The sequence below is a fragment of the Apteryx mantelli genome, chromosome Z, assembly GCF_036417845.1.
Source record: "Apteryx mantelli isolate bAptMan1 chromosome Z, bAptMan1.hap1, whole genome shotgun sequence".
Lineage (NCBI taxonomy): Eukaryota > Metazoa > Chordata > Aves > Apterygiformes > Apterygidae > Apteryx > Apteryx mantelli.
Genome location: NC_090020.1, coordinates 37,442,104 through 37,685,896, shown reverse-complemented (window position 1 = coordinate 37,685,896; position 243,793 = coordinate 37,442,104). Strand labels below are relative to the sequence as shown.

At 38.7% G+C, this 243,793-nt stretch overlaps 1 protein-coding gene across 1 annotated transcript; it reads left to right on the top strand.

Moving 5' to 3' along the window:
- The first annotated feature begins 1,722 nt into the window (after positions 1-1,722).
- On the top strand, positions 1,723-164,241 carry CHSY3 (chondroitin sulfate synthase 3). The gene is made up of 3 exons (XM_067315613.1): positions 1,723-2,425; positions 3,890-4,173; positions 161,902-164,241. Exons 1-3 carry the CDS (start codon positions 1,723-1,725, stop codon positions 163,462-163,464), a joined length of 2,550 nt encoding a protein of 849 aa, XP_067171714.1. The 3' UTR covers positions 163,465-164,241.
- Positions 164,242-243,793: the final 79,552 nt, after the last annotated feature.

Sequence of the window (243,793 nt, the reverse complement as noted above, 5' to 3'; positions counted from 1 at the left end):
AAAGGACACCTGTACCTGAGGTACAACTCTCGCAGCCTTTCTGAGCCAGGAAATCAATTCCCACGCTTAGTTAAGTCCAGCAGTTCCAGCTGCCGTTTTAAGAGATTTCTAATTTTTAAAGTGTTCTCTACCGGGATCTGCCACCTCGTTGCTCATGAAAAGGCTCGGACAGTATTTATGTGCTTGGGCATATTACTAGGTTTATTGCTAGTGGTGACAGCTGTTAGTGAATACATAGGTGTGCCTGGTACCTAGTGCCTTACTGCTTGAAGTTATAAACGTTCCAGCCTGCCTGTGTGTAGAGAGGAAATCAATGCCGGGTTGTTTCGGAAAGGATGCTCAGCCCAGGGGAAGCTAGCGGGTATGTTCCCTGAGCCTGACGCTCGCGTGCCTCGGAAACACGAAGAGTGTGCAGCTCGCTCGCTGCACGAGGTGCAAGGAGAGAGCAAAAATTATTCAGTAGGTGACTTCTTCATAGCTAAAGACTATGCAGAGTGGGCTCCCCCTCCCCCCTTTTAGATTGGCAAAGTAATTCTTGTCTTTTTGGAAAAAGGCTTGGAAATTTTACAATAAAGGTAAAATAGCTGTACTGGTTTTTCTGCCAAGTACGGAAGTGGAAAGGAAGCTCCATTCTTTTGGTTGAGGATAATTTTAGACACTATTTCTCAAAAAAAAGTTTGTTTCTCCCTGCTCTTCCATCACTCTTGCCAGCCTCACGCTGTGCCAGGTTCCCTACTGCTTCTCCTCTTACCTTGGCATGTATGTTTAACGTTCATTAAAGCGACATTAAGTGACAGACAATCCCATAGACTTCGAGAGAGACAAAACCGGGCGATTCTGCTGACAAACGATTAAACCTATGCTACCGGAGCTGCCGTCGCTCGGATTTATTTCAGCGAAACGATAATTGGCTGCTAAGAACAATTTACCTTTACCGATTTCACTGGAGACGAGCACCTTGCGCTGTTAACTCAGGGATGCGTGCAACTATTGGGGGTAAGAGGCAGGGGGACCGAGGCTACCTCTGCGGGCGCGGGCGGGAGGGCCGGGCGGGGGGAGCTGCCCCGCACCCCGCAGCTCCGGGCCATGCATTTGGCGCTCCCCGGTACGCGGTACCGGGGCGGGCGCTGGGTCCTGCCTGGGGGCGGCTTCTCCCGGAGGGGGGTGACAGCCCTCGCCTGCCCCTTCCTCCCCCTCCCTCCGGTGCGCTCCCACGGCCGCGGCGGGGGCAGCGGCTGCCCTCGGGGCGGCCGGCGGCGGGTGCCCCGGGCCGGGGGCGACGGCGGCGGGGCCAGGCCCGGCGGCACGTAAAAAAATCGCTTCCTTCCGGAGAGGCGGCGGCGGCGGCTTGCCCGGCGCGGCGGGAGGCGGCGGCGCCCTCCGGGGTGAGGCGCTCGGCAGCCGCGGAGCGGAGCGGGGGCTGCCGCCGCCGCCGCCGCCGCCGCCGCCGCGCGGAGGGGGCTGAGCGGTGGGAGGGGCGGGGAGGGACCAGCCGCCGCGGTGACAAGGTGCCAGCGGCGCGGCGCGGAGCGGAGCGGAGGCCGCCAGCGCTGCCTCGCTGCCGCCGCCGGCGAGAAGTTTGTGCGGGCGCAGCGCGGCGCGGCGCGGCGGGCCGCGGCGGCGGCGCGGGGAGGAGGAGGCGGCGGCGGCGGCGGCGGCGGCGGCGCGGCGCGGGACGGGGGTCGGCGGCGGCGGCGGGGCCGGGGCCGCCCCGCCCGCGCCATGGCAGCGCGGTCCCGCCGGCCCTGGCTGAGCGTGGTGCTGGGGCTGGTGCTGGGCTTCACCGCCGCCTCCTGGCTCATCGCGCCCAGGGTGGCGGAGCTGAGCGAGAGGAAGCGGCGCGGCTCCAGCCTCTGCGCCTACTACGGCCGCGCGGCGGCGGCGGCGGCGGCCGGGGGCGCCCCGGCGGCGGGCGGGCAGGCGGCGCCCGCGGAGGCGGCGGCGGCGGGCGGCACGAGCGCGCGGAGCAGCCCCTGGGCGCTGCCGGCCGAGGAGGGCACGGTGTCCAGCCCCGCGGCCGGCGACGGCGAGCCGGAGGAGGAGGAGGAGGGCGGCGAGAAGCGCGGCGGGCGGCCCGGCGGCGGCCGCAACGGCAGCGGCGACTGGGGGGGCGCGGCGGGCTGCGCCGGGCCCCGCAACTTCCTCTACGTGGGGGTGATGACGGCGCAGAAGTACCTGGGCAGCCGGGCGGTGGCGGCGCAGCGGACGTGGGCGCCCTCGGTGCCGGGCCGCGTGGAGTTCTTCTCCAGCCAGGGCTCGGCCGCGCCGCCGGGGCCGCCGCCGCTGCCCGTCGTGGCGCTGCCCGGCGTGGACGACTCCTACCCGCCGCAGAAGAAGTCCTTCATGATGATCAAGTACATGCACGACCACTACCTGGACAAGTACGAGTGGTTCATGAGGGCCGACGACGACGTCTACATTAAAGGTGAGCGGGCAGCCGGGGGTGGGGGGGTGGGGGGCTAGCGCGGGCGGCTCCGGCCGCAGGTGCGGGGCGGCGCGGCCGTGCGGCCCGAGGGGGGCAGTCCCGCCCCGCCGTTGGCTGCCGGCTTCAGTTCGGTCCCGAGACTCTGCTTTTACGCGCCTCACTTATTTATTTATTTATTTATTTAAAACTACTAATAAAAGTTCCCGGTTGGCTCGCTGAGGTTCGCTTTAACCGGGCAAACGCAGCCTTTCCAGGCTGCTCGCAGAGCCGCCGCCGCACTTTGCTGCGCGTCTCTGCGAACTGTTTCCCGTATTTCCATGCGAGTTTTATAGCGGCGCTGGAAAGCGGCGTGCTGGCAACCAGCCTCCTTTGGGCGCGTGTGAGGCTGCCCGGGGAGGAGGGCTGTCTTCTGAGAGAGAGAGAAAAATCACTGCTATTCGTGCAGGGTACTGCTCTTAGCAAGAAAACAAAACAAAACAAAAAGACCTCCAAAAGCTGATGCTGTAAGCATAAGCCTAGGGTGTGAGCATAGTGCAGTCTGTTGAAAGTTAACTTGAGGTAACTGCAGACTTCCCTGTTTGTCACTTGGTTTGTTTGAATGATTTAATGGACTGCTTACTTGCCAGCTGTCATTTGTCTGTGAGATATATACATACAGACATACACATATATATGTGTGTGTGTGTATATATATGTATACACACACACAAAACACACACGTTTAGTTGCAGGCTTAAAAGCAGTCACTCTTTTCTTTGGGCTCATCTCTGCCTTGAGGTGAACTCTTCTTTAACTGGAGCCTAGTTAAACACATCCACCAACTCTAAACTTCAAAAAATACTAAAAATGTATAAATATTAAATCACAGTTTCTTACATCAGGTAGGTAAGGTGTTTGAAGGAGAAGTGTGTAGACCGTGTACCACTGGAGGTGCTTTCAAAGGTGCCTGAGTTCTACCATGCTCCTAGAGGAGCAGACAGAAAATTATTCTGTGTCAAACAGGTTGATGTTAGTTAATCTAGCTTTGCTCCAGTCTTTTCAAAAATTCATCCTAGTAAATACCTGACATTCCCCCCCACACGCACTTCCTCCCCACCCAGGAACTATATTGGCAACCTGTCCTGCTCTAGAGAGTGGTTTTAAACAAGCAAAGGAGTGCTTTCCATCAACACAGGTTGAACAGAACAAGGTTTACTTGTAAAATTATGTTTTGATCATATTCTGGCTTTTGACTGAATAAAAGTGTCATTGCAGTATTAGTTGGGGATGTTCTTAAAGAAGAGTCTGTGGAAAATGTAAACCTGTCCTCGGATGTTTTCAGTTAGGTGTCGGATGCTGCATTGGAAGTCACTTGGCTGCGATGCTCTGAAGTGCCTGCTAGATTTAAAGAAAGCTTGAGATGCAGAAAAACAGATGTTTGGCAGGCTAGAAAGAGAAGTAATTGTAGCCTTTTGTCTTTTTCAGGTGAAAAATTGGAGGAGTTTCTTCGCTCGCTAAACAGCAGTAAACCCCTGTATTTGGGACAGACTGGTCTGGGGAATATCGAAGAACTTGGCAAACTTGGGCTCGAGCCCGGCGAGAACTTCTGCATGGGCGGACCAGGGATGATCTTCAGCCGGGAGGTGCTCCGCAGGATGGTGCCGCACATCGGCGAGTGCCTTCGAGAGATGTACACCACCCACGAGGACGTGGAGGTGGGCAGGTGTGTCCGCAGGTTCGGGGGAACCCAGTGTGTTTGGTCCTACGAGGTAAGTCGCGACAGCTCGCAGCGTGATGTTTGTTTGCAGGCTCTTGCGTCTTGCAGTGCACATAACCGTCTCTGAAGCCTCTTTGCACCATGATTACATTTTAGTGCGTCTGGCTGAATGCAGACTACAGACTGCAAGGCATTTGCAGCACGTTGCTGCCTGCGGGTTTATTGCTGCTTGTAGCTTTCAGTTTTCATTTGGTAAGAAGCCATGTTTTAAGTATAGCTATGCTATAAGTTGCTAAAGCACTACCTTTAGGGTTTCTGTGTATAATCCTTGACATGATGCTGCTGTATTAAGTGTGCATTTTTAAGATGGGAATTTTTAAAATTCACTTTGTATAATCATGCAGCATATCTTCTTGTTCTGCAACACGCATTCTTAAAATGCATAGTGGTATTTGAGGAAAAATTGCCTGTCTTTTTTTTTTTTTAATTATTCTAGTGCCCTTTAATAGAGTTCATTATATTCAAAAGTGAAAGCAGGCTGTTTTTTTTTTTCTTGTGCAGAAACAAAATTTATTATACTGCTTGTGTCCGTGTTATATTTTTAGCAGTATTTCACTCTACATTTTTGACACTGTTCTTATGTGCATTACAGACACGAGCAGTGTAGCAAATTTTACTACGCTGAAATTATTTCAGCAACAAATGACTTCATTCAGTAGTAGCATTTTCTAAAATGTTAAGGATGTGTTACAGTACCATTAAAGTTTGATTGCAGTGCTGTGGCTAGCACCCGTGGCTATTTCACTGGGAAGGCTGTGAGTAGTGGCAAGATTTATCTTTGTAGATCAAGACAGACTAAGTGTATGCTGACGGAAAGAGTAAAGGGTGATAGCTAAAATGATGAATATGACTTCAGTTATTTTGACTGGTTCTTTAATATTAATATATGCTTGCCCTTGTGGCACTACCTCATTAAGCAAGAAAAATCATTTAAACGGGCCACTGAAAGAGGTTATGTGCCATTAAAAACAAAAAGACGAGAAAAATAATTGTTTTTGTGCATTAGTGTTTTCCTGAAAGGCTCAGGAAAAGGTGGCTGTTTTTTAACATGGGTTTGGTAGGCTACAGTGGATGTAAATAGATGAATGAAAGTAAATCTTAAGTAGTTAATGCTTACTAAGTAGATTAATTAGCGGTGGGAATCATATTCTCCGCAATAGAAATGTGTTTTTTAGAAATGGCTTCAATAAATATTGCATGTCACAATGTTTTAAAAAAATATACTGGTTACACTGGTAGAAGGGGGAAGGTATTTACCATGTGGGTGGGTGTCAGTGTTTGACTGGTACTGCTTAATCAGGTTTTTAAACAGTATGCTAATTTTGTAACTTGATCTTATATTCTGATATGTTTGGGCTGTGTCTGAATGCGTTAGCTTTAAAATCCTTAGAGGTATTTGACATCTGCTGGTCTGTATCAGGCAGCAGAATTACGATTCTGTCTTAACTTCCAAGTAGTATCTTGGAAGATCTTTCTTTGTTTTCCGGGTTTCTCATATTGGGGAGAGATCTAGGGAAGGAAAGAAAACTAGATAGTAGATAAAATTATCCCCATGGTTGTAACTGATGCTGAATGTTGGGAAACTTTGACTGCAGACATTGAGGGTAAGTGGTATAGAGCAAACAATAAATTATTTTCTTCTGTTTTGGAGACAGAGTTACACAACTGCCCAGAAGCTCACCTTTTCAGGGTAGGATTGGGATCTGAGAATGTAAAGTTTGTGGGAAGGGGCTGTGTGTTTTCACAGGATCTAGAATGAAGGTGATACCGGTCTTGACTGTCAGTTGTTCCTGAAGGCCCTGTGACTATATAATGAAGAATTTTAAAGAGGTGTATGGTAGGTATTGCAATATCAGGTGTTTATTAGGGTGCAGGATATGTCTGAGAGAAGAATCTTTAACGTTGTTGCCTGTACAGTGTACACAAATGATGATGACAAAGCTATTCTTAGGATAGTATTTAAATATTAAATCTCCATGGAGGGGAGGATGTGAAAAAGTGTATCCTACTGTGAGAAACCAAAACCCAGTCATTTTGAGACACAAGAAACTTGTTTTTCCTTCTGCCTCCATTTAGAGATGCTATCAAGCAGACCACAACTTCTGCAGACAAATTGATTTTCTCTTTTTTTTTGATTTACTTAAGATTGTTGTTTTCAGATATCCACTTCTTATATTAAAAACTTCAAATATCTGAATTACTTTAGGCATACACTTTGCAAGAGTCCATTGGGTCAAATTCTGTGTGTGCTATGATGCAGAGTTGGGAGCTTAATATTCCAATTTTGGCAGAGCTTTGGCTCTTCTGATAAACCAAAGGATCCTTAGGTTGCATTTGTGCTTTGGCATCATTTCATCTCTTTATTTAGTAGGTTGTTTTGAAGCAGTCTGTGATACTGCACCTGAACTGATTGCGGTGTTGCAGGTTGTTAAATTAGACTGTCTTAGGTGTGACTTCTTTTTTTCCCTACGGCATTAAAGCTGTTACTGTGTGCTTTCTCATGGCTGCTTTAGATCAGCAGCGTGCTTTGTGTACGGAAGGGGATTTTTTTTTTCTTTTTTTTTCCCTCCTCAAATACATGTGTACAGATCCCAAGATTGAGGCTCATACTTTCTGCATAGGCAGTTCAAAACTTGTCCTGAGCTCTTCTTACTGTGTTTAGGCTATTAAACTCTGAGTCCTGTTTGGCTGTAGGTCTTTATGAACTTCATTGCTTTTGAGAACACACCTAGTTTGTATTTAGTGTATGTTGTTTAAGACTAATGTAAACTGCATGCAACTCCATTAAAATTAATAGATATAGAAAAGCTCTAAAAGAATTGAATCAGTGTTGCATCATTTTATTATTATTTTTTTTCCCCCAAGAATTGGAACTTAAACTGTTTTGGGGGAGTGGAGGTGGAAGAAACTGAAGTGCTCATGAGAAAAACTGAAATGCTAGAGTTTTGCTGGGTGGCTGAAGGTGTGTAGGTAAGATGGACTGTCTGTCTGGGTTCATTCCCCTTCTGTTCAGGGCTAGCTAGAAAGCAGTAATTCCATGCTAGGTTGTCTGCATGACATACTGGCAAGGAGAGGATTAACACTTTGATTTTTGGCGTGCGGATGAGCAAGCACAAGAAGCGCTGTGCGAGGCTGCAGAGCTAAGGTCCTGTTGGCCCAGACTTGGAGGCAGGTCCGAAGCCTGCATCTCCCACATACCTCGGAGGTGATCAGTCTCCCTGCCTCTGCCTAACAAGCTCCTCCACTTTAAATAAAGAATTAGTCATCAGATTGTTGAGAGAGGGAGTCTAATAGCAGGGTTTTGAGGGCACTTGTCTGGAGGCAGGAGATAAAACCCTGCCCTCAGGTTGCAATTTGATGGTTTCTCTAAAGCAGCATCAATATGGGCTTTTGCCTAAGAGTGGTTGCTCCTTTCGTTGCTGTCCTGTTGTGGGACGATTTGGGCAGCCGTGTGGTGAGCTGGAGCAGAGCAGCGAGCCACTCAAAAGCTGGACCTGACCAAAATGATCTTTTTCACCTGGGTCAGGACTCACCACCAAGCTTTATTGAGCAGCAGCACCAGAAAGAAAGAGGAGAGGGTGGCAGTTGGTCAGGAACGAATGAGGAGGATGGGGTGACACTGCCCATCTCCATAGCAGGCTACATTCAAGTTGGCTGAAATCAGTAGCTGGACTACAGCCTAAATCAAAGGCATTTCCCTGCTGCTTTAGGAAATACCTGCTGGAAGCTTCTTACTTTGGATGGGTTTTGTTTCTGTTTTCTACACAAAGTCCGTCTTGGTTCTAATATGTTTTTTCTACTAAATTTTAGTTAAGTGATTATTCTCCAGTTTCGATGATGCTATAATGATTGAGGCGCAATAAAGCGTGCACGTTTGTCTAAAAGAAATCTCTCTGTTTTTGTTAGGCGCTACCAACTTTTGCTTCCCAAGATCAATAACAGAGATTAAAAAGGGCCTTCTGCTTCTGTGCTTTCAAAATCCATTCTTCAGTCTAGTCTGCTCTCCTCCCCTAATTTTGAAGCTGAAGAATGTTTCTCTTTAAATAAATGCAGAGATTAGCTTTAGCATTAGTGACTCATACTCATTTTATTCTTCTGAAATAAAAATATAGTTAAAAACTGAGATGGTATGATGTTTCTTGCTTTGCCATTCAGGAGGTACCTGACTATAGAGGGCTATTTGGATAAAAAAGCTGGCTTTATTCCCCCGCCCGCCCCTCTTTTTTTTTTCCTTAATGCTTTTTCTGATTTGAAAAGACCGTTTTGTAATTTGTAGTCCATGTGCAGGACAAACCAAATAGTTCAGTTCTGCGAAAGGGCAAAATAAAATGCAAGGCATAAATTAGCTGGCTGTAACAATTCCAGTGGGAGTCAGACGTTGGCAGGGTGGAACTACTGAGGATCAGTGAAGCAGAAGAGTATTTCAGGAAATGAAAAATGATAAATGGAAAGGTAAAAAGGTTCATCAATGTATTGGGACATTTATTATAACATTGGAGTTTTTTTTTTTTTTTTCCCTTTTGGGTATCTTTTTTCTCCCTCCTGCAGGAGAGGAACATGCATTACAACTACACACAAAGCACCCCATGTACTTCTGCCCTTTTGGTATTATGTACTGCGATACGGGAAGTTCTATGAGAATTGTAGAAAGAATACAGTCCTATTGCTGCAACATACTTGTTTAAAAATGAAGCTCTTTAATGTCCTTTTTATTGTTGATTTCTGATAGTTAAAGAAAAACATCGTGTGCAAATATTTATTCAGATCAAGTTACATGCTCGGAAACGTTCCCTGTACGGTGCATTGGCACGCAGAATATCTCCTGAGGTACTGCAGCCTTTAAAAGCCATCTCTGCTTCTGCTAAAGCCACTTCATCTTTTCCTTTTTATTAACAGTTTTGCTTCCTGATGTCTTTTAATTTTTGATTCAAGTCTCTGTCTCTCTCTCTTTCATGGAGATGTTGCTGGGTCCCAACTAAACTTCAAGAGCCAAACATTAGCCCAAACACAAGCGTTAGAGGTGCGTTGGACTCTGATGAAGATAATGTGGTATTTTGCATATGTAGGATAGGGGAGTGATCAATTTTGAAGCAGCAGCACCTGCAACTAGTTGTTTTTCTTGCAGCCTTGTCTACACACTAACGACCACCCCAGTGAGGCTGTTGGTTTTGGGCGGCTTCATTAGGTAGCTGCACAAGTCTGTGGCAGTAATTGGCCACTTATGAAAGTAACTCTGAGGCTGGTCTGAGCATCCTGTTCCTGCCCTTAAACCTTGGGAGACCCCTGCTACAATTGTGATTATTCATTCTTTCATGCATTCTTATTTTAGGGTCTTTGGTGGCTTGCTCCGTTTGAGGTGATATTTCCGTAAAAGTCTAGTGCAGGAGACTAGCTGTTAAAGTGTGTGATTCTGACACAGCTATTGTAATAGTCATCGATTTAAACCTATCACACCGTCCCCCTTGACAGTGCCTGCCACATTATACAATGAAAAAGCTATATTATTATTATTATTATTATTATTATTATTATTTTAATAGACGTTCAGATGAAGAACTTAAGGTGTGGTTTAGGAGCAACAATGTGCTTAGTACTTTAAGTGAAAATGTGAAACCATGTATTAGGAAACACTGATGTTTTTATGTTATTACTTTTTACCCTGAGATTATTTTGTATATTTGACCTTAAAATCAAACAAGTCAAAACATTTGGGAGCAATAGTTTATATAGATATTTCCAGGATTAGCTTTCTCTTCAAAATTTTGCACTTCCTAGGTGTTCTGAAGTGTACATTTCCCTTTCAGACTTACAGGTTTGATTGTGTTTATTGGTTGTGGTTAGACAAAAAGCTTTGTTAAACTGTGTTGCTGAAGTTTTGTGAAGATGAATTGTGTGTTGCAAATTAACGTGTAAATCAAATAGTACAGAGCTTGTCAAAGTGTATATAGTCTATAATAGAGGTTCTCTGCTCCTGCTCCCGTTCCCCAAACCCCCAGTGTTGATAGTTTGTTTTTTTTTCTTACTCTTTCTAGACTGTTTTTTTAAAATCTCTTTTCTTGTTCTGACTTGCAAAGTCTCACAAAGATGACTTTTTTTCTGACTTTTCTTCTGACTTTTCCTTTCCAACTTCATGTCCTTTGAGATCAAAAGACTAGATTCTACTGAAATACAAAATGCTCCGAAAGGAAGAAGTTGGCAGTTATAAACAATAAGGGTTAAAAAAAAAATCAATGTTTCTGTAGAAAAGTATTTGAAATAGGCACTAATTAAATGCACTTACATTTACTGTGATATTTCATTAGGCAGAAGAAATAGGATATGGTTCTTTTTTTAGAAGGATAAGCTTTCAAGATATTCTTCCCATTCTGTATGTCTCTTGGGAATTCTCTACCAGAAGACAATTAGGTGTACTGTGTGGCTAGCTCATTTTAGGTCTTGAGGCCTTATTTATTCAGTGGTTATCATTGCCAAACAGCTTTCCACCTATTTTTGGTGCTCATATGAGAAGGTGTATGTGTCTATAATATAATAATATATATATAATTATATATATATATATGTATATGTATATAAAAGAAGTCATCATATACGCTGCTGTATTATATGCTCAACAATATGGTTTTATTCAAATATTTAATATTGTATCGATTTTATTACATAACATCATTCAAAAGAGTTTTAAAGTGTAGCAAGAACTGCTACCCTTTGAGGAGCTTATTCCCTCTGACCAATGCCTTCTAATAGTTTGAGCTCAAGATCAGTCCACAGGTTGGTAACTCTCTGGTGCATGTTTGAAACTGGACAAGAAGTATATGTGTAGCTTCACTACCCTGTAATATTTTTGGCTTCCTGGATATTACACTAAGAAAAGATTCTTGGCCAGCTTTTAAGATTTTTTTTTTTAAGCGTATATATGCTTTTGGAAACAACATCTTAAACTAAAGTATAATTTGAGACGGCTCTGGAGGAGAATAAGCAGCCTGGCAAGTGACACAGGCTTTTTTTAATGCTATTTTATGAATAACTTAATCTTGAAGCAAAACTGGAAAATGGAGGTTACCTTCTCCTTTATTTTAACTAAGTGTTTTGGAGAAGAAGGCGCATCTTTATAGTAAGACGGGTCTTACTCCACGTCAGTTTAACTTTTATCTTTACTAAGCTAACATTTGGGAACTTTTAAAAAAAAGTCTAAAATAGTCTCTACAGGAATGTGCCAGGTTGAGCAGGCCTGGTTTTGGTGCACTTGATACTTTGAAAGATTTTAAAGATTCCTAACTTTTCTTCTTTTTTTCTTTTTTTTTCCCCCCCCCAACCTGCTTCCCATTTCTTTATTTTTACCACAATCCAAGAGCAAATTAATGTCTGAAGGATAATAATATTAACTCCAGGAAAGATGCTCCCTTTGACTCTTTCTTGCTGGTCTTGGGGAGGTGTTTGTTGGTGGGGTGTGTTTGTTCTGGGCATGGCGTGTGTAACCAAGCTTTTCCAGGTATGCCCCTGGATACATTAAAGGAATGCACTGTAAGTATACATGGCCTCAACTATTGTGCAAGGCGTACGGTGCAAATGTATGTGTGTACATTGTTGCTACAACTGCATGTGTTTAAAGCATGTACCTAATAGGTACCCAAGCTCCTGGGGCAAAAGTTAGGCTCCTCTGGAGCTTTTGAACTGTACTGCCGGATATTGCTTGCAGTTTCTCTCCTTTAGAGCTTAAGAATTTAGCTTTTAGCTTCTTCCCCATATCTCTTCGTAGTTATTTCTGTACCTTTTTGATTTGTATATGTGTGTGTTTTGGCTTCCAGCTTCAATTTAACTTTGCTTTTGAGCTTTCCATTTTCCTTGCTGCAGGCTGTAGCACATCTATTACCATAATATCTTTTCATCACCAAAGGGGGCTACATTATGGACCAGCTCTTATCCTAGCAGGATTACATAGCTTCCTGGTTTTGATCATGATAAAACATAGTGACTTTTTCTGTCACTTTTCATCAGTTTTGGGCAGAATTTTCAAAAGTGCATGAGTCCCAGTTCCAGAAGTCAGGGAGTTTAGCTAGAACGGATGTAGCCAATGACAAACCGTTTGGGAAGGTTCCTAACTCAGCAAATGAAGCACTGACAGTTTTATTAAATGCTATTAAGGTTTTAAATTGTTGTTTAAAAAGAAGTAGTTAGGTATAAATCTATCCTGTTAAACAAATAAGTCAGTGCTGGTATTCCACCTACCTCGGATTCTTTTCTTCTTGTACTCTAAATTTTTGTATTTGAAGATATTTTCCTCATGTGATAGAGGGAACTAATTCACATACCTATGGGAAGTGGCCTGTAGTGAAAGAATAAAAATATGAAATATTGTAAAACAGGGAAAAGTAACTTTTCTTAATGTTTCGTTGTGGTTATTTTGGGATCTATAGTATTTTGTATAACCAAGAGAGTCATGTAGCTGTATGTGTATGTTTGTTTGGTTTTGCTTGTTTGTTTGTTTTATGGCATCTTGGTGCTTTGAGGTTTGCTTAGAGTTGCAGAGTGTGTCTGTTCTCCCTTTGCAGAAATGAAGTCTGGTTTGTATCTTCAAAGAGGAATTCCTTACCAAAACCATGCATTGGGCATTCCTAAAATGCATCCTGGTCATGAGAAGTGGGTATTCACTTCCCTCCCGTTGTGTCGTGTCCCCCCACCAAATCAGTTAGCCTTAGTTTTTAATGTACTAACGCTGGGAATAAACCTTACTTTAGGCTCCCCCTTAAATTCCTATCCCAGCTATACTGCTGACACTTATGCTGGAAGGTGACAGTTATCATAGGAGACGTATCTAAGGGATGTGTGATTTTTTTTCTTGGGGCAGAGTGCCTTCGATGAATAAGGGCTAGGTGTGTTTCCTCAGTATGCTCACTAACTACCCCAACCTAGGCCGAGCTTCCTAATGGGAAGACTGTTAGAACGTGGGTGACTTTATTTTAGCTGTGCACAATGCTAGATGTAGGAGGAGATGCTGGAAGGAGGTAGGGTGGAAAAATAGACCGTCTTTCCTTCACTGAGTGGAGCATCTTGTCTTGGAGAAGAGCTGCAGCCAACAGTGGCTCATGATTGGGTCCTTCATCCTCACCAGCTGTTTCTGGAGCCTGTGGTGATGTGCTATTGATGGGGTGGTGATTAACAACTGCGCTGTTTGAATGCCTTTGGGAGCGTAGGACCCTCACCCACCTCTGGGCGAGACTCCGATGCTGTGATGTCGGTCTGTGTCTGTCGGACAGGGGATCCAACCCCAGGCATCTTCCGTAGTGTTTACTTACTGATCACCGTGTTGTGCAAGTGTGTTGAGGGATGTGAAAGCACCGAGGCTCCCCTGTTGATCCGAAAAGGGTTTCCATTAACTGAGCGTGCTGCTGAGAGATTGCTGATACAAGTGCGCTAGTTCGGAAGGGGAGAAGCTAACTGAGGTCCTTGAAACAACCACGTTAAATATCTGCACAGTCTGTTCTTGAATGTAGGTTAGTTATTGGCTTGATTAAATAGGAGCGCTCAAATTTTTCATGTATTTGAACACTGGTGGTACCTACTCTAACATCTGGAAATATGCTGCAATAGTAACATTTCTGCAAGTAACTCCAGAAGTGCAGGAGCTTCCCTTTAGGACCTCATCTTGGTTTAAAATAGCTGTGCCAGCTGGAATATTTACTTTAGTACTGAACTCATAATTTTAGTAAAATAACCTCATTGTTAATTTTCCATTGCTAAATATCATTTGGAGACCTGCTGTTTCCCTTGGAAATGGCCTTTGAAAAGATGTATTTGGAAGCTCCATTCTTACATCTCTGGTACAGCTAACTGGAAAACAACCAACTAATAATTTCATTGCAACTTTAATATCTGTGTCACCTTCAGTAGCTACGCTTTGTGTCCTTTGAAACCTGAAGGAAGGTAGTAAAATGTGATGCCCTGTGTGGGGGAGAAGGGATTCATGGTTTACTTGTTGACCTCATTTATTTATGTTTGGTCACAATTCTGCTAATAGGGTTGATCAAAATAAATCTTTCTCTGGAGACACAATACTACCTCATGCAAATTAATTGACAAATTAATTGACTTTTTTTTTTCCTTACTGCATCCATTATGATCATACAGGGAGCATGTAGTAAAAATACTTACTATCTTAAATATATCAATTATATGGCAAGAGGAAGTTTATTGAATAATACAAGGCTAGAATCATATATTGTTGCTCTGTTTGTTTTTTTTTTCTTATTTCAAGGAAAAAAAATGTGTATTTTCTAGTGCAGTTTTTATTCTTTGTTCATTAAGGTTAAATGCATAGTAATGAGAGATGTCCAGGGCTAGGCCTAGGGCTTTTTTGGCATTTGTTCGTCAGTACAGATAGTAAGACAGAAACACTATTGTATTTAGGAAGATGGTATTTCCATTGATTCGCACAGAGTAAGGAAATATTTAAGAGACCTCAATGCCTGGAACCAATTTTTATGCTTTCACGTTGCTTAAGAACTAATTGGTTGCTGCAGGATTGGTTGACTAACTGATGCTAGAAGGCCTGTGTTTCATTTGGATGTTCTTGCACAACTTGTGTTGGTGTTAAGGACTAAAGCTGATGAGTACCTAGGATTGTGTTCTAATGCCGACCGCCTTAAAGCGCGTGTGCTGGAGCATTTTGTGCAGCTGTGTATTTCTGAATCTGCCCTTGTAAACATGTTCTTAGTTGTTTTTTTTTTCCTTTTCTTTCTTTTTTTTAAGCTAACTTTATAAAACATGAAGGTTTTTCCAGGGAGATTGGTTTGATGCTGCAAGCTGTTAAATGCTTTTAGCTTCCATGGAAAGTATATTGAGGACTGCAAGTAAAAATTTTTCTGATAAAAAATTTGCTTCTAAATTGCTTGTACTGAACTTTTAAGCCTTAAAATGTATCATTTACTGTTTTTAGAACATACTTGTTGATCACATGGTGGCTTTTATTTGCTCCAAATCTGAGCAAGAAATGATTCCTAAATAGTATGTTAGGAGGAAAAATTTGCAAGTACCACACAAACGCAGCCATTTTTGAAGCATAACTCAAATGCTTTTTTCTCCCTACTGTGCTTATGTTCAGGAGTGTCCTTCCTTCTCTGCCTTGGATATACCAAAACCATGAAAGATTCTCTTGTCTTTGTTCAATAAAATTCAACCTTTAAAATGTCACCAAGGTCAATTAGGATCATCAGTGCTTAAAGTACAGTATTGAGGTATATGTACTGTTTTAGTCTTACTGACAGCTAAAGCACTCATTTGAAGGATATATATATATATTTCTTGTTCATTTCTTTAATACTATATTAAGATTCCTTAAACTTGCAACACATTTTCAGAATTTAAATACCCTTCCCCCTACTTCCAGCTATGGGATTGTTAGAGCTGGATTTAATCTTTGGCTCTTGGGTTGAATTGCTCTGTAGCTTTTAGATTTGGAGACATGTTCTTTGGAGCCCTTGTAAGACTGGAAGGGCTCTTGTGGGAATACACTAGTTACACTCTTCTGTTAGTACAAGCATCGCCTCCCGTCATTCCTTTAATAAACTTACTGATCTCTGTCTTTTTTAAAAAAAGAAGGGGGGGGTATTTACCTATGCTGTGCTGCTGGAAGACTGTTAAAAAATCTGATTGTTTTAATAAGTAGCTTCTTAACTTCTTTATGGCCAGTTTAGAGCCATTTGTTCTTGTGCCTGTTGTTACCTTTTCTCTTAGAAAGTTCTTGTTTCCACCCAGGTGCTTGCCCCTAATAAATGCCTGGAGCTGTTGTTTCCTTAGGCGAAAGGATCCATGCTTTCTGTTCCTCCTCTTAATGACCCTTCTTCTGAGACCCTGCCTCACTCTAAATTTTCTAAAAACTTGTGATCAGAATAAGGCATAGTGCTACATCCACAAACTCCGCTGTAGTTTATACAACAGCATCTGTGTTTCCTTTACTGAAAATAGCTTTACTACTGTGACTCAAGATTACATTTACCGTTTTTACAGCTTCATTGTACTGTAAGCTCATTATCTTTTTTTTTTTTTTTTTTTTTGCATTTGGTTAGTACTCCCAGGTCAGTGTTATCTTCAGCCATTTTCAAGTATTGAGCTTCCAACTAGCAACATATTTTACTTTTCCTAAAATCTGTAAGTACACATTAATCTTATTATACCCTAATATATACACTACAAGTATATATTAATCCTGTTGCTACTGGAAAACTGTGCTATCCTAAACATGATGTTGTAATATCAAATAAAAATCCCCTTTTCCCATTGAAAGGAACAGTGCAAACGAGCTTGGTTAGCTTAATGACCTCCAGAGCCAGGGCAGATGCTGTGGTAGCTGGAGAGGGGATGTGCTGCTTTGCATGATCATGTCCCCCCTGGGAAATGATAATGGTTGTGCTAACTCTGCTTGTGCCTTCTTAGTAGATGGTGCTTCTCCCTCCTGGTTTAAACCTGGCCCAACAGCCACAACCATCTGAGCTGAGCCCTGTCTCTGGGAGCCGTTTTGAGTAGCAGAAGTAGCTCAGTCAGCCAAACCTGCCCTCCTGCGTCCGCAGAGCCCATTGGCAAGGGCTGGTGCCCCGATGTGTGGGGGGAGGACGGCTGTCTCTGGAGGTATTTGAAGTCTGCTGGTGGGTTTCGAGGGTCCGCATACGGGAGACATGCCCTGGTGCCCCAAATCTGCACCTAGCCTCTGTGGTAGCTGTGGTAGCGCTGGTCTGAATTAGCTGGCGACCTTGCTTCAGCAGGTTGGTCCGTGTAAATTCAGCACATGGATTTTGTGTTTAAGGCTCAGTTCTGCTATATACAATTCTCTTCATAAAGGCAAAACTAAATGGTTGTGATGGAATACCAGCTAGCTTCATGTCTCCTTTGTAGGACAACTTGAAGATGCTACAGCGTTAGCTAGTGACAGCAGTGGGAACTGCTATAATGGCAAACCTGGTGGCTACTTAAACATGCTGCCAATTTGAGAAGCTTCTACATGGTTGAAGCTGAAAGGATATTGCAGGATATTGTATTATTTCTGGAAATGTCTGCCACATTTCTTAGAATATACAGACTTTTCAGTCTGATTTAGTATGGCAGTTTTTATGTTTTTATTTCTGGGAGGAAGCTACAGGGCAGATGGAAGTAGCAGCATGTAGCTCTGAAGAAAGTGGGATTGAGTTTTGAGATACAGGGTAAAAGATGAGTATTGCTTCTAAATTGCAATTATTAAACTTATTTTTTTAAGATGGGCTGCTTATGAAATGACTAGTCAATGAAAAAGAGGTCATTCTGCAGAGTTTAGTTGCACATAGTATGAATTGTTAAATGCTTTCGTTCCAACTTGGGGAAGCTATTCAGTATGTCTTACAGGAAAGTTCACTTTGGTCTTTGAACATTTTGTGATTTTTCCATTATCTTTACATTTTATTTGGAATATTTTCATAATAAAAGAATAAATTATCACAAACACCCAAAGGAGCTCAAAGGAGTATCACAGAATACTTTCTTTTTTAAAGTCACTTTGAATCTGAAGCTGGACATCTGTGGAAGATAAGCATGCCTAATAGTTTCCAGCTTTTGCTGTACAGCCGTTGTAGGCAGGACAAATACTGAATAAATACTTGACTTCACTGCCAGGGTTGGTGCTCTTAGTTGAAGTACACAGACTATTGTGCAGAATTTTTCATGCTCTGACTTCATACCTAATTTGGAAAAAAAGTTCATGTATGTACTGTTTCTGAATGCCTTCTTTCAGATGGAGTGAAAGGAACTCTAATTAATTGTTTAAGGAACTTCAGCTTGAATAAATGTGTGTGTGTGTGTGTGTGTATAAGCATGTCAGTATTTTTTTAACATGACAGCTTGAGCTAATTTTCTTGAAACATCTACAATAAAATACAGACTTTTTAAAGAGGTTTTTAGATACACTGGAAAAATATGTTCTCTTGGAAACAAGACCTCCATAAATGCATTGGTTTCAAGAGAGTAAGGACTCCCAGGAGAAAGTGCTGGTGGGAAATCACCTGCTAAAAATTCATCCTTTAGGAAAGGTGTTACAGTGTCAAGCAGACTGGATTGTTAAAATAAAATACAAAGTGAAATGTTCTGGTGCTGAATAGGTGTGTTCTTCAGTCTTTCAGGTTTCTTTTTTTTAAAAAGGCACTTAGTAGTGCTGGCTGAGTTGTGTGTGTTTCCCTTTCACATGTGGGTGAATGAGTTTTATGGAGAGACCTGTGACAATCATGAGATTATAGTTATTTCCAAAGATCATAAAGTCTTTATCTCAGGCCACGGTAATTTTTTCTTTTCCAAATACTGTCTTAAATAGCTTTCATAGTAGTTGTATATCAGCTATGCTGGTGAATTAATTATATACCATGTATCTGCCATTCATTGTCTTTTAGAGGAGTGGGCTGTGTTTCTTCGAAGACAAGATTCCTCTCTAATTTAAGATATAACTTCCACATCAGACAGCCTATTAATCTGTTGTTTTTCTTTGAAAAATGTGAACTTGCACAAGAGAATAAGGTAGAGTACATTAGGCACGAAGAGAGTTCTAGGTTGTTGACAAGGACAGAAGCGTACCAAAAGTCTTCTCTCTGTATATGCAAACCACTGTCAAGGTTACACCGTATTTTTTTTTTTCTTTCTTTCTTTTTTTTTTTAAATGGAAAATATTAAAGTATAGAGGAAAGCCGTGAATTAATAAAGAACATACTACTGTTAATATGCTCTGGTTAGTGGGATCCTTTGGGTTGTTCTTTGTGAATCTGGAGCTGACACGGTAATGCTTGGTTTCAAAAGTTCTTTCATGTCTGTTTCATTAAGGATTTTATTTCCAACTTTAATGGCAGTGACTGTCTGGCAAGCAATAATGGAACATGTGGACCAGGGCTTGCTTGCTGATAACTGTAGTCCTTGTGGATGGATTCCGTATGCTTATATCTTCTGCCCATGCTCTTCACAGTTAGAAAAATAGAATTTAGCTCTGGGAAAGTGCAGAAAGAAAATGGGATTGCAGAAGATGCTGTGTTTAGTTTTATCTTTTTCCCTACCTTTGAGCATTTAGGAAAGGAGAGAGGAGGAGCAGGAGAAAAATCTGAGCACTATTCTGAGAAGATTTTTACCAGCTGGTATGCTCTAGTATGTGAAATACTGCAAAACACTTGGATAACTTCAACTGTGTTTTGCACCAGGAGGTGCCAATTCTTCTCAGATCGCACCAAGAAAGGCACAAATGCTTTCAAGACAGATAACTGTTCATTAATATCTCTGAAAAGGTGATAGCAAGTTATAGAAGCCTATGTCCCTTCCAGCGCTGGGAACCCTGAAATGAGAGAGCATCAGACAGACCTCTGCTCAGGGCATGGCGTGCTGTGCAGATCCTGTCCGTGGTGAGGCTCATCAGCTCTGTGTTCACTTGCACTCTTAGAGAGTCTGGCTTACAATGCTGTCAGTGATTGATTAATCTGTAATTGGGTCTGAAATGTGGGTTTAGCTCCGAAGAGTCCCTTGGGCAATATGCCCTGATATTTTTGTCTCATTAATAAACCTACAGTTCCTGAACAAGTGCATGTAATATTTCAAGTGGACAGAACAATGCAGTACACGCATGCTGATGATTAAGTACACATTGATTACATTTGTTAACTACGCATTTGTTAGGGTTAAATAGTGGTCACACGGTGTTCAAGATACGGAGACATACACTTGGACTGGGCATTATGTGTCATCACTAACTCTTTGTACAGTAGTCTTCTGGGCCAGCCACCGTACTCACCCCTTGAACACATGTAGGTAGTTACGTGTATGCCAGTTTAATGTTCATGCCTCTAGGCTGCCTAGCAATGCATAGGGTTTTAACATACAGAGTAAAAGTATATAGTGGTCTAAAACATTGTAAAGTTGCCATTATAGATGGAGCAAGAGGTGAAACAGTAACAACCGTTTGATTAGCTATCCAATACAATAGTATCTAATTCTACCCTTTAGTCTTTCTAGTGTTCAGTTTTCAATTGCCCCTTTGCCAGTATGATGTAGGATCGGGTTGTTACCCTATGCCTTTATAAGCCGTCATGAACCACTCCTTTTCCCCTGAGTCATTGACCATGTAGACTCTACCGTAAGGTTCAGGTGCCCTACCTGGTACTGCAGACAGTGGGACTTTTCCAAGAGGGTGGTATTCGAGGGTGCTTAGCACTTACTGCTTGCTGTTATGGATGGTATAAGGCACAAAAGTAATAACAGCATAGTGGTGGTTCTGTAATGAAACAGCACAAAGCTGCGTAATTGATTCACATACAGTGCACATTGCAGAACGTATTGTGGGGTTTCTGCTTGACCTTTTGAGATAAGGTAGTTTGCTCCTGGGCTAGGACATCAGCTGGGACTAATTTCCCCTGGGGAGTTTGTTATGAACATTTACACCCAATTTTAATCGAAGCCTTGCTGCCTGTGCATGAGCCTTACTAGTCAGATTCATGACGGCTTGTGACAACATGACTGGCCAATTACGTAGAGCATGCAAAGGAAGAAGTAGGCACGTCTGTTTTTTCAGTAGTGCATTAGTCTGTTCAACCAGACCAGCAACTCTGGGATGATAAGCTATATGATACACCCAGCGTACTTCATGCTTGGCAGCTCGTTGCTGGACCATATGTCCTCCAAAATGAGATCTGTTATGCGGCTGTATGCATGCCAGGGGGCCCAACCACTGGCTGAGCAGGTGGAGGCCCTGAAGTGTCCCTTTCTGGTCAAGACGTGCTTTGAGTTTATGCGGTTGTTTTATTGTGGTGGATCACTGTCTTTTTTTTCCCCCTTTTCTTTTCCCTGATCCTCTTAGTGGCACAGCTGGTGACCATTAAGTGTTAAGTGGTCTGAAAGGGACTGTCTTGGCTTCTGGGAGCTGCAGAACTTTGTTTTGTAGGTGGTAAAGGTTTGGGTTGTATAAATGGTGGTCACTCAGGTGACCTTTGAATCAATGCTGAGGCTTGGTGTACATAAAGCAGAATTCTTTAGTTTTTTTGAACTTCAATAATGTCAAACTTAACTGTTTATATCATCGTATAGACTGTTTTTCAGCTGACTATGGATGAGTTATTGTTTAAAAAAATAGTGCAAGAGTAATATAAATACTCCCTTTCTAGTTTAGCAACAAACTATTTTAAAGTAGTTTCATTAAATTCTTTTAAATGTGTATGTAATGAAAATTTTAATGTATGGCTATGTGTAATTAGCCTTAGTCTTTAGTATGGATTTTCTTTGAAGTGCAAATAAATTATATACTGTTTTGTAAATGGTGATACACTCAGTAATCTAGGACAAGGAGTATACTTTTGGAGAAAAAAGAATCATTCAGAAGCACATACCAGATTTCACTTGGGGGGGAAAAAGTCCACTGGAGGGTGTGTGTGTTTGTATGTGTGTGTGTGTATATATATGTGTGTGTATGTGTATAAATATATATATAAAAAATTTTATTTCTTCAGTTACGTTTTTTAAAATTAATTTTGATGAATACAGGGAATATTTCCAGTGTTACTGCTTCTTCAGAGCTTTTCAACTTCAATTATTACTAAATATATGCATGTTAAATTTAGTGTACCTATCTTCCTCAAGCAGGTTAGATCATGTCTGTGTTTTGAGGCTGGCATCAGTCCTACAACTAATGTGAAACAAACAGCTGAGTCTTTGCAGCTTATAAGCAGCTTGCTCATGCCAGCTCTGGGAGCTTTCTTGGAAGAAAGATGTCAACTTTTGCAGGACCCAGCTTTTCTTCAGTAAATGAATTAATGCAAGTTAGAGTCCTAAAACTGGCTCAGGTATCTCCTTGCAGTAGGCTTTAAGGTTTTATTTAATAGTTTGAAAATACCTAGAAAGGGAAGATGTCATCTGCAGTGCATGAAACATTAATAATCTCTGGAGGTTGCTGAGGAGGAAGTACAATTTTTCTAACCTTTCTTGAACTAATTTTTTGAAGTCCTAGAAGAGTAGCTCTACTTTTCTCTGCTTGCTTAAACCAATAAATATGTGCACAAAGAGACTTCTCAACTTCATTTTCGTCATGAAATCTTGACTAAATTTTTTTTCAATAGAATATTAGAATATGCACATATAAGAATAGGGCTTCAGAGAAAGTCAAATACTTTTTTTTTTAATCATATTTTAGATTTAATATCATGGGGAAACGACACCTAGGTAGTAATTCTCCATGAGGTTAGATGGGAAATCGTTTACTGCTGTGTTAATTTGTGGTATGGAAGGGTGCGTGTCGACAAGTTTTTGTCTCTTATCCAGTGACGAAGACGTTGAAGATGCTGCTGTTTGTTCTTCCTTCTGTGTCAGCACTGTAGGGCTAAACAGCTAAGTGTCACTCCTGAAATATTGCCTTGACGTGAGATGTATCTGAAGAGAAATTCAGTTTTGCTGGGGCCTCCTGGACACATCTGTGTAAGAAATCCCATGTTAATCTGCTTGGCAGCCTTTGTTTAACTTCTGTCATTTTACGGTCAGCCTACTGAAACCTCTTGGTAAAATGTTACGGTATTGCCACATGTTATTAGATAGCTCATTAATTTTCATTTTGTCTCTAGGTGAATTCTTACCCTCTAGAAGAGCTGAACTCCTTGGGTTTCTATCCAACATAAGTAATTATAAAATGTTTCAGTGTTCAAATCTTTTCTGACCTGCTTGTAGGTAACTTCTTTCGGTGTGTGTGTGCTTGGCGAGCAATTCAAATACAACATAATCAATGACATGCAAAGCTGAGCAGGTTGTTTTGGTCCTAAACTGTTAGTTCATGCTATTGGGGTGCATTTGGCTGCAGAATCTATATATTGGTACTGTAAAGTGCTCCAGAAATGTAATTATAGGAAAAATTCATTAAAACAATTATTTTGATGGAAATATACTTTAAAAGGACATGCACTATTGGCAGGAACAAGCCCAAGTTAATCGTCTTTTGAATTAAGGTTGTATAACATAAAGAATAGATTATATTAGAAAATATTTAAGTACTTTTCTTTGTAAGTAAACTCTTCTTGAGGAAAAGAATATTAAAGTAAGCCTTCCTGTCATACGCTGTGGAATAGGTTGTTAAATAATCTATTTGCCCAGATTGGTAGGTTTAGAATAGTCTTTTAACTGACAGACACTGTCATCTGGATGTGTTAGAAGCCTGTACAGGAATTTTTATCCTCATGCCATAAACTGTCTTTGCATTTGGCTATGCTGGTGGTGGTGGTTATTCTCCATGCTGTTGAAAAATTGCACAGCAATTAAGGGACAGGGAATGCAGTTGTTTGCAAAGAGTCCACGAGAGAAGGCCCTGACCCAGCGTGTGACTTGGTGCTGGCTAAGCCCTGCAGCTATGCAGGGCTCGAAGAACCAAGAGAGTGCTCAGTGTCATGTGCGCAGTGCGTGTATTCTGCGTGGTCGGTGCTGAAGATGGGATGCAATAACAGAAGGCAAAATTTTAAGGTAGTTGTGAGGAGACAGAGTGAGGACGCTTGAGCAGGCGCTCATTTGAGAAGTCTTCTGCAAGCTTGTGGGAGAAGACAAAAAGGGGTACTTAATGCAACGCTCTCACCATCTCCTCCAGTGGAGGAAAGCATAACATGACCAAATGAGAGCTTGAAAGAGAAAAGCAGAGAGTATGGAAAAAATGTGTTCATCTAAGAAGGGATAAAAGCCAAAGATGTCTAGCCTAGGGTGAGATGTGTAGCCTTGGGGCAGGGCCTTGAAATTGAGGTTTCTGAGCTGAAGGTATCAGAGTTGGAAACCAGGGGAGGCATTCTGTGACTGCAAAGGGACATCCCATTGGTGTTCTTGTAAGTAGGCGAGGAAGGGATAAATTGGAATAACTATTCTACACCAATGAAACCAAAGGCAGTCAGTTCAAACCTGGTAATGGTGATGGGATATTCTTAACCACTATGCAGTGGTTTCATTTCACTAGGACATGTTATATGGTGGGCAGAGGAGGCGATGCGCTGGTCTCCTATTCTTCAAAAAATCCCATTTATTAAGTGCTTATAGCTAACATAAATGAAGCCTGAATTAAGGGTTTAGTAAATTGTAATTTTAATAACAAGAAATCCTCTCCCTGGGTATCTTTTTCCAAATTAGGAATTTCTTCACAGCTCTCCTAGTTTGTTTAGTCTTTTTGGTTTTGTTTTTCCACAGCAGTGGGGTTGGCATCCACACCAACGTAAATAAAATGAATTGAGCTATACAAAGAAACAGTGATCCATGGATGAAAGTAACTTCTGGAAGTGTATTCAAATGTATGGCATGTTTTATAGTTACTTGTCACTATTGATGGTTTCTTTGTTGGCAGTGGGTTTTTCCCCTCCCCAACTATAATGGAGTAATGTTGTCATTAAGGTATTTGTGAACTGTAATTTGTTAGGAATGAATTTCCCCGACTTTTCACTATAATAAAAAAAATCCATTTTTTTATGGCAGAATCTCTACAACAGGGAGATTTTTGCTGTTCATCTTGTTCATTTTTAGAATACTAGTGTGCATCTTGTTTATTTTGAGAATACTAGTTTGAAACACCAGACTGTAACGTCCAGTTATTTCAAACAGAGCTGAGGGTCTATTAGAGGGGTTCTATTAGATCCACTTTTTGTTAGGCACTGATTTTTTTTCCTCTGTAAATGTAAAAATTCTCAGTGGGGGCCCCTGGGGGAAAAAAGTAAACTAGCAGCTTTGGTAACTTCTGGAAATGGTTTCTGTAAGTTTATTAGGTAGAAGTTCTCACACCCTGTAGCACCCCCCCCCCCCCCAATACCTGTTAGGCTCCTGTTTCTCTTCAGCTGCTGCTTTGTGGCCATGGTATAAAAGTGAAGCTCTTCCTCTATGGTCCAAAATGCCCAGAGATTTGAGTTCTTGCCTAGCTTGAACGGGCTGTCAAGGCTGAGGGGAGCAACACAGGGTTTGGACCCTGGAGATGGTCTCCTAGCATTGGTACCTCTCAGTGTTTCCAGGAAGTGAGTTAAGATTGGTGATTGCCTTTTAGCTGAAATGTTTTTAAAAGTAGCAGTCTGTTTATAAAAGTTATGTATCATTTTAAAATGTGGCTATAATTTGTAAAATTGCAATTTAAAAATACATATATACTGTGGAAAGGGTGTTTAAAATAGAAGCCAAACTAAAACATCTTTCAATGTTATTTTAGGGAATTTGAAATTGGAGGTCGGGGTGTATACAACAGGTTGTCTGTATTGCTCAAATTGCAGTAACAAGAGTTTAGGTGATACGACTCTTGGGACCTGTTTTTATTTTGTGTTTTGGGAATTGCCCAGGGTTTTTATAAACACTGTGCAATAACTATTACAGGAACATTTTCAGTTTTGGCATTCAGGTTTTCAGCTTCTTCTCTTTTTTGTTCTGTACTAACTACATGCTTCCGGTCTTGCCTGAAATACAATTTTTTGCTTTCAGTTACCAGCTGACTTCCTACGGAAAATTGCTATAACGAAAAATCAGACTGGAAAATTGTGCCTGTTTAATCTGTCCATTTTACTGTTCTGCCTCATTGAGAGTCTCATTGTCAAACCAGTCAATTTTTTTGATTCTACTTTGCGATTTTTTGGGGGGGGGGGGGCGGGGGGCGTTATCGATTATTTTTAGCCAGTATATCTTATGCTGCATGCAGTCCTTTTTATAGCTTTTCAGTTTGAAGTGTATACTTGTATTTCACGTCTATCAACTGTTCTCAGTAAGCTAACTCAAAAGCAAGCCAAACTTTAATATGCTGCAGTGTGCAGCAACTTCTGAAAGCGCAAGCTAAAGATAAAATTCTAGCTCCTGGATAAATTGTCAGTTTTTGCAGACTGCGTCCTTCCGTGCACTATAGAAGCAGAAAAAGTGAATTAAGATTAGAACAGCTATCGTGTAGATATAATTACTATCATTGATCCCTATCTACATCCTTTCTTCCCCTCAGCCCTGCCTCCCGGCGTCCTCGGGGAGCTCTGGGTGCGTGGAGGGTCCTCGCTTGCTGGTAGCCCACCGAAGGGACGTCCCTTTGGTGGGCACAGTACGGTAGGAAAATAACGTATCAGCATGGCATGGAGGGGAGAGAACTGTAAAACAACGGGCTCTTCTGAAAGTGTTTTTTATTATTGTTTGACGTTCAGCAGACAGATGAGCATAAAGAAGGCAGTTTTCAGGCAGCGCCATTTGCCATGTGAATTGCCAGCCCTCTTGGGGTCTGGATTTTTTTTTATTTTTTAATTCTAAATTTTAATCTTTGAGCATTTTAATGTAACTAAGACACAGCAGAGTCTTGCTGTCCTTGACTGCTTTTCAAGGGAGTATTATTACAGACGTTGTTTGCACTCTTTCACCAAGTTTAAAAGAATGAGTGTTTTTTTTTTTCCCCCTTTTTTCTTTTAAATATGGAAAAGGCACGTTTCTACTTTCTGGATTTTTTTGAGTGAATTTGCCAGAAAAACAGAAGGAAAAAATACAATTATTTGGACAATTGTAAGTTCTGATGCCATGTTTAGTACTCTGAACTCTTTTCTGCTTAATGATTAGGTTATCAGACCATTTTGCGTAAACAAGGTTTTATTTTCGCCTTTTATTTAAGGTTCACACTAACTGTGTAACTATGTCAGCTATTTTGAGTTTCTCTAATAAGTAAACCTGGGTTATTTACAAGATGCAGAACTTCTGTACCAAGGAATGGCAGCTATTGTATTTTGTCCAGATGCAGAAGGAACATGTATATACATATAATTTTAATTATGAATATGTACTTTTATGAATACATGTGTAAATGTCTGTTCTTGTATTTCTTCCTCCAGCCACTTGTGTTTACAAATTTTTTTTTCCCCCAGTTTTCTCTTGTCTTGAGCAGGTCAATGTCATGAGATTACAGCTACGGGAAAGAGAGCTGTTCATAAAAAGAAATAGTTCAACGCTTTGTCCCTCAGCTAGTGAAATAAATATATTAAAAATCCTGTAAGAATGACAGAATTTATTGAAGAGTTTATTACCATGCGAGTAGTTCATTGATTTCAGCAGTGTTGCTGGTATACAAAACTTGACTATGTGATTATCTTCCACTTTGAGAAAGAGGAACTGCTAAAGCTTTTATTAAAAAATTTCTAAAACAATATACTTCGTTCAAATACAAGCAGTGTGCATTAACTGCTCTAGCTGATAGTCACAGATTTCATGAATTGTACTATACTGGAATAGCAATATTGTTCCTGCTTAAGACTTTTTTTTTTTCTTTCCCCTCCCCCTACTGTTTCTTATGACTTTTTTCACTCTGCTAGTGTAAGTGTTGTTCTAGTTTCTTCAATTATAAATGTTGTCCCACTATGCTTAATGGTTTTGATAGTTATCCAACACTGTCTAAGCTTTTAAAACAATTGACTTGTAATTGTTTTTATAAAAATTTAAGCAAGAACAAGTACTAAGTAAGATTTGTCTGGCTTTTTTTTTTCTCTACTAAGTATTCTGAGGACATACCAAGATTTTATTTTGGCACATGTTGGTTTTTAGTTGGTCAAAAATGAAGGATAAGATTGTTTTGTGATTAAAATATAAGCAGGGATGGGTTGATTAAATGCTATAAGTAGCCAATACAGTAATCAAAGGATACATGGATTCATTTTTAAATTTGATGGAGAGGGATCATGTAGTCTTACATATTTATCTTGTTGGATAGTAAATCTAGTCCTTTGGCTAGTATGCAGTAAAAGTTTTGAAATCCCAGTACTAAACTCCCTTGTATACCTAGCAGAGCTGGGTAGACTTCTGCTGTGAATATGTATCTTATGTGATGGTGTCTCCTATTTTTTAACAGACTTCCATAAATAATCAGATCAGTTCACTGGCAGTGGCTTTGCCACTGTAATTAGATGACTTTGTTTCTAGTGCACTCTGGCTCCTAATCAATAATTACTGTGTGCTTTTCCCCTCTCCACCCCGCTCCTCTCCTTGATGCTATCAGGATGATATTCTCTAGAAGGGCTAGTGAACAAAACTTGTCTCCTACTATTGCTCCTTGCACAATCAAATACAAAAAAAAAAAAAAAGACTGACAAAGTTTTGATTAGAAGTAAAAAGGTGTGTCATTTCATCTGCTCTCAGCTTCTCACCTTCTTGATACCTCATTATACTTGAACTGTTTCAAAACAATCTTCTATGCAGATGCATATATAGTTCTTCTGTTTGCAAACCTGTGTGTTATTTTTCATTAGCTGTTTCTCTTATTAATTTTAACTGTACAAAAACCTCCTAACTAGTATTTTTTTAATAAAAGAATGTAATATTTTAGTATTTGTTGAAGATTTACATTATTATTGGAGAAGATAGAAATATTACATGACACTTCCAAAAGTGTTTTAAAAAAATTTGGATGATCTCCAGTGCAGACTGAAAATTTCCTCATGCCATATTCAATGTGTGTTCAGAATATAATTGCAAGTGCAAATTATTTGTTTTGCCTACATCAGGCAAAAAAAGGAGATGGAGGTTGTGGGGGGAGCCTTTGTATTCCCTAAAAGGCAGTTAATATTTCACTTGGCTTCAATATATGTTATTTATAATGACTTCTAAGCTCTTGGCTATAAACACTATATTTTCATTGTGTTTATTTGCATATATAAAGTGAGTTTTATTTCAATTCATTAGTAGGGCACAAGTGTAGGATATATAAAGAAAGGCACTTTAAATATTTGATTTGAATTGAGAGAGTTCCTACCTATTGCAGGAGATACAGTAAAACCACATGAGAAATACAATGGCAATGACAATTTGTGTATTTATTGTGTTTTCTTCCAGTGATGAAATACAGTTCCAGGCTATCCTCATATACACTGTAGATACTGTTTTTTCATTTTGGGTTCTGAAATAAGGCATTTATAACAAAAATGCTTCAGTAATTCTGTTAACTTGTCCCTTCTGCAAACTTAGTTTTGTCAATATTTTGGTTTTCTTTAATTTTTTTAATAGGTCATGTCTCTTTTAAATGGCATCAGTAGCTCAGGCATTTGCTAATGAAAATCGCACTGTAATGAGTATGTTCTCAGAAAGATATTGCCAACATTTAAGTAAGAATCTTCACTTCTTTCACTCCGTAACTCATACAGTAAGTATAACCTTGTTTTTTTTAAAGCAAGCCTGAGATGTTTTCCCTGGAGGAATCCTTTTCCTTTTTCCTTTCTGTTAGTCTTAAATGGCTTTTGAGAGCTCTGTGATTTTTGAGTAGTCTCTTTACTTTTGTGCTGTGTTTAGATGTGCTACATATAAAAACTACCAAAAAAGAAAAAAAAAAAAACTACTGACTTTACCAAGGCCTGCCCAGCAGGAAGGAGCCCTCCAGTTCTGTTGGGCTACACAGGTGTTGCACACTGCTCAGACACCTTAAATCCCCAGGGATGACCCCAGTGCATTCCCTGAAACAGGCAAATACATGGAACACCTGTAAAGGAAAAGGTAGTCAAGAGGAGTTAATGTGGCTGTGTTAAGGGTAAATCATTCTCGACCAATGTTGCCTTTATGATGAAATGACAGACTTTGTGAATGAGAGAAGACTGGTGGGTCTAGCATACCTTCACTTTACAAAACTTTTTTAAGCTCTCCTGTGTCATTCTTTTCTGTAAGCTGAAGAAGTATAAACTGGAGGAACAGTGTTAGATGGACTGAAAAACGACTGGACTGAGGACCTTAATGGGTAGTAAGCAATGACTCAGTGTCTAGTTGGTGTCTGGTGAGAAGTGATGTACCCTGCGGGTCCGGTACTGGGTGTAATATTGTTCAGTATCTCTATCGATGATGTAGTTGTTGAGAAAGACTACACCCTCAGCAAATTTGCGGAGAACACTAAATTAAGGGAGTGACACACCCTGAAGAAGAGAGCTGCACGGCAGAGGGACCTTGAGGCACTTAAGGACCCCCTGCAGTTCAAGTGATGTTGAGAAGTGGAGGGAGTCTAGCAGAAGGCTGCTGAGATGGCGAGGGGCCAGTGTGGACAGGCTGTGGGAGATGGTCTTGGGTATCTAAGCTAACGGTAGCCTACAAATACTTGGAGGGTGGTTACAAAGGTGATGGAGCTATGCTCTTCTCAGCAGCTGTAGACAGTGTAACAAGGGGCAGTTGTCACAGGTTGTGTCTTGGGAGGTTCAGGTTGGACATTAGGGACAACTTTTTCATGAGAAGGGCAGGGCAGCAATGGGACAGGTTACCCAGAGGGGTTGTGTGGTCTCCACTGGGGAGGTCCACAAGTCGCCCTTCAAGCGAGAGGCTGGACTAGGTGGTCTCCAGAAGCCCCATCTGATCGATGTTACTATGAACAGGAGGTGCTCTGAAAGAGGTTGGACTGAGATCTGAGCAACATGTGCTTGGGGTCCAAGTCTGTGCCACAGCCCACTGTTATGGCAGCTTTGAACTGGAACATACTGGTCTTTGAGCCACTACTGCTACAACACTTAAAATAGCCCCTGGAGAAAGGGATGATTGTGAGATACATGGAAATTTGGAGGCCTGTTTGTATGTCTGCAGGTTCTGGCATCAAAGAACAATAACCTCCTCCTATATCTGTAAAAGCAGAGCAGAAGCTGATCTAAACACTTTATATAGTCTCAGTGAATCAGTGCAGAGCAATAGCCTCCTTCTTCCTGAACTGTGATTGTTAGGAAAACGATAACCTAATTTTAGAAAAAAGAACAACTTCAATACTGAATTTCTCTCAATATTAAAATGCTCTTCATTAATAGCATATTCAAGCCAAACTTTGGGCTGGAAACAGATGTGGAAATATAAAAAGAGAATGGAAAGAGTTTTTGATAGATACAACTTAATTTCTAAGAATTCTGTGCTTTCTCCTTTTATTTTTCAAGCCTGCTTTTGATGGTGATCTTTTTTGTCAGTGCTCCATGGAACTTGCCTGTCTGATGTGTCCTGGAAGTGTTGAATTACTTAGTTAATAGCAAATATTTTTAGAATATGTTTTTGTGTTATTAATATACTAGACATAAAATGCTTCATCATCTCTCAAGATACGTCAGGCCTCTATAAAGTCATGTGGAAGCGGGATGATAATTTCAAGCTTGCGTTCTTTGAATAAGAACTTCGATATTTGTGTTTGAGAAGGAAAGATTGTGTGGTTTCTCTGCATCTCCAGAAAGCAGACGACTTCTAAAACCTCAGCTGAAAATCTGGTTTTGATACTCTTCTGGTAATGGCAATATTCAGTCTCTGCCAACCATTTAAAGCGAGGTGGATTTATTTAGCCAAAGGATTTCAACGTGGGAATTTAGGTCCCTGTGTAGAAGGCAGCTAATCTGGTTTAACCACTGCAGTGTCAGTCCCCTGGTCTGCAGAATAGTGGTAAAATAATCCTCTGCAGGGCTCAGTGTTGGGTCTGCATGTATGTGTGGTCTGTAGAGGCAAGATGTTTAAAATGGAAAAAAATGGCCTTATGGTTATCTGCTTGCATCCACAGTAGTGACGTGGCTGTAGGGAGTAAATTAATCCCGTGTGAAAAGTAGTGTTGGCAGCGGGGGGAGCCAGGCTTGCTCCATGTTCCCGGGCGGGGTGAGTCGGGACGATCCAATACAGCAAGGAGAAATTGGAGGAAGCTTGGTTTATATGTTCTGGTTGAATGGCAATACTCTGGTTTAGGTAGTGCTAATGGCCTGCAGTAAGAATGCTGTGAGATGTTTCGTTGAGGGTGGTGGTGGGCCTATCCATTAAAATAGGTTTGTGCAGACAAAGTGGATAATTTTTTGTTTTCAATAAATAATAATAATTAATGTTCTGTGGATTACAAATGCAGGTTTGGTCTTTATTATTAAATTTAACCAGTAAAAACTAGGAACACTGAGCATATGTTGTATATATTGAGTGATGGTATTAGTTTTCTTAATCTCTGGATACCAGCTTTTTATTTCTCGACAGGTGCTCTTTTTGATTACTTACTGGCCTAATGGGTGTTTCTCTGTGTTTTGTGACCAGGCTTTCAGGGAAGGTGAACTTAAATTTTTAGATTTAGAATTTAAACAATTTAATAATAATCAAATCTAACCTTTTAATAATTTTAATTCTTTAATATTAAAGAATATAAAAGCCTATTTCGTATTCTTTTAAATAGCACTGGCAGTGGTAATGTGAAGTCTGTACATCTTGATGGAATGCTTTGTCTCCCTTGTGGTGTTGTGTTTTTTTTTTTCCATTAAATGCTCAAGAATACAAATTTTGAATTTGATGTCATATCACCCTACAACTTTAGAATTTGGGGGATAATGTTGACCAGACAACAGTGTGTGTATAAGAACTAATTTGATTTGTACCAAAAAAGTACTAAGATGCTGATCCTTGCCAGTAATAATCCAGGATGCTGTCTGGTACTAGGAAGAGCTGTCAGAGTTGCAGACTGTTCAGATGAAGTGTCATAACACCAATCTTATCTTTTGCAATTTTGGATGACTCCAAATTCCCACATCATGGTATAGAAATAACTACATAATAATAGGCATGTTTCCTTTACCCTTACAAAAATAACTATTGAATAAAACAGGAATTTACCTGAATGGAAAATAATGGAAAAAAATGGGTTGTTGAAGAAAATAGGTTGTTTTCATGATTGCTAGTGCTTTATAAAAATAATCTTATGGCAGTAGTATTTCACAAAGTATTTGGAAAATAGAATTTTTGGCATTTCATATCTGAGTAGAGACAAAAAATACATGTGAATTAAGTTTGAGTAAGTTAGAATGATATGAGTCAGTAGCTCAGGTATTGTTTTGAACCCGAGTGGAGCTCTGCAACATATTATGAGAATGTCTAGCTTTGGATTACAATTTTAAATGGCACTTCTTGTTTGATGGTACAGATAGGCCATTTTAAGTCTCGTAAACCCAGTTCGGTCATAAAACAGGATTGTGGCCTTTTCAGTACCTTTGAAATGCTCAAATATTCCCTGGAGACTACTTATGTAGTAGTTGTGTCCCAGATTTTGCTCATTTTTTACTAATTAGAAATTTACATTAGTTGTACAAAGTCTTTGACTTGTACATTATGATAATAGATAATAATAATGCAAAATTGCTGCAATATTCTGTCTTTAGGAAGGTGAACAAGGATTTTTCTTTATCATAGAGCCTTTGTTTTTTTTAATTTTAATTTGTTTTTTCCTCTTAGTACAGGGATTATAAAAGCTTGATTGCACAGTTGTGATACCTAAATGAGCTTCTGTCTCTAATGACAGTCATTAATAATATGTAATTATATTTAAGGCTTGTGGTCCTGCAGTATTGATGATCATAAATTAGACTACTGGCTGTTGTCTGGTGTGGTGTTTTGCTGTTGTGGCTGTTTTGTTTTTTGGGGGGTTTGGGTTTTTGTTTTGTTCTGTTTTAAGACATGCTAACTTTCCTTTCCTTCTGATTGCACCGGAGTTGAGGTTAACTAAAGAAAGTGGGCCAGAAGATATGACTGGATTTAAATGAAAAAAAAACCCAAGCTCACAATTTTATAGAAGGGTAGGAAGGATAACTCTTAACATAAAACATTTTCCTTAATTTTTAATTTTTCGCAAATGTTACATATGCTTATCATAAAATTATAGTCAGATTCAAAAAGTGATCTCTGTTCCCCCTCCTCCCCTCCGCTACATTCCTGTTGACATAATCCAAGTACTTGATTTTTGACTGAATATTGCCTTGGCTGTCATCACCGGGAGAGCGTGTTATACCACAGGCATGTACCTTAATTACTTGCAGCTTAATACGCAGAGAAATACTCATGTGGTCCCTATCAGTGAAGGGTTCAAGAAAGACACCTGAATTCTTCTAATCACATCTAGTTCATGACATGGACAAACAAAAATGTGTTCATTAGACAGTCCAATTAAAAAATATTTTCTTGTTACAGGAACAAAATTTCCAAACATTAAACATGTGTACCTGGTTCTATAATACATGCAGAAAACCTCTACTTGCCTACTCTGGTTCTCCAAAAGTAGAAGCTACAGTACTTGGGATTTTTTTCACTTCAAAGGTCTTTCTTTTAAAACAAGAAAGTGATTTTGTAGGCATGATTTATAGGAATAATATATTGTATAAATTGAAGTCTGTTATGGCTTGATTTCAGACACTTAAATATGCTTACGAATTTACAAGGCTTTTGAGGGGTGAGTGAGCAAGAAAGCTGAGCTTGTAGATGAGTCAGATTGTTTTATGGAAATTTCTGTGTTACTTAAATTCATTTATGCATATTAAAAATTAGAAGCAAAGAATAAAAAGGGCTTTAAATAAAGAAAACAGCAATTTCATTGCAAATACAAGCTGTGCGTATTCAGTATGTTGCTAGAAAATATTAATTAGTTAGAGTGGGATTGTCACAAAAGCTTGTGCTTCAAACTCTTTTAAGGAACACATTGAGTTAGGTTTATTTTATTTTTTATTTTTATTTTTTAAAAGGTTGACCCCCTATTAAATTGTCTGAAGCTGCTTAAATATGATACACATCAATATATGCCCCAGGTGGATACTGTATACCCCAGCTGTTGCTTTCTTAAGTACAGATAAGGGATTCAACTTATTTACCGTGGGAAAAGTTTTGCAAGTTATTGGGTGATTTAAGATGAGTAGTGCAGTCTTGTAGGAAACTCTCTAGCATGTTACAGACCTTTACACCCTCTCCCGCCATTCTTTGCTGCCTTCCTACCTCTCTTCGCTTGGCCAAGGTGGAGCAGAACCGGCAATGCTGGGAAAAATTCTTCATGAAGTAAATGAAAGCGTATAGGTATATCACATTGAATATGAATTCCCTTCTCTAAAGTGTCAGTGCACACAGTAGCAGAGATGCGAAATAGCTGAAAGGATAAGAATCACTTACAAAATTTCTAACACTTCAAGTGCTGTTAGACACTCTACCAAAGCAACACGTTTAATATCATTTTTCTTTTTTTTAATTTCCTGTTTGCAAGATGCTTGTGTGTGCTGCCCCATAACTATGATCACTTTCTGATGTCAGGATCACAACTGCATGCAAAAATATGTCAGCCTAAAATGCCCTTTAAAATCCGGTTTTGCTTATTAGAAACCTCTTGTTGATTAAATGCAGTTCAGTTACTGAGGGTTATCCTGGTTAATGCCATTTTTGTTAGCTCTGCTGTATCATAGGAACATGCATAATCTTTTGAAATGCAGAAGTTATCATCTCTAATAAACTTTTTGTAGAGTGGGGTGGGACAGAAGAATGAAATGAAGACTCTACTGTGAAACCCTTCAGGGCAGTAAAAACTTAAGGGATTTTTCTCCCTTATTACATATTGCCTCTCTTCATATATCAGTCTATTAAAAAGAATTCCTTCAGCGTAAACTCTAGAAAGAAGAATGTCTGCTTAGTGAAACATGGCCAGATAAGACCGGCAGAACTTCTTTTAGAAGACATAAAATCTTAGCTTATTTTTACATTTATATATTTCATAATAAAATCTTAAACCTTTTCAGGAGAGAGATATACTGAAGTATGCTATTAAAAAATAAAAATGCAAGTTTGCTATTAATTAACCAAGCTAACTATATGTCACTTTATGGCTCTCCTGTGTGTGACTGGAAGGGTCCTAAAGAGGCTATAGAATAATTTGAATTAAGAGTTCAAGGTGCGATAAAATCCTCAGAGCCCTGCTGAGGGCTACATTGATTGTTTAGTTCTTCCACCTGCTGATTTAAAAAAAGAAGAAGAAAAAAAAAACCTAGAGATGACTTTCAGGATGGTGTTTTGCTCCCTGGTGGCAATGTTTAGTCACCATCAACTCCAGGTTGGGGCTGGGGGGGGCGGAAATTTGTGTGACAAGACTTGCCTTTTTAATGAAGGCTGCTGGAAGCAAATGTGTGAGATGCTTCCTACCGAACGCTTGGTGCTAGGTGCCTTCTGGATAGTTTTGAATCACTTAGAGCCCATTACACAGGGAAGTGCTCCTATTTCCTGTATCTTATATTCATTTAATATGAATCATATGTTCAGCCTTTAATGGTGTTTGAAATGGGAAAAATTTGGATGCAGTCAGCCCAGTTATGTGGACAGTTGGTTATTTTCTAGTCAGCTACATGTTGGAATAAAATGCAGAATTTGCATAGTGTTATCTAAATATGTCCTCTTAAATGCCTGTTTATTTTTTTTGTCGCATGATGAACCTGCACGTTATATAGTAGTCTGCTTTGAACTTTCAAAAACATTATAGCTTTGGCAAGTTGATAAATTTAAAGTCACTTCTACAGATATATAACAGGCAATCCTTGCTGGCAGTATAAAACTAGAGTGCTGCAGGTCTCTGCATCTCAAAGGTACCTGACTTAAATCTTCATCCTTTCTCTCTGCGTTCAGTTACACTAAGCTGTGCTTCAGATCATTCTGTAAAAGTTAGCAGAAGATAAGTATTGGTTATGACAGGAGAGTATTCTCAAATGGCTGGAGCTGTCACTTCAAAAATCAGTATTTTCAAACATGTGAAAATTTACTTTATTCCACTTCAGAGTTCCCTCTACATCCAACCTGGAGCTATAAAGAAGAAGAAGAAGAAGAAGAAGAAGAAGAAGAAAAAAGCTTTTTGAGTGAGCTTGTAAGAAAAACATTATCCAGAAGAGTTCAAAACCATGAAAATACATTCTTCCATTACCTTGCATGCGAGCTAAACTCGAAGGTAGTCGACAAGGTTAGAGTTTTATTTTTGTCCTGTTTTTAGCTGTGCTCCCAGCAACCTTAAAAAACATGCGACCTTGAAGGAGAAAGCAGTGGTTACCAGCACTCTCCTTTGGATGAGCGTAGGATGCCTTTCCCACTTGGCTGCCAGCATGACATCTGGTACAGTGCATGCTGGAGCTGATAGCCATAAGGGATTCCTGAGCCCGTGACACTTTCTGTAGTAGTGGGCAAGAGGTTAAGTATGGATTGTTAATTTAAGTAGGTGTCATTTTCCCTACTGCTGAATTACTTGTTTCAGTTGTCTGCCTTCAAAAGAGGTATCGGAGAGGATGTTTAAGGATTGCTGTCCCCTAATTGTTTTGCTAACTAAGCCAGTAAGAGGTAATCATCACTGAAAAGCCTTGCACGTTCTCATAAGACCGTAATATATATATTTTATTACTTTATGTAGTCTTTTTCCTTCATATTCTGCATGACTCTGTGGAAGGTGGCCTTAATACAGTCTGACAGTGATGAGTTTGAGATGCAACTTTTTAACAGATTGCTTTAGTTACAGTTAATAATTAAAAATTTTTTTTAAGGCTGCTTGCACAAAAGCAAAATACTTTGATTTCTGGATGTGTATTTCCATAAGGCTATTGACTTCTCTCAGTTCAGACCAAAACCTAAGAGTCGTGTGTTGACTTCTTAACATTACAAATCAAGACAATATGGCAGGGTAAGCCTAGATTCTTTGCTGTTTGGTATAATTGACAGTACTTTACGCCCAGCCTACTTTTTGATCGTTCGCTATTATTTGGTGTCTGTTCTGGGTGTTCAGATAAAACAGTTGTTTAACAAAAAGTGATGAGGAATTTGCAAAAAAAATTTACTGTATTTTTTTTTTCCTCTCCCTGAGCACGATATCCATTATCTCCCGATAAAAGGGTGGAAAAATTGGTTTGTGCAGTCTTGGGCAAACAGTTCAAATCCTTTGCAATAGGAAGAATATTGTTGGAGCACTTGGTACTTGGGCTATTTTACAATCTGAATATCCAAAACCTGAGGCAACCATTTAGAAGCTAGTCAGCTCAGTCTTCCTGTCATTTTCAAAATGAAGGAAGCAAGAAAACAGGTTGTGAAACTTTAGGATAAAATAATGTTAAATCAAGATATTTAGAAGAAAAACTGAATGTCTGCTTCTTATCACAAGGTATTTAGCCATCTTGTTTGTCACTTCATATACATGGTACTTGTTACCACAGTGAAATGATTGTGTTGAGGTTCCTCAGTGCTTCTATTATAAAGTAAACAAAATAGTTTTTTTTCTGAATTTACAGACTTTAATTTAAATATTATATTGCAGGATTCAATAATTGCTGAGACTTTACGGACAAGAATAGTGTTTTTTTTTCCCCCCTTCCCTGTAATGTTGTCTAGTTTATAAAAGTGCTTAAGTATCTTAAGATATGTCTAATATCATCTACCCATCTACATCTGTTGATGGCTAAATATTGCTATAAATCTCGTCCTTGGTCTAGCTCTCTTAACTACATTGAAGTCAAGACAATCATACTATTTGTCTGACTTTTCTTCTTAAGGAATTTCTTTGAAGTATTTAGTCCTGTTCCTCCCCCCCCCCGAAAAAAAAAAAAAAAAAACAGCTTCTTTGCCACAGAAAAGATCAGCGTGTATATATATATATATATATATATATTTTTTTTTTTTTTTCTCCTGTGGAGTCTCCTCTGGTTTCCTTTGGTGTCACCTTATTATTTCAGAGAGTGAAGACGATAACAATGCATTACACTGATTAACAATTTCTTTTGATAGCATAGTCTGACTCACCTTTGTTTTTGGCAAGACAAATACTATTACATTAACTTTGAAAGATGCTATCTGTTGCTGTAGAACACTTGGTGTGTCTCTACTGTTTGAATATGTTCTTTCTTGAGATGAGCACTGCAGAATTCTTTCCATTCTTGCACAAACTCTTCTCACACTCCACTCTGAGCTTCTCATTTTTAAAAATATTCTTAGGAGAATTATGTATATGGAAGATGAATATTCATGTCAAATCCTTTGTGAGTTGGTAACATGTTGAAATTTCTGTAGATCTGTGGAAAAGTGTGTTCAGATGCCCTTTTTTAAGGGAGGGAGAGAAAAATCCTGGCAAATCTGGATAGCACTTGAATTATAATTGCCATGAAAAGACATCATCTCAACTAGTTTATTTTCAGGGACTGAGGCTGAACTATTGAGCTGAACTTGGCAATTAATGCTGATACTGCAGAGGTCTGCAAAGCTGACTGTGGTGTCTAATTTATACAATCTCAACATAATTGTAGTCCTTCTATGATATGCAAATCCCTCTCATTAGGTGTATCAATACATTTAATCTGAGCATTGATTTGTGTAATTGCTATCACTGTTTTTAATAATTATGTGGAGATTATGCCTTTTCCTCTTCTGAAAACTATAATTCTTCTGGTTCCTAAGTTTGGAATTTTGCAGATATTCACTAGCAGCAGAGATTCTGCTTCAGCTTTTCTTGCAATAATCTGAGGCAGAAGTAATTACAGTTTTTGTGAGAAATTTCCATTAAGAAATAGGCTGCCAAAGGAGGAAAGACAGTCTTCCAAAATGGTGAAAGTTGTTATTTATAACTCAAGTGTTTTCACTTTCCTTCTCCATCTTACCATCAAATCCCCTATTCTCTTTGTAGTAAATATAAAACACAATGATATTGCAGCTCATACAAGTAATTAATACTCCTCAACTGCATTTGGAGACAGTTGTGACAGATAGTGATGAGGAGAAATTTTGGCATGTGTGTACCAAAAGCACATGTGCAAAAAGCATGGCTATCACATTTCTACTACTCTTTTTAGGGATTTATACCATTTAATTGACCAAAATGGCAAGTTCAAAATAATCCCAATTAATGTACTTATAATTAAGTATATACCCAAGTTGTGAGTAGTTATGTGCTTGTCTTGTCTACTTTCTTGCCTACAGGGTAGCGACCCATTAGCTAGCTCTAGACATTGTGGTATGTCCACATAGCCCAGGGCAGTGCAAAGCAGAGATCGTCTTCTTGGGATCTAAGTTAACTCCTATATCCAAACTGGTGATCTTCAGCTTGGGTTCTTTTCAGTGCTCAAGTCTTTTTTTATTTTTAATTCTGCTTATTCTTATGAAGTGGCAGAAGAGAACAGTGGGTAGAATAGCAGGTGTGAGCCATACCCAACTGAACGATGAATTATCTGTCAGCTGGTTGGTCATATATGTGCTCTAAGTCTCTCCCCAAGCCATCTGGAAGAGATGTGTACTGAAGGCGAAAGCCTTCACTGAGGTTACCATATCTCATCTGCAGAGCAGTCAGTATTAGGCCAGCTTGGTCAAGTTTGGCTGTGCTTGCTGTCAGTATCTTTTTCTCTTGGTATGTTTTTTTTTTCAGCACTGTCATTGAAAAATGCTTTCCAGGTTTACATTTTTGAGAGTAAAATGAGTAGTACAGATATTCTTCTCTTTCGTCCTCCACTGCCAGAAAGAAGATAAGTTGCACATGCTTCATTTTTTTATGCATCTCTGAACTACCCAGTCTTCTGTCCCTGATTATCTGTTCTGCTGTCACTCTGCGTTTGTCAGTTTGCAGTTTCCTATGGTGGATCAAGTCCAATCTGCCTTTCCACTGATACTGGCTGGCACAACCTGCCTATTATCTGAACGTACAAACTGCCTTCAGCTTTGGTGGTAGACACTTTGGTGGTTCTCCTAACAATTCAAGTGCCCTTAATTCTCGAGGTTTAACTTGCCTTGATAACTCAGTGCAAAAAGTTTTATAGAACGTAGAGGAGTAGGATAAGATGGAAAATCTTTAGCAATAAGATTTCAGAAGCTGGGGAAGGATGTGCGTTTTATTCAGTAACAAAGATAAAAATCAAGCTTGTCTTGCATACCTGTTTTTCCAGACGATATTGAAGTATTAATCAAAGTGAAAGTAATGACTGAAGATTTACCAGAATTAGACTGGGAAACTTTGACTGTGAAACAACAGCTATGTAGTTAAAGGTGTTCAGAAGTCCCAGACTCTTATTAGTGGGTAGTTTGTCTTGTCAGGTAGTAGGTTAAGGAGATCTGTATATCTGTATAGATCTCTGTATGTAATAGATAGGAAAATATTTACCCACATGCTGTCTGTTAAATAGGTATACCTTGCTGGCTCTGAAGGGGCACCTCAGACCTTGCCTGCGTAGTCACACTTGTCAGAAATAGCCCTCTGCTAAACTGTTCTATATACTCAACTATATGTTTAATTGCATGCTCTTTTTTTTACTTGATTCTGTAACACTGAAGAGAATAGAAGAAAATCCATATTTACACCATTGGGAGCATATCACAGATTTGCAAGCTTCTTCTGTTACTCTTTTGAGTTGGCTCCAAGTTACTCTTTTGAGTTGGCTTCAAGTCACTCTTTGAGTAGACATCTGTGTGTGTAATGTCAGCCAAGTGCTTCCCATACCTCTGGCACCAATGTTAAGGTACTGGCCTGATTTCAAGTCAGTATTTGCTGTCGTGTAATACTTACTCAGTATTGTGTGTTTGGAGCAGACAGGGTCAGCTGATGTAGCTTGGGGTCACTGAATTTTCTGGGGAAGTGGCTTCTCACCCCGTTTGCTCTTTTTCTGATCTTATTTGCCCAAGTAAGTTTTCCTTCAGGCTGAAGACCGTTTTCCAACCAGTTATACCAACGGGTTGTGTTGAAGTAGAACAAAAACTGTACTTGCTTAATCTGCCCCTTTTTGTGAAATCTGTTTGCATCAATTTAATCACATCAGTTTAAATAGTGAAGCAGTGGGCCTCAAAGAAAGAATTTTGGAATTTTCCTTTCAATAAAATTGTATTCCAGAATCTCATATAATTTGAGGTATTGGTATTTGTAAGACAGTCAGAATACCTCACTTTGCAGCCAAGATGGACTTTTTTCAGTTTTCACCAGAAATCTATTGATGAAGTATCCCTTATCAGATAGCTCACTAACTCAATGAAATAATCTCCCCCAAAACTTTCACCTAAGCTCATGCCCAGCAATCAGGAACACATATAGGGAACATCAAGTTTTTAGAGAATTCTTAGAGAATTCTTTGAAAAATTCATGTACTGTGTAGAATATGACAAGCAGAGTTCTACTGATACATCACAGACTTGTGAAAAAGGGATGTAGTTATGAGAGACTTCTTTATAGCTTGCATTGCTATATATTTTTCCCAATTTCTCATCTTTTGGTATTTTCGTGATAGCATTCTGTATAGTTTTACTTGTCTTTTGTGAGGTGGCATAACATTATCATTTCTGTTGCATCTCTGTCTTAACCTGTTAGCTTGCTCAATTTCTGGAAGCCCTTGAGATGATAACTCTATTCCTACCTGCTCTATTTTTGTGGGATCCTGCTTTCTCTTTCCTCTTCTTCCTCCTCTCCACCCTCCCCAGTTATTCCCCCCACCGTATTAAATTTCATGAACTGGCATTCTCTTATAACTTTTTCCAGATCTGCCTGAATAGAATCTCCTTCTTCTCGCCTGTGTTTGTGTAGAGTAAAACTTCAAATCGCTTTCTCCACGCCATGTGCCACCAGAATTGGATCTCACTTGCATGGCTGCACTCTGATCACTTCTCTTATGGACAGACCATATCTGACTGCAGCCATGGTGCTGGCTTCTGCTGTGAAACATGTTTTTGTGGTATGCTGCCAAAAACATTACAAATCTATTAATCCACAAAAAAATTCCTTCCCCCAGAAAAGGAAGATTGACCTTAGTCATTTCTGTGATTCACAGGGGAGTATTTTCTGTGCTATATCAGTATTGTCTGCCTCAGCATGATCCTGTATATCTTCAAAGAAAGTCTTCATATTATATATGCAGAGAAAGTAGCTATCATTTCTCATATGCTACTGATAATACATAACTGATTTAAGATATAAACTCACTGTAGAAAGATTTTGTCTTGAATTTATTAACTTATGACACTTTACATACATTTTGCTACCTATTTGTAGTCTTTAGTTGACATAAAATTCTTCCATTTATTAGGGCAAGCTAAATGTCTTTGGAGCATCTCAGCAAAGGGATATTGACTTTCATTAAGACAGAATTGCACTATAGACCTTTAAGCCTTTATCTGCATCTCATTAACTGACTTATGATTTTGTAGAGTGGCTATTAATTATACAAGAGACACTGGATGAATAGAAAGGGTGATTCAAAGACAAGCTGTGTTTAAACCTGGTTTTGTCCTCAAGCATTATGCGTTTTATCTGACAGGTTTAATTAAACTGAATGTTTAGATTTTGTTGTTATGAAGGCTTGGAGGTTCACACCAAAAATTGTCATTTGGAGCCCTTTAAATTTAAGCTATTATCAAGTCATTTATCTCAAAATCTGTGTTGGAGGCTTATGATAGCTGGAAAGTAGCAAATAGAATTTAGTTTGAATAAAATCTGACAAAAATAGAGGTCCCTCTTAACGTACAATCCTTCCTAAGCTGTAAATGATGCTGGCAGGCTGTTAAAAAGTGCCACTGTGAGTTATACTGTAATATGTTACTGTGTTGTAAAGGCATGCTGTTCAGGATATAATTATACCTTTTATGAAGATGTGTCAATGAGTATGCTGTGCCTTGTTAACCACATCATTTACGAGGAATATACTATTTCATACTTGCCATGGTTATATAGCTGCCTGCTTTAAAAAGGGAGCAAGATGTATTTTCAGCAACCTAATAACAAAATTATTTAAAAATGAAATTAAATGGTATGCAACTAAAATTTGGAGGAACCATGTGTTGAAGGTCTTGTATTCTGTGCTTGGGGAAGAACTGGCTGATGGGATCACCGCACTCTACACATCTTTTTAAAGACTCAGAACTTTAGATGGTATGGCATAAAGAGAGGTTAGCTGAAGATCTAAAGTAAGGGTAAAAGTAACTGACTATTGATGGAAAGTACTAACAGGAAAATATGTTTACTTAAAGCACTGATGTACATCTGCTATCCCACTGGATGTGTGTGAGGAGGGGACTGGAGGACACGTGATATGGGATAGGCTGCAACAGTAAACAAGAAATGAATTTAGTTTAAACTCTAGGCAAACTTGGTCTGTTGACAAGAAAAATGAGGCAGCAATGTGGTCTACTAAAAAGCAGTAAAATCTTCATTAATCATGTCAACAGATAAAAGTAGTTGAATGAATAGTTAGGGAACTCAGTGAATAGTTGGGTAATATGCTACCTTGAGCTTGAAAGAACATTTGCTAGTATTTTCATTAAACTTGCTCTATGGAGAAAAATGGGAACATAGAAGTTTTTAAAAAAAAGAAAAGAAAAAAAAAAGTGGTAGCAGAAGATAGGACACTTCCTGTCCCTCATCTTCATTTCTATAAAAATAAAATGAGGGCTGGATGCAGGAACTCTGGTTCTCTCTTTCCATATCATAAATCTGTAATAAAAATTTAATCATTTATATTGCATAAAAAGCGAGGAATTAATGCTTTGGAAGAAATATAATAATGAAAATACTTTTGAGTTAAGTTCTTTTTTAAAAGAAAACCTTTTGTATTTCAACCTGTGCAGTGGCCTAGATCTGTGTGTGTATGTGGTCAAAATGCTCATTTGCATTCAGTATTGATCCTAAAATTGGGAAGAGCAAATGTCAGTCAAAACTTGGAGCAACAGCAGTTCTTGCTGCTGAATACTATCCCCACCAGGTATTATCGTTCAGTTGCATGTGCCCCTGTTGGGATGGCCTTTTCTTCTGCTGTCAGTCAGGATAGAAGCTCAAAAACGTTGGCGTAGCCGTTGGGAATCAGGTCTGCTAACACGCACGCTTTCTGCAATACCGAAGCCGTGCCTGCTCGAAATGGGGTTTGGATGAAGACTACGCTGTGGCCCGAGAACATAGCAGGGAACTCTGAAAAGACTATCAAGTTAGAGAGGTGGGATGCTGGTTTTAAGGACCTCATCTTTGCTGGTAGAAATATATTTTTGACCCATTAGATTTCAGTGGGTTTTGTACATGTTGCTAAATTGATAACTGGGCTTACCAACTTCATTATTTGTGGTAACGTATGAGAAGAAAAGAATCCGTCTTGGCTCGGAGCCTAGTCCAGATTTGCAGTACTGCCAGTTAGGAAGACTTTTATCCACCACCTGAACAATTTTATATGCAACAATAACCCCCAAATGACTCTTTTTCTAGAGTCGTCTTTAGGAACTGAGTCACTCTTAAAGATGACTTCTTTCCAAGGCATATGTGTTTTAGACAATTGCAAGGTAATTCTTGTTTTTGTCTAATCATTATAATCCCAGTTCAGGTGTTCTTTGATTGGCAAAGCCAATACTGGATTTAGAAATTAGTTCTGAAATAAGCCTAGTTTTGTTTTTATCTCACAGAAATTGTTTCAGTGGGTAGAATGCTGTGATTTCTATAGTTTCCATTATGATGTACATCTTACTCATATCTGTGAGTAAAAAAATAAAATAAAAATCAAGTGACTGATGAATACCTTCGTGGGAAGGATAACTGACAGAAACTTAGTGAAAAGCATCATTGGATCACAAGCTGAGAACAAAAGCTGTATGAAATTGGGTTAAAAATACGATCTAAAACAATGCCAAGAAAGAGGAAAAACAAAGTATTGGAACCACCTACCTAGAGAGATGATTTCTTCTTTTTCTTTTTTTTTTGGTAATGAAGAATTGATCTATTAGAGGATGTTTATATATGCATATCTATATATTATATTTGTATATCTATATACAGCAACTGAAACTAAGATGCTAGTGAAATTTTATGATCTGAAATTGTGCTAAAAATCATGTGAAGAAAATGCTTTTTTTCTAGTGCTGTTACAGTTGTGGTATTCTCACTAGTCTAAAGTGTTCATTAGGGGCTTGAAATCAATAGTGTTAGTTTTATTCTACCAGGTCTAAAGACATTTACCCTTCACCCAAGCTGTATCCTTCCAAAGCACAGTAAGCATGTTTGAGCTCTCCCTGTGGAGCTGATAGGATGCATTTTTCCAAATTTTGAGAGAGCACCAGGGAGTAATAGTATAACGCAGTAGAGAGAAATTAGGCTCTTTAACAGTTGATTTCCTTTCCCCCCAACTTCAGCAAAGAGTGAAGCCCTGTGGTCCGCTGAAGGTTAGTGATTTGTCTGTACTTGTTAATTAGGAGCTTGAGGTCTGTGCCTTGGGACGACTTGTTTGCAAGGTGGTGGGACTAGTGGCCAAATCGCCACTGACTGCTGATGGGTCAGCAGATCACGGGAGAGAAATCCCCCTGCGGTCTGGAGGTCATCACCTGCTGGGCTTGGGTGATCCTATGTCAGAGCTTTCCTAGAGTGCTTACAGCATGAATGTTTGTAAAGATTTTAAAATAAAATTGTTGTTTTCTAACTGTGAACTATTCCCAGAGTTTTCCCTCCGCTTGAGTTTTTGGAAGCTTGTGACTCTTAAACATATGAAGATTTTGTATGTGGTCAGAAAGTTTGACCTGAAATGGCATATAAATGTTGTTGGAAAAGCTTTTTTTTCTTCTTCTTTTTTTCCAACAAATGCAATGCTGCAATTGGAAGGAAAAATATTTTGATCAAATATTTGTCTATTTTAAGCAAGTCTGAATTTGGTCATTTTAACTGCCTGTGGGAAACTGGGAATAACGTGCTTTGCCTGCCTAAAGTTGGAGTCACAGTGATCTCTGGCTGACTAGACTGCTTTTTCTAGTAACATTGCTCATCTTGTATTTCATTTCCACTTAGTGGGTGATGCTTCCATATTTTAAATTGCTTTAGATCATATGGCTGTGATGTTAAGTATATCACTAACAAGCCATGCTTTCCATATAGCAATGGTCTTTGGAAGTTTTGATTTATATCTTGAAAAAATGCTCTACATGATTCCCCTCCTCTTTTCTTTTTTTTCCCTTAACAAGCTCTTAAAAAGCTAGAAGACTGCTTTCCAATGGACTGTCAAGATGTCGTACAGAGAAGCTCATCCAGAATAAGGGGCATTTCTTTTAAGATGGCAAAGCAAAATATATATAAACTGTTAATTTAGGGTATCTGACCAGTTACATTGAAGCTCTACAGTATTCAAAAGCCAAGGCAAATGACTAATACTAAGACGGTTTTGTAACAGAACTTGGGGCATTTTTTTTTATATTTTGTTTTTTGTTTTTTAAAGTTAGCTGACCTTTAAAAGCTAAAATTTATCACTCTTCATATGCAGTGTACTTTAATGGGGGCTTTATGGTGACTGCATAAAAACACGTGAAATGTAGCATCTTGAGTATAATTGTGTATAAGGGGTCTGCCTCAAGGAAAAGATCTGCCTGAGCAATAAGCTAACAGTCATAACCTGAAAGTCAACAACTTTTACTTCAGACAGATTAAGAGAAATCAGATTGCAAGAACTGACACAGAGAAAAAGATCATTTTGATGCAGAAACTTTTGCAAATCTTTCCTGGCATATTAGTGCAAAAGCAGAACACAGCTGAAAAGTGTTTAAAAATCTTCAGCATGTCAGAGCTGGGCATACGTGTTTTCAGTCAAGCAGCTTAGCCACAGATATACAGCTTATAGAGAATCAAAACCTGTGTGGTTTTCTTTTTTGGGTGAGTTCACATCAGTTTCACTGAGTTAATTGAGCTAGTAGGAGAAACACCTTCCTCCCCTCAAAATCAGAAAGTTGCAATGTTTCAATTTCTTGGCTTCCCAAATAACTTTGCAGTTGGAAATTCGTGTTAGTTTTATGTAGAAATACTTAAAATGTGCCAAAACATTTCCAATGAAACAAGGTGTCATTCAGGCTGAAACTTATTTTCCTTGATTTGTGGCTTGTACAGCAACCCAGAACTTCCATTGATCCCAAAGTCATGTGGCAGGCACAGTGCTTGTTGTGAAAAATACTGTGGCAACTTTTATTGGAGTGAAAATGTTGCATTTTTGTTATGTTTTAAATATGCTGCAGCTGCTGGATAGGCCAAGGTCAGGAAGTCTCTCGGCTGCCTAATCATTGTGAATAGGCAGCCCAAGCTTTTAGGACTAAAGCAAGAAAAAAAAACTTTACTGTGACTAAGAAATGGGATGAAAAATACTAAAACATAACAGTTACATAAACAGGTACCTGCCTGCCTTGACAGGCTTGGGGAAAGTGAATATTAACCATAACTTGCAGATAAAATGGTAGCTAAAAAGTGAACAAAGTCCAAAATGCAGTTTACAGAGTAACAACTCCTTATTGAGACTTTTCCTTACTGAGATTTGGGGGAAGGGGGAAGGGGAGGGACTATCCCTGCCTAGTAAGTGAACAGTATGGCTCAGTTTGGAAGAAAGAATATAGACAAAATATTATAACTGGAATGTAAATGTTTATTTTATCCTCTTTCATATTTTCAGAAAGAGGGCACTCAGTGAAATTGAGAAGCGTCTAACTTAAAAATAGTAGGACTTCTCAACGCAGTGTGTAGGGAAGCTTGGAAACCCATGGCTGTGAGAGAGCAAGGTCAAGAACTTGGGGGAAAAAAAGATAATTTGTATGGATGATTAACATCTTTAGTTACATTAAGGATAATTTTGAAAATGACTCAAACCTAATTGTTCATAGCATAAGCTGGCTTTGATTGCCGAAGGCAACAAAGACGTTTCCTTTGTCTGCACATGTTTTGTACGTGTTTCAGGACTTTGAGAGCTTCCTCTGAAGTGTCTGACGTGTTCAAGTGAAATGAATTAAATGAATCATAGGTCTGCTTATGGCAATTTTTATGATCCCAAGTTCCTAACAGGCTGTTAATCTGCTACGTGTTCGTATTGACCTAGTGATGTTCACTTACTGGTATTTGAAGCATATGAAAGCCTGCCTGTCCCAAACCTTCTACAAATGAACAAAAAGCTTTATAGCAACGTGTTGGCAAACTGGTCTTAAGCAGTGGAGGATGAAAGACAAAAATCTGAAGCCAGTAACAATGGAATAATTCACTTTGTTTCCAGAATAGGTGCTTGAAATGGATAGTGAACATACCTGTGATTTAAGTGATAGAGAAAACTTATTAAAGTGCTGACATCTGTACAGTCTGTGCTTCACTGGTTTGAGCTGTATACGAAGCCCCAAATTGCACCGTAATGGCTGTGTCTTACAAAACATCCTATCCACAATAATTTTATTATTTAATTTTATTCCCTCTTCTCCTTTCTCCTAAAGGAAAAATATTGCTAGCCTGCAATGAGATTTTACTGATGTAAGTGGAATACACAAGAACAGGTTGACTAGTGGTGTATCTACCGTAGTGTATATTTAATTCTTTGACTCTAACTCATGTTAGTCTGTGCAGTTGCTCATAGAAAGGCTGCTGGGTTGGTTTTTGTGACTCTGAGAGCTGGATTAGTGTTTCAGGTTTCTGAAACAAATCTGGAAATTCCAATGGTGAAAAGCTGGGTTTATTTCATACCTGATACCACTTGGAGAATTTAGTGATTTCTTTCAGTGATGTCAGAGTGAAAACAGAGGTAAGATGCTCAAAACATGTGCAAAATATCAAACAGTCTACTGGTGTTTTGTTTGCCAACAGTGGAGCAAAGGGATTTTTTTTTTTGAGCTCTTCTGAAACTGATTTGGAAATTTAAAATACAACCTTAACGAGGTTCTTAATTTTTTAAAAAATTTTTACGAGAAGATAGAGAATTTCTATGAAGCTTCAGGAATGGAAGAGTGGGTCCTTGCTAAGGTGGAAGTACGTTTCCCTATTCAGACCCTTTCTTACTCCTCTTAGCTGGACTAGTCAACTAACCCCTCTAATCTCAAGGGCTGTTTGAGTTTTCTTAAGCTTCTAAAAGCTTTTGCTCCAGCTTTGCTCTGCTCCTTTTGCCTAACAGTAAAGTAAGTGCTGGGTATTTAGACTACTGTGTGTTTGAGCCTATGAAAAAAATCTGCTCCCTCTCCAAAAACTGACAGACGGGTAGATACTTGGTGAATGTTTTCCATCAGTGCCAACATAACCAGATTGAACAGAACTTGGCATTTTATGTTAGGAAAAGCAGTTGCAACTCTGTGACTAGTATCCAGTGCTCGTAAGAGAAGTAGATGAAGACCGGGGATTTTGCTGCTTTGTATCCCCTGTAGGAGAGGGGGAAATTGGGCTCTTTGTGGGGCGAGACGTTCCTTTAGAAACAACTGCAAAAAACGTTAGCAAGTTTGCTCCCAGAACGGGTTTTAGAGAGTCTGTTTCATACTATTGGTATTTTAGTTAAAGGCTCTGCAACTCCATACTTGCAGCAGTTAGGTTTATCTTGTGGTCTAAAATAACAAGCATTTAAGATGGATGTTTTAGCACTGACTTCAGACACACACGTAATTCTGTATGGCTGGAAAGAGATGCCAGCTCTGCATTACCCTCAGTCTTTTGCTATGAGTTTATCTTTTTTCTGTGGACTGTAGAGGGAAGTAAGTTAATCCTTTGCAAGTATCCCTTGTTCCCATCCTCAGGAGAGTGACTTGCCACTTTAATTAAACTAGCATGTCTCAACAAATCTGCCTTTTTGAATGTCTGTGGCTGTTGTCCAGTGTTTGCTGTTAGTTTGGTATTTATCAAGAAGATCAGAATAAGACTAAAATCTGCACGATGGGAGGATGGTATCTCTAAAGAAAACAGATCAAAGGAAAAAGAATGAGTATGTTTTATTGTTTTGTTATTGAGTTGTGAGGGCCTGGTCATTGCCTTGTCACCTGTAGCAAAATTAAGACAGATTAGTAACAAGTAGCAAACTTCCAGGGCTGATGAGAGAAAGTTTCTTGGAGAGGAGAGGAATGAGGTTATTAACTTAAACTAATCTTGTTTAGCAATGATTTTTTGCAATGTACTATAGTGTACGCTGCTTGAAATGCTTAAAACTACGACAGTAAGTTATATCTAGTAAATTATGACTGACTACAGAGGAAATAAGTCACATCAGTTAAGAGCGAGTAGCAATATTGTACTCCACAGGACCTGGGTACTCCAGCTGAGATGGCAGAAAAGATTCCATTTTTAAGCAAATGCCTGCATATATGCTGATGTGGTTGTGAAAAGCCATTATGAAGATCACTTTATGTAGTCATTTCTGTCTAAAATGTTGCAAAATAATCCACTTTAATGAGTTGATGTGTAAGGTAGAAGTAGTAGTACCCATACATCAGTATAAGAAGAAATGTCCTTTGTAACGTACTGTGAAAAGAGAAATATTGCAAGTATTTGTGATATTAGAGTTTCTGTACAAAGAAGAATGAAATATGTTTGTTTTTAAAATTGTACTTCCTGTTTTTGGGGTTTTTTTTAGTGCTCATTAGGCAGCAAGAGACCCCTTTAAAATGATAGTTAAACAAACAAAAAAATTTTTGGGAAACTGAGCAACTGTCCTTTCTTACAAATAGTGCCTAAAGTTACTCAAAATGATTGTTAATGGTTTACTTTTCACTTTTAAAATAACACTTCTGAACTTAGTTTCGCTATTATTTCTATGAAGCAACTCCAGTTTCCAGGGCTTGGATCTTCTGCGTGATAGACAAAAAGCACTTGACACAGATATGATTTATGAAACCTCAAGATTATACAGGGAGCATTGGAAAAGGGTACATTGAAATTTTAGATTGATTCTGGTATGATTAGTTTTCAAGCTTGATTAGGTTCTGCTCTTAGAAGCTGGGGGCTTTCCCCTGCAAATGCCAGTCAACCACAACCTCTCTTGCTTTTAACTGGAATTACATGTGCTCGATGGCCTGTAAATCAATTCTAAATCCATTGTAATCTAGGACGTAGAATTATCTATCTCTTATATTTTTTTTTTTCAGGAAAAGCATCAATTAAAGATCTTTAAACCATAGTCACTAAGTAAATCACAGTATTAATTGTGTGAATCATCCATATGGCACTTGCCATCTTTGTGGTGCTGATCTGACGTGACAGTTGGCCGCTTGCACAAGCAGAGGAAGCTTTATGGGGAACCAAATTGTATATTGTTTTTTTGTGGTCTCTTAGGAAATTATGCAGTAGCTTCCAGACAGTATGCTCCTTAAAACACATGGTTAGTAAAGATAGATGAAAAATTGGAAATCACTGTGTATTAATCCAAAAGTTTCAGTTAACACATGCTGTCCCCCCGTGCTGGAGTTGTATGGAAGTTTATTATGCAAAGTAGATGGGATGTAATAGTCAGAACCTGACTTTTTTTTTTTTTATTGCAATATTTAGTTTTGACATCATGGTGGCAAATAGCAATAAGTCAGTATTTTGAAACATTTTGTTCTGAGTTAAGCAAATCTATGAATTAAATTAGGGAATAAATATTTAGTCAGTTAGCTATGTGATTCTCCTTATCTCATCAGACCATAGCTGCACTTCAAGGAGTCGGTCCTGAATGTTCAGGTTTATTTCTAAGCCATGAATTTTATGTTTGCCTCATGTGTGTGCACTAAAATATTCTGGTATATTCTTCTGATTGCAACACAGCTTTTTGTAGAAACGAACAAAATTGCTACACACGCTCTAGAGATTTTGCCCTGGCGACCTCCGTGCAGGACAAACAAAAGGAAGCGTTTGTTTTCAAATCCCTGCCTTCTACGGTTATTCAAGGCTCATTTGACAACAGATATTTCACAGCTGCTGGTTTCTTTTCTCACAGAGCTCAACAATAAACAGCGACTCGCTGACTTTCAGCAAATAAAACTAAAGTCCATATCCATGTGTGGGGTCAGCTCAGAGGCTGAAGTCCAAGAGTCGGATTCTCACCTAACCTGCGCGGTCGGCAGACCAACGTGAGCACCTGGCCGTCTTGGGCTTTGCTGTTACTCGTGTTGAGAAGCGTTTCTGCCGGGCAGACTTTAGCAGCTGCCCGTTGAACATCCGAGACTCTTCAGAGTTAACTGTGTATCTCAACACTCTGGTTTTTACTGTTTTAATGTCGAAACGGTCACGGGAGCATGATGAGAAGGTGTGTGGCTACTAAACTTCCTCATCACCAGCCATGGAGTCATGACCCCTTGCTGTTCTCCAGAGTTTCTATTTCTTTCTGTACAAAGGATCTGACTTGCAGCTCAAAGGCCTGGAAAACAGATTTCAGATGTATCCCTCTATTTGGTGTTCCATTCATCTAACTTAATCAGCATACTGAGGCTGGGGAAACATTTTAGGTTTTCTTATTATTTTATTATTATGTTGTTACTTTATTATTGCTTTTTTTTTTTCTTAAGCTCCTTACCATTAAGCTTCCCCAATTGTGCAGGGAACTTAACAGGGTACTTTGTGGAAAACTGTTACCTTAAGATGCCAGAAGCCTGACTGCTCCTTTTTGTGCTGCCGCAGCTGATGTCCTGTTTTGTTTGCCAGACCTGCATTCCTCCTTTGAACCTCTTTCACGATGCATTTTATGATGCTCTTAATGCCTGCATGTCTGAGCCAGATACAGTAGTTTAGATGGGCACGTGCTAAAACCATGACTTTTAAAGTGGCATAGTCTTACAGCTATGTTGTATCTTGTGACTAGTGCGGCTGTTATTTGTGTTGTTGAAAAATGGGATCTGTGTATCAGAGGTCTAGGAAGAAACAGCAAACAAACAAATTAAGAGAGTACTTTAAAACTGTTTGATGTTTAAAGGCGTCTGTTATTTTAAATATTTAATAGTGAATGAAAAGCATCAAATTTTAATTGTTCCTGAATTGTAAGTGTAGCAAGCACTAACACAGGGGGAAAGAAGGTCAAAGGAAAGGAGATTCTTATCGGTTGGTGGCTATTTCCTGAATATGATTTCTTGATTTCAAACCTGGATTTTTCTAGCAAATTTGCTTTCAGTCCAGGGAGCGGGGGATTGAACAACCAAATTTACAAGTGCAACTGAAGATTTTGGCAAATCAGGCTAGCCCACTGTGATGGCAGATGGGTCTTGAACACATTTTTTGTTCAGCATAGGAAAACTGAAGTTCAAACTTTGAATTGTGCTCCGGATATATTACCTTAGTATTTAATTTGTAAATGGGACTTGTTAAATTAAATTTTTTTTTTTTAATTAAGGATAAACGTGTTTACAGGAGTAATGGATCACTTTTCTGTTTCGGTTTTGCTAAAGCATATCTGTTGACATAAAGGGACCACAAGTATGTTCCTCCTATATCCATTTTCACAATGTATGATGTAACTTTAATTGGACATATTGACTTAGCTCTCATGCAGTAATAAGAATACTTCTCAGTTTTTCAGAGAACTAGTTGACCTTTTAAATGAAGACTTTATTTCTAGCATACAGATTTTTTCAGAGATTTGCAAAGAGGGAGATGGCACGTGTTAGTAGTAGAACTTACTGAGGTCAGTTCTGTAATTGGGGTGAAGGTATAACGAAATGTAGCTTCTGCATTTCTTTACTTAGTGCTTTTATCTGTATAAGCTTTGCAGTCTGAATATATTGAGGAAAAAACTAAAACATATTATGGTTTTTTTTTTGTGCTCCAGTTCAAGCACTAGGGCAGACAAAATTTATACCATGATACATTAAAAAAAAAAAAAAAAGTTTATAGAATCAGAAAGTAGACATGAATTGATTTGCGCAATATTTTCTTATTTTAGCTGTCATGTTATCTTGTAGCATTCGTAGAAATATGAGTTAACTATCCCAGATGAAAGAATAGGAGCATAAATATAAGACCTTTGAATAGTTGTCTGACAGCAAACCCCCATAGAAAAGACTGTTGCTAAATCTATCATCAGAATTTGTCAAGCCATTTTCCTTATCAGTCCCTCAAGTAAGTTTGTGTTTTCTAATTTCAACTCAATAAATAGAAAGTTATATTTAGCTACTAAGAGTAATAATGAATATCACAGAAATTGCTGTTTGGTTAGTTTCAAAATTCCGTTGTTTGCTTTCCCTTGAACTTTATTTTGCAATTATAATCTTGCCTGCTGCCATTGTTGTAGAAACAATGACACTAGAGCTATGCTGGTGGCATTTCTCTGAACGGTGTGTCAGGATCATCTATCCCAAGACAGATTGTCCTTGCCTTACTCTTGCAGATACATTAATAGAAATAAAGAGATTAATTGTTACTCGGCATTTCCTTGCTTGAAATAATTTCTCTTTTATTGTAATTAGTCATTACATTCATCAAGAGATTGTTCTGAATTTTAACTAGCATTAGTAGAGTTTTTAACAAGTTCTATCACTTAAAGTTGTGTGAATGACTGCAGAATGAAGTTATCGTAAGTGTGGAATTATCAACTATAGTGCAAATTCTCAAAAGTGTGAAACATTTATAATAGTTTCCATTAAAACTGATTTATATTAATATCTCTGCATTGACCATTTAATTTCTGCTATTACTAGATATAAGCCAGTTTAGCATTTTTGTATTTGGGGGGGAGAAGAAAAGGATTGATAGAACTGATGACTAAGCAGAATTAATTTTATTACATTCTCTTACGTATAGACATATAAAGGCTGCAAATGTCAAATTTCTTTATTATTTAACTTTCTTTCATTAATTTTGTATTCTGCTAAAGTAGATTTTCTTCTTTTATGTTATATCCTTTAGGATGGGGTTGGAGTTTTTTTGGATATTTGTTTTCTGTGCACTATTTTCAGTTCTGTGGAAGAGGAGTTTGGATGGTTGTCATGACTTTGCTGTAGAGGATCCCTGGCAGGAGCAGCTCAGTAGGCGCTGCTTGTCCTTGTGTTCAGAAGGTAATTAGAAAGTTAATGTTTTGTAAGGTCCCTAGGCAGTGCTTGAAAGCAGGTAGTGAAGAGCCTGAATTCCTGTGTTACTCTAGATTTTATTTTTTTCCAGGGGTGCAGCCTGAGTAAAGCCTTGGTAACACCTCCTAGACTTAGCTCTCTGATCTTGTACTTGCTGCTTTTTCCAGCCTGCTGACTGAGTGCCAGTATCTTGCTCTCTTCCGTTGTCTTTCTTGAGGGTGTCAGGTTAGAAATTGGTCTTTGTTTTTTTTTTTCCTCTCCTTCCGTATCTTGGCCATAGATAGAGGACTGTATAAATATGGAAATTCAGACCTCTTCTGGCCCAGCTGTACGTGTTAGCTGTGATGGGTAGCTTGCGGTATGCAGTGGTCAGCTGTGTTCAGGAGAATGCAATGTGTTTTCCAGGCAGTAAGACTATGACGGGGACCTATGACGTTGACCTTGATTGCATCTTGATTGCTTCTGTTCTCTCTTTTCGTGAAAACCAGCGAAGGTCTTTTTCCCTCCCTTTTTTAGTTTCTTCCTTTTGCCTGCCCTTGTCTGCTCTTCAGTCCCACTGACGGGTCCAGCAGTTGCAGTGCCTGGACACTTGCTGAGATTTGGTCAGACCTCTTCTGGGGGCAGGAGTGTGGGAAGATGTTATCTGGAAAGTCTTCATACTTATTCCATTAGATATGTGCATGAACTGGATGTGAACATTGAACTTTTGCAACTCTTTTGTGCATTCATGTATTTGGTACAAACACTTGCATTTGACAAATTCTGCCAGTTTTACTCTCCAGAGTCTTAGAGCACTTGTGAGCATTTTCTTCTGCTACAAGGATGGTATTCTCTTTTAACAGTCTTTCACAAATTCACCACTGCTTCTTGCATTGCTACCATTTACAGACTTTGTATTTTCAAAATTATCCCACTTTAAACTATATTGTTACAAGGGAAGCCTGGTGTCTCTGCCGACTTTTGAAATTAATAAGGATATATTCTCAGTATAGGGATAATACCAATCAAACGTTGCACATTTTGATTGGTAATAGTATACTAACAGCTACAACCTGTGGTGTTCTTTGAATGCCCCCTAGTTGGGTTAAAGAATTTGGTTATTTCAGCCAATCGGAAAATAATTTAATTTTAACTGTATTTCATAATGTTGCAGGAATTATTTCTTGAAAATTAGTAGTTTAAGTCCTATTTGGGTAGCACATCAGTAAGGAAAAGATTTTAAAGAAATATATATGAAAAATATTTTAAGTAATTTTATTTAATCTTACTGCAGGTTAAATATGAAGTAGAGTTAGTTTCTGATACAGTTGCACAATTGGTATTTTTTGAGCATCTGATGATTTAAATTAACACAAGACTGCATTTCAGTGCAGTAAAGATTATACATATTGCAAAATGATAGTAATGATGTTCCTATTTCATTCAAGTCGATTGGTATACAAGTATTTCTGTACTGCAGACTTCAGGATAATAAAAAGATAAATGAAGTAGCTTAGATGACAGAGGTACAGAAGGGATGGCGGCATGGGATTCAGGTGCAATAATTTAGCCTACTTCAGCTGGGTTACAGTAAATGGAACTCACTCACCAGATACCAGTCAAGTTAGCCTCTTGCTTTAGCTATGTCTGCAGCATAATGAAAATAGTCCATATAGTACATTCAATCACCTGGATGTGGAGAGCTGGGGGAGGGAAGGCTCCAGCTGAATTGTGCAGGAACCGAATTGCCTCTGGAGCTGCGTCCTGATGATTTATATTTCAAATATCTAGATATTTGCCTGTTTTTACCAGTTATTGAAATATTTGCTCACTGGTAATCTGCTGTTCAAAACCAATGGTTTTTTTTTTTTATCCAGAAGCAAATGAGTGGAGGATAGCATGCAGCCTACGATAACTCTGGAGCGCTAAGCCGCAGAAGTCCTGTTATCTTTGGGGATTGGGCAGTATAAAAGCAGCTCTATGGTGAAACAGGGTAAGATCTTGAGGCCTGTGTTCTCTGTGAAATGTAACAGTTCCCCTCTTTAGTTTTGAGATGTTCAGTATTTAGCTTTGCTCCTCATTGCCTTTGCTCTACCACAGGGGACACTGTTGCAGTTGCACAAAAATGGCAGTGGCTCTTCGTGAGAAATGTGTGACAGTGATTTGTCCCTAAAACGATATTGGATCCAGGCCCAGGCTACATGTTGTTAACTTCCTGCAAGTAATGAGAAGTTTAAGTCTTGTTAACCAAATTCCAGATGTGTGGTTGTGTTGTTCAGAATTGTTGTCTGGACAGGGTTTTTTTTGGTTTTGTTTTGTGTTTTCTTTTAATTCAGTTATAAGAATGGAAATCATCATCATTCAAGTTCTTCTGTCTTCAAGGGGCTGCTTTTTTCACTCCTCTGTCAACCTCTAAACCCTTGCTCGGTTTGCTCTCGGCAGGATCACATTGCAAGGGACTGTCCTGTCTCCCAAGCGTTTTCCGTACTCCATCAAGATTGGACAAAGTTGAGGCATCTTTTACCAGTACTTTGTGCGTTTCTTAAGTTTTAGTGTTTTTTTCCTTGGTAAACTTCAACTCATCTGTCACTTTCTAAAGCTGCAACTCAATGTAGTGTTTCTGGAAGCAGAAGACTTCAGAGAGGGCTTAGTGTTAAGAACTGACAGTCTGATCTATTTCTGACAGTCTGATCTATTTCTGCTTCACCTAAAAAAAAAAAAAAAAGTGGATCGAAGCGTCTGTCTCTGAAACTTATGTTCTATTCATCAGTGCTGTAATTGCTTCCAGAAGGTGAAGTTTAAAACTGCAGGCTATCGGTGTCTTCTTCGGTTCCTTTGCGCTGACTGCCTGGAATTTAATCCTCTTAAATATGTACCATCAGCACAGCCCGACTTCTCCTAACATTATTTTGTGCTTAGTCTCTCTAACAATTACCTTTTGCAGGCTTATTTGTTATTATATAAACAATATGCCGTTTAACATGGATAACTAGAAGTTTCAATCTCTCCTTTTAGTCTTTACTGAATATAAAATGAATTTCTCTGTAATAATATTTCTCTACCTGTATTTTAAGGAATTTAAGTTGCCTATATTTATTCTGTACGTGTTGCACTGGAAATGGAAAAACACTTACTCGATAGCTTGGCTTTGCCTTCTTCTGAGTCAAAATCCTAAAACACAGGAAATGAATGCCTTTTTAAGGATAAATGTAAAGTTTCTGGAAAAAAACCACTTTATTGATGTTATCTTAATTATTTTATAATACTCAATCTCCTTTTTCATTGATGCATCCGTATTTTTATCTGTTTCCCATGATACCACTCAGTCTGTTCACATGTATATTTGGAAAAGTCTCCATGAAGCAAATAGGAATAATATTCATTTTCATGTTTCTGCGCTATTGAGCTCTTTTCTCTCCACCTCACCACAAATATACCACTGTCAACCATAGCATTTCTGCTATGCTGGAAGGAGATCTACTTCTACAGATGCCCATCTACCTTAATTACCACATGGCAAAACATATTCTCCTTCTGCAAGAAGCTATCCTGTGCTGTCAAGAATCAGTTAGTAACCCTGTGAATGACAAGAAGTACAAAAACAGTCTCCTGAAATGAGCTGAGCTCGAGGTGTGGAGGGGAAGAAAAGAAGATTTGGAGCTTTGAAGGTGTGTATATATATATTAAAAAAAAAAAGTAAGAAGTTGATGGGGAAAGAGAAGACAGATAGGTGACACACAATCTGAGTATGAAGACCAGAAAAGATTTTTAGTTAAGCACAAAATTGTGAACAGTATGTTCAGACTTTTCAACCTAATTAATTATAATTTCTTTCTTGTTTGTTTAAGCTCATATGGGCTTTTGAGGTTTAATATGCTTCAAAATAGTATAGGTAGTTTCTTGATTTGCATTTTCTCTAATTCGCTATGTGAAAAAATAGATATGTGTATACACATATATGATAGGGAAAATGTGAAGTGTGTGATAAAACTCAATATCTTTTGTATTGCTCAGGAGATCTAATTTAGCATATAATACATAGATTTAATATTTGAGAGCAAAGGTGGTGAGAGTCATGCTGTCTTCCCCAGAGGCAGAATTATTCTCTCGATATTTTCTAATATAACAAATCTAGGGAATTTTGTTCAGTTCAGTGTATCAGTTTAATACAAATATTTTTGTTCAAATTGCTTTTAAATTGCATGAATGTTTAGGTACTTGTTTTATTGAATAGCTTGTAAGTTTTGGAACCGATAAGATGATCTGTACATTTCCCATGGAAAATAATGCTGACTTCCCATAAAAGCAAATGCCCCTTCTAGTGACCTTCCAGTGAATCTTCAGTGGTCAATTTAATCTCCAGAGAGGAAGAACAGTTTCTCCAAGGATATACTTTAGAAGCATTTGAAGGGGACCACATAGCTATTGTAAACTTGCAGCATTTCAGTGCTTTTCCCATGTTGAACAAGAATGTTTGGCACTTGATAGCATGTTCCTTGTTTGTAGTCTACCTTTTTGTAGCGCAAGCTTAGTTCTGGGGGAAAATATGGATTACTGCTCTTCTGTTTCACTGAAAATGCTTAAGGAACTATTAATTTTCGTCTTACTTCTTTAGTAACTATGTTACTAAAAAGAATCCAGAAATTCACTATACTTGAATTGTTGGCAAAATTAGTTGGTTTTCTTTTTTTTGTTGTTAAAAAAAAAAAAAGGCATGTAGGCATATACTGTGTGATATAAAATGTTCTTCGTACTGTTGCCATGGCAGCTGGTCTGTCACGCAGTATACAGAGATGGCTAAATTACTGACCAGGTTGCAGGTGTCGGAGATGGGATTACGTGACCCTTCTGACCTAAAACAGAAAACCTTCTCAAGGAGCAAATTGAGTGCTGCCACCCTGTTGCCATTAAAATGAGATGCTCTAAAAACAGATGACCAAACAAGAGGCTTGTCTGCTAAGTGCTGGGTCAACGGTCAGATGCTCTGAACAAGACAGAAGCTTTGAGGGTTGCATGAAGCTTACTCCATCTTTTGACTGAAAAACTATTAATTAAAAAAAGGGCTAAATTTGTTCCCGTTGATGTGATGAGGCAGAAAGCTATACAAGATTTCCAGCAAGCAGGTAACGAGGAAGCCTGCAGGGATGAATTTTTAGGCTGAAGCTGGTCCAAAACTAACTGGATCAAATCTGTGTTGCAAGCGACTGCTCCATGGCCGTGGATAGGGAGCTATCATGTCTTGCACACTGTGAGAGCACCGAGACGCGCAGCAAAGGGTGTATCACCCTTGGAAGAGTTAATTCATGTTATATCTGCAGTAGTAGAGCTTGTAGCCATCATTTTTGGACTGAACTCTTTTACAGTAGCTGAGCAATACAAGAATATTAGATGGAAGTTTGGTTTCAGTTCTTATTAGTTTGGATAATTTCGGTTTTTGAGTGATTTAAATAAAATATAGCTGTTGTGCAAAGGAGTGAAGAAAACCAGAAATTAAAAGCTATGTTTTCGACTAGCGTTTAATGTTCCAGGGCATTCGGTACATCTGTGAAATCAGATTTTTCTCATACTTCCTAAATTTAATCTTGAATTTTTTCTAAAATGTCTTGAAAATTTTGGTTCCGAACTCAGAGAAAAGGGCAAAATCTTAACTAGAAAATCATTGTACCAATGAAATCTGCCTCTGCCGCCTCCCCCCCCCTTTTTTGTAAATCAAGATTATGCACAAATTTAGTTTGGAGAGAGAAAATAAAAATGTTTTTGGTGACTCAGCGTTGTCTAAAACCGCTATCCTGATGTAATTAGTTCCTCTAAGAATTAATGCTCTGATCTAGATGTACTTTACTGCTAATATAATTCCTTACAAATTGTACTCACGTACTGCAAGAGTATATTTTCGTTGAGTGGTAGTTCTTTGTGAGCTAGAAACTGATCTGAAATACATATCTGTATACATCTCTTCATTTTTTTTTTCCTGAATTTTACTAAAAATGCTACCATGTGTTTTGTCTGCACCGAGGCCTGGGAATAGCTTTTAAACATCTGACCTCTTGGAAGGAGGTGAATGGTGAAGAATGTGACATGAGGAAATGCAGATATTTCTGTTTTGGAGCCCATGGTCTTCGGTCAGATTTTTTAAGGCTCTTCATATCTTACTGGCATCTCCCTGATGTGAACTAAGGCTAAAGATTTTAGCATTCTGCCATTATGGTTATCTAACCATTTATTTGTTTTGTTAAACAAAAATTGGATTTTCTTGATGTTGAAAAGGGCAGGCTCTCTTTTAACATCACATGTAGCTAATACACGTTTTATTTACCAAAAACTGAACTAACTAAAAAAACCTGAAATTCAAAATCATTCTAACTTTAGTACGTTTACTGCTGCCATTGAATTTAACAGTGCTTTAGCACTGCATAGTGATTTATGTATTTAATCACTCACAAATTAGGTCTGCATGTCTCAAGTTAGATATGCAGCTCTAGTGCACACTTAGGATCCTAATGTGTGTGTTTAACTTAAAGGTCTGTTGTGAGGGGGAGAAAATTATTAGTGTTTGTGAGACCCATTGACTATATGATCACTGCAAAAGAGCACAGGAAAAACTAATGCCCGTCCCTTCGGAGCATAATTTGAGTCATGCACACTGACTAAGACCTATGGAGAAAAAAGAAGGTATTGAATAGTTGTTCGCCAACAGCTGTAGTAGACTGTGTGCGCTCAAGGAAGCATCAGCTCTCTTGGAGAGGTGTATATCCACAGATTATATTGTACTAATGGTATGGTCAAATTAAGACTGCCCAGGGACCCTAGATACTAGTATTTCTCAGCTTTTGAGTGTTGGACTTTGCAACTGCAGTCTTTTAAATATGTCATAAAATGTTTTGGCTTTTAGGAGACCTGTTTCCCACTGCAGGCTTTCCAAAAGGATAGCAGAAAGCAACATCCCTTTCACTCTGTTTCTACCACACTTCAAACACACTTTTTCTTGCGGAGGGAGCTGCCTGCAGTGCTGCAAGAACAATTCTTGAGGATTTTTATATGATGAAACGATATCGTGCTTTGTTGTCTTGGGCTTTTTCTTTGTCTCTCCTCCCTCCTTTCTTCCCCAGAAAAGACTTTTATCTTGAGGCAGACAGTGACAATTTCCATGCTGAAGCTTACTGGTGAAGAGTTTGGTGAAGTTATATTCTAAGGGGATTTAGCAAGAAAGGAGTGGACATAAAAGGCTAGCTGCTTATTAATATTTTCTGGAAATGCATGCCATCAGGCAAGTGGCATGACAGCAGCCAGGTGGCTGTATTGGCTTTTTATCCACAGCACGACAGCATCCATCCCTGTATGCAACCCAGAAAAGGATTTCTTAAGTATTGCCTGGCCTTAGCATCTAGACAACATCCAAAATATATATCTTTGTATGTTCTTCTTTTCAGGTTTTTCTTTCCAGTGAGTAGGGTTTTGGAACTGTAAATGTTCAGTATCCTTAATGAATTCAAGTGATTTCTCTTTTTTAAATGAGAGTAGCTTAGTCTTTAGTAACTAAAGAGCAAAGGAAGACGGTAGCATCAGCATGTAATATTAAAATATTAGATGCTAGCTGTAACCATAAAGTGACTGCTTTCTCTTTGCTTCTAAGTAGTTTACATCAGTGCTATATTTACTGGTTGCTAAACTGAAATATTCTTCTGGTTACCTTGCTCTGGTTTCCTGCACATTGCTGTAAGAATTATAGTACATTATAGTAAGAATCCTGCATTTTTTACAGAACGCTTTTACAATCAAAAATACTATAATTTAGCACTTCAGAGTATGCTTCTTAAATATCTTTTAAAGAAGTTTAGTATAATTAAGAAACTGTCCTGGCTAGGATTTGAACATATTTGAGTGGCATCTTTTCTTATGTCAGTTCACAGTCAGCTCATTTAAATGTGTAGGACCAAAACAACTACTGTATTGATAGCAAATAATTTAAAGGCATTTAAGATACATGATAATGCCCGTTGTAATAGATTATGGAGCAATGCTATCTGCTTCGTAGCTGAAAATGAAGCTAGTTTTCTGTAACGTACAGAGGAAACACTAGCACAGCAAACTATGAAAACATGTCGCCTCTTTTTGCCTCCAGTTGTCTTCTAACGTCATATGCTAAAACTCATAATAGAAGAATGTCTTGCAGTGTATATGGAAAATAACCCAAAGTGAGAAATGAACTGGATAGCGACAGAAGTGAGAAATGATAGAGCATGACAGTCACTGGGGGCTATTGAGAGGACTGATAAGTTATAACTGTCAAAGAAGGTTTTCTCTTAGGAGACAGGGATTGTAAAGTAGGAAGATCTGACTGGTAGAAGGGGGCACGTCAATGAAGACTTACGAAAATGTGTTCTGGTTTAATAATAAAGTCATGTAGGAGACTTGTATCCCTCAGACTGTTCATGTGCTCTCTAAGTGGCTTTCGTTCCCCCAACAGATGGGACAGAAGAGCAAGTTGAACTCTGGAGTCCTTTTAGGGTCCGCTTTACAGGCATGCTGAATTTTTTTCATTAAATTCAAGAGATTAAGGTTATGTTTCCTTCTGAAAAAAAAGCAGATCTTCTTCATTCCTTCCAATTTTCAGCTTGGGTTAGGTCGAAGCCCCTGAAAACAGGGTCTTGTGCTTTGTACTGTTGCAGACTAAGCACATGGTGTCGCGGTACAGCTGGATCCAGATCCCCGTGTCCGTGGCAGGGGAACAATCCCATTCCCACCCACATCTTCCCCCGAGTCAGTAGTGCTGAGAACCTGCGCCTGGAGAAACAAGTGAGACTGAGAAGTGACAGGCTCTGAACGGCTGGATTTAGGAAGGAGGAAGAGCATGTCATGATTGAGAAAAGAAAGCGAAGTTTTAAAATCAATGCGTTAATTACAATGACAGTTCATTGAGTAAAAGTTAATGGTGATTTTTCTCTTAATAAACTTGGCAGGTGAGGTGCATGGGAGTACTTGTGCACAGTAATAGTATCAGTTGGAGATATGTTTCAATTAGTTTTACTTGTAAGTATATATTTAACTTTATTTTGACTGTGTTTAAACATTGCTGTGAGATGTGCTACAAGTATCGTTTACTATTCAATGCAGATGAAATAACTAAGTTTTTTTTTTTTCTTCAATATTAAGTCAATTTGCAGGATTACTATTTTAAAAGCAGCCTATTTTTCACTTTATACACAGTGAAGCTTAAATTATTGATGCATGCTGGATATACAAATATTCAGGGCTATGTTTGGATTTGCATCAGAATTGATACTTGCAGATGTGTCACAAGTATTTTGGTTTTGTAGTGAGGTACTGGCTCTTTTTTTTTTTCTTTCCTTCTTTAATTTAGTTTTACAGAGCATTACTTTGTTCATTCAGCAGTTTAGTCTCTTGCCTGCCAAGACGACCCTGATGAGTTCCAGTTCCCCTCTTGAAGAAGAGAAGCACTTGAATGCTGCAAAACAACATGTGCTTTCAAAAGGACTGCCTCTTACTCCAAGCAGGATTTCTGTGTTTCTTTGTTTCACTGCAAAATAGGGAGTATTTGTACAGAGTGTTTTCTATGGTAACTTTTCTAATATCAAAGAAGCAGGTATTGTTTAAGAAAAGGCTTCTCCATTTCACCACAGCTGTCAACTTGTGTTTTGAAGAGAGGAGCTGTTGCGGTTGTTCAGATTTGTATTAGAAACATTATAATAGAAGCTCAGACAGTATTTCAGGCAGATTATGCAGCTCATGCTATGCATATATAATACTGCAGATTTTCTCTTCTAACAATCCAAAATCATTGTATTGGTTTGCAGTCGTGAAGATTTCATAATTTCAGTACCACTGGAGGACTTAATAAAATATAGGGATGAGTAATGAGACAAACCTACTATGAAACATGAGACTTTGACTATTATAAAACAATATAAGAAAAAATGTTGAACTTAATGTCAAAATGTTACGTTGAGAAGGAAGTAATTCATTTAAAGGGATGTAGCATTTATATTATTGCTTTACCGCATAGTGAGGTTTTGTATAAATAACCAGTAAACACAGAACTCTGTATTCTTAAAGGTGACTGTACTAGCGCAGCATTGAGTGAATATATGTAAAGGTCAGCGTAACGTTGGTTTAAGTGAACCTTATTTTCAGTCCTACCACATTCATTTCCTTAGTTGTGTGTTGTGCAAGAGCATTTAATTTATTAAGTATTTTAATGTTTTAGCCACATTAGGCACACTAGGATTCTTTTGTGTAGAGCAGCTGGCACTAGTTGAGTATAAGAAAACAGAGAAAAAAGACATAGAATTATGCAAATTATCAAATTTATTTATTTATTTTTTATATTGCTGTGGACTAAAACTGTAATGTTTTAACATGAGGTTATGGAGATGTTTTTGACCGTTCCTCCTAACTGTTGCTTTAGGAAGGAATGCACGAACCACTTTAGTCTCACAGTACATTAATCACTAATACATGGAGCTTGTTCTCCATGGTATCATAAACAGAAATATGGCTGTATTCCCAGAGGCAACACTGTATTTTGAGAACAACAAGATATTAGTCTTTTCCTTTGGAAGGAAAAAAAATATGCAGTTTATGAAATAATTATGGCAATTATATCACAGTTTGTTTTCACTGTCAAATTTCCTGATAATGCTGTTTCCCAGATCACGTGTAGAAACATATTATGCCTTTCATTTCATCAATGTGGGAGGTCATGCGCCACGAAAATTACCAACTTTTCAGTTTATCTAAGTCATTTCTCTTGTGTTATGTCCCTACAAATGGTGGTTGAAAATAGCCAGATCCTTAGACACACAATTCTGGTGGGTTTGTGGTTTCCTATTCCTGAGATTGGAGGTGCTTGTTTTTCTCTTTGAAACGGTAGTTGACTCGATTCAGTTGATAAGGCTTTCTTTTGTGAAGCTACGTTTATATCCTAGTTTAGGAGTTATGTTTTTTTTCAGTCTGCCGTTTTATTAAAATGGACCCTCTCCAATTTACCTAATAAAATTTTTTTACCCATTTCTTTTTTGTCCTGTGTTTGGCAGCAGAATGATAGCTGTGGCCATGCTGGCTGCAGATACTAGTCCTCTTTGGTTTCAACATGTTTGGAGGACTCCTTAGGTCCTCTGTGTATCCTCCTTTTCGTTTGAGTTATAGTGGTTGCTTTGGGACTTTATATGCCTCCTCTTTTCACTCCCACTGTGGTTCATCCAGTCATACTTCCTGTCCCTCTGGCCCTCTAAATTACCCTTACTGTTTTAGCTTTATCCAACATCGCTTTTTCCTATGTAGAAACCTATGCTGTTATTTTGGGGAAAAGAACCTTTTTTCCCAGAAGCTTTTCTTGAAGTTGATTCTTTACTGCAATCTCAGATGAAATATACTTTATTCATCCCAATATATTATTTCTATCAGAGGCTGGTGTCTGGGAAGAGCTGTTCAAAGTCATATTTCAGGTGTCCTTTCTCCATTCACCTTCATATTCCTATTATGCATTACTGTTCCTATTATCCTGTTTATTCTTAGCTTTCACTATTATTCTTTCTCTATTTTTCTTTTTTTTTTTTTATTCTTTTACATTCCTGTCAGTCTCTTTTAAAGCCCCTTCAGTATTCAGGGTCTTGCGACTTCTCTCAGCTTTCTTTACCTTGTCTTTTGGTATATTTTCTTCTCTGGGGATGTAACAATTTGTCATTTTGTGTTATGGTGCTGTTTCCTGTGCTCTGCATTAGCATATGCCCCCGCTCAGTTCCAATCCTGGAAGGGGTCAGTCTTGCCTGGTGTCGATGCACCTCCAGGTTATCGTTGGGGAGCAGAAGGTAGAGAAACATCTGCTTCACCTATGTTTTTTGTTTTTGTTTTTTTGCCTTTTTTACTTGATAAAAGGTGAAGTAGTTCTGATATAAATATTTAACAGTATTTCTCGTCCTGTATACTAACTGAGAGTGCCTATATTCTTAGACTGTTTTTCCTCCACGTTTTCCTAAATGCTCTATGCTTTCTGTAGATCCTCTTTCAATTAATTTCACGCTATTTTTAAGATCTATTCTATTTGTAATTTCTTATCCCTGCTTCAAGGTTCTTATTCCTACCAGTGATTCCTTGTATTGGTCAACTCATCAATGTCCTCACTGGAAGCAGGGGCTATTTTTGCCTTTCATTTGTTAGGTTACGCCCAGGCTGTTTCTTTTGGACAACTGTCTTCTAATATGGGTGTGAGGCTATTCGTAGCATGGGGTGCGTATGTGCGTGCCACAGCAAGTGGTTTGGTTGGCTGCCGCCTCTTTAATCAGCCCCAACCCACTGCTGCTCGGGGGGGAACTGTTCATATAAGTCATTTGCAGTGATTTTGTGGATGCTCAGCACGTTTTTTTGTCATACCTGGTCTTGTTTATTATCCTGTGTGACACAATGTAGCTGCAGAAAAATTCTGTGACTAGTCATGGGAAAATAGATATCTCAAAAAAAAAAAAAAAATCAACGTACTGCTATTTGTGTCTGGTTTACTGACAACTGGCAGAAATTTGAAACTTTATGAATGAGAGCAGAAAGCAAGCTGCCTACATGAAGCATAAGTTTCATACTACCTCCCGTTCAATTCTGTCCCTTAGGTTTGGATCCGTGAAACGTTGTGATAGTTAATGAGGTTCACATTATGGTATTGCACCGTTCAAGTGTTGTTTAAGTAGAAAAAGAATCAAGCTGAAAAAAACTATTTGAAATCTCTTTCATTAAAAATGTCTTGAGAACATATATGTTCCACTGAAATGATTTACTTTTGATTTAACAGCATTTGAGTGAAAACTACTTTACTGGAGATCCTTTAAAGAGTTTTGTTTTAATTGCTCTTAGTCTCAAATTTTAGCTGCAAAGTTTTCGACTTTGAGGCTTATATTGAATGGAAAAAAAATCTCATAGAATATATTTTGGACGAGAATTTTTTCAATGTACTTTGTCTTTTTTTTCTTAATATAGATGTAACTTTGAATGCTGTGGTAGGTGGAACTCAGTCCAATTTTTACTAAATTTTTGTCAGTGGGTGTTGAGGTGCAGTCAGATTTACTTTTTTTTCTTCCCACTGTGTTTGCTTGGCTGGTTATTTTCTGTGATTATGGTGGAGTAGCTTAGTTGGCAGCTGCGAGGTGCGAAATGGCAGGCGTGAGGGTCAGTGCTGAAACAAGGAGCACGTTGTTCAGGTAGGTAAATACTGTCAAGGGAGATGAATGCTAAGAATTTTCCTTAAACAGTGTGTAATTCACTTTGTGGGGTTGCTAGAGAGAGGCAATAGGTTGAGATGCTGCTGAACAGCTGAAAAATTAGTCATCAGCTACATTTCTAAATCTTAAGAAAGGCTGTGCTGAAGGTAAACTGGAGGAATAGTTTTTTTCTGCATAGACAGGCTCCTGAAAAATATATGACTTAACATTTGCATTTATATCCATTGAAAAACTCGTGGTTCTTGAAGATACTGTTTTTTTTTGGGGGGGGGGGAGGGTTGTTTTTTTTTTAACAGAGTAGAGAAGAAGCTGCAATAACTTAGATCATGACAAATATCTAGAATTTTGGCTTGAATTTTAAGATATGCTTATACCTTGAATAAACAAAAAAGTAGTGAGAAGTCTATTACTCCTGCTTCCTTTATCTTTTTTAATTTTCCTGGTGTCTTTTAAATTATAGGGCAAGAAGAGGAAAGAGAGACCTGGAAAGTGTTTCAGAATCAGTTTTAGTATCTGTTTTGAATCCAGAAGGAATATTTTTGAATGTTAAGAATGTTTTATTTAAAATTGGGAAGTTTCAGAAAAAATAATTTCTCACTGAAAGAGCTTGCTGAGACATTGAAATATTGAAACAGAGGGGTTTTTTTGGTCATCGTTTTGATACAATTTGGCAAAATCCTGATGAACTCGCAGATTAGTTTGTGTGGGCTTTCTTTTTCTAAATCCCTGAAATTTTAGGTTTAGTTGCAGATTTCATGCATTTCTAGCAAAAATCAAAGGCTCTACCTCAGCTGACATTTCTTGCCTGGGATCTCTGTTGAAAGCATGTCCAAGCTCTTGTGAAGTGTCTTGAGGTGTCCTCTAGCAGTATTCTTGCTCATGCAGACTCCAGTAGTATTTTTGAAATATTTCTGTTTCTTGAAGATTTTGCATTTTTTCCCAGTATTTTTAATAATTATTGCAAGATTTTTTAAAAGCTCTTTTTTTTCCCCCCTAAGTAAAGATCAATTGAATCTTTATGTTTAGCCTGATATATTTTGAGAACAAGTTTAGCCCATCACATGGGTTACTGCATTACAAGGGTGAGGTCTGGGCTCTCTTCCTTATCTGCTTTGCCTGGTGTATTGCTTTAGTCAGATCATCTCATTTCTTCTAATTAAGGTATTTCCTCTCCAGAGAATTGTATTTTATTATAAAGTGTTTCAAATGTTCTATACATAAAACATTTCAAGTATGATTATTTTAATGTTTATTCTTTCTGTGTTGTCTTTGCTTGATATGCCCATATGTTGGCAGAGAGATTTATCTACTCTTTGTCTCCTTGCTGCAGTGTTTGTTACATGATATGACAATTCAGTTTTGCAGGGTTTTTTTAAACCTAAGTATTTGTATATTTGGAAAATATTTTATATTTTGGAAAAAAAGAACTAAAACGAGTGTTTTTTTTTTTTCCCCGTAATAATTTATTCTGAAATGCAGCCTGAAAGCTGAGTAATTTCTTAAATACATGTCAACCCCTATTGAATTCAAAGGAAAATTTTCTGTGACTTAGTTTGTCTTTTGGTAAATGTTGTAAAAAAAAATATTAGTAAGCCACTTTGGATTTTTACATCTTGTTTAAGACTGTATGAGCACAAAGCTCAGGCAAGATATCTATAGCTCTTTGGCAACTATAGGCAAAATTATTGTAGCACTCTCCTGATAGAAAGAATACGCAAGCAGCAGAGTTAAATGAGCTGGCTGGAGGAGGAGAAGGGTTGTCTTCTGACTGTTGGATCAAGTATTACGACAGTGAAGTTAATGTTGTCACTTCAGAGCTTTTGCAGTCTAGCTTCCATCTTTGTAAATATATGTCCTTTGGGTGCCTGTTTGCATCTATCCTTCTCTATTTTCTGTTGGATTTCACAAAACTTTTCCTCTTATAAAACAGAACCTTGAGAATATTGTCTCTGGAAGCTGAAAAAAGCATTCTTACTCAATAGCTGAAATGGAATAATATTTTGGGTTTTTTTGCTGTATAATTTGTTTTGCCAGGTGTTGTGGTAGAAGCTTTCTATTTTCAGTTCAGAAATACCATTTGCATCATTTTTGATTACTTATGCTTTTGATTTCCTTTGACAGTATTTCAGTGGCAAAACAGATAGTGCTTGGAAGTGCAGCTGTGCAGCGAGCGTGTATTTTTGGCTCCTGATTCCTGGAATATGGATAATGGGACGAGTAAGAAAATACTGAAGCTTAAAACCTAACTCAATATACTATTGTGAAATTTTGGTATTGAATACTATTGATAGAAAGTACAAATTGGGATAAGTGAGGCTTCTTACTGCAAGACACATGTTGAATAAGAATTTAGTTGGGCAACTGAAGTCTCTGATGATAAAGCTATCAAGCTGCTAGAAGGTGACCCTGCTGTTGCCAGCAGTCAGTGTTGAACTGAAGTGTTCCCCGTTCAGAAGTAGTTTGGAGAAATTATATCTCCTGCCTTGGGAATCGGAAGTTTGCTAACACTTGGAGGAGTGTGAATGCACTTGAAAAATGTCCTTGTTTTGTGACTTAGTCGCTTAAAATAGAAGATAAGTGGGCAGTGCGGTCACTGTAATGGTGGTGGTCCCTTTGGGATTGGAGCGCGTTGCCTAGTGCATGGGTCGCTGGCTGGCCGTGACAGGCTCCCTGCTCTTCAGGGTTCCCACTATCCCCCCCTTTCCATGCAGGCCCTGTGAATGAACGCGCATGCCCAGAACTGATTTAAGGACAAAATTATCCAGGGGCAGATCCAGACCCCAAAAAGCAGATGAAATGCATTGATCTGCTTTGTGTCAGATCTTAATTACAGTAGCAGTATTAGAAAAATAAGCAAATACTCTAAAGTTAACCAGAGAAAAGAACCCCAAACCTAACTTGGTATCGCGCATGTCAATAAATAGGAAGTTGGGTATGCTTTACCTAGGGATGGTAGCTGAAGCAAAATGCAACACCTGCATATAGTGATTTCTTTCAGTAAAACCATACTTGTGATACAACTGAACCAACTTAGTCTCTATTTATGAAGCTCTCAAAATTTCATTATTCATTAAAAAAAAAAAAGTTATACATAATAACCTTTTGACTGAATCTTTTTTAACACAAAGCTCCTACTGAGTGATCCTTGAAGCTTGATTTTGTTTTGGTTGTGGTTGCTTAGTCCTTCGAGGTAATATTTGTCTGAAAAGATGTTGACTATGTGGAATGTACAATAAGGTAAGAGTTGGCGTTTTCATTTTCCCAAACAAAAATGTGAATTTTTTAGGTCAGACGTGCAAAGGGAAAAGCAAGAGTGTCTAATGGGTGTATTACTCAAAGCAGGGTAGCGGAGAAGGTAGAATAGCATTCTGAGGAGAAGGCAATTTATGGTGGGCAAATAGACTTGGAAGACAGTAAATCAGAACAGATGGTGTGACCCACGCAAAGCTGAGAAAACTGCAAAGAAATAAGAAAGCAAGAAATATTTGAAACTTTCTCTTCCAAGCATATGACTTTAATTTCCCTTCATCTTAATGTGTCTACAGAGGCTATTTTTCTTCTCTTCCCTTCTCTTTGGGATTAGGTGAGTCACCGTTAGCCCATCCGTCGCTTCTGAGTCCTCCCTTTTTATGGCCTTATGGACACCGCTTGGGTAGGGAGGGAAGGGGAAAGTAGCTGCTTGCTCCAAAAGGTTAGGAGTGATTGGAAAGTGCTTCAGGAGCGTGAACAGCCTCAAACATTAAGCCTCTTTATCCTCATCCTCCCCAAATAATGTGTCAGGAAACGTATGCCAGAAACTATTTGAAAAATTTATAGATAATTATAATCATAGATAATAAATTATAATTATAAATTCTTTAATTTACTCACTTGCCTGTCTCCCCCCCAAAAAAAAAAAAAAAAATCATACCTGGCCTTTTGCAATTGCTCTGCAATTCAGTCTGTATTGATTTGGCAGTCTCTTTATACTGACACAGTCACATAAGCTGGATTCTTGCATTTCTCTAAATATATTCTACCTCTCAAATGTTTTTCTTTGTGTCTGCAGTGTGAATGGAATTCCTGAAGCTTGTATTGTGATTTCAAGGAAAATATCATTTTTGGAATTGTTTCTTGAATCAAGTTCCACTGGAAACTGGAATGCACATTTTGCACCTGAATTGTGCTAAACTATTTATTGCAGAGTATCAAGTTTTTGCGTGAGTTTAGTTAAAACAACTTGCATCCATAAAACTCAGCTTTGGAGATTTGGCTGGGTTAATTCAGAAACAGAGATATGATTGATAGTATTTGTACAAATCTTGAAGATGATGGAAGATAGCAAAGCATCTGCTAATGAAATCTTAGAAAAGCAATGCAGTAAGAAATAAAATCAGGATCAAATGATAAGGACAATACTGGTACTGTAGTAGATGCATAGAAATATATTGTAAATCAACCCACCTGGAATCTCACTAGCTATTTGTACTCTTATCTGTTTCTAGTTCTGCAGAAATGTATCATTTCATGAAAAAAAATAGCTGTGGTTATTTTAGATTTGGGTCGTGATCACATTAATGGCAACATTTTCCACTGAACTTCTATAAATAAAAAATGAAAGAAAATCTGTGAATAATCAATTTAGATTTCGATTGTGTTTTAGGTTTTTACTTGATACAGTTTAGTTTAGGAGATCAGCTCTGTTTATGTAGTGATCTCTCAGGCTGACAATAAACCTTTAACTTTGGTTTTCCAACTTTGGATTTGATAGAGTTCCAGATAAAAGTGAACTTGCTGATTTGCGTTTAGCTGAAGGACAGGAGCTCCTCTTCTCTGACTCCTACTTCAGAAACGAAACCCCAGGTTTTCTTACCTCTTTCTGACCTTGTTTAAAACTTCAGAGCTGTGCTTCACCCTGCTTTTAAAAGTTTACGTGGAAGCATGGCGAGTGAACTAGCGCTGATTTTATCAAGCTGTGGCTGTGGGAAAAGTGTCTTGGACATGTATTACCAGTTTATACAGCAAACATCTGGGGTTGCTCAGAGGGCAGGAGGACCATGAGGAGGCTGAGTCCATGTCCCAAGGTGCGGTTGTTACCTTGTGCCTTGGCCTGCTCATCCTCCACCCTCTCCCCGTCCCACCGCACAGGTGGGCTCCATCAGTGTCTGGGTGGAAAGGATTAATCGCTTGGTGTTGACGAAGGAAGAAAACTAAATTATTAATGCTAATGCTTCTCCTCCCAGCAAAAAGTGGTTCTTGCAGTAAGACAGCAAAGAAATGGAAAAGTCAGAAAATACTAAATAATAAAATCTTTTATGAACTCTTGTGCCTCTTGAGGCATACATACTTATTTATATGGTCAGATGCTTTTTTCTCCGCAAGGAGCTTCTGCCTCATGAGAAAGATGCTTACAGATATTTAAACAAGGTGCTCTCTATGTTAAATACTGTCTAGGTGCCCTTGTAGATGAATTGGGAACATACAGGTATGCTGTTTCACCATTCCTGCAGCATCAGCGCTGTGCACTACTTAAGGGATAAACTGTTTTCTAAACATTCTCCATTTTCGACAGTGAATGAGAAAGTGTCCTCCTGTTCTCAAAAGGAAGCAAAATGTTCCCATTCCTATTTTGGTTTCAACGTGTTTGAGCTAAGCAATGTCAGTAACTTTTCTTCAAATCGTGTTTTATTTTTAAAGATTCGTTGCATGTTTTTTTCAGTGCTCTGATCTGATCACACTTTGTGGGTTTTTTTCCCCACAGACTAGCTGAAGGTGGAGATTGAACAGAATCTTCTGAAAAAGTATTCGTAGTTCTGTGGAGCTTTCTGAAAAAAGCAGAAAGAAAATTTATAAAAAGGGAAAAAGAAAAGGAGCCAAAACCTCAAGATGCTAGGGGGAAAAAAAAAACTAGGGGGGAAATAAAAAAAAACCCAAAAAATCCAATATTCAAGGTAGGACAACAAAATTATTTCTTATGGTCAATTTTGAAGGTGACAGACAAAATAATGCAAGAAAAAAAAATTGAGTGACTTAGAGTATTTTATTCCACAGGCTTAATTGAGACAGATAGTTTGTATCTTCATGGAATTTGTCTTAATAATGATTATTCAAATAAATAATAAATAGGACATTATTTTGGTAAGTACGCCTGTATCAGCTATAGGTATTAGCATCTGTTCATAAGAACTTTGATAGTAGCTGATACATGTTTTTTCATGGTGGGTAGCTTACTTTAAGAGATAAATGCATTTTTTTCTCTTTAGTATTTTTAATTTCAGTTTGATTAACTTGAATAATTTACTGTCTCAGGAGAACTGAGAACCTGAGAGAAAGTTTGTTTGACAGAATGAGCCCTGCTTTGGCTTCTGGCTGATTGCTACAGCCTGTCTTTCACAATAACAATCTGGAAGATTATCTGGGGGAGTGAGTTGGGATTTAACATTTGGCAGGAAAAAAAAACAAACAAAAAAACTTGGCAGCATCCTTTTAAATGGTGCTCTTTCAAAGAAAGCAAACTTTGATTTTTGGATCTTGAATTTTTATCCTTTTGAAGACGTGCTTTGCAGTTTCTGTACTATTAGCCAGCACGCACCAAATGCAATGGTGTGGCAGGTTCTTCCTGTCATTGCAGGTGTTGCAGCCGAGGTTCACACTTCCGCAGAACTGTCACAGCTTAAAACTGTATGTCTAGGAATATTTCATAAATAGGGCGATTAAATAGTTTTTACAAATGTAATGGAATAAGTTTTTTTTTTTTAAGTGATTTAACTTTTCTGAGTTTTAGAATTGTCTTGTTAGAAAGGTGGACAGGTGCATCAGGCATGATGACAATTTTTTTCCAACATAGCTGAATTCTATGTTTCAGTGTTATGGTGTATGAGAGAAGAAAAATCATGCAACTATACTAAGCACAGGTGTTGTTGGGGTAGAGAAGAATCTCGGATCAACTTTGACTAAGAAACATTAGTCTTACACACTCATCATCATACGCTTAAACACTCATCTAGGTTTTCAGTATATGAAAAAGTTGCAGGTACAGAAAAAAAGATAACACTGTTTCAAAATATGTTAAACATTGAGAAACATTTCTACTGAGGTCGGTATAAATAGTTAATTTTTCAGATTTAGCCTTGTGTGAAATGAAGAGGGACTGAAAAAAATTTTTTTTTTCTATCTGCAGATAGACCTTTCATGGTTGAAAATTAGAAATAACAGCTGTATGTGTTTAGAAATGAAATGTATTTTTTCAGCTGAAGTATAAGGAGATGCCTGAAAAAGACAGACAAATATGAGAGCAATTACTTATTCAAAACAATCACATTTAGAAACACTTTTTTCGTTTTACCCCTCTAAGTATGGATAGTATTTGTCAGTCCCTCTGTTAAGACTTGCTAGAAAAATTGATTTTTTTCCCCAAATTTATGCTTCATTCATGTTTTGTTCTGCAGTTTTTAACTGAATGAACATGAAAAAGTCAAAGAATCAGTGAAAATATTCAAAACAGAGGTTCTTTGTAGGTAGCATTTCTGATCCTGGATTTTAAAAGACACTTAAGAGAAATTTCTGTTTGAATGCTGGAGGAAAAAATTCAGATTCTGCACTTTTCTTATTGCCAGTGGGCATTCTATCCTGCATGAAAGGTGGAATAAAATCATAAGAAAAAATAACTTTAGGATTACATTAAAAGAGTACACACACTATTCTCATTGGTGATATCTTACAATTTGAATTTACATCTCCACAAAATGTGGACTTAGGGATCAGCTACCTTTTCTAGTTTTGACAGCTCTCATCTTAGCCAGTTCATAAAATTTTGAATCTTATTTCCAGATGTTTAAATGCTTGTATTGGAAATGCTCCACAACACCTGTGTTCGGTTCCTAGCTCACCTTATGCTGCCGTACTCTAAATTGTTTTGGAACAAGCTTGAGGAGGTTATCAAGATGTACTTAATTTTCATCTGATGACCTGCTTACAGTAACTAAAAGGTGCAAGATTAAAAAATGTGGTGTTTTAGCTTTATATATATGCGATCCAGGTTTTTATTTTCTTTTTGCTTTTGAGGGCCTCAGCTGAATATTTCTTGATTAAAAAAAAAAAGATATTTAACATAGTATTTTTATGGAGAGACTTAACAGTAATAGTGGAAAGTAATTGTGTCTTCCTGTGTGCTTTTACAGTGCCCAGTTCAGGGGTGTATAACAGTAAGACTGTTTTGGGGTATAGGGAGAATTATTAGCGTCAGGAGTGAAAGATGCCAAGGGACTTCTTAGCGTTCAAGAGAGGCTTTTCAGGCAGGGATAGAGTCCCCAGTCCAAGGGGGAATCACAGCCATATAGTTACAGAAGCTAACAAGGTTTTCATCGTGCTGTGTCATTAGGGTTAGTGTTCATTTAGCAGGCTATCTGCCTGATTTTTCGGGATGTGGAACTGTAAAGTATTTGCTGTCCTAACTCTCTTGCTTGACTGTGGAATTATCCATGTTATATTGATTTCAGCCATTCATATTAGCAGTCTTCACTTTTAATCTGTATTTTTTCATGCTTTTTTTAAATGCCTCTAAAATTGCTCCCCAAAAGCTGGTATTTTTTTCCTCCTTATTTTCAGCAACAGTACTGATGACTTTTAAATTTTATTTTCTGATTTGTTAGAAAACTTTTCTTTCTGGTTCCAGAATGAATCAAGGAACAAATTGTGAGGAATGCACTTACATATGTAGGTACTTACATATGTAGGTGTACTATTTTACCAGCTTCTATAATGAAGCTGGTTGTTAGTGCACCACACAGATTTAGGACAGGACATGAAAAACGAACTTGTCAGTGAAAAGGGAAAGCTAGCTGGCTCTGCGGAATGTGTTTATTCAACTTGGAACTGAGATTGGGATACTAGGTTTGATACCCTTAAAAAGGGGGAAGCTGCCTCTTAATAAAGTCTACTGTGTAGTTGAATTAGACACAATGTACACATGCGGACATACACAATGTAGAAACTGGATGTTAGACTGTGATCTGAACATCACCTCAAATGATGCTCACTGCTAAATACAATTTAGTGAGGCTTTAGTGGCATACTGTATTTTTAATTCCTGTATTTTGACATCTGTTTACAGAAGATACGTCATTTCAACAATTCTTCTGTAGTTGCCAGTTTGTGCCACACAAGCATTAACTGTAGGAGGCTTGGGGGTGAGGAGGAGTCCTTGCGCTGTAGATGTACATATGTCCTTATCCTCTTATTTGAGTAAAAATGCTTTGAAGTTTCCTTCAGAGAAAGCATCATTTTCAAAACTCGGATTCAGCCTCACCATTAGTAATGCACTAAGAGAAGCAGCAAAATTGTTACCAAGGGCCTCAGACAAGAAGAAGTCTCAAAGGGGGGAATGACAAAATGAGGTTGTCTTAAAAAAAAACTATTAATACTATTATGTAGGTACAAAATTATATAAATATACAATTAATAATTATAATATGCCATGATTGTTTATATAAGACACTTCCAAGTCAATTAATGCATCTTAAAAATGATTCTAGAAATGATATTAATACCTTTTGCCTGCTGGTCTATTGTCAAAATGTAAAAAGTCATGCATTCCACTTTTGTCTTTTAATATCCCTGGTAAATAGAGATGTGATGCTTAGATATGAAATATTTAGGATTGTAGTTACAAGCATTTGCTGGTGCGGAAGGAGCCTAGGGGACCAGTTACTATCAAAGCAAGTGTCTGTGCTCAGTGAAGCTAAATCTCAGGCTGCAGTGTGTTTAAAAGAAATACCCGAAGTAGTCCTTTCTCTTCTGAGTGTCTTGAAAACATGTACCCCCTGTAAGTCAGTGAGAAAAGACTGGTAACGCTGAAGGTTCAACAGCTAAATTTTTGTTCATAAGAGTAGATTAAAGATTCTTCCGCATACACTTAAGCAACATGATAGTAACCTTCTTTCCCATAGGCTTTGTTGAACCATTCTATAGAGGTTCTTGCAAAATATAGGTGCTTTTATTAGAATTGGTGGGTGTTTATAGAACTGTGCGGCAAGGATACGGTTTCCTATTTAATTGAATATGGATATCCTGCAAGGGAAAGCAATCTGCATGAAACATAAGCTGGAGTTAATTGTGTGTCTTAAAGAATAATCTGCCTGATCTTTCCTCGGAGGTTCAGCCCATGGGGCTGTGAGCACGTGGAATCAGCGCTGACTGTGTGTTAGCTCTGGAGAAAAACATGCTTGGCAGCCTGCCGTGAAATACAGAGGCTTTCTCTGCCTTTCTGGCCTTCTGGGGAACTTGCGTTGAGCTGTTCTGTGTTTCCCCAGGAGATGCTGTAAAAGCAAGTGGCTGCCTGTGTCCCCCACTTCTGATTGCCTGTACAACCACAGCCACGTACTGTCAGTGTTTCAGCAGTGCGGGGAAGTACTGGAAACCTGTTGCCTGAAGGCAACTTTTTTTTGGTCAAGTAGGACCCACTTGGGCAACCGGGCCGTCCAAGACCATCGGGCGTTATGTTGTTTCAGAGTGACGGTGCATCACCCAACAGCGACGGTGAAAAAATGCGCCTGCTGTGCCAGGCGTTGGGTAGAAATAGCTGCTGCAGCAGCCCTGCATGTTCTCTGTGCTGCAACACAGCATGGCAGAGTTCCCCAGGCAGTGGCTGAGGAACTGTTGACAGTGGGTAGTTTCTGGGTGTTTTGGGGGTAGAAAAGTATGAAATGATAGAGTGACTGTGTGTTTCAAGTCTAAAGAAAACTTTATTAAAATCTAGGCAAGTCAAGAATCTGTTCCAAAGAGTCTATGTATTAAGCCCATAACTTCTGGCGGAGCTAGCCTAAATTGTTCATTTCACTTGTTTATTTTTTCTGAATCATTTTTTTCCATGAATGCACTTCATGAAATGATGTGGCTATAACTTAGGAATTACATTTATTTTTGTCTTTGAAGTAGCCTGTGTATCCTCAACAGAGAGGAGTGTATTTGATAGCGTGACAGGAGGAGCAGAATTCATTTCATGGCCACTTTCAAGGCTTTGCAATTTGCTTTTGTTCTGCAGATAGAGGGAAATAACATGGATGATGTTTCCACAAAAAAGGAATTGCCGGGAGGTTTGCCTGTCTCTGCATTGCAACAAATACCTAATAGCTGCTTTGCTGCCCAGCATTAAGGCCAGGAATCAGTTTGCGCTGGTGTTTACAGATGCCTATGGAGGCAACCTGGTTAATGTTTGTATAGGGGCATGCCTCTAAATGAACATGTATGGAAGAGAGGGAACATGGGACCCCCGTTAACTGTGGCAATTAACTTTAATCAGGCATCAGATGGATTTCGGTTTTGAAGTCTGTCTTTGGAGACTTTGTGGATGACATAGTCAAGTGTCTAATAGTATTGTTATAGTACTATTACTTTTTAAATAACTGTGGTTGCTGCCTTTTGTGAATTTTGATTGACCAGCAAACTGCCACTATCTCAGGTATGGGGGTTTTGGTGAGTATTTGCAAATAATATCTTTTATAGATGTTGGTTTCCGCCTAACCTATCTTGCTTAGCGAAGGGGATCTGGGGGATTGGGATTACCCAGAGTGGGACAATACTGTCTAAACTTTGCAAGATTTAGCACCCAGTCTAAACTTTATTTGCAGAAATTGCATTCATGCTTGCTGTAGTAATCTCATAATCATTTCTGTGTTATATTTTGTGTGTGTGTGTATAATGGCATATATTATTTTGTGAAAATGCCTTTTCCACCAGTACTTGATTTCCTCTTTTATTGTAGGATCCTGCCTAGAGAAGGATATGGTCTGGACCATGAGATTTATTATCAGTGAGTGGGTAATTGGCAAATATGTCTTCATATTTGAAAATCATGATAGTTAAAGGGAACTGAGAGCTTGGGGGACTTCCTCTTTCTCCCCCTCATTATTTCCCATTTATGTTTACATTAAGAGGGTGTGGATGATAGCTTTTGACTGCATTAGGAAAGCATCATTTCCTTGTTTTTGACTGGTTTATCAATTTCCAGCTATGATGGAATTAGCTCAGGATTATTCAGAGATATAAGGACAAAGGAGCTCTTCTTTAAACGAGGCTGAGAGTTGCATTGCAGACTGAAGCATCTTCATTTTGAAAAAATTGTTCTTAAAGCTGTATGTGCCTTTTTTCTTTTTTTCCTCCTCTGAGGTAACTGGCACAAAACAATGGACAAAGCTGCATCACTCAGTTGCATTACTCTTATTAGGTCTTTGTTATGGGTTTATCGCTATAGCAAAGTAGCCATAAATAAGCCAGAGTGCTCGGGGGAGCTTGGTTGGCTTTGGGCTCAATATAGAGGACTTGGAGATGTTCCAGTGTTCTAAGTTAGACCTACATAAAGAAACCGTTCAGGTCAGTCCCACTGATTCAGTCAAGCTCCAACTCAGTGGGTGTTAGGGGCTCAGCCCTTTGAAATCCAAATTTAAGTTGCCACGTGAAACACAATTATTTTGATGTGCACATGCTTCACTGATTTATTGAATTGGTAGCTTCCCTTAACAGTTCTTCTTCCTTGACTGTCAGATTTTTGAATACATTAAATGCACTTTCCTATTTGTGAAGCACAAATACTTTTATCCTTTTCATCATTTTAAGTTGTGAGGGACACAACCTTTTTCTGAACCTGAAGCAGATTATTCTGGGTAGGTCCCTCATGAACTGTGATGCCTATTAGCAAACTGATTTCTAAAAGTATTGCAGAAATTAGTCTCCCTCAAACTACTGCACAGGCCTGTTATGGAAAATGTAGTATCAGGATTTTAGGTGAAATTAATCAAGAAACTTGTAGAATACCTTAGAGAGAATGAAATTAAATCAACTGAAGCTCCAAGTGAAGTCAGCTTAAAGGAAAAAAAATGAAAGCGTTTAGGGATTTGCTAAAATGTTCATGTTTCTCTAGTGTTCTGCAGAAATATTCTTAATGCAAATAGAAATGCTACCTTGCATGCAGTCATGGCCAGTAATCGTAAAATTATAAATGAGCTAGTTCATATTCTATTCATTTATTCCGGCTTCCACAATTCTGAAAGGCACTGCTTGAACTAAATAGGAATGATACACTTCCCATTTTATCCTTGCTCTTTTCAGTCTGCATCATAGTTAAGTGAGTGATTTCTGCTCCCCTCGCTTAGAATGCTGCTCTCTGGAACGAATTTTGATGATGCAGAAGTAACTCCTTTCTGCAGCCAACTGCAAAAACTTTTGCCGGCAACAGGGCTGAAATTTTATACAGTGGGTCTACAATATGGTGTCATGATTTCATCCTCTGTTAAAATGATCTAAGGGCCTCACAGTTCCATGCTTGCTCAGTTAAAGGCGTGTTTTGAAATTTGTGACTGCAGAACTCTGGAAAACTCTTTAAATGCTCCATGAATAGGTGGTTTAACGTAGCATGTTTCTGCATGTCATTACAGACCATGTTTCAAAATCCATTATGAATGGATGTATTCTCAACCTCAATAACATTTGTTTTGCATTTATTACAAAGACTTGCAATAAACAATAGATTTCAGGTTGATTACTTTTGCAGGCTTTCTTGAATTGGATAGGCCTTTGTAAACTTAAAACTGCCAAAAACCAGTCTCATTGTGTTGTGTTTGGTTTGATTTTTAAGTTTAATATATAAGAAGAGATTTTGCGGAAGAATTTTAAGTTTCGAAATAGTTGGTAGCATTTTCACTGTATATGTGTTATACACTATATACGTTTTATTATGTGATTAAGTAACTTTAGCAACCAGACTTACTTCTGTGTTGACTAGAATTATTACTGTTTCTTTCTCTTAATAAAAGTGAGTGATCTTTTTTTAAAAAAGATCTGCAGACCAGTTCTTTTTATTTACCAGCAATTTTTTTTTTTTTTTACATTCGCAGAATGAAAAATATTCTAAAGGAATTGGGATAGGATAAAGGTCATCTTGGTTGAAGCCATGTTAGATGAAACAAAAAATGGGTTTTGACACATCCATTAGGACAGCCATCACCGTTCAATATTTGCTATATTGAGTAGCGTATACATATTTAATCTCAGTGTAATGCTTTACTAAGTGTTAAATGGTGCTCCTTCTGAGGGTGGTTTCGAGGAGCAACACTGCAAGTGCAGAAGCTGTTAGTAAGATACTTGCTGTGCTCTGTGTAACCTACTTATTTAAAGAAACGTGTATGCTATTTCAGCGATTATGTATTTATTTTTGAGGGAATGTGAGTGTTTTTCAGTAGTTTTCTTTTCCAGCATTCAGTGATGGATCAAACCTAATCAACTGGTGTTTCTGTAAGTGTTGTTTGCTACTGTTTCTAGATGTTTGCAGAGATTCCTCAGATTTTTTTTGTATTTTTTTTCATATTGCAGATTGTTCCATCAGAAAAATATATATTAAGAAGTTTCCAAAGAAGAAAACAACATGCAACATTGCAATGATTATTTTTTTTTGAGTGTTGAGAACATTTATCCTTTGTTCTTATAGGATCTATCACACCATCTTTATATACACTATATATATATGCACAATAATGTTGCATAAATGGTGTTTATTACAATTCTGTGGGCTACATGAGGCAGGGGGTAGTGGAAAAAGGAAGGCTAATTTGGAAAGTTTGTGCAAGAAACCTGTGCATAAACTTTCAGTATTTGGATAATTTGCAATTTGAAGCTTTTGAAGTTTAGTTTAACTTTATTTCTCAGAGATGAGCTGCTATTATCACTGATAGTTTGAATAATCAACTTCATATGATGCTTAAAAGTCTACATTATTTAAAAAATGTAGAATGTAGGTATTTTAAATGCAGTCAGAGTGTGTGTTAAAAACCCTTATCTAGAATTCTAGGAGTGGAATTATGGTTCCAGCTGGATTTAAGGGCAAAACTTCAGTTCACTGTGAGGCTGAATTTAATCATAAATGCCAAAGATGTATACTTGGCAGACACTTTTAATACTCTTAGAGCTGACTACACAAACACAGCTGGCAGGTCTACCCTCATGCTTAAAGTTGAACATATTTAAGGCTTTGATCCCTTTATAGAAAGACATAAAGAAACATTACGGAGGGTTAATGTTTTAAACACTTAAAAGCATCCACTGCCAACACAGTTATGTATGTCCAATAATAATTGGTAATACTAAGTATGAAGGCTGCAAATCTCATGGATTTGTGAGACACCATCCTTATAGTCGAAGTAATGAAGAAAGAAGGGAAAGGGGACCTTGGGCAAGAGCATTTCCGCCGCCTCTCGCCCCCTTCTTGAGTGAGAACCTGCCCAAGCATCAGATACGGCTGAATTAGGTTAAAATTATCTTTGTCATTATCTTTAATATTATACTAAGAAATGAAATTTGACCTGAATTAGGCTAAGTAACTTGAAAGAGTGTAGAGGGCAATGAAACACAATCAGTAGAGGGTAGTCTGCCTTGCACCTTGACTTTGGGGGAAGCTGCATAAAATGGATCCATTTCAGGTGATTTCAGCCTAATTCATCAGGCACTGACTAAACTGAAGGGGGCTGCTTTAATATTTATGAGGCATCAAAAAGGAGGGGAAAGGCATATGCCAACACTGCGTCTGAAATCAAGTTACTTAAATTTGCTCGAGCAGCCAGAAGGGCCAAGCGCTGCTTTAGCTCGTAGTTATTTTGCAGTAGGACAAAAGCTTCCATTTGAAAACTTCGCTCCCGGCTTTGCCAAACCACCCTGGACTGTTTTATTTATTTATTTATTTATTTATTATTATTTATTTAATTTATTGACCCAGAAAGTATCTGCTGGCAGGTCCTGGGCGCTAAGCAAACTGTCTGGCTCCACTGCTTAAAGCATGGTCCCATCAGATGAGAGAAAAAAAGCCTGATAGTGTAGTGTCCATGCAAAGGTAAATGGTACTACTGCGTTGCTTTTACTTGAAGCCCATGCTCCCCTTTCCTTGAAACATCCCTCTCCCACACAGCCGGTGTCATTTTTTTTAACGATTTTACATCTTAATTATGCACAACTAAACGCTTATCTGTACAGGGTCCTTAACCCCTGAAAGCAGTGTTATCTCTATGAAGGGATATAGCCACCCCGGGAAAAGGATGTGGGATCCAAACCTAAGGCCCTCCAATCACCAAATATTTTGAGGTAAAAAAAACCACAAGAAATGGGTACATATGGTTATATTGTTTAACAGGACGAACCTACTTAGCAGGTTATGATTTCCCTTGTGCTAGACACTGTATTAAAAAAAAATATATAAAAAATGTATATATTAAAAAAAATGCTTGTACTTCCCAAGAGCCACTAAGAATTGTAGTTGCTAATTTCTTCAGGTTAGAGCTGATAAATTTGGAGAGAAGACTTTGAGATGCTCTTAAAGCTTGTTTAGCATTTAAATGCTTTCGTGGACCAAAATGTTGAATAAATTTTGCCAAGAGACATGATGTGGGGCTTGAGGTCTTCCCTTGCTTAGGAGCACTTCGCCTTTTGGAGCAAGCTAGATAAGTATTTTAAATGTGGAAATAACTATAGTCTTCTACCTTAGGCAGGAGCTGTAAGATGACTTAAAAATAAACATGGAAAATTAGAAATAATAAACATCACACTTGACAGATCAAATCCCTGCTTGCAATGAAGCCAGTTTTCCGTGAGTGGTAGGTGGGTACGTTGCTCTTTTTGTCATTGTTATGGATTAACATTTCCCATTTAATGTTAGGACTGCATTTAAGCAGCTCCTTGCTTAGTTTTCAAACAATAGGTTTAAAATCTCTGTATAATCCGATTGTTAACAACTGTCAGCTTGGATGTAGTCCAATGGATTAGTTAGGTTAAAAAATATTTTTGGGAATTGCATAGTCTGTGTTTGGCAATTAGGTGGGATGGTAATTTTGATCATAAATGTCTTGTGGATTCTGCTATATGGATATAAAACATGCTCAAAGAGTTTGTCAGTAGGGGGCAAATTCATACTTAACTCCAGGGAGGGGTGTGTGTGTGTGTGTGTGTGTGTGTGTGTGTGTCTTGTACTGGTTTAATCTAGTATCAAAGTATTTAAGTGGGAATGAGGGTATTCATATATATGTGTGGTATATATGTATACACATGCGTTAGGCAAGAACAGGTTTTCATTTTTAAATTCTGTTTGATTCAATTTGCTTGTGTAGGTAGGTCTCAGGATATGGTACATTGTTGTAAACTAGGAATTATTTCATTATTGAAGAGGATCTGATCAGAATCAGCACTATCGTGTTTGTATTAATTATTTTTCTTTATTGCATGGCATTAGTAAGCCCCAAAATATTTTTGCATTTTATGCTATTTCCCTTCTACTTTGTTTGGAGTAACGTGGCATCTAGCTTTTATCTCCAAACAGCAAAAAAACTCTGGAGCTTAAATGGAGTTTCAAATGTTGCTTAGAAAATTGCAATTATGGAACAGGTCAGTGTCAGAGGGCAGTATTGCCTGTTATTACCTTCCTTGTTTCTTTTGCAAGGAATTTGCACATCTTTGTCAAGTGTGTTTTAGCTCTACATTTTCAGTCTTATGAACAGCCAAATTCGGTAAAATCCGTTGTTGCTTTGGTATAGAGCTATAGCTGTTCTGGCAAGCTGTGCTGTGCTGAGGTGGTTCACTTTTGGGTGGCCCCCCAAATTGAGTTCTTTTCATAAATATTTCGGTAGCCCTATTAATTCTGAGATATTAAAGGAGATTTGTTAATTTTAATCAAAACAATTACAAAAAGGCTATTTATGAGTAACAGGCTCCATTTTTTGAGTATGCTTTATGAGTAAAAAGGCTCCATAGATTCAAGTACAGAAATTATGTCATGAAACAGCTTTTTAATTTAAAAGTAATAAAGCACTTAAAAATAATTGCTAATAATAATATCTTCACCAACTCCTTTCTTGCTTCTGTTTTCATAAATATGATATCCCTGCCTTCTTACATTTTTAACTTAGAATTTAGCATAATTAACCAAAACATTGATAGAAATCAGTGCTTGCTATCTTCTCTACTGTAGCAGCTGGATTATCCTCTTGATGTGTAAACTGCACAGTTGGATCACAGGGAGAGAAAGCCGAGTAGACTGATCTTGCTGGGTTGAAGGAAGTGAATGCTTAATCTTAAAATATTCTTAAAACGGTTCTTAACATAATTAATTTCTATTTTTGATACATGGTTCATCACTGTGGCCTCAGTAATCTTGTAGCATTAACTTAAGGTTGTATTTTTATTCTCCTTGGAGAAGAGTTGCTGGAAGGAAGTGCTTTTTTCATCTGGATAGATGTCCAAGTTTGGGTTTTTGTTTTTGTTTTTTTTTTCCTAGGATGGTTTCTCAAAAGTTTCTGAAATGGCTAAGTATAAAATCCTGATTTTAATCATAAAATCTGTGTGATTTCTTTTTTGGGAAGTATTGAAAAAGTAACACCTTTGCTCCAGAATGACCTTTCCACATTTTTCTCTTTTATGAAAATACTCATTTTAATGACAAACTACAATAAAGACACTATTCCTCATTCTTCCAGCATTATGCATAATTCTGAGTTGTTTTTGCAACTGAGAGAATAGGAAGATGAAAAAGATAAGGTTCAGCCAAACTGCAGCTTTGTTATTTGTTTTTTTCCCTCTGTAACTGTAGTGTGAAAGAGACTTTGAGAGCGCCAAGGCAGTAATCGCTTTGCCCCTTTGTTTTAAGATTTTTATGAGCCACGTTGAAATATGCTGATTAAACTTGTAGGAAAAATCTTGCTTGTCATGCAGAGGGTTTTGATTTTAGTTTCATGGTGACTGTTGCATAATGGACAGATCCTGAAATGATGTTGCCTGGATGAAATGAATTCAGTTGGCTTTGCTCTTACCATGCAGGCTGGCAAGAGGTCTGGTAACAGTAATGGAGAAATGGTCTTTTTGCAGTTCTCCTTATTTACAGACCTGCCAGTCTAAGCAATTGTGGGCAACAGCAGTTATGTTATTAGCTGGTTTTGGAAACAGGGAAGTTCATACTTTCCATTTCTCACACAGCAGGGAACATTGGATAGGGATTCTGTGGAAGTTTTTCTTTTTTGATGGATTTTCTTGCTGTGTGTTGCAAGTAGGACCTGAGTTGTGCAACATTTCTGATTATCACATGTGCATTTGCTGATATCAAAGCAGTATATGTTTATTCCTCAGAATAAGTGTCCTTCCTTGGATAATTTTTTTTGTGCATTAAACATATTAAAATTAATATCATTTGTTTGTGAACCACAAGTTTTCTTCTTTGGGATAAAGAGCAGGAGTCATGCTTAGCTTATACCTGTTATGTTCTATGTAAAATTATTTTATTTACAAGCTTGGAATGCTACGCACAAAGATGAATTATTAAAAGTAAATGATACACAAATTGTTTGGGAGTACACCATATTAAATGAAAAAAAAAATCTTGTTTGGGCAGAAAATGCACGTAAACACTGACTTAAAATAGAACACTGAAAGATGTCGCATGCGTGACTGTGTGTGAAATTGCAAGTAGAATATCCTTCCTAGCTCATTCCACCCCTTTAATTAATGAATTCCTCAAAATCCTCATGCATCATGTCATTGTGACGATGCTAGCTTTATACACTGTTCGGCTTCGCTGGGAAATCTTGGGCTAAAATAAGGTTGTTTATGGCTCTTGGGCTATATAAAATGCTCCGCATTGTGCTAAGTGGCTGGCCACAGCCTTTTTAGTTTGGTACAGGTTGTTACGTTATGTCCTATGTATTATTTATCTGATACTGAGGTAGGGCTTGCTGCAGGGTAATGAAACTCCCACGGCAGTTGCTAATCGGAGGTCCACCCCACCGGCAGGTCACTTGGAAACTCAGCTCAGCCCTGCTCTCCTCCCATTGCTCCACCAGCTCTACCTTGGGGTGCTGTGGGCTGGTCTCCTTTCTTCTCTCACCTTGGTATTTACCTAGTGGAAGCAAGTGGAAGAATACTCTTTTTGAATCCAAAATGGATTAAATCGTCTTCCTCCCATTGGCTGTTCTGGTTTACGTTGCTTCCAGCCAATGCAGGGTCATTAATTCCAGCCATCGTTTCCTGAAACTTTTTACCCGGAGGCAACTCATGTAATATCTTAGGTCTAACCTTTACATCCTAGCCATGCCCTATCCCATGCATGGGCTCATTTTACTTAATATGTCAGGTTTAGGTGTCTTTGAATTTACCCTTCACATTATGATCCTTTTTTGCTCCGTTCCTTTCCTTTTTGTCACAGAGTTTATTTTTGTAAGATATTCTTGTTCATAAAATGGGTAGAATGGAATCTCTCATATTTAAATCATGTTTAATAAGGGATGTTAAGATTATTTGTATTATTAAAACTTCCGTTGTCTTGTAACTCCATGGAAGGAGTGATTACATTTTGACTTTTGGAAGTGAAGGTTGCCAAGTTTGGCTACTAAGTAATTTACTGTGCCAAAATGTTTCTACTATCATTATATGGTGTTTGTTTCACATGCATTCTATTAAATTTGGTGAGAGTTAGGTAAGTACAGTATTACGCAAAAACACATAAACCAGGGGAGGGAGGAAAGCAAAAAAAATTAGCACGCTACACAATATAAAAGGAATAATCCTGGAACTTTCTGTTATTCTGCATTGGAGAATGTCCTATATATAGGATGGTACCTTTAGCCATTTGTGTTCTGTTAGCTACTTTTCTATGTACACAAAGACACCTGCACAGAAAACTTCCTGCAAGTGTGGAGTAAAATGGCCACATAAATGTAGTTTGCTCTCTGTGATATCCCTTCAGCTGAGCTTCATCTCCTCACTCCAAATAAAAGCAGCCCAATTAATATATGCCGTTAATAAGATATCAGCATACTTTAATTTAAAAAAGGAAACTGCTAATTTAGTATTAATGAAGGGTAAAACAACTAGAATATTTCTGTAAGGACTTGGCTTATTGATTTTGAGCTAGCCTTTCTGCTACTGCCCTTCACACACGTCTAGGTTACCTGAACTTCTCATTAAATAAAATCAGAGAGAGTGGTTTGCTGTTGTGTAAAAGGTATCAGCATGTATTCTGATATATTTTTGCCTGTTTCCTGAAGGTATTTTGTATTAGTGGGGAACTCTTTGGTGTTTTTTTTTTTCTTTTTTTCTTTTTTTTCCTCCTCCTTCTCCCTCCTCACTGACCTTAAAGGCCATAAACCTTCATTTATGTTACAGGAGCAGTTTTCAGTTGAGTCCTACAGAGTGCTTGTGCTGCTGATGCTTCACTTCTCTTCCTTTATTTTGTAAGCATCACTGTAAGAGCAACCATGTTCTTCATGGAGAATGCTGTAGGTTGAGGACCAATGTCTAATAACTTCTAAAGTCAAAAAGTGAGAGGCATGCAGTAGCCCACAATGGAAGAGCCGGCAGAGGACAGTACAAGTAAGGTACTACCAGAGCCAGTAGCAGATAAAAGTTTCAGAAATGTAAAGCTTCCAACAGTGTGATGCAGGTAGGACTAGGAAGAAAGGCCTGCTAGAAAAATTGCAGTAACTTAATGTTATTGATAGATATGTGACAAGTTTGTCAAGTCCTGTAGCCCACTAACGTTTGTCAGTATTAAGGGACTGTGAATAGCATTGTGGCTGGGCTCTTAGACGGGAAGCTTACAAGACGGCCTTTTTCCAAAGATGACGAAAGTGGTAACCAAGCTGCAGCTTTTTTGCAATTTATGTTTAAGGATGGTTTTCAGCTCTTCTGGGCTAGCTCTTTCCACAGCAGTAGAGCGTTTGGACTGTTCTCTGCTTTATGGTCTCTTTATGGTTCTCTTTATAGGCAAAGCATTGCAACAGCCCTCACATTTTAGGCTGTCTTGTCCATTCTTTGTGGAGCTTTGGATGACGACAGTTTCTTGTGGAAATGCACTAGAAGCTACTTTTTCTTAAGACAGAGATAAAAGGAATGAAGTTGGCCATGCAGCACAGGGAGTACCTCAAATATTGCTGATTAGGTGGCTTTTGAGGCTTACTTACAAATATATAAACCTGCAGCAATTAATATGCTATCAATTAGCAATAATAATTTCACATTTGAAAAGAGTATACTTTCCTTAAAGACCACTGTCTTCCTAGTGGATTTCTTAAATGGAAGCTTCACGTTCTTTTTGTGGCAAACCTTTGGATTCTGAACAATTTATTCAGAAGTCATGAAAACTAATGAGCAATACTAACTATTCCAAGAAGTAAGCTGCTGCTTGGTTTTGGAAAACAGGTTTTATATTTCCTCTTACAAAAGTATAGTATATTTCTCTTATTGATAGTCAGCACTACATTGACCTTGAATTCTTTTGGGGGGGATTGCTAAGCATGCTTAAGAGTGCGTGTTCCGAAACTCTAAAATAGCATCTCCTGTTGCGTGACTGTGAAAAACGTACATATAGGGAATACAATGCTTATTTAAGTACACAGTTTTTACCTTAAAGTATTATTAGTAAGTCAAACATTAGTTATATGAGCCAATTTTGCTAACTCAACCATAAACAGGTGTGAAAACTAATTGCATTTCTGTTCTAAAGCTATGTGGTTAAGAAATACATGGGCAGCATGTTTGCACATGCCTGTCTCTGCTTTAAGTTCTCCCGTCGTCCAAAGGGTAGAATAATAGTCCAGTCCTCAGGCGGTCTGGCGATAGCACCGTTGAGCACTGCGGTAGAGCAGGTGATAGCAGTAACTTGTGTTGCTACCTTCTTCTATCCATGAGTATCAATTTACCTTCTTACTGACAGTCTTCATTCAATGAAAGACAACAGACAATTATCGGAATTCACTGGTAAGAATCTGAAAATGTTTTTTCAGCAAGATGATTTGAAAGTGAATCTTTTGACTACTGTTAAAGCTTTAAAACAGATGTTGTCTTCCCTAAATATGCTAACTTTGACTCAGGGAAATTGTTGCTTTTGGAAAAGGCAAAGGGATAACTTTGCCTACCTGGTTCTGGGTAAGAGTGGACGTACTCCGTATCTAAAGCTTGTTGATAGTTCTGTGAGGTAAGAACCCTCAAGACTTTAAAGAAGTGCATCTTGTGACCTCAACCAGTCTGCGTTCACCGAATGACACCCCCTCCTTCATGTCTGCTGAGATACCCCACCTCTTGCCAGCCTTCACTGTCTGCTCTGCTGGGAAAAATTATTCCTTTCAGTGCAGGAGATGTGAGGTGGTTCTGCAGCAGGAACTACTCCAAGGGTGTCTCCATGGCCTCTCAGGCTCCGTGGCAGAGAAATGCATGGGATGTTTGCCATTCCCCATCTTCCCAAGAGAGCTTTGCTTCTGGGGTTTCCTCTGCAAGTCTGTCAAGTTTGTTTTAAAATGCCTTGAGGAAGAAACTCAGGGAAGCATGAGTCATCTTACGTTTTGGTGTCATATATGTCATATCCCCCCCCCCCCAAAAAAAAAATCTGTAGGGTCAGTTATTTTCTCTTTTTGTACTATTTTTGTATTGGTATGTTTGAAAACTGTTGGATAGAAATTGCTTAATCAGCATGCTAGATGTTCATGAAAATTTTCAGTGCTTAGAGCCATTAACAGCTCTAACTTGTGGAACAGGATGGTTTTGCTATATTTTTCAGTTTTATGGTTGATTAAGAAGACTTGAAACATTTATTTGAAAAGACTGTATTGGTCTTGCTGGCTGGGAGGGCAGAAAGGGTGGAATAGGGAGAGTTCACTTTATTTTTTGCTTATTAGAAATATCGCATCCATCTTTATTTGCCAATAATTTTAGGGAGACTCAAACTACTAAATTGAGATGCCACCAGATACTGAAAGCTGCCAGTAAAAGAATGAAGAGAATTTTTAAGACTGTTTTAAAGAGATTTTGTTGACCCCTTGCTTAACCCTAATTCTTGTAAAAATTGGCTATTGTATTTTGGCATACTCTAACATGAACCATTTTGAGTAATATAACTGTACCTTTTCATTTGCTCAGTGTTAGGTGGTATGTTCAATGTACCTTCAGTAGTAGCTAGATTTGAGACATCTTTCGCTGAAGATTTTTCTGAAAAGTACTAGATGAAACCATCCTTAGTGCTCTTGTATTGCAGATGACTCTCTATTTTTATTATAAACAACAAATATGCCAGACAGAAAAAAGCCCTTCAGCATCTTTCAGAGCTTTGTTACAAATGTCAGATCTCTTTTCTTCTCAACTAGATCTGCAAAGGAAACTGAAAAAGTTTGTTTCATAATCAAATTAGAGATGCTTATTGTTGAAGCTGTATTGATTTTTTTTTCTTTATAAGCAATGTAAATATATAGTATTTCAGAAAGTAGAATTGATTTTCTTGCATCTTGGGTTATTTTATTTATAAAATAGAGAACTTTTAATTGAAGCTCTTTCTCAATACTGTACTGTTGTGTGGTATCTCTAAAAGTTTCTTGTTGAATCTTTTCTTGAATAATTCAATCTGGGTTTTCAAATAAAGCAATGGCCAAATTAAAAAAAGCAACAAAACAAACCCCCCCTTTTTGCAGTACCCCAGCAAAAAAATAAATTTCTGTTTTTAAGGTGCTTTGTACATTTCATGATCTGTTAAGATTTCTGTTTCCTTATCTAAGGAGAATTATTTATTATGGTATCACAGGTTCGTATTGCACAAAATGCAGTTGAAAAAATTGAAATTAAAAAGGTCCTGATGTTAATTCTTATGCAAATATTAATTATCAGGGATTACAATAGCTAAATTTATTCCTTCTGAAGTAGACTTATATGCTCTTGTCCCTGTTCAGCAGAAGTCATCTATGTTTCTAGGAGGTAGTCTAGTATAATGGCTATCTTCTGTCAGTTCATCAGCAGTTAAATGGAGTTTACCCAATGTAATTCTATATTTTTGCAGAGAGTATAACACCTTCTATTCTCAAAATTATGCATTTGTCTGCTTTCAGCATTACTGTGGAGGTCACTGTAGTGGTGGATGTAACTGGACCAGATTAAAAGAAGACCCTAAGAACTTCAACAATGAGAGTTGAGTGGAACAAAAATAACAAAGTTCAGGAGAGGAATCCAAGGGAATTCTGCACCACGCTATAATCCCTCAAGTTGCTTGTGAAAACTTCCAAATGTGTTTAAATTTGCTAGGAGTTCTACTATGTCTTAGCTAACCTGTAATTGTAAAGTGCGCCCTGCTCAAAGCTGTTTGAGATGCAAAAATCAGTTTTCTGTAGATAGAAAAGAGGAAATACTGATCTTACTGCGTTTCGGACAGAAGGGGCTTTCAGGCTTAACTTTATGGGGCACTGAACTTTACGCTGCTGTAAGTGCTTAAGTCCATATAGGAGACAGAATTTCAGACAAACCCTTTTTTGGGGAGTTGAGCCTGTTGGTGTTTCTAAATCCCCGTCTAGCATGTACCTCTGTCCCATTCGATGTTCAGGGAACCATAGCCCTATTATGTTATTTTCATCATGGATCCTGCTTCTGGAATCAGTCTTTTAAGTATTTCTACGTGGAGCCTCCTGGTGTCAAAGTTCTTTTGAGAACTTCTCCAGCATGAGGGAGAAATATAAATGTTAGGATAATTCTGGGTGCTGTTATTTAAAAACCTGATTTTTTTGACCACTAAGCAATACACTGAAGTCTGAAAACCCATATGGCTTCTCTGTGGCCTTCTCACTTCATATTTAAAAAATGCTGTTGAACAGCTACACATTTATATGGCTTATGAGAGTCTTTTCTAATCCTTTTAGTGAAAGGCAGTGGAAAAGTGAAGACATGTACAACAACAAAAAGTTCCTCAAAAGATTAAACACAACACATCTGTGATAGCTAGAATTAAATATTCACCTTCCTTAAATTCAGCCAGAGACCATCACTGGATTTTTTTGAACATCATCTACAGAAATGTTGTGTGTCAACTATTTTTAGGTATATGTTTGTGGAAACCACATGTGAAGCAGCATATCTTCTTTTTCTCCTCCAGGGAGAATCTGTGGTCTCATTCGCATGAGTAATTTCTTGCTTCTGTCATTGGTCTACAGGAGTGGTGAAAGAATTGTATTTCAAGCATACTTTACCAGAGCAACGTAAGTTCTCGCTTCCAGGAACAACTATTCCTTATCTTTCGTTCTCCACTGTCAGACCCATCACACATAATACGTTTAATTGTTCTATCATTTGCTTTGGTTTTATTCCAAAACATTTTATTTAACTTCAAAAAATATTCCTTCAAATAAGTCTTCGCTCGTGTATACTTGTGCATTCATACTAGCTTAGTTTTGCAATGTTGACAAAGTGAACAGAAAACCTCTCAGTAATTTCAGAATTTATTGAAATGGATGCCTGGGAAAGCCCAATACCCAAAGAAATAAGAAAGTCAGTGCAGTTCACCATTCCAAATTTTAGGTTTCTATATAGATAAGGTTTCCAGCTTCTGCCATTTAGCAGTGATTAATGTTGTAACTGCTCTAATCTTCTCTCTGCATCTTTCATACTATGTAGAAAAGCAATCAAAGAAACATTCCCACTATGAAAAGCTGCAGAAACTTGTTCTGCTGAGTTCGGCAGTAATCGTTGGGATTAAAATGGAATCTGCTTTAGTGAAAAATAGTTCCCCTTTTTTTTTTTTCTCTCTTTTCTCTTCCTCTTTGGAATTTTACACAGCAAGAAGAGAAGACATTCAGCAGTAACCACACAGTCATATAATGCCATTTCCTTTTCACTGCCTTTATCCAACATTCTTTCTACAAACTAATCTGACTTCAGATCATGTTAACGAGTAGTATAGAGATACAATGCATATATATGGACTTGGATATAGCAAGAGTACTGTTTACTGATGGAGAGCATTGACGCCTTTTTACCTTAAGCCTGCGCTTAATAGAATTTCTCATTCGTGTGAGCAGAAAAACATGAAGGCAACTAGGTAAATAATCTGCAAAATAATTTCAAAGTTTATATATTTTGAAGTGGCAAGTACAGTTAGATACCTGTGCACATATATACATGTATCTACCAATAATAAAGATGAAACGCTGGAAATACGAAGCAGATAGCAACTGTGAGCTCTAGTCAGTAAAGAAAATGAAATTTAGTGGAATTCCCTGAAAGAGCAGTCTCCCAGTTAGACATAAGCGAAGATGATGTTCTTCCTTAATGCCTGTTGCAAATGAGAGCTCTATATAAAGTTTTTAATTGCATACCTTAGTTCCTTTTTTTTTCTGGATGCATCAGGGAAAAGGTATGTTGTTTTATAGGCACATTAAAAACTTTTTTTGATACTAGCATTGCCAGATTATTTTGTTTGTCAGGCAGCATTTGGCTGATGCAAACCCTTCCAGATTTTGATGATTCTTAGCTACTTAAGAAATCTTTTGGAGAGGGGAAAATTGAAATGGAAGGGAATTGGATTTGTACCAGTGCTTTCCTGAAACTGATTTTTAGGTTATCCAGGTGATAGAGGTGATGCTAATTTTAAGGTTGGTTGGATCTGATTGTGTGTGTCGTTGAGTAGATAGCATAACACAGAGGTCTCTGAATTCTGTAGCAGTTTTTCTCAGTTTTGATTGAGCTGCTGCGTGGGCGCTGCGGCTGCACTGCATTTACGATGAGCAGCCCCGGCTATCGCGGCAGACCCTAGCGTGTCCTCAGGAAAACGCCATCTGTGCTTATCAGTGGTGGCCACCTTCTGCTGAAAAGCCTGGTGATGAATTCCCCCAAATAAGGTAGCTGAATTTGGCCTGGAGAAATAAAAATGGCTTTTTATTTTGGCCTTGTGGGGCAGTTCACGTCTTTGCCAGCAGAGCAGTGGAGGGGGGTGTGTGTGTGGAAATGTTTGTGTTTTGGTGATGGGGAATATATGGGCTCCGGACTTTCTGATTTCAGGGCCGGCTACATTCAGGTTATCTTGTTTGTCTTGTTTGTCTTTGTTTTATTACTGTGCTGGCCACTATCAGCCTTTAGCCATTCGCAAAAAGTATGCACGTCAGCTATAGCATGTGCAGAATAAATGATACGTATTTTCTCTTTTGTTTCTAGTTGGTGCCCTTTGTTATTTTTGAATTGCCGTTGCAATTTTTTCCCACTGGGACATTTTCCAATGGCTGCTAAGTGAATGATTTATTAAACTTTTAGAAGCATGTTACTGGTGTTCAAATTGTCATGTAACTGTAATTATTCCTAGTGCCGAGTTTTAAACATGATTGTTTCCGTGATGTGATGAAGGTAACCATCTACAAATCCGTCTTATTCTTTTTACTGTGCAAAATAGCAACATAAAATTAAAATCATGCTATTGTCTCTGAAATAGAGATAGTTACGGGGAGCCTAAGTTTTTGCTAAGTGATAAAACTTAGAATTTGCCTACTGCTTTAAAGAAAAAATAATAATATTTGGATAGCTTTCACGCATGAAGTATAAAACATTTGGGGGGAGACAGTGATTCTTTCAACTGTTACACTGTCAAAATCTTGAATGTGCAAATTTATCAAGCGGCAGCAGTGTTTTTTGTTTGCCTTGAGCTACGCATCTTTTCTGGCTTTATGCGCTTCGATGGTAACTTAGAGTGTATTAGTCCAGAGCTGCAGTCTTGTCTCAACCAGTGTTAGCTGATGTAAAAAAGCACTAAACTGGTAGAGTAAAATTTCACAAGTTTATATCCAACCATCTCATTGCTGCGGTGAAATAAGATTAGTGTTGCCCGTGACTGAGTTAACTTTTTTTTTAATCTGTAAAATATTCATAACTTCTTTAGAAGCTGGTGCTGAGTTTTACAGCGTTGGAAATCTATGCTTTAAACTTAATTAACTTCTGCAAATAAAGTATAAAAATGTGATGAGGTTGCGTATTTGACTATATAGATACTACACTCAGGGGTATGTCGCAGAGTTGCGGTTGAAAATGTCAGTGTGAAGATTGGCTGTGCCAACTTAATTTGTTCCTCTTGTTCGTATGCCTTCGGACGTTTCCAGTTTTACATCCATATACTTTTTGGCTTGGGTACAGGAAAAATAAGGCGTAAGAAATGCATAGATGGAGCTCTTGCCTGGGGAGCAAAGGATGCTACGCAATGAACGGAGCAAGTGATTGCAAGCATAAAATAGTTCGGCACCCCAAATTAATATTAACCTCACAATTAATTTCTTTGCCACGGTTCTTCGTCTATAAAAGAGGAAATTATCGACTTGTTCTCATGAGGCACGTTGAAAAACTGCAAATTTCTGCATTGTACTTACTGGGAATTGTGTGGTGTAGGTTAGTAAATAGGGTTTGATTAAAAAAGTAATTTTAATGGCACTGCCGAAGTGAATACATACAATTATAAATATCAAGTGAGTCTGTTGCCATGGCGATAAACAATAAGAATTTCTGTCATTTTGCTTGTCACTTGCGTCTCGGTCGACTTGCGTGCCACCCTCCGAAAGGGCTGCTGCCTCGCAAAGGAGCTGGCTTGCATCTTCAAACTTCTCCTGTGTGTGGGTGAAGATACGGATCGTTCCCTTTTCTTCCCCGTGACGCTGCCCTCTCCCACTCTCTGTTTTTTACTAATAGCTCGCTTGGAAATTCGGGCCAGGCAACAGGGGTGCAAAGTCTCGGAGGAAACCAAGATGGGTTGGAGGGGAAGGAGGAGGAAGGAAAATTAAAAAAAATATATATATATAAAGCCTGGTTGGGGGGCTCTGACCGCTGCTTTTTATTTTTCCTACAGTTTTATTGTTTGCTTTTTCTTTTTCTTTGGCTTTTCTTTAATGGCTAGCTGCTGCCCTGAGTGTACGACACAGGGTAAACAGGGAGTTTGTGCAGTGCCTGTGGCAAGGGAGAGCCTGCCTGGAGCTGCGGGTGCTCCGGCACCGAGTGCATTTGTCCATGAGTCGCTGCTCCGCCCGTGAAAACGCATGAGCTCTACTGATGCGTTTTAAAATGTGGCAGCGACGCTTTCCTGCTTACGACATTTGAATGCAGTTGGCAGCTTTGCTGTGAAATATTTATAACTGATGTTTTATCAAAAGATAAATTTTAATGAGTTTGGAACTTTGCCAGGAAGAGGTTTTTTTATCTTTTTCTTTTTTCCAGGAAAACTTTTTTGTTCTGTTTAATTACCCAAGCGTTATTTATTTCATCTTATCTCACTCTTTCTCTGATTCCAACTTCTTTTGATGCATAATGATTTCTGGATGTCCTCTGTTTTTAGAAATAAGGATAGTTTATTAAAAGAGCAAAATTAGCAGACAGACAGTGTTGCTAAGGGAGAGGTTCAAAAGGGCGTATGATTGAATTGTGCTTTAGCTGTCTTGTCTTGGTGATATGATCGTGAGATCTGAGTTACTTGTATCAATGGCTGAAATACTGAAATAAACTTCTTTAAAGGCTACCGCTTGGTGCGAGATGAGGATCTTGTCTAGTGCCTCTCTATGTGCATATGTGTGAAGAGTTACTGTATTCCGGAAAAATTTTACAACTTGACTCTTTACAAAAGTATTCAAGTTCTGCATTTTAGAGCGTGAGCATAATGTAAATGGTGATCCGATTCATAACTCTAATCAAACCTGCCACTTTTCTCCATCCTTTGCCATATAGAAATAGTCTTCTTGTGTTTCATTTTTTTGATGGCTAGGTTAAAATGTTGCACTTGTATGTGTATGCTAGGCAGACACTTTACTGGTTTTTCACATAGCCTCCAGTTTAATGATGTGTTTTAAGCAAGCTGTTGTATAAAGGGGAAATACTCAAGGTGGGCAGAAGAGATATGGTGTGTCATAGGCAGCAGAAGTTGTGGTATGGAGCTACACAAGTGCTCCTGGGCAAATCCTTTCCTATGGCATTTCATATGTATAAATTACAGGAGGAAAATAATAGCTGGCTTCTTACCAAGTTTGTTGTTAGGCTCAAAGCTAATGTTTCTAAAGTGGCTTGAGATCCTCAAGTAGAATTAGCAGTTTACACGCAAACAACATTAAAAGCAGTGCTAATTAGATCTAATGTAGTAAATCAAATAAGAACATTGGTCAGTAATGCGTCTGGTGTTAGTAATGGTCAGTGTTCTGCAAAAGTAATGTGATACTTCTCATCTCATGAGAAAATTCAAGTGCAGACACTCTGAATAAACTGCCCTTTGGAAATACTGGGCAAGAAGAGAACTGTGCTTTATTGGTTGAATAAACATTGCATTATTAGTAGATAAAGTAGTAGTTGATATCTTCTCACTCCATTGCTAATACCTTCACTTGAAAAAAAACAGAGGTCATCCCGAGCCCAAGCTTTATTGTTTGGGACAAAACTGTACGTAGTTTTTGAGAGTGGACATTCTTACAAAATATTTCCTATTAAAGTAAAAATAATGTTAATGAAAACTTAAATGTCTTTATCTACTTATTTGCTGCCATTTTGTAAATACTAAACTTTCTGTTTAACTATATTTAAACCTTGTTAAAATAAAATCTGTAGATTATTCTGTAGAATATAGCCTTTTGTTTTGTGTCGTTCCCTGTTTCCATTTTACAAAATGCAAGGATCTAAAAATAGTTAACTTACTGTAATAGAAATGTTGTAATATATCCTTTTCTGGTACCTTGCTGATGGAAACCCTCTTATGAGGTGCTGAGTACTATTTGGGTGTATACTATCATATATATTACGAGTGTGTATGTACTGAGAATAAAGTGCAGTATCTTTCATGATAAGACTATAATAGAATTGCCTTAAAATTTTAAGATAGTTATACATTTAAGGAGTGAAATCAGCTAGAAGAAAATTCTTCATGAATAGAAGACCTTTGTAATTTGTCATTAATTCTCTCTTCAGGCTTATGTATCTTTCTCAGACTTCTTTTCATTTTCAGCTGAAAAGAGGTAGGCTTTGCTTGCAGTCCATCTTCTTTCTGTTTCCTTTTCTTTCTCACCTCTCTTCACACCTCTGTTTCTATTTTGTTTCCTCTGTTATCTGCCCTGCTTTTTTCTCACTGCCATCCCCAAATCTGGTATAATGCACTGGTCATAACAGCCCATGCTGATCCTCACCAGCCAAATCTCTTCTAATCCACTTTTCTTTACGTTTGTCCAAACTGTTGATCTGTAAACTTATTTTCTCGGAGTCCTAGAAATTCATTCTTTGTTCTTTTTCTGCTTTCTGCTGCTATTCTGGTATTAACCAGTTAGCTTGTTTTATATGGTGTTCTTTGTTTCGTAATTACCATAACTTTAATCTCTCTTCAGTTACTCCCCTGTGGATTGTTTCTTTTGCTCTCCCATATTCTGTTACCGGAGTTAATCTCTTATTTTACTACTTACCTTATTATAGGGATTATGTTATTACTTCTGTTATATTCTATGGGTCATGTTGTCTTGAACATTAACATCAATAAGCATCTACTAAAAACAGGAAAGGACTAGAGCTGGGACTGAAAATTCAGGTTTTGTCCAGTACTCGATCCCTTACTCTCTTTGCTTCTTGAGTAAGGTCTGCAGGAACTTTCCATAAAACTTTAAAGCTTGCAATCCATTTTCAAACATGTTAAATTAAATGTCTCCAGACAGGAGACTATTTTCTGTTTTTTACACCATTTTTTAGCCCTTTGAGAGAGATAGTGCTATACTGCACAGATCCATACTGTCTCTCCTATGGGGGAAGAAACGCATCTCCAAAGCTAGTCACGTCCATCAGCTTTGGTGTTGACTTCGTGCAGCTGCCTAAGGACTTCTTGAAGAATTTCATGTAATATATAGATTTCTTATACAGATTTTTGCTGTTCCAGCTTTTGCCCATAAATTGTTTTGTGTTGTGTTTCCCAACTTGCTTGAATTCATATTATCCCTAAACATTATATTTTTCATTAGCTTCCGCCCTTTATTATTCATTGCTTCTGTCTTAGTATTGCTAGTACCAGAGTGATTCCGTGGTAAACCTAGTAGTTGCTTGCAACTGTATTTTCCTGCATGTGCTTTCTACATATTATTTTAAGCTTAGCCAAATGGTATTTCTCATCTTTGCACCCTTCATTGTTGGAGAAACTTTTTTTTTTTTTTTTAATTGCCCAGCGTGCTGTTGGAAGCAATACCTGAATAGCTACATGAAGGCGGAGAAAGCTGGATGCAAAAGATCAAGTTTAGCTGAGCTTTGGGAAACTTTTGGAAGTTGGGTCCCTTGTCAGATACGAAGGGGTGCGGGTTTGAGGGATTTGCCTTGGGGCAGCTGGGTGAGCAATGCAGGGCTTGGGAGCTTTCTAAAGAAAGGGGGCTCTTGCCTTGTATTTGGACCTGCGCTGTTCCCTGCACCCATTTGTGCGATGAGGCAGTCAGGGCTCTGAGCACTCTCACTTGCTTTTCCAGAAGGACCGGGGCTCCAATGTGGGAAGTCAAGTTGTGCCAGAAATTCTTGCATCTTTCCCCATCTTAGATAACACGAGCAACTTTGGGGCTTGAACAAAAGGAGTGCCTTTTGTAATGTGGAAACTTGTTCTCTAGGAGGTAACGAATACATTGTATTTTAAAAGTGCTAATAGGATTAGCTGATAACTTCAGATCGGTTGGGGTCCAGTTTTTAGCTTGCATAATTACTCTGTGTTCGCTGCTGTAATTTATTGCTGCTTCAGATCTTTTTCCGAGCCAGATTCGGAACTAATTCTCTTTGCCCTTCTGCGCAGTGAATTTGCAGTAGTATCATGTGCTGCTTTCCAGATCTACCTTTATATTTCAATTGCTTGGATTAGCTGTCCTTTTGATGAAAGAAAAAAGAAAAGAGAAAGAAAACAGAACTGAGTTTAGGAAGTGCAGGAGCACTAATCCAACTCTAGCAAAAGTGGAGGGGATAAATAATAGCTTTCTCAGATTCACAGTGGAAAAAACAGAGTTCATAAGTTAAAGGACTGTAAAATGCCTTTACATAATTTATTGTGGAAATGCTTAGACTCTAAGATTTTAATAGAATTATATTAATAACAATAAGAACTTCTAACATATCTGTGTGGTGTTTTTGATTTTGGGTTTTTTTTAAGGCATTTGCCTAGTCTGTGGCAATATTTTCCACAGCAAACACTTCATGAAATGTGTCAGCCCCAGTAAATCACAGTCTTTGCACAGAAGGAAAGAAGCTACTCGTGTATGACATTTTTAGTAAGGTGCTAGTTGCAGAAGGCAATGTAGCATTGTAAGAAAACACCAAACTGCAAGCCTGGATTACTTTGGTCTGTAAAATTTAACTAAATACTACATTTGCTGTTATTTATTACTATCAGAATATTTACCAAAATTAATCAAGCAATTTTTTTTTTTTTTGGAATGAAAAGTTGCCCATCGCCATACATATACAAACAAAAATTGTGTTCAAAAAGTGAAATAGAGATTAAATATCTCTAGCTTCTTGATTAAAAGGTTAGCTAGCTATGTGATTAAAAACTCCAATAGTGTGCTATCTAGCTATTTGATTAAAAAAAAGTTGCATCAATATGTGTCATCTTTCTGGCAAAGATTTACTGCCATGGACTCTCCTGAGTGGGGCTGAATTACTATCAAAGCTGTGAAGTTTTACTCTTCTGATGGGATTGTAACTTTTATTATGCTAGATGTCTTAAGGGAATTAATAAACATGTTGATCGTGTCGAGTGATGGGACAGTCACCACTCAGCGGAATTGCATCAGAGAGCGAGTCATAGCTGTAAGGAGCGAATATGCTCCTGCAGTTATCAAGCGCTCAGCTGGCATTCTCATGACAGCTAATTTGATCGTGGGATTTTCTGCTCCTTAGAAAAATATTAACTGCATTCACCAATATTAAAAAAAATACTAGCTGTTCTCTCTTGCTGAAGTACTTTGAAGGGCATTTGACAGCAATGTTATGATGTGTAAAATGTGTTTACACCTGTGGATTTGCATGAAGAATTATGGTGTAATAGAAGACTTCAATCGTATACTTTTCATATAATGTGAATATCATGTCCTGTAATGCAAAGTGATTGAACCCATTAAATGCAAGTCTTTCCAAAGTCTGCTAGTGGTACCACACCATGCTCTCTTAGTGTACTACACGTGCACGTTTTATAGAGTGTTTCAACAGTTTTAGAAAATCTTAAGTTCTTCTTTAGGATGAATTTTTCTTTGTTTCATCTACGCATTTTCAAAGGTTCAATTAGGAACAAACGTCCCACAATACATGCTTTAAACTGCAGAAATGACTTTGAAGAATCCTTCTGCAGGGACGAAAATCTATTTAGTTTTCAAGATGTCTTTTTTTTTTTTTTTTTTTTTTCTTCTGTGACTGGTGTAAAAATGAAGCAAGGATGAGAAAAAAACAGTGCATTGTTTCCATGAACAAGAGGTTCCAGTTAATCTCATCTGGATAACTGGAAAACTGAAATCCACATAATCATACAGCTCAGTTATCATTTTTATTTCAAATTATAAGTAAACATTACATGTTTTGTTGAAAGCAAATCCAATTAATTTGGTTGCATGGACAGTGATGAGTATTGCTTCTGAAATCCAAAATTATACCTGCAACTATGCTGTTAACTTTCTCATGCTGTGGTCCCGTAGTGTTCAAGTTGTTTTTAATTTTTAACATAGAAAAGTACTTCCACAGAAAGTACTTTCAGCAAGTGAAAACTTTGTTTGAAAAGCTCGCATGGTAGCTAAAATGCAGTGGTCAAAGGCAGTGCATTTGAAGCTTAGTAATACAATCTTTTTGATGTTTTTGCATATCTATCTGCAGCTGCCATGGGGAAATAAAATTTAAGTAGTCTGCTAGAACTATGAACTTGCCATATAGGGGTTGAACTAAAATTCGTGACCATGGGTATCGAGATTTACAGTAAGCCATGATAGCAGCAGTATAATTATATCAGAATTCTATATTCAACTTTTGTTGTGTTCAAAACCGGTTGTGACAAATTCACAGATGCTGTGTTTTCCATTCGAACTGAATGTTTAGTTTCTCTCTAAGCGACGCCTTACCTCACCAGCTGATTGCTTCAAATGCTTGTTTTGTTTAAAGCCATGATTATGCCATTACAGACACTTCAGCATTTTAATTGTAGTGCAGTGTTATCTTGCAGTTGTTATGTTTTACTGCATTTTGCTGGAGTCGTCTTTGGAAACTTGCCTTAATGTAGTACAGCATACCAAGTTGTTAAAGTAGGCTCAAATGAGAGAGGGAACCTCGGCTGTTGGGGCTTTTAACATAAGGGCCTGAAATTTAATAGTAATTAATCTGGACACTGTGCTGTTTTTAAGGAAACACAAACCTTGGTTTTAAAAAGACAATGATATTTGAGTTGTAATCTATCCTCATGACTCCCTTGTATTTTTCAGAGTTTGTAGTAGTATTGTAATATTTTATTCTTTTATACTTGTAATATTTTATTCTTTTATACACTTTGCTTACTCATAATAGTTCTGAATATTTTCCTTGGTACTCCATGTACTAAAGGTGAAATCCTTGGTGAAGGGAAGACACTTGTGTATCCATTAAGGAAGAAATAATCTTGCAATGAGACACTGTGTGTCATTTATCAACATACCTCTATGTTTAAGTGTTACCTCAGAAAAACATACAAGTAAACATGTAAGTATACTTCTACCAATGTAAAGTCATATGACAGTTTACTGCATCACAGGCTTATATTTAACTCATTCTGGATAGTTGCTTTATCTATGTTTTTAGTGATTTCCTACTAGAATAACATGCAATATAAATTGTAATTCTGCCAGGTGGAGATAATAGACTCTTCTGATGTCAAAACATGTAAGAATTTGACTTTAACACGTGCTTGTAAAAAACATGGAAAAACTTTGTCTTTTTCCTCTCTTTCACATTTTGTTTGATGTTTTTTTTTTGTTTGGCCGAGTATCACACAAAAATATTAAATTTATAGATGGACCCAACCTTTGGGAAATGCAAGTCAAGGATTCCCGTATTACATGGGAACTCACATGAAAGGTTTAAACGCAAAAACAGTGAACAAAGTTTACGTGTGACTTTATCTTTCACTCCCCTTATTCCTAAAATGTGAGAATTAGAGAAGCTTTTATACATTTTAAAATGTTAATAGAATAAATCATGATTTTTATGTATGTTAGTAATTTTTAGAGCTTAAAAAGAAACCCAACCCAGCCACCAAATAACCCAACCAACCCTGGGTCCAAAGGTTAGACCTTTTCAGTTGCTTCTGAATTGATTTTGCTTTTCCTGCTCATCTAGAACAGTCAGCAATGTATTGTTTCAGCTAATCCATGCTGCAAGCTTTGCTTAAAAAGTTGACCAGAATATTATTACTACCTGCGAATCTGGGCTTTTGTCATTATTACTGCTGTTCTAATTTAGTCTGCTTCAGCAATGCACTTGCATATGTGCTTAACTTTAAATAAATCAGACTTTTGAATTTTGCTGCATCCAAAATAATTTTTTTCAATAAATATTCTATATGATTTTTAGACAGTTTATTTATGGGCTCATCTGCCAGTAAAGCAAACTGTTCAGTGAAATAGAGCTTCGAAACATGTTTTTTTTATATACAGTTTGTTTTTCTAAAATGCTTGTACAACCTCATGAAGGTAAATGACAGGCAAGCAGAATAATCCTTAAGGAATACTTCTTTAGACTTCCATGTTACATGTAAAAATCACTGTAGTAATAAGGGGTGTTACATTTATTATTCCTGAATTCTGAAGAAGTCTAATGCGATTGCCTTCCAAGTTGAAAACAGTTCATGAGAAAAGATTTCTTGTAAATATATTTAACAAACTTTCAAAAACTATTATTAGTGCATAGGATCCTAGAACTTTGGTTTTTTTTTAAATAACACAAGACAAAAATCTGTTGTATGGAATTAAAAAAAAATATTTTCTGATGGCAGGAGTACCAAATGTCAAATCTGAATAAGATTTGAAGAACTATGGAATTGTAATTTAGGTACTCCGAGCAACATGCTTGGCTTAATAAAAGTTACATTTATGAATGAAGGTTTACTATGCTCTTCCTGTGCAAAAAGATGTTATTTAATGAATTTACAACAGCTATAGTGATGCTTGAAGCCAGTCTTTTGGACAAAACACACATTGCCCAGCAAACTATGAAAGGAGTGGAGCTCATGCAGGAACAAGAAGTGTGTGTTTTATGAGACTAAAAGCAATGCTACAGGAATAGCTGTCTTGGCAGATTTTCAGACTTGTGGTGGGAACTGATGTGGTGTGGTCAATTTAACATACAGTTTCTTTACTGTAACACTGATACAAAACCATATTCTCCCACAGTTTCATGCGTACAGTTCCTTTCAGTGCAGTATACTGGCCTGTGATTTTAGAGAGGGAGATGGTGTATCCAATAACACACTGTAGTTTAAGCACTATTTCCTTTTTTTATTTGCACATTCTTATTATATCTCTACTGTTACCAAGTAAGGAAAATATGGAGCCTGCAAACAAAAGATCAAAAAAGGTGAATGAATAGGAATAAATGGAAGGTTAAATGGATTATTAGATACTGATCATAATGAAGCAAAATCTGGTAAAATAAGTCTCAGAAAGAATCCATCCAGGCAGAAGCCGAGTGAAAGTAATACAGTGTGAAAGAAACAAGCAGTAATCTGGAACAAGAAATTTGATACCAAGAGAATAGCCCAGGGATAGGAAAGGCAACTAGTGAGAAGAGCAGGCATCCAACTAAATGAGGGCAAATCTAATGAAAATAAGAGGAACTGGTGCAGGATGAAAATAAAATTAAGCAAATACTGAAAAAATAAGTATCTTTGATTTTAAATGGGATTCATTATGATGAAAAACACAGTTTCTTGTAGGTAAACCTTTGCTGATACGAACATCTACTGCTGGCAAATATGTTGTCTATCTGTCAGTGTAAACATGTCACTCCAGGAAGTCCATATTTATTATAAAATAAATCAGAAAGTTTCTATTTATACCACTTGTCCTTGCAATTTTATTTGAGAGATTTTTACAACTGGAATGGATGGCATACTGCAATATTGTCCTGATTCTTTTAGCTGTAAACAACATAGACAAGCTCTCCAGCAGCAGGTTTTCTGAAAAATCAGTGTAAACCATATTTTCTGAAGGCAACAAAATATTTTCCTTTTAAATTATATTAGTTGCATCTAGAACTGTCTTCGTTTGATAGCTTGCAGAAGTCTTTATCTGTGCTCTGCGCTTGATGTTCTAGTGCAGTTTGAAATGAATGCAATGATAGTGCTTAGCACTATTTACTTCCACATTTCCTAACATACTGTTATAAATTATTCAGATACTTCCACAGATTTGTGTGGCAAATTGCAGTTTTAAACTAACACTTCCAAACTGAATCAACCCAAACGACCCTCATACAGCTGGGGTCTGTCTGTGGATGCTTTTGAGAACATGAGGCCTGGGCAGGAGAAATTTGATGGGAAGATTGTTTTGGGAGGTTTTTGCAAGTTTTACGTGGTTACTTGGTTATTTCATTTAACTTGTTCAGCAGCCATTGAGGATGTGTGTTTATTGCAACTTCATGGAGCACTGGAACTGTATTTTGACTGTAACGGAGGTGCTCTTACCCTTAGGTATAGTGGAGTCCCTCCACAGCAGAACTTTAAAAAACTTATTGAAATCATTCATTGTGATCTGTCCTGACAGGGATGTGCAGTGACAGCATAAAGCAGTGGAGGTTGAGGAGCACAGTGTCATACAAAACAAGAATAGATAGGCGATTAACCTGTCAAAATAATATTAATGAGATGGAAGTAGTTAGCTGTTACAAGTTTGAAAACAAAAAAAATTAGTTGTTTCTTGGTGAGGCGCCTTGTTACTCTGCTGCGCACAACCCAGCAGTGTACAATATTATCTTGGTAATGATCAACCTCTATGGTTCTGCTTTTGCATGACGGTGTTTTCTGCTTGTGCAATATGTACATATGCAGAGGGGCACACAACCACATACGTACCAGCTGCAAAACCTTCTGCTGAGTTCTTCACCACCTGCAAAGCGTAAGAGTCCCACCGGCTCGAGTTAGCGCGCTGTGCATGGGGACTAGAGTCTGGCTGTTGTCTCAACTCGTTCTGTGATTTGGCGCAACCTCTAATTAAGGATATCCCTGGTGCTGGGGTTCCCTTGAGGGATCTCTGATGTCTCAGGTGGATGTTCAGTTTTTATTGTTTGGTGAGCTACACGCATGAGAAACTTGCTATTTTCAGCGCCTCATCTTAGAAGAATTCCTCATTTATGGTTGTCAATAATTTCATGTTTCAGCTGGACAAAGTGGGATGAATTTCAGTTGGGCAACTTCAGTAACAAAATAGGAGGGATACTGTTTTATATTAGCTATGAATATTGTGTTATATCAACATGTTATTAATTATGATAATAGACGAAGTTCAGTAATTGCATTCAGGTTCAATTCCTTTGTGCCCAGCTGCTGTTCCCACAAAGAAAAGCAGACTGATAGGGATTTCCTTGGGTGCATTTATTCTGTACCCGGAGACATTGAAGTTGAGATGTTACCAGTATTTACAACTTTTGCAAGTTAAAACTAATGAAGTTATTATAATTTTCTGGAATTGGTAGTGAGATACTTGTATAAGAAAAACATTGAAAAGTAGATGGTTCCTGTGAAAGTCTTAGTATATTTTCCATTGAAAACAAGGGGATTTTTCACATGCATACTTAGTGCATAATGTTTTTCAATTATTAATTCTGTAGAGGAGAGAGATGAAAAAATTATATCACAACTGCAAGAAAATAAGCAAAAATAATTCTTGTTATGTTGTAAATATATATTAATGGAGTACCGTGTTTTTTACTCTTTGAGGGAATTGTCATCTTCATTGCATTTAGAGATTTAAAAGTAATTCATTTGAACCTTCAAATACCATACAAAACTTACTGTGCTATTTTTATATTTTTTATTTAGAACTACTAGGCTACTATAACAAGCAAGCTGCAATTATGTAGATCTAGATTTTTTAAATGTCTGCAATAGTTATAGGTGTCACCATGATTTAAATACATATTTTGGTCTATGAGACAAGCTTGGAAGACCTATGTTAAGCCTAGGAAGGATCTTCCCAGGAGCACAAAGCTTGATTGCATTTCTGTGATTAATAGGAAAACACTAAGTATGCCAATACTAGTATTTTAGTTGCAATTAGGGTGTGTTTTAAAAATGAATCTTCCAGTTATGGCAGTTTACTATGTTATCACTCCCCATACTGAGTGATTTTTCACTTTGGCCTAAAAATCTAATTACAATTCATTAAACAGGGTGAAAAACTCTTTTCTGCAGGTACTGTGCAAATTCATTGACTTTTTCATAGAAATAAATTTTAACAAAAATATTTGGAACGTGAAAGCTATCAAGGCATTTTTTTTTTTTTCAATTAATTCCAATTCATTTCGTTGGTTTTCTGGATCATGATGCCTGAACATTTGTGCTGGCCCAGCATGAGCATGGTTTTTCTTTTCCCAAGGCATTTTAAATATCTGGCCCAATGATGGCATATTACTTTTTACATCTGACAAGCCTGTAAGTATAAATAAGTTGTCCTGAAGGACATGGCCAATAAAGAGCTTTGCATTGAGTAGCTCTCAGCTGGAGGGCTCTGTGCCGTGGCTTTCCCATGGACTGGAGGCTTGAAAAAGGAGGAGGAAGTTATGCTCAATTGTGCTGTAGTGTGAGCTTGCCTGCTAAGCCCCCGGGCTGGGTTTTATATACTAGATTCAAAATGCAGGGGAAAAGAGTGAAACTAACGTGTCTAGTTAAAATACCAGCACTAAACATTCATCTAACACTTATTTTCCTGTGAAGCTCTGTTTGCAAAAACAGTATTTTCTGCTTTTCAAAAAAAATAGTGATGTAAAAATAGAAGATGGTTGGCCACAGAATGGCTGGTGACCTTGTATTCCTTCAAGCAGAAGAATTTCCTTTTTTGTTTCTTGCTAAATTGGTACACTGTTTCTGTTTCTTTTTTTCTGTGTATTATTCTTGTGAATACCAAACTGCTTAATTCTGGTAATACATCAGATGAAAGGTGTAGCTTGCACTGTCGGTTTCAAAGAAATATATTAGGCTTTCTTTTTTTTTTAATGAAAAAAGCAAAAACCTATTTGTCCTCCTGAAGGAAGACATGAAGAAAGTATTGAAACAAAATGCCAGATTCTTGGAAGCACTTCACTGCAAGGCACCCAGCAGGGGTGAAAGAAAAGCAGTTTAACAGCAGGAGAGTAGGACAGAAGTTGTTTGCCTCCATCTGCCTGTTTTCTCCGTGAAGCCATGGTGAAGCCTCTCTGCAGTGCAGTCCTCAGCATGTCATGAAGCTAAAGGAGGGATGTTTTTTTGTGTGTGTGTTTGCTGTGCAGATAGGTCTCCTTTGGCAAGTTCCTCTTGCATGAGGTATCTTTGCAGGCATCTGTTTCTGGCAGGGTAGAGAAATTAGAATGCAAACAAAATAAAGTATAACAATCTCCTCAAGCTTCACTGTTAGCTCGCGTTAGGCAACAAGATTCAAGGAGCAACCAATTGGATTGTAGGCCATAAAGTCCTTTTTAGACCGATGGAAACTAGGAGCAGGTTTCTGTAGCCGAACGGCAAAGCCGGAATTTAGCCAGCTCCGGCACTTACCTGACCTGAACACCACCGCTGCTAAAATTTTACGCGAAAGGAGCTCTTTCACCTGTCGGCAGTGATGGGGGCTGCCGATGAGAGGGACTCGTCTCACCCCTGCGCGCAGGCGGCTAGCGCTGACACCAGAGCGCTTGCCCTCCGTTTGCTCGCAGTCTGTTTTCATCCTAAAAGCGGGAAGCGGCACCTGCTGTCTCGGGCAGAATTCGTCCTCAAACGATTGCAAAACGATCCGAAGGCCGCATGGCCGTACCAGCCTTAACTAAATTGCCCCAGGTAAAAGCTACGTTTTGGCCTTCGTGTGTGCGGCTGGGATTCTAAAAGATTTCACTGCCGGTTTATTAATAGCCTCTTAAGTGTTTTGCTGTAGTAGTTTCAGGGGAAAAAAGCCTGAAAATATTTGCTAGAAAGAGTTTTGGGTGGCTTCAGGAACTCGAAATTGTTAGAGTCCATGATGCATAGTCCATCTCTTCCTTTCTTTAACAGATTGTAGTGGAGTCAGATCAGTTTATACCATGTTTTCCTTGGAAAAAAATATCCTGCATAATAAAATATTTCATTTTTAAGAGAAGCCTGGAGCTTTCATTTTTTTGTGTGCTGTAAATCGCATGTTGAGATCCATGCAGGCTAAAAATTCGGACAGGTTTTATTAGCGGTGCAAAGTGGAAGAGAGCTGAATAACACCCTTCTGAAGCATTATTTTATTTTATTTTATTTTGTCTCTCTGGTTCTCGAGTTATCTTATTCACTGGCATGTTTGATTTGCTGTTTTCTGCTGACCAGAGAACTGCTTTTAGGATGCGCAAAATCAGCTGTCTCAACTGCTTTTCGCCACAGTTTCGCCTGCACCATCTCCCGAAGCTGTCTTGCCAAACCAGTACCCCTGCTCTCCTTAGATCCTTCCTGACTCATCGGGAACATTTACTGATAGCATGAATGACCTGCACCTTTTATTTATTTGTTTAATGAAAGAAAAAGAGTTGTCTACTCAGCTAAAAGGGCAATAACGACCAGACTTGCAGTTAGATGTTAAGATGGACAGGGAAAAGTGACTGTGGAACAGGGTAATGCCAGAAGAGAAAGAATTTGTTAAATTTAGCGTTAAACGTATATAACTAGAAGTCAGTATGCCAGGCATTTTCCAATTTTCTTTGCTTGTAAATTAATCCTTCAGATGCTTTATATGCTTTTTACCATGGAGTAGGGCTAGCACTTTAAGATTTTGTTGCAATCAGAGATTGATATTTGCTTGTGAACAGTTCCAGAATTGTTTGCAGTGTCCTCACATGCTATCTTACGATTGCAATATCCGTTATTAGCTTTCTGTACCTATTCATTTTTTATGCCAATGTGTAAGTGCAGTCAGCATTCAGGGTCTTCCGGATAGTTAATTTTCTGTGAAGGTGTTATTGCTTCCCTTTAAATATTATTCACAGGCTGCCTATTAGTATCCAAATATTTGTCTGTTGTTTTTATGGCTATCCTGGAGTTACTTGTGAATACTGTAAGGACATTAAGTTAACAGTGGAGGCTGAGTAAACCAGTCTGATTAGTGGAGCAGTGCAGCACTCAGTGGTGTGATCTTTTAAGTGAGCACCTTAAGACAGTGGCTTGTGTTGTTTCTGTCCCCTCAAAAGTGAGGCAAGATAGGTGTAATAAGAATAACACCTTTTAAGTGGGAAAGGTACAGATGGGAGTTTTTGTTCATGTACCTGGGGGTCTTCATACCCTCTAGCTGCGTATCAGCTTAGTTGATGGATCTCCTTGGGCTCTTCCTAGGCTAAGTGAGGAAAGATACCTCTAGAGGGTGGTGCAGAGATGGCGGCTAGGTGAGACGGCTAAGTGATTCAGAGCCCATGTCTTGCAGTGACAGGTGCCTTTTTTCTTTCTTTCTTTTTTTTTTTGTCCTTCTCTTCCACTTTGGTTGTACCCTCTGAATAAGTTATAAATTCTCCTGGTGTCTGGCCAGTCACGGATGACGAGGAATTGGACTCTGGTGACGTGTTACAGACTGGCTGTACCATGTTAACCCATCAAATCAGTCTCGGCTCTGCCACCCCTGTTTCGGGACAGGGCTTGCTATGAGGGGGACCCTGCTCAGGTAGGTTTACCGCACCGGTGGTCTGTGTCTGCTAGGCCGGTTGAGGCTGCTATGCCATACTGTCACGTAGACAACCTTATAACAGATTTAAAAAAAAAATCTGATTAAGAGGAGTTATGAATTCCCGCAAATAATTGGAGACTGCTCACATAAAGGGTTGTACTAATATAAATAGGTTCTATACAGATTTAGTTAAATTCATCCATGAATTCGGAGTGCAAAGATGGCAAAACGCCACTAGACTGATTTCCCAAACTTACGTATTAGCCAAATCTGGCGATACTGGCAAAGTTTATTAAAGCTGTTTCATGACACCTTTCCTAAGCCCATGGAGGGACAAGGTAGGGCACGTTTTCGGAGCACATGGCCATTTCCCGTAACTGTGGCTCATATTTGCATGCTGCAGAGGCGAATTGCTATCAAAGTTCAGCATTTGTGTCCATGCAGAACATGCTGAAATCACTATGAGGATAAGCAATCTAAGGCCAATCAATGTTCATAGTTAAAATGGTTTAACTTGGTTAAATCCATTTAGTTAAACTGATGGAAATTATTTTTTGAATGCTTAATTCGGTTTCAGTGCAGCTTAGTTTCATTTAGCTTCCATTAATAAGGAATTTATTAGGATAAACCTCCCTCAGCTTAGCTGAATTTCTGTAGGTATTTTTAGCACTTTAAAAGTCTACCTTTTTCCATACTGTTAATACTGTCTTTTATAGAAAACATCTGCTTGTTTAAAAAGTGAAGTGTGTGTAATGCAGAGCGTGAACAAACTCCCAGGTCACATCAATGAGGTGAGGGGATGTGTCCTCTGACAGCAAGCATCCTGATGGAAAAAAGAGACCAGTTAGGTATAAATCCTGATTCTAGCTATGGGACTGTGGGTCACGTTGGCCATGGAAACATGCATATGTAGTTAAATATTACCAAGAAAAAGGCACATCTGAAACATCTGAAAGGCCACTCAAATAGAAGTAAAGCTCTGTGTTTTAAGCGTCAGTATAGCGCTACTGCTCTCTACTACCTATTTCACCCTCTAGTGGCACCAAAGAAACAAACTCAAGTGCTTGCAGGGTTTGTTATGTGGATGAGACCACTCCACATGAGCGGTCCAGATGCCACTCATTTTCTTCAAACTTGCATTCACTGATGTGACTGAAACTTAATAAGTAAGCCTAGGCTGATGGCTGGCGTTGACTGGATTTCGTATAAAATTTTATATAAGGAGGGGACAAGCTTTGTTATTTAATGTATTAGCTGACACATAATCAATTGGGAGTGCGATGATAGTTAATATTTCAGTGTCAACACTGTATTTTTTGCCTTGCCTGAGTGCTTACTTTGTTGCTTTTAAGATGTCAAATTGCATGTTAATGTTCCTTATTTGTACTGGAAGAAGGGAATGAGGGTTTGTGGTTTAAAAAAAAAAGTACTAGGGAAGCAAACACAATTTGGTGCTGGAAGAAAGGTTAAAAAAGCCGTGAGAGTGGGAAAAACACAGTTTGCAGTAAGAAACAGGAGAGTGAGGAAAACTTATTTCAAAAAAGAGATAACTGAGGGCTAGTAAGAGGGAACAGTGTGAAAGCAGTAACTTAAGCATTACTTTTACTTGATTTTATATGGTAATAAATTAGAGTGAATAATACATAATCAAAAAGCTCACCCAAATACAATGAATGATAAATAATGCGAGACTTCATAACTTTGTGAAACAACTGTCCGTTTTTAACTCCAGAAGACTTGATTTTCAACAGATGTTCTAGGCAGCATATCAGAATGATGTCACTGAGCATTTCTTTCATAAGTGTATTATTTTTAATCAGTATTTAAAACCTAGATTCTTGCTTATGGTCATGGATTTTCATTTCACTTCTCACCTGATCATGGAAGGTTTTACTTTGCTTACCTGAGTTTTCATAAAGATGCCATAATATTCTTGACTTTGTGCTCATCTTCTTCCAGGTATCTTATGCCAGGCTGTATTTCAGTTAGTAGTAGGAAAAAAAATCTGCCAGTAGTTTCTCTGATTTCCCCCTCCCCCCATCACCACCCTGGTCTCTTCATTCATATGCCTCATAACTTTTTTCTTGTCCATCTCTTCCCTTCCTACCTTTCACTGTGTGTCCATTTCTCTTCCCTCCTCCTCTCTCCTTTTCTAAATGTGTATATTTAGAGAAAGACTAGAAGAGGACTCGCTGATCAAGATAGTGACATTTTTTGTTTTCTCTGTTCTTTTCCTTTTAGCTCCTAAATGTTACTTGCTGTGTTTGACCACACCTAGTACTGTAGGGAAGTTTTCATTACAGTGTCTACTAAAGTGCCAAGATCTCATTTGTAATTGCTGATCACTGGTTGAGAGCACACCAATGTTCATGAAGCCTCTTTACTGTATGATTCGGATGTTGTTTGTCTTTTGGGGAGAAATAGTCCTAATATAGTTTTGAAACAGAGTATCAGGAATCAAGACTGGAGAAAAATCTTATTGTTTATCAGTGCAAAAAGTACAAAAAATTAACAAAATGAGGAGGCTATAGTGCTAACTTTACAGCTGGGGTTTTTGGGTATGCCTGTTTGATTGGACATGTTTTTTCCCCACGAAAGTTGAAGTTAGCAGTACCTCTCTGAACGTGAACAGCAAAGAGCTCTGAGCTCTTGGCTAATCTCAGACCCACCCAAACACTCCGAGGTTGTTGTTTGCCCTTGATGTTGTATCAGTGCCGTTCAGTCCTCTGAAGTTTTACGGAAATGTGTTGCAACGTGTGGCTGCTGCCAACGTTCTGAAGAGCTCAAGGTCTTCTGTCTTTCGTGAGGCAATGCAGCGTTACAGCCTTTTTGCCTTTTGCTTACGAGTGAGTTCCTGCATGTTGTCTGTCCTTGGAATTGTTTTAAAAAGAAAACCTTGGATTTCTCCTCTTTGCAAAACAGTCAAACTGTACCAAAAAAGCCGTGCAAGATGTATAATAAACCTTCATGCCTCTGAGCAAGAGGTTTGTAATGGTCTTCAAGGGGACAGATTTAAGGGAGAGACACTTTATTCAGACTGACAAAAGCTTTGATAATTTCAAGAGTAGATATAGCACTCCCTTGCTGGTACATGAAAGGCATCATGAATATTTTGACCTGTCTTTGTATTTTAGAACCAAGCAAAACATAGCCTTTGAGTTAGAACCGTATTTTTTTTATTAATGAAATGAGTAATGGTTTTCAGCAGTTTAGAAAACTCCAAGGTTGCTGGAAGTTCTCCTGAAAGAATATGATATCTTTCCAGATCCTCATAGTCTTATTCAAACACTGTAATAATCATTGTCTTATTGGAAGGCTTTTTTGATTGTAGATACTACTTAAAACTCAGAACTTTTTAGATTGCAGCTATATGAAAAGTAGATGTTTCTGTTTATAAACTAATATCTCATGAATGTTCAGGCATTTTACAAAGGATCATTACAGGTACTAATTCATAGCTGAAATATATCTGGCTTCTGATTTGTTCCTTCTGATTTGGGTACATAAATCTTTGGTTGCTGAATCTAGCATGTGGGTCTGGTTTTTCAGGGTTATTTTGATACACAGAAATAGAACTATGGTCATCTCACATCAGCTGATTGAGTGCACTGGGACCTGCTTAAGTCTACTTAGACCATCCCTCACGTAAGTTTGGTAAATCTGTTCTTAAAAGCCTCCGGGGGGCAGATTCTAGCATATCCTATTTAATGATGTGTCACAGAGTTTCACTGTCTGTGTAGCTGAAATGCCTCTTTCTGCTGTACAAGCAAAATAATCTTGCTGCTAATTAAATCCCATTCCTCATATCCTTTGCCTGGAGAACGTATGAACATGAGAAAAAAATTCATCACCATTTTCTTTGTAGTGATGTTTTGAATATTGGAACATTGCTACTGTATTTTCCCTTGTTCTTCTCTTTGTAAGCACAACTCTTTCAGTTTTTTCCGGCTAGATCATGTTACCAATGTGTTTTTCTATTTTCGTGCTTTCTCCTGACCTCTGTAAGTTGTTTGTATCTTCATGAAAAGATGATGTCCAAAACTAAAGATAATATTCTAGATAAGGTGTCACCATGCAAAATACGTCCCCAAATGTATTTTTCGCTCCTTTAACTTCATCTAAACATGATGGTCAGCACATCACATGTGGTCTGTCTTCTGGAACTTCTGAGTATCTGTGAAGGTAAAGGCATCTTAGGCTATGAATTGCTCAAATTTAAAAAATACCTTGACTTTTGTCCTTGTCTTAAACAACCAGCAAACATCCTATGTTGTCACTTGTGCTTCCATGAGGAACCATCAGCATCTATATTCGCTGCTATTGGCCTTGACAGAGGAAGCCCTTAATATTAACTCATAGAAAAATCAGGCTTGTACAGACCTCACAACATTGTCTAGTTCCTGCTTGCAGGATCAGTTAGCCATGTCATTCCAGATAAATCTTAGCTTAGGCTCTTCTTAGAAACTTCCTGTGATGGTCATTGCATAACCTCTTTAAGCAACCTATTTCAGTATTAACCATGCTTCTTTTTACTAACTTCTTTCTCCCTTGCTTTCTCATGCTGAGGTTTAACTATTAATACTTGCCCAGTCCACTATGGAGACAACTTCTCTTGGCATCAGACAGTGTGTTTCTTCTCAGTCATCCCCAGTTCTTTCAATCGCTTTTCACTGATCATGTCTTTTAGGCCTTGAAAGTTATCATTGTTATCCTTTATTTTATCCTTAGTATTTTTTAAGTGCGGTGCCCAAAACTGAATGCAATAGGGGTTATAGTAATGCTGAAAGGAAGGGTTACTACTTATTTGTTATACATATATTAGTCATATTTGCTGCATTTTCCTCTTCGCTTTTCTAGTGTTTTCGCTTTGGGTTATGTAAGAGAAGCAGTGAAGTGATTCCTTGTTGCATCTTGACTCAGCACTTCTTCTTTGGCTGGGAGGAATTGAGGCCACAAGCAGAGATGTCAGCATTTCTTTTAATCACAACAAGAAATGAAGGAAAAGAATCCTCTGAAAAAGTTTGAATTTAAGAATTGTTTCTCAACTTGGATTTCTGATGATGTTTTCTATAGAAGCTATATGCTACTCTTTCTCGTTTAGGCTTTTGAAAGATTTGTTAGAAAACAGTATTATCAGTATTAAAGGAAGAAGCAGACAATTGCACCTGGATCTCCAAATTACTTGTTGCATTCTTCTTGCCTTTCCAGTGTATGAAAAAGATCGGATGCTGGTTTTTGGCAGTGACCAAAGAAGAATGATAACATGTAGAGCTCATGTTATATATTGGCATCTCTTTTCTCTTTCTCCTTCTGATACCATGTCTACATACCCTATTGTGGTTCTCCATTCCTCCTCTTTGGTGGATGTGTACTGCTCTTCTCATTTGTATCCTATCTTACACCTTTCAATTTTCAGCAGGTACAGGAAAGACCTTGTCATCATTCTGCTGCTCCTGGCCCAAGTGACTGTGATAATGCTTCCTGATTTATGCTCATATAGCATCTTTAGAAGACAGATGAAAGTTGATTTTTGGACCTTGCTGTCCACTGCATTGTGCTTATGCCAAAAAATAAAATTATGGTAAAAAGTTGAGAAGCCATCTACCCCTCCCTGCCCCTAGAGTCTGCTTTTCTTCTTGATTATCTTCACATACTCTAAGTAGGTTAGCTCCAGACTATATACAGCTATCTGGTGTTAGAAAGGAAAGAGCAGAACACATTTTGGGGGATTGTTTGTTGCTTTTCTTCTCTTTTGACTGCCATTGGGCAACGGTTGTTTTATGAGGTCTAGACCATTGAATATGACCCTTGAATCAGTTTTCTTTTCCATTGTTTGAGAGGTGATAAAGTGCAAGTACTGCTGATCTTCAGCTGACCAAAATGTGTTTTCTAAGAAGAATTAAGGAGGTACTGTTAGTTCTTATCTGTTCCTTTGTGTCATTGAATTCCGTCTTTGAAGAGTACTCTACTGGTTTGCATATTTTCAAGACAAGAAGGTCAGCTCATCACTCAAAAGGCACATTGAAGAAGATGCAGACTGAATATATCAGTTACATTTTGACTAATTTAGATTCAATTTATGCTTTCATCCTAAAATCAGTGTTGCATTATCATTCGTCCACTAGGCATATTGTATTGGCCAGATACTCAGTGTTGTACTTTTTGTTTTAGTAGCTTTGGGAGAAGTTTAGATATACGCTCAAATATTGCCTTAGCTATTGTTTGCCATCTTACCTAGCTTACTAAACCTAGGATATATTCAGAACTAGTTTTGTGCTTGCGTAGTCTGAAATTCTGCACTGAAGCTTGTTTTCAATTTACTGGCATAATGTCCTTGGCTACGTGCATCCTGGTGGCTCTGTCCAGACAAAATTAGCCTGGTCATGGAACAGGCCCCTTAATGAAATAGAATGTTGCATCTGGAAGGTAGAAGCAGTTCATGCTGTAGAAAGCTTTGAACACTGTTGCTCCAACAATTGCTGCTGGAAAACTGGAAGCTACTTGTTGAACAGTTGACCCAGAAAATGAATTCTGATATGTAGTGTAAAATATGTAGTGTAAAATCCCAGCTTCTTAGGAGCTAGGAGAAATGCATTTAACTTTTCTTGATACAACAGTGCAAATTTAAATATTACCCACTGAGTGCAGACAACATTTTATTTTTCACTTGGAAGATTCGAAGGTAGAAAATTAAGTGACTAGCTACGGACCTTAACACACAGAAACAGCGATACTGTCACACTGTGAGTTTACCATAGAAAGAAGACCGCACGCTGGGTGGAATTTCATTTCCATTTGTTTTACAGCACACTCCAAAGCTTGTGCAATTTTTATGTGGGAGGAGGAAAGGAAAACCTTTTCTCTATATGAAGGTGTGCTTACAAAATAAGCAAAAATAAACCCTTGTTTTTCCTTAACATGTGGGTTATTAATTGATTTAGAAGGCTTCATGCTTTTTTCATGTAAATCTGTTTGCACTTGTGGGCATATTGCTAGCAGTGGGATGAATATTATCAGGGTATTCTCCTCCAGTAGCATAGCTAATAATCCTGTTAGGGCTTGTTTAGAGATTGATCTTTCTCTTCTGGTGTTACTAGCTATAAAGCACTCTGCAAGCCTATTTCTTAAGATTATTTTTTTTAAGTGCTGTTAATAACTTCAACTAATTGTTGTTAGTAAGTGTAATGTGACTTATTGAGCGCTGTGTTTCAAGGAACTGAATGGCTGTTTTGCACTGAAAGGCCTTTGCTTGTGCTGGAAGGAAGAACGTGACTTCATTTGATCTTGTTTGTTATTTTAGTTCATTTCAATAATTGAAACTTTTATTTGCTGACTATTTTTTTAGATGCAAAGCCTGTAGAGAGGAGACTGAGACAGGTAGCACTTGCCTCTCCATGTATTGTTGCAGTGTATTGTCATCTAGTGCCAGGATCTACTGACATAGCAGCTGCTGGTCATTTGTGCGGAGCTGCCTGCCAAGATGAATGAGCTTGTGACGGAGGAGAACCGAGAGTAGCAGATGCTTGAAAAAGCAGCGTAACAGTAGGATTACAGCAGCATAACAAAGCAGGTCCTATCCCGTGACATGTATTTGGCAGACGTATGTAATGTCATAGATCTCTGGTAGGGTGGGAGGATGTTACATGCTATTTAAGCCATGTTTAATAATCTATGAGAATTTGGACTCCTTTCACCCAAGCTGACTGCATTGTACCTGAGAGTGGAGAAATGAAAAACATCTGGGAGAAGCTGCTACCTGTGTGTTGCATAAGGAGTTGTCTAGGAGAGCCATGTGTGCCACAGATGTTTTGTGGTTTCTGCGTAACCGAGTATATGTTCTTTTGCTCGCTTAGATCATCTGCTTGTAAAATAATTCATTTTTACATAAGTGATGGGTATCCTATGTGCATCATATGTTTGACAGCAAAGCAGACCTGATTATCTGTGGTTTGAGTGAAAAAGAATAGAGAGAATTGATTTGGTATCTCTTACGGTGAGACTATATGCAATATATTGGAATACTACTCTTAAAGTATTGAAATTGTAAGTATAATTGTAAATATATGTGCAGGATTCTAGGGGCTCTTGCTTCTGGAAAGAGAAGAAATGTAAAAGAGGGTCATGTGTATTTTTTTTTTTCCCTGACAGTCAAATCTGTGGTACCTAATGATGCTACCATAAAATCAGGAGCTTTTTCTCTGCTTCCTTAAAGCATTACCCATGTCATTATTGTGTGACACTTCTAGTGTACTTGGGTTGCATGGCAAGGTGAAAGGTTAAGGTATAATCTAATCTTTTGCAGCCTGAAATCTAACCAATGCAGAAAAGCATCCGATTATATAAAGATTAGATTCCCTTGAAACAAATCTGGGTTACACAGTCAAACTAACTACTGTTTCCTGTGGGACTGATAAGTAATCAGTGCAGTAAAGTAAAATATGCATTGGAAATAAAATCAGTAGTTATTTAGTTGTTGTCAAGTTCTCTGAAATTAAATAAAATATTTTGAAATGTGTTTTAGAACCACATTATGCTGTCTGTCCTTGTTGGATACTGACACCACTGGATGTTAGATCCAGTGGAGATCAGTTATCTTAATTTTTAAATCCAAGAAGATTTATTTACAGACTGGGGCCAGAGAGAACATTTGGTGGTAAATTGAGGCAGATGTTGCCCTAAATACTCTTGTTCTGCGTTTATGAATAGGGTAAGTCAAGAATGAGACATTTGCCTTCAGTCTTGAAAACTTTCTTGGAAATGGGGATAAGCTGAACAATACAGCAGTGTTTTCACCCCTTTCCAAAATACATTTTTAGTGAGTGTGTTTGTTTTGGTTTTTTTGAAGACCATTGTACACAAGCTTAAGAACTTACTTTCTTTTTTTTCTGTAACTTATATGTGTTTATTTTATTCAGAGGCATGTTTATAATGTTCAGTTAAAGGTAATCTAGATAAGTAATATTGTATCCTCTTGCTGCCTTTTTTGTAATGCTCTATTTCTCAGCCAAAAAATTACAAAGTTGAATTTATAGATGAATCAGCTGTGTGTTGTTACAAATGCAGGCACAGATAGCCCCATATTAGGCTCACTTTCCTAAAGCGAATCAGTTGTGAGCCCTAAATTACTGGCACTGGTGACAATGTAAGAGTATGTTCAATTTTTGTGGCTTTCAGTTTATGCTGTACATGGTGAACTTTTTAACAGAAGTGATTCCTTTGATTTAACATGAGTTGCAGAAATATGAGAAGACCTTTTGTACCAGGGACTGCTTGTATACTAGAATTTGCTCTAGTGATCACTCTGTGTGTACTCTGAAGAACTGCTTATATTATAGCTAAAGGTTATCATGAAGGTCAAACTTCCCTGGTAAGGTGGGCTGATGAATGTATTCCATGCATCTTATGAACATATTCCTGTTTCATTTTAATTATAGTGCAATTATTTAAAAGAAAAAAAAAAAAACACATAGCTTTTCTGTCTCCCCCTAGGTACCATGCAGCAAACACTAGCTGTGTTGAAACCATGCAGTATTTCTGATGGGTTTATTTTTAGTTTCTAGGTAGTTTATATCTGACTCTAGTCCTTCATTTTATGGGTAAAACAGAGCCTTCATATTGTTATATTATTTTACAGTGCATTAAACGATGAACTGTAACATGCAGTACAGAATTCAAGGAGGAGTCTTAGCTACGGACTCATTGACAGTATGCTCACACTAGCAGATTTCATCCAGGAGTTTTGAGCATTAGATCAAACGTATGATGTCATCTGCTAATCGGATCTGTAACTGTGAAATTACGTAATTTACTGTAAAAGCGCAGTTAGACTATTTGTTTTCTTGGCTGCTGGCCTCAGTGGGTTATATTCAGACAGAAGAATCTTTGTTCACTTTGGAAAGTTAACTGCTGCAGTCCAAAAAATACATATTGCCTTCTCTCAGGCTGTGGCTACTCTGTAATTGCGCTTCTCTGTATAATTGCTTGACCTGAATATTTTGTGATATTTTTTCAACAAAAACTAAGAGATTACTATCTCCAGCTTGACTTTTTTAGCATTTCCTGTAACCAGCTAAGTGGATTCTGTGCTTAATGGGGATGGAGAGGAGGAGAAGCTTTGGCTGATAAAGGAAAGAGTAATTTTCATCTGACTCTTTTGTCAGGACTTTCACTTTTTATTTGTTTTTGTTTTTCGCTGTTTTTTTTTTTTAGATGTCATCGGGAATGCCATTGAAATAGTGGCGTGGTAAGATCTTACTAAATTTTCATTAGTAACTTCATGAAATATTTTACTTCGCTGGATCATGCCATGCCTACCGTAGACTGGGACAGCAGCTTTGCAGGTGCTAGAGAAATTTCTTATGTGTTGGCAGTGGTTTCCCCTCCGCACGTCCGTAGAGAGGTTGCCTTGCTTTGTCCTCGTGTTGTGGGGTGGCACTAGGGAGTGATGTGCCCTTCAGCCTTTTCAGATCTAACTTGTTTCCAAGCTTGGTAACGTAAAAGAAATGGCCTCAACCCAACTTATTTTCTACTTTGTTTCTGCAAGCCAACACATCAACGGCTGTATGAGCCTCTTTGCTCCTTCATCATGGAATGTACTTTTTGCCTAACTTGCTTCTGTAAACTGGTACTGGAACTAAATTAATGGCTTTGGCTCCAGTAGCACCTTTCCACTATGTGTTGGAAGTTATAAAAGAGAATGCATTAGAGTTAAAGGCAAAGAACATAATTAATGTTCATCAGAATTGCTATATGGAAAATAAAAATTGTCAGCCAGATCCAGTTGCATTCCTTGATGAGATTCAGATTTGCTTAATAAAGATAAATTCTGTAGAACTAATGATTTTTGTTAAGTGTTTGATTACTCCATGGCATCCTTTTTCTTGATAGCATTAATACTATGAATAAAGTGCTTGCTAAAGGCGTTAAGATACAGTTTAGTATGCGTCAGATCTCCAAAAACATTTGTCAGCTGGGAGTGATTATCACAAGATCTTTCTAGGATTTGAGATTTCTGCTAGGCTTGACACAGATGGCAAAAGGCATGATGGAAAGATTGGTTAAAAGAGGGCAGAGTGAGCTGCATTATGTAGTAAATTTGACCAGCACACTTTTTTTTTTTTTTTTTTTTAAGGGTTGCTGCTTCAGGAACAAGGGAATGCAAGCTGTTCCTGTATGATATGGTTGGAGGCTTTCTGTCCTGGAAAGCGACAACTCTATAAAGGATTCAGGGGTCAGAGCAGGAAAACAGCCGAACTTGAGCTCACAGTGTGGTCACCAAAGTTAGTGAAATCTTTGGAAACAGGGAAGAAGTGAATGGAAGAAAGGCAGTGTTTTTGCTTCTACAGATAAAACTCATGAATGTCACCTGAAGGTTTATAGTGTTTGCATTTTTAAAAGTGAAAATAATTCAAAAAAGAACCAGAAAACTGTCAAGAGTTAGAGAAAGTGTCTTATGTTGGGTGAATATAAGAGTTATGGTTTTGCTTATAGAAAATTGATGGAGACATGACTGGATTACTATATATGTACTTTCAAACATATGTGGTGAAAAGATTACTGGCACTAAATGGTTCTCTTTCTTGCAAAACAAGAGCAAAGGGCTGAATGGTAAAGACAGACAAACTGAAAAGGTTACAGTCTTTTTAAAGAGAATGTGTTTAATTCCTGGAGCACCCATCAAGGCAAATGGCAGATTCTCTTCCCTTTGCCTTCAAATCAGGAGGTACCTTTTGGAAAGTTGTATCTTTGCCAAACATAATATATAGAATTCAGAACCAGGCTTAGCTAGAAGGTATGTAAAGGCTTGTTGTATATAAGCTTGACTGTGTCCTTTAATGGATGTTCTGGTCTATTAGTCTGTCTATTAGTTCATGAAAATGAATGACCCTTGTTGGCTTAGTGACTGCCAAGCTGCTCTTGGATGTGTTAGCTGATGTCTGAGGTCTTCCTGCAGCAAAGCAAAGCAAATGGCAAACACAGTGCTCCTGAAGCTATGGCAGAGGAGGGGCAATGAAAGTATGCATGGTACTGTAGAAAAAAGTGTGAATACAATGCTGAGGTTAAGATGGAGTGAATAAGAAGAGCTGGTGGAGCTGAGGACGTTAGGTGTTGTGAGTGGTGGTATAAAGTTCTAAAAGATCGCTGTCAGTATTTTTGCTAATACAGATAAGCAGGGCAATAATTCTAACAACAACTGAAGGAGCATATTAAACAACTCAGCTGTGTTGCTGACACTTCCTGGTGGTCTAAAATAATAACCTAAGGTAATTAAAATCTAGCAAAGGTTGAAAACTGTCCACACCAAGAGGAAAAAATGGCCAGATTGGCACATGAAACAGAAGGTAACAATTGTTTGATCAGAATAAAGCAAATATGGTACAGAGAGATATGAAACTTGGGGAGTGAGAGCTGAACAGAGTAGACAAACATGGTGCACAGGAGAACAGGTAGGGTGAGAGATCTGTCCTTTGGGTCCTGTGCGCTGCTGCGATCACCCCAGTGGGCCATGGCAGCGCAGTGGCAAGGTCCTCTGTTGCACCAGTGAGTTCGATTTTGTACCAGTACCTTCTTTAAACGTGGTGCGCTAAGGTTATGGAGAGGCGCTGCCAGTGCACGTTCTGTTCACTGTTCACGTGCTGAGTCAGTAAAAAATAATTCCATAGGTGCAGTAGAGTTCAGCCTTCCTGTTCTAGGTACAGTTGGGACCAGCTCAAAGCTAGTACAGTCATGCATCAAGCCTGAGGATGCATCCAGTAGATGGTAAAATTAATCCTAGAGCAATAATAATATTTTCAGCCTAAAAATGAACAAAAAAACCCTTTTTTTTTTTTAAAGCATGTGTTTTGTTCCAAATCTGAATAAGTTAGTGCATTCCGAAGGGGGACGACAATTTGAATTTGTGAGATTTTCAGGCATTACAGCATCTTTTTTTGGTTGAAAGGCATTTTACCAGACTGAGGTCCAAATAATGTACAGTTCAGAAACTATGCAATAGATGGTGTCAAACTAAGAAGAAATTAATAGATTCATTAAGCCACATAAAGACTATCATCACTCTTGTCTCAAAACCGATGCAGAAAATAACTGGATAAAAGCATCCCTCCCCAAGTCCAGAGTGGTGACTTCATCTCATCTGTGGAGTTCTTCAGTGGTTTCTCCGTCACATGAATAAAGAAACACATCGGTTTAAGCACATCTCTGGGTTGTGCTTGTCCATGGCAGACAGCAATTTTGCAAGGAAACTGATGGACACAGATGGATGTGCATTTTATTTAGGCAGTATTACTTTTGCTGTTATTTTAAGTAGTAGTTGTAAGCATTAAAACACTGTGGTTGGGTTTGTAGGGAAATTCTCCTTTCACTAACCATGCTAAGAACTTTTATATGCAAAATTTCACGTAATATATAAAATAAAGAATCTTAAAAGTATACAGAACACTTTATATGTATGCATTCTTTCGTTTGTGAAATATGATACAAAAAATCTAAAAAGAAATCTTTCTTTCCCATTCTGTGCATTTAAAAGAATGTCTTTTCTATAGTTTTGCCTGTAAAGGAAAATAAAGGGAAAAGACAGTCCATGTAATTTGTTATCTTTTGAGTTAAGAAACGAACACCTGATGCAGAAAAGGAAGCAGTTTTTGTTCATAATATCTAAAGCTGTATTTTGTCTTGACACCTGGATAACTCAATTACAGTTTGAAGGGATTAAATAAATTATGTAATTTGCTAACGATTTGTTATATCCCAGTGTCTCCAGTTAAAGGCAGAAAAAACAGAACTGTCTTGCTGCATGCACAGAGTCTTTGTAAAAACAAAATCCCAAGAAGAGAAGGTTTAATTTTCTTCTTATGTCTGAGAACAAATCCAGAAAAAATTCTTATCAAAAAAATAACACAGACCTTTCTAACTTACTTTTTCTCTGTGGAATTGAGGCAGTAAAGGGCAAAATTATTATTTTATTTCTGTAATGAAACACCTTTCTGTAGTCAGGCGTACAGGTGTTGGCAATTCAAATTTTGAGCTCTTTTCCCATGATCTATAAATGATAATGGAAAACTCAATACTAAAAGTGCCATTTGTAAAAAGGAACTATGTTTTATGGACTATTGAAATGAAATATTAATTCTACGTCTACATTAATTGAGAAACAAAAAGTATTTACTTTTTAGTTACCAGTGCTAAAGCTTATTACAGAGAAATTCCCAAAGAGACTAGCCATAAAAAAAAAAAAGTTAGCTAAAACTTTCCAGTTGTTTTATTTCCTCCAGGATTGGCTTGGCAGGGCCCTATTAGTTTTCCATGGATCTAGTAATTTCTGTATAACTTACGTTTTTAGATTCGGTGGAGTCTCTGGCCTGTTCTGCTTTATAGTAATTTTCACAGAACGTCTTATCCTATGGATCTTACGGTACTGAGAACGTAGAAGAAAAACTAATAGTTTCCCATGGAGAAGGAGAACTTTAGACAGTCCATGTTTAAGACACCAGCATCTCAGAGCAATATTTCTAGAAATCTCTTTGAAGGAAGATTATTCTAGCAGCTTGAATATACATGTTTATACAGAGATTATATTGCTCTTAAATTTAGAATTTCTATACTGTTTATGTACCAAGACTGACTAAAAATAAGGCATTTTGCTTGTCACATTTGAAAGAAACTGAAATTAAAAAAGAAACAGATATCAGGGCTAGCAGTATTGTGCAAACAAAACACCTGTCACTTTATCTAGCAAAACCCAGAGATTTTGCATTTTTACAGCTTGCTTCATTTTCTGGGAGTGAATCCTTGTGTTTGCCTTGAAGCGCTTTTCCAACTCTCCCATTACGGTTGTTCTCTTGTGTTTTTTTTCCCCTTCTCTTCAGCCCAGTTTCTCTGCTCAACTGGAAATAGCAGGCATTTAGCTGTTTTTCAGTTTCTATTCCAGATGTTCCCGTTTTTTTCTATTCCAGATGTTTCCTTTTTTTTCTGTTCTTTTTTGCTTGCCTCCATGGCACGGTGCTTGTGCCCTTCTTGCCGACAGTGTAACCTATCTCCACACAGTGTTGCTTGCAGGTACCCTCTCTTGTGCACGGCCTGTAGAAACGCAGTCAACTCATGCTGTTTTGATGAGCCAGTGGAAGAATTTGGTAATAGTCTTCTGTCACTCGGACACCATTGGTTAGCCTAGATTGGAAGACTTGAGAAAGTATTTTGCGTACATCTTTGATGTTTAGCAAGAAGTGGGGTCTGATTAAAGATTTCATTAGACCTAGGAACAGTTATCAAAATTTATCTTTTTTTTTCTTGTTTGAGACGCAGGGAGTTTTGTTTCCTTTATGCTATTTCAGAAAATGCTAAAACACCGACGACCAAAAGGCTGATTGAATCAGTAGAATTTGGTCTTGGAGAAAATGAGAAATGAATTGCAGTGTTTTCTAAGTAATCCCTTTGCGGCTTTTATTGGTGCTGACCCCTCTCTGAAGCTGCGGTAGTTTGTTCCCAGAACATTAAAGCCAGACCGATTCTCTGCCTTTTAAATTACAGCTCTTTCTAGTAATAAAGCACATACAGAAGGGAGAAATGAACGATAAAATGATGTATAATAATGCAGCTCCTGTAAATACTGTGAATTGTATATGCATAAGAGACAAAGGATTAGAAATATTTGAGCCCACACGTCTGAACAGCGAAACAGAAAGTTGGAGAGTTTTGGTATACAGAGGAAATTCTTACTTCTCTCTCCTTTTACCTGCGCTGACTCTTCTTCCCACTCTCAGAAAGTTCATTAATCTTTGGTTATTCTTAAGTGAATGTAAATAATCTTGCTAAAAGCCACAGGTTTAAGTCACTCTGGAGTTCTGAGGAATTTCACGAAACCTTCTCCTTTCTCTTGCATTCCTCAGGCATTTCTAATCCCTTTTCCTACTGTAATTCGGCACGGGTAAAATGCTTTGGTTTGGTGAATGCTTTTCAATCCCAAAGGCGCTGCAAGATACAAAAGCAAGTAGAAGTTTAAACAAGGCAAATCTGGCCAGGAATCAAGGCACAATTCCTAGCAGTTAAGGCAATTAACCATTGAAATGATTTATCAGTCGCATGTGGGCTTTCTTCGCACCAGATCTTTTAAGATCAGCTGTCTTTTTAAAAGATAAATTTAATCAGAAGTTTATAGGGTTGTTTTAGGAAATTCAAGGTAAAATGTTATAGAATATATAATACAGAAGGCCAGACTGAATTATCATAACAGTACTTTCTGGACTTAATACATATTGGGCGGGAGGCACAGGTTGCTGGAGACTCTCCCATTTATTAGGCACTTCCAGATACCATCTTAACAAGCTTCAGAAAAATGGTTTCTGGATCTGACTTCCGGCTTAAAATGGAAGCAGTCTGCGCTTCGACAGTTGATGGTGGTATACGTTCTTCTGTCTTGCCCTTGAGGTGACCCGTGGCCGCACCGAACATTTCTCCGGTCTCCACTTGGAAACCCTGCGGTACGTCCTTGTTCTTGCTGCGCTCTCAAAGCCACTGGCAGCAATCGCCATCCATGTGATAGTCAAGGAAGGTGTTAGGACTAGCCTCACAATTACCTACTAAGGGAAAAACCTACCTACAAGGGTGGTCTGCCTAACATTTCAAATCCCTTGCACCAGAAGAGATGTTGTTTCGTTGAATATTGTCCGACAAATGGACCGGGAATGAACGTGTGGATTTGGCTGATGCCGATAGCTGCAAATGTGCTGTGAAGGACTCTCCACATGTTTGGAGTACGTCAAACCATCAGCTTATGCAGCTTTCCACTACTTTTAAAAAACTCATTAATTTCTGGTGATAACTGACAGATTTTCCATGCTTTCAAACAAGCATCGTCTTAAAAAAACTGCCCTGCAAGTGTCTGTTTACTCTAATTTTGCTAGACTAGATGAGTCTAGAAAGTCAATTGAATTAATATGATCCTCTCACTGAAAAATACTAAGCAGTTATGCAGGCTTTGGGATTTCAAATACAGAGCTATATATCAGGCAAATAATTGCTACTTAAATCTTCTAAACACTTCATTAACATACAGAAAAGGGGGAAACTACTAAAGCATTTGAAATACAAATTTTTAAGTAAGGGTTGCATTTTTGACAGTCTCCTTTATTTTCTTTCTTTCTTTTTTAACTGTAGAGGTTTTTTGGGGGTGTGTGTTTTTTTTAATGAGAAAGACTTCTCTTAGCACTCTTTGGGAGGTTTTGGTGGCGGTGGGGAAAACTTACTTGAAATGAGCTGGGTTTTGATCTTAGTGCCTTGACTACCCCTTTCCTCTCACTTCCCAAGAAGAGAGGGGAGAGAGCAAAGTAAAAGAGCCCTGCGCAATGGGGTAGAGGAGAACCGGAAAGACAATACTCTATATACCTGTTAAGTAATCTGTACCACTAGATCTTGCAGTAGTCTATTTGTGTGGAACCAGAAGGGTTTTGCTTTTTTTGTGTGTGTGTTTGTGTTTGGAAAAGGAGCAAATGAAAGACATGACCAACCATCTTTCTTTCTGAAAGAAACGGGGACCCAGTAGGGAGTAGGATAAAATGTGTTAACATAGCAGCCAGGTGTCATATTTTGGCAAGCGCTCTGCAGCTGCAAGGTGTTCCCTAATGGAAACTTCAGTTTAGTGTTTCTTAAGCAAGTTTGGCCCACAGATCAGATGTACTGGAGAATAGCTGCTGAAAAAGCTAACCATAAGCAGATGTCTTCTGCTAGAAAGTCAGCAAAGAAAAGCTGAAGTGTTCTTGTTCCAACAAGAAACTTCTTTCTTGAAAGTTCAAAGGTTTTTTTCCCCCTGCATAGTCTTTGAAGCCGTTCTTTTTCTATATGTTTGACGTGTCAAAGTAGGGAATAGTGATACACAATTCACTTATTCCCAAATTTTTCATAGTGACGTCTTTATTTTCTTTGCCAGTGTTTGGGCCCATGGGTTGAAAAATCAGAAGACAGATGATTATGATCATTTTGGGGGATATGAATTGTTTATATTTATTTTTCTCTTGGAAATGTTAGTGGAAGTAATCAAAAGGATTTACAGTATTGAAATAGAAAATCAGCATCTGACTATCTGCTTTGGAAATAAATTCCTAGATAAATTCTAAAAGATGTTTGAGAAATTGTGTGCACAAACTACCATGTTCTATTATGTTTTGGGTAATAACTATAGACTCTTTATGTTCTGAAAAAGCATTTCAGATGTGGTAGAATTTACAAAATGGGTAAAATAGGATATGACAGCTAAAATAGGCATCCTCATGTCGGGTGTTTTTTTGTTTTTTTCCCCTGTCTTCTGTGTTTTTAATTAGAAAAGAGCCATCTTCGGTCTAGCAGCCTTAAAGGACAGCTGTCACCCGTTATCTCACCTGCGGGTGGGCATTCTTTAAAATGCAATAGAAACAGGGGAGAGCTAGCATTTACAAAATATTGTTTAACACGTTTGGAGGGAAAAAGTGGTAACAGGAACCGGTGTACTGTTCTTTTACCTAGTATTCTAATAGTATTTTTGCAGGTTGAAGGCTAGAAATAGATTTTGAATTATACTGAAAAAGATACTTTCCCGTTATTACACAGAAGGCGGTGTGACTGCCGCAAACAAACCCCACAAACTGAACAACACCCCTCTGCAACATGAATTTAACTGTGAATTGGTAGTGGACACAAACAGCAACCTTTAGTTTTTGGGGGTTTTGTTTTTTTTCTGATTTCTGTTCAGGCTTTCTGCAGGATTGTCTTCTCATCCATGATAAATTTCATTTAGAAAATTTTCTTCTGGAGAACTGGCATTCGAGTTTGAAAAGGACAACTCAAAAAACTTTGGATTCCTTTCCTCTTGTCAAATGGCAGGTGGTTCTTGAAAGATTTCTCTAACCAGAGAGAAAAAAGCCCTCAACATGCTTCCTTCTGAGATTTCAAGTATGCCCATAACCAACTGTTTCTGGTTAGGTTTTTAAAGCTGGATGTCTTTCCTTCCTGCCACGCCATTTATTAAACAGGGGTATTTTGCCGTTCGAGTTTGAAGAATCAGTCGATTGTTAAATTTAAAACCTCCACGAGGTGTAGCTGAACATTGGAACTAAGGGTGAGGTGCTGTTCCTTACTGTTCTGGAAATATGAGAACATGCATGTTCAGGGTCATAATCAGAAACGAGCAGTTTCTCCCTAAATAAGTCTTCACTGAAGGCAGTTTGAACTCTAGCATCCAATGCAGGTATTTTAACTAAGTATTAATTCTAACATACTCACTACATCAGTTTTTCAGTCTTAACGCATGAATTCCTGTCCAGTAAGTGTCACCATGCCATTTTTTTATTAACAGTGAAAACAGTTGGAAAATAAATGTAAAGGCAAATTCTTTTTTTTTTTCTCTAATGTGAAAACATATTTTGTGGAGCACAGTATGTGTGAAGCAGAAGACTATGGGACGCAAGGAAAACAGTCTTGCAAAAAAGTCGTATTACTTTGTGCTTGCGGATAGTTTAGGCTGTAATGTTGACACTTGAAAAGGTTGGAGATGCACCTTAAAATTTTATTGCTACTATACAGATGCCACAGGTATAATCACATGCAGACAGCAGAAGTGCTTTTGGTATTGTTGTTATTAATTCCTGCTTTAGTATTGCTGTTAATTCCTGCTGCTATTTGATATTACAAATTAAATGAGTGTCAAAGAACAATTGTGTTGTGAGTACAATCTACAAGATTCTTACATTGCAGTTAACAGTAACAATAATAATAGGGTTGCTATATTTTTATAGCACTGTTAGTTGTTCTCAACAGGCTTTTCAGCTGAAAAGAAAATTCAGTTTGCGGAAAACATCTGGTTTCTTATAATGTTTTTGTATGTGAGAAACCTAAAACACAAGCTGGGGGGGAAAAAAGCATAGGAGATGGAAAAATGTGATGACAAAATCATATTTTGATCAGCTTTGGCAGATATTACTAGGAGGAGCTACCACAAAATTACTGCCAAAAAGTTTCTTAATAAACCATGTTTCTCAATAACATGTGTGATGGTCATGCTTATGACAAGAGAACTCACTAAAACACAACAATGTTTTAACCAAAAGAAGTCCCACTACAAAGGCTGACTATTTTTGGGCTGATACTTTTGTGGAAATTGACATGATCAGAGCTCATGTTAAAAATGGTTTTAAGCTTATCCAATTTAAAATGCAAAATAGATGTGCCTCTGCAAAGCTGCTTAGTTTCTTAAGGTTATATATTCAACTGTCTAGTAAAAGAAATCAGTAGCGCTAGGTTTCCTGGAGCTTTTATTTTGAGATGTTCCTATAAGAATTCAGTAGCATAGGTTTTGTCTATGGAGAGATTTATAAATGTTCATGCGTGGGACCCTGGGCTAAGCCATGCGTTACAAAACCGTCAGTTGTTTCTTAAATATGTGGAAGTACACTTCCGGCAGCTTACCAGCTCTTGTTTTATGATTTGATATTACCAGAGTCCATATATTAACCTAAAGTAACGTTGTTGCGCACATTTCAAAATGCAAGTGTAATATAGCGGAATGCCTCCTCTTGGATTTCAATAACTTCGTAATTTTCTTTTTAGGGGCCTTTTTTTTGGTAGCTGAGAGAAGCAGACCTTCGCTACTGTTTAAAAGGCGAATATATCTTGTTTGCGTGAACATTTCCAGTTAGAAAAGGAGACTTGGTTACAGCAGCTGTCCCAAGTTAAGGCGAAAGGAAAAAGTAATGGTCAAAGAGAAGGGATGACCCGTTACATGAGATTCATTACTTGCTTGTATTTCCAGACAGGTTATTAAAGTTTTGTCTTGATCATAGCTCATCAAATGCATCTTGTATTCTCCCTGGCTGGAACACTTTCTGATTGCGTGAATAATTTTACTCCCTGGCACAAAATACTAACTCGGGAGGAGGAGGAGGAGGAAGAGGAGGAGGAGGAGGAGGAGGAGGAGGAACCTTGTTGCAGTTGACTCCCCGTCTTCCCGTTTCGGCCTTCGTTTCATCTTAGGCAAACTTGCCTGCCCCTAACCATTTCTAATTTTATCTCTTCAAAGTTTCACCTTTGATCAAGCTACAGTAATTGCAAACTATTTAAGAAATCACTTGAGGTTCTATCTCGAAGGCTGTAGAGAGAAAATAGAGGAAAATGCATGGGTCTATTTATTAGTTTGTGAAGCTGTCAGATTAGTCACAGGCTACTGGACACTAGCAGGCAAATTAGCTGCTGGTATAAACTTAATGCATTCATTGGTAATAATGTATTAACTGCGTCAATGTTATTTCGAAATATATATAATAATATTTATAATATAATTATAATTATATATATAATTATAATAATAAATATAATAATATTTATAATATAATATATTTAGCTGAAAGAAAATTCAGGTGAGTTTTAGATTAAATTTGGTTTAGTAGGATATCATAGAGAAGCAGTAGTTCTTTTTGACTGGTACCTGAAATGGTCTCAGCAAAGTCTGGAATAGCTGTGCCCTATCACCTTCTGAGACGAATGGTTTTAGACCTTGGTCTTGGGTACCTGGCATTATTGTATATGTCATGATCTCTGTGGTGAGACATACTGAGGATTTACCTGGAGCTTTTTCGGAACAGTAATAGCAAAGTTGTGTTTGGATCTGGCTTTCTTAAAATCTTGGAGTTTGAGAATAGGGTGATCAGCTAAACTAGTTCAGTTTATTATTTTGAGATTTAAGAAATGCTAAGATTAGGAGTATATTCTTAAATTGGAAATTTTCTTCTTTGCTTTTCCTGCTGAAATTATTAAATTTCTTTTGTCTGTTTTTATTGAATCCTGTCTTATCTTATTGAATGTCCTTATAGATATTAGTCTTCTGCAAAGGATTAGACTTTGTACTGGGTTATTTAAAGTTTTTCTTTTTTCTCTTTTTTTGATTTCAGGGTTCAGGTTTCTAATCAATCTTACGGAAGAGGAATCTGTTTAAATAAGTAACTTTATTTCTGAATTGAAGGACAGTAAAAAAAAAAAAAGAACATAATTATGATGAGTTTAGTTATAGTAATATTATTCCTTATCATATGAGGACTATGTTATCCTTGTCCTCTTCTGCAAGAAAAAGGAAGAAATGTTTAAAAGTCATTTGTAAACTCTGTGAACATTATGGTAGACAGCTGCATGTGAGAACGTTACCATCTCTAGCAGAAAGATCAGAGAAAGCACTTGCACTTTGCAACAAGTGAATTTTGTCACTTCCAGTACTCTGGCAGCAATTACTAAAGAAGATACCTGCAAGTTTTAATATGCAAATAAAAATGCTAACTTTCCGTTTGGCTGGGGTAATTAAATGGTCAGCAGTCTTTCAAAACTCTGTTTTAAAAGGGGTCCCTGCAATAGATGGTGCTTCCATTAACAACAGGAGGAGACTCCTTTGGTGCAGTTTATAGTTGTGTGTGATAGCTGGTGCAGCCGGCGTGGAGGTCATCTCCTCAGCTTTCTGAGCTCTGTGCATGGAGGTCTCTCAAATTAATCGCAGCTGGATTATTTGAGTTACAGACTGACCAGCCCGTGGACAAAAGCACTGGTGGTAGGTCCCCGTGGAGCTTCCTCAGGGCCAGCAGGTCATGTTTGCTCCAGTGTGTCCTCCACAAAAGTGGCCCCATGACTCTCATTGCTCTTGTCTTTTACCCTTTTTTCTGTATAAAAATCCTCAATTTTAAGTAAGTGGTGATTTGAGCTCATGTCAAGCAGCCTATGCCAGAGCATGGACGGCTCCCTAAAACCTGCGAGTTGCTGATGACCGAGCAGGAAGTTATGGGAGCCGATGGAGCTGGAGCTACTGAAGTTCATGAGGTCGTCACCAATCGTGCTGTCTTCAGCATCAATTCCTAGGATGACTGCTTTCACTTGGGCTAAAGTTAGCAGAGTATTTGAAGTATAACAACTTGGGCTAACTCTTCCAATAAAGCCCTATCAGTCCCAAATGAAACAAGTTGGGTTGATAAATGATTTATTTTTGAAAGACTTCTTTATGCTTTGTGACATCTTGTGTGAACGTGTGATCTTAAGCTACAGTTAAGATCAAGCACAAGAAGAACAAAAGTACAATTTTCAAATCCTTCTTTGGTGCTGGTTGCAAGAAAAGACATAATAGCTTGGTGAGCTTAAAGCCTGTGTCCTTGGTTGCTGATGCCCTTTGGCATGTGCAATCTCTCCGTTTGGGGGCAGGATCATCTGGGACATTTCTCTTTCTGAGAAGACACTTCAGCTCTAAGGTGGTTAGAAAGTCTTTATATTTCACAGCAGCTCTCATATAAATTAAATACAACCACTATTTGAGAAGAGTGGTAGTGTATCCTTTTTGATTTTCTCTCATCACTATTATTATGTCAGTGTTGGTTATTGCTTGGTGAAATGCAAAAGATGCCTATTCAGGTACAATTTGATACCATTCAGCATGTTGGAAAGTAACGTGCATTCTTAGAAGACTTAAAATTTGGACTGATATACATATTAGCCTGTGCAAATATTATTGCATTTCTGCAGACTTTGTATATATCTATTTTTTGCAACTAGTAAAATGCACCGTTGAAATGTACAGTTATTTCTCAACAATTACTCCTAGAAAAGAAACTGATTTATAAGCTATAGCAATAAGTGGTTATTATTTTGTACACTCCATTTGATCACAGACATCTTAGATGTGCAAAAAAGCCAAGATTAAAAAAAAATAGTGCCGTGTCTGTTAAAGCAACTGTGTTAGTTTTACTAATTCAGGTGAGTTCTAAGGAGTCGACTACCATTTTCCTAAATTTTATACATCCCACATACAAAACCTCCCAACTGCAAGTTGTGAAGAGAATCAATCCTAGTATTTCCTTACTGTGTTGCTGTGTTTCGTTATGACTACTTAAACACTATTTCCCTTTGGAAAGGGCTGATATGAAAGCTTGAAAATGTTCATAACCTGACCCACGTTATGTTTTATTGCTTAAAAGAATTCACCTTCTCAAGGGGGAGTGGAGCCAGTTTTCTCCATAGGTGCAGAATTGCAGCAAAAGCAGAATGGGTCTGTCCAAGGTTGAAGTAGGAAATTACCCGATGTGTATCTTAGGCTTTTTCAGAGGCCCTGAGGTAGACTGGGAGGAGTTGCAGAGTCGATGGTAATGCAATTCTGGGCAAGCTTTATGCAAAATGAGGTGGAAATCAGGCATTGTACTACTATCTATCTATCTGTCTATCTATCTATCTATCTATCTATTTATCTATATTGTTTTGTCTCATCAACAAAACTATTTTTTACAATTAGCTGATGAAATCCAGGGACTGGTAAAGGGAGCTGCTGTTATAGTTCTGTGTTACTCTTTGTAGCTTGTTTAGTGTACTTACTTGTGGTGACATGTTCCTGTCTGTGCTGTCTTTAAAAGACGCATCATCATTTTCATGAGGAAACTGAAGTTATTTGCATTCCTCACTATAGACAGTAATTAAATATATGTAGATGGATATCTTACTAAAAAAGGAAATAAATCAGTAATTAAACTGCACAGATGGAATAGAGATAATTAAAAAATATATAAAAAATTGTCTTTACAAGCCATAAAAAGAAACCCATCTGTTTTAAAAGAAAATATAACCAAGTATAAAATCAGTTTGACTTGTAATTTTTTTCATAGCCCTTGAACATCTGTGCAAAGCACTTTGCTAGTGTAAGTGATGGTATTTCTGCTTTTATCTGGAAAGATTTCATTCATACAAGTAGAAGTCTATAAATACAATACACATTCTGCTGAGCAGGCAAGTGTAAGTTGGACTGCTGCTGTCAAAGGTTTGTCAAAATGATCCTGCCACGATCCTGCTTTGAGGCTTTTCTTAGTGCAGGCTTCTGTCTCCATGTCACATCCTGCCATGGAGTAATAGAGACAGGCATGGTCTGCCTGGTCATGCTTCTGAAGAAAATCTCTAGATTTATTGAGAAAAAAATAGTATGAAGAAATTAATTCTGTGAAACCGTTTATTGCATTGCTTTCCCTTCCATGTTTTGGGTATGTTCACACAGTGCTATTTTGGACAATGATATATATATATATATATATATATTTTTTTTTTTTTTAATAGATATATCTATCTGGTCTGTAATCCAAAGAACTCTCCTTCCATTTTTTTTACTTACTCATCAGAGTAAGTACTTTCCTTCTACATTTTCAGTTTAGTTCAAATCTGTGTGGTAATACCTTGCCAGAAAAATACTCAAACTCCAGCTATGTGTTTGGTGCCCATATAATATTTTAGGTTCACAGTTCTGACATACCCAGTGCATCTTGGGCTAGTTGTGAAAAAGATCTCTCTATATTAGCTGGACTTCTGCCTGCCAATTATGATTCCTCTCAAAAAATATCGGGCAAAATCTGAGGAGACCTAAATTTTACAGTCAGCTATTATCTGCAGTGTAATGTCCAGAGGAAGTAATTTTTCTGCATGGCAAGAATACTGAAGAGCCTAGGATAAGAACAAGGTGTTTCTTCTGCAAACAGAAATCTGCAGGAACAGTTACAAATATTAAACTTCAAATGATTTTACCCGCCACAGACAGAGAAAGCATTGGCTACTCTTGTCCAAACATAAACGACTAGTTTCAGGATTAATAATTATTAATAAGTTAATCTTTAGGATTAATAACTTGTCTAATAGAGGGAACCACCTGGACACAATCCTGTGCAACGTGCTCTAGGTGACCCTGCTTGAGCAGGGGAGTTGGACTTAGATGATCTCCAGAGGTCCCTTCCAACCTCAACCATTCTGTGATTCTGTGAAATAAATGATGCACTGATGGTAGGGCATATTGCCCTATATTGCCTTGTTTCTCTGAAGGGGGAAGAAAACCTGCTGTGGCTATGATTGAAAGAAGATAGGAAAAATAATGTAAAATGAGAGAGAGAAATATAAATAAAAGGAAGAAGAAAGAATAACAGATTCCAATATTTTAAATCTTAAGCAAAGTCTTCAAAGTAAATCTTCTTTACACAATGAAAGGTAGTACTCAAACAGCTGCAAATCTAACCAGGGATCTTGAAGAGCTGAACTTCTTTATCGAATGCAGATGCTATAGTAGTAAGTGGGATAGGAAATTTTGGGTAATTCAAAATATATCATGTAGACATGACTGGACTTTTGATCAGCATGTTTATTTCTCTTTTGCTTTAGTAAGAAGAAGAAAAACTTCATTCTGTAAGAAGTCCAAGGAGCCTGTCATTCTTCCGCAAAGCTTAATCGATCATTTTATATAGCCTGGTACTGCTGTTAATGAAATGTTGCATAACTCTTCCTAGGAGAGGGGCTCATTTTCATTGCTTGTAATTTTGCCAAGTTGAAGCCATTTGCTCTGAAATTTTCTATGCCACAAACTGCTTTGTTTAAATTTGATGAAAAATATCACTGTCCTTCAAAGAATAAGACTATGGAAACTATTGCAGAACCGTGTTAAAGAAAACGGAAGCACCTTCTTACTGATAAATTGTCCCAAAGTAGTCACACTTTGGGTGATGACCAAGGTCAAGATGGATACTTAGCATCACTGTGAAAATTTGCCTTTAAAGAGATTGTGGTTTTGCATGGTGACTGATACGGGGACAGAGATGGAAGGATCTGTAAGTTCTGGAGCGTGCGCTTTTTTGAGCTGAAAACAAATTCTCATTTCTGCAGCCCCTTCCAGTCAGCAGGAGCTGAAAGCAGTCGGGGAATTTTTGCTAATCGTTTTTCATTCATTCAAAGGATGAAGCCTCTGCTAAAGCTCTAGAAAGCCAAGCTCTTTCCTATCAGCCAGCAGTCAAAATGGCCATACCTGGGTGTTTTGGGGGCCAGGCTTGAGCCTTCATGCTTTGAGCAATCTTGTCTCCCAACCTTTGATTTCGAAATCTTCAAATTTCTCATGAAGCCCAGAACTGGAGCAGAGCAATAATTTATGTTGTATGGGAGGGATAGCAGTTACTTGTTTTAAATTTTGGGAGGGTCCTTTTCCAAAGGACCTTGCATTTTCTAAGGTCTGAATCTTAATTTTGCAAACTTAAAATTATAGTTACTGTAGATTTGGTTTGTAATTTACGTAATGTTTCTGGGAAATGCATGTTTTAGCTACCTTTGCTTCCAAACACTATATTCACACAGGTTTTTATTCTTTATTTTGTTTGTTCACTTGGGGATATTGAACTTACTGAATTTATAATCCATCTCTGGAAGGTAAACATGTAGGTAATAGAGAGGGTTTTGACCTTTAGTATTGATACGTTTACTGTAATTTTCACATGGTTGTCGCTTTAGAAGAATAGTATCATGAGATGTAAAAACAAGCGTTCTGAAAAGCTATTTGATTATGGTGAGCAGCCTTTCCCATGGTGTCTGAGCTGATGAAATCCTGAGTCATTTTCACTGATTGTAAATTGGAAAGTCACTCATGCATTTTACTGACCTGTTTCAGGTTTATTAAAAAAAGTGTAGTGTTTATTTGGGAAAAAGAGCAATAAACACGTATATTTTGCAAGTAGGTAGTAGAACTGACTAGCAGGTGTGTTCTCTGTACACACTATGCAGTAAGTAGGTAAAACATGTTTTCCAGGACTAATGAAGGCTGTATGTCAACAATTCTGTATATTACTTCTGGTTCTTCTGTGTTTGTCTCTATAAGCACTAAGAATAAAGCTATCCGGCAGTCATTCAGGATACTGTATCAATTATACTCATAGTGTTAGTAGCCTATTAAGAAATGAAATGTGATATAACATGGGAGAAAGAGCAATTTAAGCAGATGGGAGCAAAGTAATAGAAATGATCAAAATCAAAATTTTGATGTCTTTGAAAAAAGTCTTAAGAAAGCAATCAATTATGAAACTTTTTTTTGCTGCCCACTAAGTCAATATTTGCAAAACTGAAGGGTTTTCCAGATGCTGACTGATGACTTCCTGCCACTGCAGGACCTTTTCCAGGAGGTTTTGATTTTCCAGCCTTGAGACCAATGAAGCCAAGGGCTTTGTGGCTCTCCTAAGTTAACAAAAGTCGCCTAAAAGTGACTTTAAAAAGTCGCTATGTGGCAACTTCCTGGGAAATACTGAGTAAGTTATTTGGACTCTGTGAAGACAGTACCATAGAGTTATGTGCCTATTTTCGTATGCATTTGGAGACACTATAAAGCTGCTATTCAAGGATCACCAGGAACAGGGTTTAATAGGAAGCGATGCTTTTGGTTAATCTCATATTTTAAGTGGATTTGCTTCCCCCCCCCCCCTTCCGATCTAAGCCATTTGTATCAAATTAATAGTTAAGACTGCATGGAAAATAGATCTTTAGTACCCAAAATTGCAGCATGTTAAAGCAGCTATTAAGTGTAATAGTCTGTGGATGCTCTTTATTGTATATGGGTTATGTCTAACTTTTGCTTTGTGTTCCAAGTCTTGCATGGGAAGGATTGGCAAGGAAAAAAAAAGACTAAAATTCAGTCATTCTGAATTTATTTTTAGATTTGTCTTAAAATCAACTGAATTAGTGCTTTTATAAAGAAGACTACATGTCTTTTAAGGAATTTAGTCTAATAATATTGCCATGCTATGTCCTTGTGAAGAAGAAGAAAAAAAAATTGATGAGCTGTCAGATGTGAGCTTGGGCTTTTTTACTATTTCCTGTTAGGAAACAATTTCCTATAAATTCTATTTTATAAGCAGATTTTTTTCCATGTCTGGCTTTAAGTGAGCTTGTTTAATTTATTAGAGAGGCTCAGAATTTTGAGCTTCAGGATAGGTGGGACCCACATCTCAGCAGAATATTCTTCAAATGTATATTCCTTCTGCCTTAATGCAGCTCTCTCTACTTGCCTTCAAAAAGACACAGGTAGTAAGTTACTGCCTTGAGTTTGTGTTTGAATGTGTTAAAAATGCAAAAATATATTTCATGCAGCAAAGCTTGTAATATGGGCATTTTAAAATCAAGGGATAGTAAGGAATTTGTACACACCTATCTTGGAAGGATAAGTGAGGACCAGTTCATAAGCCTGCAGGTTTTTTGAGCTGAAAGAGAGAAAGAATATAACTGGAAAGTAAGAAAATAGGTTTTTCACTTTGATACAAATACAGAAATGAAATGATGCAACTTACATACTTCCTAATTATGTAAATGCTGAAAGATCCTTAAAATACTCACTTTTGGCTAGATGGGTTTGTTCGTTATTACTGTGTTGTTAAGCTATTCTAGCTCACCGGTGTAACTATAATTCAGGCTGGTAGTGATTGAAATACATTAACGTACAGCAGCTGTTGAATAGCTAGACTAAACGTGATAAAGCTTAAATCTGAGTTGTTAACAGTATTATTTTTCATTTTGAAAACTGAATACAACATGCCTATTTGGTGAAAGAAATCATTGCAATTCCAAATGGTGCCATAGCTTTATATTTAAACCTCTTTTTGGAAAAAACAAAACAAAACAAAACCAAAACACTCCTGTTGGTGATAGCTGTTAGGAAAATATGTTGGTAGATATTTTAAACATTTGAAAACCCAATTGACAGTAAAGAGAACAGACCAAAATTCATTTCAAAGTGAAGATAGCTGAATACTTTTCAGCAAGCAGTGGATTCGTGTTCACTCTAGAGGTGGGAACAATAAGTAGTCCTGTCTTTCTTTACTGGACTTAATGCTTTTTTAACTTGTTAAATGGAATTCCCAATACATACTCTTTCCTTTTTGATAAGGTTTGTAAACTCCATATGTGAGTGGGGTCGTTTGCATGTTATAGCATGTCATTTTTCTGGGAAGGCAAAATCTACCTTGGTTAGAGCCAAATACAGTGACTTTTTGACCCACTTTCCTGAGCTGTATCTCAGTGTAACTTGAATGTAAATACCCTTTGGTGCTCAGCTGCTTCTGAAAGCTGCCAAGGTTCATGCACGTGGGCAATATTCCCACGCTCCCTATCTATTTTAAACAAACATCATTTGATTTTACTTTTGATAGGAATTGATAGGCACAGTTATAATGGAAATGACAGCTCCCACTAGGCATGTATCTGAGAAAACAAATGTAGATGGTCATAGTAGGTGGGTCTCAGAAAGTACTCTCTGATGTTTTTTTTCAAGCTGGTCAGAAAATGAAATAGTGTGAGAAAGCCTGTATCTCCTGATTGTATGGTGTGGCCATTATTAAGAAATAGAACTATTGGCCATTTAGAGTAGTTGGGTTTTTTTTAATATTCATCCTATTAAAAAAAAAAATACAGTGTTATCCTACAGAAATAACTCCAGCTTCCTATAGTTCTGGTCTTATTCCTTCACATCCTTTGACACTTTTATAGTGAGAGGCAGAAGAAAATTAAAATGAACTAATTCATTTTGTTTTAATTTTTACGCCCCTTTCCCTGTCTCCTTCTCCCCCTAAGTCCTTCCTTCAAAGCACAAGCCAAACCAACCAACAATTTAAAAAAACCTAAGTCCAACTCATTTCTGAGTGATTTAGGTCAACTGTTGATATTACCTTGATACAATCTGAAGTGTTTCATTTTTTTCTGAATTGCTTTTGCTAGGTGCTTTTCTCTTGAGTATTTCTTCAAACATATACATCATGGCTATTTGCTGTCTTTTTTTTCCCCCTTGATCTTTAGAGTAAGCATTTGTTGAACTGTTTTCCATCTGTTTGATCGTGTTATGACAGATTTGGTATAAAACTGAACAAGGTAATTTAATGCTGTACAAGATACAGTGTGTGTGGATAATGAGTTCTGTAAAGAGTTAATCACTGAGCTCGACATGTTTTGGGGATTTGTAGGAAAGCTGCTAGTGTTTATTGCTGAAGAACCAATGAATACTTGGGTCTTTCACCATATGCAAAAAATAAGTTTGAATTCTATGACTTGAAGCAGAGATTGCCATTAGGAGGGTAGTGCCACTTTTTTCATAACATAGATCTTCAAGTGTATATTAAAAACAATAACATTTTCAGCCAAAAAGACATCTGAAGCAGTATAAAATGGATTTTAAATTACCACTGTGTAGCTGGAGGACTTTTTCTTTTTACCAATCTGCAGCATTTCCTAATTCAGAAATCCAGCAGTGAAGTATCTTCTTAAGGTTATTTTATAATGCTGGTAAGATGAAGAGTCGCAGTTCAATGCAACATCTCCAGTCCTCATGAAGTGCATAACTCTGTAGGCTTAGAGTGAGTTTATTTTTAGTGTAAGACTAATTCTCAGTAAAATTACAAGAAAACATTCATGTTAATTAATGCTATATTTTCATCCCATCCAGTTAGAAAACAAAGCTATGCCTGTGGAAAAATATAATGGCAATATAATTAGGATTTCTTCTAAGAAAAACATTATAACAGACATCCTGCCATGCTTATGTTATTTTAATTGGATGTTTAGCTCAAGGGTGGTTCATAATTTATCATAAACTTTAATGTTAATAAAATCAGCTGGAAGGAAGCTCTGCTTAATCCCCCTGATTACACCATAAGGATTAAAGTCTTAATTCGAACCATCTTTTTTTTTTTTTTTACTAACAATGCGAGAAAGGAAAACTAGGATGACAAGGAGATCGTGCTTTTCAGTTCCTTAGCTGAGTAAAAGCTGGATGCAGTGCAAATGCAGGAGAATTAAAGCAAAGGGAGATTAAATCTGGCCTCTTGTGCAGGCTACCAGTATGCAGACTGCTGACCAGCCTTTTTGTCAAGGCGGTGGATAAGCATAACCAAAAATCTTAACATACTGGTTTTGTTCTGTTGTTTCTTTGGGAGAGCTCTGACTTTTTGGGTGTTTCTGATTTCTCTAGCTCAGTCTTTAATTCTCCGGTGATAAGATCTGGGAAGCAACTTCTAAGTCTACCAGCCACTAAATCCCAGTTTAAATCATTCTCAAAATCTGTAGAGTTTGCTTGCAAATTTTATGCTCAACTTAGTTATCGGAAAGGAGCCTTTAATCAGTAGCGACAGACTAGGAGCCTTGGTCCATACCATATAGCTCTGCTGATACTTGTGTCCATTCTTGCTTAATGCGAGAGTTAAAAATGGGACTTGGTACTATAAGTGTTCATGTGGAGTGCTCACCAAGTTAAAAATAGAGAAATGTTCTTTTTTCAACCAGCCCCTGTTAATTTTTTTGTTGTCCAAAGTTCCAGAAATTCTGCTTCCAGTACATTAATTTGAGTGACCTTTTTTTCACAACTGCACTGTATGTGAGAGCATACTAATTCTCATTTTTACTAAATACATTTCTCTGAGCAGGGTTATTAATGTTATGTTCAGTAGGCTTGATCTTTGTCTGCTGAGAGCTTGTGCCGAGACCTCGCGATGGGCCGTTACTGAGCTACCAAGTTGCTTTTGCTCTGGAGCAGCAAGGGTTCTCACCGCTCCTGTCCCTTCTGCTGTCTGCTTGGATGTTTCTGCTATCTGTACGCTTAATCCTCTTAGATTCACACTAACTTCTGCGCTTCGCTAATGTTAAGACATTTTGGCTCCCCTAGGTACTTTATTACACAAAGTGTTTCATTTTCTGACTTTTATGTCTGCTGATTTTCTATTCTGTTGTCCTAATAAATAGACGTCTGATTTCCCTCATCCGTTATTTGTAAATTATTCCTGTGCTGTTGTAGCTGTGTTGCCTGTATGTGTCCTCTCTAAAGTTAATGTTCCTATGTGCAGGTAGAAAAATCTGGCTAGGAAGCAGATCTCGGTCCCCTGTGTCCTGACGGGGAAGGGGCTGTTGCACTGTTCGCCTTTCTTCCAAAGGCGAATCCGAAAAGATGGAAGGTCTGGAAGCAGGCAAACCCGTAGGATGGCTGAAGGCCTGCTCAGCTCAGGAGGCTGCTTGGGGTGCGCTAGGGGTGAGAGGTCCAGAAAGATGGGTGGAAGAATGAAGATTTTCTCCCTCTTCACTCAACACGGATTGAAGGATTTGGCCCCCCCGGACAGGGCGTTGCTCAGTGCCTCGTCGTGATGGTACAATTTATGGCTGCTTTTTTAATCAAGTGTAAGAGAGGTCAGGATGACCAGGTGACAACGCTGCCTGCTGCGGGCGGTCCACGGTCACAGTGCAAAGCCTACCAAGCCACTTCCATATAAATGCATATACATAAGTTGTAGCCGGGCGCTTAAACGCACTTCAGCACTTGCGTGACCTGTCATTTGGCTGTCAAGGAGAGAGCTCCCCAAATCGTGTGCAGTGGGAGCCCAGCTGTGCTTTGCTGTCCTGGCCGGTGTGTGCAGAAGGGGCTGTAGGTTCTGCCAGCTTTAAAAATTTGGGGGTCAGTTGCCCACCCGCTGGCCCTGACCTACTTCTCTCTTTATTTTGCCAACTTTGGCCAGCCTACATCCCTTTTGATACCTCAGCTGTTGTCAATGTTTTGTATTTATTACCAGGAGACAGAAAGCCAAACATCATTTGCAGTGCTTGAAGCAAGGAAATCGGTTCGCTAAAATGGTCAAAAGGCTTCCAGACAGCTTTGTAGGTCTCTTAATGTTTTGTTCCCCTAAAAGCATGTTTAGATCGTCCTTTTATACCAATTAGTTTCAGAAAATGTGTTACCTCGAGCTCCCATTCCTGCCTATGTCCTTATGCCAGCACTACATGAAAAATTTCAGCGACTTTTTATCTGATGCTGCCTGTCTGAACATAGATTAAAATGGATGTTGCAAATTGAATTCTTAATCTCTATTTTTAAACAGATAACCATGTATCACACCTATGCTAAGCTTTTAAGGCTTTCAATTATGTAAGTCTCTTTATAATACTTGTCTGGCCTTTGTTTCCCATGAAAAATCTATCTGAATGGGGCTAATGGAGTGGGGAATTGAAATATTTAAACTAACAGGATGTGAAATATTGCTGCTGTGGATAAAGAGAGATAATTGAGACCAAGCGTTTTTCCTACACAGCTTTTGTTGTAGGTCTTTTAGGCATTAATAAAAACAAGTAGGTGATATATTCAGGCAGTTGATTTGTTTGGTTGTTGAAGTTCTTAAACTCGGGCTTCATGGTGTTGCTTAATGGAAGTTATGGTTGCTCTACTTCATACATGATTTCTGCATTATCTGCTAGTCAGTGCTGGAGTATAAATTTGCACTTACTTGGTTATGCAACCATTTATTGAATTTTTTTCTAATGATTAGAGCCTTCAAAAGCTCCTTTAAAGGGTAAAACATTAGTTTTCTGAAGTGTATTTTGCAGTAGAATGATAACTTTTTAAGACAGAAAAGAAAAAGAGAAAATTTTCGCTGGTGAACAGTAAAGAAGAAAAACTGTGTGACTCTGCCTCAAGAGAAATGAAATTTCAGATGCATTATAATTATTGTGGATTGTATTGAAACACAGATAGAGTTACAGGTTTTTTTCCCAGGCAATCTCTTTTTTTTTTCCTGAGGACCTCAAAGATTTTTAAAACAATTTTTCTCATTTCAGTGCTCGAGTTCTTTTTCATCACTAATCTGATTTGCCGTTATGAATTATGAATAATTTCAGCTATGAAAACACTTTAGGCTGCTTTTATCTCCCAATTTGCATATGACCAAGGAGAAACTCTCTCTAGAAGTAATCATACAAGGAAGAGCAAAGGCAAATAAGACGTTCTCTTATACGTCATCTTTTATAGAGGTCGAATATCTGAATGACGTCCATGTTGAGACAGCTCCGGCCCCTTTGGGTGCTCATCTGCCTGGCAACCCTTTAATATTTGAAAAGTTGCCTTCTTCAGGAATCTGGTGCTTACGTCTCTCCCCGGCAGCTAAATCCTGTAATCCCAGCTGTGCGAGTATCCCAGGTGCAGTGTAACTCTCCGGTGCAGTGAGATGAGTGCCACAAGTCACGCTTGCTTCGCAGTGGTAGTAGGAGCTCGCCATTGGTATTCACTTGTTGCCTAAAAATATATAGGTTCAGGCAGAAATAAGCGCTGTTATGTAATTTCCTGCCTTGTTCTCTTTACTGTTCAGGAGCATTTTATTAGCAGAGAGCAGTCTCCTCCGTGTACAGCATTCTTCTGTTCTGGGCAAGATACGTTTTCTGCACAAAAAATCCTTCCCAGTGTGTCTCACCTTCCCTGCTGCCATTTGCTGCCATAAATCAGCTGGCGCTCACCCCTCCCCGTAACAAGCTTGCGTCCCATCCTCTTCCTACGCAGAATTTCCTCGGTGATGGTCTCTCTCGTCTTTTTGGTTTGGCTTTTTAAAATGTCTCTTTCTCACTAGTGCTCTTGCTTGGGAAATTTCCGTTCTCTTCCGCGTGTGCCTTTCAAAGCACTTTCTCAAACCAATTTTCTCATTTGACCAAGAAATAAATACGCTGAAGTTGAGTATTCTCCTTCGCTGTTTATCTGGTGCTGGTACATACTTCTTTTTTGCTAACAAGACTGTATCATATTCTTCATGATCCAGCATTCATCATAGTATCTACTGTGTGCTCTTAGAATATCAGCCAGGATTTTTAAGTTGCGTGGAAGTTCAACTGATTAAATTACTCTTGGCTTCCTTTTACCTAACCATGTAGAAGACTAGTGAGTTTAATAAAGTCTGCAGTGAGACTTTGTATTTCATGTCCAGCAACATTATATTACCCTTCTCATAGGGCACCTATTGCATAATTTCAGGCCTGTATAAACTATTACTTACTTTTAGACTTACTGAATATTTTAAAAAAAGGAAAAAAAGGTGCAGGTATCTGATTAAATGGCAGTTAAAGTATGTCAATTAAGCAATGGAAAATGATTATTTCTGTTGTGTCTGAATACTTTCCAGCACTCAGCAGAAGAGCAAGAAACTCCCAAGGAAAAAAATAGAGGGGAAAAAAAAAGTAACTGTGAGTAAGATGAAGGGATGAAGGGATAAATGGAATAGAGGAGGTAGCATCTCTTTCAGGCTGAGTTATTCCAAAAAATTTGGAAAGATGCCATTTGCTTGCCTTTGCATATATGCTGTATAACATAGCTTATGTGTAAACAAGTTAAAAATACTCTTGCTTGTCAATGTTTCCAAGCTCCCAGAGCTTATTTTTTTTATGAAAGACTTTTGGAGGATGCTAGTTACAGATCCCCTAATACTGATAGGGCAATAGAAATTTCTGCAATGTGTTCCTGTTCAAATTATTACTTTTACAGTATCAGAATATTTATTTTATTAATACAGCATCATAGAATCATAGAATAATTTAAGTCAAAAGAGACCTTAGAGATCATCTCATCCAACCCTCTGCTCTCAAAGCAGGATCAGCTTTAATGTTGAAGATCAAAGTTGAATCAAGCTGCTCTGGATAACAATATTTCCAAGCAACTTCCTGAAGTTCATTTTTTTGTGGAAGACAAGAATTTTGGGGGTGACAGAATGGTGTGGTAGAATGCCTATTGCCATGCAAAGACAATTTATATTAAGTGCTAATAAATAATTATAATGCTGTGCTTAAAAGGAGAAGCTTTTTGATACATGACTTGTATGGATAAATCCTGTAGTTACAGTACAGACGTTTCTACTTTTTTTTTTTTTTTTTTTTAACATTTATGGGAAATGAAATGCTCTTCTCAAATAACTGTGGACTTGGAGGTGGATAGGGCTGCTTGTTTTTGCTGTGATAGTCTTATGTATCAAAACTGATTATGCAGAAAATTGGGTGGAACTCAGGGGAAAAAAAGCAGTAAAAAAAAAGCTTTAAAAACATTTTTGGGGGCTTTCATTGAATTTTAGCCTCAGACCATAATACTTGTATAGACTTCTAAAAGCCAATCAAACAGGAAGAGGAAAAACCTTTTGTGTTCTAATAATTGACTGTGCTGATATGTAATACTTCAGAACATTTCATTTTTATACACTATAGTGGCAAATACATTGTGAATATTAAATGCAAATAATTGCTTTTCTTCAGCACATTTCATTTAGCCAGCAATATGACCAAATAGTGAGGCAGAGAAGTATATCTAATGTGAAGCCATGTACCTCCAAACATTGATCCTCGGGGTTTGTAGTCCTGAAGCTTGATTTTTATACTCTCAGATGAGTCAGAAATGAAAATGACTTCTCACTATTTTCCACAACATCTGAATTACTGAATTAGTCACTGCAAAAGCAAGGAGACTTATGACTGGAGTCGGTCAAGGAAGGACTTCTGAACTTCGCTGCAGAGCAACCTAAGACGTGCAGTGTCTGTGCTGCAGAGTGATTTGTGTAAGGAACAGGCAGGCAGACTGCGCAGTTAGATTTATTCTCCTGTGGAGAGCAGGAGATTTATGAGAATTTATACTTTTCTTCTCCCAGTAATTCATTTGGAGGATTGGGTCTTATAAACTAACGCTGTAGAAGGATTTTTCATGAGACATGATCCTCATACTCTATATAGCCAGTGCTGTTACTCGGTGGGGGGGACTGCTTTCTCTAACTATCTACATTTTGTTCTCTCCCACTGTGTTCTCATGGCCCACGGAGAGTATTTGTAGCATAGAGCCTGTAGGAAGAGTGACTTGTTCTTATTATACCATAAAGTCGAGGCACATAGAAAATCTCGCCACTCTTTCATTAAGTGGCAGAGTTTTTAGGCGTCCCATGGGGCAAGGGCGCAAGCAGAGGGAGTGATACTCCCACATCGGTTGATGTGCTGAAAGCGGAGCCCATGCGCTGGGTCTCCGAGCTTGCATTAGGTTGTACAGGACGGGTGAAGCCGCGGCCCGAAGCACAGCCGCCTGGCATGTGCCTCCGGCCCCTTTTTATAGGAATGGCTCTAGCCAGGTACCCACAAAAATAAGTCCCACGCACCTTAATACAATCATAAAACGAACTAGCATTGTGGAGAACGTCAGCCGCCTTACTGTGCTTACTACTTTCATGTTAAAAAATGCCGAGCACGTTACCTGTCCAGATCTAGAGGGTTTCCTTGGAAGTTCACTTTTTCTTTTGAGCTGCTGGAATGAGCTGAATACAAAAATAGGAGCGCCATTAGGAACGTAAGGCTGGAAAGGACGCTTTGCCATCACTGTAGGTTATAGGCACCTATACAGGCAAATGCATCCTAGTTGCTTGATGCAGAAGGGTCCCCACTAAATATCACAAGCCACCAAATGTTCCCTTATTCTACATAATAAAATATAGGATCAAAAGTCATAAGCCTTGAGAAATCCAGTCTGCTTTGGGAAAACATGTGAAAATAATGGAATCACCCATGGCCCAGGTCTCTGTAACAAAAGGCAAATTGTTACAGGAAAATTCCTTCCTGAGTAATCCTGGGAAGTGGGATATATGGTTAGTCCAAATGTAATATTATCCATATAGCACAAAAATATCAAGTTTCCAGTTTTTATATAATTTGTAAATGTGAAATCAGCTTTTGTGCTGTTAATGCACTTACAAGAATAATTACAGTGTTCAGATCTTTGATCAGATACACAGATGTACAGCTCCATGTTTTGGTAAAGTTTATCATTAAACAAATCTGCTTAGCTCATTTCACAAAAAACACTGAAATGACTCACAGGAGATAATCAGCCCCCAAATCGCCATTTCATTTTCTTCTGTAATCTGAAGGATACAGTTTGGTATTTGAGACCAAATGTATGACATTTAAAGACTTTTTTTTTTTCATTTTTTTCTGATGCAAAAGTGTTGAGGACTAATGGTTTAACTGATTTTAATATTCTTGCCTTTGTGTAAAGCCAAAGCTCATATTTACCCAGTAGTAGACGGCGCATCTGGCCAGCTCATCCCACGTTCCTTGCAACAGTTGTACAAATGTAGTTTGTTGCTTGTGCTACCTTCTGTGGAAAAGGCATTAGGCATTAAGTGTTGAAAAGGCATTAGGAGCATTTACTTAATGCAGAGTAGTCTTGCGTGAGCACTAGTTATGCCCTTGGTTTATTAGTGTGCTAAGTTGGAGTGATTTGCTGAGCCTTGTGGGTTGGCAGAGTAAGGACACGAGGGATCAGATGAGTGCAGGGTTAGGAAAAAACGCCTATAAAGGGAGGCAGATAGGTGCTAGGCAATCTAAGCAGATTCTGATTTTTTTTTTCTAGTTAATAGTGTGTGGGAGGGTCCGTTAAAGACCAAGAACTGAAAATACTTACACACCTTAGACTGTATGTATTATGCAATACAGTTAATGGTAACTTTCACTTACTTTAATAAATAATTCCGCAATCCCATTAAATTGTTAATTATTCATTTTACTAAGAGGAAAACAAATTTTTAATTTTATGATTTGATGACAGTTGTAAAATACATCCAGACGGATTGTACCCTGAAGGAGATGATGTTAGCAAAGTAACTTTCCTCTTGTTCTGCTGCTTAAAATTAAGGATTAAGCAATCTTCTTAACTGCGTATTAAAAATGTATGTGTTTTGTAGATAAAACTCTGTTTTTAAATGCTGTGATGAGGTTTTGTTTGTGAACATTTGAAGTTTTAGTGACCTATACTGAAGGTGAATTTTTCTCTTTTTGTAAGTAATTACAGGGAAAAAAATTTTGTAATGATCACTTTTTGAAATGTAATATGAATTCTGTAAATAGTAATACAAGTACGTAACACAGTTAAGATTGCTTTTTGTGCAGTGTACTCGATTCAGATTAATGGTAATTAATAGACCATCATAAAGAAATTAAGCATGCTATTTTAATTATAAAATATTTTAAGGATTTTGGATAGAAGTACTGAAAGAGTTCATTTTTATTGTGTCTTTAATGCTGAATGAGAACTTATGAAATACTGCTTATTAATCAAGTACCTGCCTGTCCCATACTGTATATCTCAAAGAGAAATTACTGAAATTCAGGTCTTAGCTTTTGGAAAGAAAATTGTTTCTCTTCACCATGATCATAGCAAATAAACTAAGAGCTCAGCATGAGAGCATCGAATGATACTGCTTGCTGATCTGAGGCCAATCATCATAGCCTTCACAATCTGAAAATACAATTTTGATATACGAAGAATTATACTTTCCAAATTATTGATATAGATGCTGCTGCAAGATGTTACATAGCTTCAAGTTCTATGAGCTATATGTAAAGCTATTGAAAGAAAGGTTTGCTTTTAAAGAAACTCCCTACCAAAGAACTGTTTGAGAATAAATGTTACCTGTCAGAAAGCTTAGACAAGAAAAAGACGGTTAATCAAAGTCACCACCTTTGACACAGTTGTTCCACATCTGAATTTTGTTAAGAGCTCACTGACAGGTAGAGAACAGCCCTCAACGCTTCCTTCTCCCCAGCGTGCAACAGGTTCCTTAGAAACCAAGGCAGCAGTCTCTTAAATCTTCACACAAGGTGCCAGCTCTCAAATACTGGGCATCCGTCTTTGCCGAAGGAATAAAATCAGAATCTCAATTTAAGGCAACACCCTCAGGCAGAGCCGCCGCCAGCGAGTGGGCTCTGCGGGAGAACTAGCTGCCTTCAGGGCACTGGCGAGGGTCTTCTGCATAACTAAGTGAAAATACGGACACACTCTACTCTCCCAAGCTCCCGCAGGGTCGTTTTGAACGTTTTCCTTTGATTTTGGCCATGTACACTGCTGTACTTGCGTGACAGTGTTTATAGATTGGCAGTTCAATTTGTCTTTTTATGGACTAAATTGCAGATGATTTAAGTATTTGCCATTCCTTTTCTAATGTATGGGATTTTTCCCTGTACAGTTTTGTTGAATTTTGTTATATTGTGGTTTTGGTGAGGCACCCCTATAACAAACGGTTAGCTAGAATCATATATAAGAACAGCATGACCTTACTGACAAATAAGGTCCCTTCTTGTGTTGTCCCTCCTACGCTGCAGCAAAGCACTGGGGCTTGGTTTTTTGGGGGGGTTTTAAAACTATTCCCAGAAAGAGATAAGATGACAAAAAAAACACCCAAACTCTACTAGTCTTAACAGAGCAGCGCTCTTTCATCAGAGCTTTCCTTGATATCACTTGGCTTAAAGAGTGCTGGGCTGATTTCAGTCCAAGGACACGACTAGTGTGAGAAAGAAGATGGGAGAAAAATCATCCAGCAGGGTTTATTGTTAACTGTCATTTATTAATCTCATTAAGATGAGGGCAAACAAAAGAGTTCTAAGTAATTAATTAAGGCACAGTTCTACTCTTACAAAGGTCTACCAAAAAAAAAAAAATTAACTCATTTTTATTCTGCACAGTATATATCACATCTAGCTAATCCCCAAGTAAGAACCTAGATCCCTTTCTGATGAGTGAACAGGCCCAGTGCTGAAGAAACAGTTAATTGAAACTGTGACCTGCAGTTACAATTTTTCCACTTACCAACCCCTACATACCAGAGCTGGAATCAATGCATCAAGTTTTGTTTGTCCAGGGAAGGATGTCAGCAGCAAGATTGTAGATTCTCGTGTCTTAAGTTAGTTAATGTGTCTGTTAATGATGTGTGAAACAGAATAGTGTTTGGCACTTTCTGCAGCCATGGGGGCTTAAACTTATTTCTCTCAGAATTAGCGGGTGTGCCTTTCAGTAAGATGCAACTCTTGTATAAATGGCATTTTACAATCACTGGTGGATTATAATTGCACTCCAGTTCTCCCTATGTTATTTCTGGGTGCATCATATATTAAAGCGATGGGCATAGTATAAAAATATCGGCAGGTTTTCTCCTTTACCGTACTTTGAATAGTAAAACATGAAGCCTTGTTCTGGTTTTGTGGCAAAAGTGTTTCATAACATTGCAACTTGGATGCATTATAAACTACAAACAAATAGGCTGCTTATAAAATAATAAAGCTATTACATTACTAATCATTGGTTTTATGGATATAAAATTGTTTAATGTTATGTATTAGACCAAGTGAAAATACAAGGAAGCAGCATTGCCTAAGGGCTGTGAACAGAAAGATAATGCTAGGCGCTTTCAGCATAATGGCTATTTTGTAAGAAGCTTAGCTGCTGCCAGTTAATATATAATTAATTCTTACTCACTAAAAGCCAAATGCTGCATCATTAAGAAGAGTTGATGAGATCTCTCAAGTCACTGCTTGCCCTACTCACAAGCAATCTATCTTTTTTATAACCCGATGAAACTCTAAATTGTATCCATTACTTGTATTGGAAATCTGATCCAAAGCCTTTCTCTTTGGCCAGCTGCAAATTTTCCTGTGATTTCCTACCTGGGTGTACCTGCAGTCAGTTTGTGCTCTCTCTCTCATGGACTTACTTCGATGTATTTATAGACGATATGATTCTTTTCTTTCATTTTGCTAGGTTAAACAAGCTAAGTAATATTAACATCTCATAGGGTAGTTTCCAGTCCTTGGCATTGATCTGCATTGATACGGTCACATGCAGGTGGAGAAACGTGTGGAATTGTCTGCTCTCTCTTTCAGAAATACTGTGACTGGTGCAACTTAGACTCTCATTTTCCTTTTCTGTGGAGGCATCACACTGGTGTCTCATGACCTGCCAGCGTCACCTGAGCATCTGCATATATGCTTACCTTCTCCTTTGCCATTCCAGTTCAGAACGCCAACTTTCCAAAGACATTCAGGCACCTATCTCTTAAAACCTCAGGTGCAGGATTTGGGGTTTGGGGATTTTCTGCAATGCTGCTTCTCTACGTTCTCTGGCTCTTCTCATGGGGTATCTTCTCCTCTTCTCTCTTGATGATGCCACCAGCTTTGGGTCATGAGCTAACTGTGTCCCAGATTTTGTGCCAGCGTCACTCGGTATAATGCATATTTTCCTCAGAAGCTTCTGTAATAGCTTCCTTCCAAACTGTTAGCTCCCCATTTCAACATAACTAGGTGTTGCCTCTCTTTTATCTCATTCATATGCGTTTTTTAATTTCCATCTTAATCCTCATCTTCTTCAGGTTAACAAAACAGGTTTTCTCATAGCAACATATCTAACGACTTGCTGAAATCTATTTTCATGTCCAGAATTTCACAGTCACCCATTGGAAAGCTCAGTGTTGCATTTTATCATACTGCACATTATTGAGAACATCCTAACATGCTGTAGTTACCTGAATTTGCTTTTCTCCTTGTCCTTCAATTAAGGTACTAAATTTGCTGCTGTTCAGCCAGAAAGTGCTATCCTGGACTCAGTGGATTTATGATTTTACATATGTTCTTCATACGGATTAAACTCCCCTTGAAGTCACTGGAAATACTGAATATATCCTCATCTTGCGGAAGAGCCCTAAACTTTAAAATGCTTGAGCAGGTTGAGGAAAGCCAAGGAATAGTTCCCATTCATCTTATATCTAAATTTATTAAAAGCCAAGTTTAGAATAGATAAAATGTTGGACATTTTGGTAGTGTTGTAGATTTAAAAAAGAGCTAGAGTGGATGGAAAATTAACTTTCATGTCTTCCTTGTTAAATGGGAGAAATTGTTTATAAACAATGCTCAAAGAAAGGAATGTGTTAATTTAAAAAGCAGCATTTGCATTCAGTCTTTTTATATGTGATAGTCTTGCAATAATAAAAGTGTGTTGGTTTGGGCTTTTGTCTATGTGCAATAAGAACTTTCACTTGTTATTACATCAGTAAATCACAAAAGATTACAATGAGTTCAGAGCTTTGCAATGCAAATTACATTGTGCTTACGTATTAACTATTATATTTCTCTGCCATGGTAATAAAGCATTGCCTTTATTCTAATTCAGCTCTTCTCCCTTTTTTTTTTCTCCTGCTTGCAGTTCAGAGTTCCTTAGAGCATGATTAGATTATCCATGTTTCTCACAATCTTCTAGTTTCAGCTAGCGTGAGCAGAGGCAAGCAGAAATCCTTGCCAACTGTTCTGTTAGTTGTGCTGGAAGAATCGCTCAGAAGGCAGCAAACTCTCCAGAAAAATCAGTGTCATGCAGTATGAAAAATTAACACGTGCTTCCCTTTATTGAATTAAAGATCGCTTCTCCTGTTCATTGATTTCGGTGAATGCAAAGTAGCTGTACCATGCCAGACCAACGGCTCTTTTGACCAAATATCCTCTATCTGCGGTAGCCGCTAGAAGAAACGTAGGGAGGGCTGTAAGAACAGTAAGGTTTATGCTGATGTTTCCTCAGCGTAGGCTCCAGCAGTTGGCAGCGCAGCAATGTTTGGGAGAGATTGGACCTTGTGTTTAATAAATAGCAAGGATGGAAGTCTTCCATTACACTGTCCACTCGCTCTTTGAACCCATGTAAAATTTTAACACCTACAACTTGCTATGCCAGTGAGCATACACAGTTTAACTGCATATGTCCTTTTCTGTTTTTGAATCTTGATAACATCATTTTATGTCTCATAGTTATATTAAAAGAGACGGTGATTTGTTCCTGTCCACTTTCTCTATGATGCTATTGATTTTGTAGATCTCTGGCTTGGCCCTTGTCTGACAACTCCCCTCCTCACTGAAAAGTCCTGGTCTCTGTGCTTAGTCACCTTGCAATCCATACCCGTGATCATCTCCTTGCCTTGGTCAGTACCTTTTCTAGTCCTGCGTTCTCAGTCTCAGATGGGAAGTCAGGGTATTGACAAGGCGTTCAAGATTTAGGTGCGCTATGGATTTATGCGATGGTATAATAATGTTTCTGATTCCCTCTAGACTTCTTCTGGTGATTCCTTATGTCCTGTTTGTTTTTGTGAAGATCAAGGTGACGTTTGCTTAAATTGTCTCCTGTAAGACTAAGTTCTCTTTTCAGAGTGCTAGCAGCTAGCACACAGTCCATGCTTGTTTGGAAATAATTAGGATTGCCTTCTTCACATGTGCTTTACGTTTATCTACAGAGTTTCATCTGCCCTTTTCTTGCCTAGTCACTCAAAATCATGAGAATTTTTTAGGCAGCTTTCACTTTTACCACCCCAAGTAATTTTAATTTAGATTTAATAAATCTTGCTACCGCCTGAATCACCTCCTTTTCCAAATCACTTATGACTGTGTTGAGCATTTCAGGCCCTTGCACAGATGCATTCTCTAGGAAAACTAATAATTTTTTTCCTTTGCTTCTTCGGCTTGACCACTTCTAAATATCAAAAAAGGAAAGTTAGGATCACCTAGAACTCCTTTCATCTAAATGTTAATAGTTTGAGTGGTGAGAAGACATTTTTTATCCTACAACATAGAAAATAAATTTCTATTTTGCAGCAAGATAAAAAACAAAAATTCAAAACGTTTTGGTAGTTCTAATAGGAATTCCAGTTCTGAAATTAAAAAGGTTAAAAACAGCTGTTTCAAATCAGAAACGTTTTATTATGAAGAGATTAAAATGGGATATTTCCAACAAAATTGAAATTTGTTTGAGCTCGATTAATTGAAATCAGCTCTTTCGAACAAGTTTTTGTTTTGCTGTATCATTGCTTTCAAATGGGGGAGAATTCATCTGACAGTTGAGCATTCTGTTAGTATTTAGCATAATGCTTCAAGCAGAAATTCATGTCGTTCTCTTTTATTTGTTCTCAGTATTGTAATAGCAGTTGGTAATCCAGTCAAGTACCAGGAACACATTGTACTATGCAATGGAGAAACAACCAGTAAGAAAGTTGTTCTGATTTTCAAAAACAGAGTTTACAGTTTCAGTATCATATGTTAGAAAAAGTGTTCAGTAACGGCACTGAAGATGGATAAATACAGTTTTGTATATATGTGATAATATTGTATTACCAACCTGATTCAAAATTATTTTCATTACTGCTGTTAATCTGTTGTTGATTATCAAAAGCTAAATCATTAGCATAATGGAGTACATCCTCTTGCTATGATTTTACTGGAGCATATCTAATAAACCAAGGCATCTGAAATGGTAATGTAATAGAAATGCACTGTTTATGTTAATAGAATATTCCTATTAAATGAGTGCTGTGAAACTGAGCTTGTAATAAGCCAAGGGTTGTGGGAAAATGAGCACGATAGAAGGACAGCTTTTACTTTTACAGTGGCAGTTTGTCATCTGTTAAAGAAATGGAGGGTAAAATAAGCTATATACTTTAGACGAAACATATTGTGAATGTGCAGGTACCATAGGTTAAACGTGTATAGGTAGTTATAGTCATTTGGGTTTTACTCAAATACCATTTCGGGGGTGGAAAGGAGGAAATCAAGTGATTCTTTATGATTAGAGGATTTTGGAAAGAGTGGAGTCAGGGATTGTGGGGGAAGTATGCGAATCTGATACCATTCCTTAACAGAGGCGCCTTCCCTTCTGACCTTTGTTTTCAAATGACACATTTTCTTCCCGAAATTCATAGGGTTAGTTCTCTCTTATGTGTGGATTTTAATGTGGAATTCTAAACCTGAAAATTATGGGTTCGGCTTTGTCCAGAAAATAACATAACTTTTTCAATATTTTTACAATAAATAAAATACTACTACTTTTGCTGTCCTAAGAAAACAGAAGTTCTGGCTTTGGGATTTGTGACTGAAAGGAGAATATGAAATCACCATCACTTTGCCTAGCATGCAGTAGACAGCTTCCAATAAAAGGGGAAAGCACGGAAGTTTAGCATATAATTGGAGGGGTGGGAACCTCAGCTGATCAACTGATGTTTTCTTATGATCCAAAACATGAATTGTAGGGGAAGAAGGGGGAATGGCTCTTCCTGAGAGCAGGTATCGTCACCCAGCCCTTTCCCAGCTGCAGGCTCATTTCTCTGGGATTCAGTCCGTGATTCTCCAGCCTGCCCGTCCTGGCAGTGTCCGCGTCTTGTCCATGTGGAAGCCAAATTTCAATTTTGCCAGCACTGCTGGTAAACCCTGACTCAGTCCTGTTGTTGCCTGTTCTCTGTGACAGTGAGGAAATTGCCCAAATCCTTGAGCCCCTGCTTCATCTCATCCAAAGTGACAAGACCAGAGGCAGGACGGATGTGCTTGGAGAGCTTCAGACAGAAGTTTTTCTGTGAATGTAGAGTATTTGAGTCTTTTTGCAGCTACATATATATTTTTTTGTATTGCTGCTCTTCGTCTGAGATACCTGGTATACTAAAGGCAAATTTAACATAAGGCATTTTTCTGAAATAGTCTGGTTCTTTTCTCCATATTATGGTTGTAGCCTTAAAAAATGAGGTGACTAATAATAGCTGTATGTGTTCAAGCAGAATCATTCCGGGACTGAGTGGAAGGGAGATTCTGGAAATTAGGTATTAAAACTTTGTTTTTCTAAATATGGCAATATGTATTTCCTGTACATGTTAATGTAATAATTATTGTCATGGATCTTAACTTTGCTGCTAGTTATTTTACATTATTTTACATTCATTATCCTAGGTTTCATGTTACCTCTAGTAGCAAAACCTCTGTTCCAGAAAGGATTGCAGTAAAATGGGCTAATCATTTTGAGTTTGAGATACTGTGTTATCAGATATCACCTTTCTTGATCTGCTCAGCATGTAAAAGACAAGCTTCAATACCAGTCTCAAAATCTGATTATAGCTTGAGCTTACAACACCTCCTCGAACAACATTTTCTACCTAATTAGCACGTTTTACTTATGTATTAATTACAGACACATGTGGTTTCAGATGAAAAAGAGCAGCCTCTTCTCCTTCATCTGTCGCTCATGGGAACATGATTCTGTTGCTGTGGAGTTAGTAGGTGTTAACTTAGCAAGGCACTGTGGGTCTTAAATGTATTTATGAAGTTAATATTTTACTCCTCCATAGTGCTCCCTGTTTAAGAAGAAAGTATTCCCTGCAGTAAGTGAATAATGAGCTAATATTGCTTTTGGGGAGGAAACTGAGTCACAGAAAGTTTTATGATTTGCTCTTAGTAAAGCTATTGGCACAGAAAGATATGCAGGCCAGGTACTCTAAATCCTGGTCTTGTGTTTTAGCTGTAGACTGTATTTCTTTGCTGTTTAGAAGATATTGCAGCTAGTAATTTGACAGAAGTAGAATGTCTTTTCTTGCCTCAGAAATAAATTGGAAATTACTCAGGGTAAATTATACTAGCATGACATATAGTTTATTTGATGTGCTGTTGTACATGTATCATTGCCAAAACACATATTTCAGTGATTATACTTCAGTCACTTAATTCTTTGTCTCTGTGGAACAAAAAAAAAAAAAGCCAACACAACAGTTTTGTTGAAATGACATCCATTTGCTTAATCAACATTAAGAAGCACAATCCATTTGCGTATTGCTGTAGGAATATGAGCAGCTTTGCTCTCCGCAGACGTAAATCCACGACCTCCTTAAGAAACCATCCTCAGTGCTGCTAAGCTTTCAGTAAGGATCTGTACAAATAAGGGTTTAGATGTTGTCGGAGACTGAGTGTTTCGTGCACAGCAGCATTCAGCCTGCATCCTCATAAATATATACAGTTATTCACTAAGTGTTTGGCTTAGTTTCATAGGTGGATAAAGTCAAGATAATCAAAGTGTCTGCCCTTGTATTTATTTAGGCGACAGTATTCACTCGCTGTGGGCACCACTGAAACTGAGACAGACAGCGATATAAGTAAATCCTCCTTGAATGCTTTAAAGTTCTGTGCCCAAAAAGAAGAATCTATGGTCTCTAAGAATTGGTAATTATCAGCAGTACTAACAGGAGTCCTTTTGTGGGTAGAAGCACCTTCACTTAATGTCTTTTTTCCTCTCTCTCTTTCTAGATGCAGCAGTTGTTCCATGAAAATTATGAACACAACCGGAAGGGTTACATTCAAGATCTTCACAACAGCAAAATTCATACGGCCATAACGCTTCATCCAAACAAAAGACCAGCCTACCAGTACAGGCTGCACAATTACATCCTGAGCCGCAAAATTTCAGAGCTGCGCTATCGGACCATACAGCTCCACAGGGAAAGTGCCCTGATGAGCAAGCTCAGTAACAGTGAAATAAATAAGGAAGACCAGCAACTGGGAGTGATGCCATCTTTCAATCGTTTCCAGCCGCGCGAAAGGACTGAAGTCATCGAGTGGGAGTTCCTGACGGGAAAACTTCTCTACTCGATGGCGGAGAACCAGCCACCCCGGCAGAGCCTGAGCAGCGTCCTGCGGGCTGCGCTGGATGACACAGTCATGCAAGTCATGGAAATGATAAACGAGAACTCTAAGTCTAGAGGAAGGCTCATTGATTTCAAGGAAATACAGTACGGCTACCGCAGGGTGGACCCTATGCATGGAGTGGAGTACATCCTGGATTTACTGCTTTTGTACAAGAGGCACAAAGGAAGAAAAGTTACGGTTCCAGTGAGACGTCATGCTTACCTTCAGCAGTTGTTCAGCAAACCTTTCTTCAGAGAAGCAGAGGAGCTCGATGTAAGAAGCCTAGTGGAGGACACTAACACTGACACTCAATCTTTCTCTTTTCTTTCAAATTCGTTAAAGATTTTTTCATCATTACAAGGCACCAAAGACATTGCGGGACATAGTGACAAGAAAATACATATTCTTGTCCCTCTCATAGGACGATACGATATTTTCTCAAGATTTATGGATAACTTTGAGAAGACTTGCCTGATTCCCAGGCAGAATGTAAAGCTGGCAATAATTCTCTTTGGTTTGGAGTCTAGCCAGGACTCCAGTAAACACACAGAGCTGATGAAAGAATATAGCGACAAGTATCCCAAGGCAGATATGACCCTGATTCCTATGGCAGGAGAATTTTCTAGAGGTTTAGGTCTTGAAATGGCCTCATCTCGGTTTGACAATGACACTTTGCTGCTATTCTGTGACGTCGATCTGATATTCACACCAGACTTTCTCCAACGATGTAGAGATAACACTATTCAGGGAGAACAGGTTTACTACCCTATCATCTTTAGCCAATATGACCCAAAAGTAATATATGGAGGCAACCCTCCAGCTGACAGTAGTTTTGTTTTCACAAAAAGAACTGGATTTTGGAGAGAGTATGGGTTTGGAATTACTTGTATTTACAAAAGTGATCTGCTGAATGCTGGTGGATTTGATACCTCAATTCAAGGCTGGGGACTTGAGGACGTAGACCTTTTTACTAAAGTGATAACGTCTGGTTTGAAGGCTTTTAGAAGTCAAGAAGTAGGAGTTGTACATATTTTTCATCCGGTTCAGTGTGACCCCAATTTAGATCCAAAACAATATAAAATGTGCATAGGGTCCAAAGCAAGTACATTTGCCTCTACCATGCAGCTCGCTGAACTCTGGCTAGAGAAACATTTGGGTGTCCGGTACAATCAAACTCTCTCTTGACATTCCAGCCCATTTTGCCTTTTTAGGGGAGTTTACCTCATTGTTGTTATTATTATTATTTTATTTTGCTGTCATATTTTTAAACTCCCTCCTTGTTGTCTTCCAAAGACTGTTGACCTCAAACAGGATGAGTCTGCTGTTCACTGATGTTTCTTATTCCTACTGAACTGGTTAGGTGACATCCTTCATGTTTCTGTTATTTGAAATTCAGTTAAGGCATGGCAATCATGTGATCCCATGGAGCCCATCCCTCATGAGAGACTGCATCAGAAGAATGTTCTCTTTGGGCTTTAGGATGCAATATCATCTTTGTTATGTTTCTCGGACTTGATGCGATACAAATATTTACTGGTGAAGGTACCACAAAAGTGCTTTATGCTTCCTCTGGGGAAGGAACTCTGTAACATAAACTTGAGTTTTATAATTTATATGAGGACTTAAATATATAAACACCACTTTTCTTCATCTTTAGAATTTTTAAAGTAAATGAATAACTATGATTGTACCTTTATTTTTTAAAAAAAAAGAAAAACTGAGGAGTCACTTGTAAATGCAGCTGGTACTGGCTACCAAGGTCCTTAAATGTCTTATTATAATATCGAGCTCCTCATTGTTGTTCACTCTAAGTGTGAATGAACTTTATTTTCACAAGGAACAGGATTTAATCAAAAACTCATGTACGCTTTAGAAGCTTTGTGAACCAATGTCCTTCATTTGCTGGCAAGAAGAAACTAAGACATACCATGGTTATTTATAATAAAGTGCAGGCATACAGTATTCTTTTTTTCAAACACCCAGTATAAGTTGTTCTTTCTCTTTTTAGAATGAGTCTAATATATAGTTTTCTTTTACATTCCTTTCCTAAAGCTGCACTTGATACAGTATTGAAAGTTAAAGCTGCATCTTTTTTTACGTTGTCCATGAATATTGGTATGCAGAAACTATTTGTCGTTAAAATTTAAAATAACTGTAAAATAATTATTTAAGTTTGAAAATTTACTATTGCTGGTCAAAGTTCCTTGCCATTATATTTATATTAGTGGAGGTTGTAGGACTGTATTAAGATTTATGTCTCTGGACAGCCTGAAGTTGTCATATTATGGATTTATGGAGTAAAGTATTTAAAATGATACCAACATAAGAAATAATATCATTTTTGTATTTTAGAGAGATTTTTATATAGGGATATATATATATATATGTATGTGTGGGTGTGTGTATATATCCCTATATATTATATATATATATATATATATATATAAAATCATTTCAAAAGTTGTTCCTTTTTTCAGTTCAGGTGGAGTTTTCTTACGATCATTGTCATTCTTTTTGCCACATGCTTGGAACGTTTCATGTTATACTGCGGTGAGAGCTCCAAGGCATCCTAGAAACCATCAGAATTCAGCCAAACTTAAATTGATATAGTGGATCCATCTAAGAACTTCAGTACCTTTGATTTCAAGCTGTATTTCAAATTGAGCTAGGCAAACGAATTAAGTAACTTTGGAATTTAAGTTTCGATACACTTAAATACAGGTTTTGGCTGTGACTGGCCCCTTCTGTGTTTGCTTTCCAAAAGTAACCAAGTGAGTGGCCTTCACTGACACGTGTTTTTGTATGAAGATGAATTTCTAAGGCACCGGGAGGGTGCGTAGGTCAGTTAAGATCTCTTATCTGTGGCTCTCAGTTTTGGATTTACCATGCAGGGGAAAAGCCATCACTAAAAAAAAGGGGTGGGTAAATTCAGGGTTAAAGTGCTGGCTGTAGCCGCTTTGCAGTGCCCCTGCCTGTGTCCTGGCACACTTTAATCACACGGAGATGGAGGCATGATGATTTAAACACCCCTCTTTTATAGCACATGCTTATATTGCTAAGAGCAGTCACATGCAAAGGTTAACGTGGGTGGCAGGCACGAGCTGAGGCAGGTGATGTGATTAAAAGGTCATAATATCTTGTGACACTGGTGGCTCTCCTGACACCTCTGGTGTGCTTCAAAAAAAGGCTATTCCCATTGCCTTGGAGAAGGGGGGTAGTTGTGGTAGAGGAGAATGGATAATGGACGTAACAGGCATAATTCACAGCTATTTGCCTTCCTCTGTTATTTTTCTTGGGGGCTCTTGCCTTCCTAGCCCAGTACTCTGAACTCAAATGTTTGGGGAAAGTAGAACGCAGTATTACTTAAGAACAAATTCTTGGAAGCCTCTCTTTAAATTTGCGTGAGTATTTCTGCCAGAAAAGCTCGTGCTTTGTTCAGTTAGAGAGCCAAGAACAAAGAACATATGATTTATCTGATCAATCTCAACTAACTGATGCAACTCAGATTGCAAATATCAGAAAATGAATACCCACTGACAAATGTTTGTGATGATTCCATAAACATGAATAAAAATAATGATTTACAAACATATTTAAGGAAATCACTATCTGCTTGGATATATTCCAGTGCTAATTTTACTGACTTCACTTAATGGCCAGAAAGTATTTGTTCAGCTCAAATTAAAACAGTAGAATAGAAGAAATGAAACCAGTCGTTCAGTGGGGATGAAGCTGTATACAGAGGGCTTGCAGGATCAGGTCCTAAGCGATATAAACGAAATGTTAATATTTACCATTACAAATATTTATTTAGTGTCATTTGTTTATATGAAGAATTACTTTGTTAAAAGCCTGATTATAAGTGTTCATTATAAAATATTGCATTGTCTTTTGAAATAACTGTCCTGAGATAACTTGAGAACTTGTGTTAATTCATTTAAGGAATAATATGCCTTCTGAGGAGATCATATTGAGAAAGAAAAAGAAGCACAAAAGTGTTAATTTTATGGATGTATAGATTAAGATGGGAATGTCTCTGCTAATTGACTGTTTGCTTTTGTCCAGTCTTAATCATAATCTTGACTGTAAAATGAAATTTCTAGTGTGTATTATATCCCTTTGTATATGCGTAGTTAATGGCTTCACAGTACAACACAATGACTAATTTTTCCAAAACCTAGCCTGGAAACAGGCTCTCCAGTTTGATTGCTGGGAAGTGGAATGTGAACTCCTAGCACTTCAGCTTTTCAGACACTGCCTTTCTTAAAAAAAAAAAAAAAGAAAGAAAGAAAAAAAATCAGAAAAAATAATTTTTTTCTCCTACTTTTTTCCCCCATTCTGACATGTTTTCCCATTCGCAGTACTTAATTTAATATGGCACTTGCATCTTCCATATGAAGAAAAGGCATCAGGTTGGACTTCCTAAGAGTTGCTGAGTAAACACTGCATTAGAGCATTGGTTGTCAATGGGGGGAAAGGAGAAGTGCCTGGGGGAGGCGAGGGGTTCGGCCCCAGCAGCCACCTCTCGTGGGAGCTGCACATGGGCAGCCTGAGGCAGCGCAAAGGAAGAGGGTGCTTGCTGAGATCAGCTGCTTTTGGGAAGCAAAAGGGTAACCAGGGCTTGGAAGGAGGAGCTTGAAGAGAGGTATTGCTGGGTTGGGGCAGCACAGTGTCTTGCACAGATTCTCCCTGTCCCGAGGTGGAAATGGGAGTCATTCCCCATTTGTATGCTTATGTTCCCCATTTCCTCCTTAAGGGATGTTGCGGAGGAGAGGAAGGGCAGAAACTGCACTCCTGGTCCTCGGTCCAGCTAGTGGGGTTAGACCATGTCCTTGGAGTCCTGCCGTGGTGTGGGAGACCTGGGGAAAAGGGTGCCTAAGGGTCTTCCCAAAAAGCAGTACAGAGAGAGAGGTGCCACCTGCGCTCACCAAAGACCAGAAGGTTTTGCAAGCCCTTGGACGGGTGCATGGTTAAGAATGCCGCACTGCTCTTACAAAAATTACAGTGATGCTCAAACGGCTCAGAGGAGTGTACTATGGATCCTGAGGACATGTGAAGACTTCCCAGGAGCATGAGTTAACAACCACTTACTTTAAATAGAGTAAATAGGTCATTTAAATGTCTTTCGGTTTCTTAGAAGATGATTCTAGTGATTAGTTAACAGGTACTTTGTCACACAGAGAATTTTGCACCAAAGAGCAAAGCTATCTTTAAGATACCATAGCTAAAAAAGCATTTGCAGTCAACATCTTTTGCTTTCCTGCAACTTGAAATCAGTTAAAATTATTGGAAAAAACTGCGGACTGAGAATTGGTGAGTTGCTAACTGGAGGAATGATTTCTGTTGCCGCTCTGTTTTTAAAAGAGAATCAAATGAGAGAAAAACTATAATGGATGCATACAAAAATCAACCACAGTGTGAGGGTAGCAGTGGTGATTATGGTCCTAAATTGCAGCACAAGGAGATGCATGACAAAAGTCGAACTATTTACTACAGCTGAGTGTCACTGAAGGTTTTATGTCCATAAATAACATATAAAGTTAAATCAATCCTTTTTTAATTCTTTTATTTCTTAGAATGATTTTCTTTCCATTCTCTTCTGTCAGCATCTAGCCACTTGATTAATGAGCTGGCTTTTCATGACTCACCTTCTCCTTTCCATTTTTCTTTTCTTTGGGTTATCTCATTTGCAGTATATATTGCTATGGTAAGTTGGAAATTTTTGAACCAGCGTGATGGTTTTATGATGTCACTGCCATATAAAACTGCTGAACTTGGGTATTTTGCTGAATGAATTTCCATTCTTGCTTCAAACTGTTTCCATTTGCCTGCCACTGTAATTTAAAAGTATTCTGAATATTATTACTTCATCCCTCCCTTCATCTTGGAATCTCACCAAGGCAAGGAAATGCAAAGGCTTTCCAATCCTTAAGTCTAGGCAAATGAATAGAAGCTGGGATTTTTCTTTATCCCCCCCTTTTTTTTTGCATTAAAATGTCTTATCTGCAATTCCAGAAGTGAATTTATTGGTTCCATAAATATTTCAATAAAATAAATAATGGTCATTAGGATGAAAGGCAGCACTTATATGAACTAGAGGATACAAGCTGTACTTCTGCATCCTGCCATATTATTTTCTAGATCCCTAATGATTCAGCAATGTTTGCTGCTTATAGGAACTTTGTGTATAAATTAAAGTAGCCTTGCTGGATTTGTACTTATTTAGCATTAGTGGAAAGCTTAACCACATAGGTAGAGATCAAAGGATATACTGTATACTCTAGCCTGCTGGATTTTGTTTCTCTTGTAGTGCTGATGGGAAGAAGTTCCCCAGGTGAGGGCCTCTGCTGGGCATAGGAGGCCTGTAGTGGCACAGCGTTCTCCACAAAACAGCCTGGTAGAGCAGCTATTTTAAGTGTCCGCAAAGCTGTGGGTGGAGCATCCAGGTATGTACAGCAAGCGTGGCTTATCAGACTTACTTGAATGTGCAAGAGGCTGACCCACAGATTCAGAGGGACTCCAGTGTGGTGTTCTCAGTCTGCACTCCGATAGAAAGTGCATAGGTCAAGTGCATCTGCTGCCACAACTTCTGTGCACACTGCGGCACCCCTTCAAAATGGACGCCCCAGCAGTACTATGGGCTCTGTGAAGATATTCCTGAAAAGGCTTCATGCCAGCTAAAATGGGTACCAAATACCTTCACTTAGTGCAGGCAAATTGCCTTTAGCTGATTTTGTCCAAAAAAAGGAATGGAAAGAACAAGATGAGTGATGCAAAAAAGTATGTTTGTACTTGAGATCACAAACATTTTTTTTATGGGCTATGCAGGAAGCCTCCATGACTTGCTCTTGCCCTTGCTTGGAGTTATGTGGAGCAATAAGCTCTACTTATTTTACATATTCATCCGTATGCTGCTATTTTGGCTAAAGAAAAGATAAGCAGACTTTCTAAACGCTTTGAGGGTGATCATGGTTGGACTGTGAAAGACTGAAGAGAGAGAACTGCTGAGAATGGTTCAACCTCGAACCCAAAACTCGACTCTCCTCACAGGAGACTTCAGGCCAGAACAAGGTCTTTGGCTGCATTGGACAGACATAAGATGGAGAAACATGGATCATGGTATCTGGGGATCCACTCTCATGCTTCCAGCATGCCATTACTTGGGAGCAGGCACACAGTCCAGTTACAGTGCTACCACCAGTTTCAGAAAAAAAGTGAGGAATGCAATAATTATCGTACAATGGCTAGCTAGGTTTGGTACAAGCTTACCAATGTAGAACACTTTTTTGTTGCTTTCAGTTATAGCATTCTTAATACTATGAAGTACAAGCCTGAGAGGAAAGTAACAGAAAGTTGGCAGGAAGAAATGGGTCTGGGGAAGGGATTTGTGGAATAGTAATAGTTGCCAGACAGAGTAGAGAGAAGTAATTTCTTGTATGCAAGTATGAACTTGTGGATTGGACTAGTATTTTTAAGTTTAGGGCACCTATTTGCAGTTACTTGATGAGTGTGTGGAGTTGTTCAGTATTTATATGGGTTTTTGTCTTGTCACATGCCTGGGCACTTTGCCATTTTAAGTACCTGACTTAGAAAATTAACTTATTGCATGACTCTGAATGTGTTCCTGGTAGCTTAGGAGAGATCTGGAACAAAGTCCATTAGTTCGCAGAAGTTATTTCAGTTAGAATTGTTACTGCAGCCCCCTCCTTTCTCTGCCCCACCAATGTCCAGCACCACCTGGTGCTTCCTCATATGGAGCACATTTTGATGCTAACCACCCTGGGTAAGCTTATTCACTTCCACTCCAGCCCATGCCTCACCTTTAAAGCAGGTTAGCAGCCTCAGCAGTTGAGAATAAATGGTGTGAGGTATGGAGAAGGATCAGTTTGGTAGGTGGAAGTGAGAATAGCAGTATTACATTAGGCACAAGTAGCTAAAAAGTGGAGAGGATGAGGATAATGAATAAAAATGGAAGCCTTATGCACATAAAGAAAAAGCACTGGGGTTTAATGAAGGATGAATGTGCAGCTGGAAGTTAGGAAAGAAAATGTAGCTTACAGCTCTTTGGAAGTCCTGGAGAAGACACTGGAGAGAAAGTGGCTGAGGAATATGAGGAGAGGGAGAACTGGGACATGGACTAGGCTCAGAAAGGGTTTGGAGGGTAGGACAGGCAGCAGTGGAGGAGATGCTGTATATTTGGGGATTATTGAAGGGATTGCTCAGTACCTGTATGTGAAAGAAGTGAATGAGTAAAAACTGTTGCATGGGTGACAGGAGGGATAGCAATGGTGTAAATCCAGAGATGTGTGTTTTTGTGTTCTTTTAAAAAGAGACTAAAACACATGACTTTAAGAAGAGCTTTGCCTTCCTTTTTTTCCTGAGAGCTTTTCCCCTTGCTTTGCATTCCACTTGTATGTGCAGTGACAAGTGCTGAAACCATCTGGAGCAGTACCAAAACTACAGATCTTTCACACCTGGTTTGTTCTGAGCACCAAAATCAGGTTCACTGAAGTGAAAGTTTAACTGGCAATTATGACTTTTTCCTGTTCTCTTTTTAAGCACAACATGCTTTATTGTTATTTAACTAGGCGTGAGATCTTTGACAGTTTGTTCTATCTGTGCCTTGGCTGCTCTAGTCTTTCCATTGCGGCTTTCATACTGTGCACTGTTAGGTGACGTATCACTGCTTTAAATCAGAAAAAGAATTTCTTTAAGCAGAGACTTCTGGGCAGTGGCATATCTCTGGTGTAACCTAGCAAGCACAGCTACACAGTTGAAATAAAGTAGGTTTGCTTCTATTTTTTTGTCCACTGCATTGATGCAATGATTTTGCTTGATCGGAAAACCAGAATAAATGTGCCATATGACTCTGAATATTTTCTGTTGACGAAACTGAGCAAATTTCTCTAAGTAATAATGACCAAATGGAGTGCCAGCAGGGCAGCAATGATGAGATGTGCACCCAACACATACTGAGAGTGGAGGATATTTGGAGAATATAGATAAGTTATAGGATGATGTCTCTGGTAAAAGTAAATGAGGAGGGCAGGGTTTTCTACTCCAAAGCTGCTTGTACCAGTGTATTTCTGTAGTTTATACAATTGTATTGCAGTCATTGTTTCTACCTTAACCACTCTTATTTAAGGGAAGTGTACAAGAGTAAATCCCTGGATCTGGCCCTCATGTAGGAAGGAGCCCAAAAGTTATCACGATTTGGCCCAGCACACCAGGAGAAGAGAGCCTGCTCCAAGAGAAACATGGGGATGGACAAAGAAAGGAGCATGCAAGAGGAGAAGAGTCCTTTTTTTTTTTCTTCCTTTCTGTTTGGGATGTTGCTTTGCTCTGCGTGGCAGAATTGTATGGTTTGAAGTGACACTATGTTCAAAGAGGAAAAGAGGAGGCAAAAGGATGTGATGTGAGCATCACAAGCTTGTGAAGGGAGCTGCTAGGTCTGCCCGGATTTGGATCCAGCACCGGTAGGAAAGAAGCCTGTACAGCAAGCCTTAGGGAAGGGAAGCATAAACACTGTGTATGCCAGGTGGGTGATGGGAAGGAAAGTACATGGGCAATTGTATAAGGAGCCAAGAAAATAGATTTTTGTCCTTGTGAAGTAGCAATTCAGGTCTGTGGGTAAGAAAATTTACCAGCCCTGATATGTAGAGGGAAGAGCCAGTGATGAGAGAGAGAATAAGAGGGCATAAAGACATAAGAATAGAAGGAAGAGTGCAGAAAACAGAAAAACTGGCATGAAAATAGATGGATAAAAAATATCACAAGCCATAGAAGGAAAGAAACTTCAGGAAGAAAATAAGAAAATCAAACTTGGAAAGATTTAATAAATATAAAAGTAACTGAAATAGAAAAGCATGGCCTAGGGTAGATATAACAGTTAAGCCTTGGGCACAGTGCACTTTGCAGTGCCATTTGAGTTTAGGAAATAGTTACAGGAAACATTTCTGCAGCACTGCAACTCAGTATTTTACCTGGGGTGAATTAAGGAGCAAATGACAAGCTAATAGTAAAGTATTCCCACTTTTGTTTGTTTTTAATCAGAGCCTAAAATACCTGCGTTTGTTTTCATATTGGTTTACCCCCATCCTTTTTGGGGGATAGCACACTATTTCGATATTACTGGGATTTTCTTTTTCTGAATACAGTAAATAAGATGCGAGAGCTCTCTTTAATACTAACAACTGATGCTTAGTGGTAGAGAAACAGCAATACCGATGTTATTCTACGTCTTCTGAACCAAATTCTTCCTTTCGTTTTGACATTATCATGTCCTAAAATGACAAAGATCAGACAAAGAGCTGGCACTTGAAGGGGGTTTATCCTGCCTTCCCTTCCCATTCCACCTTCAGATTTCCAGCTTCTGGTGTTTTTAGGTACTGAGCTGTGTTGACAAATTTACGTAGGACAGGGGACTTCGGAAATATACCCTCTTTTTAGTATCATCATAGGAAGGAATCAAGTTTTGGGCACAACTCTTGTTGTGAGCATATGTATTTAAACCAATGTTAGATATTCCAGATAAAGTGATTTTTCAACACCTTGGTTGGTTATTTATGCAAGTATGATTAAGTTAGACACTGTAATGATGTCACTGCTGTGTCAAACTGCTGAACTACACCACTTTGTTGAATCAGTTCCCAGCTCTATTGGAAGCCATTTCCATTTGCCTGTCACTTCACTTTAAAGTATCCTGAAATTTATTACTGCTTCCCTTAGTCTCCTCCTGACAGCTTGAGTTTCTTGCCAGGAAGAGGAACACAAAACCTTTCCAGACTTTAAAATGCATCTCCAAAATTAGGGCTGAAGCGTACAAGACTCCCACTGATTCCAGCAGATGTTAAAAGATTCAGTGACACACAGGGGCGAGCCCGCTAAAATGGAGAGAGAAAATGATGAAGAAAAGAGAGGTGCTTAGCTCCTGAGACATAGATTGGACTTTGTGTGACCACATTTTTTAGTACCTTTTTTTCTGCTAATACTCATGAAAATGACATTGCTTTATTAGACTTAACTGCTGAGTGTTGTTTGATCACATTATTTGTGAAATAGGTTTAAATGTCAGGAAAGGGCTTTGGAAGAGAAATGGGAGCAGAAATGCACCCACACTGCTCTACCCCAAACCTTGCTCTGTGAGAGCTCCCAGGATGGCAGGGTCAGCAAGGTCTCTGCAGGTCACACTCCCTTTCACAAAGCTGGCGGGCTCCCTAGAGATGAATAAGTACCTTACTGGAGCCCCTCAGGCTGGTGTACTGCTCATATATCACAGGATAACACACAGTCACAGAATAGCTGGGGCTGGAAGGCACCTCAGGAGATCATTTAGTTCAAACCCCTGCTCCAGCAGGGTCAGCAAGAGCAGGTTGCTCTGGGCAACCAGTCAGGTTTTGAATATCTCCAAGGATGGAGACTTCACAACAATCTCGCTGGTAACCTGTGCCAGTGTTGGACTACCCTCACAGTAAAGAAGTTTTTTCTTATATTTAAACAGATTTGCCTGTATTTTGATTTGTGACCATTGCCTCTTGTCCTTTCACTTGATACCACTGAGAAGAGTCTGGCTCCATCTTTGCTCCCCCCAAACAGGTATTTATACACATTGATAAGGTCCCCCCCCACCCCAAGCCTTCTCTTCTTAAGGCTGAACAATCCCAGCTCCTTCAGTCTCTCCTTGCATGAGAGAAGATGCTCCAATTCCTTAATCATCTTCATGGCCCTTCATCTGACTCACTCCAGTATGTCCATGTCTCTCTTGTACTGGGGAGCCAGCGTGTGCTCCAGGTGTGGCCTCACCAGGGCTGAGTAGAGGGAAAGAATCACCTCTCTCAACCTGCTGGCAATGCTTTTTCTAATGCAACCCAAGATACTGCTGGTCTTCTTTGCCACAAGGACACTTTGCTGGCTCATGATCAACTTCTCCACCAGAACCCCCAGGTCCTTTTCTGCAAAGCTGTTTTCCAGCCAGTCAACTGTACTGGTGCATGAAGTTATTTTTCCCCAGGCACAGGACTTTGCACTTCCCTCTGTTGAACTCCATGAGGTTCATGTCAGCCCATTTCTCCAGCCTGTCGAGGTCCCTCTGAACAGCAGCACAACCACTGGGTCACTGGGTGTCTCAATCGCTCCTTCCAATTTTGTATCATCTGCAAATTTGCTAAAAGTACACTCAGTCCCATTATCTTAATGAAGATGTTAAACAGCATTGGCCCCAGTATCAACCCCTGGGGTGTGCCACTAGTGACTGACCTCCAGCTGGACTTTGTGCTGCTGATCACAACCCATTGAGCCTAGCAGTTCAGCCAGTTTTCAGACTATCTCACTGTCTACTTTTCCAGCCTGTACTTCTTCAGTTTGTGTATGAGGATGTGATGTGGGGCAGCATCAAAAGCTTTGCTACAGTGAAGATAAGCAATGATGTCTGCTGTTCTCGTCCACTGAGACAGTCATTTCATCATAGCAGGTTATCAAGTTGGTCAGGCATGCTTTCCCCTTCATAAATCCATGCTGACTACTCCCATTCACCTTCTTATCCTTCGTAGATTTGGAAATGGTTTCCAAGACGATTGCCTCTATTACCTTTCCAGAGGTCGAGGTGAGCCTGGCCAGCTTGGATCCTCCTTGAAGATAAGAGTGACATGTGCTTCCTTTCAGCCCTCAGAAAACTCCCCTTGACCTTTCAGTGACATCAGCCAGCATCCTCAGCATCCACAGATACATCCCATCAAGTCCCATGGATTTGCATTAGGTCCAGTTTGTTTAAGTATCCCATAACTTGATCTTCTGCCATTGAGCGTGAGTCTTTGTTGCTCCAGACTTTGTGTGGTCTCGGGCCTCGGATTTCTGAAGGCAAATCTTACCAGAAAAGACAGAGATGAAGAAGGCACTGAGTACCTCTGTCTTTTCTATGTCCTTTGTTACAAGTTCCCCTGCCCCATTCAGCAGCAGGCCCACTTTTTTCCTACTCTTCCTTTGGCTGCTGATGTTCTTCTGGAAGCCCTTCTTGTTGCCCTTCATGTCTCTCGTCAGAATCAATTCCAGCTGGACTTTGGCTTTCCTAACCCCATCCCTGCACACTCAGACAGTGTGTCTATATTCCTCCTGGCTCATCTGTCCCTGCTTCCACCTCCTGTAGGCTCCCTTTTATGTCTGAGTTTTGTCAGGAGCTCCTTGGTCATCCATGCAGGCCTCCTGCCACTCTTGCTTGACTTCCTGCTGATGGGGATGTGAACCATTTTCGAGCTTAGAGGAGGATGTGATTCTTGCAAATCGACCAGCTCTTCTGGACCTCTCTTCTTCCCAGGACTGTCTCCCATGGGATTGTTCCAAGCAGGTCCCTGAGCAGGCCAAAGTCTGGTCTCCTGAAGTCCAGGACTGCTTCCGCTGTAAGTTACAATATATGAAATGTTATCACAGTGTTTATTATTTCTTTACTGAATTCTCTTGAAACAATTTTATGTTCTTAAAAATTGCAGTAGAATTATATGTGAGAACAACTGCCTGGGAAAACTGCCAACAATATTTTCTTTTGTCGGAATTTAACTGTCAAAAGCACCATGTTTTTCAAACTTGGTGGCACTCAGGCAGCCTTCCAGTGGAAACCACTGATTTCACTCTGGGTTAGTAACCTGCATATATTTTCAGATCCAATTCATACTGCTAAAAACTCTGTTGGATTGTTGGCCAGAGATATCTGTAATGTGCAACAATACAGTGTTGATGAACGAAGCCATCACATACCTGGGGGGCTGAAAACCTTTGATTGAGATCCATTACTAATAAATGGTGAATTCACTTGCCCCTTTCATGGTCATTCAAAATCTTTTAAAATAATCTCATCTATTAATGGACAAAAGTTTGGCTTGCTTTTGGTTCCTGCAAACCTGTTCTTAAAGCATCAAAGAGCAATAGTAACATCTCAATTACAAAAGAAAATGCACTATGGTGAAAGTCACTGACACTGATGGGAAATGTTTTGTATGTATTGCTGTGCTTGGGTTTTTTTAGGCAGTGATATTTCCTCCTAGAGATAGGAGTGAATGGCTCCTTCAATAGATTCTTTTTCTTTTTTGTCTGCTCTGGGTCACTTAGTCTTGCTAAATGTGGTAGTCATTAGCACTGACAAGAAGTATATGCCAAAATGGACTCATCATAAGTCTGTCTGAACAAATTCACCAACAGAACAATGATGGTAAGAGCTCTGGAGAGCAGCATGTAGCCAATTAGATTATTGCTGATGGTATTTTAACAGTTAGGAGGAGGAAGAAATAACAGTTTTTGCAAAGCTATTAACAATACCTCTAAGACTGAAGCATCTGTTAGAACTCAGTACAGAAGTGCCCTAATGTTTCCTATAACTAAAAGGCAATTGATCTTGCAATGGCAAGCTGTACATTTCCGATTACTCTAGTAATTTCAGAATTTGCAGATTAATATCAGCAATACAGATGGTGTATTTTACAAGCCGCTGGAATTAGTTTTTTTGTTTTTTTTCCCTAGAAGTATACTCTATGGGTATTGACAAGAACTCCATTGTTAGTTTATATATCTGATTTTGGCATGAATCAGACCACACAGAGCTGGAACATAACTCCCTGACTGTGTTTGAGAGTGCATCAGCACTAAAAAAGAAGTGTCAAGATATTATGATTCCTGCCGGACGTGCCACATCAGAAAGCGCGGCACACACTTTCCTCAACATAAGAGCTCGAATGATATGACGATAGCCTTGAGTTTGGTCACAAGCTAGACAAAATGGATGGGATAAGAATGGCTTGAAGGTCCCACTGCAGCCATTCATTGAGATCACATTTGGAGAGCACTCAGGGTCTGGACCTGTATCTATTTTCTAAGGAAACAAAATTTTGCTTAGGAAGTAACTTCTTCAGTGCTGCTCACAAAGCATGTTTAGATGTTCTACTTTTCTTCCTCTTGCAAACTTTTTTTTTTTCCTTTTTAAAATGTTTTTAAGCATTAATTTGTGAGTGTTTGGTATTTTGCTGCCATCTTGTCATCCAGCAAAACTTAATGTGAACCAAATTTTTCTGTTCTTTTACACCCACCTTCAGAAAGTTAAGGGCATTGGCGGGGTGTGAGGAGACACAAGCCAGCTAAACTAATTGCTTTTTCCAAAAGTTCTTTCAGTTCCTGAGAAATTGAACTGCAGTGCTTCAGACCAGGATATGTTTACCCTATTTTGGTACGGAAGTGGCTATTGGACTGATTTAGAAAGTGTTTTTTGCAACCAGAAAGGATTCATAAATCAGACTGATAAGGCAGTTTGCAGTAGGCCATATTCTATATAAACCATACTTTTTGTGATGCCATGTATCCAGTATTTTAATAACTTAACTGTTAGAGAGGATTTTTTGAAATCTGTACCACTTTAATTCAGCCATATGAGTGCATCATAGTTGCCTCTTCATCTGCCCTCACTTCAAGAGTAAGACAGAAGGAATTTCTGTTATTATTTCATGACCCATTCACAGATGAGAAGGCTTTGATGTAGGGTTTTTGAGATTTTCTGGAGGGAGTTTTTTATTCAAATGTAACTCTGTGGGGAAGAGGAATAGATTGAAGGATGAATGTCATTTAGATGACATTAGTTGGCAGATTACAACTTCAGTAGACATCATTTGAAATGCCTAAACTGTCTCAGAAGCTCTGCAGAAGGTCTGTTGTTGCAGCAACGGGGAAGACCACCTTTTGGAAAAGTGCTGCAACAAAGGTCATCTAGGAGAAAGCAAGAGTGACCAATGTGAAAGTTTAAGATTATTGGACAAAATTATACTGAAAGCTGAACTAATCTTTTAAGACAGACTTTAGGCCCAGTTCTCTTTTGAGCTCTGCCACTCCTCACAAAGCTTCAGCCCTGGCAAGGGGGGTGATTACTAAGGTTATGAAAAACTGCATGCAGGTGCAGGAAAGGGGAAGGCAGTGTACTTGAACAAGTAGGAAACTCCATTTTCTTCCAGGGTCAGGAGAAAAGAGGGGTTTGCAGGTGGTGAAACTGTGCCAGGTTTGGAGGCAGCAGGTTTCCTGTAGATATTGGGAGAGAAGGACCAGGAACTAACCACTCAGGTAAGCTTCACTGCTGGGACTACAAGCCACAGCTTAAAAGTTTTGAGAAGATGAAAGTATTGTTGACAGTGCATATATCTGTAGAGTGAGGGAACATGAATGGTAGCTGCTGACAACCCGCAGCTGGGCCATGAGAGGTTGTTATGGCCTTGCTGGTGGTTTTCCTGAACAGGATAGAGTTAGCAAAACCCTATGAAGACATTGGCAAAGGACTGCTGTGCTTCAGCTTGTCTCACTTGCTGCAAGAGCCCAATAGGCAGGCAAACACAAGCTGCAGCAACCCCATAATTGCTTTAATTTATGCCAAGACGGGTTGGTCACACGAGATTAGCTAACAGACAGTTACTGCATATGCTATTGATATCCCATGGACAGCTACAGCAGCCAGTGGTTCCTGGCCTGGCAAGAAATGCAGGACACCTCCAGGAAGCACAGGGTGACAGAAATACCTGCTGTGGAGACATTGCAAACCTTTTTCTTTACCTAGAGAAGAAAAGGATTGCTTTGGCATTGCCAGGTGTCACACCAGGAGTGTGGTCTAGTTTCAGGCTTGCCTGTCAGTGGGTGCAAGGAAAAAAAAAGGAGAGTAGAAAAGATGCTGGAGGTGAATTCTGAGAGAAAATTCCCAGTGACTGGGGAAGTGTAACGATGGGGTGCCCACAGTGCCTACCTCCATGGCATCTTGGGCCATGCCCAGAGCCCCTGCATGTTACAGTTATATAGACAAGAAAGAGAAGTCGTGGAGAAGTTTACTGCTTACCCTAGATTATTAACTTGTTAGGAAAAGGTAGGGGTGCAAATGGCCCTGAAGCTAGGGAACTGTTTAAGAAAGTCTAGTACACATATGTGGTGTTGGAGCTGAAAGGGCTAGAGGACCGTGCTGGCAGAAGCTGGTGAAAAGCTTCTGCAGCCACAGGAGCTGTTCTTGAACAAAAGCTGAAGGAATCAAATGTGGCTAGTTTTGTCAACTAGTATATTTTTGATCATAGGAACAATCGGTTCGCAGCTCAAAGTTTAATCAAAGCAATGTAATTTGACAGCCTGCTAAAACCTATGAGATCAGGATGCCTTCCATGGAAATAGGATGCCATTAAACACCATCATCACCATCACCACTGTCCCCATAGAAACCCTCCCAAGTTTCAGTGTTATCACTTTCAATTAACAGTAATGGTTTGCGGAGGGTGCCTGTCTGGATGCAGTAACCTTCAACTGCTTAACACATGTTCCATTTTGCGTAATACAGTTCCCTTAACTTTTATTAAGAGATTGCAACTCCCAGAAAGCTAGGAACGCAGCAGCATGCCAACCAGCTGCCTTTTCTATTCCTTACAATGTATGCTGCTTTCCTGCACTTTCAAGAGCTCAGCACAGTGCATCACTGCTCTATTCATCAACTCTCTTTCATCATCAACATACCAAACCCAACTCCAGGTATTGCCAAATTCTGTTCTTATATTTTTAAATCAAGCACCCCTACCTGTTTGGGGTAGATTCAGCTGACTAGTACAGCCTCGTTTTGCTGCCTTTCCCTCTCATTTGAGTCATGGCTAGTTGGCCTCTAGGGCCCATTCCACATTCTGGTCTGCCTGTACCGTGAACAACGCTGATGCTGAATCCTGTTGTGGGCTTCTGCACAGTGCAGCAACAAAAAAGCCTTATATGATTTTGCCTTTTATTGTACTTACACTTCTCTGTGATAACTCTCCTTTAATAAAAATATATGCTGATACAGGATCTAATTAGGCCAGTTTTTCAGAGACAATCCTCTATGACATGATAGCCATTAGATTTCTCCCAAGGTTTAGAAACACTTTAACCATGGAAATAGAGGAATGAATATTACAGTAATTCCCATCATTTTGTGGTAACTTCCAATTGCTTTGCATTAGGTATAAATACTTCAGTCACTAGAAATGCTAAATAACAAAATTGACTGAACAGCTACACAGACATTTGCAAAGCAACGCATGGATTCTAGCCATGCAATTCCTATTAAAGTCAATGAGTGTTGCAGCTAAATCCCCTTGCAACTCAAAGTTTAATTGAATGGTTCTGGGTTTAGACGCTTATAGCTAGAGCATTCAAAGGCTAAATGTGTATGTCCCAGAAAACTGTTCTCTGTGTCTGCTTAACAGAGGCTTACCCCTGCTGCTGTATAGATCTCCCACTTTAAAAGCCCCTCTACCAGGCTCAGAGCACAAGGCAATTAATTTCCTCATAAAAAAAACTTTGCACACTTTTGTCTTTGTGGTCTCTTGCATGGAAAGGAGAGAAACAGTGCCAATAAGAAGTAATTGTTTTTAGTGGACCAGTAAAAAAAAAAAAAAAAAAGTTGTCTTGTCAAGGTTGTCTGTAGATAAGGTCACACTCCCTTTGAGCATACTCATTCTGAAGCTGTCAGTTGGAAATCATCCTCAGAGCAACATCTGTGTTTGCAGCTGTATCCAGTCACGGATTAGGATTTTGTTTTTGTCAGCTTGCAGCGAGCAAAGTCTATCTCCCCTCGTCCATTCCTTTAAGCATTATAAAGCTAAAGCCTATTCCTGCAGGCTGCCTGGGGCTGGCAAGCAGGCAGGGACATCTGATGCATACCTGGATGCAGGCAGCAGAGAACCTGCCAGGGACCTGGTGTGAAGCCCACAACCAGGTCCAGATGAAATGTAATGAAATTGCTGCATGGATCTCTTCCCTTCCCTCCCACAAGTGCTGGACATTGGCCTTTCTTCAGCCTGCATCAAAGCCTTATCTCCTACAATAACTGCGCTAAAGTGGCAGTCATGATATAAGTATCCAACCATTTGTGTGTGTGTGGTGGGATATTTTAATCCTGCATTAACACCGTTTACAAGTGCTGGAGCCATCGCCTTCAATTCAATAGGATGAAAATGTGAAAAGGGGACACTGCATGAGTTTATCAAAGACTGTGGAACAAAATTACAGTAATTAAGAGGCATTGATGAAGGAACAAAGTGTAAAACAAATGACAGGCTAATGCAGGAAGGCGGATTGAAAGCATTTCCATAATCTGAGATGAGCTGACAACTGTGACAAAGTGAGAAGGGGAAGGGGAACAGCTCCCTGCTCCATCAAGAAGCCCGTCTTTGTCTCAGCTCCCACGTGTTTTCCAGGCATTGTAAAGGGAAGAAATCACAAGGAAAACACAGTGGAGCGTATCATGGCTATGCTGTAGCCCTGGGCCACTGTGAGCAACCAGAAGCTCTTTGATGGGTTTTGCTTATGAAAATTGATGGACGACTGTACTCAGAATCACTTTGCTAGTTGGTTTTAAGAGAACAGAGGCATAAAATCCTGCACCATTTCACCACTGGTGCTAATTGTTTGTTGAGCAATATCTAATTACTTTAAAATGAGGGAGTTTTTCTCTTTGATACTCATGTCCGGTTCTTTGTCAAAAATTCCCTGTTCACTATCTCTTGCAAGAGGGACAAGATATATATGGTCCTGCTAAGAGAGACTCAAACATGGGAAGAGCATGTCTGAAAGCTAAAGATATACTTAATGTTAAGGCCTGAATGCTGTACCTAGCCCATGAGAAGCAGTGCTAATTTCTACTGAATTGGTGTTTGATATTTATTTTAGGTTTGATTCTGACTCAGCTCACAGCATCTCCTAGGTCTGGGAGGATGCTCAAGCCCTGTCCCAGCTCCAAGTGAGAGCTAGATTTGTTCGTGCCCTGTTTTCCTCATCCACCTGCACCTCCCAAGGACTGGATTTGTGTGAGTGCATGGAGAGGAGCTATGGGGCCGTCCAAGAGGGTCAGGGCTGGGGAGGCAGGCGGTGAAGTGTGCAATGGAAAGCAGTTGCTGAGTGCAGGGTTGCCCTTTCCTCTGGCCGCTTGGCTGCTTCTGCAAGCACAGCAGCTACATCTGGCAGCAGCCCTGGTGCTCTCTGCTCTGCCCTGCCTGCCTCGATGCTTTATCGACCTTTGTTTCAACATCCGATTAAAGCAGTAGCAAAGGCTATCCAAAAGTGCCTAGCAAGGAAAACCTATAAGGTTTTTCTAGTAATATTATTTTTACTTCCTCTCTTAGATTGTAGAATAACTCAGAGTTTTAATTTAAACCTAGGCAAACTGAAGTCTTGATATCAAGGTGGGAATCTCACTTTATGTTCTTCCAATTGATTTTTAATTGTTATTACCCCCCTCCCCAAATAAATCTTTCTTAAAATTCATTTTTAATTCGAGACCATCAAAGAATATGTTCTCTGCCTTTTAAATGAACCATTGTCATTCCTCTAGCTGTTTCAGTAGATGACATTTTACAAGCTTTTAGTCGTTAACATAGAGAGTTGCTGTTTGCTATTTTGAAAACAAAGCATTTTAATAGCTAGTGAGATAAGCATGAGTGGAAAATAATTACTCGGGCTGCTTTCCACACTGCATTGCTCAACCCTACCTGCAAAATATTTCTATAGAATATTTTCACTTTACATTTACAATCTTTCATGGATTTCAGATCAGAATCAGCTTGTGTTCAGGGTTCCTATTTGAATTTAAAGAAATTCTATAAAAAGAATATAAATATGGATAAATGTTTTCATTATAAGTAAGATATAGAAAATATTTTTGATTTTTTTCTTCCTCCAGAGGAAAAGGGAAATGTAAACCAAAGTGTCTAATTTTAACATCAGCATTTTCAGAGTTGCCATAGTAATTAGTGCTAGCATTTTTAGTGTTCATATATTCCCCTTCAGTTTGACAGCCTCTGTGTTTAGAAGTGACTCCCAAGAAGAAATGGGGTTACAGCTCCACCATGTCAGTTGGATGAAAGTGTCTGCTAGGGTCTGGCATCGTTACAAAAGAGGCTCTCAGCAGGGAAATAACCTCAGCCCTGTTTGCAGAGCACTTTTTCTGTGTGACCCCTTTGTAACTAAGTCTGAACATCTTAATGTTTGTGGGTTCACTAAATGAAAATGCTGAATCCTATTTTGCCCATAAAGTGAAAAGGAATGACCATACTGGTTCAGCCAGGGAGAGTTTCCAGTATGGTGCTTCAGTGGCCTCCTTGAGAGGAGAGCTCAGGGCTCCTTCTAAGAAGAGCTAGGGAATCAGTGGCCCGTGGAGAAATAACTGTCACTTACGACTCAGAATATCACTGACAAATCCTTACAGTCTGACAAATTTAAAGTTAGCTGTTTCCATTTTAGAAATCAAACTGTATTCTATCAGAAACTTTGAATAAGTGAATTTCCTGCCAGTAGGAACACAAGAAATCGTGTCAAAAGCACGTCATTTGCAAGTTAGGTTGATGTATCCCTGTTCCCTTGTATTTTGACAGGAGTGCTGTGAAGGAGCCTATGCATGTGTTTTGCCATGCAACAACATGTCTGGCTTTCAGCACATGCTAGAGGGTCTGGGGAAAATGCAGTATCTCTGCGTGAAGGACAAAAACATATAGCTTGAAATGGGACAAAGGATGGCAGAGACAAGTACTTCCAAGGTTGCTTTTCCTTGCTACAGAGTCCTCAGTGATCCCTTTTCATTTTAAGAACAATGGCTTGAAAATAAATAGCCTTCTGGGTATGTAGATATATATAGATACATAACAAGGAGGACTTTCAGGCTGCCCTATGTGCAGTGCACTGTCTTACTGAGTTGGGTAACGGTCACATTTCCAAATGGCACCAGGTTCATTTTTGGGACTTGAGAAGAACCGAATCCTGTGACTCAGTATTCATACCCATCTTTTAACTCTTGAAACCTCAGCTTCCATAATTCTGGAGAAAGCAGTAAACAGATTCAAAAAGGAGATAAATCAGTGTAAGGCAAGCTATATTTATTTGTAATTCCACTGACCAAAAAAAAAAAAAAAAAATCCTGAGAGGCACTGACTTTTGTTCAAGTAAGAAAATGCAGGCAAACAGATATGGGGGTTGCTCAGCACTTTTCTGAGTCTTCAGCAATCTTTATGTTTTTTTTTCCCCTTCCTAGAAGGAATGGCTCTGTGAGAGAAGAAAAGGGAACTAAATCATCCTTCTCTCTGCTCATAAAAAGAGAACTATGATGCAACTCTTGGAAGGGATTGTGAGCAAACCAGCAAAAGTCTGCTGCAGAGTGGGCTTAAAGTGTGAGTACTAACACAGACTCCTGACATATATTATGCAGATGAGGGCCATATATATTATTTTCACTGTTACTACATTAGGAAAATGTCATAAAATGTAAAGCATTATGAAACAGTCTGAAATAAATCTCCTATTGTTTAATTATCATAAATAATTGCATGCCGCTCAGCAGATCATGGGGAGGGAGTAACATTGCTTTCCTCTTTATATGTTGCCTTTGCAACACTCCATCCTGCCTCCGTATTTCCACCTTCCTTAACTGTGATCTTCAGTGTCATGTCATTCCTCAGAAAACTCCTGCAATTTAGCAAACCCTCATCCTTCCTTGGTAAGTATTTTCAGTTACCGAGATCTTTAAACTGTTCTCCAGCAGAGCAGAATTACATATAAAGATTAGTGAAGGGCAGACCTCAAAAGGATTACTAGTTCAGATGAAGTGCCCTGATGTTCTGAGTCTTATCAAAGCTCTTTGCTTGGGAAATTGGTCTGGAAATCTCACAGGAACAGATTTGCTCTTGAGAGACTTACAATTTCTGGGCAGGAAATGTTATGACATCATGCTGCCTTGCTGCATTTCAGTATCTTCACTTCTCTGAAATCAGGTGTATGAAAATGGACCTAATTCACAAAGGCTGAAAAAACTACTTAGAAAGTAAAGTTAATAGCTGCAAAACTCTGGTGCAATTGGATCAACCTGCAGCTACATCCCATATCGCTGGCTGAGAAGATCCTAAATTAATTTCAGCGCAAATGCTCCGAAGTAGACAATAAAGTGACGAACAAAAGGGTACAACTTCAACAGCATATTTGTATTGCTTGACACTAATTGCGTTTCTGTGGTTGATTCACAGGATATTGAGTATGACTGGAGAAACAACAGATGAACACACATCTCTTCATCCTCAGTGAACGCAGTTTACTAATGGGGTATGTATGTTCATGCTTTTGCACTGAGAGGGAAGTGTGTGACCCTTATTCTCATACATCCCATCAGATGCATCAAATAGAAGCGATTACAAACCCTAAGGCTCTAAGGAGCCAGTTTGTATGTATGCTGTAAAATAACTTCCACATAATATTTCCATCAGGACAATACCAAAACTATTATTTGTCAAAGAGTAGATCCTAATTTCTCTGAAGATGTACAAGTTAGAAAAGGAAGATTCCTAACTGTAATTGCCCTGGGTCAGATGGTGAAGGTCTGTGCTTGTGATGCTGCTGAAAGTGCCAAGTTTAAGAGTATATTTTTGTGGTATGCTTTGTTACACAAACTCTTGCCAACTAGAGCTGAAATGGGGCATATTCCAAACACTCAGGTTTGTTTTCTGTGGCACCAGCACTAGCCAGGAACCCACAGGAAAGGTGCCATGAGCATGTCCTTCCCCTCCTTATGAAACTCTAGAAGAATCATTTACGAAAATGGGGTTTGCTGTCTTTTCACTTGTGCCCTTTTACTCCTTTAAATTGGTTAAGAGCAAATTGCTCCGTATGCAGGGAAAAGCAGTAAAGTGTGAAATAGTTTGGGAGCGCATGACATACGTGCAGCTTTGGGATTGGTGGTGAGTGACGTCATACTTGAGGCTATGGGATCTCCTAAGCTCACCGCCAAATCTGACTGCTGCACTCCTTCTATGTATAAGGTCATTTTCATAAGACTCTCCAGGTAGCACATGTCTGAGCCATTTGGTTCATTCTCCCCTGCCTTTCAGCCCCACTGAAGGCTTGTTTTATTTGCCCTGCAATGTATTGCCTTATTACTGAAATATTTCTCTTGAAGATGTGCCACACTGGTCATCTGGCTGGTTTCTGTGAGCACGCATTTTCTTGCAGTATAAGAGAAAATTAAAATTAAGAGGAATGGAAATGGGAACAAAGGAGGGAGTGTTTGCCAGTGAGTGCTCTCGTTTTACAGGAGAGCTGGACCTGAAGTGATGCTTGCTGTGCTTTTTCTGTGTAGTCATGGTGTGCTGTTGATCAGCGAGCCAATCTTGTTTTACAATAGCAGGATGGTCTATGTTATAAACAAGCTATTTTAAAGACACCTTTTTGAAAAATGAATAATTAAATACAGCAAATAAAAGCCCCCGCTAATAAATGTGCCACTTAAAAATAATATGACAATCCTACGGTGACAACGACTTTAAAACTGCATGTTCCCATTGCTAGAATTCTCTATACCAATATAAGGCTGGGTATAAAGCTCCACCCAGTCAAAATGATGTAAAAGGTGATACCTCTCAGCTGCTGGCTATATTTTTATAATCAAGAAACATAATCACCGTTTTAAAGGAAAATACTATCACAAACAAAATCTGTCCTTACCATTAAGTTAGTCATTTGCAGTTAATTTCAGTTCTCAGAAATTGCATATCTTCCTTTGATCAAAATGGTGCCTTGCTTTATAAATAACATTTGTAAAATCTACAGACATGGCTTTGAATGCTTTATATTTGTGAAAGGCCAACTTGATACTTCAAATCTCCTATAAAAAACATTAAAGGCAAAATATTTCTATTTTAACTACACGTGACAGTAATAAACATTATGCTGTCGCTAGGCAAATGCTCATCTGCTCCATTCATTTTGGTTCAGATGAGGGAGATGTCACCTATTCATCCTAACCTTTTATGCTAAAAGAAAAATCATCTGAATATTTCAGCAACAACAAAGACTACTTTTTAAAGGCATTTGGTGGGGAGGAGTCTGTTAGCATACTGGCAAGCGCTAGGCTCTTTGAATGCAACCTATCAATACCTTTCCTTAAAGAAACCATCGCCACATGTGACATTTAAAATAAACACAGCAGGAGAAAAATAATAATAGAGTTTGCTCAGAGATCTCATACTCTATGTCTGAAAGAGTTGCTAGAGCTTTGCACAATTACAGCTGCCTGTTCTGAGATATATGAACTGAGTACACTTATCCCAAAATACCATATGCCCATTCGCTAGCCCTGCCAATTTGTTAAGAAAAGAAAGTCTGGAACACTCATGTTATTCTGTTACAATACCCTGCTTATCATATACAAAGCTGCTACAAATATTACATCCTTTGTGCATCATTTCTGGCTTTCACTATTCTTCCTTTTATTGAAATGAGCAGATAAAATCAATCATTAAAGAAAACTGTTTCACTGATGATTTGTCTGTCTCTGCACTGATGATTTCTCTGTCTCAAAAGCATCTCCTCTGCTTTGATTTATTATTATTTCTAATACTACCATTTGAAATTAGTGCTCATTGCTGGCTACAAACTGCCAGTCACAGATATTCTCTGTATAGCTACAGGTCAAACCAATCACGGATGCATCTGCAAGCTCTCCATACCAAACGTGAGCTGCATCAATCTGCTCAAACCTGATCTCCAACAACTACTGCCAGAATTCACTTGGTTTTCTTACCTACTTATACCCCAGTCTCTCTTCTTCTGCGACAACAGCTGGCATAGATGTGGAGCTACCAGCCATGAGCTCCCACCACCACCACAGTCACAGGCCAAACTGCTAGATTTCAGTGGAGGTGGGGTTTATTGTGGGCATGGCACCACTTCTTCTGACGTGGAACCTGGTGAAATTCGCATCCCTAGATAAGAAAATATTGTTACTATTGGTGTGACCTGGACTTGAATTTATAAACAAGAGGCAAAAGTTGCTCTCTTCTGTGATGTCCAAGTCACAGGTGATGTTCAGTGGCATAAAGCAAGGTAGTCTCCAGGTTCTACTACCACTAAGCACTGCATTGCAGCTAGTACTCGCTGCCCAAGCAAGTGGTCTGGTGAGAATGCAGCATTTGTTAGCAGTCTGGGAGCTCTTGATACAACCTCTGTGAATTTTGGGGCAATAACATTAGATAATCCAGAATTCCAGGAGAACCTTTGTATGATATCATTGGGTTTAAAGGATCAGAAGTAGCTTAGTTCATATGCTGCATTGCCTTTGGATCCTGCAAAAGATGGTGCGGTTTTGTGTGATTTTTTTTTTAAGACTGCATTTTTTATGTTTTAAAGCATATTCCTCTTCCCAGTGTAAAAGATCCAGATAAATGGTGTCTTAGCAGATTCAGTCCGCATAAAAAAAGCTTTTTTCTGGATACAGATCATAGGCTGTTTGTACATATTGCTGATAACATGATTCTCTCAGCCTCACCAATTCTGTTAAAATTGCTTCCAGTTTGAGGTCTGTAAATTTTAAGTTTTTTTGCAACTGCTCTGGCTGGAGATCCCATGCAGGATTTCTAGATAAATCAATTATTTTTAAAGTCATGGTTTCATTTAATATGTAATAGTAAGGAAGAGAGAGCAGTGAAATTACTGGAAGAGACTCTTATTGAAACAAAATTGTTGGCCCAGTTACCTAGGAATTATTAATTAATATTTTTTGCTTACATTATTTACAGCTGTGGGGCTACAGTGAGCTAAGGCAGCCTAATGTTAAAGCTGAAACCAACTGAAAGATATGCAGAGCACTCAAAACTTTCCTAAGAGTCCTTAGTCCTTCTACTTGGACAGAGAGAATGGCAATTTGGGGTTCACCTGTAAAATGTTGGGCCTATGAAGGGATCTCAAGGAATTATCCTGGGTGTACAAAGCTTTTCTCTCTGATTTACCTTTACGTTCCCCAACCTGAACAGCAGTTGAACTCATAAACCTTTCCTATCTAATCCAAGGGGAATAACTTCCAGGGAAACAGCTTGTGCAGTTTTGAATACTTGAAATAATCAGATTGCCATCTCTGGCAGAGAGAGGCAGAGATGAGAACCGGCTTAAAAGCAATTGCAGATTTAAAGAGAAAAAAAGTGACAGACTGCTTAGGATCCCACATCGGTCCTACATCATGTCGCCTTTCTAGCAATGAGCAAATGTCAGTCACATTCTCTGAGGTCCTGGGGGCAGATGTGCCACCAGGGAGAACAGGCAGCTCTTCCGGTGGCATGCCCCACTCTGCAAGAGGCAATCACCATTTCCCTGCAAGGAGGGATGCCCGATACTGTAGGGCTGCATCCTGGCAGGGCAAGGAAGGCCTTGCCTTTACATTATGTTTCATCTGCATTCTCACTCTGGGCTAAGGTATCGATTACACCTTTTCAGAAGCATCGAAACCAAAGTCCACTCCATACAATGAGTATTAGCCCGTAGAAATAAGACAAATCAGCCTCCAGCTATCAGTGGACTTGTACCAATTCAGTCCTGAAGTCCAGCACCTTCCCATTCCTGCTGTAGCCTCTCAGTTTCTCCCAGGTTGCAATGGAGCTAAAATCCCATAGAAATTAAGATCTGAATTGCAGTATTCATAGGTCTGACTATTAAGCCATGGATCGTTCTTAATTATCCCTGGAGGAAAAGGATGACTCAGGGAAGCAGTTTGGAAAAAAGAATATAATATAAAATTGCTGTGTTTACAAAGGCAAACCCACCCTTCAGAAAAAGCAGAAGAGAAGCATGATGCTGCATATTCTTATTAAGTGTAAAAGGAAAAGGTGCTAATTATTTGCAGTATTTGTTGATGTGATACTTAAAAGAGCAGTACTAAGTGATGAACAACCTTCAGCAGAAATACGGAAGCTAACTCTCCCATATTTGTCCATCTTTGCATCAAAGCTCCAGAAAACTTTACAAAGTTTTACATGTCAGGAGCATATCAGGCTAAAAGCCCATAAGTGAGGATAAGGTCATGTCATGGACAACTTCCATGTAGTCCTCACTGAAGCAGCTCTGTTCCTCTATTGAAAGACAACCTAGGATTACTGCCACAAGGGGAATGGATGTTGACCTCTACTGTTATTACTATAGTCAGCAATATGCTATATTTCATAACCTAAGTATGCTCGAGGCTATGTTTTTATGATTTCAGCTGAGGATCCAGTGGCTAGGGCTGAGCATAATGATACAGAGGCATTTTGTGGGGTATCTGTAATGTCAGTTTGGGACTGGAAGAGCACTCTCTGGGATGTTGTACACAGAAATGAAAGCCTGACCTTTAACAAGTTAAATGCATGGGGTGGAATTATTAATGAAAAATTGAACTTGTACCAATATTTTGATAGCACAAATGTATTAGGTATCTTGCCAGTCAGTCTCTATTTGCTATAACAAATTGCTGTTTAAAGGAAACTGAACTCAGCTGCTAGACATTTTAGTGCAGCTGGATCACTCCCCTGAGCACTCCTTTAAGGAAAGTTATCCTCTTTAAAACATTTCCCTTTGAAAAGAGCCTAAAATGAAAACTTGCAAAGAATAGATGATATTTGATCAGTTAGATGAATTTCCTCTATAACAATAATAACTCCTTTAAAAAAAAAATCTATTAAAATATGATTCTCTGTTTCCCCCCTTTAAACATTTGCAGTGATGTCAGAAGGCAGGAATAATTTGTTCTTCATCTCTTTGAAGCCCTGGCATTCACACAACCTAATCTGACATGCGCTTGGAGGAGAAGGGACATTGTCGGATGCTCCTGCTACCCAGAGCAATGCCTTTGGACATCACTCATGTTGTTCAGGGCCAGTCCCACCTGTTTGTTGTTCTGGCTGTTTTCTTGAAGTAGAATTATTTGACTCCACAACCACCCCAGGGAAGGTTCTAATATTAATTCAAGATGTGGAACAGATGGTTAAGAAGAAATTCAGCTAACTGATATAGAGCCCGATCCTGTGTTCCTTTCATAACCAAAATTCAGTTGCTACGGAAATTTTTCCATGTTGTAGTTTTTCACTGGATTTAATCTACATTCTTATACAAATCTTCTAGTCTGAAAGGTTGATATTAATCTCTAACAGGAGATCAGAACTAAAAAATTCCAAAGATCCAAACTGATTCAAACTTCTCCAGACCTTTTCAGATGTGCTTGTTTTGTTAATACATGTATTTTCTATGTTCTGCCTTTTTTTCCAGTCAACTATTTTATTAAATATTTGCTGATTCCTCATTTCCTACTGCTTTGATTCTTCTTTCCTTCCTCCTTTTGTCTTTTCTCCAGAAAACCATTTGGCCTCCAATCAGTGGCCTTCCTCCTTATTGCAAGGGGGATATTAAGAGCCTACACAAAACAGTGGCACCTCTCTCCTTCACCCTTCCCTTCCTTTCTGCTATAAAGTGCAGATTACCAGAGTACCTGAACAACTCCCCAGAATTAAATTCACTTTAACTGTCCTGCTTGCTGGAGCATGAAAGGAAGTATTGGGAATATAGTGAAAGTACTTAGATTCTACTGCAGAGAGGCCTTCTGTTTGTTATACAAACTCAAGAAACTACATATTTCTGCCTTTTTCCCCTTAGAGCAGTATTTTTCTCAGATGGCATGCAGTTGGTGGCCATCTTGTGTTAGGTTAAGATGTGATGCGACGTGCCAAGAAGTCATGCTGAGCTGCAAATCAGTGTTTCATGAAAAAGATGTTGTATATCAATTTAAATAGATTAATAACAGATTATTAAATGCACTGCATGCTGGCTGAAAAGAAGAAATTGTACTTGAGCTGCAGGAGAGGTGCAGCTTGTATGATTGGAAGGAATGGTTTAAAAGTGACCTGAATATGCAGCTGCTTAGTTATAGTATATTAACGGGATCTGAAACAGAGCCCTAGAACAGTACTAGGATTACCATAGCTATTCATCTAAACGCCACCCAAGTGCCTCGTCTCTTTATCCTTCCTTCAAAAATGTATTCCTTTTTCCGTTCGGCTGATACAGCTGGCATGCCTTAGTTTCAGTTGTATGCCCAGAATCTGTGCAAAACGCTCCTATAACTGACTGACAGCATTTTGAGATGTGTTTGAAAAAGAGAGACAAAGCAGCTGCCATGACTTTGAGGAAACTAGGATACCCTTTTGCTTGGTGGAGACTGACCAAAAAAAAGCAATACAGAAAACTAATGCCCGTGCTGTGGCGCTCCATGTGTGACTAATGATGCCCTCCTTTAGCTAGGTTATTGCCTGGCTGAGACATTTCAGCTAGGTAGCAGAGGTGCTGCAGCCCTGTCTGGCTTGGCCTCGCTGGGCGTTATTAGTGTTTGCCTTATGCAGAGGAAGGACGGGGCACAAGGAGGGCTACAGAGCTCCTCTGTCATTACCTGGGTCCCAAGAGGATGAAGCAGTTGCTGGGGCAGTTAAGCTTGCAAAATCTGGGGAGGCTGCACACAGAACGTATGTCTAGAAAATCAAAAAAATGTCTAGAAAGTCAAAATTTCAGGAAATAACTTCAAATAAGTTGAAATTTGAAATAAGTTCAAATGACCAGTTACATAAAGGCTGCATTTAATGAATAGAAGATGTGGAGGTCAATGAAGCGATCAGCTGCACTAATAGGCAATAAAGGGAGGAGAAATAAAGCAAGATGTAGCGCAGATGCCAGGAGTTCATTTCGTTATTTATTTGTTGGTAGTCTGTAAGCTTTGGCTACCACTCACCTCCCTCTGGATATGGAGTGCATCAGGACAAAGGCAATTACAAAATGGAATGGTGAGGTTTTGTTCAGGTGAAGAATAGATGATCTTCTAGGCTGGACAGAAATTTCTGTGGTCTCCACGATTCCTTTATGTACTGATTTATTTTTTTTTCCTCAGAGCTACATGGTAAGCCCAAAATGAAAATCATCCTGCTGTCTCTTTGTTTAGTGAAAGTATAAATGAAATATGTCATCATGGGAAGTCTTCAGTGCCTTTAATCTCATTTCTTTCATAATTTCTTTCCACACTCTCAGCTGGAATTTTTTTTAGGAGGAAAAAAGTGACACCGTTAATTGCTACAATTAGAGCTACTGCTGCTAAAAGCAATTATCCCTATAAATTAAAAAAAAAATCAAAACAACCCCCCAAAGGCATTAACATTTCAACTTCAGGAAGCCCAGAAATAAAATTCACGCAAAGGCTGCAGCTCTAACCTTAAGCGGTGCCTTTGTACATCCCATAAAGATTCCAGGGATCTGACATTATTCACTGTCACTGCACACATCTTATCCTTGTCAAAATCAAAAGCCAAACTCCTAGTCACCTCATGGGGGAAGTGTGTTTTTTGCCTGAATTCCATATATATATTTAATCACAGTTTTTCAGTTTTTTACCATTTACATTAGAATAGTTAAATCTGGACTTGTACCATTAATGATCTGAGATCCCCATTTTACTGTATTTTGTTGATATAAGTGATATTGATAGTGTATGTTGGATGTGGCTGAGTTGATGGTTGGAGCTGATGTGAATCATTCACACTATCCATCCCACAGTTACAGTCTTAGGCTTGGAACTTATGAAAGGCTAGTGGGAACTCAACAAAAACTGTCTCCATATGAAAAATCAGATCAGATGAGAAAAGTTACAGAGAGATTATGAAACTAAACTGGGCTTATTTAAAGTTGTTCCTTATTATTGCAGTACACAGGCCAGTCCTTCTCTGCACTGAATGGGAAAAAAATTAATTTTTATACAGAAATGTGGTGGGTTTTTGATATTTTAAAAATTAATTTCTGTGACTTTTTTACTTTTTTAGTATGATCATTTGGTAACTTTTCCTGAAATAGCTGTGGCAGAATTCTCTCCCTATTTAATGCAAAATCATTCTGTAGGTATATGCTGAAAGTATCTGTGTCAAAAAGTAAGGTTGTCCTTAAAGATAAAATGGGCAGGATATCCTTGTAAGGTCACAAGGTTGCTTGCTTCTGTCTCCTTCCTTGTCACAGCAGCAATAATGCTCTGAACATCCCTGACCCCAAAATACCTTTCCTTGCTCCTTCCAGATACCCACTTCCTATTCTCTCCCCATCAGTTAACCCCATGCTTTCCTCTTTTTCTCCACCAGATCTATGCTTACTAAAATCTGTTCCAAAGCTTTCAAAGATGTGTCTTCTTTTCTTGCCAGAAACTTTGTTCAGCCTGATTTTGAGGTGTATATGCATGTATTTCCCTGCAATTTTTGGTAACTCTGGAAGGTAAGATGAGAATCTCTGATGAGATCACTGTTTACATGAAAATTCAAGGCAAAAGGGACACATATTGTGGTATGTTCAGGACTTTCACTGAAGCTACCACCCCACTGCATGTGACATGCAGTTAGTGTTCAGCGTATGCTCAGTACCTCTGAAATTTTCCCCGAATTATCGGATTCACTGACTGTATAGTGCATAGTATACACAGACTGAAAAAAGGGTTGTCTAATAAACCCTTTCCCCATAATATCCTCCTTATGCCCCAAATTCAGTATATTTTTCCCCAGACCTGTGTTCTCCACCACTTGCTCCACCTCTCCCTAACATTCCTGAGATGTTTGAAAGTAAATATAACAAAGCACCCTGCGCTGAAAAACAGGATAATGGAATCCATACAGACAGGATTTATGGCAGGTTGCCCCAGAATGAGGCAAGCAAAACAGCAGGAAGCGGAAAGAAAATTTTCATCAGGATTTTTCCAACCAGCTTTAACAATCTCTTCCAATCCTGGTCAGACCTTGGGAAAAAAAAGAATGAAAATAAAGGGTGGAGCTGGAATTAATACTGTTAAATTCAGGGCACGCTTAGTTCCCAGTAAAGGAAATTCCCATTTTATTTCAATTTTGATTCAGTCCTCACTATTATAAATCTGTGAGTGGAGTGGAGGTGAGGGAGAGCTCATAAGAAGAGCACTAATGCTCTTCTTGCATCACTAATGCACCACTAATGCATCACTAATGCTGCTAGACAATGCCATAATAAATGCTCCTGATCTTTATTTTCCTCACATTCAGAGTTAAAAATTACGGTCATTGTATTGAGGGCATACTTGGGGAATAACACAGCTCAGAAAAACATACAACTGTTCTCACCGAGGTTATATACTCAGATAATTTCATTATTCTGCCATGTCGGCAAGGGCACCCTTTCTTGTCACTCTTCTTGGATTGCCTTTGCCTTTCAGCTGTGCTCAGCTGTCTGTATCGCTGCAGCACAACTGAAAAGCTCCCTCCCAACCTTCCCCGCATTTCTCCACTTGGAAAGACACTCTTCCTAAATGTGTTAACTGCCACAGGTTGTAACATCTGGTTTACAAGAGACAGCTGCATTCAGTAGCTTTGAATTAACTTTAATCGGCTAATGGACTAGGACTGTTCCCTTCAGGTCTGGAAATGGCCTCGTCCGGGAAGAGAAGACTGGAGCTCTTCGGCCCAGTTTTGCAACAATGAATGGGTTGGAAAAGAGAGTTTTCATGCAGCTCCAAACCCCCACATGGTATCTTCAGCAAATCCTTCTGCCAGAGATCGAAAGTGGAGGGGAAAGGGCTGTTCCTCCATATCCTGGTTGTCCTCTCCTGGGGAAATGTGTTGACTTAGGGAAATTGGCTTAATGGCTTTTTTTTTTGGGGGGGGGGGGGAAGCAAATGCACTGATTTACTTGCACTGTAGTAAGCAGACGAATCAAGGCTGGCAGATTCCTATGCAAATAAACCCTCTTCTTTTCCCCCCTGGGAATGAGAGAAATATCCTGTCAGGTCAACTGAACAGCTCTTTAGAAAATGATGGGGGGGGGGTGAAGAGAAAGGAAGAGCGAGAGGGAATTCACTGATAATTCAACGTGTCAGTCTGGCAGCTCAGGCCGTAGCCAGTTACCTATGGAGGAGAAGCAGAGCAGGGCACAGCCGTGCAGGGCCGCTGCCGCTGGCTCCTGGCCGCAGCTGTCTCTCAGGGGATGCCAGGGAAGCCTTGGGCCTCCTGCGCAGTGACCCCGAGGGCAGCGGTGGAAAGGCAGAAAGATTGCTAAATCAATCTCTTGGAAATTACAAGCTATGACAATTCACATTGCCAAAGTAATTGACTCAGCAGCTCTGTGCCTTGCTCTCTGCTGTCTTTCTTACATGATTATGTGTTCCTTTTTTTCCCGCTGGAGCCCTCTCTACACTTCTCCACCGCACTCCTCTCATTTTTCAAACCTCTCCTCTCACCTTTTCTGCTTGAAAAGAATAAAGGATGCTCAATAAGAGAATGCGAGGGTGGCGGGAGAAATTTGCTGCCGCAAAAAATGGAAAGACGTAAACAGAAGTTATGAATGAATGCAGTCGGCTACTCCGAGGGAAGCGTTTGCAAAGCTGCAATAAGAGTGAGTGAGCTCTTCTGATTCTGGGAGTCTCTTTTGCCCCTGGATGGGATCATCTGCTCTGAAAAGCAAACTCACCATGTACCTCTAAAGCTACAAATCCAGTAGTTAAGCTGACATTCACGCTAAGTCTTGGAAGGGTCATTGGTGTTTTGTTGTTATTTTCCCGTGGGCAAATCTGCTGTTGCTGGGATGAGATAACCGATTCATATGAGGGTCTCAGCACTGAAACTACTGGTTTTGGCACTGAGAACAACATCAGCTGGGCTAAGCAGCCTGTGTTAAACTATGCTTTTGCGGCTAGATTGCTATCAGAACTTGAGCTGCCCAGATTACAGCTGCCTGCTGGGATATAAGGATAAGAATAACATAGGGAAGCAGTTGGGATGTATAAAATGTTATATAAAAATTCCATTTTAATTTCTTTTTGTTTTGGCTTTTCTGGTGAAAGGTTCCATTATACTGTGCTGCAGGGTGGTTTTTACAAATTTTGAGCATGTCTTCTGCAGCTCATTTTGTACATGAAGCAAAATAAATCATTCTGTTTTCCACAGCTATTGTAAAAGAAGACAGTTTGTTAATTACTTTAAATTGCACATTAAAAAAAAAAGAGAGAAAGAAAAAGAAAAAATACCCTAGAAGGCCTCTAATAACTAATTGCTTTCCAGAAAGTACTGAAGAAATTAAGTGAATCTGTCAGAAAGACTCTGTTTTTGGTAACATTTGATATTCCATTAAGTTAAAGGTAATGAAGATCCTTCTTGTTTACAAAAGGGGCTTTAAATCTGTTAGATGTGCGCTCTTTCGCTTTCTGAAATACGTGTTGATTGATGCACTTTGGTATCAGCTCCATCCATCAATTTTATAAATGGCAAGAGCTTCCTTTCTTGGTGAAGTGTAGTGAGGCTGTGTGGAGTAATTAGCCCAGTGTTAACATGATGCAAAGCCTGCTTTTCTCCTTGAAAGGCCAATAAGTTTGCATCAGCTGCAGAGGACTGGCCCTGTGCTGGGCAGCATCTGCATGGAGGAGCAGGGCAGAAACGGTCCTGGGGACCTGCTCGCTCCTTAGAGCTGGCCACATAATGTGTTGGGCTTCCTGGTGGAAACAAAATGGAGGTAAGGCAGGGTAATGTGGAAAAATTGATGTGTTTTAGCATTTCTGTTATAAATTAGTAACAGAGAGGAAGACACTGCTTGTTCACGAGCAAAGCTGTCCAGGGATGAGGTTAGAGTGCTGCCTTCTCTCACCTTCCACGTGGTAAAAGCTGTACTTTCCTGCCTTGGTGAAGATGTTTCACAGCCAAACAGTTAGTCTGGTTGGAAGATCTCATCTGTACATATAAACACTGCAGTTTCGAAGACCCTAATGAAGAAAAGTGGCACTTTCTGGGCTCTTGCTGCATCAACGTTAAGTTCACTTGTTTAGATTTACCTTGCCACTTAGGGAGTAATTGGCCAGGGCAAGGGAGCACTATTTATACCAGTGACAGATGTGTCAGATGTTGACGTAAATGGAACAGGAACACTTTTAACTTGGTATTGTAATAATGGCAACGATGACAGATTTTGGCAGGTTGTTAAAGTGAAAGAGATATCTGGGGACTGGAGAGAGAGATTTCATTTGTGCATATTTGTTTTCATTACCTACTTCAACCGAGGCAGTAAAAGAGAAGAGATTATTTCCTCAGATCCACAAAATGGAATAGAAGGGCTCGGTTCAGACAATAGCAGTCAATCCTGTCTCCTCTGAGACCCCCTTGGAGAGAAGTAAACAAATAACAGAGGGGCCGGTAAGCCACGAAAAACCATTTTGCATACATGCCTCAGTTTAATATTAGTCGTTATCTATTTTGTGGTGTTCATCCTTTTCACAGGAAAGTACAAGAAAGACAACAGAGGAATTCTGCCAGAAGAGATCTTAGGAAATCAGTCCAGAGCATGTTCAGATGCACTCAAAAGGAAGAGAGCAATAAATACAGAGAGAGCGCCAATTACATGTGCCTTTAATTTACTATGTTTAATTTCATTGAGTGGCCAGCTGCCTTAGTGGCTCAGCTGTAGCCATGAAAAGTGCCTTAAGGTCTGCACACTAACATATTTGATTTCAGTGCGGCGCTGTTTTGCTTACCACCTTGCAGTGTTCTGGAATATATAAGATAAAACATGAATGAGTTTCGCTTTTCCAGCCTCCTTTCAACACATTCGCAGAAAAGCTTGAAAACCATGAAACTGAACCCTGCCATAGCAATGGAAACCCATGTTTGATTTGGACAATGCCTTAAAGCATTTGTCCTGGTTAACTTTTATTGCAACTCTCCTCTCTTTGTTGTCAGCCTTTATTTCCTGAAGCTGTGACAATGAGTTAAACCAAATGTGCTGAATATATCTGTTGCAGAAGAGAGTTCTCCCTTACATTGGAAATCAAGTGCAGCTCCCCTTGCTCCTGTTACTTGCCCAGTTTGGGGGGGAATAGCAGCGGTGAGATTTTAATTCATAGGGTGATATAATTATTCCCTTTGAATTGCTCTCAGCCAGCTTTTGCAGCCCTTCGTCAAATGAGAGAGGCTGGCTGGAGGACCATTAATGTGAACAGCTAAGGACTATGCAGTCTGTTTTTACTGCAAATCATGTCTAAGATGTCAAAAAAATGTTCCATTTCTATGTGCTTACTAATGTAATCTTTTTCAGACGTATCGCTGAATCATTTAAGACTCAATGTGATGGGATCATCAAATTTGGGGTTTTGCCTTGTTTTTCTTTATGAACAATCACTTCCTTCCCTTGATGTCACACTGAGTTTTTGCTGTAAACACAGCATATAAGAAAAAATCTAACTTTTCACACTGTGTTCCCTAATTCTGCAGGGCAAATAATTAACGGAGGTTTCCCAACTGAGTGTCAGAAAGTATATTTCATATATTGCATGTAGGTCGGAGGTATGAACTAAGGCTCCTGATAATGAACTGAAAAGCAGACCAAGCAAGGAAGCGGGAGCATTACAAATTCAGAAATTGCTTTTTGACGTTTCTTCAGAACATTCTTGTACATTCACTGGACATTTATTATAGGGGAGAATCCCTCCTGATCAGAAAATCTTGGCTAAACACTTCTAACACGGCAAATGAGGAATAAAATTCCCCTTTTCTCTTGCACTTGAAAGAATTTCAAACGTTTGGGAAGAAGCTGACTCAGAGAATGATTATCTCCAGAGCTTTCTACTCTGTGGCTTTTGCATCTCACTCTGAGGCTGCAATAAGTCATCTGCAGTGATAAACTACCAGTCTGATTCCTGGTTTCCTAAATTCTATATGAATCTTTTTTTTTTTTCTTTTCCCTAGGGCACTACTCAAGTCAAATAACTGCTCTGGCTGTAATTAATTTGGTTTACCTGCATCTTCATTATTTGTCCATAATAAAATTTCCTGAAAACTCTTGTGCAGGCCTACTCGGAGTGCTTGACTTTGCTGCGGTATGGCAAAATATGAACTCTTCCTAGGCTTTTGCATCTGAGATTTTTAAAACCAATGGGGGGAAGAAAAGGAGGGGGATTTATTTTGTTCTATTTTGTTTTGAAATTCAGGATTTTTTAATCTTCCTGTTTGCTAATGGCTCTTTAATCTCATAGGTCTCCTGGCAGAATTTCTAAAAGCTAGAGACTCCAGGTCATTGTCAGACATAAACCTTTCCACCTCACTCTAAAATAATGATCTTTTAGCTGAATTTTTAGTAGATTCAGTTTTCTCTGTGAAGCTGACAACTTCCTGCTTCTCTAGCCAGTGAGTACCCAGCATGAAAATGCCTTTGAATTGTGGAAGAGCACTTTTGCTCATGGTGAAGGAGAAAATTTAAACAATAATTATGCTAAATATGTTGCAACCTTGATAAGTGGTCTCTACAAAATAAGCTGCTTTCCAGTTTGGGAGTTTCTAGTTTCTGATTTTTTGAGTTGTGCGGGCATGACATTTCTGTTTGGAAAATAAAAGCAGAGAAACTTTTTCATCATCACATAACTGAAACTGAACTGTTGTTCACATTATAGAAAAACATTCATGTTTTAAACAGAGACCAAGGATAGGAAATGTTGGCCCCAAAGGCATATATATATTAGGGAAAATTAGAAACAACTGAAAATGGACAATTAGAATGAAAGTATCATTTCAGCTCTTGTTGCTATGATCTACTTAAGAGCACTTTAATGACAGGCATAAAAAAACAATAAATAGATATTTTTCATTTACTCATAGAAGAACTACTCTCCAGCAGGCTATTGTATTTCATGTCAATGCATTTCACTGTATAACAGGGAACAATAATTATTACTGTCACAGAATCATAGATTTACAGATGAACAAGATCTGTGTGATTATAGTATTAATCTCTCTGTGGATACAGGGTTTTCTCCTGCAGTATATAGAAACAGGAACAACAGCAGCCTCCTGGATCTGAGGACAAGATTAACTTAAAATGAGGAAAACTTTATATGATGAGCTATTTCTTTTCTTTTCAGATTATGTCTAATATTGCATAAAGTCATGTTCTGTGGTTCAAAGTGTGTTGTAAGACTGTAATGCACTCTGACAGATGTATTTTCTTCTGTCAAAGTGCTGCTGTGTGCATTGTCTTTGTATTTGTTGAGGAGTTGTAACAGATTCCATTCTTGACACTCTTCTTATTCAAAATACTAAAATGAGGTAGAAATGATGATTTAAAAGTGTATATGTTCTGCTTGAAAACAGCAGTCACACAATCACAGAGTCATTGAGGTTGGAAGGAGCCTCTGGAGGCCATCTGGTCCCCCTGCTCAAGCAGGGTCAGCAAGAGCAGGTTACCCATGACTGTGTCCAGTCGGGTTTTGAATATCTCCAAGGATGGAGACTCCACAACCTCTCTGGAAAACCTGTTCCAGTGTTTGACCACTCTGACAGTAAAAAGTTTTTTTCTTAAGTTCAGATGGAATTCCTTGTATTTCAATTTGTGTCCATTGCCTCTTGTCCTGTTCCTGGGCATCCCTGAGAAGAGTCTGGCTCCATCTTCTTTTCACCTTCCCATCAGGTATGTATACACATTAAGAAGATCCCCCAGAGCCTTTCCTTCTTGAGGCTGATAAGTCCTCAGCCTCTCCTTACATGTCAGATACTCCAATCCATTTCCATGGCCCTTTGCTGGACTCTTGGCTGTTCAGCCAATTTTCGGTTCACCTCACAGCCCCTTTTCTAGTAGGTATTTCATCAGTTTGTCTGTGAGGATGTGATAGGATACAGTGTCAAAAGCCTTCCTAAATTCAAGATAAACAAAGTCCACTGGTTTCCCCTCATCCAAGGAGCTAGTTGTTTTGTCATAGCAGGCTATCAGGTTGGTTGGGCATGGTTTCCCCTTCATAAATCCATGCTGACTACTCCCAAATCACTTTGTCCTTCATATGTCTGGAAATGGTCTCCAGGAGGATTAGTTCCATCACCTTCCCAGGGACTGAGGTGAGCCTGGCTGGCCTGTAGTTCCTTGGGTCCTCCTTCTTGCTCTTCTTGAAGATAACAGTGACATTTATGTCCTTCCAGCTCTCAGAAAAACTCCCTCAATTGCCATGACTTTTCAAAGATGATTAAGGGTGACCTTGCAACCCATTGGCCAGCATCCCACCAGGTCCCATGAATCTGTCCAGTTTGTTTAAGTGTCCTTTAAATAAATGTTCCTCCAACAAGGGTAAGTCTTTTTTGCACCAGACTTCCCCTGTGGTCTTGGGTTGGGGATTCCTGAAGGCAAATCTTATCAGTAAAGGCAGAGAAAGAGAAAGCCTATAGGTGCTATTGGATTGGTTCTGTAAAGGGACTGCCAATGGAAGGGGTGTGCTGCCAAGAGACCTGTCTTGTGAGAAGTTTCTCCTCTGGGCCAGAAATGGGGCTCTTAGTCCCAGCATTGGCCTGAAAAATGTTTTAGAGTTAGGTAGAGGCAGAGTACCTCTGTCCTTTTTGTGTCCTTTGTCACTGGGTCCCCTGCCCCAGTGGGTCCCCTGCCCCATGCAGCAGCAGGCCCACTTTTTTCCTACTCTTCCTTTGGCTGCTGATGTTCTTCTGGAAGCCCTTCTTGTTGCCCTTCATGTCTCTCGTCAGAATCAATTCCAGCTGGACTTTGGCTTTCCTAACCCCATCCCTGCACACTCAGACAGTGTGTCTATATTCCTCCTGGCTCATCTGTCCCTGCTTCCACCTCCTGTAGGCTCCCTTTTATGTCTGAGTTTTGTCAGGAGCTCCTTGGTCATCCATGCAGGCCTCCTGCCACTCTTGCTTGACTTCCTGCTGATGGGGATGTGAACCATTTTCGAGCTTAGAGGAGAATGTGATTCTTGCAAATCGACCAGCTCTTCTGGACCTCTCTTCTTCCCAGGACTGTCTCCCATGGGATTGTTCCAAGCAGGTCCCTGAGCAGGCCAAAGTCTGGTCTCCTGAAGTCCAGTGTTGTCATCCTGTCATTTGCCTTGTTCACATAGAATCACAGAATGGTTGAGGTTGGAAGGGACCTCTGGAGATCATCTAGTCCAACCCCCCTGCTCAAGCAGGGTCACCTAGAGCACGATGCACAGGATTGCGTCCAGGCGGGTTTCGAAAATCTCCAGAGAAGGAGACTCCACAACCTCTCTGGGAAAACTGTGCCAGTATTCTGTCACCCTCACAGTGTTCCCTCCTTTTGGGATCTTGAATTCCACCATCTCATGGTCACTGCAAGTCACTGGGTCAAGGCTATCCAGCCTTCACATCCTTGACTAATTTCTCCTTGTTTGTAAGTATCAGCTCCAGCTGTCTTTCCCCTCATCAGCTCCATGATCACTTGTGTTAGGAAGTTATAGTCAATGCACTTCAGAAACCTCCTGGATTGCTTGTGCCCTACTGTGTTGTCCCTCCAGCAGATATCAGGATGGTTTAAATTCCCCATGATACCAGGGCCTGCAAATGTGAAGATTCTTCCAGTTGTCTGAAGAAGGCCCCATCTACTTTTTCCTGATCAGGCAGTCTGCAGCAGACACCCACCAAAACCTTGCCCACATTCATCTGCCCACTAATCCTGACCCATAAGCTCTCAGCTGGCCCCTCACCTTCCCCAGGTGGAATCCCAAGCATCCCCTGCTGCTCTCTCCCATAAAGGTCATCTGCCCCTTGGTGCCATCCTGGCCTTCCTAAACAGCCCCTGTCCCTCCATGGCAGCACTCCAGTCATGTGAGCTGTCCCACCACGTCTCCATGATCCCATGAGATCATAGCCCTGCAACTGCATGTGGACCTCTAATGCCTCCTGTGTTTGTTCCCCATGCTGCATGCGTTAGTATACAGGCACTTCAGAGAGGCACCCGGTCGTGCTGATTTCCCAGATAAAGTGTAAGAATACAGCACAATGCTCCATAATTACTGCCAAAAATTGTGAAATAAATGAAACACTGATCTGTGTTTTGTTTATTCTAGAGGGTCACTCTTTTAGATTTTGCTTATGGGTTTGTCTTCCAAATGGTGCTTTGAAAGTCATGCAAGTTATTTCATGGCAATTAATTAAGCTTTCTCTTTGTCTAGGTAGAAGACATTCAATAATTCATAAGGGAAGTAACTGTGCTTGCTCAACGGTCTTCAGGTGGAACAGATTCTGGTAATTATATATTTTTTATATATATTTATATCCATAAACATACACACACGTATACACACACACATACATGTCCCCACATATATGTATGTATTTATCATTTTGATTTGGTTTCAAATGCAGCTATCTACATGGTTACTGCATTTAAATTGGAGAAATAAGGGATCAGAAATAAAAGAACTGGAGCAGATTATGACTAAAACTCCTATTTTACAGAAAACCTATGAGTAATGTTAGAGCAAAAATTCATTAGGGTAGAGATACAAATAGACGTAGCAGCTTGGTATAAGATGATCCACACAAAACATCACCCAGACTCTTGATGGATTTAAATTGTGTCTCCAATTTGTCCTGAGTAATGTCCTTCCTCACTGCAGAAATGGAAGTATCATGACTCCCTGAGGAATAAAAAAGGACAATAAAAAGCATAGACAATGAATAAAAGACAAAGAATGATTTTCCAGTGGCTTCATTAGAAGTTCCATCAGATTCATTAAAATCCTTCATCTGCTGGGCTCTGAGATCTTTATGTGGATGATCCTGGAGCTATAGGAAGTGTTAGATACATACAAAATACAGCTTTGGTAACAAGTAGTTACAAAAGCTATTTATCCAACTGGAGTGAATACAAACATGGGGAAATTTTTCATCTTGAACTTAAGTAAGGCTTAAATAAGGCTTAAAATTAAATGAGGCTTTGAAGAAAAAGAAAAAAAATATGAGGGTAGATGGGATGGTACAAAACACAAGATGTATCTTCGTAATAACATCTGAAATTCAGACTTCTGCACCCACAGAAGTCAGAGACAAAATCACCAGCATTTCAGGGCAGTTAGGAACATGGTGCAGCTAGATTTACAAATTGCTCGGAGCCGTCTTCTTCAGGGCTCACACTCCCTTATAACATAAGCAGCTTTCTCAGTCAAATTTGGAGTCTGCCGGGGTCTAGGTTTGTGTTTGGTGAAAGAAACCTGAGAAAAAGGTTCTGAGAAAGGCCGATGATAAGACAAGGAACAAAGGCTTCAAGCAAATAACCCCATTTCCCGGTGGGGAGAGGCAGTGAATGGAGACTCACAGAAATTTCTGAAGTGCTGGCTGATGTCTTCATAACTGATCTGGAAAAGGGATGGAGAGTGAAGTGACGAAATTTGCAGCTGAACCAAAATTACCCAGAATAGTTGCATTGAAAGTGAAATGCTGCAGAAAACTCCTTTAATGCTGTATGACTGCAAATGAGATGGCAAATGGCATTCAATAGCCCTAAGTACAAAGTAACACAGGAATAACTCACCCTATCTTCACTTCATCAGGTGCTGTCCTTACTTGTTACCATCCAGAAAGAAACCATGGGTTCATTATGAACAGTTCTCTAAGGATCAGCTCAGGGGTGGTGGAAGGGGCAAAGAGGACATAGAGGGCTTTCTTAGGAAAGGAAAAGAAAACAGGAAAGTGAAGACCGCCATGACCCTGTATACATCTATGGATCCGCTGATTCTAGGACAAAATCTTCAGCCAGCATGCTGTGGAGGGCAAGAGCTGTAGAAGAGTTTAGCGAAGTGCTTAGGCAAAGCAATGGGGGACAGCTCTATTGAGGGTTATTAACCCAGTGTCTGCATGCCTTCACTCAGCTCAGGACACCTGTAATTTCCTGACTGTTTGGGATTGTTAGGATGAGTTTAATGCAAGTGAAAAGGACAAGCAGTATGTCTGTGAATAAGTTGTCTTGTCTGCAGGGGAAGAAGGAAGGGGAAAATGTTTAAAGAACAAAGCAAAACATAAAACAATACATCAACAGTATGTAACTGATGTGCAGATGAAAAAAATGTCTATTATCACTTCTGTAGGTGCTTGTGACAACAAAAAGAGGAGATTTCAAGCACTTTCTATTAGGGAAAGCCATTTCCTTCCACAGAATCCAGGTTGTTAGTTTATAAATTCCTTCTCTAAAATGTCACAGTTGTTTCTGAAACGGCTTTGATGTGGAATATTGGCTGTTTTTTTTTTTCCTGTATTATCGAAGAGTATTCCATTTAAGGTAATTGCATCTTTTGATGTACCCTGATTTTGCCTAATGTTATTAGCCACGGTGAAAACCACGGAATTAAAGAAAAAAAAGAACCTTTGTGCATACATCTGACTACTATACTATATATGGAAGTTATTGGTATCTTGCATATAATACCATGCCTACAACTTTCTGCAGTACAGATTTTGGACCATGTGGACTGAATGGCATACAGCAAATGAAGATTTGATCCACTTTAATGCAGATTTTAAAATGATAATTAAAGCAATCATTTCTCTGGCCTGTTCATCTGAAAAAATAAAAAATAAAAAAGACCAAAACCATGCTGTGTGTAGGCATTAGACTACTTACTACAACACAACACCTAAGCGATAGTTTTGCATGGGGGCTGAGAAAACAGCTCTTCAAATGCAGCAGACCTTGCAGACAGAATGATTTTTCAGTTCTTTAAAGTATAGCTCTGGGTGAATATTAACTAAAAGGATTAGTGACTGCTTAATAAGTTAGAGCATGAGTGTAGTGAAAATAAGTAAAGCAATTGCAGTTCTCTAGGACTTTGGTGCGCTCGCTGGCATTTTAATATTTCATTCCTACTTTGTGTGAAAAGGTCCTAAGAAATGAAAAATAAGTTATAGGGTACATAGCCTCTGTAATACCTAAGGGATAAATAAATCCACAAACACTGCTATCCAAAACCTTAACATTCTGAAATCCTGTTAAAATTTATTTTCCTGGCAAAACACTCAATTTGTGTTTCACTGTAGTTCTTTTTACCCCTCTGGAACAAGTGGCTGTGACCTCCCTGGGCTTTGCGGCAGGTGGACGGACCCTTCCCTTCCTTTCCAGCATTGCAGCATCTAGAATAAGCAGCGTGACTTCATCCCGCTAGAAAAAAAGATTGGTTTCTACACGGGAAATCAGGTCATTTTGTCGAGCTGCCATTACACCTGGCTCTGTTTGAAGCAGTGGCTTGCTACCAGAGATACCGAAATATATCAAGCTGAAAATAAAGCAATACTCACTGAAGCCGAGTGGTTAGCGTTATATATGAATAAATAAAGTTTAACAGGGAAAAAAAATGGTTGAACAATGCCATCTATACTGCTGAAAAAGTCTTTGGCCTAAGAAAAAGAGGGAGCAACAATACTAGATGCAGTTTTAGTATTGATTCAGAAGACAAAATTATACAGATTAGCTAGTTGCAGTTTTATAAATATTTAAGTATTCAACTGTAATAACAGTTCCCATTCACAATTTTGCCAAATAAATTCATATAAGAGATATACAAACGTAGTTTGTAGCCCTTGGCTGGCTTCCTGGTAAAAATCTTGTACCTTTCAAGTACTATAAATGCTTACACCTGGGGAAAGCAGTTATTGTTTTGAGATCCTTACATATTGCCAATTTTGGCCAATTTAGTATGAGTTTCACAGCATTTTGTTTTGAGTTGCATAGCATTTGATGGGTTTTCTTCTTTTAGCTGCCATTCATGAATTCATGGATATGAGAGGCCTGACATTTAATTAGTAAGAAATTAGGTTTGCAGTCAATAAAAGGAACCACAAGTGTACATTAAAAGCTGTTTGACAATCCTGCCTCCTAATGCTGGATCAGATCTTTTGCTATTTCTAGCCTCAATTCAGCTCTCAATGAAATTTTTATGAATCTATTCCAACTCCCACTGAAACTGGAAGAGAGAAGGGATGTGAAAAGTTGGTCTTCTTTGTTCATCTTGATTCCTGCAATATGTTGTGCCACACTTTTCCTTCTTCTTGGTCCTATATTGCATGTTCAGTGTCCCATAAGAAACAGCTTCTACTGTAATATGCAGCTCATGTTTTCTAGACATAGAGAAAAGTTTACACAGTCACCTGTTAATGAGAAATAATAAAGTTAATCCTCACCATACGTGTCATTGCTGTTTCATGGTGTGAAACAGCTACTCCCAGTTTTCACTGAAAACGAAGCAGAGGTTGGAGCACGAAGCTGCCACTGGCTTAGAGCAAGCGTATGAAAGACCTGAAGCTTGTACTGTGCTGATGCACTCTTTCTTATCTACCATATATCCCTGTAATTTTGCCCTTCCCTTCTTGTTCTCACTTTGGCCTCATAAAGATTTGGGAATTACAGCTTCAAGACCATAATACAAGAAAGACCATTCTTTCCTGGCTCAGTGGAGCTGCTCAAAACCTAAGACCAAGTAAGTATTTTGTGCTATTTAAGGAAGGAACTTTATCACAGTTTGGTTTCTATATGAAGTAAAAGAATAGCTGCCATGTATTACAGTACTGATGTCTTCACCAGCAAAGTGTCTAATCTAGGGTAATACAATATTGATTTTCTTCTTACTACTACATTGAATTTCTCCTTATTTGTATACGCAGACAGTAAATCAGAGCCAGACAGGTAATTGCTAGAGACCTTTAGCAGCCCATTCATACACCTCAAAGCAGCTAGGGTAAATTGCTATGTATGTGTTGAGGATGATTCATACTGTCTGAAAGCCTGTTACAAATAATTTCCAAATAATTTCCCTGAGCTCCATCTAGTATCCAAATAGCAAAGTGTCCAGGCCTGTTCTTGTTAACACATTATAGCTTGCCAGCTTCAGGAGCTGCTGTGAGACAGCCCTGTATTATCAGAATCCAGGTCAGAATGGTTTTATAATCTCAAAAGAAATAGCACATTGACCGAAATCTAACAGCTTAATAGCAACATAATATCCTGAATGTTTAAGACACCTTGGATTTCAGGGAGAATTAGGGTCTTTCTACCTGTGTATTTTCCAATTTCAAACTGGCACAGCAAACTTCATTTTCCAATAAAGGAGCAAGACTGCATGCAGTAAATAGTGACACTGGCCAAAAAAATACCTTTTGTCTCAAGCGTTTGATCAGTCCCAGAGAGGGAAATGAGCTAATGTCTTTTAAGAAAACCAGAGTGCTACATTTATAGTGAAGAAAGTATCAGATGGAAAAACCAATGATAGTGCCTCATGTACCCTTGTTTGTGCACCTGCATATTTTTTACTGTTTGAAAGAGGAAACGTTAGGTCTGAGAATGATGCTGGATCTTCATGTGGCTGGCTTGGGAAAGCTATAGGACTTGTTTTAGGGAAAGACAGTATGGTAATAAATGAGTGGTACACAGGACTTCTTTTTTGCGCGGTTTGGGCAAGATCCAACGATTGTATTGCAGAGATTCCCAAATCTCCCCCAGGGAGAGCAAGGAGCAACCTTCCTTTTCTCTTTCAGTATGCAAAATACCAAAAAACCAAAGCAGCATAGGTGCTTATTTTGTACTCATGGCAGGGTGCAAGAAACCAGGTGAGGTATCCTGTCCCGTCAAGGATCTGTGGCCAGCAGCCTCCCTTTGGACCCCTGCTCCTCCTTCCCAACAGGCAGTGAGTGACCAAGAGAAAGGGGAGCAGCAGTGGGGCCAGCTTGTCCATGAGCTGTGCTCCACCGTACTCTGGCTTTGTCAGCAAGGCTCTCTGCCCTCTGGGTCATCTATTTTGGGGTTTTATTCAGTATGATAGGTTTATATGTTGCTGTGATATATGGCTAAGAATTCAGGTAGCAACAACGGGCATAATAAGGGCATTAAAAAGAACCTATTCAGAGAAGAAACATCATGATTTATATTTGAAAGACTGTATGAGAATTTGAAATGCTTCAGATGTTAGCAAGGATTTCGTTTTTGCATCCCTTGTAATTAAATGTTGTATGAGGGGGAAAGTTATTTACTTGTTATCTCTGATAAAGCTAGACCTTGCTGAAGGCAGCCGCTTAGGATTCAACTCCACACATTTTAATTTAAAGTTGAAGCAAATACTTAAGCAGCTCTTTGATGATAAATCTTGCTTCAGTGCTTGCCTGTGAGTGTGCAATGCAATAAGCTATGTTTCTGAGAGCTACTTCCCACTTATGTACGCTGAAGGGGATACTTCCGAGGAGAGTTCATTATTTCACATAAGATACATTTAGGCAAGCAGTGCAGAGGAACTCTATTAAAATATGAAGATGCCAGAAGAGAAAGAAGATATCCAGATTACTGAAAAAGCAAACTGTTTTTGTGTTACAGGCTATAGGAAGTGAAACAGATACCCGGCACACAGGGTCTCTGCCTTTCTTCTGCATTTTGGCCTTGGTTGTTTCTGTAGCTTCCAAGTAGCAAACAAAGCTCTCACACAATAACAGAGCATTCAATATAAATAAGAGTGGCACAATCTACCCTCTATGGAGTTAAAGCATTTAGTAATCAGTATTTTTATATACTGCTACAAACTTGTTTTAATAATTATGTACTGAGCAGGGAGCACACCCCTCAGGTTAAGATTGAAATAGAATTATGATGCTGCCTTGATAAATATGGAAAAATAAATCTATTGACAAGACCGTGTCATTAGGCTATAGTTCTCAGGACAGAGGAATCACCCAGTGATGATATTTTTCAGACAATTTTCACTCCAACATTACCTCTCTCTTTCATATAAGAGACCTCATTTCAAATAAATCCCAGTTTGTGTATCATATAACAATAGGCTTGCACCAACCTCTGAAATTTAACCCAAACTCTATCCAAAATTTCCAAAGCAACCCAGTGTATTTACACAACAGACTGGGAAAACAGTTTGACAAAAGAAGTACTTCACGCTTCACGAAAGTGCAAGAAGCAGTCTTCTCCAAAAGTCATAGAAGAATAGAAATTCATGAAGACATTTTAAGTGAAAACAAGAGAAGAGCGATTAAGTATGTGTTAGATGTAAAGATCAGCTTGGTGACTGCATGGAGATTACAGTTCTGTGATATTTTCAGTAAGGAAGACAAATTTGGGATCAAAGATCTATTTGCACAGAGAAGGTTGCTCTACATCTCTGCATAGGGAGTTGAATGGGACACATTGATAATAGAGCAAACTAACACCACATGATGCTGCTTAATTGGCAGAGATGATTGACATCTTTTTCATGAATTTTAGTTTGGTGTCTGTTGTTTGGGTTTTGTCTTTTTTGTTCATTTCCCTTCTGAAACCTGTGCTAGCTTTTCAACAATAATCATATTTAAACCAAGAAGGATGTGGAGATTAACAGATCTCTATTGTTCTACCAGATGGTACTAATATGTATAAAGGCTGTTAAATCCCAGCACCAGGTTTTGAAAGCACACATGTGCACACATGCAGAGAAAGCGGTTGGCTTTGTCTCACTTACCCCTCCAGATCAACTGAACAAAAATTTGATTTATCTCTTTGTATTTGTTAGACATGCAAAAGAAGAGTACAAATAATTTACTGGCTACAACCATAGACATAGAAAGCATTGTAATGGTGTCCCTGAACTATCACAGAGTATGAGGCATTTAGAGTAAGGCTTGGTTTTCATTTCAAGATGACTAATTGTATGCAAAACATTAATTTTTTGCCACTTGATCCATTTTATGTGGGGTCCCTAGGTAACATGTAAAATTATCCTTTGGCCGTTTAAACAGAAAATGAATACAATTTGAAGGAAAGTAAATCTCAGAGAGAAAAAGAATTCATATTTAGGCCAATTGTCCCAAGTATCATGAAAGCAAGATATATGGATTTTGCATTTCCTTATGAAAATAGAAAGAAAAGAGATGTTTTCTTAGCACGAAGTAAACACTGTCCATGATAGATCAGAAGCCTGATCCATCTACTACCATTGACATCAAAATTTCTATCAGCTTTTCAGAAAGGTAGGATAGAATAAGAGATTTGTCCCCTTTCTCGTCACTTTATTCTCCCTAGCAGATGCTTACTAGAGAAGAAATACCGCTCCAGGCCATGTTTCTCAGCTCAGCGTGTAACCAGCCACTGAAACACCATTAATGTGCTGAAACTCTTCTGGGAACAAGTGATTGGTATCAGGCATCAGCTGCACCAGGTAACCATGCAATATTTAGTCAAAGCTTTGTGCTGACTGATTTTTGATGTTCGTGTAATAACACCCATTAGAAATCTAGTCATAGGATGATTGGGCGTGCATGAATCTGAAGAACCAGGATCCCATGTTATTTGCCTCTGCTATTTATTACAGATGCTCAGAATTACTATGTTGAAATACAATGTACGCTATTGGAAAGACCACAAATTATATTTTACCCATCTTTGAGGATTACAATTTTAAATAACAGATTAGCATAATAGCAAACCAGCATTAACTCACAGCTCTACCCCTTTGTCTGCAACACCATAATTAAAGCCCACCACATCTGCAGAAGTTTCTAGCTAAGTGTTCAGTACTCTGCCAGCTACCGAAGTAAGTACGTCCCAAGAGGCATTTGGCATTTTCAAGGGCTGGACCTTAATTTTCTAATCTGGTCCAGACTTTGAAGTGAAATTAAGTGCCTTATTTCTGTTAACTGCAAGAGGAATTAGATGCCATTCTGACTATTAGAAGCCGGCTCATGTATATGTGCCAATGTACATACCTGAAAAATGTGTGAGGAAAATTGCTGATTCTCTTTACATTAGTTTTCTTGGCACAATTTACAGTAAAAATATGTCTTAAAGGTTCCTGATTGTTTAATCTATGTTTCTGCTTTTAAACAGTTTTTGGATTTTAGAAGCATTTCCTATCATTATTTTTAACTATATTCTTCAGTTACATTCTTCAGTTTTTAAATATTAGGTATGCTGATCAACCATGCTGCATATATAAGGCCTGATCTGTATGTGGCAGCTGGGGACAAATGTTCTTAATCTCTACAATCTCATTTTATGTGCTACATCATAAAGTGCATTTTGCTTAATCCCTATTATTGTTAAATGCGTTATTACTCGGTTGTATAACAGCAGTGCTACAGAAATTAGATTCTAACTGAGACCTGGGGACTCTGGCAAGGAAACTTCTCCAGCGCTGGCTTACCTCCATTCCTATGCAGGAAAGCACATGAGGAGCTGGTTAACTTAAAAACCAGCAAATTGATCCAGCTGAAAAGCCTTTTTTTTTTTTAATTTAATTTAACTTAATTAATTTAATTTTAATAGTCTGTGAATTAATCTGAGTGACTGTAGGTTTTGTAAGAACTCCTGGAAGCCCACTGGAGGAATGGCCAAAGTGACCTGGGGCAGAAAGCAGTGGAGAGGACCCTGCTCAGGGATCTCCATGGGCACAAGGCCAACTCAAGCTTGCATTTTTGGTTAACTGGAGTTGATGGCAATGCTTCCATGAGCAGGCCCCTGCCTTGGAGGGTGCTTACCACAGACAGGGTGGTGGTGTTCATGGAGGCAACCACTGTGTGCGCCGAGGTGGTGCACTCGAAGCCTGGGAGATGGAAACTGGAGGTTTCCAGAGCTTCTAGAAATCAGTGCGTAAGCCAAGTGGCAAAAACCTAAAATTGGCCCGGTGTGCCTCCAGCCACAGGCTGAAGACATAACGGAGGACAGCACAAATAGAAGCAAAGTGTAGCTTCCTAACCTGTCTTTCTCTGGTTTTCCTTTTTTTTCCCAGATCTGTAATTTTTCTGTGTAAAACATGAGTTTGAGTCAGTGTCTCTTGTGTGTAGATGAATGGGCAAACTGGATCTTGAGTTCTTATTAATAATTCTTTCTCATTTGCATGGAGGAGTAGATAAATATACTCTTCTGCAGACTCATTTACATTAGTAACATTAGTGGTTTTGGATTAAATGACTATGAATAGATGTAACACATTAGCAATATTGTGACTTGAACTGAGATTCTATTATTTCATACTTCTTTAAATTATAAAAGTGATCTCACAATTTAACACGCCAAATCTGATATGTCTTTGCAAAAAAATGGAAATACATTTTAGGTAGTAAGGGGGTTATGTTTCATCTCAGACAAATTATCATATGTCTTTGCATGCATGCATAATTCCTGTCATATATGGCTTTGTTTTTTGTTGTTTAGTGATCCTTTAGATCAAATACAGCATAGCTCTAAAGGCAAAACTTTATATTTCAGGTAGAAGTCACACTCATAAGAAATTGTTACGGTGGCAGCATCTTTTGTATGGATGCATCTTACATTGGGAAATTAGAGGTGATATCTGTGGCAGAAATGTAGGATATTTTTCTGTAACTGTATGCTGCAGCTCTGTTCTGGTAGGGGTTTCAGGCTAAGCTTGTGCAGGAGATGCCTTCATGAAGAGCAGCTGCTCTGCCTCTCTGGGCTTACAAGCTGGCTGCAAGGCAGCACTGAAAACTGGAGTTACGGCCGACTTTCGGCTAAATGGGACAACGCCTTCAGCTAGGAAGTCTAGATATTTTGAAGAGCTTCAACTTGCAGTAAGAGACACCTGAAGGATGGAAAACTGAGGGGCCAACAATTATTTTTATGATCTTTGTGAAAGACAAGGAAGCTTGGCTATCTGTAGCTTTACCTTCACTCTCCATTTTACACCCTACTGGAACTGCTAGGGAGCCCATAAATCGGGAAAGATTGAGAACTACTGATAGGATGCTTAAACCTCATGTGACAGTTGTTCAGATATAACTTTATTTTCTTTTTTAAGATGAAAATCCACTATTCCAGCTCTCTTTTAAAGATGCTCACGAATTATTTAGGCACTGGCACTCTGGTGGCTACACATAATCATCTATGCTGGCCAGGAACAGGAAGGTGTATGTCCCGCTGGAAATGCTGGTTCACCTAGTAGTAGTCTTCTCGTCTCTACTAACTTACTTCTGTCTTCTGTTCTATATTTGCCTGTATACTGTTTTTGGCCCCAGCCAGCTGAGCCCTAAAGGACATGAATGCACTTTTTTAATTCTCTCTTTTTCTAGATACACATCTGAAGAATATAATGTTCTGCTTTGACAGTGTGCATTCGTCAATATTTCATGGGTTTTTTTGATCGCCTTTTTGCCCTTCCTTAAGGAGCTGTAGTTTTAGAAATAAATGCACCAGAAGATTTGCTTTTCTGTTTCAGTGATAGGCTTCTACTTTTCAAAGCTTTTCAGTTGAAATTTGGTAGGAGTCAGTACATGACTAGCAATTCAGGATACTCGTTTGCTAAGTATATCTAGATTCAGAAACTTTACTCTTACATCCATTGCAGACTGCATTTCCACTAGTCCCCAAATTGATCTGCAATTGTGGAAAATAAAGCTGAACTTCCAGATGTTCCAAACTTGTTTTTGCATGTAGACACCCAAAGGGATTATCTGCAACACCGCAAACAATCCTAGCAAAATCTACTTATCATATTTGGCCGTGTTCACATTAAGCTCATTTTTATTTAAAAATTTTCTGTGTGTCTAGACTAGCAGAAGGAAGGGCCAAATTCTTGATTACCAAATTGGAAACTGCTTCATACAGAACAGTAACAATGGGATGTTTTTTTACAGTGAGATTCCTCCTTAGCTGAAGTAGGGCATGAGGGGGCTGACGGGAGGGGAGGGCAGAAGGGGTAATGAAGAACTACCTTTTTTCCCCCAGTTCCTTTCTCTTCCCATCGTCAGGGTGGAAACTCCAATGCGAAGGCAGTGGGAGAACAGAGGTAGCCTTCTGCCCACCCCAAGACTTCACCTTCATCCTCCTCTAAGCATCACTCAGCACAGTCCTTCTAGTGTCAAGAGCCTTTCTGCTGTTAACAGCATTTTCAAGAGTGTTGCAACACTTTATAAATCATATATCATGAAAGAGTTTCACCATATTTGCATCTTATTAAACTCACAACCTCTAACTTGCCATTTGTTCTTCATGCAGCTCATACGTGACATAGTGATCATAAAAATGCCATATCTGTCATTTGTATTAGTTTTTCTAAGCTCCCTCCTCCTCTGTTCCTGTCTGTCCTTGTCAGGAAGTCCTGACATTATATTTTATAATCTTGGTGTTACGTTACTAATTAGAATTAGTATGAACCAATAGCACACTTTAAAACAGAATTTTTGCTTTAAGAAGGAAAAGTAAAAAATATATAACATGCAGAGTGCCTCTATCCAAAATGTCTTCCGCAAAGATGTTTCAGGACCTTCCCCCCACCCATTTCCAGCTTTATGGCGAGAGGTGAAGTAAATTTAGCATATCAAACTCTTCAACATTTTTTTTCACTGAATTGGTACTTGGATAATTTAACTTCACTGTATGTCTAACATTTCTGAAGTATAAATGTATCTAACAGCTAACCTCCACTTAAAAGCTAAACAATGTGTGACTGTATATTTCCTTATTTTTTAGCAGAAAGATGCTCTCCAATATGCCACTGGATCAGTTGCCACCTGTGATGTTTATTTGTCATCCATAATAACCATTGGCACTCTGCTTTGATTTTTTTTGTTTAATGCAAATTTATTGCAAGCTCAGTGCATGAATAAGTTACTGTATTTTGAAGCCCCCCAAAAGTATTTGGAACAATTAAACTGCAGATCCTAGAAGACTGACTGCATAAGAAATATCAGAATAATCCTTCCTTTTTAAATAGCAGCTAGGATATTTTTATTCTTTTAACTAGTTTATTTTAAATGCTTGCTCTCAGGCATGACTGTCAGAGCTGATAAAGCATTCTGCTTATTGGTGCTACCAAAACCAGTGCAGGCATTGACAAGGTGAGGCCTTTAATCACAACAACACAAGGGACAATTAAATTTCAATGACAGTCAGCCTTATCACTGAAGGGTTCATTTTTCAGCTGTTTTAAGCTCACCGCTGGAAGGTCAGAATGACTGAATTAAAAGTGGTTGTAATCTTGCAGTGATGCATGTGAGCTCTCTTGATCTGGTTGTACTATACTCACTGGAGATTGAGAGGCTTCAAGGATATGAGCAGATCAGTATTTAAAATTGATGTATCATACAGCAAATCTGTAACTACCACTACACTTGAAAACTTTAGGGAAAGAGAGTTGCAGGTAGGGTGATAATTCTTTTAGTATAAAAACATCAAATTACTAGAATTCTTTTCTTTTTGTATAACTATGGGTTAGAAATTAAGGGCTCCTTAATTTATAAACTAACAGTAATAGTTAATGCTCTGGGATTTCTTGGCCTTTGTCCTATGGGGACATTGGGACTCAGCTCTCCCACCAGCACTGTTTTTTGCATTTGCTTCTTGTAGGAAGCAATCAGCTCCACGGTGCAGAGCCACCTTATAAAAGATTATTAGATTTACACATTGTAGCAAAGTAATTAAAAGTGTTCACAGACAGGTTTCTAACAGCTCAATTCTCCAGGCAAATGAGATGCCAAATTTATCAGTGTGTTTCTGTGAATCTCAAGCTGCAGCACGCTAGGAATAGCAATTCTGCCTGCTGCAGGGGTTGCAGGGTAGCGTAGCGCTCTCCAGAAGTTGTCAGTGTGTGATCCGGGTAGCGTGTGTGCGTGATCAAAATTAGGGGTAGGCTAATGCACTTTTCAGGGCACTCAGCTTTTCCAAGCATCTCCAGTGGTGGCGTTTGCTCTCCTGGAGCCATCCCCTTCGAGCACCTCTAGCGATGCAAATAAGTGCTCCCTCTGCCCTGGCAAATCCTTTTGGTGTGATTTTACCATGGACCATGATCTAAATATTGAGGAAGGCGAGGGATAAGCAAACACCAGGAGGACCATGGGCTGCTAGGTCAGGCACAACAAGCTAATTTCCAAGGGCGACTGCCCTACAAAAAGCCCGTGCCTCAGTCTCCCAGAGGGACCAGAGATAAGCTTTATTCTGCAGTGCCCACAGGAACAGGAGATCATGTAAAGCAGACAGTGGTATAGGTGGGAAAAGACCTTTGTTTGCCTGCTCCTCAAGACATATTTTTGTTTGACACACACACTGAATGAATTATTCAAGAATAATTAATCTTTTAGAAACATTACCCACACAATGCCACCACTGGTGCCGTATTTATTTTAACCCTGTCATCCTGAATGCAGGATGACAGTCAAAAAGGTCTTGATGTGAGCAAAATTCGCCCTCTAAATTCGGAGTTTGCATAACAGCAATAAAATCCCTTCAATAATTTCAGAGAGATTATGCCAAGTAGGTACATATTTTGGATCTGAAAGCTAAAATCATTCTATAAAATTGTACTAATACAAATTAATTAACTCCTATTGGTTCTTTTCCTTAAGGATGTCCACAGTAGACAAAAAGTGCGTGTATTGTCAGTCAATGGCGCTGTTTTCTCTACAAAATATGACTATGCATTGTTGAGAATAAAATTAAGTGTTTCCTGAGCCAAACCACCATGGTATTTTGCCTAGATTTCATGGATAGGGGATGCCGAGTGCTTTTCTTTTCTCCTTCCAGTATCACATAAAAATTGGCTTGTATTAGCTCAAATGCACTTTTGCCAAGATACCTGTGAGTTATTCTGCACATCCCAGGTAGTGAACAATTGGTAGTGCTTCTGAATGAATCGCTCACTTTACAATATATCTTCAGGAGATATAAGCACCAGCCTTTATTTTTGTGAGAACTGTGTGAGGAAAATAGTTACTCTGCAGTACTGCATATTTATAGAGTTTAAAACAAAATCAAATTATTTTGCATGGGGGGTAAGACCTGAGGAAACCATAGCGAGAACAGGTCTGTGAAAATAAACTTCATGGTACATGCGCTTTTCAGCTTGTCAGGACGAACTGACGCAAAGCAGAAAACACAACTAAAATATGTATCTGAACAAATGTGATGACTTAAAGACTGAGACACAGAACACCTTGTGCTTCCCTAGGCAAGTGGAAGCAAAGTGCTAGTTTAATTTTAAATGGGCCATAGGACTTGGGTTCAGTGGGCTTCTCGGTATTGTCTATCATGTTGTCCCTCCTGCGGAGAGTCCAAGCGCAGGGATACATTGTGCCCATTTCAGATGAGAGGTATCTAAGTCCACAGCACACAGGCATGCTCCAGTCTCTGCAGTCCGGACCAGCTGCTGGCTAAGCTATTGCTGAACACAGGCAAATAATCCCATTCAAACATAAGCCAAAGACATAAAGCAACTTCACTGGCTTTACAGACATCAGATTCTTTAACATGTGCCATGCAGCAGATCTAGCTGACCGATCAAATAAACTTAGCAACCAGAAATTATTTTATTTGGACTCATAGTTGAAAGGAAACTACTCCCTGCATGTTTCTGGGACAAACTCTGCTTTTGGTTACTCGGGTATAAACTGTGAAAAAAGAGGCAATTGTCAGTGTTAAAGTCTTACAGGAAACTGACAACCACAATGGCAGTATCTTAGAGGTAAGTCTTGTCAAGTCAGGCTATTTTAGTATAATCTGTTTGATTTAGTATCACTTGCCATTTCTACTTCATCAAACTAACAGCAAATAAGATTTGCCTGTTCTTGTTCTGCTATATTCTGTTAATCTCCTTTAGCTCCACTATCATTGTTGCAGTTAGAAGAACGGGTAAGACTGATCGAACCTTGTGGTTAACATTTTTAATGATTTTTGAGTTTTGAATGATACCTTCTTGTGTTGCAAAGGAGAGTGTGCGCATCGAGAGATAAAGAGGTTAAATTGGAAGTGGCAGGAGGAAAAAAGGGCAGAGTACAAAAATCTGAAGCCCATCTCGAAGGTGTGGTGGAGAAATTTGCTGCAAAGAATCTTTGAGGCGGTGTTTCAAATAATTTATTTACTGGTAGACTAAGCATCCTCCAACTGGATTTGTGGCAGAGGAGTGAAGGTCATAAATCATATTAAGTGGGGTTTAAAAGAAAAATCATTAGACAAACAGTACAAAATCAATATAAGCAATTCAGTCTGGAAACAAACAACATAGCAATGCAGGAAGGAGAGCACACCACAGAAATACTGCTACCTGTTAAATTAAACTGTGCATGTCATGGAGTTTCAGATGGAAGACCAGCCTTGCTTGGCCTCTCTATGAGAAATGTTGCACAGGTTCAGATCATGTCCTTTCCAGCCAGCTATTGTAGCGTAAAGGTGCTAGGCTTTTTATAAGGCACTTGCAACACTGACAGGAATTGGGCTCTGCTGAGAGAGGATATACTTCTAAATTTTAGACATAGACAGCTAAGAAATACTGCTAGAAAAGCCGTTCCATTATGGCTGTAATACAGCACTACTACATGCATAATAAAGCCTCTGAGTACCAACTATTTTCTATCTAGTTCAGCATATTATGCTTTCATTTCAGAGACGGATCTCAGAATCAGGTCATTGCAGCTCCCCTGAATTTCTCACTACAGAGAGGAAACGCTGCTGGCACTTTGGCAGCTACCGGTTTCTTGAGAGGCTCCCGGGCTGCTTGTTGGGCTGTTGACTCAATGTCAGGCACAAAACTGTCAGGGTTTCACCATGAGATGGGGATATATTAGCTCAGGGAGGATGGCAAGAATCGAAATGGAGGTCAACTAGGACTGTGAAGGTCTCCAGAGGTGGAGAGTGGGTGGGCAGCACTTTAAAATGATTAAGACTCTCAAACATTTACCTTACCTTGCAATATCTTGCACATTTTAATCCTCTGGGGCTTGGGACAATTTTTCTTTTTCAGTGTTTCTATGACTAAGATGTAATTGCTTAAGCAATTGCAATATCATAATGTTACAGAAACCCTCTCTTGTTGAACAAAGTGAATTTTTTCATGCATATTTTCATCCAATAACACCAGTTAAAAATGAAATAGAAAACAGAATGATATGGAGTGTGAAGTATAAGGGGAGGGGAGACATGGAAAACTAGAGAGATTGCAGGAAAGATGTTGACTTCTTAAAAGCAACAGGAATCTGATTATTATGGAATAGATGGAGATGTCCTCTTGACAGCATTCAGTTCATTCACTGTTAGACAATCCTGCACATACCCTGCTAGTAATTGTGGTGGTGACCAAAGGAGTTAAGCTCCATATGGAAATCCAAAAGGCGCTTACTGTAAATAGCCCCCCAAATCAGCAAATCTGGGGGAAACGTGGATCTCTTCTCTCCTTAAATTCCAATAATCAAATCTGTTTCTTGCCCAGACACTGGGGACACTGGGCTTCTTTAAAATGCAGTGAGAGGTTACAGTAGCCCCTTAGGACCTACCTATGAATCCAGGGTCTCGTCTCTGCATGTCACAACAACTTCAGTGCAGTAAGACCAATATATCTGCTTGGAGTTCAACAGCTAGTTTTCATTTTGTAAGTAAGAACATGCTCTTGAAAGAAGTAGTTTGAGCTTTGTGGGAGCAAAGGGAGTTCTGTGCTTCTTGGATAACCCTTAGTTTTGCAGAGCTTTCTAAAGAAGAAAAGAATTACTGAAAAACAGGACTGACAAATGTGAAAACTGAGGAGATTAAAATGGAAACAGATTACTTCCAGTTGAACTGAATCTTTACTCCTCAGTAACACTTAAAAATGTTTAGGCCTGGCTTCTCATTTAGCACCTGAAAGTCACTTCCTTCCCAGGTTGTTCTATGCAGTTTTAAACCTACTGTAATCAAAAACCTAGTGTCTTCAACCAAGAGAACTGACAGTTACTCTTCATTTTATTGATTAATTAAAAAAATACTAAATAAAAAATAAATTCCATCTGATGGAGTATTTCAAAATAGCTTCTTCAGGGTGGCCTTTCCTGAGCAGTGAGAGTAACTGAGACAGCTGATTGCACTCAGGAGCCAGCTGGATCATTGCTTACAGCAGAAAGCTGAAAGCATCTTTCTTCATGAAAGCTTTTTATGAAAACACATTTGAACTTGAAGTTGGACACTGACTGCGAAGTTTACTATCAATCAGCATAACAATTTAGGAAGAGAACACACATGGCAAAGATTGTATACTGTTTTTGTAGGTGAAATTCCTCTTTCTTGGCCTGATGGATTGACTATTTCACATTCTCCTAACCTATGTCCAAGCCTCTGTTTGTGCAATTTCACAGATACCATAATTAAGGACCATCATAACATTCCAGCTAAAAAAAGCTGGTGAAGTTAGTGAAGGTCCTAGGGGCTAATGGTTTCTTCTCTGATTAGGTTTTCTTGCTGATTAGGTCTTTAATAAGGCACTGTGTATGAAAAGTGACAGGACTTGACTGTAGTAGGCAAAAAGATTCTTTGCTGAGGTTTCTCAACATAACCTAGAGCCTGCGACTCCTTCTGACCTGTAGTTTCTTAGATTAATGCTTGTTCAACTCAGTGACAAAGACTGTCCCTAAATCCATAAGCAGACACAAAGCAGGTTGCTGACGCTGCTTCCAGGCTTGTGGTATTACCAGGTTTTCAGAAACCATCAGCAGAGAGCAGAAGGTAGCTAGATGTAGTCATGTTACAAAAATGAAGATAATTGAAACTGTGGTTTATTGTAATAAAAAATCCCCTAAGAGATGACCTCCGAGGATAATGTAAATACAGCTTTCTGTGGAAACGACTAAGTCAGGTGCAACAGAGTGTTATCATGCTTTGGTTCAATATGTTCAGTGCTTACACTGTACAGCAGCAGAATTTCATGTACATTCAGCAAAAAATACACTATAAATAATCAAAGCAATCAGTTTTCCTGGGGAAAAAAAAAGGAAAGAAAAGAAAATTGGGGTATTCTTAGAAAAAAAATCTCTTAAATGTTAATGTATGCCAAGACCAAATTCCTGTGTTTAGAAATAAAATTACCTTAACTGCACAAAGATCTTATTTTAGAAACAGTCTATACGTATTCTTTGCTGACAAAACTGGATATGCATGTAAAAGTGAGTATAGCAGGGTAGTTTATGCCTCTTGGGAGCTATAGCTGTATGGTCCCTATCTTCACAAGCCAAGGGAACACAAATCTTCCCAGATTTCAGTACAAGTCTCAGGGAGAAACGAGGTCTCTGTTCCCCATAGATAATGTTTAGGATGGTCAGAATTGGTGTCCAGACTGTTCCTGTTTTGGTGAGAGAAAGCAGGCACCAATGCTTTGGTATTCGATAGCAATTTTTTTTCCCCAAGAGAAAATGTCCAATATGGGATCTTCATCACTACAGTGCCTCTCCAGCAAATCCCACTCTAAGCGACTCATAGCACTGTCCATCCTAGTGAAAACTTCAGAGAAAATCTTCATTGGCACAAATTACCTGAGAAGGTGCCGCAGTGAGAAATCATTTAGGTGAGGGAAAGGCAAAGCTCCAAGTTAATTATTTCTTGTCCTTAGTGAATTTGTCCCTTCTGCAGGACACTTGCCAAGGTGAACTCAGTACTGGCAGCACACTGAGCAAATGCTGAGAAAATAAAAAGGTACGCCTCCTTTTATCAGTAGCTTCCCTCCTTGGGATCTGGCAATCAGCTCAGTAAGCTGATTGAAGGAGCACTTAGAGCAGAGCCCTATCATCTCTGCAAGTATTTGATGAAGTTTCCTGGGAGCTTGGTTTGATTTGATGAAGCACAATACAGTAACCCAGAAATTTAACTTACTTTTAAATATACAATTAGTTTGCCTTATTTTCTCTTCTTCCTCCCTGCAATACCTAATGCAATTTTTACCCCAACATTATATAAAACTGCTAACAGGGAAATGTGCTAGATAGTGGATGAGTTGCTGATTTCAACAGTGCTGTCATCATCAAGATGAGTATTTCTCCTTTGAGATTAAATAATGACATTAGAATTTTAAAAAATATAAAGGAAGGTGGGGGGTCTACTTTTATTTTAGCATGAAATGCACTTTATTCTGAAGTCTTCTGACAGCCATGTTTTGTGTGACCTTCCAATGTGATAAACAGTTCAATTAACTGCTGTCCTGAAAGTCATTCAACACAAGAACAGAGCATTCATCTCTATCCCATCTCATTTCCATGATCCTTTTTAACACCTAATGCATAAAAAAAAAACCAAAAAATTTCAAACAATTTACCTAGTCATATAGCATTCACCCCCTCCTCTCTCTTTCTGCACTCATTTTGTTATTTTGCAGGAATGATTTATCCTCTAGATGAATGCCTTACTCTTTAATTACTTTAGAGGGAGCTTAACAGAGATATGAATAACCCAATAAAAAGATAATTCCATTCCTACAGCTACTTATTCTCTTGTCAGCATCCTGTTTTCCTAACGCTTGCCAGACATTTGCTGACGAATATGTGCACTTGTTCTTATTGGTGGCAAAAGAAATTTAAGGAAGCAATAATCCCAAGGTAAAACATCTGCCTCTATAAACACTAATTTACTGCAGCCTTTAAAATGAAAACTTATCTACTTCCTTATTAAATATATTACATAGTGCCAAAAAAGACATCTCTTATTTACTTTCACATGAAAAACTATCAGGAAACAAGGCCAGTGGAAATCTGGACAAGTCCGGCTTCTAGAATAGCTTCCCTTTGAACATCATGTTATTTTAATTGCACACATGTTAATTTTTTGTTATCCACAGCTGTTAAACATGACTCCACAAAATGTATGAAGTATGCATCCAAGGGAGATATGTCTGTTGTATTTAATAAAATTAAAAGTTCACAGAGAGAGAGAGAGAGAGACAGAAAAAAAAAAAAGTGTTATAAATGTTTTAGTACCTCATAAAACTTGATTCCAAATACTTGAAATTTATGATAACAATCAGGAAGTTTCGAGACCAAACTGTATATGCTAGAACAGTCAATGCTTTTACAGCCTGAGGTTTCTGTTTGGTTTGAGTTGGGCTGTTCTCTTTTTCCTGTCGTTTGGGATGACCAAAATTCAAAACCTTGTCCAGCGATGATCCTTTTGCCCTTCCTCTGACTTCAAATGACTCTGTGAAACGCCTGAAATACGTTACTACGTACAAAAGAGTATCCTGAATGAAGTCTGTGTAGGTAATGAAATATGTATATAAATATGTGTAAATAAAAATTGGTCTATTTCCTTTTTGTGTTTGGTTGTTTTTTTTTAACTTTTAAATTTGCTCACACCGAGATAATGCTGTATGATATATATTGGCGAGCACTTTGCTGTGGAAAGATTTACTTTTTAAAGGAAGTTTTAAAAAATAGTATCAGTGGCTCATTTCTGGAAATCGTGAGACATTTGTGAGTGGCTGTTTTAATTTGGATCCATTGATCTCAGTGGCAGAAAGGCTGACAATCTGGAGGGAGTTTTCACTCATTCTATTTTTGTTAAGTTCCATTCCCATTTAAGCTAATGTATCAGATAATGGGTTTTTACAAGCATTTTAAAATGCTAGCCCACACACTGTTTTCCTGTATTGCTCAGCTTCTGTAGTTTTTCTTGTCGTCCGTGTTCTCTTCTCATCATTAATAAAATCGACAATATAACTAACCGCTGGGGCTTTTGAGTCATTTGTCAGCGTTATTAAATTTTGGTCACATCTCTATATTCTGTATTAATTTAATGGCAGATCTGCTCATCTGCTGAATCTTAGCTTATATCACAGCTTACACTGGTGAACTGAAGCTTCTGGGTAAAAACAACCTGAATTCTATCTCTTATGTACTGTTTTTAAACAGATAATTAAACATCAACAAATTTTAAATCTTTAACTGGAAGTTGCTTTTATTGTTTCTCTATTATTGACTAATGCAACTGTTTATATGTTAAAAAAGAGCCAAGCTTTTGGCATCGCCCCACAGTAAGAAATAGAAAAATGTAGCGTGTACTTAGATAAAGAAAGTGGCGGTTTTATGTTGCAACAGCTACCGAATAGGTTGGTTATTCCAATAGAAAAGTTCCAATAGGGCAAACACTTCTTTCCATTTTCAGCTTATGTTTCCCAAGTTTTAATTTTCTTACTTACATTTGCAACTTTGGAAAGTCAGTGCTCTCTAAATTACAGTGTTTCCAATGTCTCTCTTGAATACTGATCCAGCTGTACAAGCTCATGCAGGCAAATCAGCACTCTTGATCTTCCCTCCTACTGCCTCCTTTTGCCATTGCACTGAAAGCAGCACCACTTTGTATCACCACTGTATCCTGAATATCATATTTGCTTACATCTCTTTCTTCATCCTCTCATATGGGCTATATTTAAATCTCCTACTTTCTTCAAAACATTTTAAAGCATGACTTTTTGCTATCCCTTGTACAACTAGCACTTGAGACTTCTCGTCTCACATCTTTGTGCTTGCAATGCCTTTTTCTCTGGCCTTAATAGAGGTCTAGTGCTGGTTTCGCAATACTAGTAATGCTAGTATTGCTAGTATAGCAATGCTTCGCAATGCTAGTATTGCGAAACCAGCACTATGCAAACTTAATGTAACTCATCTGTTTAATTTCTCAGTTCAACTTTGATTGTTTCTACAATTCAAATAATTCAGAAAACTATTGGGGGGGGGTGTCTTTTTTCTTTTTTTTCCCTATCCAATTAGAACTTAATCTTTTCTGCCCTGTGCTGGCATATGCAGATGATTTTTCTCTTTATATCTTCTCACCAAAACATCGAAACAGACTTCTTGGTTGTAGAGCATTCGGCATGAAAATCCTTCGAAATGCACAGGCACAGATGGACACGAGTGCGTAGCTGAGTGTACATCAGTAACGTTTCTCGAGGTGAGCATTTAGGGTATTGGTTTCCACAGAGGTGGACATTCAGTCATTTGCTTGTCTGCTAAAGGCATTTTAATTTGGAACAGTAAAAATGATGAAAACTGGTGCAATTTACAGCCGTACTTTCTTTTCCACTTTGAGAATCACTATGGCATATAAATAACTGACAATAACCTGTATGTTACAAGCGAACACAGGATGCCATAAACAGCTGAATGGTGTTTTGACTAGACTTTATCCACACATCACTTCAGTGGGCTCTTACCCTCTTGCCTTGTTTAGACCCTGGTTTATGTCCTAAGAAAATACCTATTGCATAAGCAAAAGTTGCCTGGAGAGTACAAGTGCTTGTTGAGCTATATTTTTTCAGATTTTTTTCTGATTGCCGAGTTCAGCATAACTCTTTAAGCCTTCTCTTTCATGCCCGTTAGTTCTGCACATTTTTTCCCCTTCAGAAAACCGTTGAAAAACCTGAAGGCACTCCAAGGGATCCAACTTGCTGAACACAGATTTAATGTCACTTAGATTGAAGATTCATGTTCCATTACTGTTCTATTTGACTTACAAATCTTGGACTTATTATCTGGGGTACTTTTCTCAGAAGAGTCCAGTTTGTTACTTGCTATGTATTTGAAAATGTGCTTTGTTGCAGAGGCACAGTTTTGTCCTGTGCTCTGATGCCTCTACCAGCTTTTCATTCAAAGTATTTTAACTTAGTGGTTGTATGTTGAACTATAAACTATAATTTGAGGACATAGCCTCTCAGCTCATTTGTCAAATTATCTTGTATAAGTGTATATGTGGAAAAGTCATTTAGATTTTTTATTATTATTTTAAAAAAGCATAGTCCAGGGATTATTTTTAAGCAACTTAATTTGTTTAAGTTAACTTTTGGACGAAGGTAGCAGTTATTCTGGTCTTACATCGTTACTTGAAAGATGATATAAAACAGTGAAGAAGCTGGCTGTTGAATATTTTATAGATACTGATGGCTTTGGGATTATTAGCCAGTCCCAATATTAAAACAAGACAAAAAATCTTACTTCATTTTCTTATGGGATAAATTGATACTATAACGGAATTGCTAATGTATGTATAATGATGGAATTATTATTCTGTAATAATTTGTGAATAGTGCATGTTGACATGGTTGTTAATTGTATTTGTATGTGTATTTGTCTTAATAGGAGCATCGTCAGGAGGAAAACAAAAAGCAAGAGGGAAAGCAATGGCTCAGAACAACTCTGAATCAATAGCCAATTGTTAAGAAAAACAATACTTAACTTCTGACTGTCAAGGAATTTTGTGCCAGTGGTATGTGAATATTCATGTCTGGTGAAATTCCACAAGCAGCTAAACCCATCCAACAGCTCATTGCTTCCAAAATGGGAAACACTGTACCTCACACAAAGCTTCATGGTCTTGTCCTCTTCCTTGTCCTGGCTCTTGTGTTCAACTGCAGTCAATGGATCATTTATACTGATAGGAATAAAAAATAATATTTAGCCCCAAATTTGTAAGATATGTTAAAGAATGTAAGTGATACATGAAAGTAATTCTTTTTCAAGTGGGCTTATTAAAATTTAACCTCAGATGAAGAAGCCTAGTGACTGAGTTAGAATTCAGGCTTAATTTTATTTCAGTTTTACTACCTATGTGAATGCACTCAAGTAGAACTCAAAAATTCACATAACTTGAATGATTATTGGTATTTTGACTAACCCCTGAAAAATCAGCCATTTCAGTGTAAAAACATGGTGGCATTTTGACTGACTACATCCTATTCACTGAACTATCTCTATGCAGAACAGACACCTGTTCATTTCCATTCTGTACTGCTGCACTACCTTTACATACAAAGGAGTGAAAAAAATGTTCAGAAAATTGGATCCTGAGTAATTAGTTTTGGTGGTGTTTTTCAAATCTCACCCTCAACGTTTCTGTTTTAATCTGCATCTATTGTATTTATGCTTAACACAGGCGCAATCAGCTTTATCCTCCAGTGCTAAAAGTACTGTGGGAATACTCCACAGTCTTGTGGTGATCTTTGGTGTCAGTTCAGCCACCAGTGAGGAGTTACCTCATCATTACTAGGATGTCTTACAACCTCAGATTGCCCTGATACAAGCAGTGTTGACATTTAAATTGGATATAAACACATGATCATAGGTACCTGCCTGCAGCATTTCATGTTTTCAGCTGTAATGACCAAGGGTCTTTTGGTGAAGGAAGTAATGCTTGACCTTATTTGTAACTAGTTTAAGGCAAGATAGCTCAGTGGAGCAAAAAAAAAACCACCTGGTTTTGGGGTTTCTGTCATTTGGTGCACATACACAGCAGCCAGGTAGGACCTTGCTCTCTGCTGTCCCAGACCCCTTGACGTTTGTCTGTCCCCCAGATCCCCTCAGTGGGCCCTGCCATGGTGAAGCAAGGCTCTCTTCTCCTTCAAATTCTGAGTAGGGTTATCCAGTTCAGTACTTCAGTGAGGCATCTCTCTCCAAATATGAGGTCAGAGAAACACCCTAGTTTCCCCTGCAAATACCGTAATGTCAACAATTAACATTACAGGAATATCTGTATATAAAGGGCTGCTCAGGAAAATGCTCTTAGGTTCTCCTGAACCAAACAGGCTGGTCTTACACACTTTCTTCCACTTCATTCCTCACAGTTATTGTGCCCCTGTTAGGGCAGGAAGATTTTGCCCTTTGTATAATCATGGTTTGTAGTTAAGAAGGTATAACCTATACTCAGTGAAACAGCTGAAACACAGATGGCTCAGGAGGCAATTTGTCCCTTAATCGGGCTAGATATATATTTTACTGAGGTTCAGTAAGTCCCAAATGGTCCATCTGCTACCCTATCTGTAGGGAGGCACCTGATGGTTTTTTTCTATGCACATCTGGAATTGGAGGTGTTTTGCACCATTACACTGTTGACTGAGCAGACTTGCTATCCACAGGTATCCATAATATGCTGTGTATCAGTAGCACCACCTCAGAAGAAAGTCAGATCTTTGATTAATTAACATTTATACAGCAATCAGGGATCCATTATTATCACTCATACCGCATAAGAAGACTCTTATTATTATTTCAAATAGTCAGGCAAACATATGTTTCAAGCTAGGAGGCACCACAATTTTATATATGTGGTAGCAATTTGCATGAGAACCTCCTCTTGCTCATTAAATTACCAGAAGAGGTCATTGCTGTGGTCATTTTTGCAGTGAAAGTGCTTAGGAAAAGCAGACAGTACAAATTATGTTAATCATAAAAACATCCAATCTCCAAATGATTGCAGTTCACTTCGAGATAATGATAACAGCCATGGCTGGTTAGCTTTTGATTCATGTTAAGTTTGTCTGACCATTTTATAAGTAGGAATTAAATTTTGTATTTCTCTATTTACATGTTGGATTTATCCCTAAAATAGATGGGCTCCAAATGCTGTATGAGCTTGCTTAACTACCAGATTTATATTTCAATATGAATCTAATAATCTCTCTATTTACCAAATCCTATTTTAAAAATTTAAAACAACTGCAACATATATAATGAAGAATTGAATGACACTGATCCAGTGAGTTGGTCAGGAATTACCGTAATTGCTTAATCATTAATGTATATATAAAATAATGTTTACTCTGACCTTGCCAACAGGTTAGACCTCTGTGGGATCTAAATAAAGATTTCTCCTCTGTTTGGTTAGGTAATTCATATATTAAAAATCTTTCTGGATATGCCTTTTTAAAACTAAGAATAATACATCCAAAAGAATGCTTTCATCTCCCATGCACATCTATGAAATATTCTTTCTTATCTTGTATTTCAAAATTACCATAAGCATGGTAAGTATGGAGATTAATGTAAGCAAACTGTCAATAAATAAATAAATACCAACCCCAAAGAAATTAATTAGCGCAAAAGCCAGGTTGCACAGATTGCCATCATTTCTTCTCCTTGAACATGCATACAGTACCATTGGCAAACTAAATGCTGGACAAAAGGAAAAAAAAACAGGGTTGTTCTGAATTGGGGCAGACTGTCCTTTCTCAGAATATACATATTTTAATGCGTTAAAGCAGAATGTAGAGGTTTACACAGAAATTTCTAGGATGTCAAGGATAGAAGTGGATTTGCTCTAGATTGCAAAAAAAAGTCTTAAAACTTTCCTTTTTTGGGATGGAATTCAAGCAATTGAAGAGAAAGACAGAGCTGGGGGGTGGGAGGGTTAGAGGGATGCACCTTTCTCGAGTTCCTTGTAGTAACCACAGCCCATAGGAAGTGACTGCACTATATATTGCCTTGGTTGCTCTGCCAAGGTCTGCAAATATCACTTTCCACCAAACCCAGAAATTTAACTGTTCAAATTACTCTCCATTCCAAATGAGCATGCAGATCAGTCATGAAGGTTGTGTCTGTAGATCTGGGAAAATGTTTAACTTTTATTTCAAAATGTCTTTATCTGGTCCAAAGATCAGAAACTGCAATAACCTCTGAAAGCATTCTATTTGCTACACTTAAATTGTCATCTTGGATATTAACTTGTTATTGCTATTGTCCTGTCAAGGAAAGAAAAAAAGACTTGTTTTCTAGATCTTTGAATTCTTGTCTGGTCACATTTGAGGAAAAATGAAACATATGACACTAATGGACTTTCTATTTTCATTTTACCTTACCATCAAGGTATCCACCTGAAAGGCTATTACCCACTCTTAGCCTCAAAAAAAAAAAAAAAAATTCCTAAGCAGATGCCAAAGTGGCAGTATGCTCAGAAACGTTGCCCAACTCACATTTATATCTTCGCATATATAAAGCACAAACCCAGTGTGGCCCTGAAGCACTTCAAGGCAATTTAACTACATCCGTTAGATCTTTTTTCACATGTTCAATTAAAACAAACAAGAAAAAAAGAATTTCTGCCCTAACACTTTCTGTGTAAGCCACAGGCCACAGCAGATTTCTTCAAGATGATCAGCAGATGTTTGGCAAATTTAAAATCTTAGATCTTTTTGCTTAATAATGTACACTGAATGTGAATGACTTCCTTCCTGCTGCTCATTACCATGACCTACGTGCTCACCTACCAGAATGCCTAATTAATGAAAGATCTGAGAATGAAGCTTCTCAGACAAAATCCTTAATGAATCTGACATTAGTAAGTTGCTAAAAGTTTCCTCAGCCTTTAGGTGGGATAACTGAAAGATGGTTTCACTACAGTTAGAAGTGCCATGAAAGTACTATAAGTATCTTTAAGATAGGGCTACTAACTTACATCAGCATCAACATTTTTCTTCTTTCAGTTCTTCTATATATCTAAGTTGAATCCCTGCTTGCTAAGCAAGGAAAAATATACTGTAAAACTTGAGGACATGTCACAATTCTGACAAATTTTCTTGTCCCCCTGAAGGTTTAAAAATATGGAATGCTATGTTGGATGCTAAGCCATATTTAGAACATCAGGATATTTTCAGCAGCTAAAGATCAGTTTGTGCAAGCACTTATGGTGCACTGCCTCTGCCCTAGGCAAGGAAGAGCAGGAGAGCTGAAACATAAGCATTTTGTCTATCAAAAGTCAGTACCGATGGAGTCCATGCATTTCTCTGCTGGGCTTTGCCCATAAAGTCACATCTTACTTTCTGGGATGACACTGTTAAAACATTTATCCCAAATGATAAGATCTAAACTGTCACAGGGTTTCAAAAATAGCATGAAATCCCAAATTATAAATGCCTGGGAGACTAAAAAGAATTCAGGCAGGGAATATTCATTCAGTGCTATTCATTCAGAGCACAGAAATTAATTAGCCATACCACCAAATTATGCGCAATATTAGCACCTTTGGAGTGGGTGGTAAGTTGTGCATGTTCTTTCTTGGAAAGGACTTCATTACAGAGAGGAATAAGCCACTTTATGTTGAGACTACTGTATGTGGGCCAGCCGATCTTTCCTTTTTGGAAGAAAAGAGATAATACTAAAAAGGAGTACCTAGGGGTGTTCCCTGTTTTCGCTCCATCAGAAGTTTGTTACAACCATTTGCACAGCTTTTCCAGGAAGACTGTAGAGCATTCAAACATGAGTTACTGCTCTGCAGGCTAGAAACATTCACCAAGCCATCCCTTAAGCTCTTGAAAGGATTCAGGTGAGTTTCAGAGTGGGGAAAGGGATGTTTAGCTTATCATCTACTCTCTGCTTATCACAGCTTGAGGTGTACAGGTGGAACAAAAGACCGAGAATCGTGACCAAGACATATATTTTGGGGAAATGAAGCAAGGCTGGAATATATGGGTGTCCAGAAACAGAGGTGAAGGAGGTTTTCCTGGCCAAGCATGTTTGGAAATAATATGGCTGAAGAATTCAGGGAGTTATTCACATGCACTTAAAAGTATTATCCAAACAAAAGCCTTAAGCCATCTGTAAGGCTTTCTTCTTTTCTTCTCCTGTTAAACAGCAACATTTATTAAAAAGGAGACTGCGGATAATCATTCTGTTGTACCAGTGACACTATGACTCTTCTCTTTCATGTGAATTACAATAAGGATTTTTTTCATTAGCTCTACGTGAGTAAATGCTCAGAGACATTCAAAACTCAAGGCCTCTGGAAGTGATACATCTTTCTGTTTGACACAAGGAGGAGAATCAATATACCTATTTAAAACTCTACTGCAAAACTCACCTCTGATACCTAACTAATTATAACCTATTTTTAATGTGCAAAGGTTCATGGGTGGCAAGTGGCTGCCAAGCACAATCTTCAAAAATCATTGAAGCCCAAAGCTGTAATAAAATGGGACAATTTTCAAAAGAAATCAACCTCTTATTGACAGCTCCCAAATGCAGCACAGTAATAATCACTGTGTTGTTAAAGCATTCAATCATGTGCTTCTCTAACTTTTGAATGACATTTTTTATGCTATATTTTTAACTTCAATAAAAAAAAAAAAGGAAATGACTCTGGAATGTGTGAATTACAGATCCAGTTTCTAGTTGCTATTAAAGTAATTCAGAGCTTTAATTCTAAAAAAATACTGTTAAATAGTGCTTTGTCACATGGGCACAGTCAGTATCCTGAAATAACTCTCCCTTTGGTGGAAAGTTCAATCATGAGCGTTCCTCAAGAATGAAGAATGTTGCATGGCAAGCTGGGCAGAGAAATGTGTGTGTGGATTAGGAGGTTTATCTATTTGTGTAACTTCCTTTCCTTGCAATTTGAATTTGTTCATATTCCTCTGGGGGTGCTGATGCAGTGATACTATTTCTGAGTTCAAACAAGAGGATAGTGAATGGAAAGGAACTAAAGAGAAAAAAAGCTCCTCAGTGACTGAATATTAGTGATGATCACAATAAATACTGTTGTTGCCCTGCTCTGAGCTTTTCCTAAATGGTCTTTTTGCTAGTAAGACTAGTGTTTTATAGGGCCCCAAAGTGTACTAGGAGCTTCACAGAAGATACTTAAGAGATCTTAGAGCCAGGGCCTGTGGATTTCTATTTGATTTCAAGTAACAGTGCAAAAAACTGAGTAATTCCCATGGACAAGATGAATTTGGGGAAACTCAAGAAGGATGGGCAGAGTGGAGATGGGGGACCCTTAGTGAACCAGAGCCAAGAGAGTTTTCCATAGGTAAGACAGGACAGACAGAATTGCCTTATAGTTTATTTTCTTTTCTTCATTTCTTTGGTGAATTTTCACTTGTTTTTCTTATTTGTTTCATCTAATCAATATCTTTAAATTTTATTGTCATTTCCAAGCACACCTACAGTTTTCACAACAATAATTTCCCTAAAACTGTGCTTTTCATTCCAATTTTCAAAAGATACCAGAATAAGAGAAAGCTCAGAAGTTCTTGTGTCTTGCACATTACCTAGCCTACCTGCCCTTATGGATGACTGATAGACATAATTTAAGAAGTGTCAGTTTGTTACCTGATCTTCCTGTGAGTCAGAGAGCTCAAATAGCTATAATTATCTAACTGCTTTACAACCCCTTATTAATTTCCAGCATGAAGTCAGTTTGTTAATAAGAAGTTCAGACTCTTGGAGGGTTGAAGCAATGAGCACAGAAACAATCTCTCCACCAATCTCATCTGACAGGTCATTTGTCATTGAAGAACTCTTCTGTGTAGTGAAACAAAGCTCAGAAGAGACTTCATATTTTCTTCTGTGTGACACTCCTAGATAGCTATGATAAAAGGGGAAAGGTCTTCCATAAAAGAATCAGATTTTACGTGCTGACTTTTACAAGGATGTGAAATAAAATCCATCAGTCTCCTAGTTAAATGATTTTGTAGGCTAGCTCGCCAGCCCTTAGGCTGCGACCTTAGCCCTTACGACACCTTCTCAAACGAGTTAAGAACCTATAGCCATTTGTAGGGATGCAATTAGCAATTCCTTTTTTGCAACTTTTCCTTGATTTTATATTTGAATGTTTTGTTTTTAAGTCTCTTTTTCTTCCCCTCAGAAAACATATGTCATTTTACAACTCTCTGTCAAGACTTGTACTGTCATAGGTGACTTCAGGAAAACCAGTCTTCTGCCTCCCGTGCCTTGCTGTAACGTCTGGTAATTAATCTTCTCAAAGCACCTGAAAACTGTAAAATACTCTCCGTAATTTATAAAGACTTCAACTGTGCAAAACCTCACAGAATCTGAGCAGCTGAGGCAGAGGGATTAAAATGGCACCCTGTGTTAAATAGTGGGCCCCGAGGGCACTAAGTGGCCGTAACGGCCCTGAGCAGCCCCACCTGGGCCCCCATCCTGGTCCGGGGCCCCTTTCAGCCTGAGCTGGGCACCTGGGTCTTCCCCGTGGGGCCTGGACCTGTGTCACCACCTGCAGCCCCGCTCCTGGCCCTGCGCCTCATGCTGCTCAGTGGCAGTTACGCGCCTGCTGTTTAAAATGGCGGACTCGCGTTTGTTTGTCAGTTGTGGCTGGGGTCTGTGTTTGGGCCAGAGTAGAGGTAGGTACCTTAAATGACTGTTCCCCCTTTCAGAAGCAGCTGTGGGATGTGTCATGGTCGTTACGCATGCGCCGCCTTCCTCTCTCTTCTCTGCGCTCGCCATTAGGAGCGTTTGTGATGTTTCATTTAAAACTTCCCATCAGTGCCTTTTCTCAAATGAAGGCATGAGTTTTTCATTAATTTTTTCCCCCCCCCAGAAAACAGCAATATAAACAGAAAGACTGAAGTTCAGCTAAAAAACCTCAGCAACTTCAATACCCCTATATTTCCTCTGAGAGCTAATTTTTTTTTTCCCGGTATCTTCTGCTTTCGCGTTTCTCTCCAGACTCCTGTGCCTGATCATGTTTTGCATAAGGCAGGCTGACTCCCCACTTGGCGTGAGGGGCAGGTCTATTGCGAGCACCTGGATGAGGGCACACAGCCATGGCGGGCAAATAAAGACAGTGCTCAGCCCACCCGCATGGGCACCGGGGCCCAGCGTCCCTTGTTTGTGCTGGCCGCTGAGGGAAAGCCGTGCAGGGGAAAGAGGCAGCCCCATATTTCTAGAGCAAAGCTCTAGTCTCCAGCAGTCTGCTCAGACACTCCCTGGGCTGGAAGCTGAATTGATGTTCAGTGCGTTTAGTCTGTTTTTCTACCACTCGCTTAGCTAACCAATGTTAAGGGCACTTACACCCTGGCATCCTAAGCGTCTTGCAGTAATGAGTTTCACATTGTAATTACGTATTTTCAAAAAAGGTACTTTAATCATTCTCTTTCTTCTCTCCTTCAGGAATTTATAGACTTCTGTTGTAAACCTCCCCAACTGCCTCTTCTTCAGGCTGAGAAGTCTTTGTCTATTTAATTTCACTTTATATGGAAATTGAGCCACAGCTCTAATAATTCTTGTTGCCTTCCTTTGTACCTTTTTAGTTCTATTATATCCTTTTGATATGGAGTAATTGGATCTGTATGCAGAATTTAAGATGTAGAGGCAACTGGGATATATTTGGTGGCATAATTGCTTTGTTCTAGGGTCTTTTCCTCTTTATTCCTACCACTGTTTTTTCCTTTGATTACTACCAAGCAATGAGTAGATATTTTCAGAGATATCTAGATCCAGATCTCCTTTTAGAGGTATAATAGCCAACTTAGAGGCCATTGAAACTTTTTTTTATAGCTAGAATTTCTCTTTAGAAAGGAAGCCAATCAAAAAGATGATGAATGCAGTGAGGGCACTTACAAATCACACAAGATCTTAAGAAAAGTATCTTTAGATACTTTCACCGTATTTTCCAGTACATTCTATTCCCCATGCATAACAACTGTGCATAACTAGTAATTGCATCACTAACTGCCTGAAAAACATAACTGTGCACTACTTAATAACTTTTTTAGCAAGTACGGACTCACATGAATAGTTGCCTGATATTGCAACCTGTATGGTGTACAAAATACAGTAGATGAACAGCAAAGATGACATAAGTGCATGTGTTGGTTGCCTGTCAGATAAAATACATGAGTGGATTTCTCAAATATTATGAAAATAAGTTCAGATATCTGAATCTTTCTTTTTAAGAATGTCTAAAGTTAAAAGATCTCCATGTGTTAAAGGACCAAAAGGCCAGGTTCCCTTTTAAAAATGTAGATGGTGAGTAATGCCAAAGATTTCATGCAGCAAAAAGCAAGTTTCAAAAGGTTAGTGCAATACCGTTTTGAAGTGATTCTTTTCCCCTCAGTGGGCAGTTTTTGTAGTGTGCCATAATGCAGCTAAGTGGAAAAGACAGACATCCACATATGGATGTGTGTATGTATACACCCATATATACGTATGTAGTTCTCACTCTAGTTCTCTTTCAAACGAGCTGTTTTTCATTTTCAAGGTTAGGTCAATAGGTGTTGCTAAATCCATCTTAATGGCATTATAGAGCTGTACACTTCTACCTTCCACTTAGTGCTTTGTTTTCACAGACCTTGTAGAAACCTTCTCAGTTTACAGGGCTGGGAGAAAACTCAGCTTTGGGAGAACAAATAGTGCTGCCTTGGAGAGAGAATATTGATTCAGTAAGGCTTGCAGCTGACTGGGGATGTCTCCCACCATTTCAATGTTGATAATCATGCTTTAACTTTGTTACAGATAAATTTAAAGACTAAGAAAGAAATAGGAAAATGAGAGTAAAAAACTTCTTTAGTATATGGCTATGGTGGCTCAGCAAAGCAGACAGCACTTAGAGGAAGGTAAGCACAATGAAAATTAAACAACACTATTGAATAACAACTCTGGTACCAACCCAGAATCTGCACTTGGAGCAGTAGTCAATAATTAACTGTTTCCTTAAATAATGAATAACTTATTAGAACATCTGAGTACATCTTCAAACTAACTTGCTACTTCTCATATGTGAGATTCTTCAGAAACATCTCAATAAGAAAAGGGTTTCAGTGAAAATCCTAAGCTTTGCTACCTGTTTATATTATCAAATGAAACATTTTAGGCAACTTTTAAAATAGGTGTTGGAACTAAGTTTACAAGGCAAGCAAATTTAGGAATCGAGGATGTATATTGTATATGCCTAAAGATATGCTTTAGAGATATGTTGAACTAAAGTATTTGAGACACCCTTACAGCTCAGTAGAAAGACTGGATTCTTGACTTGTGTAAATTCTCTTGTTTTCTGTAAAGTTAACGATTAAAACTATGACAATTTATGTCATATGATAATTCAGTCCCATTAAGATAAATGTATTTTTCATACTTCTCTGAAATCAGCAACATATTTGGCAATTACTTTTTCAGGAGCAGGGGGCTTAAAAAGTAGTAATTTAGGGGTCAAATACCAAGATTACCATGAACGTTTATCTTCAGTGTAGCTATTTACCTGTGTGTATGTACTTATTATCTGCATACATCTTGCAGCAGACAAGAGCCTAGATACTAACTTCACTAATGTAGTGCTAATCTACATTCTCCTTTTCAATGTGTGTGAATTATAAGACCACATCTTGCAAGAAATTCCAGCAGCAGAGCGTTCAATGAAACTGGTAAATGCTAACTCTTAACTAGTGTATGCCATAGAACAATTTTGGATTATATGAATTAATATTAAATATTTAACCTAAAAAACAGAATGTGGCTCTTGTTTTAAAGCTGATGAAACATTAAATTAGCATACTGCAGGATTGCTTTGTTAGTGGCATTCATACATCAATCTTAGATTAAGAATAACCAAAACAATCCTTCTGTTGCACTTCGTTTCTAGTATGATGACTTGTACTAACTAATAAATAATTTTGGTGTGATGAGCCCTCACAAAGGGCTCAAAATGCACAAATCCTTTTGCCAGATTACTTATCTTAGTATTTGCTACACCTGAAGAGAGATAATTCAGTGAAAATAAAAGCTGAACTTCTGATGACCTATGAAAGAAAGGCAATATTTGGGCTCTCAAAATTCATTTTCTCTATCAAGACAGGTGTGATAAATTACAGAATTCTAATTCAAGGAAGATACTGAAATTAACTCTTACAATTGCCTGGATAATGCTTATGAATGTATTATATAAGACATGATATATACATATGATAATGTAATACATCCTTTTAGAAACTAGAGTTTATATATAATAAGTACAGTCATAGCTGAAAGAATTAATAATACCAATTTAGTTGTTGGCTGTGGAAAACAAGTAGTGTACGGAATGTTGTTACTGATTGCTCTGCACTCAACAGCTTAATCAGCCCAAATTAGTGAACACTGTAAGCTAATCAAATGATTTTTTTTTCTGTATAGTAACAAGATAATTCACACCATTTAAGGGTTGCTAACACAGCAGATAATTCTGCATAATGTTACCATACAAAGTTATATATTCCATGTCTTGTGTGTGCTATTCTTCTCTTGTGTGTGCTATACATTTCACCTGTCACCCCCTCCCTCAATTTTGCAATTTTTTAAAGGTATGCTTCCTATTTTTTCCAATTCTTGAATTTTGGAGCTGATAACATATCAATGGCTGAAAGGATGTACACAATAAGCAAAGAAAGCAAAGTAGTGCTTATTCATACGATTTCAGTATTCCTGGGTGGCAACTATGTACAGCTCCAAAACTAAAAAAACTCACAACCTCAAGCTCCTCTCAACAGAGGAATGAGTTGTGATTCGGTCTTGCAATACTATATTTCATGTAGTGTGGTGATCAAGAAGTCTGTGTCAGCACCAATAGCTGATATGAGCCCTTAAACCGTCAGAAAAACTAACAAAACTGCACAGAAAAGATTTGGGGGGGGGGGGGAGGGAAGCTGTGTAGCTCTCAGACTGTTAAACTCACTAACTGAAAGTGGTCAAACTAAAATGTCATTCCTTTTCACTTGTCATTTCTTTTCTTTTCTCAAATTGTCTGAAAAGAGATTGCAGGATTTGACTGAAGCAAGTTGTATTTGAACTGCCTAAATATTGAAGGGCTTCCTACAAGAGCAAGAAGCCTCTTTGAAATAACTTTACATTAGTTTAGTGTCTCTAGGTGCTTCAGATGACAAATGAGTGTGGGAGTTTCTTTGAGAGAGTAACAATGAGAACTACATCTGAATTTTCCCTTGCCCTTCCATTTTCCTTCCCACAGCTGGCCTTGGAGTGCATAGATAAATTTTATCTATATTTGAAGCATTGCTCCTTTCTTAGTCTACCTGAAGTTATCATGGAAGTAGTAGCCTTATTAGTGTTCCTTGTGATACAAACATCTTCCCAAGGAAAAAAAAAATAGTTTTCTCTAGCCTACTTTTATATGGAACAGATAGTGTAAAAATTCTGCAGGTTCTTGGATGTATTTGAGCTCCTATCTTAGAAAAGGAAAAGCATCTTTTCTCTTATAAAGAGATTGCATTCAGCCCTAGCACTGGGACTATTTCTGGATGTTATGAATAAACACAGAATAGCTAAATAGAGAGGTCTACAGAATGGAGATAAGATACTGCTTTTTCAATCACATATTAAACTTTCTCCTTTGCAAGCAGGAGTCATTTGATTTATGTCTGGTCTGTGGGTAAGAGGATGTAGAGTCAGACAAAATTTTATTGCAATTGCCAGTAATACAAAGCAACAATGACTGGTATGCTTTTTTCTGGATCTGGGTTTGCTCTGCTCCTGGGGAATGAACAAATGACTCATTCTGGGTCCAGGTCTCTTTTCTGCAGCTCCCATGTAATGCTAACTATCAGACTTTGCATTGGTGACTCACATGTTCTTGGTTTCTCACAATTCTTGCACTAAAAATGAACATTTAAAATATATAGCTCTGGCTTAGTCCAGTGTGCTTTCTTTTCCACTTGCTAAAAATTCTGGTAAACATGCCAAATGTTTTTTAGCAAACTATTAGCACAGATTGTCTTCACAGTCTTCAAGTGTTTACAGCTCTGATCATAGCTTCCTATCAAATTATGTGTGGAGCATCAGCTCCCACAGGTGAGGAGAGAAGAAAAGATGTTTTATACAGTGCTTTCTTCCTCATGGCCGTATGAGGAATTAATATATGTTGGATTTAAATTTTGGCCTCTTTGAAGTCAATGGAAATCTTACTTCATTGGGGCCAAATTTTTTTCCCCTCAAATACAGGAAATCAAATTCTGCTGTTATACCTGCACACAGCTTAAGCAAGGGGTTCTGTGGATGCTAAGGCAAAAAAGAGGTTGGAACATACTTAATTATGCCAAAATTACATGCTGAATTTAGGAACTGCTATGTGAACCAAAGGCTCTTCCCTGTTTACCTTGGAATAAGGTATGATATCCCCTCAATTTCTAATTACATGAAAAACAAGCTGGGGTGCCGCAAGGGCCAGCCATTCCATGTGGGAGTGGAGCCCGGGGCAGTGCCGTGCTGGCCGTCTCCATTCCACCACCAAAGTTGGGAGCAGGGTAGCCCACAATGGGGGATGAGATGGATGGTGTGCCAACAGGTCGGGGCCATGGTCCAGGCCTGCAGGCAGGACTGTGATGTCTGGGGGAAGCCTGTGCTGAAAGGAGCACCCTGGGGAGGAGGGGAGCCTAGCAAAAGCCTCCTCTGGCCTCCTCCAGTTCCTTCTTCCCCAAAACTCCGTGACCCTGGCAGCTGCCTCCTAAGCTCACGGGAGGGGGCAGCATGCTGCAGGCCCTGGCATCTACTGCAGTCTTGTCACCACAGGTAACATGTGCCCATAGATCTTCATTTTATATATTATATATTTATAAAAAAATTTTTTTTTTTCTTCTGACCAGCATTTCAATGTGCTGCAGGTTTCTGAAGCAGCTGTGTGCCTATGTAGTAACAACCCTCAGCGGGGGGTTTACTGGCTATCCCAAAGCTCAGAGGTGGACATGTGGCAGTACTGGCTGATCACAAAAGGGGTGTGGAGGAGAAGGCTTCAATATTCTTTATAATGTAACAGAAATTTTTTGTTTTCCTACGTATGACAACTAAATATTCACCTTTTGCTAGTATTGTCTTGAAAAGGAATAGCTTTCTGTGCCTATTCTGTAAAATATTGCTCTCTTAATAGTTATTCATCTACACGTACACACAGATACAAATCTACCACAAATTTCTGGCTGAGATGCCCAGCAGGCAACAAAGATTAGAGCTGTTCCTGGAACAAAGGTGTATGTTGGCTTCCTGGTATGAGGGTTTGCAGTTTTGGCGTGCAGCTGAATCTCTAATTACAACAGTGATGGCCACTTGGTGCATCAAGTTCTGATCAAGTTTGAATGGTTATTAGGCTTCCTGCTGTTCAGAATATGAATACAGGCATGTTTTATTGATAACAAATTATTGTACTGTCAACTCTAAGGAAGTGATTCAGTGGTTAATCAAACAAATTGTGATAACTCACTTCTATGCATAATGATTGTATGTGATATACTCTACAAGGCTTTTGCTGCTCATAACTTTTTGCTCTCTTATTGCTGTAGAACTGGACAGCTTCCTTACTGCCTCCTTGTAAAAGTGTCAGGATTCGGAAAATAGGAATGAGAGAGAATCCTTTTTTTTTTTTTTTTTTTTAAATGAGCTGTATCTTGCAGATCATAAATACTACCTTCTTTCAGCTATAGCCAAATGAGTTATCCCCCAGCACTACTATGGAACAGAACTAAGGTTTTTTCTGCCTACCTTCGCTCTAAGTTTGTTACCCAACATTCAAATCCCTTTTGAGCATTACTCAAACTCTAAATTCCCTGGTCCTGTTGTTGGTTATTAATTTAGGAATAATCATATACCTATAATATTTTCCCTCACACTTTATCAATGCAGAAACCCACCTTTAATGCCATTATAAACCTTCTTTTTTTCTGACAATATATCTAACCATTAATGGACACATCTAACATTTCACTTCAAATAGACCTTAATTTTCAAAGATGACTAATTTTAAAGACTATATCTTATATCTTTAGTGTGATTGACAGCTACATTTAAACTGTTAAGATATTTTAGGGTGTTTGATTTTTAGGTGCCCAAAATTTGAGGCACTCTGGCACCCTACTCGCTTCTGAAAATTGATTTAGACAGTCCAAATTTAAGGTGTTTATCAGTGTTTCTTCTGTGTTTCGTGCTTCATTTACTTAATCAAAATTAGATCAGTGTCTTCATGAGATGCACATAAATGATTATTCCCTTAAAGGACTGCATAAAATTCCTGCAGTTACTGACAACTGCTGAAAGTCCTTTATTACCCTGCCGTGATCTTATCACAGAATATTAAAGTGATTGTCTAGTATTCTTTCTGCTGTGGTTCTTGTTATTGTCAATGCACAAAAAGGTAAGTAATTAGCTCATGACCTTCTTTAGACAACTGCACCTTTTTGAGGTTAATAGAATCCATTTTGAGTCACTTATGAAAGTACTGCATATGCTTTGGCTTCTCATACACTTTTTGTACTCTCTTGTCCTCCACTCCGTGGCCAGGCATTGTACTTGGAAGGAATGACTGCTTCCCTTCCTTTATTAATAAATAAATTTTAAGAAAACATAAACAGGAGGCACTAGAGAAGACAATCATCAGCAAATGGGAGCTATAAATCACCAAATAAATGAATGGGAATGAATGAAATGATAAATCAGACTGAAGCAGTTACAGCCAATGCCTTATAGGAAAATGGAACTCACTAATTTCTGGCCAATTTCTACCTCTCTGCTGGTGGGTTGCAATGTTTTGCACCATTCAAGAGAAAAATATTGGGCAGCATACTTTGGTCTTCAAACTTAGTCTGTTAAATGATGCTACTAAATGTTGCTAGTCCAACATTCTTTAAAAAACTGGTAACTGGCTCAATCCCTTTCTCCATTACAAGCAGGAGAAATTGAAATATTAAGTA

Excerpts from the sequence above, each read along its gene's own strand:
- CHSY3 (XM_067315613.1), top strand. The coding sequence starts at position 1,723 with ATGGCAGCGCGGTCCCGCCGGCCCTGGCTGAGCGTGGTGCTGGGGCTG. Across the intron at positions 2,426-3,889 it reads CGACGACGTCTACATTAAAG|GTGAAAAATTGGAGGAGTTT; the intron begins GTGAGCGGGCAG and ends TGTCTTTTTCAG. Across the intron at positions 4,174-161,901 it reads AGTGTGTTTGGTCCTACGAG|ATGCAGCAGTTGTTCCATGA; the intron begins GTAAGTCGCGAC and ends CTCTCTTTCTAG.